Here is a 212,235-nt window from a genome sequence, read left to right on the forward strand (position 1 = left end):
TGAAAATAGCCTTAGCAGTCTGCACTAAATGTCCAGATGGATGTTCCAGTTAGGGACACCGTCTGACACTATTCAATTAGTGCTGCCAGTGTCAGACTGTGCAGGGACACCCCCCCAACTGGTAACACCCATCTGGCCCTTCATTGCAAACTGCTACAATTAATTCATAAACGTCTAGCAGGAATAATAAAGGAATGGCGCATCATAGAGTTATAAGAATAGAGACTCCAGAATGGTTGTTACATGGGGAATGCAAGTAGTTACTAAAACAGACATGTCAGGAGAGGGGACGGGTTCTCTGTAAGGATCCTAAATGCTTCTAAACTTATATGAGCAAGCAGGAGCGTAAGGATTGGAGGGTAGAACATCGGCCCAATACGTCCCACCAAGGGCGTAGCTATAGTGGGTGCAGATGTAGCAGTCACTACAGGGCCGAGGAGCCTGAGGGGCCCAAAGACTCTTGTGCCGCATAAGAAGACACTGGTATTATAGAAAATGCATGCTGGTCAAGTTACACCTCTGATACACCTCAAGTTACACCTCTGTCCCATTTCAATTCTTGCCTCAGGCTTCAGAAAGGCTATGTGCTCCCCTGCCCCTGGCCACAAAGCACTGAGGGATGGGGGCCCAAGCTGAACTCTTTGTACCAGGGCCCCTGAGCCTTTAGCTATGTCCCCGGGTTCCACTGTAATATAAGTGAGTTGTCATAGTTGGAGGCCTTGTTGTAGATTTTGCATTGGCCCCAGGGGCTTCATGATAACCCCCCCGAGGGCACAGTGTGATTCCTGGAGCCAGAACCTCTTCTATATGATTTATCTGGAATGCTATTCACTTGTAGTCAGCGTCCCAGCAGAACAGACATTGCTCCGGTCATTGACGGCTGCTTTACTTGCACATATGTCTAATCCTCTTTTAGGCTTATTACACGAATTAGTTCCTACAACATCCATTCACGCTCAGATTGTGCGCTTGTTAATTCACTGTGAAGAAGGGCAGGGATTTGGTTTTATCTCCTCGTCTTGTTGGATATGAAATTGAACTACAGGTTGTAGGTAATATTCTTCGTTTTCCACGCGCTATGCTCTATCTCTACGCTCTGCTACTATTTTACAATGAGATCTTCAAGGTATAACTTAGCTTCCCTTGATCACAAGTAAGAACAAGGATTTATCTTTGCCCATTCATTCCCCGGAACGACTCTGTACGCACAGTAGGCATATACAGGACTTGGACCCAATTCCTTAATTCCCTGGTGCACAAATCCTAAACTTTGCATGGTTCATTTTTCAGGAAGCAAAATCACATAGGTGACCTGAACTGACCTCTTGAGGCATTACTTGAAGCTTCTTAGTCCCAATGCAAACATTATAACATGTGCAGTACCCCCAGAGCAGGTTTGTTATGTAATGTATTGTATTGTCATGTTATGTATTGCACCCATCATAGCCATGTATGGATGGCACAGACATGGTTAAAAATTATTGGTTTAGCCATTTGCAGGAGGTTGGGTGGGGAACCAAGATTAGCCCCCAGGCCCCAGCTCAGCTCAGTTAGAGAGTTCTGGAGTTTGTTAGAGGAAGGAAGCTGCACCTTATGCTCCATCCTCATAGGCCCAGAAAGCTGTAGAAACTAATAGATCTCTATAAGGTCTACAGAAAGAAGAGAGCAAAATAAACAAGACCTTAGAATCTGCATGGCCAAGTGTAGGAATCAGCAAAGTAATCTGCAACTACAGCTATTCAGACTTTGCTGCAGTGGGGGGGGGGGGGGGGGGGGGGACACAATTAACACACCCTTCACACTTGGACACATCCTGTGTCAAAAACCCTTTATCCAGCAAGTGGACATATAGCTATTATTTCAAGAGTACTATTGACATAGATTCTACTGAGATAGACTTTAGAAGGATAGTATACAAAGAGGGCCATAACTCCCGTCATTGCCCAGATCGATATACTGTTATCTGGGAGAGAATTGCGCTGTGTAAAGTTGGAAATGTGACTGCTATATTTGGATGTACTACAGCTTCCATTTTGCAATACACTACCTTTATTCTTCTACCACTCCCATCCTCCACTCTTCTACCACTCCCATCGTCCACTCTAGCTCCTCCTAGGTCGCTGCACATGGCCTCTATCTACTACTTATAATACTGGTGTCTTCTGATGTGGAAAAGGGGTGTTTGGGTCCTTTCAGGCACCAGGGTCACTTAAATGGGTTACAGACACTGAGGACCTATCCTCAGAATTTATCATGAATGTCAGATTGGCGGGGTTCAGACACCCAGCATCCCAGACAATCAGCTGTTTTGGGCACTGAAAGCTGTGTAGTGGCCATGCCAGGGTACTGAAGTTCAGCTCCCATTCAAGTAGAACCCCACCCTCTCCCACACACACACACACACACTTCATTCTGACATTGGCCACCTATGCTAAGTATAGGTCATTAATGGCTGTAGCCTGGAGAACCCCTTTAAGAAGAATGGGGGCACCCACCTAATGTTGTTCTAGTCCTAAGATGAACTCTGACCTGGCAGAAGGGTGAAGGCTTGGACTGGCAGTATGGCAACTGTGGCATCTGCAAAAAGGGCTGGTGTGTCTGAAAACATGTGCCAAGTGAGAACGCATTCATTCTAGAGGAGATGGAAATGATTATGATGACTCTATCTGTGGGGGTCACATGTGGCCTGAATGTTACAGGCTGGTAGGACACTGTGAATTTGAAGACCAACAACAGATGGGAAGCCATAGGTTAACAAGCCTAAGCCTAAAGCTTGTCTCTGTCATTTAACTAGTCCTCCACAAAGTCTACAAAGTGCTCTTACATTTCTAGGACAATGCATTTTTTGTTGTAAGAGGATCTACAGCTGTGGTTCTTCTCATACATATGACCAATGATACATTTTTATATGGGCAATTTAGGAAGCCACCTGGGGCCCAACGCTCTAGGGGGGCCAAAGCCACACAAATACTTTATGCAAATTGAAAATCACGGCGAAAAAATCACAACAAAACTGCTTTGTGCAGCCTTCTGGAGGTCCACCAGAAGGACCTTCAAATGGTCAGATGATCTCAGGTCATCAAGCTATAGGAGAGAGTAGCAAGGAGGCAGAAGAGAAGCTGCTGGAAGTGTATGGGGTCCGGTGCCTGTTATTAGGGGGTATAAATTATTTAGAGGTTTTGCCCTGGGTCTGTAATTAGGGGGTCTGGTTTTGAGGGGGGGGGGGTCTCTATTTAGGGGATCTTGGTCTTTCATTTAATGGGTCTTGTTTGGAGGGTTCTGCATTTACTTAGGGGTTCTGGTCTGGGTCTGTATTTAGGGTCTGGTTTGGGGTCTGTATTAGTTTAGTGAATCTGGGTCTTTATTTGGAGGGTCTTGTTTGGGGGGGGGGGGTCTGTATTAGTTTAGAGAATCTGGGTCTTTATTTGGAGGGTCTTGTTTGGGGGGGGGGTCTGTATTAGTTTAGAGAATCTGGGTCTTTATTTGGAGGGTCTTGTTTGGGGGGGGGGTCTGTATTAGTTTAGAGAATCTGGGTCTTTATTTGGAGGGTCTTGTTTGGGGGGCTCTGCATTTATTTAGGGGTCTAGTCTTGATCTGTATTTATAGGGTGTCCTTTGGGACTCTGTATTTATTTAGGGCACTGTATATAAGGAATCTGGTTTGGGGTGGTCTGTATTTATTAGATGGTGTGCATTTAGAGGGTCTTGTTTAGGAGTCTGTATTTCTTTAGGGCATCTGGTCTGGGCCTGTGTTTAGAGGATTAGGTTTGGGGGTCTGTATATATTTATGGGGGGGTTTTCATTTAGAGGGTCTTGTTTAAGGTTCTGTATTTATTTAGAGGGTCTTACCTGGGTCTGTATTTAGAGGACATGGTTAGGAGTCTGCATTTATTTATGGGTCTGATTTGGGTCTGTATTTATTTAGCTGGTCTGGTTGGGGGTCTGTTCTTAGGCCTGTATTTGTTAAAGGGGAGTCTGGTCTGGGTACATACACATGGGGCATACTTTTTTTTTTCGTTTTCAGCCTTCTTTCAAGGCTTTTTCAAACACCTTATTTGTGGTGGTGGCAAGTGTTGGCCGCCCACCAATCAGATATTAATGACCTATCCTAAAGATAGGCCATCGATAAGATACCCTTTAAAAGTTGCAGTTAATTGTGCTAATTAAAGGGGTTATCCAACCTCTATAATGCCCCCCAAAATGCCTGAGCACCTCATACAGGTTATACTTACCCCGCTCCCCGGCACCCGGGTTCCTCCTGATGCCTGCACGGCCATTGCTCCATCTCCCTGTCATGCAGATCAAAATATCCGCCGACGTGCAGCCAATAGCAGGCCGCAAAAAAAGGGGGTCAGTCAGCACATCTAGAAACACAAGGAAAAAAGGACAATGCAGCAGCACTCTGCAAACACAAATAAAGTACAATAATGCCATAATTATAGAAAACATTCTGGTGCTAAACATTTCCTCCCTGCACAATTTACACTGCGGGATAAGCAATTTTTCACATTGAGAATTTGCTTTTTTTTCCTCAAAAGCCCAAAAGTTCTTCACCCCGGACTCCAAATTATTTGTGCATTGTGGACATAAAGCAAACATAGAAAGAGATTAGAAAAATAGATTAAGTGTTTCTTAAGACACAGTCTGCCCGGGATGGCCATCTAAAGATTTAAAGTAACATAATCCCCGCAGCAACTGGCAGGCCCAGCTGGAACCTTCAAACAAGGCTTGAATTCAGCATAAAACCTAACAGGTGCAGACCAGGCGGACGCTGGAAACCACAGATACCATATTCCACAAGACCGCTTACATATCCCTGGTGTCACTGGAAAGAAAATAAAGCATAGGCCTCACCTCGAAAGTCAGAAACTCACCTTCCACGGCCACTTATATAAGGCTGGATACTTTTTTAACCTGAAATCTACGTGAAACAGTTACATAAAATACATTACTTTACGTCTTTTGTATTTAGAGTTGTGTTGCTTTGAAGGGCTTGTGCACAGTTTACATCCTGGCAGCTCAGCTTCAGAGCTGAAATCTCCCAGCATTCCTTGCCGGCTCAGCATTGAAATTGCACTGGTGATTTACATTTTAGGAAGTGTTGCCTATATACAGTCCTGATCAAAAGTTTAAGACCACTTGAAAAATGGCAAAAAATCCTATTTAGCATGGCTGTATCTTAACAAGGTTCCAAGTAGAGCTTCAACATGCAACAAGAAGAAATGGGAGTGAGACAAAACATTTTTTGAGCATTCAATTTAATGAAAACAACGAATAAACTGAAACAGGCTGTTTTTCAGCTGATCAAAAGTTTACGACCACATGCCTTTAAAAGGCCAAATCTGTGCAAAGATGTGGATTCATTGTCATTGTCTGTCAGGTAGTCACACGTTGTGATGGCAAAGGCAAAAAAACTCTCCCTTTTTGAACGTGGTCGGGTTGTTGAACTGCATAAGCAGGGTCTCTCACAGCGCGCCATCGCTGCTGAGGTGGGACGCAGTAAGACAGTCATTTGGAATTTCTTAAATGATCCTGAGGGTTATGGAACAAAAAAGTAAAGTGGAAAACCCCAAAAAATGTCATCAGCACTGAGCCGGAGGATCCAATTGGCTGTCCGTCAAGACACTGGACGATCCTCAACCCAAATTAAGGCCCTTACTGGTGCTGACTGCAGCCCCATAACCATCAGACGGCATCTGAGACTGAAGGGCTTCAAAAACAAAAAACGTCTTCAAAGACCTCGTCTCCTTGAACGTCACAGAACTGCTCGTTTGGACTTTGCAAGAGAGCACCAAACATGGGACATTCAAAGGTGGAAGAAAGTTTTATTCTCTGATGAGAAAAAATGTAACCTTGATGGTCCTGATGGTTTCCAACGTTACTGGCATGACAAGCAGATCCCACCTGAGATGTTTTCTACGCGCCACAGTGGAGGGGGCGCCATACTGGTCTGGGGGGCTTTTTCCTTCAGTGGAACAATGGAGCTTCAGGAAGTGCAGGGGCGTCAAACGGCCGCTGGCTATGTCCAGATGTTGCAGAGAGTATTCCTCATGACTGAGGGCCCTCGTCTGTGTGATAACGACTGGGTTTTTCACCAGGACACAGCTACAGTACACAATGCCCGCAGGACAAGGGACTTCTTCCAGGAGAATAACATCACTCTTTTGGCCCATCCTGCTTGTTCCCCTGATCTAAATCCAATTGAGAACCTTTGGGGATGGATGGCAAGGGAAGGTTACAAAAATGGACAACAGTTCCAGACAGTAGATGGCCTTCGTGCGGCCGTCTTCACCACTTGGAGAAATGTTCCCACTTACCTCATGGAAACGCTTGCATCAAGCATGCCGAAATGAATTTTGGAAGTGATAAACAATAACGGCGGAGCTACTCATTACTGAGTTCATGTTTGGAAGTTGGATTTCTGTTTTGGGGGGGTTTAGTTTTTTTTGGAGGTGTGGTCCTAAACTTTTGATCAGCTGAAAAACAGCCTGTTTCAGTTTATTCGTTGTTCTCATTAAATTGAATGCTCAAAAAATGTTTTGTCTCACTCCCATTTCTTCTTGTTGCATGTTGAAGCTCTACTTGGAACCTTGTTAAGATCCAGCCATGCTAAATAGGATTTTTTGCCATTTTTCAAGTGGTCTTAAACTTTTGATCAGGACTGTATCAGGCTCGGTAGTGTTATCTGCTGTAGGAGGAACTAACCGACTCACTACAGCTAAGCTCATCTAAGATAATAGGGGCCCATCTGTCAACAAGCTTGTTGACTGTTTCCAGTGACATCCAGGCCAAGCATAGAGGAGAAAGCCAAAGGCAGGAGGTAGGTGGTGCAGCAGCAATGACATGGCTGAGAGGACAGGATAGGTAGGAGATAGATAGATAGATAGATAGATATTCCTATATTTGTATCAGGTCTTATTATCTGTATCCCTGTCATCTCCTTTGTGCCCTGTAATACAGAGCTCTCCGTGAACATTATGGGGGTCATTTATTAAGACCGGCATTTTAGATGCTGCTCTTAATAAACCCCTATACCCGGCCTCTCCATAACTTTGGCACATCCACCGCTTACTTGCTGTCTTACATTTAGACGTTTTTCTACGCCTGCCGACCCGTCCTCTTCCCCACCCACACCCACTTTCTTAGACCTGGCGTGAGCGGGGAAAAGTCACAGATTGCGGCACAACTAAGCGTTGCGCCAGAACCTGTGCCTGAAATATGCCTAATATAGGCGATAAACGACCCCCATGTGTATATCCACCATCTAGACCAGTGGTTCTCAACCTTTCTAAAGCCGTGACCCCTTAATACAGTTCCTAATGTTGTGGTGACCCCCAACCATTACATTTTTTTCCTTGCTACATCATAACTAATTTTGCTACTGTTATGATGACCCACCAAAAACACGCACAGACACCAATACACCAAATGTTAATTCAAATACACAAGTATTCATTCATAACCACAGAACTTTAGCATAAATACAAAATATTTGTAAACCAAATAAATAATTTTAAAATAAATAATAAACAACAAATACCCCCTAAAAAATAAATCAGTGGTGCGCACAGTAGCCCTCAAATAAATAACTCAGTGGTGCTCACAGTACCACCCAAAATTTTTTTTTTTTTAAAAATCAGTGGTGCTCAGGGTACCCCTCAAATAAATAAATCAGTGGTGCTTCAAGTCCCCCCCAAATAAATAAATCAGAAGTGCTCAGGGTCCCCCAAATAAATAAATCAGCGGGGCTTCAGGTCTCCCCCAAATAAATAAATCAGCGGTGCTCAGGGTACCCCCAAGTAAATAAATCAGTGGTGCATCAGGTTTCCCCCAAATAAATAAATCAATGGTGCTCAGGGTCCCCCAAATAAATCAGAAGTGCTCAGGGTCCCCCAAATAAATAAATCAGCGGTGCTTCATGTCCCCCCAAATAAATTAAGCCTTGCTCAGCCAAATAATTAAAATAAAATTAGTCAGGCTCAGCCAGGCTCAATTAAATCATTGGTGGCAGTGGTGGTGTCATTAACGAAAAAACTCGGACCTCAGCAGACAGGCGGCCCGACTTACCCGTCCAGACGTCAGGCTCCTTCAAGCACAGGCAGTGATAGGACATCACTTACTGTGCGCGAGGATAAGGGGCCGCTGCCGTTGTGCGGGCGACCCACAATAGGAAGCCTCAGGCGACCCCCCGGAAAGGGCCGATCGACCCCCAAAGGGGTCGCGACCCCTAGGTTGAGAACCGCTGATCTAGACTCTATGGCGCTGCATTTAGGATTTAGCTTGGTAGCTTGTTATTTCGGTAATAGGGAAGTGAATGTTCCAGTTCTCTGTCTGTAACAAGAAGTGTTCAGGTTCCAACAGAAAGCAGTGTATGCTGGTCAGATATGAAGCATATTTTATTGAGAGGAAAGGGTTAAGCACGTCTTTCCAGGAAGGGAATAGAGAAATCCCAGTCTAATCTTGAACTCCATATAAATGCTGCTTTGGCCAAATGGTCCCACGTATGGATAGCAGCAGTGCTAAAAACGAAGGCACCATATTACCTATATGATAGATCTCACATGCTTAGGCCTCCTGCACACGAACGTTTGCGCCCTGTGGTCATGCATTTTGCACAAACACCAACCGCGGGGCAGTGGCAGCAGATCGTGGACCCATTCACTTTAATGGGTCCGCGATTCGGCCGTTCCGCACAAAGATAGGACATGTTCTATCTTTTTGCGGAACGAAACCCCACGGAAGCGCTCCGTAGTGCTCCTGTAGGGTTCCGTCCCGTGCTTCTGTTCCGCACCATTCCGCATCTCCGGATTTGCGGACCCACTGAAGTGCATGGGTCCGCATCTGTGATGCGGAATGCACACGGAACGGTGCCCGTGTATTGCCGATCCGCAAATGCGGTCCGCAATACGGCAACGGGGCGCACACGTTCGTGTGCAGGAGGCCTTAGTGTGAATGAACCAACATGTAATATTAGAACAACACGGGACTGCAGGATTTCACTACACACATAGGAACCATCTACACAAAACGGAAGAATCTGCAGTACCCCGGAACAGGGGGTATCTGCAAATGGTTTGTTATATACCAGGGATCAGCAACCTCCAGCTGTTCTGAAACTTCCTTTCAATTCTATGGGAGTTATAGGAGCAGCCAAGAAAGTGTGCATGCTGGGAGTTGTAGTTTCACAGCAGCTGAAGTGCCGAAGATTGCTGATCCCTGTTATATACTGTTATGTAATGTTATGTTGTGTATTCCAATCAGTATAGCCATGAATGGATGGCACAGCCAGGGTTAACAATCTAGGAGTCTAGGCAGTGGCTGGCTCCACCCCTAGATTGCCAGTGTAGAAGAAAAGTTTTGGAATGAGGAAGCTGTTGTCTCATGCTCCCTCTCCTTAGGCCCAGAAAGCTTCAAAGACTAGCAGATATCTGCAAAATCTAGGGAAAGAGAGGAAGAGGAGAACTTAGAATCTGCATGGTCAAGCTTAGGAGTCAGCAATGTAATCTGCAGGTACAGCCATTCAGACTTCGCTGTAGTGAGGGACACCCTTGTTTTCCTGTATCCCGTAGTGGACACTGCAGCCATTATTGCAAAAGTAATATTGCCCACTATAGAGAGACTTTAGCAAGATAGAAAGGAAAGAGAGCCATAACGCCCACCCTCGCCTAAATCCCTACATCACTCTGCGGGAATGAATTGCACTGTGTTCAGCTGGAACTATGGCTGCTTTAGTTGGGTGTACTACAACTCCCATTTTGCACTTGAGTAAAGAGAGATGGTTATTCTTCTGCCTTGTGCCTGGTTACTGACTCCTGCACCATACGTCGGCCATTGCACTCCACACACCCTGCCTTGCACCCATACAGACACTTAACATTATGGGCACCCCAACTACCATCAGGCAGGAGCCCCATACCCAGGGTGTGCCCAGGGGGAAGAAATCTTTATTATCAAAACTATCTGCAAAATAGCTTTTCTCTTCATTCAGAAGGACAGCGGACGTTGGATACAGTGGAAGTCGGATACAGCGGACGTTGGATACAGTGGAAGTCGGATACAGCGGACGTTGGATACAGTGGAAGTCGGATACAGCGGACGTTGGATACAGTGGAAGTCGGATACAGCGGACGTTGGATACAGTGGAAGTCGGATACAGTGGAAGTCGGATACAGTGGAAGTCGGATACATCATCTTAAAGTCATGTAGCAGTTTAATTAAGCTGCCACTTTAAATCCTGATATTAGAGACTTTACTTTTGTTCCTTTTCTTTCTGGTTAACACCGAAACGGAGTTCTACCATGAGGGAGAAGTATAACCAGGAGGCTGATGATACTGTAATTGTATTCCTATCGGTGACGGTTTTGACTTTCTTCCTGTTCAGACAGCTCGCCACCATCACTGAGCACATTCTTTCCGGTCCGATTTTCATACCTCAGGCTAAAAATAAGCAGCGCTCGCATGCACACCTAAAGCCAAAACTGTTCTCAAGGTCAAGGGTATCGCTCCGACCAATGGCCAAATCTCAATTCCTGTATAGTCCACGGAACCACTGCACTTTAGCACTTTGTAGGCTTCATACAGCACTGACTACAACAATGTCAAGGCTTAAAGGGCTCAGTCAATCCCGCCAAAAATCATCAGGTTAACCCATTATACTTCAATGCATATGGTCAGCTTAAAGGGGTTTTCAGAGACTTTTATACTCTGGATAGGTCATCAGTATCTGATCGGTGGGGTTCCGACACCTGGGACCCCCGCCATTCAGCTGATTTAGAAGGCAGCAGTGCTCGCAGTAGCGCCGCGGCCTTCTCCAGCTTTTTCTAGGCCATGGGACATTATGTTCATCGGTCACATGGCCTACGCGCTGCTCAGCCCCATTGAAGTGAATGAGGCTGAGCTGCGATACCAAGATTGATGCAGTTCAAGATTGTACATCGCCTATATTACTCCCCTGCCTTCCTCGCCAAAAGATATAAGGAGAAGAGGGATGTGTGTTTTAAGTGCTCAGCAGAAAATGCAGACCTGAGTCATCTATTATGGAACTGCTCAGAAATAAGTTGTTTTTGGACCAGTATTTATCAGGAATTATACAGAAGATATAAGATCAAATTGAACCGATGCTTTAGGCAGGCAATATTGTGTCTCTTCTCCCCTATTGATTTAACTCCCTCTAAGATACGAACTTGCCTGGAGGGATTCATGGCCGCAAAGGCCTTGATTGTTAAATATTGGGGCACTAAAAATAGCCCTACCTTCCCTGAGTGGAGGGCCTTGATGGACACTATTGATTCCTATAGAAGAATAGCAAGAAAAATAGAGTGACGCTGAAAGGGTAGGTTCTCCGCCCGAAAAAATCCCGGTCATAGATAAAGTAACTAAGGTATGGTCGGATCACGCAGCAGTGAATTAATTAAGGGAGGGGGGTGGGTAAAAAGGGTTGATTGTATTAGTCTGTGTATGATTACATTTCATTATTTATCATTTTTAAACTGTATGTTATGGAATCTTATATACTTTGCTTAGAAAACAATAAAGAAGAATAAAAAAATAAAAAAAGCACAGCCGCTATACAATGGACGGCGCTGTGCTTGGTGAGCACTGGACGGCGAGTGCCGATGCCACACATCCGCAGATCCGCAAAACACGGACACCGGCAATGTGAGTTCCGCATTTTGCGGACCGCACATCGCCGGCACTAATAGAATATCAGGCAAAAAAGCAAGTGTGAAACTAGCCTTAGACCAGTATGCCTGTGTATGGAGGGGTGGGGAGCGATAGTTGAGATACCTGTCTGGTGTAAGGCCAGCCGTATCTCTAGTATAGGGGTCGGGGCACACTTTGAACCCCTTTGGTGCTCCTGTCATTACTGTCTATGAAAATCCCATCCCGCAATACAAACTTATCCATTATCTATAGGACAGGGGAGAAGTATCTGACCGGTGGGGGTCAAACCCATCACCAGAAAGGAGGAGCTATTTCCTTAAATGAATGGAGCAGCAGGTAGAGCGTGTGCACCGCCGCTCTATTCCCGAGTACAGCGCTCAGTCCCACTGCGACACGATTTCCATGCCTTCCTAAGGGCTCATGCACACAAACGTATTTTTTTTTTCCGTTTCCACTCTGTTTTTTTACAGGTCCATATAAGGAACCATTCATTTCAATGGGTCTGGAAAAAAAAAACTGATCCAACACGGTCCGGATGTCATCCGTTTTTTTTGCGGATCTGTGTGCATGAGCCCTAAGGGAGGAAAATGAGCATATGGTCTTGCAACCATCTCGTAATTTTATCATGACCAAACGTCGTGTGTAGCCTGGCTCTTCACGCTCGTATGAATCTGCACGCTGACACATTAAAGTCAATTTCTCAAAACTGGTATAAAGGAAACGGACTTCTAGTCGCCCGTAGCAGCTGCCCTTTATGAACCGGCAAACACCATGTATGTGACACTTACAGTATTCCCCGGTGTCCCGCTGTTCCGCTCAATGAACAGGTGGGGTTGTTGGTTTTTGGATAAAGTGTCACTTGCACACGTGTGACTGAGACAATGTGTTCTCACCTGGTGGAGCTGCAGCTGCTGTTGGTCTTCACAAGTTCTCACCAACAAATGGTCAAGGAGTCTTCATGTGACGCACACACGAAAAAAACTTCTTTGTGGATGAAATGAGTTCAATTGCGTAGTGCGGTCAAATATTGTAGCAGTTTTTTGTGAAACCTTTCAATTTTGCTGCCGTTTTCTGGTAATGGCAGCAACAAACCGCCATATGACTGTCCTTAGGTTAGTTTCGCACTCGGTTTTGGTGCAATTTTTTTTTTTTTTTAGGAAAAAAAGTGCCACCTTCGGATATTGCCTGTAAGTCTATGGGAATTAGTAAAGGGGTATTCCCACTTGGGAAATTGATGACATATCGCTCGGAGATGCCATCAGCGTCAGATAGGCACGGGGCCCACATCTGGGAACCGCTCCTATCTCCACAACGGGACCTCTGACGTGAATAGGGAGCAGCTGCGTAAGCGTGGCCACGCTCCGTTCACCGTTATGGGAGTTCCAAAAATATTTGGAGAGGTGGCTGCGCGTGCGTCGTGCGCTCTCCATTCACTGCGAATGGGACCTTTTAAAATAGCTTGCTCAGCTACTTTACGAACTCCCATAGTGATGAATGGAGAGCAGGTCACGCATGTGCGGTACGTACTCCTTCACTTCGGGTGCCCTGCTTTCTAGATAGGAATGGGTCCCACCTCTGGGACTTACACCTATAAGACATTGATGGCATATCCTAGGATTGTCAATCTGAACCTACCTACAATATGGGGCCACTTTTAGTTCTTTTAAGTTCCTAGTCCGCCCCTGTTAACCACTAAAAATCTATCAAAAATGGCGCTAAAACTGCAAAAGAGCACAAAAACACCATTAAAAACCGCCTGTGAGCCTCCTGTAAGGAGCTGCTAATTACATCCGTATTCTTTCTTCAGTCTTCATTGGTAATGGCTGTATTGTAGCCTGCATAATCGCGCAGTTATTGCGCATTTTGCATTTAGTTTACAGGGTGCTGCTGCGGTTCGTATGGTCGTACAGTATACAGCCCCAGACGGCTGCGTCCCAAACGCACCACAGCCTCTCCATGTGGTCGTACCCTAAAAATGACATCCAGTTTTTAACCTTTGGATGCGGTTTTTGCTTCTGCGTTTTCTAAATGAGTTTTCAGTACTCCGCCTTTGACACTTTTGTTGGTACTGAAAGTGTTGTACACGCACAAATTGGAAGCAGGATGGGGACTAATGGATCCACTTTCCCTCTTAGAAATTAGAGAGGAGTGTGGTAGTTTGCATGCGTTTTGACGGTTCGGGCAGGCAGTTCTGGCGATGGAATCCTCTGCCGCAAGTGTGAAAGTACCCTAAGGCCTCATGCACCCGACAGTTTTTTTCACGGTCCGCAAAACGGGGTTCCGTTGTTCCGTGATCCGTTTCCGTTTTTGTTTCTGTGTGTCTTCCTTGATTTTTGGAGGATCACCAGACATGAAAAGTGAAAAAAATATATAAGTCACGTTTGCCTTGAAAATGATAGGAAAATAACGGACGCGGATGACAATCTTGTGTGCCTCCGTGTTTTTTCACGGACCCATTGACTTGAATGGGTCCGCGAACTGTTGTCCGTGAAAAAAATAGGACAGGTCATATTTTTTTGACGGACTGGAAACACGGATCACGGACGCGGATGACAAACGGTGCATTTTCCGAGTTTTCAACGGACCCATTGAAAGTCAATGGGTCTGCAGAAAATCACGGAAAACGGAACAACGGACACGGAACCCAACAACGGTCGTGTGCATGAGGCCTAACTTGTAGCATCTGATCAACAGAAAACTGGACCTCTGTATTTCTAAAAAACATTTGTACCCATAGCACCACCTAGTGGTGAGTGTTGAAATTTGCATTTTTTATTTTTTTAAAAGCCATAGCTGTTTGTAGCAATATATTGTGATTGAAGGGGTCATCTAACAACCTCAATGGTACTAACACGGGCCCAATAAAATAAAAAAAAAAAAAAAAACAGTCCTGCCATTTCTGCACTGCTGCCTGTTTCCACCACTCCTGTTCCCCACCGAACAAGAAGTGGCTTGGACCCATGTCCTCTGCAGCCAGTCACTGGCATCAGAACAGTACATCACTAGCACGTCACTAACAGGTAAGTGCCATTCTAGCACGTGACCGCTGAGGCCAGTGATTAGCTGGGAGTAGTCGCCCTGTTAATGTGCACTGTGAGACTGGCTAGTGATGACCACCTAGTAAAGGGAATCTGTCACCAGTTTTATGCCGCCATATCGGCCTGGCTTGAATTGACCCTTCTGTTTTGCTGTATTGAACAGCTCCTGCGTGAGATCTGGAGTACGTTCATATTACGGAGCACGAGCTAGGGAGACCTGCAAACCACACATAAAGACTGTTCTTGCTATTGACAACCGCCAAGCACTGTGCCTTCATACTGAGTGTAACCAACAAGAGTGTGCCCTCTCCGAGAGGTGGAAACCGATGCTCATTGCCTCAGTCTGAGGAAACCCTGTTGTGTCCATGGGTGACTGTGCCATCCTAGAGTGGGCCACATTCATATGACATCTCCGTGACACCTTCAGTACTACCATGACAACCATAGTTCCCCCATGACTGCCACTTTATCCCCATGGCAACCATAGTGCCCCCATGTCTGTCACTTTATCCCCATGGCAACCATAGTGCCCCCATGTCTGTCACTTTATCCCCATGACAACCATAGTGTCCCCCATGACTGCCACATTATCCCCATGACAACAGTGCCCCCATTACTGCCACTTTATCTCCATGACAACCATAGTGCCTGTTAAGGGGATTTTTGCTTCTTGGAAATTGGAGATTTATGTATATCTCCGTTTTCCATCTCTTCTATTCTATTCCTACATGTTACCCTTGTTTCCCATACAACCCGATTATCCTGTGTATAATTACACCTCGTCCAGTCCTTCATATACCCCAGGAGCAACACACAACCCTCGCAGATACTTATATATAAAAATAGTTTACTGATAACATAGAGATGACAAAGCAATGGACATTATACATAGAGATACAGATAACACAATACATAGAGGACACCACCAGACACAGCCCCCTCCGTTCCTGTGCACCCTGGATGCTAAGCAAATGTGGCTAATAATGTGTATGTATATACAGTATATCCAGAGTCCACCAGTATACACAGTCTACTGGATCTACTCTTCTAACCAACTCACATCCAGTACCTGACCATTAGTACATGTACATATAGAGACTCCTGCATAAACAGCATATATATTCTATTGGTAATACAATCGCCGACTATAAATATCTATATGTACACATATAAAGTCTACTGGGATATTACACTTATATACATACCCACATAAGCACACATATAACTTAGCGTGCTCCTGAAATGCTGTTCATCCATGGGTGTCCGGGAAGAGAAGCGAGAGCCCCTCGCCCAACTTTCACCTATATGTTGCTGTGTCCCAGCCCCCCACCATAGACTCCACCCTGTGACCACCCAAATATCTTCCCGCATCTCTTGGTCAAGCTTTTACAATGTGCCCTTCCTGCCTTAGATATGCTAACAAGGGACACAATGCTACTGGCCATACTGAATGGGTGAATACCACTGGGTCCAATTATTAGGCATATTTGTGTGGTCATCAGGATGAGGTTCTGGCTGAAAGTCATATTTCCTGTAACATATCCCCCTGTGGTCGGTATACCGACACACTATGTTGGAAGCCTGGTCTGTGTGTGGAAGTGTTCACAATAAGAACAAACACAATACATTATAAGCTCATTTAAGTTGCATTTTTGGCCAATCGGTTGATTCATCTTCTTGTGCATGGATGGTTCTGATGGTCATCTGGGATTTCATCTGGGATCATCTGGTGCCTTCATGATGGGTACAGATGTCTGGTCACCTTCTTAGATCAAGGGAAATCATTGTCTCTCTGGGCATTTCTCCACCTGAAATCATATTAAACAGTCTGCTCCTCGGGGGAGCACACCTCAACAGCTGCAGCTCTGAAAATCCACCAGGAGATATCATGGCCTCCCCCTGTTGACAGTATCTGTAGATAGCACTTGGCACTCTTAGTAGGTACATTACAAACTGAGGCTATATATCACAACCCAGTTGGAGCTCCCACTTGCAACGGCTGCGCCCAAGTTCCGCGTCCGACTGGACAGTTGCAATTTATGCAAAGCGCCTCTGCGGATCACTGTGCGGTCAACCCACTCCCTTGCAGAATCCCCAATAGGGAGAGCTATGCCCCACATCCTACTGGCTGCGCCGCGGACTTTGTGGGCTAGCACCCAAATTACACGCCATGTATCCATGGTAGTTATTTACTACCGTTAATGGGACCAGTCAGTTTTGGCCTGACTGAACGCCTAAGTGCCAGTGACAGACAGGGAGATAGACTGCCATTTCTTCATGCTCTTTAGTGACCCAATTCAGAAGCTGACAGTACAGGGTTTACCTGAGTAAGACACACTGGAGATATGCAACGACATGCCCTTATGATGACACTCTGAGCAGGGGCGTAGCTAGAAATGCATGGGCCCCATAGCAAAAATAATTTTATGCTCCCCCCCCCCCCCCCCCAGTGCCATCCACAGATCCCCCTCCCCTTAACAGTGCCATCCACAGATTCCCCTCCCCTAAACAGTGCCATCCACAGATCCCTCTCCCCTAAACAGTGCCATCCACAGATCCCCCTCCCCTAAATAGTGCCATCCACAGATCCCTCTCCCCTAAATAGTGCCATCCACAGATCCCTCTCCCCTAAACAGTGCCATCCACAGATCCCCCTCCCCTATACAGTGCCATCCACAGATCCCCCTCCCCTAAATAGTGCCATCCACAGATCCCCCTCCCCTAAATAGTGCCATCCACAGATCCCCCTCCCCTAAACAGTGCCATCCACAGATCCCCCTCCCCTAAACAGTGCCATCCACAGATCCCCCTCCCCTAAATAGTGCCATCCACAGATCTCCCTCCCCTAAATAGTGCCATCCACAGATCTCCCTCCCCTAAATAGTGCCATCCACAGATCTCCCTCCCCTAAACAGTGCCATCCACAGATCCCCCTCCCCTAAACAGTGCCATCCTCATATGATGTGATATGGAAGTTTCTGTACTTATCATTTCTAATGTACAATGATTGGCATTGTCTGATACTGTATGTCGAGTATTTTTTCTAAATAAAAAAAGATCTGATTTAAAAAAAACAGTGCCATCCACAGATCCCCCGGCCCCCTCCCCTAAATAGTGCCATCCACAGATCCCTCTCCCCTAAACAGTGCCATCCACAGATCCCCCTCCCCTAAATAGTTCCATCCACAGATCCCCCTCCCCTAAATAGTGCCATCCACAGATCCCTCTCCCCTAAATAGTGCCATCCACAGATCCCCCTCCCCTAAATAGTGCCATCCACAGATCCCTCTCCCCTAAATAGTGCCATCCACAGATCCCTCTCCCCTAAATAGTGCCATCCACAGATCCCCCTCCCCTAAACAGTGCCATCCACAGATCCCCCTCCCCTAAACAGTGCCATCCACAGATCCCCCTCCCCTAAACAGTGCCATCCACAGATCCCCCTCCCCTAAATAGTGCCATCCACAGATCCCCCTCCCCAACGCTCACAGGAGCACATTTATAAACTAATTAGTAACTTGAACTTTAATCATTGACGTTGCTGAATGCTGATCTCTTTACTTGCATTGGATACCTTACTCTGTCTTAGCTCTGGTAAGCAGGCAGTGCGGGGGGCGGCGCTTACTCACTGACATCACGCGCCTGCTCCTCCCACTAGGCGGCGCAGGCGCGTGACGTCAGTGAGTGAGCGCCGCCCGCCCGCACTGCCTGCTTACCAGAGCTAAGACAGAGTAAGGTATCCAAAGCAAGTAAAGAGATCAGCATTCAGCAACGTCAATGATTAAAGTTCAAGTTACTAATTAGTTTATAAATGTGCTCCTGTGAGCGGCGTGGCCCTGTATATTCTAACCCCCAGGCAAGCGTCCCTGTCACCATGGGAACGCTTGGGGGTTAGAATATACCATCGGATTTGAGTTTTCACGCTCTCACTGAGAGCGTTAAAACTCAGATCCGATGGTATATTCTAACCCCCAGGCAAGCGTCCCCGTCACCATGGGAACGCCTGGGGGTTAGAATATGATCGGATCTTCCTTACGCAGTGGCCTGGCTGGAGCCTCCCCAGCCTCTGTGTCGGCCCGGCCCTGCGTGCGCCCTGCTCCAGTCCTGACTCCTCCCCAGCCAGGCCTGAGCCTCGGACTGCCCACGCCCCGCCCACTACACTAGTCTAGTGGGCGGGCGGTCCGCGGCTCGGGCCTGGCTGCCTGTTTGTAGTGTGTGTGCGTAAAAAAAAAAAACAGAAGGTGGCCCGGACGGGCCCCCAGTGGCGTAGGGCCCCATAGCCACTGCTATGGTTGCTATGGCGATCCCTACGCCACTGACTCTGAGCCAAGTTTAGGGAGCAGCAGACCTTTTGCAGCCCTGTTTCATGTGTAGCCTGTTGGCTCACAAATGAAACAGGTCTCTGTCTTTGCAATTGTATGTGTGGTTGAAAGCCCCCCCGCCTTACATCTCTGTGCGGACAGAGTCGTTTTATGTGTCCAGATTGCAGACAATGGAAACACTGTATATTCCCCCACTTTCTTCTTTAAAGGGATTCTGTCACCAGGTTTCACCCCCTCCAGATAAAAATATGGTTATGTTCATGGAGCTTTCACGATTGCTAATGTGGTCTTATAAATGTAATCTGTAGGCTCATTTTGCTCAAAAAACGCTATTACTGACCTGTCAATCAAGAGAATAAGGTGCCCAAGGGGATGTAAATGGATCGAAGCTGCCACCCGCACCCGCCGCCGTTCGTGCCCAGCTCCGCCTTTCCCGACCTCAGCGCCGCCTCATAATCCTGTGTGACGCCTCCGGCTCTCCCTCCCTCCCCCCTCATTCCGCTCTAACATCTCGCGCGTGCGCACAGGGCTCTGCCTGATGCGTCCGTGCGGACTTCTCCGTTCGGCTTCATAGAGCGAAGTGCGCATGCGCCGGCACTTCGCTCAACCTCTCGATGACCTGCACACTGGCAGAGCCCTGTGCGCACGCGCGAGATGTTAGAGCAGAAGGAGGGGGGAGGGAGGGAGGGAGAGCCGGAGGCGTCACACAGGATTATGAAGCGGCGCTGAGGTCGGGAAAGGCGGAACTTGGCACGAACGGCGGCGGGTGCGGGCGGCAGCTTCGATCCATTTACATCCCCTTGGGCACCTTATTCTCTTGATTGACAGGTCAGTAATAGCGTTTTTTGAGCAAAATGAGCCTACAGATTACATTTATAAGACCACATTAGCAATCGTGAAAGCTCCATGAACATAACCATATTTTTATCTGGAGGGGGTGAAACCTGGTGACAGAATCCCTTTAAAGAGCACTAGAATACACAGATATTTTGTTAGCTGCCATCCCCTTTAACGTGCATCCATCTTGCATTGTTTTATTAAATGCTACCTTCTTCTAGATTTTTATAGATTTGTGACTCTTTAGCAAATCCTGCCTGACCTGCTCTATTACCATTGCTGCTTCAATCAATGATGTCTCCTTAACTGCATTTAAACGAATTATGGTATCGAGATATGGAAGCTTCTCCACAAACATACGTATCATGCCTTGTGGGGCTCCTACACCATGATCCTTTGTCACCTTCCTACACATAGCTTCAAACCTTACACAAAGCGACAGGGGCTCATCATGGATGGTAGGCCTGAAGTTACTTAGGACCTCTGCGTTGACGTCCGTATGCCCTTTTACCAATTTCATGAGGATGGAAAGCCTGTCTTCCTCATCATGAAATAGGCCATTCCTGAGGGCAATGTTCTCTATGACCTTATATCTTTGAAAAAGATGTGTAGGCAACCAAAGCTTTATCAACATCTGCATAATATTTTTCTTTCTCAGCTAACTGAGACTGCAGCAGGCTGATCTGACTGTCTTTTTCTTTGTGTTGTGTTTCTAGACTAGAAACCTGTTTAACCGCTTCTGTACAACAATAACAATGCAAATTTACAGGGGGCTTTGTCTCTTCAAAGGATTCCACCTTCTCCAGCTTGCTAATGGCATCATCAGATATGCACATCAGCTCAGCAAGCATGTGAAGCCGCATGGACGTTTGTTTGAGCGCACCACGCTTAGCAATGTGCAATTTGTCATAGGAATCAGCTTCATCTACCAGAGATTCCCATAACATTTGCACAGATTCATTTGATCTAGGCAATACAGGGTTAAACGTACTATATCTAATTAACTTTTCAAAAGTCCCATGTCCTGCTTTGTCACTCATGGTTATCCCCGCGATCTGTGTGTTACTCCTGAAAGAATCTTTTACCAACCAGCAGGATTCTACGGAAGGACTGGGAAAAAATGAAAGAAAAAAAACAAAAAATACAAAACAAAAACAAGCACCTCACAGGTTATAATGGGAAACAGTCAGTAACCTAGGAACGTCACTTAAAGGGACTCTGTCACCACTTTCTAACCCCCCCTTTTAAAAGTATTGTTCTCTCCATGGCGCCCCTGTGATTACAAAGGTGTTGTTATAACATAAATTCGCCGTCTCGTTTTGATAAAAATACCTTTTATCTAACCTGTCAATCTTGTGGATAAGGTGCCCAGGGCGTTTCTGAAGGTCTGAAGCTGCCGCCCGCCGCCGTTGGTGCCCAGCTCCTCCCCTGATCCTTTCAGCGCCGCCTGAATGTAAAGAAATCCGCCTCCGGCTCTCGCTCAGTGCCCCCTCCTCCTTTTCAAAGATCCCGCGCGTGCGCACAGGCCTGTGCCTGATGCGCCCGTGCGGACATTTAGAATCAGCCTCATTGAGCGAAGTGCGCATGCGCGCACTTCGCTCTACCTCCTCATAAGACGAGCACTGCAGCCAGCCACTCAGAGCCTGCGGCTCCATACAGCGCTTGGCAGGCTCTGAGTGGCTGGCTGCAGTGCTCGTCTTATGAGGAGGTAGAGCGAAGTGCGCGCATGCGCACTTCGCTCAATGAGGCTGATTCTAAATGTCCGCACGGGCGCATCAGGCACAGGCCTGTGCGCACGCGCGGGATCTTTGAAAAGGAGGAGGGGGCACTGAGCGAGAGCCGGAGGCGGATTTCTTTACATTCAGGCGGCGCTGAAAGGATCAGGGGAGGAGCTGGGCACCAACGGCGGCGGGCGGCAGCTTCAGACCTTCAGAAACGCCCTGGGCACCTTATCCACAAGATTGACAGGTTAGATAAAAGGTATTTTTATCAAAACGAGACGGCGAAAATTTATGTTATAACAACACCTTTGTAATCACAAGGGCGCCATGGAGAGAACAATACTTTTAAAAGGGGGGGTTAGAAAGTGGTGACAGAGTCCCTTTAAATAGGTTCTCTGTAATTAATTGAACTCACACTAGGACTCAATGAAACTGCTACCTGTCCGAATCTCCCAGGTCTAAAAACTTAAATTCACAGTATAACAGCAATTTCAACAGAATATCCTAACAGAGATCAACTCAAACATTTGGGTCTAGTTCGCCATTGTAAAGGGGATTTTTGCTTCTTGGAAATTGGAGATTTATGTATATCTCCGTTTTCCATCTCTTCTATTCTATTCCTACATGTTACCCTTGTTTCCCATACAACCCGATTATCCTGTGTATAATTACACCTCGTCCAGTCCTTCATATATCCCAGGAGCAACACACAACCCTCGCAGATACTTATATATAAAAATAGTTTACTGATAACATAGAGATGACAAAGCAATGGACATTATACATAGAGATACAGATAGCACAATACATAGAGGACACCACCACACACAGCCCCCTCCGTTCCTGTGCACCCTGGATGCTAAGCAAATGTGGCTAATAATGTGTATGTATATACAGTATATCCAGAGTCCACCAATATACACAGTCTACTGGATCTACTCTTCTAACCAACTCACATCCAGTACCTGACCATTAGTACATGTACATATAGAGACTCCTGCATAAACAGCACATATATAATCTATTGGTAATACAATCGCCGACTATAAATATCTATATGTACACATATAAAGTCTACTGGGACATTATACTTATATACATACCCACATAAGCACACATATAACTTAGCGTGCTCCTGAAATGCTGTTCATCCATGGGTGTCCAGCAAGAGAAGTGAGAGCCCCTCGCCCAACTTTCACCTATATGTTGCTGTGTCCCAGCCCCCCACCATAGACTCCACCCTGTGACCACCCAAATATCTTCCCGCATCTCTTGGTCAAGCTTTTACAATGTGCCCTTCCTGCCTTAGATATGCTAACAAGGGACACAATGCTACTGGCCATACTGAATGGGTGAATACCACTGGGTCCAATTATTAGGCATATTTGTGTGGTCATCAGGATGAGGTTCTGGCTGAAAGTCATATTTCCTGTAACAGTGCCCCAAGACTGCTAATTTATCTTTATGACGGTCATAGTGCCCCCATGACTGCTGCTTTATCCCCATGACAACAGTGCCCCCATTACTGCCACTTTATCTCCATGACAACCATAGTGCCCCAAGACTGCCAATTTATCTTTATGACGACCATAGTGCCCCCATGACTGCTCCCAGATAGCAAATAATTGTGCTGCAATTTTGAAAATGACTTGCTAAGCAATTGCAGACTTGCCAAGCTTCACAAATATGTTTCAAACTTGTAGCAAGTCTGCTTTGCAAGTCTCCAGATTAAGGGCTCTTTCACACTTGCGTTCTTGTCTTCCGGCATAGAGTTCCGTCGTCGGGGCTCTATGCCGGAAGAATCCTGATCAGGATTATCCTAATGCATTCTGAATGGAGAGAAATCCGTTCAGGATGCATCAGGATGTCTTCAGTTCCGGAACGGAACGTTTTTTGGCCGGAGAAAATACCGCAGCATGCTGCGCTTTTTGCTCCGGCCAAAAATCCGGAACACTTGCCGCAAGGCCGGATCCGGAATTAATGCCCATTGAAAGGCATTGATCCGGATCCGGCCTTAAGCTAAACGTCGTTTCGGCGAATTGCCGCATCCGACATTTAGCTTTTTCAGAGTGGTTACCATGGCTCCCAGGACGCTAAAGTCCTGGCAGCCATGGTAAAGTGTAGCGGGGAGCGGGGAGCAGTGTACTTACCTTCCGTGCGGCTCCCCGGGCGCTCCAGAGTGACGTCAGGGCGCCCCAAGCTCATGGATCATGTGATCACATGGATCACGTCATCCATGCGCATGGGGCGCTCTGACGTCATTCTGGAGCGCCCCGGGAGCCGCACGGACTGTAAGTATACCGCTCCCCCGCTCCCCACTACTACTATGGCAACCAGGACTTTAATAGCGTCCTGGGTGCCATAGTAACACTGAACGCATTTGGAAGACGGTTCCGTCTTCAAATGCTTTCAGTACACTTGCGTTTTTCCGGATCCGGCGTGTAATTCCGGCAAGTGGAGTACACGCCGGATCCGGACAACGCAAGTGTGAAAGAGGCCTAACTTGCTTTTGCAAACTTGCTGCAAGTTCTCGTTAAGTTATTATGCTCTTGCTAGAGACTTGCCAAGCAAATTTGCTGCAAGTTGAAAAAGTGTCAGATAGAACTTGTGCTGCAAGTTCTCTGCAAGTGTACAACCTGCCAGATAATGTGTGCAGCAAGTTAACAAGACTTACAATTTAACCCTGCCACAAGTTTGTGGCAAATTATCCTTGCTATCTGGGCGCTGCTTTATCACCATGACAACCATACTGCCCCATGACTGCTGCTTTATCCCCATGACAACCATATTGCCCCATGACTGCTGCTTTATCCTCATGGCAACCATATTGCCCCATGACTGCCACTTTATCCCCATGACAACCACAGTGTCCCCATTAATGCTGCTTTATCCCCATGACAACCATATTGCCCCATGACTGCCACTTTATCCCCATGACAACCACAGTGTCCCCATGACTGCTGCTTTATCCCCATGACAACCATACTGCCCCATGACTGCTGCTTTATCCCCATGACAACCATATTGCCCCATGACTGCCACTTTATCCCCATGACAACCACAGTGTCCCCATGACTGCTGCGTTATCCCCATGACAACCATACTGCCCCCATGACTGCCACTTTATCTCTATGACAACCACAGTGTCCCCATGACTGCTGCTTTATCCCCATGACAACCATACTGCCCCCATGACTGCCACTTTATCCCCATGACAACCACAGTGTCCCCATGACTGCCACTTCATCCCCATGACAACCATATTGCCCCATGACTGCCACTTTATCCCCATGACAACCACAGGGACTCTTTACATTATGAATGCAGTCTTTCCTTTGGCTGGCACTTGTGTCTAACAACAGTACACACTGGCCTAGTGACATGTCGAGGTTATGGAGTCTATGATATATATCTATTTTTTTTATTGAATACAGATCAGTTTTCCTTCAAAAATCGAATAAAAAATAAATTGCTATGAACTCCTACACATCTTGTTCTCCAGTCCTCCACTCCTGCAATCCATCTTGTTACCACTCGGTGGCGCTGTGGCAAATGGACTTAGCCGACACAATGCGGCGTAGCGCAGCACAACGATTTTATTTTTTTATTCTTCCTGTCGCCATTTTGTGTGTAAGTGAGTTAGGTCGGGCTCGGAGGACGGAGCCCGGTGTGTTCAGATAGCTAGTAGGGCGTGCTCGGGTACGGTTTTCGGCGGAGAAATGATGCCAAGCGGGGAAGGTCCTTCTGATCAAGTGAGTAATGGAGGAGGCGGCGGCGGTAACTGGTGTGGCGGCTAGGCCTCGGTGTGTGGGCGGGAGCGGTGGAGGAGGTGAGGGCGCCGCATGCTCCCTTGTCCTGTGGTGACTGCGAGGTCTGGTGGAAGTCTGTAGTCCTAGGCCTCTGCGCCATTACAGCCTATGGGAGGAGGCTGGTGGGCCCCCAGCAGATGTAGGGCCACAGGCTGCCAGATATAAACATGGAGGCGCAAGCGAATGGTCCGACTAGGCTTCTGTCAGTGCTGTTACCGACATCACTAAAACGTATGGGCTCTGCGGCGGAGCGGGGCAGGACTGCGGCGGATGGTCGCCTCCTCACTGTGGATTCCTAGGTTAAAATCTGATGATGGGAATTCTGAAGGCATTCACCAAAGTCTTGTGCAACTTGGAGCCGCCATGGACGCCAACGTTATTGAACAAATCGACTGTGAATCAACGATCCAGCGAATCATCAGGCATGCTCAACCTGCGGCCCTCCAGCTGTTGCAAAACTACAACTCCCAGCATGCCCGAACAGCCTACAGCAGGGCATTGTGGGAGTTGTAGTTTTACAACAGCTGGAGGGCTGCAGGTTGAGCATGCCTGCTAGGGTGCGGCCGCACAATCGGTTCGGGGTTGCCCTCCCATTCATTTCTATGGGGCTGACGGATTCTAGACTTGGCAACAATTCCAGGGCAATATTAGAAGAAGAATGGCAGCGCGTTCATAAAACATGGGTGGAAAGAAAAATTTTATTGACTTGCGAGGTCAGTGTTTTAGCTCATCTATAGAGAGAGGCTTTATGGATGAGCTGAAAACGTTGCGACTACATGGGCGAATACAATATATGTTTTCTCTTTCTCTTTCTCTTTGAAATTGTGATTTATTTTCCTGGTCATATCCATTTTGGGAAAAGCTGAGTTGTAACCAATTTGGCCAGCAGACATGGGGCATAGCAATAGCCGGTTCACAGTTCACCAATATTAGGGTCCATTCACACGTCCGTAGTGTATTTCAGATCCGCAATACACCCGGCCGACACCCCCATAGAACTGCCCATTCTTGTCCGCAGTTGCGGACAAGAATAGGACATGTTCTATTTTTTTTCCCCGGAGCCGTGGACCAGAAGATCGGGGCCGCGCTCCAGAAATGCGGACAGCCTACTTTTACGGACGTGTGAATGGAGCCTTATATGGTAGGTGGGGGTTGTTACTTGTTTTGCCCTGGGATAACAGAGCTTTAAAGGGGTTCTGCAGTTTGTCTAAACTGGCCGGCGGGGCTCCGACACCCGGGACCCCCGCCGATCAGCTGTTTGAGAAGGCAGCAGCGCAGCGGCCTTCTCGCTGTTTACCGCAGGCCCAGTGACGTCACGACTAGTATCAATGGCCTGCTCACTTGAATAGAGCTTAGCCGCGCCCAGGCCAGTTGATACTAGTCGTGACGTCACTGGGCCTGCAGTAAACAGGAAGAAGGCTGCGCCGCTGACTTCTCAAACAGCTGATCGGTGGGGGTCCCTGGTGTCGGACCCCCGCCGATCAGATGCTGATGATCTATCCAGAGGATGGATCATCAATTTAAACAAACTGCAGAACCCCTTTAAGTTAGAGGGGTTATTTGGGGAGGTAGGGGGGCTTATTGGGAACGGGCTCAGAATGGGTTAGAAATAAAGTAAGCTGTACTATACCTCCGCCATTCCTAATCTGACACCGGTCTGGTCTTGCCATACAGTGGAATGCCCGCACTGCCAGTCACCGGCTGAGGTGGGGGTGGTCACCAGTGCCACCAGTAGGCATTTCCTGTATGTTGTGAGGGAACCAGGAAGTAGAGATCAGCGGAGTCTGGAGGGCTCTGAATGGTGGGCAGCAGGGGAGATGGTGAGGTGGTGAGTAGAGCCGCTTTAAAGGGGTTGTCCCATTACAACAACTTATTCCCATCCACAAGATGGGGAATAAGTGTTTGATTGGCCGAGGTCATACCACGGAGGCCCCCTCGTAATCTTGAAAACTGGGGGGGTGTTCCCCTGTTTAAATGCTGCCCCATTCAGCTCTACGTGGTTTGCTGGAGATACCGGAGCGCTCCAGGAGTCCCATAGATCAGAATGGAGCAGCAGACCTGTAAATGAGGGAACACAAACTCTCTCATCGTGGAGATCGGTCCACCGTTCAGACCCCCGACCATCAAATACTTAATGCGGCAACCCCTTACGTGTATTTTTAACCCTTACCAAGGTTTTTCCCAGTATTCTCCACCATCCTAAACATCCGCTTTAATGTCAATTTTAGTTGCTGTATGAAAGATGTGATTATCCAACGTTTGCGGGGTGATCGGCGACACCTTGACATGGGCCGGTTAACGGCACGAGCATTCGTAGGGCTTTTCCTTCCTGAGAACCGGCCTGGTCCTCAGCCTGTGGAAGGTGTCCCGACGTGCCGCAGATTTTGTTGAAGAAATTTCTGCAACTGAAAATTGGTTCCATTCACCTGAAGGCGGCAGGTGCGCGGTTTTCTGCAGTCCTCATCCAGATGACTGGCACTTGCAGACAATCTGCCATGTGTGAAGGTCCCCTAAAAGTGACCCATAGTCCACTGCTGTTCTCTACTGAGGGTCTATAAGCCAAACCGCACCTTATTGTTTGGTGCCATTTTGACTAGCATTGCGTAGGAACTGTCTCCATAATATGTTGCCTTTAAACGGGAGCATCGCATAACGGCAGATCTACTGGAAAGAGCTTTTACATGTTTGTAATTTACTAAGGCTACTTTCCCACCGGCGACACTATGGTCGGGAATCGGGCGGACATGAACCACAGCATGCAGTCCTTCGTCTCTGGCCTATCCTCTGGACATTTGGTTGCATCTCTGCTAGACCCCAATATACTTACAAGGGTTGTCTCTCTTCAAGTGGCATTTATCATGTAGAGAAAGTTAATAAGAGGCACTTACTAATGTATTGTGATTGTCCATATTGCATTCTTTGCTGGCTGGATTCATTTTTTCCATCAAATTAGGCCTTATTCACACGTCCGTTGTTTCTTTCCTGATCTGTTCCGTTTTTTGCGGAACAGATCTGGACCCATTCATTTTCAATGGGTCCTGAAAAAAAATCAGACATTGAGCTGTCCGTTTTTTTTCAGGACCCATTGAAAATGAATGGGTCCAGATCTGTTCCGCAAAAAACGGAACAGATCAGGAAAGAAACAACGGACGTGTGAATGGAGCCTTATACAGTTTGTGTTTCCATGGTTACAACCACCCTGCCATCCATCAGTGGTGGTCATGCTTGCACGCTATAAGAAAAATGCAGCAGCCTCTCTGGAGGCCGGGACCGAGGGAGCGCACATGGGCTGGTGCCTTTTCCTATAGAGTGCAAGCACGGCCACTGCTGCTGGATTGCAGGGTGGTGGTAACCATGGAAACAATATGGATAATAGTACTTTCTCTACATGATAAATACCCCCTGCTGTAGTGAGACAACCCCTTTAATGGATCTGCAAGGTGTGAAAGTAGCCTTACCTGGTTGAATTGCCCCTTGCCCCCGCTGCCGGCCTTCTGGTAATATGATGGTCACCTGCCATGAGGTTACATGAAAAGCTTGTTTTTTCAAGAAGAACGGGGAGCGCACCACAGTAATGGCGCAGTCCGTTAGGTAAACGTAGCACTATTTTATTGTCAGTATAAATATACAATGTAACATCCTGAAGAACAGAAACGGTTGTGTAGAATTTAAAGGGAGTCTTTCACCAAATATGACCATTGCAGACCATTACCATATGGTATAAAAGTGTTTTTTTTTTGGAGCAATGGACGGCAATATGAATGGTACCATAGTAATCTGGGGACAGTAATGGAGAACCTGGTCGGAGTGGTCTGTAGTGGTCATATTTGGTGAAAGACTCCCTTTTAAGATGATGTTTTGAGTCTGAGTCCTGGAGTCGTCTTATGTAGCCGTCTTCTGTGTCGCCAGACCAGTGCCTGTCGCCAGACCGGTTAGGCTACATGCACACGACCGTATGTGTTTTGAAATCCGCACAGAAAATACAGATGACACCCATATGCCATCCGTTTTTTTTTTGATGATACAGCTGTGTGTGCGGATTGTGGTCGGGGTATATCTGCTGCCTGCATTTTGTATTATGCTCTGTCATAAGATTTTATGCAGGTATCATTTGACTTTTGACTGTAATTTTTTCACCTGATATCTGCAAAAAGAAGTGCCCTTATCCATAACCTGAACCCGGCTCTGCCTCCCCACCTTCCAGCAGTGCAGATCTCCTGTGTTGGATGTCGGCAGATCAGATTCCCCTCCCCCATGGTTGTTTATTTCCTTTGATATAAACCTGCTCGGGTGAACACCCGTTTTTTCGGTGATGTGGGAATAGATGGCCCTTGGTTGTCAGCAGGCATCTTGTGCCCGACGCGCTGTGTACTCGGTGTAACCCTGTGATCTCACTGGTTCTGCTGGAGGCTGCCAGGCCCATCAGATTTGACTGGAGGGACGGTACTACATGCCGTGCTAATTATTTTGCCTTCAAAGCATAGTTATGAAATTAAACCACATTGTAAGTGTGAACATAGCCTTAAAGGGAGTCTGTCATCACAGTTTCACCTTTTTAACCCTTCCCATAGCCTTCTAGCAGCATTACAGTTGATAAAAACGTTACCTTTATAAGCAATCGTGGACTTATAAAACTGGCAAAAATCATCTTAGTAGGATATGCAAATGAGGGCTCGCAAGTGCCCAGGGGCGGCGTCAACCTCGTAGGTGCCCGGGCAGCTCTGCCTTATCGTCGCTTCCCCCTGCCCATCTTCTTACTACTTCTCTCGCCGAGATCCCGCGCCTGCACGCTGAGTCCGGCGCATGCGCACTGCGATGTCCATTCCTGGTACGGCTTCACAGTAATTAATGCGCATGCGCCGGCGAGCCCTTATTTGCATATCCTACTAAGATGATTTTTGCCAGTTTTATAAGTCCACGATTGCTTATAAAGGTAACGTTTTTATCAACTGTAATGCTGCTAGAAAGCTATGGGAAGGGTTAAAAAGGTGAAACTGTGATGACAGACTCCCTTTAATGGTTTGTCCACTACTTAAATATTGAAGGTAGAAATGAGCAGATTTATTCTATTGAATCAGTTTCTCATTAGCCAGACTTCACCTGAAGAAGCGCCCACCCGCCGCACAACTGACTGTGCCAGATATCTGCCCGGCCCTGTCAATCTCCTGCCTGCAGCACTGCTGAAGATCAAATTCGGCTTCAGGAGCAGGACTTGTAGAGGCACTTGCGCAGTAGCTGCCTCTGAACCCAAATTTGATCTTCAACAGCGACGCAGGCAGGGGATTGACAGGGCCAATGTCTACCGCTGTCGTGGCTCATTCAGACGACCGTATGTATGGTTCCGCATCCGTTCTACAATTTTGCGGAATGGGTACAGACCCGTTCATTTCAATGGGGCCGCAAAAGATGCAGACAGCGCACCGTGTGCTGTAGTTCTGCGGCCCCACAAGAAATATACAAATGACTATCCTAGTCTGCAATTGCTCTACCACAGTGCCGTCCAAGTACGGTATCCGTGTTTTGCTGATCCACAATTTGCATACCGCAAAACACTACGGCTGTCTGAGCAGTCAGTCATACAGCACGTGGGTGGGCGCTTCTTCGTCTGTGGGGACAGCCCCCTTCAGGTGAAGTCTGGCTAATGAGAGAAATCGATTAGTTCATCTCTAATTGATGTCCTATCCCGAGGACACCTCTGCCAGCCCTCAGGATGGGCCATCAATATCGGACACCCTGCTGATCAGCTGTTGTAGCTCCGGCCCTGGAAATACACAGCTCTGTCCATTGAAGTACTGGACAACCCCATTAAAAGGAACCTGTCACCAGGTTTATGTTGCTTTGGCACAATGCTGTCCGGCTGTGATCCAGATGATTTAGGGCAGGGATGGGCAAACTGCGGTTCTTCAGCTGTTGTAAAACTACAACTCCTAGTATGCCCAGTCTGCCTACAGCTATCAGCCTACAGCAGGGCATGATGGGATTTGTAGTTTTACAACAGCTGGAGAGCCGCAGTTTGCCCATTACTGATTTAGGGCATAAATGCCTGGTTTCGGCTGGACCAAACCCCTTGCACGCAATATTTTTTGTCCAGCAAACCGCGCCGGATCATCTAAACGGCGATGTTTTACTTTTTGTGAACTCAGACTTTACCCTTTGCAGCTGCAGACCAGAGCAGAGGTCTGGTGTTCAGGAGCTGCGGCTCCTCTTGCCACAGACAACTTTCTACCTATACGGTGCATGGAGAGAAAACAGCCGCAGTTGAGGAACACTGAGGACTACAGCCTTGGCTCTTAGTGCAGGTGGTAAAGTCCCATTCTCTAGGGATGGGTGCTGAGTCGCATTAACCCGGCAGGGCCACACTACATGTGTCCGGCTCCGTACACTGTTATTTCCTTTGGCTGCTGCTAGTAGCTGACATGGGGTTGTCAGGCCTCCACCGATCTGATATTGATCACACAGATTCAGTATCAAAGTCCTGAAAAAACCCTTTAGGGTCAGTGCCAGTTTAGTTTCAACGCTTCCCATGTCTTACGCTGTTATCGGCTTCCTGCTCCCTCTTGACACAGACGTGATTGCTGCAGCCTTAAAGGCTGTATTTCACTGGTCGATATTTCAGGTTCGCTCATCTTGCAGTGTATTACTGCCGCTGATTGCCCTATGAACGAGCTCGTTCATGGGGCAGTTCTGATTTTTAAGCAAAAATCAGCGCTTGCCGGCGGCAAATTGTGCTGTCTAATAGCGATCGGACGCCTGCAAACCGCTAGACAGTATAGGGATGAGTGATCGCTCCTCTCCAGGCTGTGGAGGAGATCGCTGCATGTAATGGCAGCAGTCTCCTCCACTAGCTGGCAAGTGATTTCCGGAAGGGGAACGCTTCCCTCCTGACAATCACTTGCTAATCTTCCTGTCTTATACAGGCTTTAAGGCCTGTTTCACACTTGCGTTGTGGCATTCCGGTTTTGAGATCCGGCAGAGGATCTCAAAACCAGGCCAAAACGGCTCTGTTTTGTCCCTGTTCATTGTATTCCGTTCCGTTTTGTTGCTTTTTTTTTTTTTTACGGACACCAACCACTGCAAGCTGCGTTTTTGTGTCCGGTCTGCGAAGTAGAACAAACCGGATCCGGCAGCAAAATCCATGATACAATCAATGATACCGGTCCCTTTTTGTTTTTCGGATCTGAAAAAAACAGATCTGTCTCCAATTGACTTAGGCTACATGCACCCGAATGTGGCTTAGTTCGGCATCCAAGCTGCATTTTTTGCGGCTCGGGTGTGGACCCATTCACTTCAATGGGGCCGCAAAAGATGTCCTATTCTTGTCTGTTTTGCGGAGAAGGATAGGCATTGTTACAATAGATCTGCAAAAAAACCGGATGTCATACGGGCGTCGTCCATTTTTATTTTTTAGGCGGATTCACAATTTGTGGACTTCAAAACACATACGGTCATGTGCATCTAGCCTTACAATGATTGTGTCGGGTCTTGTTTGTTCCCTTCCAATAGAACGGATGCGTCCGTGTGTCTGCCGGATCTGATGGGCCCAGAGTGGCTCCCCTGAGCGGACTGCAAGTTACAGTCAGTTCACAGGAGCTGCGGTTGGCCCAGGAGATCCGGCAGATCCGCAGACCTTGTTTCTAGTGTCAATCACAGTCGTGTGCATGATCCCTAAGGCCCCTTTCACACAAGCAAGTTTTCCGTGCGATGCGTGATGTGAACGCATGGCACCCGCACTAAATCCTGTCCCATTAATTTCAATGAGTCTGTGTACACGAGCGTTTTTTTTTTCACGCATCAGTTCTGCGTTGCGTGAAAAAACGCAGCATGTTCTATATTCTGCGTTTTTCACACAGCCCTGGCCCCATACAAGTGAATGGGGCTTCAGTGAAAAACGCATTGGAAGCGAGTGCGGATGCGATGTATTTTTCACTGGTTGCTCAGAGATGTTTGTAAACATTCAGTTTTTTTATCACGCGCGTGAAAAACACTGAACGCAATCGCAGACAAAACTGACTGAACTTGCTTGCAAGATGGTGCGAGTTTCACTGAACGCATCCGGACCTAATCCGTCACGCCCGTGTGAAAGGGGCCTAAGACGGTCAGTGTATAAAATAATCCATGTCCTTGACTTTTTTTGAAGGCAAAACATAATCATAAAATGCGTGATGTAAGGTTTTCTTGACTTTCACACCTTTTGACGCCTTTGTTTGCTGATCTGAAACAGAATTTTTCCTGCTTCAGAAAAGAGATGTGAGCAGCAGGCAGGGTGACCACCGTCAATCGGCTCTGGTGCACCGAGCGTATTAGGGAGTGCACTCCTGATATACCTTGTTTACACTGAGATTCTTAAACAAAAACCTATGGTTTTGACCTGTACAGACACTACCACCGGGTTATGTTGTGATGGAAGATATTTACTGCATGGTGGCTGGCATGATTAGGGAGTTTGGAAAATGGGTGAAAGCTGTGTCCTAGTGAATGGGAGCTGAGCTTCAGTGGACGGTGCAGTCGTCTTCTGGCTCCATACACTGGTACACATTCACCAATGTGTCTATTGATTCTGGTGTCAATTGTGCCGAAATGTGGCATGTTTTTGGCATATCTAGGTTTAGAGAAATGATTTGCCCTGATCTCAGCACATATAAATAGAACAATAGACTTATTATTGATCTTTTGTTGTTGGGTTGTTCTGTTTCGGGAGAAATGTGGTCCACCTGCAAAAAAAGAATAGATTACTTAGGGAACTTTCACACTAGCGTTATTCTTTTCCGGCACTGAGTTCCGTCAAAAGGGCTCTATGCCGGGAAAAGATCTGATCAGGCATACCCCAATGCATTCTGAATGGATAGAAATCCGTTCAGTTTGCATCAGTATGCCTTCCGTTCAGTCACTGTCAGGCATTTTGGCCGGACATAATACCGCAGCATGCTGCGGTATAATGTCCTTCCTAAATGCCTGATCAGTCGCCGAATGCCGGATCCGGCATTAATTCCCATTGACTTGCATTAGTGCCGGATCCGGCATTGCAAAACAACTGCAAAACAACTGAAGGACGCATCTGTCCTTCTGGTCTGCGCATGCGCAGACCGGGAAAACTGTGAAAAAGACTGCAAGACGAATCCGTCCATCCGCATGACAAGCGGAGAGACGGATCCGTTCTTGCAATTCATTTGTAGACTGATCCGCACCCGGATCCGTCTACAAACGCTGTCAGTTGTCACACTGATCGGCGGATCCGGCAGGCACCTCCGACGACGGAACTGCCTGCCGGATCACACTAACGCAAGTGTGAAAGTACCCTTACAGCTCCCATCAGGGCTCTGTTTACCTGTCTGCAACAGTGACATCATGTCAGCAGCATGTGACAGCTGCAGCCGATCGCTGGCCTCAGCAGTGCATCGAAGAGGCCAGTGATTGGCTGCAGCTGTCACATGCTGTTGGCATGTTACTGTTGCAGACAGGTATACAGAGCCCTGCTGGCAGAACCGGAGAGTTGACGCAGGATCTCTTGCATAGGTAACGATCTATTCCTTACTGCCTATGAAGCAAATGAAACAGGACAGCCCCTTTAATGTGGCTCTGGCACCTGACTATGCTGCCCCATGGAAGAGCAGTGGAGCACAGGGGCAGATCTTCTCTGTGCTGTTTGGGTGATAGGAGTAAATAAGGGGCTTATAATGGAGTCCTCTGTATTCATGATGGGAGCGCTCACCCCACCCTTCTCTGCAGTGATGGCCGCTGTGTACAGGTCACTGGTGAGAAGGGGGAGGCAGGACCCTGCAATCCCATTATATAGTGCAGCATATTCCAGTCACAGATTCATTTGCACATGGGCCATTTTGGTCTACTATTATCTGCTTTAGGCCACATTCACACGGTTGTCTTCAGCTGTATGGGGGCTGATAGGAGTTTATTATTATTTTTTTTTTTATGGGGGTCTGATTAACCGCATAGACTACCATCATTCTTAAAACAATCGTGTGAATATAGCCTGAGTGGAGATTTGGCAGTATTAATGAATGAAGGCTGGCATTTCATATGTCGGTCTTGATCAAGCTTAAGTGAGATGCACCTAATGTAGTAAAGGGAACCTGTCACATTAAACATGGCGTCCGAGCTGCAGGCGTCTTACACCGCAGGAGGAGCCGAGCAGAAGGATATATAGTCTACTGGAAAAAACATTCAGTAAAACTTGTATTTTATTCATTTATATTCCTGCTCCTTCTGGGCTTAGACGTCCCGGAGAAGGTCCTATCAGTGATTGACAAGCTTTCCTATATGGCTGTGTATACAGAGAGCTGTCAATCACTGATGGCTCCGCCTACTGGACGTCAACGCCCAAAATGTGCAGGAATATAAATGTAGAAATTCCAAGTTTTATTGAATCTTTTCCTATAAAACTATATATATTCTGCTCAGCTCCTCCTTCTCTATAACATGGTGTCTGCAGACTACACTGCATGTTCATGGTGACAATATACCTTTAAGGCCCCTCTCACACGGGTGAGTTTTCCGCGCGGATGTGACGCAAACGTATTGCACCCGTAATCCAGTCCCATTCATTTCAATGGGGCGGTGTACATGAGCGATGTTTTCCACGCATCACTTGTACGTTGCATGAAAGTCGTAGCATGTTCTATATTCTGTGTTTTTCACGCAACACAGACCCCATAGAAATGAATGGGGCTGCGTGAAAATCGCATCCGCAATCAAGTGCGAATGTGGTGCAATTTTCACACATGGTTGCTAAGGAGACGAAGGATGTATAATGGAAAATAATAGCATTTGTTAATACAGAATGCTTAGTTTGTATTAAAGAATTCTATTCTTTTCCATTATAACCATGTTATAATGGAAAATAATAAAATCTACAGAACACCGAACCTGAACTTCAGTGAAGAAGTCCGGGTTTGTCTCTGGGTACCACAATAAGTTTTTTTTCTCACGCGCATGCACAAACACATTGCACTCGCGTGGAAAAAACTGAACAATGCAATCGCAGTCAAAACTGACTGAAATTTCGTGCCTACTCGCTCGATTTTCTTTGAACGCACCTGCATCGCATCTGGCCCTGACCCGCAACGCCCATGTGAAGGGGGCCTAAGAAGCACAAGCTTTGTCACTCCAGAAAATCTAATGTACTGTATTAGGGTACTTTCACACTTGCGGCAGAGTGATCCGGCCAAACGTATGCCAACTGATCCTGATCAGTCTGAAAAATGCATTGAAATGCCGGATCTGTCTTTCCGGTGTCATCAGGCAAAGCGGATGCGGCATTTATTTTTTTTCACCTTTTTTTTTTTTTTACGGTCAGCGCATGCGCAGACTGGAAGGACTGTTCCGGCATTCCGGTATTTTGAATGCCGGATCCGGCACTAATACATTCCTATGGAAAACAAATGCCGGATCCGGCATTCAGGCAAGTGTTCAGTTTTTTTTGCCGGAGATAAAACCGTAGCTTGCTGCGGTATTATCTCTGTCCTTAAAAGTAAAAAAGACTGAACTGAAGACATCCTGATGCATCCTGAACGGATTGCTCTCCATTCAGAATGCATTAGGATAAAACTGATCAGTTGTTTTCTGGCATTGAGCCCTTTTGACGCTACTCAGTGCTAGAAAAGAAAAAGCAAAGTGTGAAAGTACCCTTACAGCTATGAGCAGGTGTAGAATTGAGCTATATATTAGTCCAGCTCCCGGTATAAATTACAATTCATTTACATGGCTGTTACAGGCCATGCCTCCTTGCAGTATGCTCTTTCACCTAAACCCCCCCAACCCCCCACACCCTGTGTATTTTTCCCAAAAATATTGAGTAAAAAGTAAAATCTCACTAAAGTTGTCATTTTTTGTGCAAATGGTGCTTTTGCAACTTTTACTTCACTGGTGCACAGGGGTTGATACATTCTAACTATTGTTTCTTTTCTATGGTTCTGATGAAAATATAAATCATTTATTTGCTGTACAGATGAGATCTGAATATAGGCGATTTTATTTTAAAATGCAGACTTAAGGCTACTTTCACACTTGTGGTGTTTGATTCCGGCAGGCAGTTCCGTTGCCTGAACTGATCAGGCAAACTGTATGCAAACGTATGTCATTTTTCTGACTGATCAGGCATTTTTCTGACTGATCACGATCCTGATTAGTCAGAAAAGTGCATTGCAATACCGGATCCGTTTTTCCGGTGTCATCAGGCAAAATTGACCCGGTATTTATTTTTTTCTCATTTTTAAAGGTCTGCGCATGCGCAGACTGGAAGGACAGATCCGGCATTCCGGTATTTTGAATGGCACTAATACATTCCTATAGAAAAAAGGCATTCAGGCAAGTCTTTAGTTTTTTTTGCCGGAGATAAAACCGTAGCATGCTACGGTTTTCTCTTTTGCCTGATGAGTCAAAATGACTGAACTGAAGACATCCTGATGCACCCTGAATGGATAAGGGTCCATTCACACGTCCGTTGTTTCTTTCCTGATCTGTTCCGTTTTTTGCGGAACAGATCTGGACCAGTTCTGTACCCATTCATTTTCAATGGGTCCTGAAAAAAAATCAGACATTGAGCTGTCCGATTTTTTTTTTTTTTTTTTTTCAGGACCCATTGAAAATGAATGGGTACAGATCTGGTCCAGATCTGTTCTGCAAAAAACGGAACAGATCAGGAAAGAAACAACGGACGTGTGAATGGACCCTTACACTCCATTCAGAATGCATGGGGATATGCCTGATGAGTTCTTTTCCGGTATAGAGCCCCCTAGGACGGAACTCAATGCCGGAAAAGAAAAACGCTAGTGTGAAAGTAGCCTAAATAGGCATAAATACGTAAGCTTTTTTTGTTTCCTGCGTTGTGGTGTCAATCTGGCTATATACATTAAGGCCCCATACACACAACTGTATTTTTGTTTCACATCTGATCCATATTTTTTCAACGGGGTCGGAAAAAAAAAAGCGGACAGCACACTGTGCGCTGTCTGCATTCATATGTGTCCGTTCCACGGCCCTAAAAAAATATAGATTATGTCCTATTCTTTTTGCAGACAGGACATGGTCGTGTGAATGGGGCCTAAATGTCAGTAGTGTCATCCAGAATGTGTTTGATTCATATTTCTTTTTGAAGGATGATGCAGGGATTAGACTTTTGGGTTTTTGATGAGAATGCCGTGACTTAGGCCTCCTGCACACGAACATGTGTGCCCCGTGGCTGTGCTGTGGCCCGCAAATTGCGGACCGCAATACACGAACACCAACCGTGCGGCAGCTGATCGCGGACCCATTCACTTTAATGTGTCTGCGCTCCGCCTGTTCTGCAAAAAGATGGGACATGTTCTATCTTTTTGCGGAATGGAAGTATGGGATGAAACCCTTTGTAGTGCTTCCGTTCCGCACCATTCCGCATCTCCAGATTTGCGGACCCTTTCTAGTGAATGGGTCCGCATCAGTGTTGTGGAATGCCCATGGAACGGCGCCCGTGTATTGCGGATCCACAAATGCAGTCTGCAATATGGCCACGGAGTGCACACGTTTTTTTTACCATTCGAAAGACAGCATCAGAAACAACTGCATGCTTTATCGCCTCGTTACCAGATGATGCGTTCTCAACAGATAAATCTGCCGTCACCATTTGCACATCAAATTGTGGCTAGTAAGGCACCGAGAATAGCTTAAAAATATCCTGTACAAACCTAGCCTAAAAAGATTTAGGGGTTTTCCAGGATATTAAGGGTTCATGCACATGGCCATAGCTGTTTTTTGCAGTCAGCAAACTGTGGATCTGCAAAACACGGACACTGGCCGCATGCGTTCTGTATTTTGAGGAGCGGAATGTGCTGTCCTCTGTAAGAACTACATGTTGTCTGCAAAACGGACAAGAATAGGGCATGGTCGTCTTTTTTTTTTTTTTTCTCGCTTAGCAGCGGAATGGACATGCAGATGCGGACAGTCCGCACACGGTGTTCTGTCCACATCTTTTATGGCCCCATTGAAATAAATTGATCCACAAAAAATGCAGATCAGATGCGGGCCAAAACAACGGCCATGCTCATGAGGCCTAAAGCCTGTATTACACCTTCCGATTTTTCAGCAGATCGCTATCGTGCGTTCGTAGTAACTCTCGTTGGCGATCATCTGGCAGTGTAATACTGCCGCTGATTACCCGATGGACGAGCAACCGCTTATTCATCGCGCAATCCAAATCTTTTGTGGTGTCTAATCACGATCTGCAGCCTGTCAAACAATGATTCGGTATAGGGAAGAATGATTGTATAATGATCGCTCCTCCCTATACTGAGGAGGAGATCGCGGCATGTAATAGTAGTGGTCTCCTCTGCTAGCGACCAGACGATTGCCAGGAAGGAACGACTCCTTCACGGCAATCGTCTGTTAAATCGGGCTGTGTAATACAGATGGCCAGTAAAGCAAAAACAAAGTGTACAGTCTTCAGCCCCAAAACGGCTGGTTTTGCTATGACAGTGTTAACATTAAACTGCATAAGGACATTCTTGTGGTTTAGGCCCCCAGGCTAGTGAAATGTGGTTGACTGTATCATGTGATTGTTAAAGGGGTTGTGTAGGGGTTTATACTGATGACCTATTTTCAGGATAGTTCATCAATATGAGATCGGCGGGGGTCCGACTCCCCCGTGCCAATTAGCTGTGAAGAGTCACTTGTGTGAGCGATGCCTTCTCTTCAAGACCTATGTGCCGTCCAGCTTTAGTGATGGCCCGCTGTAATTACAAGTTTCGGTCCTATTCAAGCGCAACGACATGCAGGTGAGGCTACTTTCACACTCGCGTTTTGTGCGATTCCGTCAAGGACAGATCCGTTCAGATACTACAACCGTCTGCATCCATTCAAAACTGATCTGTTTGTATTATCTGTAACATAGCCAAGACGGATCCATCTTGAACACTATTGAAAGTCAATGGGAGACGGATCCGTTTTCTATTGTGTCAGTGAAAACGGATCCATCCCCATTGACTTACATTGTGTGTCAGAACGGATCCGTTTGGCTCAGTTTCATCAGACGGACACCAAAACGCTGCCTGCAGCGTTTTGGTGTCTGTCTCCAAAGCGGAATGGAGACTGAACCGATGCATTCTGAGCGGATCCTTTTCCATTCCGAATGCAAACTGATCCGTTTTGGACCGCTTGTGAGAGCCCTGAACAGATCTCGCAAACGGAAAGCCAAAACGCAAGTGTGAAAGTAGACTAATGTTGGAGAGGACACAGTGCCACCTCCTTGTCAAACAGGTAATTGGCGGGGGGTGCCGGGAGTCAGACCCCCCGCCGATCTGATATTTACAACCTATACTGAGGATAGGTTGTCAGTATAACACCCCCCCGCACAACGCCTTTAAGGTTGTTTATGTAGAGCCCAAAAAAAAAGACGTGTGTAATTGTTGTCTTCTCTTTTTGTTCTTCCTTTTTCCTTGTTTCTTGTCTGCGCTATAAAGGCTGCCGAATATGTACCCGAAAAGGTGAAGAAAGCGGAAAAGAAGTTGGAAGACAACCCATACGACCTTGACGCCTGGAGCATTCTCATTCGCGAGGCACAGGTTTAGTGACATAGGATTACATTACATTCTCTCTCGGCCCCGATAGTGGCTTTATGCATTTCACATTTTTCTCTATACATCCGTAATGTTCTCAACGCTGTTTATTCAAATTGTAGAATCAGCCTATAGACAAAGCGCGGAAGACATATGAACGGCTTGTGGCCCAATTCCCAAGTTCTGGCAGATTCTGGAAACTTTACATTGAAGCAGAGGTTAATATTTAAACTTTTTTTTTTTTTTACTTTCTTTCATGGGTATTTCCAAATGTATTACATATGGCAGATAGCAAAGGTAGGGACAATATAGCAAGGACCATTGACTCAGGTTTATATACACGGTACATCTTTTTAACCATGTAAACTAGGGGTAAAATGATAACCAATGAGTTTTCTAAAGTGTTACTGCACTGATGATTGTTGCATAGTGATACTGCAACAACATTAAAACATTTTAATGGTATGGAGTGCTTTAGACTTTTATTTATTTGTCGTGTCAATTTATTGCCTCCTGTGTCATTTCTTTAGATCACGTTCTTTCCAGTGACAATGGCAAACTAATCTGAATGGTATCTGCAAATCCATAGCCTTAATATTATATAATAAAATGTATTTTTGATGTTTCCTGTGGGTAATCCAGTAGCCTATACTATACATTCATTTTAATCTCTGAGATATATAAATATATTGCATGACAGAATTTGTGAGTAACCCAATATTCCTCTTGCAGCATCCATTCAATTGTGCAAATGTTAATCTTACCTGATAAGTTATTTTTGCATTTCAAAGCACATTTAAAAATGTACGTGTTGGGTACCATACAGGTGATAACCAAACCTACCTGATTCATAAGCGTAAGTGCCTTACTGTATTCAGTTTTTCATTGCAGGCTGTATGTATTCACTTCCACAGTGACAAAAAAAAGTGGTAATCAAATATACATTAATGTGTGTTCTTCAATTATTATATGCTAAAGTAAGATAAATGGTCAGTAACTTTTCACAGGGCTTTGCATAATCAATAGTACAAGTGACCACAAAAAAAACTTAAACATGTCTTATCAGTGAGAAATGTCTAGTTTTCGTGTTGTCAGCTGTTTACCTCACCCCCTTGCTAATTGCTTTTCACTTTGAATAATGTCTTAATGTCCCTTTTACATGGGACGATATTAGAACAGATTGTCGGGAAGGACGCATTCCTTCCCGACAATCTGCTGATCGCTAGTGCAGGAGACCGCTGCATTTACACGCAGCGATCTCCTCCAGAGTCTGGGCAGGAGGGATTGATAATATCACTCTTGGCCAGTAAACGATCACTTTTGCGTGCGCACCGCTCGTTCATCGGGCAATCGGCGGTACATTTACACCACCTGATCTGTGTGGTTCTTGGCCCGTGTAAGGTGATCATCAGGAAGGAAGCGTTCCTTCCCGAAAAGGGACCTGTTGTCAGTGAAGGAGACTGCTGCATTTACGTGCAGTTATCTCCTCCACAATATAGGGAGGAGCGATCACTGATGCCATCGCTCATTCCCATACAGACTCGTTGTTTGCCAGCAGCAGAACGTGTTTACACAGCACGGTCTGCTGCCGGCAAATTATGATTTTGTGACCGCATGAATGAGATTACCCGATGAACGAGCGTTTCGCTCGTTCATCGGGTAATGGGTGGCTCATTTACTCCACCAGATAATTGCTAATGAGTGTTCCTATGAACACTTGTTAGCAATCATCTGGCCAGAAGGTCACTTTGAGCTACCTTCTCACCTCTGCTGAATGTTTCCATCCTGCTGGTGGTCACCGTTCTGGCGTTGCCGGATTCAACAGATCACCGCCAAATCCCTATTGACTGTAATGAGATCTAGCAGTGATCTGGCTGCTTTCCTGCATAAATGCCGGGTTTTGGCTGCACATTTACTGTTGTTGGTCTGGCAGACATTGCCAGTATTGCTACCTTCACTTCTCTGGTGAACATTTTCGTCAGGATGTTTGTTCTGGCAGACAACAGCCTGTTGGAGTTCACCAATTCTGGTATTGCTGGCTTCAGCAGATCGCCACCAAATCCCTATTGACTACGTGATCTGGCCCATTTCTGGCATAAATGCCAGGTTTCAGCCAGACAAATACCGCTGCATGCATTGGTTTTTGTCTGTCCGACAGCTGGCATTTATGCGGTATCCTCTCTAACACGGGAGTAGCAGGAGCACACACAGACAAGCAGACTGCAAGAGCTACAGGGGCTAAGATAAACTTAAGTGCTTTATTCACAACCATACAGGTCATCCATGATTGTGGTGCTGCTTCTGAGGGCATAAATGGTTAGGAAGCAGATTCTCCTCTACTTTCTGTGTGCAGTAGATGGCAGCTTGTCTTCACCCACCATGTCGGAGAACTGCAAACTAGACATTCACAATGCACAGAGCAAAGCTGCTTAAAAAAATGCCAGATACAAGTAATGTAATATAATGGACAAAAATAGTTACCCCTACACACACTGTACTATTGATTAATGGAAAGTTTGTTGAAAGGTTAGTGACTCTTTATAGTTCTGGTGTTTCTATTCTTTAGTGCAGGTTTCCATTGAGAGAACACAAACTTTAGTTTTATGAAGTCTGTTTGTATATATATATTTTTTTTGTTTGCACTTAATAAATAATATTCTTCCTTCCACAAATGTAAAATGACAGCACTCATCGATTTGTAATTAAATTATGATTATCTAGGTATTGCATTCTTTACACAGAGGGCGGCTTCTTTAATGCCATTTATATTCCTTTCAGCCAACATAATCTTGTGCATCTCAAATGCTATCTGAATATTTCACACTGTATATATGAGCTTTCATATATCAAGTCATGGAAAAATGTTAGTGCTGAAAATCACAATATTTTATAATTGGTGCGATGCAAATATTACAGATCAGCTGCTGAGCTTGTATAGAATGCTTGTTGGAACTAGATGAGCAGATCACCTGTCAGCAGGTCACTGGTCTGCCTCCTCTCCCATATGCCTGCGTACAGATGTATTATAGAGATTGGCCCTCTTCAATACATTATGATAGCGAAAGCAGAGAGCCACTGCAAAAAGTATCCCCCTCCAGAGTACATACCGTATTGATGCATTACATGGATAGCCCATGTTTAATGGCTCTTCAGTGCTCTTAGGTACTTGCGGCAGAGGATTCAATCAGGCAGTTCCGTCGCCGGAACTGCCTGCCGGACTGTCAAACCGTATGTAAACTGATGGGATTTGTGAGACGGATCAAAATCCTGATCCGTATGACAAATGCATTGAAATGCCGGATCCGTCTGTCCGGTGTAATCTGGAAAACGGATCCGGCATTAATTTTTTTTCACTTTTTTGCAGTCTGAGTATGCGCAGACTGCAATGCTGGAACACTCGGGGCCGGATCTGGCATTCCGGCAAGTGTATCTCCATCCTGAAAAGTCAAAAAGACTGAACTGAAGACATCCTGATGCATCCTGAACGGATTGCTCTCTATTCAGAATGCATGGGGATGAAACTGATCAGTTCTTTTCCGGTATAGAGCCCCTAGGACGGAATTCAATGCCGGAAAAGAATAACGCTGGTGTGAAAGTAGCCTTTCTTTTTACATGACATTAGCGGAGACAGTCCCGTATTTCATCTATGTAATGGTGCTTATACACATTAAATTATCAGCTGAACCTGTCATTTTCAGTTGCATTGTCTGACCATCTAAGGGTGTCTGCACACAAAGTGGATTACTTGCGTTTTTCATGCGCAGAAAAACCTTAGTGTAATACTGTGCTAGCGAAGTGTATGAGATTAGACAAATCTCTTGTGTACTTTGCTTTTTCCTTAGGTGCGGAAATTGACCTGCTTTGCAGATTTTGAAATCTGAAGCATGCCAATTGTGTTGTGCGGATTTCACCCTTTTCAATGAAAGGGTGAGATCTGTGAAAAATCTACATCAAATCCGCACCATAAGGGTCCATTCACACATCCGTGTGTGTTTTGCGGATCCGCGGGTCCGCAAAACAGGGATAGCGGGAATATGTGTTCCGCATTTTGCGGACCGCACATTGCTGGCACTAAGAGAATAGGACATGTTCTATTTTTTTCAGGATCAGAAGTGCGGGTCCGCAATTCCGGATCGGGGCCGCACGTTGTGCGGCCCCATAGAAATGTATGGGTCCGCAATTCAGTTACGCCAAATGCGGAATGGAATTGCGGATGTGTCAATGGAGCCTAAATGTGATTTAATAGTGCTGATTTATGTGCTTTTACTTGTGCAGATTTTCTGCTCATAAATCTGCCACCCTGAGGGTAGGTTTACATCTGTTTATCGGATATGACCGGTAGAGAACAGCATGCTGGAGTTAACTGAATCTTGCCCCTAGCCAGATACTATAATGGAATGGGAAGGGGCTCCGGACACTTTCCAGCATGAGTGTAGTCTTTCAGCTGGTGCATGCAGCTCTGTCGGGCAGAAACCCAGTACTCATGCGGGAAACAAACCGCTTCCCATTAGTCAATAGGGTCCAGCAGTATCGGGCTAGGCTGGATCCAGTGAACTTTAGCAGGCTGCTCATTGCTGGATCCGATAAAGGGAGATGTGAACCTACCCATGTGTGTATGAAGGGGGGAAATAAGGATTGGGTATAGATTTCAGCTTGCCTGACCTTTTGATCTTGCACAAGATGGGCAGCTGCCAGAGGAATCTACCAGCTGTTCTCGGGTGTGAGGGGACAAATATACAAGTTAAGGCCTCATGCACACGGCCATGTTCCGCAGTCCGTGGTAACTTGGCAGGGATTCCTGCTGTCAGAAGGAGTCCCGGCCGGGTTACCATGGACCGCTCTCGGCCGCGGAACATGGCCGTGTGCATGAGGCCTTAGGAGGAATTTAATTATGGAGACTTTTAGTTTAACCTCAACTGTCATTATAGAGTGTAGGAATGTTTTCAGCATCCTGTTGCTAATAGGCTCTTATTACTGTCAGGATTGGTCTAATGACTTTCACACACAGCCTTTTGGAGGAGCACACCGGCCTCCCAATGGCTCTGTGGCACAAAGACCTAGGCCCTCTGTGCTGCCTTTATACAGCACTCTGTAGTTACATTTTGGCTTTGCTTACTTCCAGCAGCAGGGGGTTTATAACTCATTTATTTACAAGTGTTAGGCCTCATTCAGAAGGTTCATTGTTGTGTGCATCAATGCTGCGCTTAACTATGTGAACAAAAAGCTTTAAGGCCCCCATATTATTGTATTGTCGGCCGGACCTGCTGACAGTTTAAAGGGCATCTGTCGGCTGATTTGTGCTTATGACACTGGCTGACCTGTTACATGTGCGCTTGGCAGCTGAAGACATCTGTGTTGGTCCCATGTTCCTATGTGCCCGCATTACTGAGAAAAGATGTTTTAATATATGCAAATGAGCCTCTAGGAGCAACAGGGGTGTTGCCATTACACCTAGAGGCTCTGCTCTCTCTGCAACTGCTGCGATGATTATTTCACTGCCTGGCCTTGTGAAAGCCCCCGTTACACCTAGAGCCTCATTTACATATAGTAAAACATCATATTTCTCAGCAATGCGGGCACATAGGAACATGGGACCAACACAGATGCCTTCAGCTGCCAAGCGCACATGTAACAGGTCAGCAAAACCGCATCAAATCCACACCAAAAAACTTGGATTTTGGTGCGAATATGCTGAATAAAAAACGTGCATAACTCTGCATGCAAATTTGTGCTGGTTTTATGTGCGTTCACACACTCGTGTGCGGGGGCTTAACAGCAACAAAAACTATTACAATTCCTTACGTATAGTCCACTCATCTAATCAGATTTTGAATGCTTTCACGCTGGAAGTTATTCGAAGGGGAGATCGCTATAGGGACAGATTGCTCTCAGTGCTAATGTTGTGCGTGTTGTAAATATCTTTGTTAAATATCACCGAGGTTTTTTGTTTGTAAATTGAGTGAATTACATCGCATTTAAAAAAAAATCTAATTATACTTGTCTAGTTCTTTAGCAGTGTGGATGGGAGCTAATCCTAGTACAATACAAAATATAACTTCATACTGCATTTTCTGTGATCACGGATCTTCTGCCTGATTGAATAAACGTTTCTGCCTTTATTATACTTTTTTACTCTTACTATACATCTTATGTCTGACTATTAAGTAACTAAAAAAAAATATGAATTCAATTATATTAAACACAACCTGCTTCCATCATTATGTGTATTTTTCTGACCTGTATAAATGTATATGGATTTCTCTCCAGTCCGTGATCTAGTAACATTCAGCTAAACAATCTTATTCCACAAACCTCAGACATTCAAGTGTTAAAGTGCATTGTGCCTTGTGGACACCCTTTCTAATCAGCGGTTTGGGCAATTTCAGCATCCATTCTGTTAGCAGGTACAATAAGTGTACAGCCTCCCTGATGATGATGGGACAAGCTAGTCTTACAGGAGAGCTTGGCGATGATCATGGTCTGTCCTAGGATGGAGCTTCTCCTAAGAAGTCACTTTGTCCTGCATTGTAAAGGGAACCGACGACAAAGCAGTAGATGCCACAAGTTCCAAGAAATCATCTGCAAAGTGCACGGGGTGTGCAAAGTCTGTCCTCGGATACATCCCTCATGGTGAAATCTATCCTGCATGTGGAAACTGTCAATACAGGGAGACGGGATTTACATCACTTTCTGCAGTCCTGCTATTTGGAAAGCACCGCTACCCCTAAACCCTGGAATGAATTCTCCTCTACCATCTTGGCTGTCTGGTGGATATCCTACTGAAATATATACTATATGTACATGTTGGTTGCAAACGTGCTGACTAAATTCCAGTAAAGGAATATCTTACATACAATGACATTGTACAGAACTGGGTGCCGGCGACTTTCTGGTAACAGTTCGAGGATGTTTCCTGTATGTGCAAGTGGGGGCACTGTCATGGTCCAAAGTCAGATTATCCAAGGATTGAAAACCTTGACTGTTCTTCTCTGAAAGCCAATTCAACACCTTTTGGAGATCTGCATACCTGGCCTTATCGTTCTCCCTCCGGCAGCTTGTTATTAATGCCTATGATTTTGCAATGAAGTGTCTGACGAGCACATGACTGAATACGGTCTGAGTCCACACGCCTATAGCTATGTAGTAATTGAGTTGTGTATCATTTTTGTATTTACTCTTTGCTCTGTATACTTTTACATGCTGAATGTTATAGATGCATTTGCCTTAAGTTTGGCACAATACTGGCCGAATGATGCATGTTTTTTGGATTTAGCAGTACTTTGTTTTGTTTTTTTAGCATTCTTGTAGGTTACATTCCTTTCCAAATGATTATACATCAATAAGGTTAAATGAGCAAATGAAAATTGAGCCTTGAAGTGGGGCTGTAAAATGCTTTGGTTCATAGATCGCGCAAATATTACACTTTTCAACCAAACCTAGAAATTCACGTTTCATGTGAATTTTAGTGCTGATGCTGCTTTCACCCACTGATGTCGGGTGACCATTTGTTCAATGGGGAATAAGCCACTGTTAAAGGTATCATCACATAACCTCTTCCTTATCCACAGGAGAGGAGATAAGTGCATGATCGTCAGTCATGAGAACGGGGAACAGTGTTCCCCCATTTGAATGGTGTTGTGGACACGCCTGTGTGCGCTGATGCTATTCATTTAGGGGCTCATGCACACGACCGTTCACTTCAATGGGGCTGCAAAAGATGCAAACAGCACTCTGTGTGCTGTCCGCATCTGTTGCTCTGTTCCGTGGCTATGCATAACAATAGAACATGTCCTATTGTCTGTTTTGCGGACAAGAATAGGCATTTCTATAATGGGTGGTCCGTTCCATAAATTGCGGAGAACACACAGGCGGCATACGTGTTTTTTGCGGATCCGCAATTTGCCGACCGCAAAACACAGCACTGTTGTGTGCATGAGCCCTAACTCTGCTAGAGATAGCCAAGGACAAGCACTCTATCTCAGCAGTCCCATATAGTTAAACGGACGGGTGGACATGTGATGAGCAGAGACCCCAGTTGTCAGATCCATGCTGATCAGACACTTAAACCCCCCCCCCCCCCCCTCTATACTATGGCTAGGGGATACGTTTTAATGGGACAACCCCTTTAGGCCTCCCGCATGAGACGGATCGGTCAGACGATCCGCCATTCATATGAACCCACCTGCAACATGCCAGGTGAAACTGACTGACCAGGAATTTGGTGGTCCTTTTTTGTTTAAAAAATAAAAATATATATTTTTTTTTTTCCATGATCACAATAGCAAGTTATTGCTCAGTCATGCCATACACGTCATTTCAGCCGACAGCAGACATTTTCCCACCTGGCCGAGCACATTTTTGGTACTGTAGTTTGCACTCTTTTTCAATCTCTTGTATAGCCGGCGTTAGACCTGCCTGGATCAGGCGTGTTACTCCAACAAGCCCCATCCTTCTGCCCTTAGTAACGTCAGTGCAGTTCTGTGCACGTTAGATACTTGCCCGGTCTGGCTGAAGTTGAAAATCTGATTTGCCTACACCATATGTGGTTGTGGACTGTCAGTGCCGTTTGTGCAGTGGAAATTCTCAACAAATATGCTGCATATGATCTGGCCTGAATGTAATCTGCCCAAGATTGACATCTGTAACCTACCTACCGGCTAGGTGATAGGTTTCTAATTGGTGGCTGTCCGCCCGCTGTATAGTGGAATAAGTCGTCCAAAGGAAGGGCTTGTGCTTCCCTTCTTTGGATCCCCCCTTTGTGTTTGGTTTCAAAAACTGCAGGTGTGACTACACCCTTAGGGTCCATTCACACATCCGCAAAATGGGTCTGGATCCGTTCTGCAACGTTGCGGAATGGATCCGGGCCCATTTATTTTCAATGGGGCCGCAAAAGATGCGGACAGCACACAGTGTGCTGTCTGCATCTGCACTTCCGTTGCGCTAAAAAAAATAGAACATGTCCTATTCTTGTCCACAGACACGGACAAGAAAAGGCATTTATTTCTATTTAAAGTGCCGGTCATGTGCAGTCGGCAAAATGCAGAATGCACCTAGCCGGTGTCCGCGTTTTGGGGATCCGCAATTTGCGGACCGCAAAACACTTGCGGATGTGTGAATGGACCCTTAGACATCATACAGCCATATTTTTCATCCGTGTGCTGTCCACATATTTTGGCTAGCACACAGATCTATTAATTTCTAGAGGTCCTCGTTCGTTTGTCCTTTCCACACATTGGCCTGTGAGTTCTATGGTGCTCCACGGACAAGAATAGGTATTTCTATTCATTGGAGTTATAAAATACAGAATGCATATGGAAGGTATCCGTATTTTGCAGATGCGTGGTTTGCAGACTGAAATATGGATACGGCTGTGTGCACGAGTCTCGCTCAATATTTTCCGGTGTTTGTTTGTTGGGAAGTGTGTGGCGTTTATAGGTTTGTTTCACATTCTTTGTTTTAACTTCTGTTCTTTATCGGCATGAGTTCATTTAAGGTTCCTATGGTCTCCCGATTAACTATCGTGCTACTCTGTCTTAGTGAGTGTGGATCTGTACACTCAGCTCATGACCTTCATCTGAACACTCGGCTCCACACTAATAATGCCCACTACCTTGTACAAACCTAAGTCTGCAACGGATCTCTTTAGTTAAGGAATATCTCCGTTCCTGCATGTTTGACAAGTGGTGACGTGTGAAGTCCCGATGTGTGCGTGAGAGAACACGTTCTCAATAGTGTACAGACAGCTGAAGGTCGCTTTTGTGAGTCACGAAGTTCTGTAAAGGCATGTAATCACCACAAGTCATGGCGTTCAGCCTAGTAGATTACATTTGTCGATGGTTAAAACTCTGAATTCCAACTGTAAAACAAAAGTTTAGCATTTTCGGAGTAAATGATGTACACTTTGTTAAAGGGGTGGCAAGTGGCATTTATCCTGTAGAGAAAGTTAATACGAGCCACTTACTAATGTATTGTGATTGTCCATATTGCTTCCTTTGCTTTTCCATCACATTATACGCTGCTTGTTTCCAGGACTTATGACCACCCTGTAAGGCCTCTTTCACACTTGCGTTGTTAATTCCAGTTTGGAGATCCGGCAGAGGATCTCGAAACCGGAATTAAACGCATCTGTTTTGGCCTAATCCAGCTGTGGTGGTCATGCTTGCACACTATAGGAAAAAGCATCTCCCGTCCTGGCCACCTCATATCTGTGGTCGTAACCCCTGGATACGAGCAGTGTATACTGTAATGGGAAAAAAAAGAATTAAGGGTACTTTCACACTTGCCTAGATTCCGGCAGGCAGTATTTTCTCTGGCCAAATACCGTAAGAGAGACTTGACTGAAGACATCCTGAACGGATTGCTCTACATTCAGAATGCATGGGGATAAAACTGATCAGTTATTTTCCGGTATAGAGCCCCTAGGACGGAACTCTATGCCTGAGAAGAAAAACGCAAGTGTGAAAGTAGCCTTAGTTTGATGTTTTTGTATTTTATTGATTTGTAACTTGCAAGTTTTAGATGCTTGATCTGTGCAGTTGTACATGATGCGATCTCTTCTTCCCTCACCATTCATGCTGTCTCTGAAGATCGGATTTTCACTCTTTACCTTGTAAAACTTATAGGTTTGACTTACAAACTAAAGAACTTGGAAGGCCAGCTTGACTAAGACATTGAAAACAATTGGCGATTGTATAAAGGCCAAAAAAGATAGGAACATTTGTTTGGCTACTATAGAGGTCACCCAAGGAGGATACTTACAATCGGCAGTACTTTGAAACATACTGACTGTGAAAAATAAGAAAAACCTGGTGTCTCAGATCGCCCCTCTGAAACCTAAAGGCAATGTATGGAATATTTCTATGAACGCCCTACTCAACAACTCGAGCTTCAGCTGGAGATGTTGCCGGCACCCTGAATTTCTGGAGACTGAGCAGCAAATTTATAAATGCTTCTATCGGAAGGCTTCCAGGGAAAAGAAATGGATCATTTTAAACACCATTTCCACACAAGGGCTCTGAAGAATGGCCGAGGCATTGCAATTTCTGCCTGTATCCTTAAGTTAGAGGACTGCCTGAAAAACTGAGTGTACATGACTGCCCCAATTCAAAACTTCCATCAATTCTCAAAAGGTGCATGCTGTAGCTATGCTCTGTGATTATGTACCGAGTTGTGCGGCATCAAGAATCGATGAAGGTGGTTTTGCACTATTGTAATCATGACTTTTCTTTATTTGCTAATTGGAAGCAAAAATCTTACTGCTGTACCTTATATTTTAGGAACGCCTACAGTAAGGTAAGTTTTCAATCAGAAGTTGTATGTCAGTACACTTTGTGCATTATTAGAAACAGCTAGTTCATGTATAGTAAAATCATATATATTTAATAATGTGACTGCATTGTCTCCTGACTGGATTGTCACTTGTTTGTCAGCTTATAAGATTTCTTATTCAGGCTGATGTTGGGAGCACATAGCGTCATGTGAACAGGCTGCTTAAACAGTCTGATCGTCCCTGCACGAAAGTGTGCTGCCCATTCCGTACATTGGGGGACTGCAAATTGCTGTCCGCAACGCATGGGGCACAGTCACCCAATCAAATTAAACGGGTCCACACTGCAAAAAGAATACGTTTTTATTATTTATTTATTTTTTTGCGGTGCGGACGCATGGGTCAAAATGCCATAAAAGCACCCCGTAGGGCTTCCGTGGCCTTCAGCTCTGTGCCTCTGCACCATAACTTCTCGATTGCAGACCCATTCAAGTGAATGGGTCTGCATCCGTCATACTGTGCGCGCACAGCCTGTGCCCGTACATTGCGAACGGCTGTGTGCATGAGCCCTAAATAAGCAGAGACCCCCCTTGCTGTAAAAGAGCCTTTAGACATTTCTTCTGCCCTGCTGCTTCAGAATGGAGTGGTACAGTAGACACTGGTGACTGCATCACCTGCTGTGGGCCACCTAGCTTGACTCCCAGGATTGTGCTGATGTCCACTTAGAGTTAAAGGGATTCTCTGGGAAAGATATAATAATACTGGCAAAAAAAATAAACAAACTTCTGAAAGCCTTTTTAATTATTTAGAATGGCTTATCTTTTCTAGGGGACAATCAGTGGAGTTAAAATGGCCCCTGTTAGATTCCTGGACATGGAATCCATCCTCCTAATGACACTGCAGTGTGGCCTGTATGAACATACAGAGCAGGAGCCCTATATAAAATCTGGTCTCTGCCTGCATCAGCACTGTGAAGCTCTGTGCTTTGGAATGGAGTTCACCTTGCCTCGTAGTTATTAGAAAACACTACAACTTGTGTGATTGAGGTAAGGGGACTCCTTCTGAGGCAGACACACAAATGCTTATCTTGGCTATCTGCACATCATTTTCTGCTTCTAACTGCTCACATAGGCAGACAACTGAGCCCGCAGAGGGATCCTGCTGTGTTCTCACACTGGCTGTCCTGCAGTGTCATTAGGAGGATGGATTCCGTGCCCAGGAATAGGACAGCAGCCATTTTAACTCCTCCACTGGTTGTCCCCTAGACAAAATGAGCCATTATAAATAATCAAAGGCATTTAAGAATGTTTTTCTGTATTTTCATATATTTTCTTAACTGGAGAACTCTTAAGTTTGACTACGGCTTCCTCTTTATTGCTATAAGGAAGAAGTGTTAATTTAAACCTCTCTACTGCCATATTTTTTTCTTTTCTTTTTATTTTTATTGGCTAGTGCTATCCACGGGCGTAGGAGATGTCTTGGCTGAATATATCACTTCGGCCCTGAAATATTGCAAATTGATGAGAAGCCATTACCATGTCCTTAGTGTCCACTCTCTGCACAGTCTGAAGGGAGACCTTGTATCAAAATATTCTATAAATCAAACGTTGAAGCATTGACGTCCAGTTGAGGTTTTTTATTCCAGGCAATAATTTTTGTCTTGTAGCTTTGGCAGAAAGTGTGTACTGACTGGGCTTCGTGGGCAGATGTTTAAAGGGGTGTTACAGGGGAAAGTGTTTCCATGGGCTCACTGGCACTTACGGTATGTTGCTGGCCACTTTTACTGGAATACTATATAACAAAGGAAGTGAGCCATAGCTAGCCATAAATTTTAGGTCACAGCAGTGCATCATTCCATTGTCTATACTAAACTTTTTATTCTATTCAGTTCAGATCAATTGTCTCCCATTGGAGAAGCTGTTCTGTCCTGTGTTGCATAGACAACACATTGATTTAAATGAGTGCTGTGTAATGCTTAGTTTCCAGTGTTGGTGCAGTCACTCGGGTCCTTTCTAACAAGAAGGCATTGGCTGAAGTGGACAATATATTTTATACATATGGCCTGGTATTTGTTTACTTAGTTTTTGCTTAGTGACCAGATCGCGTGGACTACATTTTGGTCAACCCGGTTTTTATTTTATTTTTTATTGGTTTTTGCGTCCGGTGAGTGAGCGATCAAGCTGCTATTGTTTACAGCAGGGATCAGCTGTTAGCACTCTGTAGCGCTGCTGGGTTGTTTACGACACAACAAAACCATATTCCCCGTGAGTTGAGAAAGACGCGGGACCCTGGGCTGGAAGAGGATGTTGGGACTAGAGGAAAAGAAACAGACCCGCCATCCCTTCCATCATTATGGGACATGTGAGATCACTTTAAAACAAAGCCGATAACCTTGCGGCGCTAACGAAGCATCAGCGCGTCTATAGAGTAGTTTACTCATTCTGACTGAGACATGGCTGACAGGATTAACACCGGACATGCATCTATACATGGAAGGGTTTCATCTGCTTCAGGCTGACAGAAGCAAAGAGAGCAGGAGGTCTGGCTGTGTTTGTGACTGATAGATGGTGTAATTCTGGGCATCTAACTATCAGACGCTTTGCTGTGAAGACATTGAGCTGCTAGCATGAGACCTCACTATCTGCCATGTTAGTTTACACAGGTTATTGTGTTAGCAGTCTAGTCTGCCAATGCTTCAGCTGCCTGTGACCAGCAGACTCCAGACAAAACAACCCCAGGCTCTCTTTTTGATCTCTGGAGACTTTAATCACGTGTCCCTGTCTTCCACTCTTCCCACCTTCACCCAGTATGTTAACTGCCACTCCAGAGACAATAGAACGCTGGACCTACTGTATGCTAATACTAAACAGGCATACATCTCCTCACCTCTCCCTCCCCTGGGGGGCTCAGACCACAATCTGGTTTATCTTCAGCCTGTGTACAGATCCCTTGTATGCAGAGAACCAGCAGTGAGGCGCACAGTGAGAGGATGGTCTGAGGAGACTGAAGACGCTCTGAGGGACTGTTTAAGCTGCACTACCTGGGATGAGTTCTGTGCTCCTCATGGGGAGGACATCGACAACATCTACTTTTGTGTGGAGAACACCATGCCGGTCATGAAGGTATTGTGTTTTTCTAATAAGCCTTGGATTAACCCAGAAAAAAAGGCTCTCCTCAAGGAAAAGAAAAGAGCCTTTAAATCTGGAAACCTGGAGAAGCTTAAAACTGCAGAAGGAGTTGAGAGGGGGAAACCATCTACAGGAAGAAGATGGAGGATCAGCTGCAGCAGAATAACGCACGCAGGGTCTGGAAGAGCCTGAAAACCATCTCGGGTCACAAACTGGGTCAAGTCCAGACTGCAGGTGACTTGAGGTGGGTTAATGAGTTGAACAAGTTCTTCAATATGTTTGACCAGATACCCACCCCCCCCCCCCTGACCCAATCCCCCATGCTGCTACAAACCCCCCTCCCATCTTCTTCCCCCACAGCTACCATCACTGCCTGTTCACCTCTTAGGAACCCAACACCATTCTCCCCCTCTACACCAGAGGACTCCATCATTCACCCCCCTCCCCACATGCCCACATTGTCCTTCACCACCGTCCAGGTGAGTAAGGAATTGCAGAAAATCAAGGTGCGTAAAGCTGCAGGCGCCTGAAGTGCTGCTCAGACCAACCAGGTGGCATCATGGGTCACATGTTGAACCTGAGGCTGGGGAAGGTTCCATAGCTGTGGAAGACCTCCTGTGTGGTACCAGTGCAAAAGACCTCAGCAGCTACAGGCTGGTAGCAATTACCTCACACTTGATGAAGACCCTTGAGAGGCTGGTTCTCAACCATCTTCGCCCCCGGGTGAGGTCTTCATTGAATCCACTGCAGTTTGCCTTGCATCGGCGTGGATGATGCCATCATCTACCTCCTACACCGAGCTCTAACTCAGCTGGAGAGGCCTGGAAGCACTGTAAGGATCATGTTTTATGATTTCTCCAGTGCTTTTAACACCATCCAACCTGGACTTCTGAGGGACAAGCTGGAGTGGACCACCACATGTCACATTGGATACTTGACTACCTCATAGAACGCACACAGTTTGTTAAATCTCAGGGTTGTCTCTGACAAGCTGATCTTCAGTACGGGGGCTCCACAGGGAACTGTACTGGCACCGTTCCTCTTCATCCTCTGCACTGCAGACTTCTCCATCAACTCCCCAGGCTGCCACCTACAGAAGTTCTCTGATGACACTGCCATAGTCTGCCTTATCACAGGTGAGGACAACTCTGAGTACAGACAGTGGACTGGTGTCAACGGAACCAGCTCCAGATCAACGCAGGCAGAACCAAGGAGCTGGTGGTGGATTTCCGCAGACACAGGCCCTCTGCTTTGGCCCCGGTGAACATACAGGGAACGGACATTGAGGTGGTGGACTCTTTTATAAGTACCTGGGTGTTCACCTGAACAACAAACTGGACTGGAACTATAACACTACTGCTCTTTTCAAAAAGAGTCAGAGCAGACTGAGGATACTGAGGTCCTTTGGAGTGCAGTGGACACTCCTAAAGACCTTCTTTGACTCTGTGGTGGCATCAGCCATATTCTATGGTGTGGTTTGTTGGGGGAGCAGCTTATCTGTGGCTGAGAGACAAATTAGATAAGCTCATTAAGAAGGCCAGCTCTGTCCTAGGTTGGACCCTTGATCCAGTGCAGGAGGTAGGTGACAGAACTCTAGCAAAATTAACATCATTGTTAGACAATGTCTCCCACCCCATGCACAAAGCTGTTGTGAAGCTGGGGAGCTCCTTCAGTGACAGACTGCTGCATCCTAGGTGCATGAAGGAACGTCATTGTAGATCCTTTCTCCCAGCAGCGGTTAGGATTTACAGTTGCAAGAAAAAGTATGTGAACCCTTTGGAATGATATGGATTTCTGCACAAATTGTTCATTAAAATGTGATCTGATCTTCATCTAAGTCACAACAATAGACAGTCTGCTTAAACTAATAACACACAATTAAATGTTACTATGTTTTTATTGAACACACCATGTAAACATTCACAGTACAGGTGGAAAAAGTATATGAACCCTTAGATTTAATAACTGGTTGAACCTCCTTTGGCAGCAATAACTTCAACCAAACGTTTCCTGTAGTTGCAGATCAGACGTGCACAACGGTCAGGAGGAATTCTTGACCATTCCTCTTTACAGAACTGTTTCAGTTCAGCAATATTCTTGGGATGTCTGGTGTGATTCGCTTTCTTGAGGTCATGCCACAGCATCTCAATCGGGTTGAGGTCAGGACTCTGACTGGGCCACTCCAGAAGGCACAGTTGGGATGAGGTTTTGATGTTGGTGTGCTGTGCCTCTTTTTCTCCACACATAGTGTTGTGTGATTCTTCCAAACAACTCAACTTTGGTTTCTTCTGTCCACAGAATATTTTGCCAGTACTGCTGTGGAACATCCAGGTGCTCTTGTGAAAACTGTAAACGTGCAGCAATGTTTTTTTGGGACAGCAGTGGCTTCCTCTGTGGTGTCCTCCCATGAAATACATTCTTGTTTAGTGTTTTACCTATCGTAGATTCGCTAACAGGGATGTTAGCATATGCCAGAGACTTTTGTAAGTCTTTAGCTGACACTCTAGGATTCTTCTTCACCTCATTGAGCAGTCTGTGCTGTGCTCTTGCAAACATCTTTACAGGACGGCCACTCCTAAGGAGAGTAGCAGCAGTGCTGAACTTTCTCCATTTATAGACAATTTGTCTTACTGCGGACTGATGAACAGCAAGGCTTTTGGAGATATTTTTATAACCCTTTCCAGCTTTATGCAAGTCAACAATTCTTAATCGTAGGTCTTCTGAGAGCTCTTTTGTCTGAGGCATCATTCACATCAGGCAATGCTTCTTGTGAAAAGCAAACCCAGAACTGGTGTGTTTTTTTTTTTTTTTTTTAATATAGGGCAACTGTAAACAATACCTCCAATCTCCTCTCATTGATTGGACTCCAGTTGGCTGACACCTCACTCCAATTAGCTCTTGGAGATGCTATTAGTCTAGGGGTTCACATACTTTTTCCACCTGCACTGTGAATGTTTACATGGTGTTCATTAAAAACATGGTATCATTTAATTGTGTTATTAGTTTAAGCAGACTGTGATTGTCTAATGTTGTGACTTAGATGATCAGATCACATTTTATGACCAATTTGTGCAGAAATCCATATTCCAAAGGGTTCACATACTTTTTCTTGCAACTGTATAACCACCACTGTATTTTACTCTTTAATTTCTATTTACTCTTATTTTGCTCCTGTTGTGAATGTGATTTGCTGCTGTTATGCCAAAATTTGCCCACTGAGGGACAATAAAGGGATTTTCTTCATTTTTGGTTGAAAGCTAGGGAAGGTCAAAGTAGGGAGGCTCCTTCTCCAGCCGGTTGTATTACTGTCAGACGCAGGTTAGTAAGGAGGAGTAGGCATGACTGATCTCCTGGGACATAGAGATTTTTTTATTTCTCCGTTTTAGTTGTAATATAAAACAAAATAGGATCAAAGGAAATGAAGGAATCGCTGTGACATTTTCCATTCTTACTATTTAATTTACATTAGTGTTTGGAGAAATGAAGGATTAGGCTTGTCAGACTTCAACATGCACAAAACTTTGTTCTTAAAAGCTGCTGCCGGGGAACAGACAAACCTGCACTTGCTGATTCTCAGCACGATGTTCTGCTGCTCCACAATTAATTGGTAGTTACTTTCTTCCTGATTTAAAGGGCTTCTGTCAGCCCACTAAACCGTTTTGTTTTTTTTTTGTTTGCTAATAATCCCTATATTGTGAGCTCTGCATAAATAAGGTAAATCATTTTGGTTCAGTAGAATTTGATGATAAGCTATTTTTAAAATATGCAAATTACCTTGCTACCAGCAAGTAGGGCGGCTACTTGCTGGTAGCAGCCGCATCCTCCGATCCTAATGACGCCCCCTCCGCATTGTGATTGACAGGGCCAGGGAATGGAATCGTTCTCTGCTGGCCCTGTTAGAATTCGAAATCTCGCGCCTGCGCCGATGACGTCATCGCATACACCCGGAAGAGAAGACGCAGGCGCATTGAGGATGGAGCGGTCGAGCCAGCGGCCGCCTCTCAGTGCGCCTGCGCCGATTGAAGACAGGTACGGCGCAGGCGCGAGATTTCGAATTCTAACAGGGCCAGCAGAGAAAGATCCCGTCTGCTGGCCCTGTCAATCACAATGCGGAGGGGACGTCTTTAGGATTGGAGGATGCGGCTGCTACCAGCAAGTAGCCGCCCTACTTGCTGGTAGCAAGGTAATTTGCATATTTTAAAAATAGCTTTTTATCAAATTCTACTGAACCAAAATGATTATTTAGCTTATGTATGCAGAGCTCGCAGTATAGGGATTATTAGTAAACAAAAAAAACGGTTTAGTGGGGTGACAGAAGCCCTTTAAGGGGATGGGGCTTTGTGTTCCTTTGTAGACAATGTAGTGGTACGGCTATTGTAGCTGTTGCCTTTACAGAAGTTTAGTGGTTCTTTAATACAGTAGAAAAGCATTATTAAAGCCCCTTTGACATGAACGCATAGCACCCGCACTGAATTCTGATCCATTCATTTCAATGGGTCTGTGTACATGAGCGTTTTTTTTTCACGCATCAGTTCTGCGTTGCGTGAAAAACGCAGCATGTTCTATACTCTGCGTTTTTTCACGCAGCCCTGGCCCCATAGTAGTGAATGGGGCTTCAGTGAAAAACGCATTGCATCAGCGAGAAAGTGCGGATGAAATGTTTTTCACTGGTTGCTAGGAGATGTTTGTAAACCTTCAGTTTATCACGTGCATGAAAAACGCATCAAAACGCATTGCACCCGCGCAGAAAAAACAACACAATTGCAGACAAAACTGACTGAACTTGTTTGCAAAATGGTGCGAGTTTCACTGAACGCATCCGGACCTAATCCGTCGCGCTCGTGTGAAAGAGGCCTAAACCGGCAACTCCAAGTTATTCAAAATGAGTCAAGAAGGAGGAATTATGATAAAAATAAAGTTGTGTATGTCTTGATTACAATTAAAAACTGTGTGGATATCATTTTTAACCACTTGAGGGTTCTGTAGCAAAATATATACTCGTAATTAAAAAATGCTAAAATACAAATCAAGCAACCCTAAACGGCCACAATAGAACTACTTTAATACTTTTTATCAATTTGCATAATATAAAAAAATAGAAATGGATACATTATTATAACTTATTATTATTTTTTTTCTACACTGGACACTGTCTTCAGGGCAGGATCCAATCAATATCCAGACACTGGAAAACCCCTTTTATTAGGAAGATCTGATGCTTAAAGGGTTTCTATCACTTCGTATGACATAATTAGCTGTCAGACACTAGCGATCTGCTAGTGTCTGCTCTGGCCAACCATCCTACTATAATCGCTTGTGGGGCAGCGGTTTTGCTAAAAAACGAACTTTAATAAATATGCTAATGAGCCTCTAGGTGCTATGTGGGCGTCATTAGCACCTAGAGGCTCCGTCTACCTTCATACACAGCCGCCGCCCAGCGCGTCCCTCCAGCCCGCCCATCTCCTCCTGAATGCGATCCTCCGTGTGACGCAGCGGACGAATTCTCGCGCATGCGCCGTGCGCGGCTGTATTCGGCGCATGCGCATTAAATGTCTGCTCCCAGCTCAGACGTCTCAAATGGGCCGAATACAGCCGCGCACGGCGCATGCGCGAGAATTCGTCCGCTGCGTCACACGGAGGATCGCATTCAGGAGGAGATGGGCGGGCTGCAGGGACGCGCTGGGCGGCGACTGTTTATGAAGGTAGACGGAGCCTCTAGGTGCTAATGACGCCCACATAGCACCTAGAGGCTCATTAGCATATTTATTAAAGTTCGTTTTTTAGCAAAACCGCTGCCCCACAAGCGATTATAGTAGGATAGTTGGCCAGAGCAGACACTAGCAGATCGCTAGTGTCTGACAGCTAATTATGTCATACAAAGTGATAGAAACCCTTTAAAGAGTAACTCAACTTTTGTATTTTTAATGGTAACCAATCCCCACCCCAAGCGCATCTTTTCCCGTGTGCTTAAAATTGATGTTTCTGTGCACAGCTAACGTCTCAATAGTGTACGGAGTTGACACCTTATCAATAGAGCCTCAGCGCACATTGCTGCTCCTGCCCGTGCCCCCCGGAGGTTTACTAAATGCTGGCATAGCACATGGGAACCATGTGCTATGCCAGGATTAGCTTAGCGAAGCAGGCACAGTCAGAAGCCGCTTCACTCAGCTAATCCTGGGATAGCACATGGTTACAGGGTACCCATGTGCTATGCCAGCGTTTAGTAAACCTCCGGGGGGCACTCCATCCGCTGCAGCCCCATTGATCAAGTGTAAACTCTGTACACCGCTGAAAAGTCAATTTTAAGCTCACAAAGTTTTTTATTTTTTGGGGGCGGAGAGTTTATTAAAAATATATTAAACTTTATTACAAAGTGTATGACTTTAGGAGTGGGAAGGAGCTGCACAGAGACGCAGGCAATGCTTCTGATGGAAGTCTGTGGGCATGGCGGGGGGGGACTGGGGGGGGTCAGTTAAACACCCTGAAAGACCAGGCCACTTTTTACACTTCTGACCTACACTACTTTCACAGTTTATTGCTCGGTCATGCAACTTACCACCCAAATGAAATGAATTTTACCTCCTTTTTTTCTCACTAATAGAGCTTTCATTTGGTGGTATTTCATTGCTGCTGACATTTTTACTTTTTTTGTTATTAATCGAAATTTAACGATTTTTTTTTGAAAAAAATGTCATTTTTCACTTTCAGTTGTAAAATTTTGCAAAAAAAACGAGATCAATATATAAATTTTGCTGTAAATTTATTGTTCTACATGTCTTTGATAAAAAAAAAAATGGTTTGGGTAAAAGTTATAGCGCTTACAAACTATGGTACAAAAATGTGAATTTCCGCTTTTTGAAGCAGCTCTGACTCTGAGCACCTGTCATGTTTCCTGAGGTTCTACAATGCCCAGACAGTAGAAACACCCCACAAATGACCCCATTTCGGAAAGTAGACACCCTAAGGTATTCGCTGATGGGCATAGTGAGTTCATAGAACTTTTTATTTTTTGTCACAAGTTAGCGGAAAATGATGATTTTTATTTTTTTTTTTCTTACAAAGTCTCATTCCACTAACTTGTGACAAAAAATAAAAAGTTCTATGAACTCACTATGCCCATCACGAAATACCTTGGGGTCTCTTCTTTCCAAAATGGGGTCACTTGTGGGGTAGTTATACTGCCCTGGCATTCTAGGGGCCCAAATGTGTGGTAAGGAGTTTGAAATCAAATTCTGTAAAAAATGACCAGTGAAATCCGAAAGGTGCTCTTTGGAATATGGGCCCCTTTGCCCACCTAGGCTGCAAAAAAGTGTCACACATCTGGTATCTCTGTATTCAGGAGAAGTTGGGGAATGTGTTTTGGGGTGTCTTTTTACATATACCCATGCTGGGTGAGATAAATATCTTGGTCAAATGCCAACTTTGTTTAAAAAAATGGGAAAAGTTGTCTTTTGCCAAGATATTTCTCACCCAGCATGGGTATATGTAAAAAGACACCCCAAAACACATTCCCCAACTTCTCCTGAATACGGAGATACCAGATGTGTGACACTTTTTTGCAGCCTAGGTGGGCAGAGGGGCCCATATTCCAAAGAGCACCTTTCGGATTTCACTGGTCATTTTTTACAGAATTTGATTTCAAACTCCTTACCACACATTTGGGCCCCTAGAATGCCAGGGCAGTATAACTACCCCACAAGTGACCCCATTTTGGAAAGAAGAGACCCCAAGGTATTCGCTGATGGGCATAGTGAGTTCATGGAAGTTTTTATTTTTTGTCACAAGTTAGTGGAATATGAGACTTTGTATGAAAAAAAATAAATAAATCATCATTTTTCCACTAACTTGTGACAAAAAATAAAAAATTCTAGGAGCTTGCCATGCCCCTCACAGAATTCCTTGGGGTGTCTTCTTTCCAAAATGGGGTCACTTGTGGGGTAGTTATACTGCCCTGGCATTTTCCAGGGGCCCTAATGTGTGTTAAGTAGGTAAATGACCTGTGAAATCCGAAAGGTGCTCTTTGGAATGTGGGCCCCTTTGCCCACCTAGGCTGCAAAAAAGTGTCACACGTGGTATCTCCGTATTCAGGAGAAGTTGGGGGAATGTGTTTTGTGGTGTCATTTTACATATACCCATGCTGGGTGAGAGAAATATCTCGGCAAAAGACAACTTTTCCATTTTTTTTTTTATACAAAGTTGGCATTTGACCAAGATATTTATCTCACCCAGCATGGGTATATGTAAAATGACACCCCAAAACACATTCCCCAACTTCTCCTGAATACGGAGATACCACATGTGTGACACTTTTTTGCAGCCTAGGTGGGCAAAGGTGCCCAAATTCCTTTTAGGAGGGCATTTTTAGACATTTGGATACCAGACTTCTTCTCAAGCTTTGGGGCCCCTAAAATTCCAGGGCAGTATAAATACCCCACATGTGACCCCATTTTGGAAAGAAGACACTCCAAGGTATTCAATGAGGGGCATGACGAGTTCATAGAAAAAAAAAAAAATTTGGCACAAGTTAGCGGAAATTGATTTTTTTCTCAAGTCTCCCTTTCCGCTAACTTGGGACAAAAATTTCAATCTTTCATGGACTCAATATGCCCCTCAGCGAATACCTTGGGGTGTCTTCTTTCCAAAATGGTGTTATTTGTGGGGTGTTTGTACTGCCCTGGCATTTGAGGGTCTCCGCAATCATTACATGTATGCCCAGCATTAGGAGTTTCTGCTATTCTCCTTATATTGAGCATACAGGTAATGAGATTTTTTTTTTTCCGTTCAGCCTCTGGGCTGAAAGAAAAAAATGAACGGCACAGATTTCTTCATTCGCATCGATCAATGTGGATGAAAAAATCTCTGCCAAAAAAAGAAAAAGGAGGGGAAAGGCGTCTGCCAGGACATAGGAGCTCCGCCCAACATCCATACCCACTTAGCCCGTATGCCCTGGCAAACCAGATTTCTCCATTCACATCAATCGATGTGGATGAATAAATCATTGCCGGGATTTTTTTTTTTTATATATACAAAGTGTTTGCCAAAGTATATGAACACCGCCACCTCCTCAGCTCATATGCCTCGGCAAACGTATCTTTTACTGCAGAGGAGAAATCTCGTCTTGCAGCGCAAGCATACACCGACTTGCGTGTAATCTGACAGCAGCGCAATGCTTCTGTCAGAATGCACATCAGTGCTGCAGCTAGTCGATCGGTTGGTCCACCTGGAAGGTAAAAAAAACAAAACAAAAAAGAAAAAACCAGGCCGCAACGCAATAAATTTATTAACTTTTCAACAGAACATATTAAACTTTTTTTTAACTTTTTTAACTGAACGTTAACTTTTTTACTTACCGGTATTATTTTTTTTTTGTTTAGTTTTTTTTTTACCTTTTATAGAACAAACCTCTCCTTCCCCATGGGACAATGTGCAAAGCGCAAATCGCCCAAAGATGTGGCGAAGTACGTTATGCACTTTATCCCAGGTGAAAGGAGAGGTTTGCAGCAGCTGTGAGTAAAAGGGCCCTAATAGCCCTGTGTGCCTGTCCTGGTGAGATGTGATCCCTATGCTAGGTGTACCTGTGTGTGGTACTTCCGGAAACACTCACCAAAGCATAGGGCAGGGTGGTCAGGACAGTCAGGACAGAAATAGCGGGTGTCACGCCTTATTCCACTCCTGCTACAGACACGACATCTTTTTCAGGGTGACGGTTGGGTTGAGGTACCAGGAACGACACTGGGGAAATGTCGCTCGTGTAGACGGCTAACTACACTGGTGGATGGGGCCACGGAACCTCCTGGATACAGGAGGTTCTCGATGATCTCTTCCTGGAATTTCCGGAAGGATCGTGTTCTCCCAGCCTTACTGTAGAGAACAAAACTATTATACAGCGCCAATTGAATTAAATATACAGACACCTTATACTAGCGTCTGGTTCTGCGGGAAACTAAATACGGAGACAACATCTGGTCATTGAAGTCCACCCCTCCCATGAGCGCATTCTAGTCGTGGACACAGAGGGGCTTTTCAATGACACGGGTTGCTCGCTCAATTTGGATTGTCGTGTCTGCGTGAATGGAGGAGAGCATGTAAACGTCACGCTTGTCTCTCCATTTCACCGCGAGCAGTTCTTCGTTACACAAGGCAGCCCTCTCCCCCCTTGCAAGACGGGTGGTTACAAGCCGTTGGGGGAAGCCCACGTGACTAGTTTGCGCGGTGCCACAAGCACAAATCCGTTCTAGAAACAAATGCCTAAAGAGGGCCACACTTGTGTAAAAATTGTCCACATAAAGATGGTACCCCTTGCCGAATAAGGGTGACACCAAGTCCCAGACTGTCTTCCCACTGCTCCCCAGGTAGTCAGGGCAACCGACTGGCTCCAGGGTCTGATCTTTTCCCTCATAGATCCGAAATTTGTGGGTATAGCCTGTGGCCCTTTCACAGAGCTTATACAATTTGACCCCATACCGGGCACGCTTGCTTGGGATGTATTGTTTGAAGCCAAGGCGCCCGGTAAAATGTATTAGGGACTCGTCTACGCAGATGTTTTGCTCGGGGGTATACAAATCTGCAAATTTCTGGTTGAAATGGTCTATGAGGGGCCGAATTTTGTGGAGCCGGTCAAAAGCTGGGTGGCCTCTGGGACGGGAGGTGGTGTTGTCGCTAAAATGCAGGAAACGCAGGATGGCCTCAAATCGTGCCCTGGACATAGCAGCAGAGAACATGGGCATGTGATGAATCGGGTTCGTGGACCAATATGACCGCAATTCATGCTTTTTAGTTAGACCCATGTTGAGGAGAAGGCCCCAAAAAATTTTACGTTCGGAAACTTGGACTGGTTTCCACCGGAAAGGCTGTGCATAAAAGCTTCCCGGGTTGGCGGATATAAATTGTGTGGCATACCGGTTTGTCTCTGCCACGACTAAGTCCAAGAGCTCCGCAGTCAAGAACAGCTCAAAAAATCCCAGGGCCGAACCGATTTGAGCCGTCTCAACCCGAACTCCAGACTGGGCGGTGAAAGGGGGAACTAATGGTGCGGCTGAAGTTGGTGACTGCCAATCAGGGTTTGCCAGCACCTCAGGGATTCTAGGGGCTCTACGGGCCTGTCTGTGCGGTGGCTGCGACGGGGTAACTACTGCACGTGCCACCGTACCAGCTTCAACTGCCCTTCTGGTGCTCGCCACGTCACCATGTTGTACGGCAGTGCTGGTACTAGGTCCAGGGAGGGCTGCGCTGCTGGTGTATGCCTCACCACATGATCCGGCAGCGAAAGCCCCACTCTGCTGCCCTTGAAGCGGATCCTGCACAACCTGTGGTCTAGCGACATGGGGCCGGGTACGCCTGGTGCTGCCAGGGACCTCCACCTCCTCGTCCGAACTTTGGGTCAGAGAGCCACTGCTTTCCACAGGTTCATATTCTGACCCGCTAGATTCGTCAGATGAGGGTTCCCACTCCTCATCCGACTGGGTCAGAATCCTGTAGGCCTCTTCAGAAGAATACCCCCTGTTTGACATTTTGGACTACTAAATTTAGGGGTATTCCCTGAGACTACCCAAGAAAAAAAGCAAACCTGTCTTACAAAGGGGAGGCTAGCGAAGTACCGGAGGCCGCTGCGGTTGATAAAAAAAATATCAAAACTGATTTTTTTTTCGCCGCAGTGCGTGTAAAATGAATGTGCAGTGATCAAAAAAATATATATTTTTTGTCACTGCGGTGGGGCGGGCGTGGGTGAACGCACGTGTGGGCGACCGATCAGGCCTGATCGGGCAAACACTGCGTTTTAGGTGGAGGGCGAGCTAAGGTGACACTAATACTATTATAGATCTGACTGTGATCAGTTTTGATCACTTACAGATACTATAAAAGTACAAATGCTGATTAGCGATACGCTAAACAGAGAATAAGTGACTGCGGTGGGGTGGGTGCTATCTCACGCTAAACTACCTAACCAAGGGGCCTAAACTAGTGGAAAAAAAAAAGTGACAGTTTACACTGATCACTTTTTTTCCTTTCACTAGTGATTGACAGGGGCGATCAAAGGGGTGATCAAAGGGTTAATTGGGGTGCAGGGGGGTGATCTGGGGCTAAGTTGTAGTGTTTGGTGTACTCAAAGTTCATTCTGCTCCTCTGCTGGATCCAACCGACGAAAAGGACCAGCAGAGAAGCCATATAACAGATCATATTTACTAATATGATCTGTTATATGACTTGTGATTGGATTTTTTGAAAATCGCCAGCCTGCCAGCCAATGATCGTTGCTGGCAGGCTGGTGACGAACTTCTTCTTCTTTAAATTTTGCTGGCCCGCGATGCGCATGCGCGGGCCGGCTTTGAGCGAAGTGACGCGTATATGCGTGATTGTGCGCAGCGCTGCCACCTCCGGAACGCGAATCTGCGTTAGGCGGTCCGAAGGTGGTTAAAGAAAAGAGAGCCATATAGGCTGCTGCAGTTAAATGTCAGTTTTGTATCTCAACAAGTAACCTATTCACATCAGCACAGTTCACTACTTGTCTGTTGTCCTATATGGTGATGGTGAAGTGACAGAGCAGAATCTCCTTTTTCCATTTGCAGTCTATGTGAGACTTCAGAGCGGCTAGTCTTCACCCAGGAGCTCAGGGAAAACAGAATTAGAACTGGAGCCTGCAGAATAGAAAACTGCTAAATTGCCAGATACAAGTCCTATATAATAGAAAGTGTTATACCTCGTGTGTACACAGTGTATCTGAAAGTGCTCCAGTGCTGTAAAGAACTGTCCAACACTATGGAGAGTTGGTCTGTAGTGCTCCTCAGTAGGATTGGTGGTTAATAAACCCAGAAAAATTAGAACATCTGTAAACTTGTGATACTTGTGAACCATTCTTTATCTACTGACTTTACGTTTTAGGCCCCTTCCGGACACGCTCGTCCGCATTAGGTCCGGATGCGTCCCGGTGCATTGCGGCAAACCCGGGCGAGTAGGTGCGCAATTGCAGTCAGTTTTGTCGAGCGGGTGCAATGCGTTTTGCACGCGCGTGATAAAAAACTGAATGTGGTACCCAGACCCGAACTTCTTCACAGAAGTTCAGGTTTGGGTTCAAGGTTGTAAAGATTGTATTATTTTCCCTTATAACATGGTTATCAGGGAAAATAATGGCATTCTGAATTCAGAATGCATAGTACAATAGGGCTGGAGGGGTAAAAATATATATATATTTTTTTTAACTCTCCTTAATCCACTTGTTAGCGCAGCCAACATCTCTTCTGTCATCTTTTGTGAGGAATAGGACCTTTGATGACGTCACTACGCTCATCACATGGTCCGTTACATGATCCATCACGTGACGGACCATGTGATGAGCGTAGTGGCGGCTGCGCGAACAAGTAGATTAAGGGGAGTTAAAATATATATATATTTATTTATATATTTTTTAACCCCTCCAGCCCTATTTTACTTAGCATTCTGTATTCAGAATGCTATTATTTTCCCTTATAACCATGTTATAAGGGGAAATAATAATGATCGGGTCCCCATCCCGATCGTCACCTAGCAACCGTGCGTGAAAATTGCACCGCATCCGCACTTGCTTGCAATTTTCACGCAGCCCCATTCATTTCTATGGGGCCTGTGTTACGTGAAAAACGCACAAAGAGGAGCATGCTGCGATTTTCACGCAACGCACAAGTGATGTGTGAAAATCACTGCTCATGTGCAAAGCCCCATAGAAATGAATGGGTCCGGATTCAGTGCGGGTGCAATGCGTACACCTCACGCATTGCACCCGCGCGGAAATCTCGCCCGTGTGAAAGGGGCCTTAGTGTTACTTAAATTTAGGTAATGGGGGGGTTGGGATAATTGAGTCTGCCTTCAAAATTCCAAAGGCATGAGAGCGCTCTATATAGGGGATCAAACAGTGCTTTAAAGGGGTTATCCCATGACTAATGTAAAAAAAAAATCTAAGTCAGAGATCATATAGTACATGGCAATCTCTTTCTGACAACGCTAGAACCTGCCCTGTAACTCACATGGATTCAGAGATCTCCCCATTCATTGCTCTGCTAGATTTATATCAAGCTGACAGTTGTCCATACTCTTCCTATCCCGACTCAGGAGGCAGTTGAAGGATGAAACGTGTGGCCAAAGTAGGTGGCGGTATGCACATAATTTTTATTAAATAACTCAGTGGATTTGCAATTTTTTTTATTACATGCAATTGCAAAAGTATTCAGGTCCAGGTGCTGATTTGAAAACTAGAAGATTGTTCATGGGACAACCCCTTTAAGCCCTTGATCATACACATTAGATGTTGGATGAACACGCAATCAACCAACAGCTATTCTTCCTAATCTCGACCATATATCCCATTTGGCTTGTGCATGTGTTCTCTACATGGATAGGGGAGTATGCTAGTTCCAGACACCACTGATGGTGGGTTCTATTGTCTGAGAGCAAAATGATTGGGCATGTTAAAATCTAACTGCCCAACGCCACCATACACATTAGTGGATGTTAACCTGGTCTTGCAAAAAATAAAAAAAATTAAAAAATAAATGGGTTCCGCTGATATTCATCGAATGTGTGTATGGCTACCTTATTAAGGATATACAGAGGTTTGGCAGCACTACTGATCCCATATTAGGGAAAGCCATTAGGAAATACCTTTGGGGTAACGGTGGTGCACGAAGATGAGGATCCTGGCTGATGATCCCGGCGTCAGACAAAAATTGAATAGACCACTATTGGATTTACTACACTGGCGAGTGCTGCAGATTTTTGCATTTTTACCTTATTAAGGAAACACTCTAAGCTAAGGCTATTTTCACATTAGCGTTTTTGCAGATCCGTCATTGATCTGCAAAAACGCTTCCGTTACAATAATACAACCGCATGCATCCGTCGTGAACGCATCCGGTTGTATTATGTCTTCTATAGCCATGAAGGATCCGTCGTGACCACCATTGAAAGTCAATGGGGGATGGATCCATTTTCTATTGCGTCATTGCTCCGCACCACATGGCGGACAGAAAAACGCTGCAGGCAGCATTTTGGTGTCCGCCTCCAGAGCAGAATGGTGACTGATCGGAGGCAAACTGATGCATTCTGAGCGGATCCTTTTCAATTCAGAATGCATTGGGGCAAAACTGATCTGTTTTGGACCGCTTGTGGAGAGCCCATGATGGATCTCCGAAACGGAAAGCCAAAACGCGAGTGTGAAAGTAGCCTAAACTGATACTTTATTAAGTAGTGCAGGGCCTATGCATTGCATCGAGGTAGAAAGAGATCTCTGGGCCATGCACTGACCTCCCAGGGTCTGTCAGTTTTTCCCACAGGGTTCCTTAAAGACTATGTAAACCTTCGGGCCAATTTTATTTTTATGGTTGCATTTTACTCATTTTTGGCTAAAAATAATTTTTCAATTGGTCTTTTATTATAAATATTGAGCCGTTCAAAAGGTTAACTGTCTAGCTGAGTTAATGGTACTTTTTACTTTGAGATGGTCATCTCATAAACTTTATCTATACATTACTAAAATAATTAAACCAAATTTTTATCAGTAAGATAACTGATCTATAATGAGTGTTTAGGAGGTCAAAGATCGGCGATAAGGAGCCATCAGCTAGGCAGCCTCACGGAACACAGTGAAAATTCAGAGCCTGCTACTAGAGAAACTCGAGGCTTCACAGAGACGGTGGTTCAAAATTTTTAATAAAGACCAATTGAAAACAAGATTTTAGCTCAAAATGAGTAGAATGCAATAAAAAAAAATTGCCCCTAAAAGTGTACATAGCCTTTGAGGGCTGATTCACACACGTCATGTGTAGGCCACATCTCCCTGACCAACTGCGGCTATGCAAACTGACTGCATCATAGGGATTTATAATGGTCACTTCCTATCTGGTTGTGGGTCTATGTACTGTACTCATAATCACATGAGTACAATACGTTAGAACCATGAACTATCATAAATCAGTACGATGAAGTCGGTTTGGATCAGGGGAGCTGTGGTTGGTACAGGAGATTTAGCCGACACACACGGGCCGAGGTTAGGCACGGTCTGGTGAATCAACTCTTATGGGGAATGTCCGGGAATACATAATTTCTAAAAGTTGTCGGCAGCCTGCCTCAAGTACTTAAAGGGGTTCTGCAGTTTGTTTTAACTGATGATCTATCCTCTGGATAGATCATCAGCGCTGATCAGCTGTTTGAGAAGGCAGCAGCGCTCCAGCAGCGCCGCGGCCGTCTCACTGTTTACCGCAGGCCCAGTGATGTCGCGACTAGTATCACTGGCCTGGGCGTGGCTAAGCCCTGTTTACTTGAATGGATCTTAGCCCCGCCCAGGCCAGTTGATACTAGTTGTGATGTCACTGGCCCTGCGATAAACAGTGAGAAGGCCGCGGCGCTACTGCCAGCGCTGCTGCCTTCTCAAACAGCTGATCAGGGGTCCCGGGTGTTGGACCCCCGCCGATCAGATGCTGATGATCTATCCAGAGGATAGATCATCAGTTAAAAAAAACTGCAGAACCCCTTTAAAGGATCATACTTACCTGCTCCTCCTTCGGTCCTCCTTGCTGGCTCCCACATCTCTATCTTCTGGTGCTGGGTTTTTTCTTCCTCATCACAGCTGATGCCAGTGGTTGGCTGAAGTGGATCTAGTGACCATGCCAGGGAGGAAGTAAACAAACCCCCGGACCGGAAGATAGGCATGCAGGAGCCAGTGCACAGGATGGGCAGGGTGCAGGTAAGTCTGATACTTTCAGTACAGGAGGCAGACAGCCGACATCTGTTAGAAATTATGTATTCCTGTAGAACCTCTTTAAAGATTGTTGTTGGATGCAGCACACAGCATGATGTGGAACCCACACCTATCTCCTAAACGGAGGCCCGAAAGTGCAGGAGGGCACACTGTGCATGCGCAGCCGCCCTCCATTCATTTCTAAGGGTGCCGCTGAAAATAGCTGAGCGCTGGCTTGGCTATTTCTGTTGTGCCCATAGAAGTGAAAAAGTGAATGAGAACAGTGGCCGGTTATACGCAGTGCGCTCCAATTCACTTCTCTGGGGAGAGCACTTGGTGGTGACCGGAGTCCTCCAGCCACCACTTTGGCCCGCTCCGTTCTCGATTTATAGATGTAGGTCCCAGTGGTGGAACGTGTACCTATCAGACAATGGGGGCATATCCTAGCAACTTTTAAGTTTCACCAAGCTTCATACAGTATATTAACAGATTATCTACTGGTTGTGTAGTTGGTTATCTTTGTACCCTTCTTGATTTAGAGGAAGGCTAAAAAAGACCAAAAACCTATATATACAATGTAGGCCAACATTCAACCCTTTCTTTTCATTTACATTAGCATTTATTTTTCATTTAAAGGGATACTTCCATCAAACAACTCTGACTCTTCTATGTCATATATATTTTTTAAATGTAAAATGGGTGAATGGTTTTCTGGATAGAATTTTTTAAGTCTCTTCTTGTTTTCTACTTTCTGTGCTGGCTGTTTAACGTCATCTTTGTTTGAACTTTTAGCACAGTGGACAGTCTCTCTTAGGCCCCTTTCACACGGGCGAGTATTCCACGCGGATGCGATGCGGGAGGTGAACGCATTGCACCCGCACTGAATCCCGACCCATTCATTTCTATGGGGCTGTTCACATGAGCGGTGATTTTCACGCATCACTTGTGCGTTGCGTGAAAATCGCAGCATGCTCCTCTGTGTGCGTTTTTCACGTAACGCAGGCCCCATAGAAATGAAAGGGGCTGCGTGAAAATCGCAAGCATCCGCAAGCAAGTGCGGATGCGGTGCGATTTTCACGCACGGTTGCTAGGTGACGATCGGGATGGGGACCCGATCATTATTATTTCCCCTTATAACATGGTTATAAGGGAAAATAATAGCATTCTGAATACAGAATGCTAAGTAAAATAGGGCTGGAGGGGTTAAAAAAAAAAAAATATATATATATAAAATTTTACTCGCCTTAATCCACTTGTTCGCTCAGCCGGCATCTCTTCTGTCTTTATCTGTGAGCAATAGGACCTTTGATGACGTCACTACGCTCATCACATGATCCATCACCGCAATTGCAGTCAGATGGATCATGTCGGACCCCCTGCCGATCAGCTGTTTGAGAAGGCGGCGGCGCTGCTGGAGCACCCCTGCCTTCTCAAACAGATGGGGGTCCTGGGCGTCGGACCCCGCCGGTCAGATGCTGATCTATCCAGAGGACAGATCATCAGTTTAAACAAACTGCAGAACCCCTTTAACTTTGTCAGTCAGGCCATCATCATTCAGGACAGAGAGGAGGTTTTAGGGTTGTGACTCAATTAGAGCATCACACATTACAGTAACCAATGGGCATCGTTATCTAAGTCTATTGGGAGAAGACTTGAGCTGATACACTGTTGTCCCAATTCTGCTCCTACTAGTATGACTTTGCAGATAACGCCTTCCCATTACAGCAGCAGTAAACTAGCAATGGATTACCTATGTATTGAAGAGTGTTTATCCTTTGTGCTGACTGCTACGGAGGAACAGTATTTTGGATTTGATTTGCAGTGGCATAGTACTGCCGAAATGAAAGAAAAACAACCCAAACTTTTTTTTAAATGACATGCTGCAGATTTGAAAATCTGTACAGCAGGTCAATTTCTGTACATAAAAAAAAAAAATCTGCAAAGGGTATATGAGATTTGTGTAATCTAATACACTTTGCTGCTACTGTAAAACCGCACGTATTCCACAACGTGTAGGCGGCCTTAAAGGGGTGGTGTCACTTAAGCAAATGGCATTTATTATGTAGAGGAAGTTAATACAAGCCACTTTCTAATGTATTGTCTATATTACTTCCTTTGCTGTCTTCATTCATTTTTCTATCACATTATACAACAAGCAATGGAAAATTTGATTTTTTTTAAATTAACTTTATTAAGCTTTTAATTATTTTAAATCTTATTTTTTGACTCTTCATATGCACTAGTATGCCTTGTATATCAATGCTTTATAGCCTATCAACGTAATATTGACAAGCCTCCTATTAGGCCATGCCTGTGGCACAGTTTAATAGGCATTCAGTAATAGCACTCCTAGGGGCTTTTATTAGGCCCCTGACTGCACCCTGCAATTGTGTTAATGGAGGGAGGATGGTGACGGGGAGCACCCTTTGTTTGCTTTTGACTGTGGCATCAAGGGACATCCGGGGTTGGGATTCTCTCCAGTCCAGCCATTACTGGCTGTTCTAGGCAGGCGCTGGATACTATACAGCAGGGGTAGGAAGCCTCCGGCACTCCAGCTGTTGTGAAACTACAACTCCCAGCATGCATACTTGCTCTGCCCCTCTCAGAACTCTGATAGAAATGAATGGAGCATGCTGGGAATTGTAGTTTGATAACAGCTGGAGTGCCGAAGGTTGCTGATCCCAGCTGGAAGCGCGGTTATTGTGTACTGCAGCTCAGCTTCCATTCAAGTCGGTGCTAATTCTCGTGCTCACATGATGAGCACTTTGTCATCTCCCCCTTTCAATTCCTCTCTTTGACGGGTGTATACATAGTGCTTCTATACTTGTGTATATCCTCTAGATTCAAGTAAAGGGGGAGCTATTGATCATGTTAGGCACAAAATATACAATCTATATTTTGGAGATATTGTTGGACACTGTTTACTAGCTGCTAGTGGTAAAGTATTTTATGTTTTTGCCTCGTGTTGATGGAAAAAGTGCAATTTCCATTTTAAATGGGTTTTCTGAGTTTCATATTGATGGTCTATCTTTAGGATAGGCCCTCAATATGTGATAGGTGGGGGTCCGACTGCCAGCACCCTCACAATGCTCCAGTGGGCACCGCAGCCTCCTCGCAGCTTACCAAGCACAGTGCCATCCATTGTATCGTGGCTGTGCTTGGAATCTCAGCTTATGCACATGGCATCACTGGCCTAGAAGGAAGCCACAGCCTGGAAACGGCCCCCCACCGGTCTCAAGACAGGCCATCAATATTTGGATAGTCCGTCAATCTGAAAACCTTGGGAAACCCTTTTAATGTTATACCAACAAGATCACATTGTGGGATGACTAAAGTGGTCTAATGCAGATGATGTGGCCGAGAGCAAAGAATATGGGGGCATTGTTTTGAGGCCATGGACACTGAGACAGTAAATGTATACGGCTGAGCTGAACCATTGGAAATGGTGGAACTGATCAACACAGCCTTACAAACTATATGTATCTGTATTTCTTGCAGTGAGTTTGAGCTGTGAATGTCCTTAAAATAAAATGTCAAATGGAATTACATATACCCTCTAAAGTTACTTTGTAATATTGCAGTTTTGTTGAATAGTTTTATTCTGATTTCTTTAGTCTTGTTTGATTAAACTCATTAAAACAATCTGCTGTTTTCTTGTTCATGTTTCATTGTCTGGAAATAGGTCCAGTTCTCATTATTAGTAGGCAGCCGATACAGCAAAGATGTCCACTGCGGATTCTGCTGTGGATCGCCAAAAAAAAATAAAAAATCACATGTATTCTATCCAGTTTTTGTTACAAAAATGGATGTGAATTTTACCTCTATGGCAAAGGGTGAAACCTGTGGTGGAGATCCGCAGCACAAATAGACATGTCGATTTCAGATCCACACCGCAGTTCTATTTAGGCCTCATGCACATGACCATATCCGTTTTGCGGAACTTGAATCACGGATCCACAAAACGCAGATCCTGGCCGGCATGGCAATTTTTTTATTTTTGTATTCCTTTACAAATGTCCTTATAAGTTTAAGTAGTTCATTGCCTGGGCAGAATACTTTTCAGCCTGGGTTATACAGACTGCCCGATCCCCTAAAGACGCCATGGATATGGCGAAACATGTCGGGGGGGGGGGGGCAGTAATTAGAATTTTAGACTCTAGGACATCTTGAGATGAGCGATCTAGCGCCTGACTAATACAGTAATTGCCCACAAAGGCACCAAGCTGGAAACAGCACCATCAGCAAACCGCTGAAAACGGGCCAATAGACTGCTACAATAGTAAATAGGCAGTCACCAAATAGTCAGTGATCCAGTAGCTAGATTACAGCAATTGCACCACCAGCAGATGGTAGTATGAACAGTAGCAGCAATATAGGAACAGTTATAGGGTAACAACAGGCATTAAATGTTGCAATAAATAGGCTACAGTAACAAGCCTTGGACAAACAGCAGCAAGCAGCCTTGGACACCTGGGATCCCCTTAAGGCCTCCTGCACACGACCGTCCCCCCCCCCCCCGTATACAGAACCATTCATTTCAATGGTTCCGCAAAATAAACGGAATGTACTCCGTATGCATTCCATTTCCTTTCCGTTTAAAGATAGAACATGTCCTATTATTTCCCGCAAATCACGTTCCGTGGCTCCATTCAAGTCAATGGGTCCGCAAAAAAACGGAACACATACGGAAATGCATCCGTATGTCTTCCGTTTCCGTTCCGTTTTTTGCGGAACCATCTATTTAAAAATGTTATGCCCAGCCCAATTTTATCTATGTAATTACTGTATATGCCATACGGAACAACGGATCCGTGAAAAACGGACCGCAAAACACTGAAAAAGGAGGTTTGTTTTCTCCCAGGCTGTGAGCTCTGCGATGTGATTGGCCAGGGCTACAGCCTAGGAGAAGGAGACGCCCAGCAGAACAAGGGCAGACTCCGCCTACTATAACCAAGTCCCCGAACATACCGGAGGGCATAGCGGGAGAACGGAGCGGCGCCCAGGGATAATAGTAAGTGCAGTGAGATCCCTGGGCGCCGCTGTATATGTCATGATACTTCGCTCACAATGTCAGGATCGGTAAAAGGTCCTCTTTAAAGGGAACCTGTCATCACCTTTATGCTGCCCATACTAACGGCAGGATAAAGTAGAGACAGGTGAGTGGATGTCAGCGGTCTGTCATTTAAAAGTTAAAAGTAAATGGTTGCCGAGAACCAACATCACAATCATTGCAGACTGGGCCTGGAAAAGAGTCACGGCCACCTGAGAAGAGTCCTGGTTATTCATGGATTCCTTCTCTCCTGCTGATGACTGACAGAAAGGGAGAGAACTAGGTAGAAGCCTGTCTAGGAGAGAACTGCCAATCATCAGCAGATGGGCGAGAGTGCAGGAGATTATAATAACCAGGACTCTTCTCAGGTAGACTGGACTCTTTACTAGGCCTGGGCTGTAATTATAAAGCTGGTTCTCGGCAACCACTTACTTTTAGCTCATGGAGGGACACGCCGCTGAAATCAGCATTTCTGTCACTAATTTATGCTGCCTTCAGTGAGGTCAGCATAACGTTGATGACAGGTTCCCTTTAATGCATTCTGAATGGATAAGGATCCGCTCAGAATGCATCAGTTTGGCTCCGTTCAGCCTCCATTCTGCTTTGCAAGAAACGTTTTGGTGTCCGTCTGACGAAACTGAGCCAAACGGATCCGTCCTGACACACATGACTGATCCTCACCAAACGCGAGTGTGAAAGTAACCTAAAACGTAACCTTTTAAAATTGTTCCCACTTCCTTACTTGGATACTGTAGTGTGCACAGGGTTTTCTAGGGACAACACAGAAGACAGTGGGATCCCCTTGTCAGGGCAGCAGTTCCGCTCTTAGGTAGGGTGGAATAAGGACTTTGCAGGCTTCTTCTCCATTTTTGGATCTTTTTAAATTTTAGTAATAAAGGTAAAACTATTTTTTCTTTTGTTTTCTGTGATATACTTATTAGATTACTTCTCCCAGATCTTTGGACCCACTGAGGGTAGAGTACTCAGGTCTGTGATACACTAAATGTAGTAAGAAAAATCTACATACCTTTTACCTCAAAGTTAAAGAACATACCACTCAGTCCTATTTATAGCGGTATAAGGTGGACCATTCACATAAGGTACTTTTACACCAGTAGAGGTTGCTGAGTTTTTATAAAAGAATACAGTCTATTAAATAATTTTTTCTTATTAGAGTACTCGATTAATCGTAAAAAATATTTAATAGAATACTCTATTTCTAAAATAATCGTTTACTGCAGTCCTAAAATATATATATATAATCAGCAGTCAGTGTGGAGTGTGCCTTCATAGCTAAGTAAACAGAAGATGGAGAATTGCTAAGGCACAAAATTAGCCACTTTAGAGCGGTTTTTCTAATAGAATTAAGTTAACCCCTTAAGGACCAGGCCATTTTTTGCAAATCTGACCAGTGATAACTTTAAAACGCTTTGACTTATCCAAGCCATTCTAAGATTGTTTTTTTTTTTTGTCACATATTGTACCTCATGCCACTGGTAAAATGGAGTAAAAAAAACAAAACATTTTTATTTATAAAAGAAATACCAAATTTACCAAAAACAATTTCTCTACTTCTATAATACATAGTAACACCTACAAAAATAGTTATTACTTTACATTCCCCATATGTCTACTTCATGTTTGGATCATTTTGGGAATGACATTTTATTTTTTGGGGACGTTACAAGGCTTAAAAGTTTAGAAGCAAATCTTGAAATTTTTCTGAAATTTTCAAAAACCTAATTTTTTAAGGACCAGTTCAGGTCTGAAGTCACTTTGTGAGGCTTACATAATAGAAACCACCCAAAAATGACCCCATTCTAGAAACTAGAATTTTTCTTTTTGGCGAATTTTCCATTTTAATCCATTTTTTTTTCCAGTAACAAAGCAAGGGTTAACAGCCAAACAAAACTCAATATTTATTGCCCTGAGTCTGTAGTTTGCAGAAACATCCCATATGTGGTCGTAAACTGCTGTATGGGCACACGGTAGGGTGTAGAGGGAAAGGAGCACCGTGTGGTTTTTGGAAGGAAGATTTTGCTGGACTGGTTTATTTACACCATGTCCCAGTTGAAGCCACCCCTAGAGTAGAAACTCCATAAAAGTGACCCCATTTTGGAAACTACGGGATAAGGTGGCTGTTTTGTTGGGACTATTTTTAGGGCACATATGATTTTTGGTTGCTCTATATTACATTTTTGTGAGGCAAGGTTACCAAAAATAGAAATTCTGAAATTTCATCCATTTGCCATAAACTGTTGAACACCTAAAGGGTTAATAAAGTTTGTAAAATCAGTTTTGAATACCTTGAGGGGTGTAGTTTCTTAGATGGGGTCAATTTTATGGAGTTTCTACTCTAGGGGTGCATCAGGGGGGCTTCAAATGGGACATGGTGCCAAAAAAAAAAAGGCCATCAAAATCTGCCTTCCAGAAACCATACGGCGTTCCTTTCCTTCTGTGCCCTGCCGTTTGGTCATACAGCAGTTTACGACCACAAATGGGGTGTTTCTGTAAACTGCAGAATCAGGGTAATAAATATTAGGTTTTGTTTGGCTGCTAACCCTTGCTTTGTTACTGGAAAAAACTGATTAAAATGGAAAATTTGCCAAAAAATAGCTGTTTAGGCACCGCTTTTATTATTATTTTTTGACTGTTCATCTGAGGGGTTAGGTTATGGGATATTTTTTATAGAGCAGAATCTTACAGACGCGGCGATACCTAATATGTCTACTTTTTTAAAATGTATCTAGGTTTTACACTATTATCCTTTTTTATAAACAAAAAAAAAAAAACATTTTAGTATCTCCATAGTCAGTTTTTTGCCGATTATCTTGGGTAGGGACTCATTTTTTGCGGCATGAGAGGATGGTTTTATTGGCACTATTTTGGGGGCATATGACTTTTTGATCGCTTGCTTTTACACTTTGTGATGTAAGGTGACAAAAAAATACTTATTTTTTTTTTTTGACCATGTTCATCTGAGGGGTTAGGTCATGGGGTATTTTTATAGAGCAGATTTTTACGGACGCAGTGATACCGAATATGTCTACTTTTTATGTATTTATTTTAGTTTTACAAAATAATATTTTTGAGAAAAAATTTTTTTTGTTTTAGTGTCAAGTCTGAGAACCATAGTTTTTTTTCGATTGTCAGTGGCAAAATAGAATTAAAATTGGGGTAGAGGATTATAAATTTAGTACTCCATGGAAGTGTAATACTCCCTAAAGCAACCGTCAATGCAGAGGCCCGGATGATCGGAGTGGTGGTGTCCTTCCGTATCCCCCTCCTGTGACACACTCTGCACTTGTTTTCGGTCCGTCCCTTCTTTCCAGTATGGGGGACCACACCTGGAAAGTGTTGGCCAGGGACGATCCGGGCGCCATCAGTTCCTGAGGTACTCCGGCCTGGTCTTTCCCGGTCCGAAAAGATCAGGGCCTTGAGGACTGCCTCATAGAACTGAAGGAATGTCCCTGTGTTGCCAGCGCTCCGGAACAGCACAAAAGAGTTGTACAAGGCAACCTGCACCAAGTAGACCGCATCTATTTTGTACCATGCCCGGGTTTTGCGCATGGCGTTATATGGCTTGAGGACTTGATCAGAGAGATCAACTCCTCCCATATACCGATTGTAGTCGACGATACAATCGGGCTTGAGGACTGTTGCCGCGGTACCTCGCACAGGGACAGGGGTGATGCCGTTACCGTGAATTGTGGACAGTACAAGGACATCCCTCTTGTCCTTATATCTGACTAGCAACAGGTTTTCACTGGTAAGGGCACGGGTCTCACCCCTGGGGATAGGTACCTGGAGGGGGTGGGCAGGGAGGCCGCGCAGATTTTTCCGCACTGTCCCACAAGCGGACGTGGATCTGGCGGTGAGGGACTGGAATAAGGGAATGCTAGTATAAAAGTTATCCACGTACAGGTGGTAACCCTTATCTAGCATTGGGTGCATAAGGTCCCACCCAAGTTTCCCGCTAACACCCAGAGTGGGGGGACATTCTGGGGGTTCAATACGGGAATCTCGCCCCTCGTACACACAAAACTTGTAAGTGTACCCTGAGGTACTCTTGCAAAGTTTGTACAGCTTCACGCCATACCTCGCCCGCTTAGAGGGAACATACTGGCGGAAAATGAGTCTCCCCTTGAACGCAATGAGAGACTCATCAACCGCGACCTCCCTTTCAGGTACATAGGCCTCCAAAAATTTGACCCTGAAGTGATCGATGATCGGCCTGATTTTGTACAGGCGGTCATAGGCAGGATCACCTTGGGGGGGGGGGGGGGGCGGCGGCGTACTGTAAAGTGGGGTCTGGTAGAGGACGTCCCCACTCCAGTAATGCCTGACACTAGGTTTCTTGACTAGGCCAATGTGCAGCACGAGGCCCCAAAACGTCCTCATCTCTGCAGCACTGACCGGGGTCCAGCCATCGGGCACAGGACCCCCCTGGGCATTGTACCAAGGTGCCTTCTCAATGATTTGAGCAGGCACCTTGTTCCGATCGCCGGTTATCGGAAATACACAGGGCGTACAGAAGAGGTTAATAGAATTAAAGTATATTACAAAAATGGTCCGTATCACTGCCCTTACACATTGTAAAAAAATAATAATAATTACTTACACTTTAATGGTATTGTGTGCTTGCAAAAGTGACATAACCGGCTTCTCATGCTATACATGTACAATCTGAGATGTTGAAAATCAGAAAAATCTAACATAACCTATCCTTTTTTTTTATTTTTTAAACCATATGTTTACCCATGGTAAAATCTGCTGAAATGGTCTGAGTCGGCCATTTCAGCCAGCCTTTCATTTGTGTGTGGGGCCAGTTTCCTAACAGGTTCCCATCTGCATTGAAGACAGCACTGCAGATTCCATCAGATACGCCAGATAGAACAGACCACGGTGCCCTGATTTTTATGGTAAATCGATGGAAACCCAGTGGATCCCATTATAATCAATGGAGTCTGTAGGACATCATGTGCCAGATTTTCATTCTCATTCTATAATGGCGAGAACAACAGAAATAGACACTAATTTAAAACAAGCCTTAGGGTCCATTCACACGTCCGTTTTTTCTTTCCTGATCTGTTCCGTTTTTTGCGGAACAGATCTGGACCCATTCATTTTCAATGGGTCCTGGAAAAAATCGGACAGCACAATGTGTGCTGTCCGTTTCCGTTGTTCCGTTCCGCATGTCCGTTTAAATATAAAACATGTCCTATTCTTTTCCGCAAAATTCGGATCCTGGTACAATACAAAGTCAATGGATCCGCAAAAACGGAAGACATTCGGATGTCATTACGTATGTCATCCGTTTTATGCGGATTCCGTTCCTGGAAATTACATTTTAATTTTTTTATTTTTATTTTTTTCCCAAAGAAATCCAAATAACTTTATTTGCTTATTGAAATTTATACATGTTTCTGTTTTTTGCGGATCCGCAAAAAACGGACCGAAAATCGGGATATAGAAAAATACTGACGTGTGAATGTAGGCTTAGGATGCTTTCTATGGAAACCCGCTTGTATTCCGCCTCCGGAATTACCATCCAGACTGTCATCCGTATTGAGTCAGTAAATAATGCAGGTTTACTTGCCTATTCCTTCCTTTTTACGCACTTTATAGACTATAATGTGGGTATTTGGAAGCAAATAGACACAAAACTAGAACATGCTGGAGACTTTGAAAATGTCATCTGCTTAGCAGGTACTGTATTACCTGAAAATCTGTGCGCAGTCCATGTGTGTGTATGTGACATGAATGCCTTTTGCATGGAGAGTCTGTGCTCCTGCATTAATGTTTTACTTTCGTTACCCCATACATACAAAAACTATGGCCTCGTTCACATCTCCGTTTGGCGAACCAGCAGGCTCTCAATGGGGATCTGGCGGTGAAGTAGAGGATTCGGCAGGCTGTTCCGGCACAAAGAGGAGATGTGGACGAGGCCTATCCCTGGCCAACAGTGTTAATCCTGCTCCTGCACGAAGTTACAATTCACTCTACCTGTTTGTGGAAATGCTGCAGAAATAGGGGAAGTAATTTTCATTTTTACATGATTATCTTCCAAGTTGCTATATGATTGCTTAACATTATAGGACACCCCCCCCCCCCCCCCCCCAAAAAAAAAAGCTAAGGCTGCACTACCTGTTCTCTCAGGGTCACTGCTGCTCAGATCACCACCGTCTTCAATATCTATATCCCACTTGGGTTAAAGAGTAGTAATGTGCACATGTGTCGGGACATACTGTATATAGATGGTCAAAGTCGTAGAAGTCCAATTTTAACCGTTGTGTTCATGTTGCCTCTCGCTGATATTTGCTTTTTTATTCAAGCATTCATTGATGTTGTCCAGACTCCTCCATGTGCCAGCAGCACACGCTCTAAGCTGAGTGAGTCTGAGGCATAAAGCCTAGATGGAAGGTAAGTAGCAATGTATGATCTTTTATTTGTAGGTACCAGAATATGCAAACAGTTCTCCAAAGTATCCGTAAGAGATGTCTAATGTACATACCGTAATCCTACAATTTAGATCCCCCCCCCCCCAAATACACATGCACACTCATCCAAGCATACCTTTTATGAGAACCAAAAATTGGGCATGTTGAAATCCAGCATTCCTCATCCTTCTTTCCCCGACCTCTGCCTGGAGAGTTTGGGACACCTCCATACACACACAAATCGTCCGCCATTCATCTAAAGTAGTGGGTTACTGTAGGCTTGCTGCTACGTTTGCTGACTTTAAAGGGGTTGTCCGGGCTTTTACTATTGATGACCTATCCTCTGGATCGGACCCCCTCCTGTCAGCTGTATGATGATACGGGGCGCGCAGTGCGCACGTGCCGTCTCCCATCTCTATTTCTGTCCGCTGCTGCTTTGCCATAGACAGGAGACGGCACGTGCACACAGCTGCGCCGTCTCCTCATGCAGCTGATCGGTGGGGGTCCTGGCTGTTGGACCCCCGCCGATCTGATATTGATGACCTATCCTGAGGATAAGTCATTAATAGTAAAAGCCAGGACAACCCCTTTTAAGGCTACTTTCACACCTGCGTTTCGGTGCGAATCCGTCTGGTATCTGCACAGACGGATCCGCACCTATAATGCAAACGCTTGGATCCGTTCAGAACGGATCTGTTTGCATTACCATGAAAAAAATATATATATATATTATTATATGAAACTGGGATTCTATTGCCCATATAATACAATGCATTACTTCTTAATATGAGTAAATCTGACATAGTGCCTATTAGGCCCTGCCAGGCTGCCAAGGTAAACCCTCTGCACATTGTGATCGCATTACAGGGGCGTTGATGGGTTGAGATCGGGAGCTCTTTCCATCTGTCTAACCACTTTGATGCCATGGTCAGCATCAACTATCAGGATCGGAGTAACCTTCGATCCCAGCAGTAAAATGCCAGCTGTGTAACAGTCGGCATCGGGAAATGATGGTGTGGGCATAGCTCCTGAGCCTGCATAGTTATAGTGTATCTGCAAGCATTAACTACCTTCCAGCACCAACATACTAATGACGCCGAACAGGAAGGGGCTGTCCTGGGAATAAGCATTGATAGCCTAGCATTGGACCCCACCAGTCAGCAGGATGAAGGGGCTGCAAGTTGCAGACATGGCCGTACAATATGTACAGACAAGCCAAGGTATTCCAACCAAACCTGTCTGATTGTCTATCCTAAGGAGAAGTCATTGATGTATATTCTTGATAAACTGTCGAAAGAGGCGAAATAAATATATATATATAATTTATATATATATATTTTTTTTTTACTTGGTTTTTCTCATAATGAGCATTAGTTTATTGATTCGAGTGTATTGCCATATTATTGGATTCTGGTAAATGTAGAAAAATCCTTTCCAACGATGAAGGCTATATTAGTTGCAATGCCTGCTGTCTGAAAGTGGCAGAATTTGCTGCCAATCTAATGTCTATGATTGTGCCACACTTATATTGGAAGGCAGGGACATGAATCAGGGGTGCTCAATTTTCCGGTCCGTCTTCATTGGTTTACCCAAGGTAAGACACAATAAAGGTGTGTGATGGCCATAGTATGCCGCCATACAACTTCCATGTTCTACACAACTGTAAGGCTACCTGCAGAAAAAACACAGCGTCATACAGTATTTTTTTTTCCTCTGTGAATTTCACCCTTTAAAATACAAGGGTGAGATCTGCAGAAAATCCGTCCCAAATCCACACACCGAAAACCGCAAGTAACACGTGTGTTTTTTTTTTTTAATGCTGAAACGCTCAGAAATTCTGTATTACAACCCGTACCCATGCGCAGGCAGCCTAATACAATCCTCAAAGAATTCAACCCTTTTCACTTCCAATGTGACCATAAATTCCCATGAATAATTAATTATTTCTTCTGCGTTCCTCTATTATTGCAGCTGCCGTCATGTGCATAGTTTTATCTAAATGGCTTTTTTGTTGAAATCATTTTCAGTCGTTTCCTTCAGATCAGCATAATTTCGGGCTAAATGGAGCCTGCAGAAATCTGTCGTCTTCCTGCAGAGTCAACCACATTCAGCTGTATGGCACGTCTTGTACCTGCAGTGAACGGAGAGCAAGCCGCCACACCCGTGGCTTTCTCAATTCATTGCAGTGGGACTTCTGAAAATAGCCGAGAGCTAGCTCTGCTGTTTTTGTAAGCCGCGTGGCTGTGAATGGAAGTTTGGCGGTGCACTTTTCCCCATCCATAAGATAGGTACAGATCCCACATGTGTGACCAGCTCCTGTCGGACTTCAGCCTCTCCAATCCTACAGGTGCAGCTCTGCCATGCAGTGTGCTGAATGAGTAACCGTAAGCCTCTGCATGTTCCTATTGCTTGTTCTCTATGACGCTGCTTGTCATTGGGCCTCATTCCCTATATTGCACTGTCTTTAGAATCGGAGACCCTTTTGGACATTGTACAGGGCTGGTGTTGGTGGCATCACAGTCCCAAGGGCCACTGACTTTACCTCTCTAAGCTTTACATCAGTGGTCCAGTTTTGTTTAATTTTTAGGTAGTGATTGTAATTCAGATGTGTCTATGCCCTATGCAATGTGAGCCTCAGTGGAGCCGACCCTTCCATTTTTTGAATGACCGCTGCGCAACACTACGTTTCCCCCGCAGCAGAAACCATTCCATTAGTCCTGTACCGTGTAAAACCTCAGTGCATACCAATGCTTATCTCACAGCTGATTATTACTTTGGGATTAGACAGTCACTAATAAGAACTAAACTTGCTTATCCCATGTATTATGAATCATGGGCCTGACCTTTTAGAAATGTCAGCTAATAAGCTAATTGTCAAAAGGAGCTGTCAGTAGAGGAATCGTCATCTGCACGTTATACAATGTGTGGCTTCAGGTTCTGACTCCTGCGGCCTTTATGGAGCCGCACCAGGGGTGGACTGACCCTACAGGGAAATGTCCTGGTAGACCGATGCCCAGGGGTCCACCCAAGCTCTCCTTACTGTTGCATAATGATCTGATGCAATGATTAATGCTGGGAGCATCAGGTACTCATGTACTCTGAGCAGCGGCTGCAGATGCCCTCCGGAACTCAATTGTATGGGTGTCTATAGTTACTGCAGGGGGTCATGGGAGTCGATGGCACCATGACTTAATTGGAGACAACTGGAGGAGGACAGAAAGTCTCCACAGAGGGACAGCTTCTGGGACTGTATCTAGCACTGCGCTCTGGTATTCAGTTCTGCTGGGGCGGTATTTTGTGCTGCACTATGGTATTGCTGACCCTGCCTACTTTTGTTGCTCCACCTTTTACCAATCTGGACCCACCTATAACATGGGGGCTGCTTTGTTTTTTTTTTTTTTTCCTAGGCCCACTTTAGGTTCCCAATTTGGATCTTTTTCTAAGTACAGAGTCTGTACAATGCTCCATCGCTGCCATATGTACGGAGCTGGCCTCCGCTAGAAGCAACACTTCGAGGGCAGAAAAACTCTGTACATGGAGCATCCGATGCGGCATGCCTCCGTTATTTTTTCTGTTGCATTCCTTCAAATCTGACTAAAAGGACGTTCATACGAAACTGAAGAAATAAAATGGTACGGTAGAGGCGCCATTGGGTTCTCTGTGCAAAACAGAGCCGTAATATGGTCTCGCACCTAGGCTCGCAAAGATGGGAACCCAAGGCAAGTCACCCCCAACCTCGTTACTATGTGCAAGGTAAACCTGGACCATTTGCAAGCAGATAAAACAGAATAGGCCGTGGCTCGTATAAGGCGTCTCTCCCGATTGTGGGATGCACACGGAGTAATTTCCGTTTTTCTTGCGGACCCATTGAAATGAATGGTTCCGCATACAGTCCGCAAAGAAAATATGTTTGTGTGCGTGAACCCTTCATGTTTGTGTGTCGTTTTGTATCAGGGCAGACCACTGCATACCGACATTGTCCCCCTTTGGCTGTCATTTGACTTTTCCAGAAACTGATATAAAGGCTTATGGAGTATTTTTTAATACAAGAAGTAATGTGCCTGTACTGTCATTTATAAGATTACCAGCCTCTGAAGATTTAGGTGCGGTGTAAAACTCTGAAATGCTCTGCAGCTGCTGAAGAACCTCTTCATGTTAATCAGTGGTTGGCACAGGAGAAGGAATCTCCTACAGTCTGTGACTGGTTCTTGCAGGAGAGGAGAGAATATTATTTACTTTACATTGACGTGTTTTACACATTTTGTCGCTTTTATATGTGTTTTGCTATTTTTAAGTTAATGAGTAATACCAGTATGCGGTGGAATCCGTCTTATACATTTGTGGTATGACAAAACTTGGCAACATGACATTGGCAACTATTAAAAGTCTTTGCACTCCATGCCTTAGCTCTGATTACATTTCTACATGTATATTATTATTATTTTAGGCTTTTTTCCATCACATTGTAAGCAGTGACCTATCCTATCCTACCCTGCTTAAAGGGAGCCTGTCACCAGGAAACTTATTTGTAGGGCTAGCTCAGCTGAATGTTCACTTGGCGATCCATTGTTTCATTTTTGAGAAAAAGTAGTTTTAATCCATATGCAAATGATTAGTCAAGTGCACTAAAGGCGGGTCCAAGACAGTCAGTGCATCCTTGCTCTGCCAGCTCCTTCATTGATTGACAGGGCCAGGTTCCTGCATAGTCATCTCTGCTGGTCCAGCCAATCAACAAGGAGAGGGAGGGGCTGGCCGAAGGAGCAAGGGTGCACAGAGTGGCTTGGGGCCCGCCCTCGTTGCACTTAATTGCTAATTTGCTTATGGATTAAAAGTTCACAATGAAGCAACGGATCTTTTCGTGAAAGGCATCATTGCATTCAGCTGAGCTAGCCCTACAAGATGTTTGCCTGGTTTAAAAGTGAATTTTCTAGTGACAAATTCCTTTTAAAGGAATTGTCTGAACAGACATTAAAAAAGTAACCACCACCGATCCCTGCTGCTCCCGTTCTGACATTTCCTGGTTCCCTGCTGGTCTCTATTTCGTGGCCCCTCTAAGCACAGGAACAGACCCCTCAGCCAATCAGTGGTGGAACCAGGTCTCCACAGCAGCCAGTGATTGGCTGAGCGACCATTTCCTGTGTGTAGAGGAAGCAGGGGGGCAACGGCGAGCTGCTAAGTGTTCGGAGGGGGATCAATTGTTCTGTGGTGAGAAAATTCCACCACGTGTGCCCTTACCCCTAGGTGACAGTGCAGGGTCAGGCTGGGGGTATGTAGGAGCAAAAACTTGTAGGGACAGTCCATGGCATCTGGGTCGTCAATAGTTGGGAGTCCAGGAACTTTAATAATATTTTAGTAATTAATTAGTGCCTCGTTAGATGCAGGATACAAGAACACGCTATTTTACCATTTCCCTTTTTTTTTTTCATGTGCCTGCAGGTTAAAGCTAAAAATTACGACAAGGTAGAAAAGGTAAGTTTAGTCCACTTTTTTGAGGTTTAGCAATCAAATTCTGTTAGCATCATCGCTATAAAGCTGTGGTACACTTACACTTAGACTGACCTTTACATATAGGCTGGTATTCCACAAGGGGGCACGATGCGGCCCACACCCTGCTCACTCATGACCAATTGGCATATGAATGGAAGGTAGTACCTCTGTTAACATGCAAATTTGTTTGGCCATTGGCCATGGATGGGAAAGGGTGTCACCGAAATGTGGAAATCCATTGACAAATGAAGTGAATAACATTGATTATCGCCGGACAATGGCAGCTGTCGAGAGGCAGGATATATAAAAGGAGTGGTCATGGGTATCGGACCCCCACCGATCAGATACTGATGACCTTTCCAGAGGAAACTCCCAGAAAACCCCCTTTAATTGGCAAATGAACAGCTAGTCCTTAAAGTTGGATTTGTTGGAAGAAGGAAAATGGTCCCCATACACATTAGATTAGTATCAGCTGAACCTGCTGACTGTGTATGGGGGTCTTCCGAATTTTCCCTGAGGGATGACATTGGGCAGCTGACAGGAATGGCTGTTGAAGATGTACGGGGCCTCAGAAAGGTCTTGTGGGGTGTTCCCAGTTTGCAGTGGTTAGTTCCTACTAAAAATTGTCCAAGGAAGGACAGCAGGTGAACCCGCAACAGGGTCATGAATGCTCAAGGCTCATGGATGCGTGGGGGGAGAAAAAGCTAGCCCTTCTGATCCAGTCCCACAGAAGAGCCGAATAGATTACTGCTGGCACGGTGTCGGAACACCCATGCCCATCATGTCCACTGCCACAGGCACCTACTTCATGTGGATGGCCAGGTGTTCTACAGGAAGAAGACGAACTGGTAGAATCATTGCGTCGATGGCTCACAGCTTCAAGTATTAGCATCCCCCCCCCCCCAAAAAAAAAAATTGTCAGTCTTGTGTAAACATCAGGGTTCACTTTTGTGGAATTTAAATGCAAGTGTGAAATTGGTCTGAGCATGGCAATGAGTATACGTTTTGTCATTTCACCAACCTCCATTCCATCTGCAGTTATTTCAGAGATGCCTGATGAAAGTCTTACACATAGATCTGTGGAAATGTTATGTGTCTTACGTGCGGGAGACAAAAGGGAAGCTTCCAAGTTACAAGTAGGTATCCAAAGAATCCTCACACCCTTGTAAATCCTCACACCCTTGTAAATTTGGTATATAGGCCCTTAGGTCAGGACAGGACATAGGACCTTACGTGTTACATAGGTCTTAGGGTTATTGCAAAGTCTGTAACAGCCCCCTGCCCCTAACCGTCACTATGCACTGGTCTTATGTTATAGAAGGTCCATACTCGGACACCAAGGCCTGGGGCAGCTGCAACTTCTGTGCCCAATAGAATTATGCCCCTACATAGGAGTCTAACTTGTCTGTCTAGTATCTATAGTTTGCATGGGATAGGTTAAGCATGCATGGGATAGGCACAAGGCCATCCTTCATATAAGATAGGGCCAAGGGCTATCCATAGTATTCAGTATATTGGGCAGACTAGATGGGCCAAATGGTTCTTATCTGCCGACACATTCTATGTTTCTATGACTGACTGAAAAGCAACAATTAAAGAAGCACTCCTACAAAAGAAATATTCTCTGACCTGTTAGAAAAGTACGTGATATAAATGGTAGAGAAGGTAATTTTCTTAACAGTGACTGTATTTGTGAGTTACCACCTCCCTTCTGATCATCAGCTGAGTCATGAGACACAGCATCTTATGTGTGGACCGGAAGCCAGTTTCTCAGTTTTCCTATGGGGGCCTCAATGTCAGTCTCCTAGGAATGAATGGTGAAGTAACTGACTTCCTGTCCTGTGTCAGATGGAGATCAGAGTGTTGGTCACCAGGGCTGTGGAGTCAGAGTCGAGGAGTCTGAGTCGGGGGAAATTTTGGGTACCTGGAGTCGGAGTCGGCAAACAATGCACCGACTCCTACTAAATTTAGATTGGAATAAAAAAAAAAAAGCAAGTTTAAATGTCCCAATTCACAAAAAGTTATAATTAATGACTTCTCTACTGTAAGAATAAAGACCAATGCATGCAGTGCCTCACGTAACCACAAAACGAACACGTTAAGTGACCGTGAAGAAGCATGCTTTTCATATGCTTCACTATATGGCACGCAACGCACAGTTAGGAGCTGCAATACTTCTACTTTCCATAGTGTTGTGTTCTGCTTTTACAGGGAACGCAGCGTCCATGTGTAACCTAGCCTCTCACTGATAAGGGATTAAATAAATATGTTTTTTGCAGGACTAGAGAGTGAGACACTTGTATAAGTGAAGGGAATGGAGGGCCAATAGTTCAAGACTGAAGCTGTGAACCATTGGAAAAACTGCTGTCATTTAGCTAAGGCTATAAAAACTTGTTGGCTTCCCAGCCAGTAGTCCTGTGGTAGGTTGCGTTTCTTTCCCTCAAGGAATGTATAAAATACATTCGCATATTAATACGTCGGAGTCGGGGAGTCGGAAGTACATAAAACTGAGGAGTCGGAACATTTATCTACCGACTCCACAGCCCTGTTGGTCACATGACACAGCTGAGGATCAGAAGGGAGGTTATAACTCACAAATGCAGTCACTGATGAGAAGATTACCTTTACTACAGATTACAGGTGAAACTCGAGAAATTAGAATATCGTGCAAAAGTCCATTTATTTCAGCAATGCAAATGAAAAGGAATTGCATTAATGCAGCTTAAAATTAGAATTTTGTGAAAAGGTTCAATATTCTAGGCTCAAAGTGTCGCACTCTAGTCGGCTAATTAATCCATACCCCCTGAGCAAAAGGGAACTTAAAATTGTGACTTTGGGTTTTCATAAGCTGTAAGCCATAATCATCCAAATGATAACAAATAAAGGCTTGAAATATCTCGCTTTGCATGTAATGAGTCTCATATATTAGTTTCACCTTTTAAGTTGCATTACTGAAATAAATTACCTTTGCACAATATTCTAATTTTTTGAGTTTCACCTGTACATCATGTACCTTGAGAAAGCACAATCTGTGGGAGCGCTTCTCTAAAACTACAGGCCTGGCTATACAGCATGCAGCTATATCTGTGGGTTGTATCTTGTACTGCAGATATCCTAAAGGAGTGCAAGGATCAGCAACCTCCGGCACTCCAGCTGCTGTGAAACTACAACTCCCAGCATTCACACTTGCTCAGCTGTTTTTGTAAAGCCAATAGAAGTGAAAGGAGGATTTTAGTAGTGGTAGTTTCTGAAGTTACCTACACGGGGCTTGTTGGCAGCACGCAGAAGCAGTGCGTTATCCTAGAAGGGTTTTACTTCAAACTTATAGAAGTCAGCAAGCAGCCACTTTACCCTACATTTTGAAAAACCACCATCTTGAATACAACATAAATGTGTAAAACAATACTGGGTCACGTTTCTGATCTTTGACTCGCTCTGTACATAAGGGCACCTTCACACGCCGCAGAATTTTCCGGAACTGTAAATCAGTTCCAGTCACCTGCAATCTATTTGCTTGCCCCGCCATTCAAATGCAGGGAACCGATTTTCTGCAACAAAGGGCTCATGCACAAGACGTGTTACATCCGTTTTTTTTTTTTTGCGGATGCACTGTAACAATGCCTGTCCTTGTCCACAAAACGGACAAGAATAGGAAATGGATATGGGATGCAGACGGAATAATGTCCTTTTTTGCGGCCCCATTGAAATGAATGGTTCCGCATACGGACCACAAAAAAAACGGAATGGACACGGAAAAAAATTAAATGTTCGTGTGCATGAGCCCTAATGAATATGGTTACCCACCTACAAGCTGTGGCGTTGAAACTATGCCATATGTACAGGGATAGGATGATTGCTAGACAGACCACCAGATATAGTGGCTCCTTCTCCATCCAAGACTTGTAAGGTGTTAAACCTTTCTTACCAAATGGCAGCGATGAAAACGCTTTGGCTTATGTTCTTTTCCTTTTCTTTCAGGGAAAAAATGGCCCAGGCGTACGACTTTGCTCTTGATAAAATTGGCATGGAAATCATGTCCTACCAGGTAATTGCTCCTCATTATCCATAGACGCAAATTATGCGCAGAGTAATTACGCGCAGGCTATAACTCTGTTTCTCTTCTTTTGCAGATATGGGTGGATTACATCAATTTTTTGAAAGGAGTGTAAGTCTACTTTCATGTTGTTTCTAAGACTGTAGCTAAGGCTTTATTGGCATCAGCCCCGCCAGCTGTTCCAAAATGGATTTCACTCCTTGTTCCTGGCACCTCACAAATCCAGGCTTAAGGACCTGTGTAACCTTCCTCCATGTCTCTATAATTTCAGTTTTAATAACTTCAACCCATAGTGCTTAATAATAGGTTTAGTAGTGCAAGCATTTCCAGGTGGGACAAAAATTTTACTCCTATCCAGAAGTAATTCCAGCTTCTACTACACCCAGGGGCGGACTGGCCTTAGACCTACAGGAGAATTTCCAGGGTGCCACCTGTACCACCCTCATGGCCACAGGCTGGGTGCATAACAATCTAATGCTCTCAGCTAGTAAATCGCTAGTTAGGCTACTTTCACACTAGCGTTTTGGGCTGATCCGTCATGGATCTTCAAAAACGGATCCGTTACAATAATACAACCGCCTGCATCCGTCATGAACAGATCAGTTTGTATTATCTGTAACATAGCCAAGACGGATCCGTCATGAACTCCATTGAAAGTCAATGGGAGACGGATCCGTTTCCTATTGTGTCAGAGAAAACTGATCCGTCCCCGTTGACTTACATTGTGTGCCAGGACGGATTGGCTCAGGTTCGTCAAGCGGGTTCGTCAAGCGGACAACAAAACGCTGCAAGCTGCGTTTTGGTGTCCGCCTCCAAAGCGGAATGGAGACTGATCGGAGGCAAACTGATGCATTCTGAGCAGATCCTTACCCATTCAGAATGCATTAGGGCAAAACTGATCCGTTTTGGACCGCTTGTGAGAGAACATGACGGATCTCACAAATGGAAAGCCAAAACGCGAGTGTGAAAGTAGCCTTCATCCCTTGGTAATTGATTTTTAACGTGAAAAACTACTTTAAAACTTGAACAGATTTCATTGTAGTCAACAGTCTTGACTCCATATAATGGCATTTACCTTGACAAAAATCCCATTACAACCAGTGAACCCATTAACAGAGAGGTTTCTCTGTATTTCTATAAAACTATAGAATATCAGGGAGAAATGCACATTTTTTACTTTTGGATTATTGCTGGAATTTCTTTATGATCACGAATCTCAATTTCTTCGTCTTTTGTACCCTGGCTGCCACGTGCAGCGAAGGATTAGAAGCTGTATAGGGTCACGTCTGGGGTCATACTGAATGATATGTCTGAATACACCATGATGTTTGTTTGATTTCTCAACAATTAGGGAAGCCGTGGGATCCTACGCAGAAAATCAAAGGATCACAGCTGTCCGCCGGGTTTACCAGCGAGGTTGTGTCAATCCCATGATTAACATCGAGCAGCTTTGGAGAGATTACAACAAGTATGAGGAGGTAATGTGTGCGGCAAGAATGATCACAAGTGGCATCCAAGTGGTTTTCACCTCCCACAAGTGTAACCCTCTGTTGTCTTATCCGCAGGGTATTAATATTCACCTAGCAAAGAAAATGATAGAAGATCGGAGCAGAGACTACATGAATGCCAGGAGGGTTGCAAAGGTAAGAACCAGTCAAGTAACTACTGGCATCTTAGTGGTGTTTGCAGAAGCATAGCCTATTGCTTTATACAGGACTTGATTTATTCCCCAGAACAGTGCCAATCTTGCCCATGGGCTGTATCTGGTATTTCAGTTCAAAACCATCCAAATGGATGGGTCTGAGCTGCAATACCAGACACAACCCTTGAGCAACAGTGGCACTGGTTTTAGTTTTTTTTCCTATCCTGGGCAACTCTTTTTAAAGTGCACCTGTAGCTTCGGAAAACTAATGTATGATTAAGTAAGTCTCCAAGGAGAGCTTAGCTAAGGCCGAAGGGACAAAATGTATGGTGTGTCACTGATACATGAGGTATCAGAACTTTTCAGCAACACTTTAAAGGGAACCTGTCATCCAATTCAAGTTGCCCTCCCTGGGAGCGGCATAAAATAGTGACAAACACACTGATTTCATTGGTGTATCACCCATGAGCATAAAAACGTAATCAGCATTATAATCATCACGTCACGGGTGCTTGAGAAGAGTCACAGTTTTTTATGATCTCCTGCTTTCCTGGCCTATTGACTGATGATTGCCAGTCCTCTCCTAGGAAATAAAGCTAAGGAGAAAACTGCGGGAGATCATGACGAACCATGACTCTTTTCCAGGACCGGGCTGCGATGCTATTAAAGCTGTTTTTTAGCAATGACTTACTTTTTGCTCATGTATGACACACCACTGAAAATGTCATAACTTTATGCTGCCATCAATGCCGACAGCATAAAATTGACGACAGGTTTCTTTAACCCACAGTGCAACTTTATTACTACATTTCCTCTATTTTTACATTTTCTGTCCTAAGGAGTATGAAACTGTGATGAAAGGATTGGATCGCAATGCTCCCTCCGTGCCCCCACAGAATACCCCGCAGGAGGCTCAGCAGGTGGAGATGTGGAAGAAGTACATTCAGTGGGAGAAAAGCAATCCCCTCCGTACTGAAGACCAGACCCTTATAACAAAAAGAGGTGAAGTCCTATAGCTGTCCTGTACTAGTGATTGTTATGCGATACTCCTTATGAGGTTCTTCACAAATAGTACTAGACGTGCAGTAAGATCAGTATCGCTGTATTATAATACCACAATCATCGATGTGTTTTCTTTCAGTCATGTTTGCTTATGAACAGTGTCTGCTGGTTCTGGGACATCATCCGGACATCTGGTACGAAGCTGGCCAATACCTGGAGCAGTCCAGCAAGTTGCTCGCTGAGAAAGGGGTAAGTCCAGTTGATAAAAGCAAATGCTGTAACCTATATAAATACAGCCTGAGGACAGTGATTGGCTGCAGCAGCCACGTGCCGTATACCTGCATGTCACTGCTGCAGTCTGTAAACATGCAGCAGGGGAAGGACTGAACCGGCAGTGCAGAGAACGGCACAGTAGGAAGAGGTGACTGTAATCTGATTTTATTTTTTACAGCATTCAGGGCCATTACTAGAATTTTTAATTATCTCTGAAAATCCCTTTAATGTTTTGAGAAATCTTCCCTGTTGGAGAATCTACTCTTTCTAGCCTTAAAGGGGCTGTCTCATGAAAACAACTGCTGTCCAAATGTCCTATTAGGGAATATGAACATCATAGATGGAGGTCCTCTTTTTGTGACCCACCTTTATAAGCCCGAACGGAGAGCTCTTTTATACTAGACCTTTTGTTACTTGGACAACCATTCATCTGAATGGATTACATGTACTACTACATTTCCCCTACAGGGGCCACGAGTAAAATCAGCTGTTTGCCAGTAATGCCAGGAGTGACAAAATGTTGTGTTTCTGATGATGGCTCAGTTTGCTTTTTTTTTTGCATCAGGCTTACGTAGCATAGCTTTATATATATATATATATGTAAATATTCCCTCTTGTCATTACAGGATATGAACAATGCAAAACTATTCAGTGATGAAGCTGCCAATATTTATGAACGTGCAATCAGCACTTTGCTGAAAAAGAATATGCTGCTGTATTTTGCCTATGCCGACTATGAAGAGGTTAGTGTCCAACTCCTCACAGTTTCAGTCACAATGCGTTACACAAATCTTATTCCATTCACAAGATCCGTAAACTAACAAATCAGACTGCGGAGACAGTTAATGGACAATGGACACAGGTCAGGACTAATGAAGGCCTCAAACAGAAGAAAGTTTAATGATGCAAAACTAACATAAATGTTCTCATTATAGAGTCGCATGAAGTATGAAAAGACGCACAGTATATATAATAGACTCCTCGCCATAGAAGACATTGACCCTACATTGGTAAGCTTCGTAGCGCCATGTTTCATGACAGTCCATAAAAAGGATGAGCTCCAAATGCATGTCTAATTTCATTCTTCTCTTATGCAAATAATTCCAGTAACTTATGATTGTGTGTGTGTGTGTGTATATATATATATATATATAAAATGGACGTTAACAAATTTTTTGCTCCATAAGACGCACCTAGGATATAGAGGAGGAAAATAAGCAAATAAAAATGTCATTAGACCCTCAAGCTCCGTCAGACCTCTGTATCAAATCTCCATCAGACCTCCGATTAGACCCCCAAGCTCCATAAGACAAAACTCGCCACTCCCTGGCGTTCTGCCGGCCTAGCACTGCACTGTGATCTGACGTCGCAGCATCAGGTCATAGTGCGCACATACATGCCCTACGTCCTGACGATGTACGCAGTCAGGACATGTGCAGTCTGGTGCCCGGAAGAAGACGACGGGAAGTGGTAAGTACAGTCAGCGCAGCCCGACACTCACTGTTTCCCACGCCACCTGCATACTGATGACTGTTACCATAAGCATTGGCACTATAAGATGCACTGCCATTCCCCCCCCCCCCACTTTTGAGAGAAAAAAGTGCGCCTTATAGTTTGAAAGATATGGTGTGTGTGTGTGTATATACATACATATATATATATATATAATATATATATATATATATATATATATATATATATATTCAGAAAAATGAGCGGCACTCCAAAGGATAAAAGCAGTGACCCTTTATTCACACCGGTGGTGCAACGTTTCGGCTCTAGTCACGAGCCTTCCTCAAGCAAAGATACAACTCAAATGACAGTGATTATATAGGGAATACAGATCATGTGGTCACAACCCAGTGGGTGTGTTCAACAAATCATAACAATACATAACGATAATTTGCAGTGAATGCACATAATACCTTGTAGTGCAGAGAAATATGCTGATCATCATTAGAGAACAGTGATATGTGCTAAATATAGAGCAGTGTACGGATCGAGTACATAGACTTGATCAAATAGTGTATCAACATATGATATATTCATTATACATAAGTGTATGGAGGGGGAGGAGCAACGAAGTAATATCGCAAAACATACCCATCCAGCAAGGAGGCTCATTCAGCGCCGTGAAGTCGGCGTTGTAGATATCATTCTGCGCAGGCGTGGCAGCGCACCAATAGCAAGTACTCAGCGAGCCAGGAATGCTACGCGTCATCACAGTGAGCCGACACCCCTACGTCACTACAGACGGAGAGACACAATGTGTAATCCTATGCGCATGCTCAACAGAGAATCGAGCTAGACGCGCCATCTTTGTTGCTGGAGAGCTGCCCTTAGAAAACCACTATGCATATCGCACCCAACCAAAGACAAAAACGGGCATAGGGGGTTAGAGAAGGGCAAAAGGAATCCCATTTAGCAGGGTACCTATATGCTCCACCCTGGCAGAAAATCCACCGCAGCCACGGTAACCGCAGTACCTGCAGGGATAACGCAAGGGATTCCAACCTCCCATCCTGTCCGAGAGGGATCTCCTCTAATTGGTCCACAGATGCTGCAAAAGTGTATACAGTTCAGCTCCCAATACCAAAGAAAAAAATATATATGACAAAAAAAGATTTAATAGGGTGTCGATCACACGGTGCCTGCCAGCAACAGAACTGAACCAAACAAAAATGTAAAGTGTGATGGAATGAACCCCTTCCGTGGTATGCTGCGTATACTCCGACCATATGTTCCATACCCCAAAGTGCAGAATGAAAGTGATCTAAAAAAGAAGAAGAAAAAACATTAAAGTAGGAATAATGTGAGTTGTATAACTCTCTGAGTATGTGCACAATTGGGCGAAACAGTATCCAGCAATGCAAAGAGGGCAAACCAAACCTCACAGAACATCCCCAAAATTGTAGTCAGCGTTTAAGCCCTTTGGCTTCAGGCTGTCCAACTTGTGGATCCAGCTCAACTCTCTGCGTTTAAGTATCCTGGATCTATCCCCACCTCGCCGAGGCTGGGGTATATGGTCCAGGATCCAGCACCTCAAATCACCTTCTTTATGCGTGGCCTCAGTGAAATGTTTCGATACTGGCAAATCCAGCCGTTTTTTGCGTATACTGAGGCCGTGATTATTGAGGCGGGTCTTCAATTCAGTTGTTGTCTCACCCACATAAAGCAAATTACATGGGCAAGACAACACATAGATGACATGGTTGGAATCACAAGTCAGATGAAATAAAATGCTGTAAGACACACCGGTATTGGGGTGTACAAAATACCTTCCCTTGCGAATATATCTGCAATTAACGCAGTTTAGGCAGGGAAAACAACCTAAGCCAGACTGAGTCAATTTGGTTTGCTTCAAAGATCCCCTGGAGCCAATATCGGCCTTGACCAACTGGTCACGCAGGTTCCCGGGATCGGCGATATGATGACAATGGTGGACATGAGAACTCAGGGATATCTTTGAAGCATGTAACCAACAGACCCCAATGCTTGTTCAATATCTTATATATATATAAAAGCAAAATTCTGAATTCTGCAGGATTCCAGATACCAGAGCTCAGGTGACAGTGACACAGCTGTTTTATGGTTTAGACATCCGCTATCCATATATCCTATTATAGTGAAACTCCATCAGTAAATTATATTATAAGTATATTGTCTGCCATTGAGTCCTCCTTTCAGAGTGGATATAAATCGCTCTCTGTTCCCAATGTCAACCAGAAAACAATTGAGAAATAGACCTCAAAATCTGTACAACATTGCACACTATTTTATGCACTGTAGCTGTGAACTGCATTGTTCATTTTGGAGTTATCTTTTTTTTCTGAGTAGTTTGTAACAGGCGAGGAAATTGAAAATCGAGGACAACTTTGTTAGAGGGTTTTGAGAGCAAAACGGCAATAACAACCAATATATATATAACTAACAAAAATGCTTTGTAGTAGGTAAAAAGTGAGAAGCTCTTGTATATCATTAAGAATATTGATGTAGTCTGATTGTGTCCTTTTTGTTGTCCGCCAGGTGTATATCCAGTACATGAAATTTGCTAGAAGGGCAGAAGGAATCAAAGCTGGAAGAATGATTTTCAAAAAAGCCAGAGAAGATGTCCGGACTCGTCACCATGTATACGTTACAGCAGCCTTAATGGAGTATTATTGTAGTAAGGTGAGAATCAGACATCTCTTGGCCAAGTTTGAGTAAAGCTAAATATGAATGAGGGCTGATTTGCAAGACCGCGGTCTGTCCATGTCTCGGCTCAGTTCACATCTCATTCTTTTGTACACATTTGGCGTGTATTCGGGGAAAGCTCCCTGTGTACACACTAAACCTGTCCATAGACCCCCATGCCAAAGCAGTGTCCTTTCAACATACATTTTTTCACTATATGGGAGTGTATATATATTCATTTGCTTTTCTTTTATTTTTATTTTTTCTAGGACACATCAGTGGCCTTTAAGATTTTTGAGTTAGGTCTGAAGAAGTATGGAGACATTCCAGAATATGTTCTTGCGTATATTGATTATTTATCTCACCTCAATGGTAAGTCCCATACATAGATCTTGCAATACTTTTATGCATTCTCAATGAGAAGGGCAGTGGACAGAGTAGCACACACAGTTAAAAGGTTTTCTACGGTGTTTTTATTTTATTTTATTTTTTTACTTTGCTGAAGTGCTGAGAGCCTGGTAAAATAATTAAAATAAACCCTTTCCTTCCCTTCCTGCGCCCACTCCAATCCATCACCACCCCTCTGTCATTGTACCTTAAGGTGCAGCCAGTGACAATTTTTTTGGCTGCAGCAGTGACGTTCCATATACCACTACAGCCAATCACTCATATGCTGCTTAGGCCAGTGATTGGCTGCAGCAGTACACAGAATGTCACGGTGGCAGCCAAACAATATGTCACTGGCTGCAGCCGGGGGAGAGGACAGCGTGGCGTTGCTGAATTGGAGAGAGCACTAGGAAATGTATTATTATTATTTTACGAGGCTCATGGCAAAACAAAAAAAACTCGGATAGCCCCTTTAATTCTAAAATAGGTTTACTTAAAAAATGGCCTGCAACAGTCGAAAGACGCTTTTTACTGAATTGCAGTTATGGAACTTTCAACACATTTCATTTCATACTATGCAAGGAAAGAAATCAGAGGGAAACGCAGAAAACCATTATGTGGCCTTGTCCTTGTTTATATTATACTGTTTACTGTTATTAAGTTGCATTTCATTTTCTATTGATTGGCTTTCACAGAGGACAACAACACTAGAGTATTATTTGAACGAGTTTTAACGTCAGGGAGCCTTCCCCCAGAGAAATCAGGGTAGGTATATCTGTCACTGTCTCAGCTGAGCTATGGAAATATTACTCACTGTTATGATCAAGCTGTGTATAAAACATTACAATTATTTTGCTTCTTTAATAAAAGTTTTTATTAAAGAGGACCTTTCACTGATCCTGACAATGTGAACTACCATTTATCCCTGGGCGCCGCTCCGTTCTCCCGCTATGCCCTCCGGTATCTCCGCTCACTAAGTTATAGTAGGCGGAGATTTCAGTCACTAAGTTATGGTAGGCGGAGTCAGCCCTTGTTCTGCTCTAGCGCTGGCCAATCGCAGCGCAGAGCTCACAGCCTGGGAGGTTCTTTTCTCCCAGGCTGTGAGCTCTGCAATGCGATTGGCCAGCGCTACAGCAGAACAAGGGCAGACTCCGCCTACCATAACTTTGTGAACGAAGATACCGGAGGACATAGCGGAAGAACGGAGCGGCGCCCGGGGATAATAGTAAGTGCAGTGAGATCCCGCGGCGCCGCTCTACATGTCTGTATACTTAGTTCATAGTGTAATAATGGGTGAAAGGTCCTCTTTAAGCGCCCCCATCTGTCAGCAGATTTGTACCTATGACACTCGCTGACTTGTTACATGTGCACTTGGCAGCTGAAGACATCTGTGTTAGTCCCATGTTCATATGTGTCCTCATTGCTGAAAAAAATTAGGTTTTAATATATCAAATGAGCCTCTAGGAGCAACGGGGGCGTGGCCGTTACTCCTAGAGGCTCTGCTCTCTCCTTAACTGCCGCTCCCTCTGTACTTCGATTGTCAGGACCAGCGAGTGAAAACGTCATCACGCCTGACCCTGACTTCTGCTAAAGTCAAAGTGCAGAGGGTGCGGCAGTTGCAGAGAGAGCAGAGCCTCTAGGTGTAATGGTAACGCCCCCGTTGCTCCTAGAGGCTCATTTGCATATATTAAAACATCATTTTTCCCGGCAATGCGGGCACATATGAACATGGGACCAACACAGATGTGAAGTTTCATAGGTACATATTGCTGACAGATGCTGAAGTGCGGATCTGACCAGTCATTGTGTCCACACTATTCTTGTCCCACTTGGCCATACATAAATGATTAAATGAGTCCAGTTTTAGCTACTGTAATTTGAGAATCGGGTCATAGCAGAAATAATCTGGAAGCGAAACACAACCACATCAATATAATGTCTGCTATTTCTTCATGTGTTGCTCAGGGTCTGATCTTTTATACATGGTTTCTATTTGCCTGCAGTGAAATCTGGGCCAGATTCTTAGCATTTGAAAGTAACATTGGTGATTTAGCAAGTATTCTGAAAGTGGAAAAGCGAAGATACACGGCCTTCAAAGAAGAGTATGAGGGGAAAGAGACTGCTCTGCTGGTGGATCGGTACAAGTTCATGGACCTCTACCCCTGCTCTGCAAGTGAACTTAAAGCTCTAGGATACAAAGTATGTCTCGCAGGCTCCTTACACTCTTCTTACTGTGATCGGTCTCCTTTTCTGTGAATATTGTTCCTTTGGTTCTTCTTTCCTTCTTTCTCCCCTTTTACTTGCAACGATGATCAGCTGAAGGAATGTTTGATCCCAATCCTTGCCCCATGTAAAAATGCTCAGCAATGCGCTGACAAACAAAACGCTCCTTTTTGTCAGTCTAAGGGCTCGTGCACCACAAACTTATTTTCTTTCCGTGTCTGTTATGTTTTTTTTTTTTGCGGACCCGTATGTGCAACCATTCAGTTTCAATGGAAGTTACTCCGTGTGCATTCCATTTCCGTATGTCCGTTCTGCAAAAACATGTCCTATTATTGTCCGCAGCACAAACAAGGATAGTACTGTGCTATTAGGGGCCAGCTGTTACGTTCCGCAAAATACCTCATCCGTACTTTTTGCGGACCGCAAAATACATACGGTTGTGTGCATGAGCTCCTAAGGGAGGACAAAACGTAACTTAACAAAACGGAATGCTCCAAAATGCATTCTGTTCCGTTCTCATATCGGAGAGCAAACCGCAGCATGCTGGGATATGGAGCAAGACCGCCATGACCCACAATGCAAGTCAAGGGGACGGATCCGTTTTCTCTGACACAATAGAAAATGGATCCATCCCTCATTGACTTTCAATGGAGTTCATGACTGATGCGTCTTAGGTATGTTAAAGATAATACAACCGGATCCGTTCAAAACGGATGCAGACGGTTGTGTTATCAGTAACGGAACGCTAGTGTGAAAGTAGCCTTACAGATATCCAATGTCCTCTTCTCAATGACCTTCTACCTTGAAATCTTTTCTTTTTACCTTCTCTCTTGCAAAAACCAACAATTACCTCTTAGATGTAAGTTTAACATTCAGCTAATATATTATTTTCAGGATGTTTCCCGAATTAAATTAGCAGCAATGATGCCAGACCCTGTTGTAGCTCCTTCTACAGCTCCATCTCTTAAGGACGAAATTGACAGAAGGCCTGAGTACCCCAAACCAGATACCAGCCAGATGATCCCGTTCCAGCCTAGACATCTTGCTCGTAAGTGATAATTCATGTCCTCTCACAGGAGATAAAATGTTATGTGACTTATCAGCGGTAACCCTGATGGATCTGGCACAGTGTTCTGCCACAAACATGATACTTGTGGTTCTTTAATTACAATAGCATTGTTTAACTTTAAGGGCATCTGTCAGTAGTTTTGCACCTATGACACTGGCTGACCTGTTACATGTGCACTTGGCAGCTGAAGGCCTCTGTGCTGGCCCCATGTTCATCCATTTTGATTGACAGGACCAGCAATAGTAACGTCCCCGTTGCTCTTAGAGGCTCATTTGCATATATCAAAACAACATTTTTCCCAGTAATGCGGGCACATAGGAACATGGGACCAACACAGAGGCCTTCAGCTGCCAAGTGCACATGTAACAGGTCAGCCAGTGTCATAGGTGCAAAACTGCTGACAGATGCCCTTAAAGGATACTTGTAAAAACATATGTACGTGGACAGCTCAGCGCCAGCTGCAGCAGAATTCCCGGTGCGCCTTTTTCATATACTGTCTTAAGGCTGGCTTTACACACTATGTCTGCATGCAGCCAAAACCCGCAACAGCCAAGGCCACACAATTTTGAAGGTTATAACTTGATTTTACCTGCAAAATCAAGCTTCTATCAGCTGCAGCTAGTGGACAGGGTTTCGGCTGCATGCAGGTAACAGATAAGGGCTTAGTACCCTCAGAGCAGAGTCATAGTGCCCTTCATAACAGCAGAAGCATTGTACCCCAAGATCATGGAACAATGGCAGTGAATCTCCAGCTGTTGCAAAACTACAACTCCCAGACTGCCTACAGCAGGGCATGGTGGGAGTTGGTTTTATAACAGCTGGAGAGCCGCAGGTTGGCCATCCTTGATTTAGACAGTCCCACTGAATCCAGGACCCGATGTAGATTGACATCTCGTAAAGGTGTAGTTTCCATATGACAGACACGTACTGTGTTTTCTCTAGCTCCCGGACTTCATCCAGTACCCGGAGGGGTGTTCCCAGTGCCTCCCGCTGCTGTACTATTAATGAAGCTGCTTCCACCACCATTGTGCTATCAGGTACGTGACTGTAGGCTGATCACACATTAGGATCTCTCTGGGACAACTTGATGACAAGACATATGGCTGTCACCAGAGCTTCCAGAGACGCTGTCGTCCACCTTTCCTAGATGGCAGGTTGCCTAGACATGTACATATATAACCACAGATGTATTTATTTCCCCTCGGTGGGATACTATGCACAACTGACCATGTGTTTGTGTTGACAGGGTCCCTTTGTGCAGGTTGATGAACTTATGGAGATTTTCCGCTGCTGTAAGATCCCAGACAGTAAGTATACATTTTTATATTTTAGGTTTCTGCCAGTTATAATTTGTGGGGGAAGTTACAGCTGACCATACATTTCCCCTGCAGCAGTTCTCATAGGACATATGGAAGGGGGCTTTCTCAAGAGACAACCCCCCCCCCCCTTTAATAGAAGGCAAAAATTACGTCACACAGTCTGGTTCACAGAGGATTGTCTGATACAAGTGGGAGAACCTGTCTGGAAATGCTGCATTACATAGCACCATAGAAATCAGCGTGTCTGTGTAATGTATGGATGTGCATGGAAGAGTGGCATAAATATGAGTGGAAATGTGTCGTTTGCAGCAGCCTTACAGAATAATGCAAGAATCCTCCTGCCAAATGTTGGCGGTCTGATTTACTTGCTCTGTTCCTGAGATTTGTATGTTAGATCTCTGGGTGAAAAATCATTCTTATATAAGGGTAAGCACGGACACCTGCCTGTGCCATGTATAGTGAGGATACATCATATAAATGTGCTCCTAACCATACAAATAACAGATATGGCACAATTAGATGCTGGAGCTGTGTGGCTCTATCACTTATCTCTGAGATCTATAGAGCAGCAAAGATTGCACTGCAGCACCTTAAAAGGGTTTTCCGAGACTTTGGTGGTGGTCCTACACCCAGGACCCCGGCCGATCAGCAGTTTGAGAAGGCCACGGCCATACATTGTATAGTGGCTATGCTTGGTATAGCTATCCCTAACCCATTCAGGCCATGTGACCGATGAATGTGACGTCACATGGCCTAGGGAAAGCTGAGGGTGAGAGCGGGAGTCCCAGATGTTGGACCCCATAGATCAGATACCGATGACTAGAGATGAACTTCATATTTTGAAATTTGTTTGCGGTTCGTTTTGTGGTATTTAGTGAATTGCGTTATGGATTCCGTTACCACAGACTATAAAGCAATTTCATGACTGAATGCATAACGGTAACGGGACGGATCCGTTATGCAGCCCAAAGACTTCTATCACAACGAAATTAATAACTGAATGCCTTTGGTCCGTGGTAACGGAATCCATAACGCAATTCACTAAATATCACAAAACGAACCGCAAACTAATTTCAGAATATGAAATTCGCTCATCTCTACTGATGACCTATTGTTGGGAATAGAACAACAGTATAAAAACCTCAGAAAACCCCTTTAAGGTCCATGTAACCCTCCCTTTGTTCGGCCCCGACACTGATCCCACTTTCTCTCCCTGTGCAGCTGTTGAAGAGGCTGTGAGAGTAATAGCAGGAGGCCAGTCAGAGATCTTAATGGAAGGCAATGGCCCAATTGAAGCAAACACTCTACTAAATAAATCCATGAAAAGACCCAACGAAGATTCTGACGATGATGAAGAAAAGGGAGCCGTTGTGCCTCCAGTCCATGACATCTACAGATCGCGGCAGCAGAAGAGGATTCGGTGAGCTGGTGTCATCCAATGTATTTCTGCCTCAAACTTTCTGACTTATTTTGTTACGAGCATCTTGAAAGCGAGATTGCATCGGTGGCTGTATAAAGGAAAAAAAAAACTTCGGAAAAAAAGAAAGTGAATGGCATCTTCTCCTGGAAGGACAGAGTCGAGAAATGTACATACCCCCCGGTTTTCCTCCTGTGTTTTTATGTACAATTGGAAGACTCGCTGGCTCCAAAGGTTAATTTTTGAAAGAACTGGAAATCTGATATTTGTGATCTTTTCTTTTAACTGTCTGCGGCACCAGTGTCCCCTATTTTCCCCAATACCCTTTGGCTCATACGGTTTACCAGTGGCCCAATAGCAGACACTGCAGGGTTTTGTTTTTTGTTTTAAATTTGCAGTTGAGTGGATTTCCATTCTTGCACACCGGAGGGCGCTGCAGCCTTTTGCCTTTTTTTTTTTTTTTAATGAACTCGCTGCTATTTTAAAAAAACACTGTAAGATGGAAAAGCAATGTACCGCCATCATAAAACACTTCATTCTGCAACTTAATCTGTCCACTGCTAGTATTGTCTGCGTTGCACTACAAAAGACTTCAGGGAAAACCCCTAGAACAGGAAGAAAAGAAGAACACGCTTAAAGTGCAAAATTTCCTTTTTTTTTTTTTATTAACCTCCATCTATTGTTAACAGAACTGACTGTTTTGTACATTGTCCTCCTTTTTTCACACAATAAATATTTAATACTACATGTGAGATTTGCTTTATTCTACAGTGAAAAGTGTAACATCAGTTTAATCAGTTTCTTTGCGATGTGATTATTTTAATTTTTTTCAATTATTGTTTTGCAGAATAAAAGAATAAACCAGACATGGTCCATTTAGTTACTTTTATACTATTGATGGTCTCTGTACCGGCATGTGGTATGGATTCACTACGGTCCACATCTACAGCGCAGAGGCAGCGAGGCTCTCAGGAGAACCACAGCCCCTTCACAGTGACACACACGTCCATGCAGCAATGGCTGGCACTGCTGGTCAGGCCTATTTAGGAATGGGCTGAGCTACAGAACCAGGCATAGCTGTGCATCAATGGACTTTCTATTTTCACCAGTGAGCACCTCTGCCCCTTCCTTCTGATACCGGAAACCTGTGTAATAACTCGGTCTCACTATTAGGCCTCATGCACACGGCCGTTGTTTTGGTCCGCATCCGAGCCGCAGTTTTGGCGGCTCGGATGCGGACCCATTCACTTCAATGGGGCCGCAAAAGATGCGGACAGCACTCCGTGTGCTGTCCGCATCCGTTGCTCTGTTCTGTGGCCCCGCAAAAAAAAAAATATAACATGTCCTATTCTTGTTCGCGCTTTGCGGACAAGAATAGGCAGTTATATTAAAGGCTGTCCGTGCCGTTCCGCAAATAGCGGAACGCACACGGATGCCATCCGTGTGCGGCGGATCCATGATTTGCGGACCGCAAAAAACGGAACTGTCGTGTGCATGTAGCCTTAAGATCTAGTCACACATGCCAGATTTGTTGCAGAAGTTTCAGCGACTGCTCCATTCATTTAAATACGGGCTGCAGAAATCCATGCACTTGCTGCCAAAACAAACCCATTCAGATCAATGGAACGGATTTCAGTTGCAGAAAATTTTGCAATAAAGCTGCCATGTGTGAATCTACCCCTGACAGATAAAAAACCGCCTTTTTGCACTGTTGAAAAAAAAAAAAAAAAACCACAAAAAATAAATAAATCAGCCTTCCACTAAAGTTGCCCACTTCCAGAGTTAGGGCTCATCTCAGAAAAGTGGAACTAGGTTAGTATAATGGCTCATGCCACGACCATGTGCAGTCCGGGAAACAGGACTCGTGTGTTTGCTGCATCTCCTGGATCAACGGTCGCTGCATCATAATAATTTATCGGACCACACTGATGTGAATACAAAACAATAGACCCATGGTTCAATAGGAACTCACTGTATTGTAAATTACTATGATGCAGTGAGTTCGTGTCAGAGGGGCCGCCGTCGGTCCAGGAGCTGCAGCTGACGTGCGGTGCAGGGATTCCCGGACTGCACAGAGGCAGGATACTTACCACTCCTGCTCTTATGAGATCCATAGGGATCCTCACACAAGCAGGCTGTCCAGGAACCTGTACAGGTAATAACTTTGAGAGTGTGCACCTTCTGTCCAGGGTGAAAACTGCATGTTTAGCCTCACTTTAAGGTACAGTACCCGGATGCTGTGGGAGCAGAGAGATTCATTTGCCATGTTGGGGCTTTGGTAACGTGAATACATATTTTTTCTGGACGTAACATATTTAGACGACACTCCTTTGGGCAGGTCAGCAATTAAAGTGGCAGCGTACTGTGCCTACAACCCATCTGGCACGGCTCAGCATTGTTAATTTGACCTGTAGGACCATTTCTCTGACCGCTATTCTGTCTTAACTCTGCGTTACATTTTCCAGTGTTTGCAACGGTGATTGTGGACATTGCGGTTTTCCAAACTAGTGACATAATTTCACTATACATATTATCTATAACTGACTGCTATTTCAGCTGTAATAGATGATCCGATCACGACTTGTTACTATGTAGTTGTAGCATTTTATTGCGTCCAATAAAGATAACAGGGTAAATAGCCACATACCACACATTCCTCAATGGCATGTCCTAATAACTGCAGTAAAGGTGATGTTAGGTGTTCTCCTTTAACCAATTAAAGGCCTATTTAGGGCTCTTTCACACTAGTGCAGTGATTGGCAACAGCTGGAGAGCCGCAGTTTGCCTAACTACAACTCCCACCATGCCCTGCTGTAGGCTGAAATCTGTAGGCAGTCTTTGCATGCTGAGAGTTGTAGTTCTGCAACAGCTGGAGAGCCACAGTTTGCCTATCACTGCACTAGTGTGTCCTGTGCGGGAATCACGCTCCATGTGTGAGTGGGATTCCCCTCAGGAGTGCACGACATTATACCGATTTATAATGCTGTGTCTCTGCATGACCTGTATCTACTGAATTACATTGACATAATACTGTCAGTATAATTCTGTAGATGTAAAGTCCTGCACAGACACACAGCATTATAAATCGGTATAATGTCGTGCACTCCTGAGAAAGCAGGCAGTGTCCATAAGGGGGAAAAACACCACACCATGGATCGTGATTCCCGCACAGGACATGCTCATCTGAAAGAGGCCTTACACTGGCTGACAATCGACCCGATAAATCGCTAATAAGCGTTCATAGGAACGCTCGTTGGCAATTATCTGTCAGTGTAAAAGTGCTGCCGAGTACCCAAATGAAGGAGGGAAATGTTCATTCATTGGGCAATATGATCGTTTCAACAGTCAGCAAAATCATTGTTTGCTGGGAGCAGATTGTGCTGTCTACACAGCCTCTGCTTCTGGAAAACAATGATTCTGTATGGGGACGAGCGAAGGCATTAGCGATCACTGCTCCCCATACTGTGGAGGAGATCACTGCATGTAAATGTCTCCTCCACTGACAAGCAGGTGGTTGTCGTGAAGGAACACTTCCTTCCCAACAATCGTCTGATAAATCTATCAGTGTAAAGGGGCCTTAAGGGCTCATGGTCCCCAACGCACTGGCACCGTCCGTGTGGCCTGCTCTGGCAGATGCAAACCCATTCAACTTGAATGGGTCCGCGATCCATCCGCGCCACAAAAAGAGAGCATGTTCTGTTTTTGCGGTGTGGAGGCACGGACCAAAATGTCATGGAAGTGCTCCGTAGTGCTTCCGTGGCATCCCGCTCCATGAACGGGTCCGCATCCGTGATATGGGCCGCAATATGGGTACAGCTGACACACGTTTATCTGCATGAGCCCTAACTAATACCACATTTACAAGGTTCCACCGGCAGAACGTGGGGCTCACAAGTTTCCAGGAGGACTCTAAGGCCGAATGCACACGGCCGTGAGAGCAGGAGCGCACGGCGTCATTGGTTGCTATGACGCCGTGTGCTTCATGCCGCCGCTGCACTACAGTAATACACTCGTATAGATCATGAAGCGTACGGCGTCATAGCAACCAATGACGCCGTGCGCTCCTGCTCTCAGCAGGATGCCAGGCCGGGATAACACTGCCGTGTGCATTCGGCCTAACTGGGGCAATTGCTAAGCCTTAGGCTACATGCACACAAACGTATGTGTTTTGCGGTCCACAAAAAAAAAAAAACGATGACGTTCCGTATGGCATCCGTTTTTATTGCGGATCCGTTTTTTGGGCGGATCCATTGTAATAATGCCTATCCTTGTCCGCAAACTAGAAAAAAATAGGACATGCACTATTTTTTTTGCGGAGCAACGGAACGGACATACTGATGCGGACAGCACACTGTGTGCTGTCCGCGTTTTTTGCGGACCCATTGAAATGAATGGGTCCGCATCCTATCCGCAAAAAAAACTGATCGGACACGGAAACAAAATACGGTCGTGTGCATGAGGCCTTATGCTGTTACTATGCACTCCACTGCTTAGTGCCCGTGGGTAAAGTTGGGGGTGTTTTGGGGAAAATCTTGTGACTGGATAGATTCGTCCTCAATATCTGATCATGTAATATATGGGTATTAAATGCTAAAGATGGATTTATGATCATGAACTGTGAATCCAACTGTACAAGTGCTACAAATAAAGAGGGTCCATCAAAAGATCAGTCATGAAATATATTTGTATCTAGCGGTATATATTTTTTATTCTTTTATATAAAAAAAAAAACATGCTGCAAGGACAGCACAACTGTCAATGCGCCTGTCTTTTATACAATTCGTAAAATATAAGCAGCGTCCACGACGGATAGGATGAGCTTTATAGAACATTATCGAGATCGGATTTATTGAGAAATGCATTACAGGGAAAATAGAAATGAAATCCCAGTGTATGAACAAAGTATCGACAATTTAATTAATTGCAAAATAGTCTCTAACGGACAGAACATGTCAGGAAAGGCTTATTCTTTCTAGAGTAATGCAGGATCTAATTTCATTTCTTACTATAAAGAGATATACCGGGACTTTACTATTGATGGCCTATCCTCAGGACAGGCCATCAATATCCAATCGATGGGGGTCTGACCCCCTCCCCCCCCAAATGCCCACTGATCAACTGTTCTGCAGTAGCACCGGCACTAGACAGCGCCATTCACTGTACAGTGGACAGAGCTGGTAACTGCAGCTCTGCTGCACTGAAGTGAACGGGAGCAGTGCTGCAGTGAATAGCTCAGTCCACTACATAATGTGTATTTCCAGTGCCAGAGTTACTTGGGAACTGCTGGTCGGTAGGACTCCCACTGATCAGACATTGATGGCCATCAATAGTAAACTCCTATAACACCCCTTTACGTATCTGCCTCTGAACCCTAGTTAATAAACCAAATTATTCTACCTAAAATATTGGGCTGCTTTATAAACATATTATTTATCCAGTACAGCCTGTGTTTTACCCCAGAGCTGCAGTCACATGCCTGCAGGCTTCAGAGCTGAAATTTCATTCTGCAAAGACTTTCCGTGGCTGATCCGTATTCTGGAAAGTGATATACTTAGGCTACTTTCACACTTGCGGCAGAGGATTCCGGCAGGCATTCCCGTCGCCGGAACTGCCTGCCGGATCCGTCAAATGGTATGCAAACTCATGGCATTTGTCAGACGGATCAAGATCCTGATCCGTATGACAAATGCATTGAAATGCCGGATCCGTCTCTCCGGTGCCATCTGGAAAAACGGATCCGGCTTTTATTTTTTTTTTCAAATTTTTTGTGGTCTGAGCATGCGCAGACTGCAATGCCCGATCCGTTTTGCCGGGACACTCTGGTCCGGATCCGGCATTAATGCATTTCAATGGGAAAAAATGCCGCATCTGGCATTCCGGCAAGTGTTTCAGAATTTTGGACGGAGATAAAACCGTAGCATGCTGCAGTATTATCTCCGTCCTGAAAAGGCAAAAAGACTGAACTGAAGACATCCTGAACGGATTGCTCTCCATTCAGAATGCATTAGGATAAAACTGATCAGTTCTTTTCCGGTATAGAGCCCCTAGGACGGAACTCAGTGCCATAAAAGAATACCGCTAGTGTGAAAGTACCCTTACTATATAATATGTACACTAGGCACTGTACAATAATATTAAAAACAAATGCCCCTGCATTATTAAAGCTTGGCTAAGCTGTGTGGGGTTTGTCTGTCAACAAGATTAACGGCTTCTAATAACCTGCAGAATTGCGAGTGCAGCTCTGAAGTGTAATATGAGCTGTAACTGAAAACCAGTGCAAGATAAGTTATGTATTTATAAAAATGACTTGAATAGTCATATAGATAATCCATAATGGAGGAAAAACAGCAGCACCACGCAATATGTTAAGCCTCAAACAGCATCAGTGTCTTTATACTATGCGACTATCTTGCATGCAAATCGTCAAATCAATCTTAACGCTTCAGTCGGGTCATTTGTGTGATCTGATTTGGGACATAAAGCGACTTGACTCTTTGAACATTTTAAGGAGCAAACAAGACTCAAACCAACATCACCATTGGTGGAGTCAATCACCAGAAGCATTAATATACCATAAGCCTGAAGACAAAAATGAAAGAAGTCCACCGGCTCTACAATCACGATTTACAGGTAAGCAAGGTCGTGCGCGCACCTGCCAGAGTATTTTTTAAAGGGGGTTTCTGGGAGCAAAATATTGATGGCCTAACATGATAGATCATCAAGATAGATCGGAGAAATCACTGTTAGAAATAGAGTCTGGACTAATTGCCTGGTAAAAACCTGCTATTATACTTTTCAGCTGAAAATCCAGAAACGAATTAAAAATTGCTGTTTTTTTAATCTTTGCCCTAAAAATAAAATAAGTTATTCACTACACTATATATGTCCCAAAATGGTTGCTAAAAAACCTACAACTAATCCCGCTAAATAAAAAAATATATAGAAAGTCATGACTGCTAGAACACAAAGGGAGGAAATATTATTGGTCCTCAAAGGGGTTATCCAAGTTCAAGAACCCAAGCCCCCCCCCTCCCCACGGTAATATACTTAACCCATGCCGCTCCTGGTCCCTGCACCGCCGCTGCTTATCCCTGCACACGGATGAAAACATCCGGTGTCAGGGGAGAGCAGCCAATGGCAGGCGGGGACAGGGACGAGCCTCCATAGCATTGCGGGTGATGCTAGGGAGGCTCCCCTCCGACAACGACTGTTTTCATCCGTGTGCAGGGAGAAGCAGCAGCGGTGTGGCGGGCGACCAGGAGCAGCGCGGGAGAGGGGAGCGGGGGTAATATATTACCGGTGATGAGAACCCGGCGCACGGGGAAGGGGGGAGGATTTCTTGAAATTGGATAACCCACTTTAAGGCTATAAATAATGATGTCACTAAAAGGGTTAAAATGCAATAGTGGCCCCTGAGTTTTTTACATTAAAAATCTACAATAAAAAAGTGACATTTTTGGGAATGTTTTTCTATTTTAATGGGAACTTTTAGGCCTCTTTCTCACGAACGATACAGATTAGGGCCGGAATGCGTTCAGTCAGTTTTGTCTGCGACTGCAATTCAGTTTTTCCGCGCGAGTGCAATGCGTTTTTTCACGCGCGTGATAAAAAAACTGAAGGTTTACAAACAACATCTCTTAGCAACCATCAGTGAAAAACGCATCGCATCCGCTACTTGCCTTCCGGATGCAATGCGTTTTTCACTGAAGCCCCATTCACCCTTCTATGGGGCCAGGGCTGCGTTGAAAAACGCAACACAGACATATAGAACATGCTGCGTTTTTCACGCAACGCAGAACTGATGCGTGAAAAACAACGCTTATGTACACAGATCCATTGAAATGAATGGGTCAGGATTCAGTGCGGGTGCTATGCGTTCATGTCACGCATTGCACCCGCGCAGAAAACTCACTCGCGTGAAAGGGGCCTCAGGAGGTTAAAGGGATATTCTGATTAGAGAAAGTGGGATTAGTGGGGGATAAGGGCATTCTTATTGGTGGGACTTTGAGGAGCACTATTTCTATGGGGGGCACTGATATTTCTTCAGGATAGTATTTGGGGGTACTGGGGAGCACAGTGAGCAGCAGGATAACACTGTGGGGACTCCATGTTGGGGGATGATGATAGGAAAGTGAAGAAGCTAAGATGTCTGTGTGCTGTGAATCCTGATCTGACGGACTGTTCCGGCATAAATGCCGCCTCTCGTATATGGTAAACGCAACTGTGAACTGGGCCTTAAGTGTGTGGCCAGAATAGTGCAAGAAATGCAGATTTTGCATCTTTTTCCTCCTCTGCTTGCTGAGCGGGAAGCACTTCCTGCTGTGATCAGAGTTCTGTGTCAGTCAAATCTACTGCCCTTCCTCATAATGCATCATTTAAACTGCAGCTGCATCCCCCCCACCCCCACTATCCAGTTACTGTTTTACACTAGACAGATTTTTTTTGGTGGCTGAGCAGGTTTTTAAACATCTACAGAGAAACAGCACCTAGGGAAAGGGGAATGAAAACTAAATTACATAGTTTTGCTAATCTAATTTGCATATAGATTAGGCTGAGGCTGGAGTGCAAGTGGAAGACGCAAGTTACTTTAAAAGACAAACAAGTGCTCCTTAAAAGCTTAGATGAATATATGTAATTTAGTAAAGTACATACTTTCATCTAACAAATTAAGCGTTTTAAAATTTACTCCCCCCCCCCCTCCCCAAAAAAAAATGTAAAACCAAAAATTGCCTTAATTATATAAATTGCAGTTGGCAAATTCATAGTTACATAAAGGGCTTTCTCTATGGAAATATATCTTTACAGAAACCTGTATATTTGAGTCTGCAACGGATGCGGACCCATTCATTACAATGGGGCTGTAAAAGATGCGGACAGCACACTGTGTGCTGTCCGCATCCGTACTTCCGTTCCGCGGCTCCACAAAAAAGATAGAACATGAGGTCTTATTCTTGTCCGCAATGGAGAACAAGAATAGACATTTCTATCATAGGGCAGGCCGTTCAGTTCCGCGAAATGCGGAACACACACGTCGGTATTTGCGTTTTGCGGACCCGCAATTTGCGAACTGCAAAAAAAAACAACATACGGTCGTCTGAATGAGCCCTAAATGACATGTTCAGTGATTATCGACTCTTAAAGGGGTATTCCTATCTCAGACAATGGGGGCATATCGCTAGGATATGCCTCCATTGTCTGATAGGTGCGGGTCCCACCGCTGGGACCTGCACTTATAACGAGAACGGAGTGGGGAGAGCTGTGGCTGGAGGACCCCAGATTTCCCGGAGTCCGTCCACCACCAAGCGCTGCTCCCATAGAAGTGAATGGGAGCTTACCGCGCATGCGCGGCCCAGGCTGCCATTCATTTCTATGGGGCCGACGAAAATAGCCGAGCCAGCGCCCGGCTATCTTCGGCGGCCCCATAGAAATGAATAGAGGACAGCTGCGCATGCACAGTGCGCACTCCTTAACTTGCGGGGCCCCATTCTCGATATAGGTGCGGGTCTCAGCGGTGGGACCTGCACCTATCAGACAATGGCGGCATGTCCTAGCGATATGCCCCCATTGTCTGAGATGGGAATACCCCTTTAAGCTTGCCTTTTAACAGAAATACTAAAATCGGACAATATATACAGTCTAAAAAGAATAATACTTCCCTTTCATCGGGTTGCTACAGGGACAACGGCATAGCAACCAGTGTTTAAAAGCTGACAGGAGCATGCAAAAATATCATATGCACAGAAAAACGTCACAGCCAGCAGGCATTTGTGCAGGATCTGAAGACGGGTACATTCAGATGGAGATAGCCTAGGACATATTGGCTGTATGCCCAGGGTCAGTGTAGGCTTCACATATAATGTTCTAGAGACGGCTGCACAGATCAGCTTCTGCTTTCTGCAATGTTCCCAGTGTCGTTGAGAGAACACGGCGTTCTGTACAATGAAAGCAATTTAATGGCGAGCAGAGGAGACGGCGTTTCATCCCAATCAATAGACCGACTGCACGCTCAAGGCTGCACCTCTTGTTTGTTTAGGACCTCGCCCAGGACTGAGTCATAGTATGGACTAAACACCATTTTGTTGTAGTTGACCAGACGCACAAACCTCACGGCCATCTCTTCCAGTTCTTTTTGGATTGGACTTAGCCCGCCTGGAAGTACGGGGACCGATCTCTGGTTAGCTGCAGATAGGTAGCTCAATAGAAACATCTGGATCCTGGAGTCTGTGGGAGTGTAATTAAGAAAGTTATGGAAGATGCAAGTAGGGGGAGGGAAGTCCTAAACCATGTCCCACAAATGTCATAGAGGCTGTGTGGGAAATTGGACGTATGCCAGGATGTCTGATCAGCAGATGTGACAATATACTGGACGTGACCCGGCGTCAAACATGGGGACACCCGGGACCTGCAGACTCAGTGGGGCAGCTATGGAGTGGCGCTGTTTCGGGAGGAGAAAAAAAAAAAAGCTTCTTTTTTTCTCACTGCATATGTTCCCTGAAGATTCCACATATATTTTTTTTATATACAGTCCTGATCAAAAGTTTAAGACCACTAGAAAAATGGCAAAAAATCGTATTTAGCATGGCTGGATCTTAACAAGGTTCCAAGTAGAGCTTCAACATGCAACAAGAAGAAATGGGAGTGAGACAAAACATTTTTGGAGCATTCAATTTAATGAAAACAACGAATAAACTGAAACAGGCTGTTTTTCAGCTGATCAAAAGTTTAGGACCACACCTCAGTAATGAGAAGCTCCGCCGTTATTGTTTATCACTTCCAAAATTTGTTTCGGCATGCTTGATGCAAGCGTTTCCATGAGGTGAGTGGCAACATTTCTCCAAGTGGTGAAGACGGCCGCACGAAGGCCATCTACTGTCTGGAACTGTTGTCCATTTTTGTAACCTTCCCTTGCCATCCATCCCCAAAGGTTCTCAATTGGATTTAGATCAGGGGAACACGCAGGATGGGCCAAAAGAGTAATGTTATTCTCCTGGAAGAAGTCCCTTGTCCTGCAGGCATTGTGTACTGTAGCGTTATCCTGATGAAAAACCCAGTCGTTACCACACAGACGAGGGCCCTCAGTCATGAGGAATGCTCTCTGCAACATCTGGACATAGCCAGCGGCCGTTTGACGCCCCTGCACTTCCTGAAGCTCCATTGTTCCACTGAAGGAAAAAGCCCCCCAGACCATTATGGCGCCCCCTCCACTGTGGCGCGTAGAAAACATCTCAGGTGGGATCTGCTTGTCATGCCAGTAATGTTGGAAACCATCAAGGTAAAAAAAAAATTCTCAGCAGAGAATAAAACTATCTTCCACCTTTGAATGTCCCATGTTTGGTGCTCTCTTGCAAAGTCCAAACGAGCAGTTCTGTGGCGTTCAAGGAGACGAGGTCTTTGAAGACGTTTTTTGTTTTTGAAGCCCTTCAGTCTCAGATGCCGTCTGATGGTTATGGGGCTGCAGTCAGCACCAGTAAGGGCCTTAATTTGGGTCGAGGATCGTCCAGTGTCTTGACGGACAGCCAATTGGATCCTCCGGCTCAGTGCTGATGACATTTTTTTGGGTTTTCCACTTGACCTTTTTGTTCCATAACCCTCAGGATCATTTAAGAAATTCCAAATGACTGTCTTACTGCGTCCCACCTCAGCAGCGATGGCGCGCTGTCAGAGACCCTGCTTATGCAGTGCAACAACCCGACCACGCTCAAAAAGGGAGAGTTTTTTTGCCTTTGCCATCACAACGTGTGACTACCTGACAGACAATACCAATGAATCCACATCTTTGCACAGATTTGGCCTTTTAAAGACATGTGGTCCTAAAATTTTGATCAGATAAAAAACAGCCTGTTTCAGTTTAATCGTTGTTTTCATTAAATTGAATCCTCAAAAAATGTTTTGTCTCCCTCCCATTTCTTCTTGTTGCATGTTGAAGCTCTACTTGGAACCTTGTTAAGATCCAGCCATGCTAAATAGGATTTTTTGCCATTTTTCAAGTGGTCTTAAACTTTTGATCAGGACTGTATAAAATACCTTAGACCTGTTTCGCCCTTGCCTTGTTCATTCCGGCAGAGGATCTCAAAACCGAAATTAAATGGATCCGTTTTGATTTTGCACATCCGTTCTGTTAGGATGCAGTTGTGTGAAATCAAAAGGGAAAAAAAAACGGATCTGTCACTAAATACATTGAAAGTCAATGGGTGACAGATCCGTTTTTTTTTTAGGATCCTCTGCCGGATCTCAATACCGGAAAACAACAATGCAAGTGTCAAAGTAGCCTTAAATGATCAGTAAGTTTTCACATAACTTTGCATAAATCAATAGTACAAGAGACCCCAAGAATTGCTGCATTTACATGCAGCGATCCAGCACACGATTGCCGGGACGGAAGCGATCCTTCCCGACAATTGCCTGCTTGTTACATGCAGCAATCACATCCTCAGTATGAGGACGAGGGATGGCTGCTGCTGTCACTCGTCCTCCTACAGCTGCATTGTTTCTGGGCAGCAGAGCGCTGTTTAGACAGGACAGAAACAATGATTTAGATGCCGGCACTAACGACTGTTCATCAGGAGATCTGCAGCACCTTTAGGCCCCTTTCAGACGAGCAGTTGTCACGCTGCGGACTCTCAGCGCAGCACCCGGCCTGAACTTCCAGCACTGCAGGGGTCGCATAGCATTATATTGATTTATGATGCTATGTAACCCTTAGAGATCTGGAATGTATTGGATAACACTGACAGCATTATGTCAGTGTTATCCAATACATTCCAGAACTGTAAGGGTTACATAGCATCATAATTTAATATAATGCTATGCGACCCCGACAGTGCTGGAAGTTCAGGACGGGTGCTGCGCTGCGAGTCCGCAGCGTGACAACTGCTGGTCTGAGAGGGGCCTTAGACTTGCAGTTTATTGGGAACAAACATTCATTATAAACATTTGTCCCTAATAATCTGCCCGACAATCGGACAGTGTAAACCCCCCCTAAACGTTGCAATATTTTTTTTATCAGTGAGAAATATTTAGTTCTCCTGTTATCAGCTGTTTACCAGACGCTCTCCTCCTTTTCACTTTGAAAAATGATTTTTTTCCCCCCATCCAGGATGGATCAACTTTGCAGGATGATCCTATTACACATGTCAATGGGGAGGGAGGGGGGGGGGAATGAGCAGGAGCTGAGGAGACCATCACAGCTAGATAGGAAGGTTATAGCTCAGCACAAGTGCTTCATTCACAAGCATACAGGTCAGCTCTTCTTTGTAATGTCCTCCATTATCTGGCGACTGCTTCTCAGTGACAGTGAGACAGTTAGGAAGGAGATTCTCTTCTACTTTCTGTGCGCAGTGGATGGCAGCTAGTCCCACTCACTGTGTGCAGAGGAAAAATGCCAGATACAAGTCATACAATGGCCAGAAATAGTGATATTCCTCATGTACACACACTGTACTATTGATTAATGCAAAGTTTGTTGAAAGCTCAGTGACGCTTTAAATAAATATCCCTTAACACTCGTCCTCGGGAAAACATGCTAACATGATAAATTATGTTACACCATGGGAGTAAATGATAAAAGCAAACACAGTTACCTATTAATCGGTAAATCTGGTTGGAGGGAGACGACGCAGTCCGGATCTGCCTTTTAAGAGATTCCTCTCTCTCTGTGGAGAAGGGGGTAGAGCCGTGCTGACCGAGGTAGACGCTCAATTCTACACACACCTTCTCACTGATGGTGGCCAGGGCCTCCTCTGTACTGACAGAACTAAATCACAGGAAAAGGGAGAAGAGTGCATACAGGGAACTCAATTATTAACGAATAGTTAGAATGGGTTTCCTTACATAGGATTTTGTGTAAAATGTATGAAAGTTTCTTCCTGTACAAGCAAACAGTTTGTATAAAACAGACAAAAAAAATATATATGACCAGATAATGCTGCGTTATCCCCTATAGCAGAGATGGCGAACCTTTTAGAGACCGAGTGCCCAAACTGCAACCCAAAACCCACTTATTTATGGCAAAGTGCCAACATGGCAATTTAACCTGAACACTACAGTCCAATATAGTATATCTGCCATGTACTTTATCATTTAGCTATAATACCTGCCTACATTCAGTGCGCTGCCTGCGCTGTTTATAGCGCGCCCTGCGCTGATGAATAGCAGGAACACCATAGACTTTTTCCAGGGTGCGGGTGCCCACAGAGAGGGCTCTGAGTGCCGCAGGTTTGCCACCACTGCCCTATAGCATATGAAACCTATAAGGGCTTTGTACTTTTTATATGGTCGGGGTGATCCAAGGAGACAAGGGTATTTTATTTTTTACAGAACGTTACACCCCCCCCCCCCCCCCCCCCGTCACTGAAACATTAATATAAAATCAGGCCCATAGACATTAAAGGGCACCTATCATTTCATATATTGTTTTCAAATCTACTATATCTGCCAAGACATTTCATAATGTCTTTAGAGTTTTCAGGAGCACCTTTTCTATTACAGAGCTCCACCTTTGGTATGGGATAAATTATTTTACATATAAAATAGTGATTATCTTGATCATCATTATCGTGAAACACTGCCGTGTGAATGAAGCTTAACACTGCGGGAATGGAGAGCCAACATAGCCAGGAAGTTAGGTTCCGCAGGACAGCTAGCTATATGAAGGAATTAAAAGTTTGTACTGGAGTGAAATGTTAGGAAATGTTTAAAGGGGTTGTCGGAGTTATTTTTTTGTTCTTTGTATGTTTCTAACTAATCAAATGTAAGGGCTTTACAATTCACTTACTTTATCTCCAGTTGCTCCTTTCTCAGATTTCACTGAGGGTCACATGACCTGTGATGTCAGCTTCTCTCCCTGCTCTGATGACGTTTCGTGCACCACCCTGAGGAGCAGGTCTGTGTCTGTGCACGAGACTAGGGATGAGCGAATCGACTTCGGATGAAACATCCGAAGTCGATTCGCATTAAAACTTCGGTCCAATACTGTGTGGAGCGAGCGCTCTGCATAGTATTAGACTGTATTGGCTCAGATGAGCCGAAGTTATTACTTTGCGAAGTCTCACGTGACTTCGTGTAATAACTTCATAGATTAATTTTGACTGTAAAAAAACATTTCCCGAACTCTGATTCGGTTCCAAGGTACCACTTGGAACCGAACCCGAGTTTGGGAAATCTTTTTTTTTACAGCAAAAATTAATCTATGAAGTTATTACACAAAGTCACGTGAGACTTCGCGAAGTAATAACTTCGGCTCATCTGAGCCAATACAGTCTAATACTATACGCAGCGCTCGCTCCACACAGTATTGGACCGAAGTTTTAATGCGAATCGACTTCGGATGTTTCATCCGAAGTCGATTCGCTCATTCCTACACGAGACGTCACTGTACTGGCCACGCCCCCTGCACCGGCCGAGCTGCTCCTGTCTGCCCTGTGTCTCCCTTCCACTGGATTCTTCTGGAAACTTCTGGAAACTTTAACCCCCTTCTACCATCAGCGGCACAGACTAAGGGCTGGAAGCTTGGCTGAGCAGCTGCAGGCAATGAAGAGACACATCCTCAGCATCTACCCTTCTCATCCTGCAGAAATAGAGCTGACAGACTGGAGGAGTTCTGCAGAACATTGCACAAGAACAGGTAGCGGGAAGATCCTGTGTGTATCAGCAGTGTCATTGTACAGCTGGGACTTGTAGTCCTACACGGTCAGGGCAGACTTATTTACCCCCTTTGCAGAGCAGGGGGAGGGGCACAAATATTAATGAGGAAATAGAAGTTTTATTTGCCAAAAACTTGCTTAGCTTATTTATATAACTAAATCTGATGGTCAACCATATTTTTTTTTTTCAGAACTCAGACGACCCCTTTAATGATGACTAGAGCATTTATTCATTTTGCATTTAGGCAGTATGTATTAAAAAATCATTGTACAGTTGTTTGTCACCTATAAAAGGAACCTATTTATCCAACCGTAGGTGCACCAAACATCAAATGTGACCTTTGGGCTATACAGGCTATAGTCCTCGGTACCAGAGTCGGAGTGGCCATAGATCCTACAGGCAAACGTAATGGTGGGATGATGCTCAGGGCCACCTGAGCCCTCCTCATTTCTGTACATAATGATCTGATGCCTCTGCGGTAATTAGCACTGGAAGCCTTCAGCTACTTATGTACCTGGCCACAGATGCCCTCCTGAATTCAATTGTATTGCTCTCTTCAGGTCTATTCAATATTGTGGAGGAACGTGAGAGTTTATGGCTACCTGCCCTGCTGTTTACCCTGGTAGGCCACAGGTCACTATAGGTCTACAGTGTACAAATGGTGAAGGGACAGAGACGTCTCAGGCCGCAGGCTGGTGGCCAGAAACAGATACTTGAAATGGCACCCAGGTATTTAATTTTTTCTTCTGTTCTTGGCCACTTGGGGAGCATAGTCCTGGGGGCATTATAGGGGTCATTCCTAGGGGAGGTCTAGACAGCATGCTGAAGGTAGGGCTGTCTTGGTACTGTGGCTCGTATCTTGCCTCCTAAGCCCCCTCCTGGATATCTTAGAGACAACTGGAGGAGGAGGACAGAACATGGAAGCTACTGTTGGCCACCACAGAAGGCTCCTCTTGCTTTAGAACATGCTGCCTGCAGCCCGCACTGTATTTTCATGCTGACTGGTTTGCTTTAAAATTATAAAATCTTGGAAGCCTGCAGCCTCCACTATTACTGAAGCTTCTACATGTATTATGGAGGCAATTGGAAGCTGTAGGCAGATAAAAGACATCATTTAAAGGAGGCTTTCCAAAATCCCCAAAAATTTAAGTAAACACAAGGAGTGTTATAAAACAACAAATGAAGTCTTATTCATCTGCTCCTCGCCAGTCTTTGTTTCCAGGAACACGTCCTCAACTAACCGTGATTGAGATTAAAGCAAAATCGGAAACTGATCCTTGAAGAAAATAATGCACAAAGATGGTGGATCCTGGTGGGTGGTTATAGGCCCTCTATAGATCTATAGTATGCGTGTGTGCCTCATTGCTGTCTGATGTCTGGGTTTATTACTTGAACCCTCTCACTGTGTTACAATTGGAAGGCAAAGGAGGTTACCCATGCAGGATCTGCACAGAGGTAGGAAGCCTCTTTTATAATCAGTTTACTTACGGAGTTCCCACTCCCTCCAACAAAAGTCTGATGAGACTCTTCATTCTGTCCATAAAAGCGGTATGACTGGCGATGCCGGGAGTAGTCGAGTTCTGTATTATCAGGAGCAAAGTCCCTAATAATGTCAGCTGGGTCACCTCCAGCTTCATCTCCTGAAATCGGATCTGGTCCATCACCACAGTCTGGAGAAGGCAAAGAAATCGGAAAAAAAGTAAAAAAATAAATTAAAAAAATGATACCAATACTGTAAAAAGTAAAAGGAATTCTCTCACTATTCTCGTAGATTACATGAAAATGAGTGGGGTCCATTTACAGGTACCCCAACCAACGCCAAGAAGGAAGCGGCTGTTGTCTCATCCATAAACCTATGAGCCCCATCGATAGAATATGTCTTAAAGGCCTGATTGGCGGGAGTCTCATTGCTGCAACCGCCACTGATCCTAATTCCGGGACTTATCCTTCGTCCAGTCTCAGACCAATGGGTGCACCGCCCCGGAAACCCGCTTCATGTGGGAGCGTTATTTCCGGGCCCGGACTCGGCTCCGGTGACAGGACCTCACGGCATTATATGGGTGTCCCTGCCTGAAATCGGCTGTTATGAGTTGTACTGACTGCATTAGGTCAGTACAATTCATTACAGCCGATGTCGAGCAGCGACACGCAGCATTATAAGTCATTAGAATGCCATGAGATCCTGTCAGAGGAGCAGTAACACTACCCCATCTGTAGACCTTTACCACACTAAAGGGGCATTTACACGGCCCGAGGATCTGGCAGACAATCTGCCCTTCTAAGGCTACATGCACACTACCGTATGTGTTTTGCGGTACGAAAATTGCGGATCCGCAAAAACAAACGGATGACATCTTGACGGATGACAAATTGGAGACCAATCTGGTGTTGATGACCTATCAAACAGATAGGTCAACTTTATGAAAGTCCCAGAAAACTCCTTTAAGAATACAAACTGCCTTCTACGCCATTTGTCTGCAGTAACGCTCCACTAATGTGTATGGGAGATCTAGGACTGTTTGGACCCCACACAGGACTATAAAAATGAAGAATTCCTACCTCTGGGAAGGCTTTACGTTCATGGTCCCATGCGAGAAGCTTCATGTAGGCATGATTTAATACAGAGATGGGACACGCGGAGCTAGAAGAAGATGCTGCAGAGTCCTTAGCCAGAAGGTCGTCAGCCGATTCCTGGAGCCAACTTGTGACGAATTCTAAAGAATCTGGACAAGATGGAGAAAATAAGGACATATCCTAGATATAGGAACAGCGCAAATACTATATAATCTCATCGCTACTTGATACAGATCTGAGGGTCTGTCCTAAGCTGGATTTACACAGGCCGATTGTCGGGAAGGAAGTGCTGCTCGTTTAGTGAAGGAGACCTCTGAATTTACGCGCAGCGATCTCCTTCACAGCATGAGGGACGGCTATTGGTTTCTGCTGCCCGGAAGCAATGATCGGTGGTGCCTGCATGAACGTCGGGATCACCCAATGAAAGAGTTTCGGCGGTGATCGGCGGCACATTTAGGCTACATGCACACGAACGTTGTTTGTTTCCATTCAGTTTTTTTTGCGGATAGGATGCGGACCCATTCATTTCAATGGGTCCGCAAAAAATGCAGACAGCACACCATGTGCTGTCCGCATCAGTATGTCCGTTCCGTAGCCCCGCTAAAAAAAAAATAGAACATGTCCTGTTCTTGTCCGTTTTAGGCATTGTTACAATGGATCCGCAAAAAAAAAGCAAAAAACGGATGGCATCCGTTTTTTTTTTGGGCGGATCCGCAATTTGCGGACTGCAAAACACATACGGTGCATGTAGCCTTAGATGGGCAGATTGTCTGCCAGATTCTCGGGCCGTGTAAATGCACCTTTAGTCAATACTCCCCCGTGAGCTTTTCTTTAAACTCTGCGTTGTGCTGTTCCCCAGTTATTCATCCTATAAAATTATCAATAAATTCACAACCGGGTGTTACCATTTCCCTTGTCAAAGGGGTGTGTACCTACACAGTCTAACACTGGCAGCTCTGATTGGACAAAGTCAGACTATGCAAGGACACCCCCCCCCCCACAACTGGTAACACTCGGCTTAGGACTGCACAATGTACAGCTATAAGAAAAAATGCTCTAGAATTGTTATTTCAAGGGGGAATACAAATATTAACCCTTTAAGTACCCATTAGGAAGCTGTACGTCATGGGTCCAATCCCTAAACATGGTGCCTGCTATTTTATAATTAGCAGAGACCCGCGGCGACACTGTATGTGATCAGCCATGAGACTGATCGCATACATCTTACCCTTCAGATGCCGTAGTCAAATGTGACCACGGCATCTGCGCAGACCAGAACCGGAAGTCGCGTGCTTCCGGTCGGGTAATAGCATTCCCCGGCTGAGATCAGGGAACCTGTTACCTTGCGCTAATTATATAAATATATAGATGTATATATCAATACAGGCCACTAGGTGGCAGCCTTGTATTGAAATAGTGCAATGAAGTCTTCAAATGATGGCTATTTAGCCATCACTGAATACTATGGACAATCGAATGAATTGCCAGTTATTGTCACCCAAGGTGACATAAAAAAGAGTAAAAAAAAAAAGTTTAAAAAAGTTTTTACAAATCTAAAAAAAATAATAATAAAAAAAAAAGTTCAAACACCCTTTCCTTAAAATAAAAATACTTAACCAATAATAATAAAAAAAAAACCATCATGGGCATCGCTGCATGCGAAAATGCCCATACTATTAAATACCTTCAAATTCCCAATTATTTTTTTAATAAAAAGTAATCAAAAAGTTTGCACACACTTAAAATTGGTATCGCTGAAAAGAACAGATCGTCCTGCTAAAAATGAGCCCTCACACAGCACCATACACATAGCTACAAAAAAGTTATAGGGGTCAGAATATGGTTCTGAAAAAAAATATATAAAATTTCCTCAAAGGTTTTAATTTTTTCAGTATTAAAACGCAAGTAAACTATACAAGTGTGGTATCATTGGAATTGTACTGACCTGGAGAATGAAGATAACAGGTCAATTTTACCGCATAGTGTACAGTGTAAAAAAAAAGGTAATAAAAACCTTTATCAGAATTGCGTTTTTTCCCAATTCTACCCCATTTGGAATTTTTTTTTACCGCTTCCCTACTACATGGTATGCAACCGTAAATGGTGCCATCTCCGCAAAAAATAAGCCCTCAATAAGGCTATGTGAATGTAAAAATAAAAAAGTTAAGACTATGGGAAGGCGGGGAGTGAAAAACAAAAATGCAAAAATGGAAAATCCCAGGGTCATTAAGGGGTTAAAAGGGCTGTCTCATGAAGACAACTTCTCTTGCAAGTGAAGTTACTCAATGTGGCTTCAAAGACATGGTATTACATGGAGCCCAGGTGGGGACCCCCTCTGTGAGGTCTCTAAACCCCCAATATGGATATGGAAGGGTGTTCATCAAAAGACAGACCTACACAGAATGTGAACATGAATCTGCTGCCTGATGAGAAATAGTACGAAAATCACTGAAATATCAACAAATCCCCCGTTACAGCAGTGGTTCATACATGGACTATGACCAGGAAACCCACTGATCTACCAGACAATGTGGGGCTCGCTCCGCTGAATGTAATGATACCTTTCACTTAGTGATCCGCTGTTTAATTCTGGAGGAAAAGTGCTTTTAATCCATATGTAAATGAGCAGTTAAAGGGGTCGTGTCACGTCAGTAAATTGCATTTATCGTGTAGAGAAAGTGAATACCAGGCACTTACTAATGTATTGTGATTGTCCATATTGCTTCCTTTGCTGGCAGGATTCATTTTTCCATCACAATATACACTGCTTGTTTCCATGGTTACGACCACCTTGCAATCCATCAGTGGTGGTCGTGCTTGCACACTATAGGAAAAAGTTTCGGCCTCGGACCGTTGGAGCGCACATAGGTCGGTGCTTTTTTCTATAGTGTGCAAGCACGACCACCACTGATGGATGGCAGGGTGGTTGTAACCATGGAAACGAGCAGTGTATAATGTGATGGAAAAATTAATCCAGAAAAGAAGGCAATATGGACAATCACAATACATTAGTAAGTGGCTTGTAGTAACCTTCTCTACATGATGAATGCCATCTGCTGAAGTGACATAACCCATTTAAGTGCACCGAGGGCGGGCCCAAGTCACTCTGTGCACCCTTGCTCCGCCTTCTCCGTCTGCCAGCCCCACCCTGTCCTTCTTGATTGACAGGGACAGATTCCTGCATAGTCATTTCCCCTGGGCCAATCAAGAGAAGAGGGAGGGGCTGGCAGTGGAAGCAGGAGGAGCAAGGGTGCACAGAGCGGTTTGGGCCCGCCCTCAGTGCACTTAACTGATCATTTGCAAGGCACTGTGTCTGGTTTATCAGTGAATTTCCTAGTGACAGGCTTCCTTTAACCCAACTACTATTTGACTAATCATCCATTAAAAGCAATCATCTGGGATTACAAAAACATGGCTGCTTTCTTCCAAAAACAGCGCCACACCTGTCCACAGATTGGGAGTGGTATTGCATCTCAGTCCCATTCACTTCAAAAAGGAGCTGAGTGGCAATACCAGGCACAACCCCTGTATCTGGAAGAAAGCCGCCATGTTTTTTACATTTCATACAACCCTTTTAAGAAGTCATTGAGTTTTATTTTACGGATTTTTTAATCCCGAGCATCCACAACATGATTTGCGGCTGATGTGGCGGCAGAATATATCACACAGGAGGACGCCATACTTGGTTTCTTATCAAAGAAGTCCTGGAATTTCTTCCTCTCGTACTCCACGGACTGCTGCATCAAATGTGGACGGATGCTGCTGATGGTAAAGTTGGCCATATCTAATTTCATCAGATCCAGGACGGCGAGGATTGCTCTGTGGAACAAGGAGGACAGGCAAATAAAAACAGATATACGGTCCCATAGCAAAAATAAGTAACGACCCCCCCCTCCCTCGTGAGATTTCTTATGTTTCGTTTTGTTTTGTATGACATGGAGGAATTTTTTAAAGTTGAGCTCCGCCTCGCCCTCTTTACTCAATTTCTTATATCAGAACGAGTGGAATGGATGCTTATAAATATGGCGCTCACTTCTGAACACCAAACTTCTCAATGTAGTTACACCACCCCAACTGGCATAACTACATTGCTTAAGTCTCCTGCTTCCCCCTTCACACAGTATATTATAAAACTGGCTGCCACCACTCAGCGTATAGGAATTTATACAGTTACCACTGAACTCAATGGCAGCTGTATAACTCTCCTTACGCTACGCTCCCCCCAGTGGTGGCTGCAGGAAAATGCTATTATTTTATGTTGGGAAGCAGGAGAAGGGGTTCAGCGCCGGGCCCCAGAGCAATCATGTGGTCTCAGCATGACGGAGGCAGGACGCCATACATCCACACATAAGGACACCTGGGGTGTCCAACCTCTTTTCAGACATCATAGAGGACCCACCCCCCGATTCAACACATAATACTGCAGGGATACTGGAAACGCCGCTTTCCACTCTGAAAGACTCAGCACAAGCGTAGGAATTAGTACAGAGCCGCTCATTCATTTGGATGGGCATCATGTAGTACTCTGCTGAAGACTATGCTGCATTATTCCGCTGTCCAGGTGGGACAAGCCCTTTTAGGCTACATGCACAAGACCGCGCCGTGTTTTGCACTCTGCAAATTGCGGACTTGCAAAACACGGAACGCCGCCCGTGTGCCTTCCGCAGGTTGCGGAACGGAACTGGCCGCCCATAATAGAAATGCCTATTCTTGTCCGCAAAACGGGAGTGCCGTCCGCATCTTTTGCAGCCTCATTGAAGTGAATGGGTCCGCATCTGAGCCACAAAAAAATGCGGCTCGGATGTGGACCCAAACATATTAAAAATACAAGAAAAATTATATAAATGACCAAACGCAAATATTTAAAATAGGTGCTTCATGAAGGGGTTAAAGTACTCTGTCCTGGGAAGAGAATGAACTGTGGGTGGGAGGACCTCCTACTAGAAGCCCCCCTTCATTTGCCAGAAGCATGCTCATAGGCGTGTCCAGGGATAGTCTGATCCTTGCGGGGCTTGTGTAATACCACAAGGTTTATTCCTCCAATTCCTTTGCCAGTAAAAGACGACAGAATAAAGAAATCTTTTATCTTTTTTACGGAAACCTCTAATTAACAAAAAACAACTTGTGCGGACTCCGTCATCGTGCGCCGCTCTCCAGCCCTGGCCGCTGTTCTGTATTTCATTGCCAGAGAGTTAACATTAAACAGAAATAAAATCCTTTAAACTGCGGTGATTTATGAGCGTTTTGTCCTGAGAGTAAACCATGTCTGAATGTATATACCCTGAGCCTCCATTATACCAGATCTACCATAAATCTCCGCTCAGTCACACTCATCGGGGACTGGCCAGGCGGACTTCTGTAGACGGCGCTCTCCGTCAGCCATAACTGACCGCGGCTCCATTCAAACTAGGGAACATAGGCCCCGTTCTTGTGATCGGCGGGATCCCCAGCTGTTGAATTCCAGCTAATTAAACACTTATCCCCCCTATCTTGTGGACAAGGGAGAAGTTGTCATAATGGGACAACCCCTTTAATGGGGACTACTAAGAAAATCCCTTTTACATAATAATTTAGAACCCCAACTCCACTGAAAATCTGTTCCTTCGGTTAAGGGCTCATGCCCACGACCGTGTGGCGGCCAGGCCCATGCTGCGGACCGCAATGCACCGGCAAGACCGTGGGGCAGCCGCATGCATATCGCGGACCCATTCATTTGAATGGGGTCCGCGATCCGCATCCGACTACTGCACTACTTTTTTGCGGTGTGGAGGCACGGCCAGAAACACCACGGAAGCACTCCGTAGTGCTTCCGATCCATGCCTCCGTTCCGCTTCTCTGTGGTTGCGGATCCATTGAAGTAAATGGGTCCGCGATCCGTGGTGGGGGTGCATACGGCCGATGCTAGTGTATTGTGGACCCCCTGTATGCGGCCCACAATACGGCCACGGCCGGGCAACGGTCGTGTATATGAGCCCTTACCCCAATATCCTCATCTGTTCAAATTCTAATTAGAGAAACTGAGATTCGGGGAGCTGTTTAGTTGGTTTCGTACACTGTACAGATACTTTACATGGGACTGCTACCTTCACTCACATAATAATGGCTGCCGTAAACAGTGACTTCACTCTGCCAGAACCTAGAGGGTAGTCGCCACTTTGCAACTCAGGTTTTGGACAACCCCCTAGCAAGAAACAAAGCAATGGTGGACACCGGCCCTAAAAATTATTCTTATGAAGTATGACCAGATGTCGTCATTGGCTGATTGTTTTTAAGCTGTCTCCAGCAGAATTGCTGATCATGTCAGGCTGTTGCACCCTTCTTGTCCCTCCTCCATCCTGTACACTGCAGCTCTGCTTTTTCCTACCAGCTGCTGTGCATGCCCATTAGAAGCTCACCAGTAAGTGCATGGAGAGCGCATTGCAAAGTGAACTTTGATCTTGTCCTGCATCAGCTTCAGAAGACAGACAGCATTCTGCAACCTGCTATGTATTGTGATACGTAGAAGCTGCAGAAGCAAAGTGGTGGAAAATTTTGACATAAATCCTTCAAATAAAAAAAATGCTTTTCAGCCAAAAATACATGCAATTAAGTAAAAAAATAATTAAATACGAGCCTTAAAGTTGTCCATAGCCATAAGGCTTCCATGATTAAGGCGGCTCCCACACATGGGTTAGATATAGTATCCAAACCAGAAGAACACAATAAAACTGAAAGAGGGATTGTCTGCATTCACAAAGTGAAACCCTCCTGCCCCGAGTACAAGCTGTAAAGCCGTCTACACAAGAAACTACCAAGGTCGGTAATAGATGACGCCAAGTAATAAATCCTCTGATGTATGTCCAGCAGCGGGATGGACGGTCATCCTTCAGCACAATCTTATTACCCATTTCCAGCATCTTCAAAGTTTACTGGTGTTGAAAATGACTTCTTAGCAACCGAGAAGATATGTAATGCCGAGAACACGGACTCGGTGTCATGAATCCTCATGGGAGTAAATGGAGAGAGAACTTGTTTTTAGGTTTGCTCCACTATCCAGTCCCTAAAAGTTTGTGTTGTAGTTGTATTTTAAAGCATAACTATTTAGATTGTTTTTGCACTTGAACAACTTCTGAAAATATACGAAACTTTATAATATAACATATTAAAGGCAAACGGCATTTATCATGTAGAGAAAGTTAAAGGGGTTATTCTTATCTCAGACAATAGGTAGCTAGGACGCTGGAATATGCCCACATTGTCGTATAGGTGCGGGTCCCACCGCTGTGACCCACACCTATATCAGGAATGGCCCCATAGAAAATGAATGGAGGGCAGCTGCGTGTGCGCAGTGCACCCTCCACCACTTTCGGGGCTCCGATCTCTATATAAATGCGGGTTCCAGCGGTGGGACCCGCACCTATCAGATAATGGGGGCATATCCTAGAGATATGCCCCCATTGTCCAAGATGAGACAAGCCCTTTAAAAGCAAATTGCATTTATCATGTGGAGAAAGTTAAAGGGGTTATTCTCATCTCAGACAATAGGGGCATATCACTATGATATGCCCCCATTGTCTTATAGTCATTTGTCTCCAGTGGTGGGACCCGCACCTATATCTGGAATGGAGCCCGGCAAAGTGGTGGCTGGAGGAGGACTCCGGTCCGGCCACCACCAAGCGCTCTTCCCATAGAGGTGAATGGGTGCACATCACGCATGACCGGCCACCGCTCCCATTCACTTCTATGGGTCCAAAGGAAATAGCCAAGCTAGCGCTCGCCTATTTTTGGCGGCCCCAGAGAAAATGAACTTTTGGGGCTCCATTTTCGATATAGGTGTGGATCCCAGCGGTGGGACCCGCACCTATCAGATAATGGGGGCATATCCTAGCGATATCCCCCCATTGTCTCAGATGAGACAACCCCTTTAATACAAGGCACTTACTAATGTATTGTGATTGTCCATATTGCTTCCTTTGCTGGCTGGATTCATTTGTCCATGGCATTATACAAGGCTCATTTCCAGGGCTGCAATCTAGCCGGGCTTGCATAGGAAAAGTCACTGTGGTAACGCGCGTAGGCACGCATGCACAGGAGCTCCCATCCCGGCCACCTCAAATCTGCATTGCACCGGTGGCCATAATGCCAGAAAACAAGCAGTGTATAGTGCATTGGAAAAATGAATCCAGCCAGCAAAGGAAGCAATATGGACCATCACAATACATTAGTAAGTGCCTGGTATTAACTTTCTCTACATGATAAATGCCATTTGCTGCAGTGAGACGACCCCTTGGAAAATAGCATAGCCACCCGTCGTTCTGCTGTGTACATGTTTAGAAACCTCTTTATTCTCAAATGTAGTTAAAAGAAGCTAGGGAGGAGATGGATGCAGCTGCAGTTCCTCTCTCTATCAGACTTCCCGCTGCGAGAGGGGAAGAAGAGCATCACTAGCATCAGACCAGGAAGATCTCACCCACCGAGTAGGTGCGGAGAAAGAGCATGCAGAGGGATGAAAAATAGAAATCCAGGGGGAAATGTATCAATCCTCTGCACCAGAAATGCGGCAACTCACAGGTTCTGTAAAGATTCTATACACATTCTACCCACATTCTTACTGGAACTATTATATCTACGGGTATTTGTTTACCTGAACAAGGGTACAGGCTCCTTAATATCCTGAAGCTTCTTGACCTCCTCATCTCGAGCTGGTGCACACAGAGTCCCCATCATACCTATGGTAAAGGTAGCCAGTTTTGGGATGTCCAGGGCTCCATTCTCTGCTTCCTGTTTGATGAGCTCTAGGTCCAGGACCTCGTTGATCTGATTCCTCAGCCGCGTATGACCAGGTAACATGAAGGAGATGAGGGTCTTTAAAACATATAAAAAAAATTATTGGGTTACATTCTTGATATAAAAAAATCAATCGGTCTGAGGGTATGGCCACAGGGGGAGGATTTTTCTACAGTTGCAGTGTATTTTACCCTCTGCGTTGCAAAGGGCGAATTTCATGGTGAAAAGCAACAGCATAAATTAACATGCATGTTGTGGACTTAAAAACTGCACCGCAGATTTTTTTTGTATCTAGCATGTGACTGCAGCTTAGGGGGTCCTGTCTCCATATAAACTTGGTTTGCTGTTCTGTATCTCCCTCATGCTTTACACTGCAGCACTGCCTGTTCAATTTGGCTGCTTTGTGTATGTGAAAGTTCAGTACGTGGAGAGATGATTAGGTTACAGTAACGACAGAAGATTATAGATATAATCTATATATAAGATTATTAACTACAGGGACCCAAGCCCTCGGAGAGAAGAGGAAGCAGCTGCATGTAGATGGAAGGGAGGGGCATTAATCAGGGGGAGGGGCCTGGGGAGGTGGGGCTTTCATCAGCCATTGATTAGTAAACTCTCGACTCCTCCTCCTGAACGGCGCAGGACTCGCTGCGGGAGGAGAGGTTATGGGGAGTATCCAAATTTTGTGTCTAGCTACGCCCCTTGGGTACAGTACGGCCCCATAGACTACTTTGGGGGCTGGATTACGGCTGCGTACCACTGGCATATTACTCTGGTGTCAATGGGTGGCCAAAATTAAACGGACTCTACAATTTGGACAACCCCTTCGTAATCACCAGCGAGTTTCCTGCTGCATCAAAAGGCAGATTCCAGGCTTGGTCTCTGCAGAAGTCAACGCACTTGACATTCACCATCGATTCAAGGAACAAAAATCTACCATCTTTGTCAAGTGCCATCGTTTTCCTCCGCCGCCTAAGGGAAGGGCAGTCCTTCAGCCATGGTTCCCTAGAGGTTTCCTCTCCTGAGTGCTGAAGGCCCGACTCTTCAGGAGTCAAAGGCCGATCATCAACAGGGCCCCATATAAGACCAGTGCCCCGACTACTAATGAGAACATCTACTGTACATTTGATACCTTGCAGGTAATAAAGAAGTCAGTGTATATTAACTAGTGGTGTGAATGACCCCCTTCCTCAGGACAGTTAACAGGACAGTTAACAGCAACATATATAGGGTGTTTGGGTGTATTTTGGCGCCCAAAAACAGGGGGGGGGGGGGTTATCAACGGGTGGACCATATGCAGAGTGACAGAACCATTCTCCCACTACCAGCCCGCTTTGCTGATGTTCCAACGGGGGCAGGCTGACTCCGGGCCCTCAGAAAGGAGCTCGGCCTATCATGAGGTCACGACTTCCTCACAACACGCTCTGGTGAGCGAACTACAACTCCATATACGATATTATTTGCAGCACCAGACATGAGGCGCTGTCCTCTCTCTCCTCTTTTTATACATCTTTATGGATCTTCATAGTGAATTGGATCGGGGGTGTCGGGTGCCGGACCCCTGCTGATCAGATGGTTATGGGCTTTCTTGGTTTTACAGCTCAGCTTTTTTTTTTTTATCCCCTACCTACAGGATAGGGGATAAGTATCTGATCAGTGGGGATCAGGACACAGAATGGGGATCCTGTGTCCCCAAAGAAATAGACTCATAGGTCAACCATGTTCCCTTCTGCTTCATTCAATGTCTGATAGCGGAGCTTTGTACTCGGCTCTCTCCAGCAGTAGCGATGTGCACGCTCGACCTGACACTTCATTCATAAGGGGACACAGGATCCAGTTCTCGTGATGAGCGGTGGTCCCAGATATTCTGTGGACAGGGGAAGATTTTGTATTGAGGGAAACTATCTCCGGACCACAAACCCACTGAAGTCAACGGGTCCGCAAAAAAATGTGGATGTAACATGGACCACATCCATATTTTGTGCGGATCAGCGATGTGCAGACCGTAAAACGGATACGGTTGTCTGAATGGGGCATTATACAGATTATACTGCAAAAAAATAAATTAATTAAAGAGGTACAGTCAGCGGTGTACCTCCAACGGAGGCAGACCACGTAGCTGCTTTGGGGCCCCTGGAGGAAGGGGGCCGGTCTTGGACAAAAGGCCCTGCCTCTTAATTACACTTAATTCTCGCTCGGGGCTCAGGCTCTGCTTTCCAGCTCCCTGCTTCCTCTGTCCTGTCCTCGGGGCCCCCCTTTACTCAGCACATCCTCAGTGGCTCCCTCTGCACCCGCTGGAGTCCCGAAATAGCGCTCTATGTTGTCTCGCTGCTGGGCTGGCCAATCAGCATTAGCAGTGCTAGCAGAGCCTGCAGCCGATTGGCTTGTAGAGGATGATGAGAGTGACTTCTGTGGAGACGATGACTTTAGGCGAGTAGTGACTGTGCTGTCAGTAATGAGTATTGGGTGTGAAATTAACCCCTTATTTCCAGTGCTGAACCCCCAGTTCTGATGCAGAGTTCTACTCTCTCAGCTTTGCAGATGAACCTGAATCTTCACCCTCTCAGTCACCGACACAGTGTAACGCCGCCATGCCCTGCTCTGTGCACTCACGGACAGGAAGTGTCTCTGTGTCAGCTTCATGCACTGATGTAGAGACACATGGTTTGTCCTGCTTTACACTGCAGCTTAGCTTTGTAAGGGCATTACTATGATCCGTGTCAGACTGGGGGTGCCTAGGGCCCACCAGTAAAAATGTATTTTGGGGGCCCACCGTATGGATACATTCAAATATCACCTGATCACACAGCAGCAGCAAGATGCTACCAGATGATTGAATATGCAGCAACTTTGAGAAGGTAGGTCCTGGGGAGAAGAGGACACTGGTGGCTTTCCTCTATACCTAGAAGTCATCTCAGCTCTGATCGGGTCTAGAATAACACACTGGGGGGTTTCTTTAATAACCTATCAAGTTTTATATATATGAGCATAGGCTGGTGGAGGTGCCGCACATTGAGTGTATGTCTGTAGTGCAGTCAGTCCACTTGTCTGCATGTGGAGGACATTAGTTTCCACCTAGTTTGTAGGTTCTCCCCATGTTCTGGTGGGTTTCCTCTTGGTGCTGCAGTTTCCTCCCACACTCCAAAAGACATACTAATAGGGAATTTAAATTGTGAGCCCCAATGGGCACAGCAATACTAGATCGTTTGAAATCCATATTTCAAGTAAAGTTTTCCTGTACCTAAACACTTCTGCAGCCATGACCACAACATCAGACATGAAAGGGCAGCGATCCCTCAGGATACAATGGACTTTTCTGACCCATCGTAAGTTGAAACCAGACTCAACCTACAATGTCTCAGCCTCAGATCCAACCAAACAAGGCCACTTCTCTGGTAGAATAGCTGGATAGTTACTAGTTAGCAGCTACTCCTGACTGTTATCTGTAAGCACTTGTGTTATCCGTCTTAGTTATCTGCTTATTTTTCTTAAATCTTCAAATTCTCTCATCTTGGAGAACATTTTGGGTCTTTGGAACTGATTACTCAGCTTACAATGGTTTCAACATACAATGGTCGTCCGGGAACCAATTAATATTGATATTACTGTATTGATATTAAAAGGGAATTTCAAATCTCAGAAGAGCAGGAGAATCTAGGAATAAGTCCATGACAACCTTTCACACACTCCGATCAGGAATGAATGTGTCTCATGGATTTATGTCCTTCTGCATCTCTTAAGGCCCTATTAAACAGGCAGATTATGGTTATGATGATCACTAACGAGCGTTCATTCGATAGCGATCATCTGGCAGTGTAATACTGCCGCTGATTAACCGCTTGTTCTTTGGGAGCTTTTAAAGGGGTTCTCCTGGCTTTTAATATCGATGACCTATCCTCAGGATAGGTCATCGATATCAGATCAGCACCCCCCGCCGATCAGCTGTTTGAAGAGGAGGCGTCTATACACTTGTATAGGAGCGATCCGTCCCATTGAAATGAATGGGACGGTTAGGTGTAATTACACCTGCTTACCGGTGTGTAGAGGCGACGGCGAGAAGGTAAACAGTGAAGAGGAGGCGGCGCTGGCACGGCGCGCGCCTCCTCTTCAAACAGCTGATCGGCTAGGTCATCAATATTAAAAGCCCAGAGAACCCCTTTAACATGTTAAAAATTCCTGGTTTGCCGGCGGCAGATCGCGCTGTGTAATAGGCGCTCTGCTGGCAGCAAACAATGAAACGGTATAGGGACGAGCGTTGCATTAGCGATGTCCCTATACTGAGGAGGAGATTGCTGCATGTAATAGCAGCAGTCTGCTCCTCTAGCGAGTAGGCGATTGATGGGAGGGAACGCTTCCCTCCCGACAATCATCTACTCTATCTTTTAATTTAACCATTAAAAAAAGTTATCAACCACTGAGGAATCTCAATCTTTTTTTTTATCCTCTATAGGAATTTCTAATTCTGATTAAATCAGTCTGACATTTATGGCAGCCCGCAGTGTGCACATCGGACAAAATTCACACTACTCCAGATACCCGTGTAAAGTGGGCAGTTCTGATAAAACTATATTAGGGAATTGTGAGTTTCCTGTAGTTGATCTTGGGAGATCGAGCAGCTCCTTTCAAGGCACTTCGATATTCTGTTTTCTGCAGTCTGCTGTGGTTTAGTCTGAGCATTAATCAGTAGTCAATAAATAATGCATGTTAAAGAGGAGCTGTCTCCTCTCCTGAGATGTCTCTTTTAGCAACTGCTTGTAATAACAATGCTGGAGCCTCTATTCTTATGACTCTATGCTGTGCCATTCTTTTATTATTCCTGCTAAAAGTTATGAATGAATTGCTAGCAGTTTGCAGTGAAGGTCCAGAGGGGTGTTGCCAGTTGAGGGTGTGTGCCTGCACAGTCTGACACTGACAGTATAAACTGAATAATACCAGACTGTGCAGGGACAGACGCCCAACTGGCAACACCCCTCTGGACCTTCACTGCAAACTGCTAGTAATTCTTTCATAACTTCTAACAGGAATAATAAAGGAGTGGCACAGCGTAGAGTCATAAGGATAGATGCTCCAGAATTATTACATGTGGAAGGCACATAGTTAGGCTACTTTCACACTAGCGTTTATTGCGGATTCGTCCTGGATCTGCAAAACGCTTTCATTACAATAATACGGCCGGATGCATCCGTCATGAACGGATCCAGTTATAGTAAGTCTTCTATAGCCATGATGGATCCGTCTTGAACACCATTGAAAGTCAATGGGGGACGGATCCGTTTTCTATTGTGCCAGAGAAAACGGATCCGTCCCCATTGACTTACATTGTGTGCCAGGACGGATCCGTTTGGCTCCGCTTCGTCAGGCGGGCAGCGTTTTGGTGTCCACCTCCAGAGCGGAATGGAGACGGAACGGAGGCAAACTGATGCATTCTGAGCGGATCCTTTTCCCTTCAGAATGCATTAGGGCAAAACTGATCCGTTTTGGACCGCTTGTGAGAGAACATGACGGATCTCACAAACGGAAAGCCAAAACGCGAGTGTGAAAGTAGACTAAGACAGGATCCACCATTCACATTAGGTGATTGTCAAATCTTATCTATTCCTTCCTTGTACAATGACCTCTGCACAGGTCACAGGGCATGCCTGGAAAACCCTTCTATAGAAGTCAAGGAGGTCTCCTGCAGACCATGGTGTCTATGGAACATGTGGCTGCCGTAAAGCAATTTTCTTAATGCCTTCTAAATGCTGCGGCAAGATGGCCGCCCCCATAATCATGTTCAGGAAATAGAATACAATTATTTTTTTTTTTTTTTTTAAATCGGTAAAATTAAACCAGATTGGAAAAAAAAAATGTGTCGCCATCTGGTTTTCACTGGCAAAAAAATGTTTTGGGTGACACATTCCCTTTAAATTTACGCTATAAAACATCACAGGTCTGGTAACATGACTATTACCTCTTTAATTTCCCCCAGTAATATGATGGCATGATCGTACACAGGCGGGTCTTCCTTGAACTGCGCTTCCAGGCAATCCCAGAACGCTTTATGGACGATGTCCCGAACGGTTCTTTCTAGGCTGCAAAAAAAAAAAGAAAAAAAAAAGGGGAAAAATATATTTTAAAACATGTTTGAACATTAGACATGAAGACAACCCTTGCCCACAGCAAAAGATGGAGGAGAAAAAACGTAACTGAGCGACTACAGTATTCATCAGGCTCAGACGAGGTCTCGAGATTCAAACGGTGTCATGTGACCGGCGTGACGGTGTCGGCATATTTCCCTGCTCCAACAGAAGTGAATGGGTCCTCATTCACTTTCATTATAGCAAGGAGCGTCTTTGAGGTTGTCTTAATACATTCCTGCAGAGTAGCTCGTCAGGCGGCAGCGACGGCACGGAAGAGCTTACCTAGCCCAGAACCCCGCTGCGAAAGTAGAAAGACTTTGGGAGCGTTAATTCAGTTCCAGCACCTAAATATGCAACTGTCTGGGTAATTATACTTCTGCAAATATTCAGTGTGGTATTCCCATCTTGTAAAGAGATGATTATGCTCAGTAGGGGTCCTGAACTCTGGGACGCCCCCAGATTCTGAGAATGTAGATGCCACAGCGCTGCGCCCTCTTCACGTGCCCGAATGGCCAGGCGCACCGCTGTGCAGGGAACTGTAACAAAGCCACATTTACTTGTACGGAGCTGTGCTCCTGTTCCATGCATAGTGGGTGGCAGGGAAAAACAGGAAGGAACAACAACTCCGAAACAGCCTTGTGGACCCTTCATTCTCGTGGTCCTATAGGTCGGTCCCCCACCTATCATAAACTAATGACGTGTCCTAGTGATATGTGATAATGGAGTTGCGTATTTCCAGCACCAGAGGCATCACAGAACAGCTGATCGGCAGGGGATCATATACTGATGGCCTATCCTGAGGAGAGGACAATCCCTTTAAAGGGCATCTGTCAATTTGTACCCTGTATGACACCGGCTGACCTGTTACATCTGCACTTGGCAGCTGAAGGCATCTGTGTTGGTCCCATGTTCATATGTGCCCGCATTGCTGAGAAAAATGATGTTTTAATATATGGAAATAAACCTCTAGGAGCAACGGGGGCGTTACCATAACACCTAGAGGCTCTGCTCTCTCTGCAACTGCTGCGCCCTCTGCAGTTTTATTCACAGGACCAGACAGAGTAAACGTCATCATCCCTGGCCCTGTCAATCAAAATGGAGAGGGAGAGACAGTTGCAGAGAGAGCAGAGCCTCTAGGTGTAATGGCGACGCCCCCGTTGCTCCTAGAGGCTCATTTGCATATATTAAAACATCATATTTCTCAGCAATGCGGGCACATAGGAACACGGGACCAACACAGATGCCTTCAGCTGCCAAGTGCACATGTAACAGGTCAGCCAGTGTCATAGGGACAAAACTGCTGACAGACACCCTTTAAAGTAGATCGGCGATCTGCAACATGTCCAGCACCAGCTCTGGTGAATCGCGACTCCCAGCATGCTTTGCACAGAGGCCGCTGTAATGGTTTGTTTGCAAACAGACCAAGTATACATAAGTGAAAGTGACACAATTTACAGAATGTATTGCATAATAAGTAACTAATTATGTGAAGAAATGTCAAGATACCCACATTAAATCACAGCTACATAAACGTACTTTCCATCTCAGCAGTACATTTCCTCACCTGGCTCAGAACAAAGGCATCTTTATTACCGTCAATACCATTTACGATGCAGAACGTGCCCTCCTGCTTGGCACAAGAACGGCACCAGGAAGTTGGCTGCTTACAGCTCATTCTCCTAACTGTGCACGTGGACCAGGCCTTCAGGAAGGCTGACACTCCAAGGAGCACGCACTGCTCCATCCGCCGGCATCCTGCTTCAAGTTTCCTTGTCAGCAATGCTTTCTTGTTTTTGTTGCAGCAGGATTGAGCTGGATGGAGCCGGCTACCGGTGCATGGAGCAGCCCACCCGTGCATGGAGCAGCCCACCCGTGCATGGAGCAGAGCCTCTAGGTGTAACCCCCCCCCCCATGCTCCTAGAAGCTCATTTGCATTTGCAGGAGTAGCTTCATCCTTTCTGTAGTGTACAGCGCTGGTTAATGCAGCACTGCTCCCGTTCACTTCAATGGGAGCAGTGCAGCAGTAACGAGCTCCATCCACTACACAAAGGATGGAGCTACTCCTGAAATGCTGATTGGGGGGGGGGAAGCAGGTTTTTGGACCTCTGACAATTAGATATTGATGTTTTATCCTGAGGACAAGCCATCAATATAAAAAGGAGTGGAAAACCCCTTTTAAAGGCTATGGACACATTTGACGTGGAAAACATGATTTCTACATATGTTAGTATAAACCAAAAAAAAAAAAAGCTGCCCTAAGTTTCAGCCTGCAATCTTCATTTGTTAATGTTCGGACCTCCAGATATTCAGGAAGCATCCTGCTCGTAGTTTCAGACATGAAACTCCAGACTTAATCATGCTGGATCTGTGTGTCCAGGATACTGCTGTCTTCACTAGCTCTGATGGATGCTATCCTCCCTCTCCACTCTCTGATCTATCATATAGAATGATCAGTAGACACCAGAAGACACAACTGAACCCCAAATATATCGAAAGTACTGAGTGCTTACATATTTATAAAAATTCTGTTTTATCAGTACTATTTCACAGAAAAGTTCATGATCAGTTACAGAGATGCAGAGCAATGCGTCCTCAGCCGATGGGTAACTATAGGGGGTGAAGAACAGCAGTGGCACCTGTGTCCTGGAGCCTGAGAGGCCCAATAGAAATAAAATGGAGCACGATTGTTGGTTGGGCCTTTTAATGTATATTTTATTGAGCCCAAGAACTTCCCTGGTCCTCAGGAGCTGTATGTGTAGATAGCACCGTGGTCTGATGACATCACATCCTACCTTCCCTGAGGCAACTCCATGGGTTTGATCTGAAAACCTCCATTGACCACGATCTCATGGGCCAAAGCCATGTTGGTGACCCCTTTGGCTGCGTCCATCAGTTCTTCCACTGACACAAAGCGAGGAGGGCTGGCTGCAAGACACACAAGGAAGTCAGTATGGCTTCCAGGCTGACAGCCTACTGCTTGGCATACAAACAATACAGAGATTATAAGGGCTTATTCAGTGACGTATGTTACGTGCATCTCCACACTCGAAAAACAAAAAGTACAATTAATTAAAAAAAATAGTCAAGGGGCAATTTCAATCCAGAAACTTCACCTGCTGGCGAACAGACTGTAGCGCCGGAGGTCGGACCCCCGCTGATCGGAATGTCATGGCCAATCTTGAGAATAGGCCATCAATACAAAAGGAGGGTCTCCTGACACAAATTATTTCAATAAATGCCTATAGTCCACAATGTAACAAATCTGGAGAATCCTTTCTCAGAAAAACTGTGTTGAGCCGCTGCTCAGTTATTCCTTCTGAAAACTTTTAGGCTAAATGCACACGATCAGGATTACGTGCGGATTTTCCACGCGGAAAATCTGCACTGTAGGTCATGTACATTTTATTCTATGAGAATTTGAAATTCTCAGTGCACACGGTGCAGATTTTTTCCGCGCGGATTTTGACCTGCTGTGCGGATTTTAAAATCCGCAGCATGTCAATTTATTTTATTTCTCCCGACCGGATTTTCTTCATTCACTTAGTAAAATCCACATGCGGAAAATCTGCGCCAAATCCGCACCAATTGATGAGGATTGACCGCACAGAATTGCCTGCGAACACCTGCGGATTTCAGTGCGGATTCTCTGCACGTGAATCTTGAACGTGTGCATGTACCCTCAAGTAAACAGACAGCTAGCGGTTGTCGTTCCTCTTATTATTACAGTGTGACTTGACACAACTGGACGATTATCATTGGATGGACAGTTTCAGAATGTACGGTGACACTCCACACTGAACAGGGGAATGGTAACACCCAGTTGGTTAATTCATTCATACATTTTCAGGAGGAGTAACAGAGGGACATACCCTCTTTAGCACCTTTTACAAAGGGCCCTAGTTGGGAGGAAAGTGACTCTCACCCTGTGGGGTGTTCCCCCTGTGTGGACTTGGGATTCTCTTCTGCACTGATTTGTCCGTGACATCGGCGCTGTGGCTGGGGTCATCTGAGGATTCTTCTGCAGGCTGCGATTTATCTGGTTCAAAAGGCATGGTCCTGAAATATCAAGCAAAGACAAAGGTAAGACATTAAAGGGGTATTCCCATCACAGACAATGGTGGGCATATCACTAGGATACACCGAGAACGGAGCGGGGAAGGTGGCGGAGGGCGCACTGTGCAGCTGCCCTCCATTCATTTCTATGGGCCGCCTAGAACTTCGGTCCCCGTGTTCTAGCGACTGGTAGGGGTCTGGGTGCTGAGGCAGAGCAGAGGCTGATCCGACCCTCATCCACAAGATGCTTTTAGGATTCCTTTCTTAATATATCTTTATAGGGGTTGTTGCTCTGTTTCCCTGACACAGGGCCCCAAAACCCCTGAAGTCAATTCATAAAATCATGGCTGTCTGCAGCCACTACTAGGGGGATCTTAGGCTACTTTCACACTTGCGGCAGAGAGATCCGGCAAGCAGTTCCGTCGCCGGAACTGCCTGCCGGATCAGGCAAAATGTATGCCAACTGATGGCATTAGTAAGACTGATCAGGATCCTTATCAGTCTTAAAAATGCCTGATCAGTCGAAAAAATGCATTGAAATGCCGGATCCGTCTTTCCGGTGTCATCCGGCAAAACGGATCCGGCATTTATTTTTTTTCACCTCTTTTTCAGTCTGCGCATGCGCATACCGGAAGGACGGATCCGGCATTCCGGTATTCTGAATGCCGGATCCGGCTCTAATACACTGCTCAAAAAAATAAAGGGAACACTTAAACAACACAATGTAACTCCAAGTCAATCACACTTCTGTGAAATCAAACTGTCCACTTAGGAAGCAACACTGAGTGACAATCAATTTCACATGCTGTTGTGCAAATGGGATAGACAACAGGTGGAAATTATAGGCAATTAGCAAGACACCCCCAATAAATGAGTGGTTCTACAGGTGGTGACCACAGACCACTTCTCAGTTCCTATGCTTCCTGGCTGATGTTTTGGTCACTTTTGTATGCTGGCGGTGCTTTCACTCTAGTGGTAGCATGAGACGGAGTCTACAACCCACACAAGTGGCTCAGGTAGTGCAGCTTATCCAGGATGGCACATCAATGTGAGCTGTGGCAAGAAGGTTTGCTGTGTCTGTCAGCGTAGTGTCCAGAGCATGGAGGCGCTACCAGGAGACAGGCCAGTACATCAGGAGACGTGGAGGAGGTCGTAGGAGGGCAACAACCCAGCAGCAGGACCGCTACCTCCGCCTTTGTGCAAGGAGGAACAGGAGGAGCACTGCCAGAGCCCTGCAAAATGACCTCCAGCAGGCCACAAATGTGCATGTGTCTGCTCAAACGGTCAGAAACAGACTCCATGAGGGTGATATGAGGGCCCGACGTCCACAGGTGGGGGTTGTGCTTACAGCCCAACACCGTGCAGGACGTTTGGCATTTGCCAGAGAACACCAAGATTGGCAAATTCACCACTGGCGCCCTGTGCTCTTCACAAATGAAAGCAGGTTCACACTGAGCACATGTGACAGATGTGACAGAGTCTGGAGACGCCGTGGAGAACGTTCTGCTGCCTGCAACATCCTCCAGCATGACCGGTTTGGCATTGGGTCAGTAATGGTGTGGGGTGGCATTTCTTTGGAGGGCCGCACAGCCCCCCATGTGCTCGCCAGAGGTAGCCTGACTGCCATTAGGTACCGAGATGAGATCCTCAGACCCCTTGTGAGACCATATGCTGGTGCGGTTGGTCCTGGGTTCCTCCTAATGCAAGACAATGCTAGACCTCATGTGGCTGGAGTGTGTCCGCAGTTCCTGCAAGACGAAGGAATTGATGCTATGGACTGGCCCGCCTGTTCCCCAGACCTGAATCCAATTGAGCACATCTGGGACATCATGTCTCGCTCTATCCACCAACGTCACGTTGCACCACAGACTGTCCAGGAGTTGGCAGATGCTTTAGTCCAGGTCTGGGAGGAGATCCCTCAGGAGACCGTCCGCCACCTCATCAGGAGCATGAACAGGCGTTGTAGGGAGGTCATACAGGCACGTGGAGGCCACACACAGTACTGAGCCTCATTTTGACTTGTTTTAAGGACATTACATCAAAGTTGGATCAGCCTGTAGTGTGTTTTTCCACTTTAATTTTGAGTGTGACTCCAGATCCAGACCTCCATGGGTTGAAAAAACGAGATTTTTGTATAACTTACCAGTAAAATCTCTTTCTCGCTCTTTCCTTGGGGGACACAGAAGACCTTGGGTATAGCTCATCTCCATAGGAGGCGTGACACTAAGTGAAGACTGTTAAGCCCCTCCTCCACAGCTATACCCTCAGCCTGGAGAGAGAGACTGCCAGTTGCGTGTCCAAGCAGTGAGAAAAGGCAAAGTCCAACAAGGAACCAACAAGCCAACTACCCAACGGGTAACACAAACTCGGAAACCGTGTAGAGAAAAACAACGAATGGGTGGGTGCTGTGTCCCCCAAGGAAAGAGCGAGAAAGAGATTTTACTGGTAAGTTATACAAAAATCTCGTTTTCTCGCCCAGTTTCCTTGGGGGACACAGAAGACCTTGGGACGTTCAAAAGCAGTCCAAAAGGGGAGGGACCACAGCTCCAAGGCGAAGCACCCGAAGGCATCAAGGAACCGCCGCCTGCAGACCCAGGCGGACCAAGGCAGCATACGCCGAAGCCAGAGTATGCACCCTGTAGAACTCTGTAAAGCGTGCAAGGAAGACCTGTGGCCGCCTTGCTCAAATGCATGGCCGAAGCCCAATGCCTCCGGCCCAGGAGGCACCGACCGCTCTGGTGAAATGAACGGTGACAGCAAAGGCACTATCCTGCCCACGGTGCGGTAACCTCAGCAATAGCCAATCTGATAAAGCGGAGGAAAACCACCCTGGAGTCCGTCAACTCTAAGCGCGGACCTCCAGGAAACCCAAGAGACCGAACGTCGACAAGAGTCGGAGATCTCCAAGTAAAAACTGCAAGGCCCAAACAACGTCCAAATCGGTGAAGTGTTGAAGCGAAAGGCAAACACCACCTTCAGAAGGAAGGAACGGGATGTAGAACAGCCCTGTCCTGGGAAAAGACAGAAGGCTCAGAACAAAAAGGGGCCATTCAGGCACCCGTCAGAGACACGACTGATACGGAAACACAACCGTACAGGACAGGCGGGGTAGAGAGAACTTCTGTAACGGCTCCAAAGGACAAGATTGGAGCGCCGAGAACTCAGTATGTAGTTCCCAGGGCGGTACCGAAGGACAGTACAGAGGAACCAAAGAGCCATTTCGAGTAAGAAGGTCTTGACAGGCCCAGAGGGCCGGGGAACGCTGGAAGAGGAAGAACAGCGCTGACACTTGATACCTCAAGTAAAGGAATCCCAGTCCCAGGTCCAGGCCGGACTGGAAAAAAGACAGAACCATGGGGAGAGAAAAAGTCAGAGTGGGGAATGCACAGCTTCCCACAGAACCCCAGATAAAAAAATCATAAGTCTTACGACAGATCCTGGCCGAAATACAGCCAGGAGCGGACAGTAGCGAACCCGCTGGAGTCGCCTGGCAAGCGGGCTAAAAACCAAATGTGATCAGGCGCAGACCAGTAACACGGGCAGAAGTCGACAAAACTGGTCCCGTCGGCCCCCGAGCAACGTTGTCCCGTATCCACCCAAGTGGGGGAGCAGAAGGACAGACGGAAAGGAACCAAAGGGTCCGCCCAGCATCCGCCAGATGCCAGGACAAGACAGGCTAAAGTTCATGCTGATGTAGCCATGTTCTACAGTCCCGGTGTAGGAGATCAAAGGACAATCTGGACCGAAAGGTAGTCCTCCCCAAGTTACCGAGAAGGTAAGTCTACAGCAGGACCATTGTCTTAGAATGGACCACGCAATCTGCACTCAGCGGGAAGACAGAACGCGGTAGACTCGGTAAATAGGCACAGCTAATACAGTCAGTGTGAACAAGGGAGACAGTACGAGGCCAAAAGGAACACCGGAACCATCCACATGAACAACCATGCTCTCCCCAGAGGGGAGGACAGTGAAGGAACAACCTCTGAAGTCTGGCGGGACAGAAGCCACATCGGAGTGATCTGTACCGAGCGGGAGCCAAACAGAGCCGGCGAGATAAGGTAGTCGAGACAGAGGCCGGCGTAACACCCTCCAACCGAACGGAGGAGTGGCAACAGGGAAGCCATAGGACAGCTCAAAAGCAGAACCCTGCTACACTGTGAGATGCCCGGTTCACCGCCTCGCAAAAGGCGAATACCCTGAAGAACCCAAGGCGGAGGTCCTCCGGACCTGGGTAATCGAGCACCCAAGAGAATTTGGGTGACCTTCCCGAGAAAGCGGCCCGCACCTGGTAGCAGATCAGACTGAAGCGTAGAGGCGCCAAGAGGAAGGACTCATACCACACTACATCCGAAGAGGAGGAAATTGCAGCAGGCAAGGGAACCGCAGTCCTGCCAGAGCCAACGAAGAATCCGAGGGGCGCTCCAGACAACCGCACTCTCGACCATGTGATTACTAGCGCAGGGAAGCAATACCGCGGAAGGACGAATGGGCACGCATCTAGGACCCATGAACATTCCCTGGGATGAAGGGCCAACTAAATGAATGAGTACCACACAGCTCCGTGCAGCAGAGAGCAAGTAGAGCCTGTCCGGGTCAGGTGGACAGAATGAACTCCTTAGAGACGAGTGCAAGGTTTGCGGCAAGCATCGTTTCCCAAGAAAACAAAAGTATGCCGCAGGAAGTAGATGAGGCATACGTACGAGCAGCCCGTAAGCAGTGAGAAGGCCAACCCACCTACAGGAGGAGAAGGCATACACGGCCCAAACAACGCACAAGAACGTCCGCTCACTGCAAAAAGGTTAATTCAGCGAAAAAGGGGGCTCGCCACAGAGTGCCACAGCATGTACGGAATTGCAAAGTGCAACCTGAAAGGGAGTTATGCACAAGCCTAGTATAGCATGCGATGGAACGCAATCAGTCCGCCCCGAAAGGGGGGAATTGTATCAGGCAAACTGCAGTCGGCAAGAGTGCAAAGGCCGGTCCCAAAGGGGAGTGATGCTTAAAGCCGTACCTACTTCAGAGAAGCAGGACATACCCTATAATCCAGCAGGAACGCAGGAGGTCCACCTAGTGAAAGGGGAACATGCACAGGGTTATCCTAGCATTCAGTGAGTGTGCAATAATACACCCAACACTGAACTCAGCGAGAGTGCAACTACTCTGCCAATGAAGGGGGACATGTACAAGTCCAGCACAGCCATCAAGGACAGCTGTGAATCTCATGAGCGTGCCAAATTCTGCCCATGGAATGAGGGGTGGCCACGCACAAGGCCAGCACCGTATCCAATGGGAGTGCAAGCGTTCCACCCATGTTAGAGGGCAATGCTCATGGCCAGCAAGGTATCCGGTGAGAGTGTAGCATGCCGCCCAGAAAAAAAGGGGGGTAATGCACATGGCCAGCATCTCATCCAGGGAGAGTGCGAGCACCCCGCCATGTATGGGAGTCATACACATGGCCAGCATCGTACTGGTGAGAGACAAACACAGTCAGTGAGAATGTGTGCATGTCACCTGAGGAAGGAAGGAAGGCATGCCCATGGCAGGCAGCGAATCCAGCGAGAGTGCGTACACAGCCCACGGAAGAGGGGTCATGCATATGGCCGACAGCGGATCCAGCGAGAGTGCAAGCACCCCGCCATGTATGGGGTACATGCACATGGCCAGCAACGTACCTGCGAGAAAACAACCACAGACGGAGGGATGTATGTATGTATGCTGCCTATGGCCGGCAGCGAAACCAGTGAGAGTGCAGCATAGCAACATAGTACATAAGTACATCATAGCACATCAGAGAGAGTGCAGCGTTCCGCCTATGGAAGGGGGTCGTGCACATAGCCAGTACCGTATCCGGTGAGAGTGCAGTATTCCGCCTAAAAAGGGGGGTCATGCACATGATCGGCAACAGATCCAGTGAGAGTGTAGCGTTCCGCCTAAGAAGGGGGTCACGCACATGGCCAAGAGCGAATCCAGTGAGAGCGCTGCGTTCCGCCCATGGAAGGGGGTCACGCACATGGCCGGCAGTGAAACCAGTGAGAGTGCAGCGTTCCGCCTAGAGAAGGGGGTCACGCACATGGCCGACAGCGAATCCAGTGAGAACGCTGCGTTCCGCCCATGGAAGGGGGTCACGCACATGGCCGGCAGTGAATCCAGTGAGAGTGCAGCGTTCCGCCTAGAGAAGGGGGTCACGCACATGGCCGGCAGCAAATCCATAGAGAGTGCAGCATTCCGCCTATGGAAGGGGGTCATGCACATGGCCAGCACCGTATCCGGTGAAGGTGCAGTATTCCGCCTAAAAGGGGGTCATGCACATGGCCAGCCGGCAGCCAGGGAGAGTGCAGTATCCCGCCTAGGAGGGGGGGGGATGCACATGGCAGGCACCATAACTGGAGAGATGATGAATGCTGCCTACGGAAGGGCCGCATGCACTTGGCCAGCGCCATATCCTGGAAGAGGGCAGGAAAACCACCTAAAAGGGGAAATGCCCTAGCACCGACGCAGGTTGGGAGCGCAACACTATGCCACCTGTGGAAAGAGGGCATGCAGACATGCAGCACTACTGATGAGGCTGCAGCGTCCTGCGCAGTCCAATAGAAATCTGTTATTATTATTTCTTTTTTTTTTTTTTTTTTTTTCATTAAAAACACAGCTTCTCTGAGGCTAAAGGGGGGCCACCTATAGGGGCACAGATAGTCAGGAAAAGTGGGGCCAGCCATACAGGCCCATTGGGAGCCGGCCTGTACCCAAAGGGTTAACATGGATCCGGCCTGGAGGGCGGCACTGCGATCCCCTGGGGGCGGAGGAACCTCCCGGCGGGAAGAATTCGCGCCTGGAGAAGTTCCCGCCCCCTCCACCAGAGGCCAGAATTTTGCGGCCTAGTAGGCCGTGAAGCCGGGGTCTAAATTTGCGGCGCCCGGTATGTACCGCCGGGACCTGAGGGGAGTGACGCATCAAAACCGGCCGCGGGTGCCCACCCCGCGGGCCGGTCGGAATTGCGGCCCAGCAGGCCGCGAAGCCTGGGCCAAAATTTGCGGAGCCCCACCGACCGGCACCAACGGTCGGCCGGGGCCTGCTGCATAGAAGTCAAGCCCAAAGCCGGCCGCGGGAGCCCACCCCGCCGGCCGGAAGAGTCAGGGGCTCGAATGGCGGCTTGCCGGCCGCGGGAGCCCACCCCGCGGCCGGAAGAGTCAGGGACCCGGAATGGCGGCCTAGCAGGCCGCGAAGCCTGGGCTAAGATTTTTGCGGCGCCCGGCCGCACCAGGATACCAATGTCGGCCGGAGGTGAGGCCTTACTCTACAGCCGTCAGGAGCCTCAGGCTTTGAGCAACACTCCGGTAGGAGATGGGGGGGGGGGGACCCAGAGAAATAAACTATGTCGCCGCTTCTGTAGCTGGCTGTGGGGACAGCCACTGGCTGCATGTCTATGGGGGCCAGGCAGGGAGCAGAAGGAGATTGCCGCTCTGCGGCACCCCAGGGGCCAGCATAGATCCAGCAGGGGACTAGAGGCCCAGTATGGGGGTCAGGCACGCAGGAGACCAGGGTGGGGGGGTGTGGGACGTAGGGCTGGAGAAGCCTCTCTCTTACCACAGCCGTCTTCACCCTCGGTCCATTCCAGCAGGGTCGCCCCTTCAGCTACTGGCACCGTAGTGGCAGGACGCTGGAAGAGGGACTTGGCGTGCGGGCGACCCTTGCGCTGGCGGGATGTAGGGGAGCTGGGCTGCCCTGATCCACCTTGCCTTCTGTGGGGGAGGCAGCAGTGCGGGTGACCGGCACTGGCGCAGCTCAACCCCGGGAGAACAGAGAGGTCTAGTGCGACTCTGTTATCCCTGATGATCTGGAACAAAAAGAAAAAAGTAAAAATCTAAAATTGAAACAAGGAGAAACCAGCCCTGCAGAGCAGGGAGTGTCTTGCCTCCTTGGACACTAAGCAAAAAACTGGCAGTCTCTCTCTCCAGGCTGAGGGTATAGCTGTGGAGGAGGGGCTTAACAGTCTTCACTTAGTGTCACGCCTCCTATGGAGATGAGCTATACCCAAGGTCTTCTGTGTCCCCCAAGGAAACTGGGCGAGAAATTTGATTTCCATTTTTTTATTTTTGTGTGATTTTGTTGTCAGCACATTCAACTATGTAAAGAACAAAGTATTTCAGAAGAATATTTAATTAATTCAGATCTAGGATGTGTTATTTTTGTGTTCCCTTTATTTTTTTGAGCAGTGTACATTCCTATGGAAAAAAAAAGCCGGATCCGGCATTCAGGCAAGTCTTCCATTTTTTTGGCCGGAGGTAAAACCGTAGAATGCTGCGGTTTTCTCTTTTGCCTGATCAGTCAAAACGACTGAACTGAAGACATCCTGATGCATCCTGAACGGATTACTCTCCATTCAAAATGCATGGGGATATGCCTGATCAGTTATTTTCCGGTATAGAGCCCCTGTGACGGAACTCTATGCCGGAAAAGAAAAACGCTAGTGTGAAAGTACCCTTAGTAGGAGCTTGCTGCATACTGTCCTATCATGGCATGCAATCTAAATACAAAGAAACAAACAAAAAAAAACCCACACAACTCACCTTTTGAAATTCCCGCCCCAGCCGGATCAGAAGTGAAGACGTTCCAAGTGCACGTGACCAATGTAGCCAATCACTAGCCTCAGCAGTGACTGGGGCAAGAAGCGGCACATGACTGCTGCAGCCAGTCACTGACCTCAGAAGTAACATGTGCAAGAACTGAGGCCAGTGACTGGCTGTAGCAGTCATGTGAATGGAGAGAGAACATCATCTCCCCCAGGTCTGGGAAATAGCGGGTGATTTATTTTATTACTGCTTGAGGAAGGCTCTATCACTGAGCCGAAACGTCGCATTGCCTTATGGGTGAATACATTTCTTTTTTATTTTATTTTCTGGAGTGCTGCCCGTTTTTCTGGGTTTTTTATATACGGGGTTTGCTTATCCCCAATTGGGACTTATTCTCAGGACAGGTCACAGGTCATCAATATCAGATCAGTGGAGTGCTGGGTGTTGGACCCCCAACGCCGGACGAAGACGGGAGCAGAAGGCTCGTCCACCGTGTAGTGGCTGTTGCAGCTCAGCTCACATTCACTTCAATGACAGCAGATCGGTGGAGATGTGGGGTGTCGGACCCCCGCTGATCTGATATTAATTACCTATCCTGAAGACAGGTCAGTAATATCTGCAGGCTAGAAAACCCCTTTAATGTTTAATTTTGGTTGGACGATCTCTTTAAGGCTTAGTTTGTGTGGCGACGGGACGGATCCTAAGGGGTTAACCAAACACCATGTGATGAGAACTTTATTGTCTCACTTTGGCAACAGATGAATCTAAATGCCAAATTCCTGCCAAAGAGATCCCCAGAGGTACACGTGACTGTCTGCATCGCTTCCGTGTAGCTGGCATCGTACAGTCTGTACAGCCCAATACACTGGACTCCGACATATGGATGTGCCACGTATTTTCACATTAGCGGTAGCCTTCTCCGGCAGGCTGTTTACCCGCCGGATCCGTGCTGCCTCTAGAAGTCCACTCCGGCCACATTGACTATAATGGGGGTGGCCTGGAGGTCCGGCGGCAGCACGGCAAACATGCCAAGAGACGGCCGGAATAAAACTATGACATGTTGCAGTTTTATTCCGGCCGCCTCTCGGCATGTTTGCTGTGCTGCGGCTGGACCTCCAGCCCGCCTCCATTATAGTCAATGGGGCCGGAGCGGACCTCCGGCGGCACACGTGCACTAGCGGCAGCACAGATCCAGCACGCTGTTCACGCACTTGGAACAGCCTGCCGGAAAATGGCTGCCGTTAATGACGGGTTTCCAAAAAATATATAAATTTACATACATATAATTTATTTTATTATGTATCTAACTAGCTTATGGACCGCGATGATCTTTCACGGTGGCCGTCCCTTTAACTGTGACCTTCACGGTGGCCCGTCCCTTTAACAGTGACTTCACGGTGGCCGTCCCTTTAACAGTGACCTTCACGGTGGCCGTCCCTTTAACAGTGACCTTCACGGTGGCCGTCCCTTTAACAGTGACCTTCACGGTGGCCGTCCCTTTAACAGTGACCTTCACGGTGGCCGTCCCTTTAACAGTGACCTTCACGGTGGCCGTCCCTTTAACAGTGACCTTCACTGTGGCCGTCCTTTAACAGTGACCTTCACGTTGGCCGTCCCTTTAACAGTGACCTTCACGGTGGCCGTCCCCTTTAACAGTGACCTTCACGGTGGCCGTCCCTTTAACAGTGACCTTCACGGTGGGCCGTCCCTTTACCAGTGGCTTCCATGGTGACTACGCCCCCTTTAACGGTGACTGCCCCTTTAACAATGACTTTCACAGTGGCCGCCCGTTTACCAGTGACTTTCACGGTCGCCGCCCCCTTTAACGGTGATCTCCCCCTTAACAGTGACGCCTGTTTAACAGTGAGTTTCATAGTGACCAGCCCTATCTCGGTGGCCGCCCCCCTTTATCAGTGACTTTCACGGTGGCCGCCCCTTTAACAGTGACCTTTCACGGTGGCCGCCCCTTTAACAGTGCTTCCACGGTTGGCCGCCCCTTTAACAGTGGCTTCCACGGTGGCCGCCCCTTTAACAGTGGCTTCCACGGTGGCCGCCCCTTTAAACAGTGGCTTCCACGGTGGCCGCCCCCTTTAACAGTGGCTTCCACGGTGGCCGCCCCTTTAACAGTGGCTTCCACGGTGGCCGCCCCCTTTAACAGTGGCTTCCACGGTTGCCGCCCCTTTAACAGTGGCTTCCACGGTGCCGCCCCTTTAACAGTGGCTTCCACGGTGGCCGCCCCTTTAACAGTGGCTTCCACGGTGGCCGCCCCTTTAACAGTGGGCTTCCACGGGTGGCCGCCCCTTTAACAGTGGCTTCCACGGTGGCCGCCCCTTTAACAGTGACCTTCACGGTGGCCGTCCCTTTAACAGTGACCTTCACGGTGGCCGTCCCTTTAACAGTGACCTTCACGGTGGCCGTCCCTTTAACAGTGACCTTCACGGTGGCCGTCCCTTTAACAGTGACCTTCACGGTGGCCGTCCCTTTAACAGTGACCTTCACGGTGGCCGTCCCTTTACCAGTGGCTTCCATGGTGACCGCCCCTTTAACGGTGACTGCCCCTTTAACAATGACTTTCACAGTGGCCGCCCGTTTACCAGTGACTTTCACGGTCGCCGCCCCTTTAACGGTGATCTCCCCCTTAACAGTGACCGCCTGTTTAACAGTGAGTTTCATAGTGACCAGCCCTATCACGGTGGCCGCCCCTTTAACAGTGACTTTCACGGTGGCCGCCCCTTTAACAGTGACTTTCACGGTGGCCGCCCCTTTAACAGTGACTTTCACGGTGGCCGTTCCTTTAACAGTGGCTTCCACGGTGGCCGCCCCTTTAACAGTGGCTTCCACGGTGGCCGCCCCTTTAACAGTGGCTTCCACGGTGGCCGCCCCTTTAACAGTGGCTTCCACGGTGGCCGCCCCTTTAACCACCTCAGCCCCCAGTGCTTAAACACCCTGAAAGACCAGGCCACTTTTTACACTTCTGACCTACACTACTTTCACCGTTTATTGCTCGGTCATGCAACTTACCACCCAAATGAATTTTACCTCCTTTTCTTCTCACTAATAGAGCTTTCATTTGGTGGTATTTCATTGCTGCTGACATTTTTACTTTTTTTGTTATTAATCGAAATTTAACGATTTTTTTGCAAAAAAATGACATTTTTTCACTTTCAGTTGTAAAATTTTGCAAAAAAAACAACATCCATATATAAATTTTGCTCTAAATTTATTGTTCTACATGTCTTTGATAAAAAAAAAATGTTTGGGTAAAAAAAAAATGGTTTGGGTAAAAGTTATAGCGTTTACAAACTATGGTACAAAAATGTGAATTTCCGCTTTTTGAAGCAGCTCTGACTTTCTGAGCACCTGTCATGTTTCCTGAGGTTCTACAATGCCCAGACAGTACAAACACCCACAAATGACTCCCATGTCGGAAAATACACACCCTAAGGTATTCGCTGATGGGCATAGTGAGGTTCATAGAACTTTTTATTTTTTGTCACAAGTTAGCGGAACAATGATGATTTTTTTTCTTTTTTTTTTTTTTTTCTTACAAAGTCTCATATTCCACTAACTTGTGACAAAAAATAAAAACTTCCATGAACTCACTATGCCCATACACGAATACTTTGGGGTCTCTTCTTTCCAAAATGGGGTCACTTGTGGGGTAGTTATACTGCCCTGGCATTCTAGGGGCCCAAATGTGTGGTAAGGAGTTTGAAATCAAATTCTGTAAAAAATGACGAGTGAAATCCGAAAGGTGCTCTTTCGAATGTGGGCCCCTTTGCCCACCTAGGCTGCAAAAAAGTGTCACACATCTGGTATCTCCGTATTCAGTAGAAGTTGGGGAATGTGTTTTGGGGTGTCTTTTTACATATACCCATGCTGGGTGAGATAAATATCTTGGTCAAATGCCAACTTTGTATAAAAAAATGGGAAAAGTTGTCTTTTGCCAAGATATTTCTCTCACCCAGCATGGGTATATGTAAAAAGACACCCCAAAACACATTCCCCACCTTCTCCTGAGTACGGAGATACCAGATGTGTGACACTTTTTTGCAGCCTAGATGGGCAAAGGGGCCCATATTCCAAAGAGCACCTTTCGAATTTCACTCGTCATTTTTTACAGAATTTGATTTCAAACTCCTTACCACACATTTGGGCCCCTAGAATGCCAGGGCAGTATAACTACCCCACAAGTGACCCCATTTTGGAAAGAAGAGACCCCAGGGTATTCGCTGATGGGCATAGTGAGTTCATGGAAGTTTTTATTTTTTGTCACAAGTTTGTGGAATATGAGACTTTGTATGAAAAAAAAAAAAAAATCATCATTTTCCACTAACTTGTGACAAAAATAAAAAATTCTAGGAACTCGCCATGCCCTCACGGAATACCTTGGGGTGTCTTCTTTCCAAAATGGGGTCACTTGTGGGAAAGTTATACTGCCCTGGCATTTTCCAGGGGCCCTAATGTGTGGTAAGTAGGTAAATGACCAGTGAAATCCGAAAGGTGCTCTTTGGAATGTGGGCCCCTTTGCCCCACCTAGGCTGCAAAAAAGTGTCACACATCTGGTATCGCCGTATTCAGGAGACGTTGGGGAATGTGTTTTGGGGTGTCTTTTTACATATACCCATGCTGGGTGAGATAAATATCTTGGTCAAATGCCAACTTTGTATAAAAAAATGGGAAAAGTTGTCTTTTGCCAAGATATTTCTCTCACCCAGCTTGGGTATATGTAAAATGACACCCCAAAAACACATTCCCCACCTTCTCCTGAGTACGGAGATACCAGATGTGTGACACTTTTTTGCAGCCTAGGTGGGCAAAGGGGCCCATATTCCAAAGAGCACCTTTCGGATTTCACTCGTCATTTTTTACAGAATTTGATTTCAAACTCCTTACCACACATTTGGGCCCCTAGAATGCCAGGGCAGTATAACTAACCCCCACAAGTGACCCCATTTTGGAAAGAAGAGACCCCAGGGTATTCGCTGATGGGCATAGTGAGTTCATGGAAGTTTTTATTTTTTGTCACAAGTTAGTGGAATATGAGACTTTGTATGAAAAAAAAAAAAAAAAAAAAAATCATCATTTTCCACTAACTTGTGACAAAAAATAAAAAATTCTAGGAACTCGCCATGCCCCTCACGGAATACCTTGGGGTGTCTTCTTTCCAAAATGGGGTCACTTGTGGGGTAGTTATACTGCCCTGGCATTTTCCAGGGGCCCTAATGTGTGGTAAGTAGGTAAAATGACCAGTGAAATCCGAAAGGTGCTCTTTGGAATGTGGGCCCCTTTGCCCACCTAGGCTGCAAAAAAGTGTCACACATCTGGTATCGCCGTATTCAGGAGACGTTGGGGAATGTGTTTTGGGGTGTCTTTTTACATATACCCATGCTGGGTTGAGAGAAATATCTTGGCAAAAGACAACTTTTTTCCATTTTTTTATACAAAGTTGGCATTTGACCAAGATATTTATCTCACCCAGCATGGGTATATGTAAAATGACACCCCAAAACACATTGCCCAACTTCTCCTGAGTACGGCGATACAGATGTGTGACACTTTTTTGCAGCCTAGATGCGCAAAGGGGCCCAAATTCCTTTTAGGAGGGCATTTTTAGACATTTGGATACCAGACTTCTTCTCACGCTTTGGGGCCCCTAGAATGCCAGGGCAGTATAAATACCCACATGTGACCCCATTTTGGAAAGAAGACACCCCAAGGTATTCAATGAGGGGCATGGCGAGTTCATAGAAATTTTTTTTTTTTGGCACAAGTTAGCGGAAATTGATATTTTTTATTTTTTTCTCACAAAGTCTCCCGTTCCGCTAACTTGGGACAAAAATTTCAATCTTTCATGGACTCAATATGCCCCTCACGGAATACCTGGGGGTGTCTTCTTTCCGAAATGGGGTCACATGTGGGGTATTTATACTGCCCTGGCATTCTAGGGGCCCTAAAGCGTGAGAAGAAGTCTGGAATATAAATGTCTAAAAATTTTACGCATTTGGATTCCGTGAGGGGTATGGTGAGTTCATGTGAGATTTTATTTTTTGTCACAAGTTAGTGGAATATGTGACTTTGTAAGAAAAAAAAAAAAATTCCGCTAACTTGGGCCAAAAAAAAGACTGAATGCAGCCTTACAGAAGGGGGGGGGGGGGGGGGATCAATGACAGGGGGGTGATCAATGACAGGGGGGGTGATCAATGACAGGGGGGTGGTCAGGGAGTCTATATGGGGGTGATCACCCAACTGTCATTGATCACCCCCTGTAAGGCTGCATTCAGACGTCCGTATGATTTTTACGGATCCGATCAGTCTATCAGTGGATCCGTAAAAATCATGCGGACATCTGAATGGAGCTTTACAGGGGGGTGATCAATGACAGAGGGGTAATCAATGACAGGGGGGTGATCAGGGAGTCTATATGGGGTGATCACCACAGTCATTGATCACTCCCCTGTAAGGCTGCATTCAGACGTCCGTATGATTTTTACGGATCCGATCAGTCTATCAGTGGATCCGTAAAAATCATGCGGACATCTGAATGGAGCTTTAACAGGGGGGGTGATCAATGACAGAGGGGTAATCAATGACAGGGGGGTGATCAGGGAGTCTATATGGGGTGATCACCACAGTCATTGATCACTCCCCTGTAAGGCTGCATTCAGACGTCCGTATGATTTTTACGGATCCGATCAGTCTATCAGTGGATCCGTAAAAATCATGCGGACATCTGAATGGAGCTTTACAGGGGGGTGATCAATGACAGGGGGGTAATCAATGACAGGGGGGTGATCAGGGAGTCTATATGGGGTGATCACCACAGTCATTGATCACTCCCCTGTAAGGCTCCATTCAGACGTCCGTATGATTTTTACGGATCCGATCAGTCTATCAGTGGATCCGTAAAAATCATGCGGACATCTGAATGGAGCTTTACAGGGGGGTGATCAATGACAGAGGGGTAATCAATGACAGGGGGGTGATCAGGGAGTCTATATGGGGTGATCACCACAGTCATTGATCACTCCCCTGTAAGGCTGCATTCAGACGTCCGTATGATTTTTACGGATCCGATCAGTCTATCAGTGGATCCGTAAAAATCATGCGGACATCTGAATGGAGCTTTACAGGGGGGTGATCAATGACAGGGGGGTGATCAGGGAGTCTATATGGGGTGATCACCTCCGTCATTTATCACTCCCCTGTAAGGCTGCATTCAGACGTCCGTATGATTTTTACGGATCCGATCAGTCTATCAGTGGATCCGTAAAAATCATGCGGACATCTGAATGGAGCTTTACAGGGGGGTGATCAATGACAGGGGGGTAATCAATGACAGGGGGGTGATCAGGGAGTCTATATGGGGTGATCAGGGGTGATCAAGGGCTAATAAGGGGTTAATAAGTGACGGGGGGGGGGGGGTGTAGTGTAGTGGTGCTTGGTGCAACATATTACTGAGCTGCCTGTGTCCTCTGGTGGTCGATCCAAACAAAGGGGACCACCAGAGGACCAGGTAGCAGGTATATTAGACGCTGTTATCAAAACAGCGTCTAATATACCTGTTAGGGGTTAAAAAAATCACATCTCCAGCCTGCCAGCGAACGATCGCCGCTGGCAGGCTGGAGATCCACTCGCTTACCTTCCGATCCTGTGAACGCGCGCGCCTGTGTGCGCGCGTTCACAGGAAATCTCGCGTCTCGCGAGAGGACGCACCGGCGCGTCCACCCAGAACAACAGGACCGCCGCAAAGACGCAATCCTGCGTACGGCGGTCCTGAGGAGGTTAACAGTGGCTTCCACGGTGGCCGCCCCTTTAACAGTGGCTTCCACGGTGGCCGCCCCTTTAACAGTGGCTTCCACGGTGGCCGCCCCTTTCACAGTGGCTTCCACGGTGGCCGCCCCTTTAACAGTGGCTTCCACGGTGGCCGCCCCTTTAACAGTGGCTTCCACGGTGGCCGCCCCTTTAACAGTGGCTTCCACGGTGGCCGCCCTTTTAAAGGGAGTCTGTCACCACATTTGAGCCTATTAGACAGATCCAATAGCGTTAATAGTGCCACCCAGAAGTTTAAAACGGTACCTTTGTTGCATATACCGGAGTCTTGTTTGAGCCAAAAATGAACTTTGTAGGTTCTGTAAATGCGCCGTCTCAAGTGCCCAGGGCGGCGTCTCAATCTTCCGAGCCCAAGACCGGACCTCCCCAACGGCTCATAACCCCGCCCTCCTTGTGCCTCTGCCCGCCCGTTTACACTCCTCCTCTCTCCTGCGGCGCAGTGGAAAAGGAGAGAGGAGGAGTGTAAACGGGCGGGCAGAGGCACAAGGAGGGCGGGGTTATGAGCCGTTGGGGAGGTCCGGTCTTGGGCTCGGAAGATTGAGACGCCGCCCTGGGCACTTGAGACGGCGCATTTACAGAACCTACAAAGTTCATTTTTGGCTCAAACAAGACTCCGGTATATGCAACAAAGGTACCGTTTTAAACTTCTGGGTGGCACTATTAACGCTATTGGATCTGTCTAATAGGCTCAAATGTGGTGACAGACTCCCTTTAACAGTGGCTTCCACGGTGGCCGCCCCTTTAACAGTGGCTTCCACGGTGGCCGCCCCTTTAACAGTGGCTTCCACGGTGGCCGCCCCTTTAATGGTGACTTTCATGGTTAAAGCTCCTTTAACAGTGGCCGCCCCTGTAACAATGACTTTCACAGTGGCCGCCCCTTTAACAATGGCTTTCACAGTGGCCGCCCCTTTAACAAAGGCTTTCACAGTGGCCGCCCGTTTAATGGTGACTTTCATGGTGACAGCTCCTTTAACAGTGGCCGCCCCTTTAACAATGACTTTCACAATGGCCGCCCCTTTAACGGTGATCTCCCCTTTAACAATGACTTTCACAGTGGCCGCCCCTTTAACGGTGGCTTCCATGGTGGCCGCCCCTTTAACAATGACTTTCACAGTGGCCGCCCCTTTAACGGTGACAGCTCCTTTAACAGTGGCCGCCCCTTTAACAATGACTTTCACAATGGCCGCCCCTTTAACAATGACTTTCACAATGGCCGCCCCTTTAACGGTTACCGCCCGTTTAACAGTGAGTTTCATAGTGGCCGCCCCTTTAACGGTGATCTCCCCTTTAACAATGACTTTCACAGTGGTGGCCCCTTTAACAGTGGCTTCCATGGTGACCGCCCCTTTAACAATGACTTTCACAGTGGCCGCCCCTTTAATGGTGAACTCCACAGTGCCCGCCCCTTTAATAGTGGCCCCTGCCCCCCATGCATGTAGCAGTGTAGTTGTGCCATCATACGTCATATGACTGAATCTTTCAGGACCTGTGAAGTGCTAAAACCGGTGATCAGTTGTTATGGCAACCTGGAGTAGGACCTGTGAGCTTCTATTGGCTGATAAGGGACATGTGACCGTGTGTATGGCAGAAGGCTGGCAGGCTTGTATTGGATAATGCAGGTCATTTTTTAGGAATATCTCGGGAACGGTACATCCTAGAGAGCTGAGACCCCCGCAAGGGATGCGTCTACCAAGTTTGGTTGAAATGGATGGTTGTGTTTTTGAGTTTTCGCGGAACATACATACATAAATACACACACACACACACACACACACACACACACATATATATATATACATACATACCTTATATACACTGCTCAAAAAAATAAAGGGAACACTTAAACAACACAATGTAACTCCAAGTCGATCACACTTCTGTGAAATCAAACTGTCCACTTAGGAAGCAACACTGAGTGACAATCAATTTCACATGCTGTTGTGCAAATGGGATAGACAACAGGTGGAAATTATAGGCAATTAGCAAGACACCCCCAATAAAGGAGTGGTTCTGCAGGTGGAGACCACAGACCACTTCTCAGTTCCTATGCTTCCTGGCTGATGTTTTGGTCACTTTTGAATGCTGGCGGTGCTTTCACTCTAGTGGTAGCATGAGACGGAGTCTACAACCCACACAAGTGGCTCAGGTAGTGCAGCTTATCCAGGATGGCACATCAATGCGAGCTGTGGCAAGAAGGTTTGCTGTGTCTGTCAGCGTAGTGTCCAGAGCATGGAGGCGCTACCAGGAGACAGGCCAGTACATCAGGAGACGTGGAGGAGGTCGTAGGAGGGCAACAACCCAGCAGCAGGACCGCTACCTCCGCCTTTGTGCAAGGAGGAACAGGAGGAGCACTGCCAGAGCCCTGCAAAATGACCTCCAGCAGGCCACAAATGTGCATGTGTCTGCTCAAACGGTCAGAAACAGACTCCATGAGGGTGATATGAGGGCCCGACATCCACAGGTGGGGGTTGTGCTTACAGCCCAACACCGTGCAGGACGTTTGGCATTTGCCAGAGAACACCAAGATTGGCAAATTCGCAACTGGCGCCCTGTGCTCTTCACAGATGAAAGCAGGTTCACACTGAGCACATGTGACAGACGTGACAGAGTCTTGAGACGCCGTGGAGAACGTTCTGCTGCCTGCAACATCCTCCAGCATGACCGGTTTGGCATTGGGTCAGTAATGGTGTGGGGTGGCATTTCTTTGGAGGGCCGCACAGCCCTCCATGTGCTCGCCAGAGGTAGCCTGACTGCCATTAGGTACCGAGATGAGATCCTCGGACCCCTTGTGAGACCATATGCTGGTGCAGTTGGCCCTGGGTTCCTCCTAATGCAAGACAATGCTAGACCTCATGTGGCTGGAGTGTGTCCGCAGTTCCTGCAAGACTAAGGCATTGATGCTATGGACTGGCCCGCCCGTTCCCCAGACATGAATCCAATTGAGCACATCTGGGACATCATGTCTCGCTCTATCCACCAACGTCACGTTGCACCACAGACTGTCCAGGAGTTGGCAGATGCTTTAGTCCAGGTCTGGGAGGAGATCCCTCAGGAGACCGTCCGCCATCTCATCAGGAGCATGCACAGACATTGTAGGGAGGTCATACCGGCACGTGGAGGCCACACACATTACTGAGCCTCATTTTGACTTGTTTTAAGGACATTACATCAAAGTTGGATCAGCCTGTAGTGTGTTTTTCCACTTTAATTTTGAGGGTGACTCCAAATCCAGACCTCCATGGGTTAAAAAATTTGATTTCCATTTTTTTTATTTTTGTGTGATTATGTTGTCAGCACATTCAACTATGTAAAGAACAAAGTATTTCAGAAGAATATTTAATTAATTCAGATCTAGGATGTGTTATTTTTGTGTTCCCTTTATTTTTTTGAGCAGTGTAGATAGATAGTTCCACATGGGTGAATAAAGATATCACGTGTATGTGTGCCCGCTAAAAGAATCCCCACCGTCGCATTTACAATCACAGGTACATCAGGTGTCTGGGAAGGTTTCATTCCCATACAGGAGGAGACCAATCAAGTAAGACTTCATAGCAACCAATAAGAGCTCAGGTTTCATTTTACAAACTGCTGTGGAAGAATGAAAGCTGTGATGTGATTGGTTGAAGGCTGATTTCGTTGTGTTGGTTACAGTAAACGAGGCCTAGTGATCCAGTACTCCAGGGCAGACATTGTAATTTCAGTCTGATGGAGCCGACTGAGTTATGTGACCAGGTCTGCTCTGCCTATAGAAAGAGAGGTACTTACCTAGTCACCAGCGCTGATAGTCCCCTCCCTGCCGCTATACCAATCCCCACCATTACCTGGCTTTAGTGGGGGCGTGTCCTCGGGCATCATGTGACTGCTGAGGCCTGTGAATGGCTGAAGCGGCCCACGTGACGATGGACGATACGTTGAGGTCCAAAGGGGACCAGAAGCAGCGGGACAGGACCCTTAGTGTATATACAGGATAGGGGATAAGTTGTCTTAAAGGGAATCTGTCCCTATCCAGCTGTTTGCACAGACCCATAGCGGTGGTTCACCAGATTAAATGCTGTTTTTCTTTTGTTGATCCAAGGCTCCGTTGCAGAATTATGATACTTTTTCTTTATATGCAAATTATGCCTTTGGTGCAATGAAGGCGTCACCAGTGCTCCTGTTGCACCCAAGCTCCATGCCTTTCTGTGGCTAGCCCCTCCATCGCTCCTTTGATTGACAGGGCCAGGTAGTGGCTAAGCAGCAAGAGAGGGGCTGACCACAGAAAGGAGTGGAGCTCGGTGCAATAGTAGCACTGGTGACGCCCTCATTGCACCAGTGGCCTAATTTGCATATTAAGAAAAAGTATCATAACTCTGGAACGGAGCCTCGGATCAACAGAAGAAAAACTGTTTCTCAATCAGGTGAATCACAGCTATGAGTCAGCGCAAGCCGTTTAATAGGGACAGAATCCCTTTAAAGAGATTTTCCATATTGAAACATTTATGGCAGGGATACCCAACCTGCGTCTCTCCAGCTGTTGCAAAACTACAACTCCCAGCAGGCCCTGATACCTGTAGCCTTGCCCAGGGCATGTTGGGAGTTGTAGTTTTGCAACAGCTGGAGGGGCCGCAGGTTGGGCATGCCTGATTTATGGCAAATGTCAGGAATAAAGGAAAAAAAGGCTGGACTCTCGCCTAGAAGGAATTGTGCATGATCAGAAAAACATGCTCCTTTCTTCCAAAAACAGCGCCTCGTCTGTCCACAGGTTGTAAGTGGTATTGACCGGGGCTCAGCTGTTCTACCAAGCACACAATAAAGAGGCCGGGGTGGGGCTTCATTTCAGCTGACTGTCCGGGGCCCATACTGAGACCCTTACAGATGAAACATGGCAGACAGACCCTAAAGCCTATATTACACGGAGCCAATATCGTACCGAAGGTCGTTAACGAAATTGAACGAGCCTCGCGAGATGTAATAAGTATGAGCGATTAAACCACGAGCGAGGAACTTTTGTTTGCCAACGAGTCGCCAAATCTTCGATCTATAATCGTTATCTGCGGGTCTAATACAAGCCTAAAGATAGGCCATCAAAATGTATCACCTACCCACAGGAAGGTAATGGGGGTCAGTTATCAGACTGGTGTAAAGTAGAACTGGCTTAGTTGCCCATAGCAACCAATCAGATTCCACCTTTCATTTTGGACAGCTCTTTTGGAAAATGAAAGGAGGAATCTGATTGGTTGCTATGGGCAACGAAGCCAGTTCTACTTTACACCAGTTTGATAAATGACCCCCAATGTGTCTGATCAGTGGAGGTCCAACCTCTTGTGTCCCTGTATGAATAGAGGAGCGGTCGAGCATGTGCACTGCCCATGCTCGACCACCGCTCTTGTATAAAGGGGACGCAGGACCCCCGTCCTCGCATGGGATCGTCTTCTACAGGCAGATGATCGGCAATAATTACTCACTTTCCGTCATCGTTCTCCTGTCAAGGTGGACCTCCAGGGTGACATCACCGGTGGACCTCCAGGGTGACATCACCGGTGGACCTCCAGGGTGACATCACCGGTGGACCTCCAGGGTGACATCACCGGTGGACCTCCAGGGTGACATCACCGGTGGACCTCCAGGGTGACATCACCGGGGGACCTCCAGGGTGACATCAACCGGGGGGACCTCCAGGGTGACATCACCGGCGGACCTCCAGGGTGACATCACCGGCGGACCTCCAGGGTGACATCACCGGCGGACCTCCAGGGTGACATCACCGGCGGACCTCCAGGGTGACATCACGGTGGACCTCCAGGGTGACATCACCGGCGGACCTCCAGGGTGACATCACCGGGGGACCTCCAGGGTGACATCACCGGGGGACCTCCAGGGTGACATCACCGGGGGACCTCCAGGGTGACATCACCGGGGGACCTCCAGGGTGACATCACCGGGGGACCTCCAGGGTGACATCACCGGCGGACCTCCAGGGTGACATCACCGGCGGACCTCCAGGGTGACATCACCGGCGGACCTCCAGGGTGACATCACCGGCGGACCTCCAGGGTGACATCACCGGCGGACCTCCAGGGTGACATCACGGTGGACCTCCAGGGTGACATCACGGTGGACCTCCAGGGTTACGGCCTTTATGTCATGATGTGGAGTCTATAAGGTCATGTGGCTGCTGCGGGTGACATCTCGGTGGGCGTCAAGCAGTCAATGCAGATCTCTCTCTTCTAAATGGGGGTTCCCCTGGCGATAACTATAATGGATGTCACCCAGCTTTTCCAGACTTTGCCCATGGAGAGGTGGGGGGATGGGTCTAGGCTACCATGCCCTTCAGCATACTGAAAAAGCTGGGTGACTACCTGTGTAGGACATGCAATGGAGGCCACACTGGTGGTCACCCATGGGAAATAACCACTGAGGCTGGGCACAGGCTGACCCGAAGGAGTGACTTACCTGCAGTGAGAATAGCCGGGGGCGGGGGGCAGCTGCAGTTAGTGAGGGGTGTCACCCTCTGCTCCTCATACTAGGGGGGTAACCTCCCGCCGCTGGAGCCGCACGATGCTGCAAGTCACAGTTAGGGAGCAGCCCATTCAGCCTCCAGCAGATTCTGTTTACGGAAGCCGCTCCCGGGGCTGCTGGGAAATGTAGTTTCACATTTTGCAAGCCAAGATGACGAAGGAGTTTTGGACCAGAACTTGAGGGGGCGGGGCCTGGAGTGACAAGAGGCGTGACTTGCGGGGGGGGGGGGGCGTGAACGAAACGAGAATAAGCGCGCATTTGAGGCGGGGCAGGAGCTGTAGGGATGAGCGGCTGAGGGGCGTGTCCTGCTCATGATTGACAGGTCTCTCTCTGAAGGGTCGCTACCTCTTCCATGCTGGGAGCTTGTGTTTGTAGCGCTTGGCGCATGTATGTCATCCTGCTTCAGGACTACAGCTCCCATCATGCTCTGACAGTCAGCAGGGTGGAGACCATTGCTATAGGACAGGGTGTCAGCACTCCAGCTGTTGGGAAACTACAGTTCCCAGCATGCTCCATTCATTTCTATGGGAGTTCTGAGAAGAGCAGAGCAAGTGTGCATGCTGGGAGTTGTAGTTTCACAACAGCTGGAGTGCAGGAGGCTGCCTACGCCTGCTATAGGAGGTTCAGAGTGAGAATGACCTGGAAGTCCTGCTGATCCTGGATGTGTGACAGATTGCCCCAAAACCGGTGGCGCTGGTGAGGCCCCTACTAGGGTTGCCACCTTTCCCAACAAAATATACTGGCCAAGTTAAGCCACCCCCCCAAGGGTTTGTGGGGGCGTGGCTTTGGGGTGTTAAGTTGCTGTCATACTGTGGCTCCCAATAATATTAGTGCCCCCCAGTAATAGTAATGTCCCATTAGTGCCCCCCCAGTAACAGTAATGTCCCATTAGTGCCCCCCAGTAATAGTAATGTCCCCATTAGTGCACCTGCGCCCCAGAATAAATGCCCCCAGCTAGAGTAATGCCCCCATTAGTGTGCCCCAGTAAGAGTAGTGCCCCCCAGTAAGCGTAATGTCCCCATTAGTGCCCCCCAGTAAGAGTAATGCCCCCATTAATGTGCCCCAGTAAGAGTAATGCCCCTATTGGTGCCCGCCAGTAAAAGTAATGCCCCTATTAGTGCCCCCCAGTATGAATAATGCCCCCATTCGTGCCCCCCAGTATGAGTAATGCCCCCATTCGTGCCCCCCAGTATGAGTAATGCCCCCATTAGTGCCCCCCAGTAAGAGTAATGCCCCCATTAGTGCCCCCCAGTAGGAATAATGCCCCCATTAGTGCCCGCCAGTAGGAATAATGCCCCCCAGTAAAAATAATGCCCCCCATTAGTGCCCGCCAGTAGAAATAATGCCCCCCAGGAGGAATAATGCCCCCATTAGTGCCCCCCAGGAGGAATAATGCCCCCATTAGTGCCCCCCAGTAGGAATAATGCCCCCCAGGAGGAATAATGCCCCCATTAGTGCCCCCCAGGAGGAATAGTGCCCCCCAGTAGGAATAATGCCCCCATTAGTGCCCGCCAGTAGAAATAATGCCCCCATTAGTGCCCCCCAGAAGGAATAATGCCCCCATTAGTGACCCCCAGGAGGAATAATGCCCCCATTAGTGACCCCCAGGAGGAATAATGCCCCCCATTAGTGCCCCCCAGTAGGAATAATGCCCCCATTAGTGCCCGCCAGTAGAAATAATGTCCCCATTAGTGCCCCCCAGGAGGAATAATGCCCCCATTAGTGCCCCCCAGTAGGAATAATGCCCCCATTAGTGCCCCCCAGGAGGAATAATGCCCCCATTAGTGCCCCCCAGTAGGAATAATGCCCCCATTAGTGCCCGCCAGTAGAAATAATGCCCCCATTAGTGCCCCCCAGAAGGAATAATGCCCCCATTAGTGACCCCCAGGAGGAATAATGCCCCCATTAGTGACCCCCAGGAGGAATAATGCCCCCCATTAGTGCCCCCCAGTAGGAATAATGCCCCCATTAGTGCCCGCCAGTAGAAATAATGTCCCCATTAGTGCCCCCCAGGAGGAATAATGCCCCCATTAGTGCCCCCCAGTAGGAATAATGCCCCCATTAGTGCCCCCCAGTAGGAATAATGCCCCCATTAGTGCCCCCCAGTAGGAATAATGCCCCCATTAGGAATAATGCCCCCATTAGTGCCCCCCAGGAGGAATAATGTCCCCATTAGTGCCCCCCAGTAGGACTAATGCCCCCCATTAGTGCCCGCCAGTAGGAATAATGCCCCCATTAGTGCCCCCCAGGAGGAATAATGCCCCCATTAGTGCCCCCCAGGAGGAATAATGCCCCCATTAGTGCCCCCCAGGAGGAATAATGCCCCCCAGTAGGAATAATGCCCCCCATTAGTGCCCCCCTGGAGGAATAATGCCCCCATTAGTGCCCCCCAGGAGGAATAATGCCCCCCAATAGTGCCCCCCAGGAGGAATAATGCCCCCATTAGTGCCCCCCAGGAGGAATAATGCCCCCCATTTGTGCCCCCCAGTAGGAATAATGCCCCCCATTAGTGCCCCCCTGGAGGAATAATGCCCCCCATTAGTACCCCCCTGGAGGAATAATGCCCCCCATTAGTGCCCCCCAGGAGGAATAATGCCCCCCATTAGTGCCCCCCAGGAGGAATAATGCCCCCCATTAGTGCCCCCCAGGAGGAATAATGCCCCCCATTAGTGCCCCCCAGAAGGAATAATGCCCCCCATTAGTGCCCCCCAGTAGGAATAATGCCCCCCATTAGTGCCCCCCTGGAGGAATAATGCCCCCATTAGTGCCCCCCAGGAGGAATAATGCCCCCCATTAGTGCCCCCCCAGGAGGAATAATGCCCCCCAGGAGGAATAATGCCCCCCATTAGTGCCCCCCAGTAGGAATAATGCCCCCATTAGTGCCCCCCTGGAGAAATAATGCCCCCCATTAGTGCCCCCCTGGAGGAATAATGCCCCCATTAGTGCCCCCCAGGAGGAATAATGCCCCCCATTAGTGCCCCCCAGGAGGAATAATGCCCCCCAGGAGGAATAATGCCCCCCATTAGAGCCCCCCTGGAGGAATAATGCCCCCCATTAGTGCCCCCCTGGAGGAATAATGCCTCATTAGTGCCCCCCAGGAGGAATAATGCCCCCCATTAGTGCCCCCCAGGAGGAATAATGCCCCCCATTAGAGCCCCCTTCTCTGCTTCTACAACAAAAAAAAAAAACTCACCTCCTCCCATTGCTCGCCCTGCGGTGAGCCTGCGCTCCAGCGTGATGACGTCTCTCAGGTCCTGCACATCCAGTCGTGTGTGCGCGTGTGTGTGTAAAGGCTGTACTAGTGAACACTCCACACTGGAAGCCTCATTAGTAACAGGCCGCGTATAAAAATACTGGCAATTAATATTTCTGGTAGAAAAAAAAATACGGCACCGGCAGGGCCACTAAAATACTGGCCTGGCTGATAAGATACCAGCAAATTTTGTTGTACAGGGTTTCACCCTAGATGCAGAGTATCTGTTCCCATGTTACACTGAGCCAGCATGGTGCTGTTCTGGATGTACAGCCTCATCTCAGAATTCCTGACAGCTCATAAACACCCACAATGGCTAAATTCCTATCAGACTGATAATAATATGGCTAAGGCCGATGTCACGTCGTCATTTATGTTTCCGTAGATGGATCCTACATTTCAAGCATTTATGCTAATCCATTTCATATCAGATCAGACGATTTGATGCTGATTATTAGGGAGGAGTGAATTGACTTCTGATGAAACATCCAAAGTCGATTCACATAAAACTTCGTTCTAATACTGTAGGAAGCAGGAGCGCCGTACAGTATTAGAATGTATTGGCTCCGATGAGCCAAAGTTATTACTTAGCGAAGTCTCGCGAGACTTCAAGTAATAACTTCATAAATTAATTTTTACTGTAAAATACCAAGGTACCACTTGGAACCGAACCGAGTTCGGGAAATGTTTTTTTACCGTATAAATCAATTTCTGAAGTTATTATGCGAAGTCTCGCGAGAAATAACTTTGGCTCATCGGAGCAAATACATTTTAATACTGTACGGAGCGATCGCTCCGTACAGTATTGAAAATAAGTTTTATGCGAACCGACTTCAGATGTTTCATCCAAAGTCCATTCGCTCATCCCTAATCGTTATACATTCTCTGTTTTTTGATGAGGCATTTTGCACCACGGGAGATCACAGATTGAGTTTTTTTTTTTTTAATAGAACATGCACACATCTGAAGTACCCATTAAATCGCTGTGAGTTAAAATTGTCTTTAACCCCTTAATGACCACTGACGCACCTTTTTCATTTAAGGGGTTCTGTAATAAGATAGGTTGCAATAAAACCTCCCCTGAGATACGTGCCCTGGACAGTTGAACATCATGGTCCTGGTCCCATCTTCCTAGGTGCCCACATGCTTGAGAAAATTGATGTTTTATTATATATATTATGCAAATAAGTCCCTTGAAGCAACTAGGGCAGTGCCTTTGCACCCAGAGGCTTGCCCCCCTGCCCCCCCTCCTAAGTTTCATCTGTATAGGGATGGAGAGAAAGGTCAAAAGCGTTTCCGTGATGCAGAAGAGGACTACTCCCCTGCATAATGGAAACGGGACGGATCAGTTTTGCAGCCCATACTTTTATTATGACGTAACGAATAACCGAATGCCTCTAAAGGCATTCCGTTATAGACTTGCGTTATGGTCCGTGGTAGCGGAATCCATAACGCAATTCTGCTTTTACCACCAAACAAGCGTGAACGAATTTCAAAATCTGAAATCCGCTCATCTCTAATCATTACCTTCTTCAGGACAATGGTGTCTTCTATAACGAGGATGAGCCCCTCCGCCGTCATTTACTGTACACGTCCGTGCATTCCTCAGACGTGTTTGTTTAGGAAGATGAAAGGTCGTCATGTGACTACATTCCAGCCGCCGCTTTGGTTGTGTGCGATCTGCTGCTCCCTGGAGCTGTCAGGGACGACGGCAGCTTCTCCTACGTCCATAGGACATAAGACACGTTAAACTATAGACCAGATCTGCTGTACATGATGAGCTCCTGATGGATGACGCCTCATTCACACGTCCTTGTAGTGATGAAATCCATGATACGAGGGTCAGCGATTCATCCGTGATGGATCTGTGTCCGTTTTACGCTCTTCATGTTCCACTGGCACTGCGCAGCTGAAAATTAATTTTTAGAGTATTGCTTATAAATGGTCCGTGTTTTTCGTGGATCCCTAGACTATAATGGACATGAGGGATCCGTAAACACAGCCAAAAATAGGGCATGGTTCCGTGCTAAATACACATTAAAATGTGCTGTCCATGGGGAACACGGAATCTACACGTCCTGAGATCACAGACGTGTGAATGAAGCCTTAAGGCCCGGGCAGATTATTGGGAAGATAATCGCCAACCAACATTCGTCAGTGATCATCTGGCAGTGTAAAACTGCCACTGGGATCTTTTACCATGTTAACAATCCTGGTTTGCCGGCGGCAGAACGCGCTGTGTAATAAGCGCTCTGCTGCCAGTAAACAATGAGACAGTATACGGACAAGTGATGTCCCTATACTGAGGAGGAGATCACTGCATGTAATAGCAGCAGTCTTCTCCTCTAGCGCGCAGGCGATGGATGTGAGGAACGCTTCCGTGTAATGGGGCCTTTAGAGACGGATTGGGCATGTCACCCGATACTTTTGTTCTCCCAAAATGTGAGCCACCACCAGGTGTCAACCGCTTCCTCCTCCCTCACCAATGAAAACGCATACAGAGCGTGTTCATGGGGAAGACGGGATACGTGGCTCCCAATGCATGGGCACCGTCCATGTGGCTGCCACAGACCCATTAAACTTGAATGGATCTGTGATATGTCCGCACCGCAAAAAATAAAATAGAACTTATATTTTTGCGGTGCGGAAGTTCGAGAGAAACCCCACGGAAGCATTCCATAGTAGTTCCATGCCTCCATACAAGTGAATGGGTCCGCATCCGTGTATATAGCGGACCTGCAATACAGGCACCAGCCAACAAAGGTCGTGTTGGAGGGTTGTGTAAACCCACTTCTCCTCAGGAGCCCTTATAACATTTTAGGCTAAAGGTACAACTATACAGCAACGTGTCACAGAAAAGTCACACAACTTTTTTAGTAATGACAATGATATCACACTGCAATGCAATCCTCTGCTGCCCACATGGCACAAGTGGTTGGAAATGTCATCACTAAGCATGATGTCATGCCCCCTGAGACTTCGCAGGAGGTAGTGATGATGTCATCATAACCATCCTGCACTGTACCACTGCTCCATAGGCCTCAGGCCTAGTAGTCTTCGGCCTATGATGCTAAATGGCAAGGCACTGAAGCCGTGTTTCCCATCCCTGCCATTCAACGGTACTGGTCTGCTGGCCAGTGTTTGGGGGGGGGGGGGGGATCTCTGCAGAAGGGAACCCTGTAACTTTTAGGAAAGGCAGATGTTAGTAGCAAGGAAGATGTGCACCCGCTGACCTGATGCACGTCCCTGTTTTTCAGGGTGTTCGTGTGAAGCCGTCGAGTGGGAACCAGTTCGTACTGTTCACGGAGAAACCTGATTGATTAACGAGTTTTCACTAATACCTCCTGGGATTTGGACTGGGAGGGTCCGACCCGAGAGCTGAATAAACTTCAAACAGTAAACAGAAGGAAAAATGAAGGTACAAATATGGTTTCTGTTTGGACACGTCTGCAGAATAACATCCAGCAAGTGCTCGTGGGCTGAAGTACAGCACCAGGGAACATAGGAATACATTACCAGGCAAACTTAAAACTTCACATCGCTGCACCCCATTGTTTTACTAGAATCTAGTCCGTCCTGGAAACCATCAATAAGCGGCTTTTGACTGATATTTCATTACGTGTCTCTAGTGCATTTAAATGAATTAGGCTTTGATCAGATCTGTTTTGTTCCTCCAGGGATTTCAATATTTTTCCAGCAAAATTAGGATCTGTCTCCGCAACCTGTTACCTATTGGCATGACACATGGTGAGGGAAGGGGAGCGCACGAGTCCGCGATTGGCTTCAGCGGCCATCAAACCAGATGGGGGACCAGAGTGCAGTGAAGGAGCTGGAACCCAGTGGCAGGGAGAAGGCAGGAAGCATACTTGCCATACTGCCCTTAAAGGTTCTTTTCGATAAAACCCCTTTAAGGGCTTTTTTTCCCCGCCTGCCCCAGAAACACCACCAATAACTAGAGATAAGAGAATTATTCAAAAACTTGATTCGGCTGATTCACCAAATTTTACAAAAGAAATTTGCTTAGTGATGAACTACTTCATCACCAAGCGCATTTCTATGCAACTAGTGGGTGCAATGATTGTGCTGCCCCTTCATTGTACCCTTCAGATGCCACGTTCATAACTGATCGCAGCATCTAAGTGTAATGGTGCAAAATGTAATCATACTTGCCCTCATCCATATTGCCTTCTTTGCTGGCTGGATTCATTTTTCCATCACATTATACACTGCTAGTTTTCCATGGTTACAGACCACCCTGCTATCCATCAGTGGTGGTCATGCTTGCACTATATAGGAAAAAGCACTGGCCTATGTGCTCCCAGCCACCAGAGAGACTGACGCCATTTCCTATACTGTGCAAGCGACCACCACTGATGGATTGCAAGGAGTTGTAACCATGGAAACAAGCAATATATAATGTGATGGAAAAATGAATCCAGCCAGCAAAGGAGGCAATATGGACAATCACAATACATTAGTAAGGGCCTTGTATTAACTATCTACATGATAGATGCCACTTACTGAAGTGAGAGAACCCCTTTAAGGATCCGTTAAGCAGGATATCTGCCAATAAGAATCCAGTATTCATTTCGGGGGGATACATATTGATAGTTTATCTAAAAAGCCAAGATCCATAAACAGCACCACCCTAAAACCAGGTCCCAAGCTCCTGCATAAGTAGCGCCAGCACCGCCGCATTCATCACTGGTGGCTGCTCCGTCAATACTGCACCCAACATGCAAGAAAAGTGGAACTTTTTATTAACAAGCAAAATAGACTGTTAGAAACATATACAATATTAACACTTTACATTTACATCATATTAACCATTTACAAACTTTTTTTTTACATATACACAGCGCTCACTTTGTCCCCAAAAAACTGAATGAAAATATCCGGGTGACTTTTATAGAACTGACCCAACAGGCGTTTCTTCTCTTTGGGGGAAAGTTTATCGTTCTCGTAGATGGTTTTCAGTAAAGTCCAGAGCTCAGTCCGAGTCGTTTGCCGCGCGGTTCTGTCAAACTCACTTTTGTCAACCCTCTGGCAGAAGGAGTAACCTGGGAGCGAAAGGAGAATTTTACCGAAAACGCACACAGACTGAGGAATTCTGTAAAGGAGGGCAGCTAGAGCGAGAACCTCTCTGGGGGACCCGACAAGTCTAAACAGCAAACAGCCCATTGCTTTAAATGGGAAACCGCAATACTTCATTTTGCCTGTGGGGGCACTGCAGGGAAACTGAACACTTGTCGCTAGCTTTCTGTGAAGATCACCAGGATTCTAGAATCAGGACACCCTCCAATCAAATAGTCTAAGGATGCAGCTCTACAACTACTTAGATTCTTTTCAAAGGTAAAAATATTAAAGTGGACCGGTCACTTCTCCTGACACGTCTTAGTAATTACTTGGATTCCCCATGTAATAAATTTACATGTAATACATTTTTATTCTTATGACTGATGTGCCTTTCCTCTATTATTCCTGTTGGAAGATGGGCGTTACCAGTTGGAGGTGTCCCTACACAGCCTGGTATTACCCAATCAATGCTACCAGTGTCAGACTCAGTAGGGACCCCCCCCCCCCCCAGCTGGTAACCCATCTGGACCTTCACTGCAAACTGCTAATTATTCAAAACTTCTAGCAGGAATAATATAAATACTTAAGCATTGTTATTACATGAGGTATACAAGCAGTTGCTAAAAGACTAGAATTATTATTCCTGCTAGAAGTTATGAATGAATTGCTAGCAGTTTGCCGTAAAGGTACAGATGAGTGTTACCAGTTGGGGGTGTGTCCCTGCACAGTATGACAACAGCAGCACTGATTGGACAGAGACACCCACTACTGGTATCACCCATCTGTACTTTTACTGCAGACTGCTGGCAATATGTAAACTTCTAGTAGGAACAATACAGGAGAGTCCTAAGAATAGATGCTCCAGAATTACTACATGGTGGGGGGGATGCAAGTACCGGTACTTACTAAAACTGGCCTGTCAGAAGAGGGGACAGGTCGGCTTGAAACGCTACACAATTGTGATAACATTTTAATAAAACTATTTTATTTATGGTAATCCCAACAAAACCCCAAATTTTTGAGATTTTAAACTGTTTATTAAGTTTTCAAAGAAAAATTTACATACAGACAGGGCAGAAAATAGTTGCATATACAATATACGGATTCACATAGGCACTTACTCCATGACCTATGCCAGCTAAGCAAGTCCCTTGATCTTCAGCGATGGTGGACCATAAAAAAAATCTAAATTTTAGAGACTTTTGCAATCTGCATTATGTACACCAATGGGACAACAAAATTGCCCAAAAAAAAAAAAAGAAGAAAAAAGAAGAAGTGTCATGCAACCCCCAAAGGAATACATTACATGCAATATTGTACTGGGCTCCAACGCAACCCCGTAGAGGTCGTAAAAAGGAGCGGGCATGCTGAATTTTAATCCCTTTGTTCTCAGGGCAGAGAAGCGCATGTAGGAATATATTTACCTGCGTCTTTGTCTGGGTCTCTCCCTTGTTGTATGGCTGCAAGTTTATCGCTGACCATCTTGTGCAGGGACCCAGGGATCTTTAGAAAGAAGGAAACAATGGCTGCAGTCATTACACACACGAGCAGTCACTGGAAAGGAGCACAGACGTGGCGGCAGAACAGTAACAAGGGAGATCAGCATCTACTGACCGGTGCTAGACGTGTGCTGGGAATCAATGGTTATTACATTTTGCAAAGAACATTTCCGCCCATGACTTATGACTAAAGCTGCAGTTTGTAGGCGGCTGTGCGCCTAATGCTCCTCCATATTTATGCATTACCAGAATATTAGAGATCTGGGATTACCAGGATCCATAAAACAGACCTAAAGTGTCCCAAATAGTGAAGATGTCTGTAGGGGGGAAAGCCCGGGGTTAAAGAGGTTCTATGGGAGCAACAATAAAATGGAACTCTTTTGACAAACCCTTCAAGCAATTTGATACCACAATGAATAGGTAGGTCAGAAGGTAAAAGGACATTTGTTATTCCAATGTAGAAGAAGATGGACACAAGTCCTTTTTCAGGGGCTTCCAATAAAGTTAAATTTCTTTTTTTTAAGGGAAATAAAATCCAAACAAAATAAAAATCAAAACATAAGTAAAAGCAACGTGTGGGCCACATGCCAGGAAACTGCTCCTTTAGATATATGGCTATGGGGACTTGCACACTTGCGTTTTCCTTTTCCGGCACAGAGTTCCCGTCAAAAGGGCTCAATGCCGGAAAAGGACTGATGAGTTTTATCCCCATGCATTCTGAATGGAGAGCAATCCGTTGCATCAGGATGTCTTCAGATCAGTCTTTTTGACTTTTCAGGATGGAGACAATACCGCAGCATGCTACGGTTTTTATCTCCGGCCAAAAAAACGGAAGACTTGCCTGAATGCCGGATCCAGCATTTTTTTTCCATAGGAATGTATTAGTGCTGAATTTGGCATTCAAAATACCGGATCAGTCCTTCCTGCGCAGACCGAAAAAAAAAAAAAAAAAAGTGAAAAATAAATAAATGCTGGATCCGTTTTGCCGGATGACACCGGAAAGACTGATTCGGCATTTCAAATGCATTTTTAAGACTGACCAGGATCCTGATCAGTCTTACAAATGCCATCAGTTGGCATACGTTTTGCCGGATCCAGCAGGTAGTTCCAGCGACGGAACTGCTTGCTGGATCACTCTGCCGCAAGTGTGAAAGTAGCCTTAATTATATACATACACATAATATATTATAAAATTAAAAAGACGAGGGGGCTCTGCCTCCGACCGGAGAAGAAAAAGTTCAGTCTCCAGAAGCATCAAAACTTCTTTACTGTAAGAACTGTGAATCTGTGGAATAGACTTCCTCAGGACGTGGTCGCAGCAGGAACAGTGGACAGTTTCAAAAGGGGTTTAGGCTACTTTCACACCTGCGTTTAGGTGCGGATCCGTCTGGTATCTGCAGACGGATCCGCACCTATAATGCAAACGCTTAGAGAGACCACTTCAATAGGGGACAGAAACTGCTGAATTGTAATCAATCACAAAATGATCAGCGGAGGAAGGTGGCCGCCTGTTAGTGTACCGCCTGTTAGTGTACCGCCTGTTAGTTAAAAACAGGTGAAAGAGGGAAGAGTAACTAAAGAAAAAAGGCGCTAGTCCTGCTCCAACGGTGCACCCTAATGTTCACAACAAATGTGATTAGAGTCGGTTCTCCTTGTAAGACAGGTTCTGGAGGGGTTAAATCTTTGCATGACACCAAGCTACTAATAACAGTAATTATAGGGCCCTCCCTAAGGGTAAAAAAATATTTTATCTAGGTTATTGTTTTCCATTATTTATATTAATACTCCTGTTGTCTTTGTCCCTTCCTGTAATGTGATGGGGGCGCATGCACATGAGCTGTAGCATCCAGCGCCTCCCAGACATATTCCGGTTCCTACAAACTCTGAGAGCGCCTGCAAGACCGCGTCCTGTTACCTAGGCAGCCACTTTCCTTAAATTTGTGATCATATCATCGAAACCATGCATTCAATGACCAATTGTACATTATGATTTGATGTATTTTAGTTTACTACATTCCAATTTGCCAATCTCTGCCCCCATTTCTCTTGGCGCCAGTTTCTGAATCATCTTGTGCGGACCACACCTTGCTTATTTACATACTTTCATTTATATTTTGTTTGGATTTCCAATAAAGTTTGATTTTTTTTTATTTTTTTTAGAGGAAACGCTGGAAAAAGGTCTCCTGTTCATCTTCTATATTTCACCTCTTCTTCATCTTCAGACCTTGACAATTTCCATCCTGACGCGGATGACCACGTCCAGCTAGCGAACCTCTGATTTTATGCTAATACCAGTAGGTGAGCAACCTAACCGTGTTTAAGTTCTTGGTTTGCTGGGAGTCCCCTTATGTCTGCGCTCTTTATTTTTTGATCTTATTCCAGGCTTAGGCTACTTTCACATCTGCGTTTTCCCTTCCGGTATTAGAGATCCAGCAAAGGATTTCAAAACTGGAGGAATACACTCTTCAGTCTTGTCACCATTCATTGTCAAAGGGGACAGAACTGAACTGAGCGCACCAGAATGTACGCCGTTCCGTTTGGTTGAGAGTTCCCATACCGGACAGAAAAATGCTGTCGTGGGATGCGGAGCAAACTGGATCCGGGATGAAATACAATGCAAGGCCTTATGCACACGGCCGTTGCGTGCATTGGGGACCTCAATTTGCGGTCCCCAATGCACGGGCAACGTCCGTGCGGAGGCTGGGAGGGATCGAGACCCATTCAACTTGAATGGGTCCATGATCTGTCCGAAAAAAATGAAAATAAAAAAAAGTTCTGCGCCATTGACTTACAATTGTTTTAGTCCCGGATCCATCTGTTTATTTTAGAGATAATAAAACCGGATGCAAATGCTTGTATCAAAGGAGTTTTTGATGACCCCTGCTGGATCCAGCAAAAACACAGATGTGAAAGCAGCCCAAGTATACATTACTTATATGCATTTTGCTATAGTTCATCCAACCCATAAAATACATCTCTCTAGATACCTTGAAGACATCCTTATGGTGGTCCAAGAGGAAGAGCACCAGAAGATCACATTTCCCTTTGGAGAGGTTTTTGTTATTTACGATGGCTTTGGAGAATTTCCTTTTAACGGTCATTCTGTTATCGCTCTAAAATTCAAGTAAAAACACACAAGTCGTTACTCACGTCACCACTGCCCTTCAGGCCCAACATCCAGCACATACATTTCTTACATATTTCAGTGACAGGCAAGCGTGTTATGTAAAGCGTCAGGCAACCCGTCACTGCACAGAGCCAAACTATTTATTAGTCACCACATCAACTGCATACAGGTGAAAGAAATTAAGCAGTCATGTATTTGGCTGATCTGCCCACTCCTGTAACCTAAATGGGTTCAGCGTTCTGTGCCAGAGCTCCAAACTCGTGCATAGACCAATAAAACCTTCCTCATCGATTGTCAGCTCAGGACCCTCATTGCACTTGTTTTAATTTACTTGTTTGTTATGCAAATGCATGATTTTGTTTACACATGGACCCTCTGATTGTAGAGTGCTGCGTAATATGTTGGCGCATAAAGATTATTATTATGACATTCTAGCTGCCTGCTGCTGCCACTAGAGGGAGCTCAGGAGCTGACTGCATACAAGGAGCCAAACCACCATGCAGTAAGCTCCCTCTAGTGGTGACAGGCTCAATAAATCAATGTGCAGTACATTTTCTCTAGTGGTAGCCAGAATGTCAGGATTTAAAGAGCTATTCCCAAAAGACCAAGGGATAAATCAAAATTGGTGCAAAGGAAAACTAAGAGCTCCTCTGGAAAATGAAAGGTGAAATCTGATCGGTTTCTATCGGCAACTAAGCCCGTTTTCCTTTACACCAGTTTGACAAACCTACTCAGGTCTTAAAAGGGGTTGTCTTATGTTGGACATTGGGGCAAGGATATGCCCCCCAATGTCTGATCCTTAGAACAGAGCCCGCAAAGTGACACGAGCATACCACACATGCACGGCCACCATCCGTTAATTTCTACCGTAAATAGACGAGCGCTGGCTCGGCCATTTCCATAAACCCCATCAAAGAGCATGCATGGTGCACCTCCGTCACTTTGTGCGCTCCGTTATGAGGACAGGTGTGGTCCCAAAGGTGGGACCTGCACCTAGTAGACATTGGGGGGCATATTCTAGCGATATGCCCACAATGTCCAAGGTGAGACAACCCCATTAATTAATTGCAGGATAAAATACAGTACTTGAATACAAAGAGAATACCTGGAAAATGTAACAACTGAGCACAGACTGAATATATAAAACTTCTAATGGTGCCTGGTCAATGATCACAAAAGCAAGGTGGGGCACTATTTTGGGTTCTACAGCAGGATATATGATGAGGCAGGGTCATATTAAGGGCTCACGCACACGAACTTATTTTATTTCAGTGTCCGTTCCTTTTTTTTGCAGACCATATGCGGAACCATACATTTCAATGTGGCCCCCCCCCCCCCCCTTAAAAAAAAATAAAAAATTATGTCCCATTATTGTCCGCATTACAGACAAGGATCGGACTGTTCTATTAGGGGACAGCTGTTCTGTTCAGCAAGATACGGAATGCACACGACATCACCCATATTTTGTGCATGAGCCCTAATACTGGGTGGCACCTCTTTGCTGCGATACAGGCCACCGCTCATGGTAATGGTCAGAAGGATGCAGGATATCCTCCTGTGGTCATTCCAAGTCCTTTCATCTCGGACCTGTAGTTCAGCCAAGGTTGTTGTTGGGACAGACAGACTCGATGGGGGCGAGATCTGATAAGAGGACACAGCCATAGTGGTGCACCTAGAGGTTGGGGCACTTCAGAAGTCACAGCAAAATGCTAACAGAAATAAATCAATTTATACCAAGTTACACTTCGCATACTACGTTTTACCTCTTCATGGAGTCTAAACTCTGAAGGTTCTGCAGCAACTGCTATGAAATAGAGGAGCCGGCGAAATTCTTCACGATTTTGGGAATCTAGGAGCTTCAAGCACAACTGTGTGGCTTCCAGTGCTGGTTCGGTCTTCCCATTCACTACAAGCAATAAACATGATACAGTTGCTATATTGGGTTGGGTCATGCACAGTGAGCTAAAGGCCATCATTACTGTACAAGTCATTTTAAATTATTGAACATACAGGAACCAACAGGCCTGATCATGTATTACAGCCGTCCCGACAGACCATGACGTTGACAGAAACCCTAAAAAAGTGTCAAGACACTGATCACAAGCCCATACTTGTTAGGCCTCAGGCACACAGCCGCTGTGCGGCCGTTCCATGCATTGGGGCCGGCAATTGCGGTCCCCAATCCACATGCAACATCCGTGCAGCGGGCCAGACCCATTCAACTTGAATGGGTCCATGGTGCGGAACCACAGAAAGAACCACCACGGAAGCACTCCATAGTGCTTCCGGTGTTGCATTCTGCATCTCTGGAATTGCGGACCCATTCAAGTGAATGGATACGCATCCGTGATACAGCGTACACACAGCCAGTGGCCGCGGATTGCCGACCCGCAACACACCCACGGCTGCCCAACGGCCGTGGGCATGAGGCATTACTCCAAGACAAGACAGGAGTCTTGTTCAGGCTCATTACTACAGTCTAAAGTTTTGACCACTGGTGGTCAACCTGATGTCTGGGGGCTGAAAGCAGCTAAAGGATACCATATTGGCTCAGGAGTTAGCAGCAATGGGACTGAATCCAACAATGTCAACATCTACATGTTGAGGGATTTTACTGGGTAACTCCATTTTGCACTCACACTCCAAGAACATAATTATAGGTTAGTTGCTTTGGAAAGAAACTGGCCCCAGTATGTGCAGGTTTTGGAGCCCAGAAACGTAAATTGTGTGCCCCATAAGGCACTGAGACAATCTGTGCCGCGCTGCAGAACATATGTTTGGAAGACGCGAGTTTGCATGGCTGTCCGAGGACTGGCAATGCCAATGACCACTGGAAAAACTGCTAAGGCCTCCTGCACACGAACGTGTATGCCCTGTGGCAATGCACGAACACCGTCCGTGGGGCAGCCGCAGCAGATCGCGGACCCCTTCACTTTAATGAGTCTGCGATCCGGCCGCTCCGCAAAAAGATAGGACATGTGCTATCTTTTTGCAGAACGGAAGTACAGGACGAAACCCCACGGAAGCACTCCGTAGTGCTCCTGTAGGGTTCCGTCCCATGCTTCCGTTCCGCATCTCCGGACCCATTGAAGTGAATGGGTCCACATCCGTGATGCGGAATGCACACGGAAAGGTGCCCGTGCATTGCGGATCCGCAAATGCAATACGGCAACGGGACACCTACGGTGGTGTGCAGGAGGCCTAAGGGTGATTAGAAAGGAGATACCAACACTTTGGCCAAGAACAAATCTCAAATTTGTCAGATTTAACAAGGAAGTTAAGGATACCACCATGAAAGAAAGCTCAGCGAGGTCAAGAGTAACTAATGGGGTGTTCTATTTTGGGATGGCTGGAGGAGTAAATATTCACATCAAGACTTGCACACGGTAGATGTTGTATGGTCAACACAGAACTATGTTCCCTGCTGCTCAGCCTTATCTACCGCAGCTTATCTTAACAGACTCCTAATGTACTGTAAACCCTTCACCTGCACAGCACGGAAAATACTTGTTCACAAATTGCTCAACTTCTAGTCACGTCAAGGTTTCGAAGCTGCAGCGGTTACCTCAAAATGACTGAAGAATGAAATATATATATATATATATATAATAAAATGAACCCACCCCCATATTGTTTAAAGGTGACCCTGACCAGGCCATAGACAGGCTTACTTCTAAAGTATACAGCGCCAGACTGGGTTTCTTTGGTCCCACCAGAGATGGTCCTCGTTCATCTACACAGAGCAGGTGCGAGTAAGAAATTGTGAGATATTACTACTGCTACCCCAATTTTTATATGTCAGAAACCCCTTTAAAGTAATTAAAACTGCAGTGCTGTACGCCTGGAAACAAAAGCTGCTAAAGTAACTCCTAGCAAGACAAGGAATTCTTCACATATACAGTAATAGGGCATAGCCCAACCAGAAGGGTTAATTTGCAATGTGTTGTACAGGTCAACTCACCTAAGAGCTCAGCAATCCCCGTGTGAATGTCAAAAAATGGGTTAGTGACCAAGGGAACTCGGGTCTGGCTGTAGTACTTGCTCAAGGTCTCAAACAGGAGTAGTTTCCATGATCCATCTTTGCCTTGATGCTCTGGAAGATTTCTGCTCAATTCTACCACTATGTGATCGGGAAGAAACTCCAAGCAATCGACCGCGGCAGAAACCCATTCATCTGCCCTACAACAAATGACAAAAATAGGTCAAAAATACTGGATGGACAATATGGCAGTTAATCCTCTAGTCTACGCATGGTTGCTTCATATCTTTTCCTAGTAGAATAAAAAGACCAGTAGAAAACCAGTTTTTTTTCTAGCAATGGTTCAGCTCATCCTAGGTACACATTATTTCACTTACTGAGAGTCACTGAACGCCTTGAGAATCTCCCTGTCCAGGTACTGACTGGTTATGATCAGCTCCTCACTCTTCGAAGACTGTGGCTTCTGTACTGAAGGGGTATTATCCAAGAGGGAATCCAACACCGGCAGATCTACCAGCTGAAGAAGCCTACGTATGGTCTGTTCCTGCCAGACTTCAGTGAGAACTAAAAAAGGGATGAAAAAACACGTGAATCACCTTGACCTAAAAGTGCAAAAAGTCCTTCATAGTAGAGCTTCTAAGATTGGTAACTTGGTTCTTGCCCAGATTCTAACAGGACACCATCAAGGTCAGATTCACGGGTCTAGATTAAGGACACGTGTCCGGTCCTACAGTTTAATGAACCAAACTCCCAATCAGAGCTCTATAATTCTGTGAGTGCAGCTCATTAAATCTATGGTCTAGTGAGGACATGCCCAAAAAAAAAAAAAAAAAAAATCGACCCCAGATGTCTGAATGGGTCCTAAACTCAAGTTAGGGAAAATGGCTGGATTTGTGTTTGGCTGGAATGCAACTCTACTAAAGGACACCCGCATGAAGTTTATATGTTCCTCACGTGTTTGTGCAGGTTTTCAAAAGCTCTGGTGGCAGTTTGTCATCTGAATAAAAGGATCGGGCATGTGGAAGTCCAGACAAAAAACATTCATGGCCCAACATTCACCGTCAGGGAGAATGGTGAGGCCCCTACTACACCCATTAGATGGTCAGCTGGTACCACCGAACTAGGTTCACCAGACAGTGGTCTAATGTAATGTGTGGCCAGCATTAGATCTAAAAATTCCCAAATGTCCCATCAAAGCACAAATCTACTATAGACACTGTACAAATCAAGTGGAAAGGACTAAACAGATAAAAGGGACGATCCGGGAATATTTATAGAAATTTAGAGAAGGCCAATCGAGGATCTAGTGTCCATTTATAGTCAATGTACACACGACAATTAACACCATTGTTACAAAAAGGTTTTCCTTTTAAAATTGTAAATCCAGAAGTTATCCGTCAGTAAATGGAATAAGATTACATATAAGAAACCCATTCATCGGACACTGAGGTTGTCATTATACTTTATAATGAACGTGACAACGAGAAGTGAACAATGCTTTAAACTGTGCCTCCTTCAATAGAAGTGTTTGTTACTCGTCTGGCAAGAGATTCGCCTTAGGGGCAAATGTTTAAGGATCTTTAAATTCTTTATTAAACGAGTACAGTATTAACTCTTGAGCAGCACTGATGACCAAACCCATAAACCGTTGTATTAAGACGGAATTCTTAATAATCCTTTAGTGATGGGCTGAGTTCTAGCAAATGTTAGATATACTCCTATGCTTCGTCTGATAATCTGGAATATTTGTGGGCAAAAGTGCTCAATTTGCAGATTAATAGAGGATCACTTTGTGATAGAGAGATGTCGATACCCCCCCAGTGACCACACCCTTGTCACCAGCATACCCATGGTGGATTAAGAGTTGTAGGACGTGGTGGACAAGCATGCTCATGGACGCCCCATAGAACTTTACCAACCATACATGCATTGTCCGAGGAGTCCAATGTGCAGGCCCTATCTGAATAGGAACTCTGAGACTTTTGGGAACCATAAGGTTGCCTTGGTCACTGTACCAGTTTGTGCGCTTACCTACATCTCTTCACACCCATGGGAGATCTGGTGTAGAGATTGCGCCAGGTTCTCTTTAGCGTTTTTAGCCCTACCATAACATATAAAGACTTGACACTCTGCAAAACGGAATCATGTAACCGTCAAACTCACCTTTGGGAGGTAGGTCCATTGGGAGATTCATCTGTGTTGGGTCAGCAGGAGTCAAACTGAGGTTAGCCCAAAGATCTTCCAAGTTCTGTGACTGGAGGTGAGAGGACTGGAAGACAGCCTGTTCATGCCTGCCAATGATATATTACAGGTTACAATACAAACAAGGCAGCAAGGTCACATCAAGTATAAAGGTCACAGGCGGTCTACTGTACAACACGGTATGACTATGCTGTGGATGCTGATCAAAAACTGTCCCTGCCTTCCATTTCCCCCTTAAACCATACGGAGGCTTGTTCGTACACCCCACTAATATCTGATAAGCTAATTGGAGAGCCTCTGAGGGTAGAGATCAAAGTGCACAGCTACAGGACCTACACGGAGTGATTACTGGTCCATCTTCCATAAAGCTATGGAGTCTTATGAGAGCTGTATCAGTTAATCTTCGGTAAGCTCCCCCTAGTGGCGACTGCGTGCAGCAAGAATTTAATCATTTATGGACTTGCAAGGAGAAGTACAGGATATGGAGCTCTGTATAAGAATGGAAACTCAACCCCTATAAACAAACATCACAGAATTGTGGATCTACACCCGAAACTGATCAGAGGTGGGTTTTCACAAAGATACACATCCAAGTATGCAGGGTAGCCAGTACTTAAGGATTATTTCTAGCGTGCAAAGATCCAGCTTCTTCCTACTGATGACATCTGGTCGCATTCACCTGCACAGGTTATATTGGGGCATATGAGCTTCAATAAGAGTTATACCACCTCTACGTCTTCCATATGTGCCCAATCATTTGATCCCTCCCGCTACCAGCAGATTATAGCCACGACATGATAGCCACTTCCCACAAGCCTCCAGAGGGCAATTTTGGTGGCCAATAATGCTAAATGGTTGGTATTTACATGAACATTCACACATTGACATAGTTCTGTGCATTGAGCGCTAGTAAGACAAGTAGTTTGTCTTCTTAAGAGTTTAAGCTGTAGACAGCAGCCCAGTCCTGGAAGGAGGTCGCTGTGTAAAATACAAACTACTTAGAGGTCATCTAGTTTTCAGCTGAACACCAACAAGCTTCAGAAAAGACCAGTAAAACCGCCTAAACTGGATCGCACACACACCATGCCAGACTGGGATGGAGAGATACCAGTGCAACCTTTATCAACTAGACTTGTTCATGAAAACAAGTCAAAGACACTAAAAAGGACACCGAGTGCAGGAGAAACCGGTGAGAACTCCCACACCCAAAAGAAGGCATTCTACTCTCCCACCAAGCTTTGTACTACGGGTCCTCCTGCCACACATCGCAGAAGGCACAATACATCTTAGTTTTAATTGGAGGGTCCTTGCAATAGCAATAGTTGGAAGGGTACTAGCAATGGGGCACAGCAAAAGGAGTATTTTATTTTAACTGTGGTCCTAGGTAGATGTCCTACGTGGTGGCCAAGTCCCTGAATCTCATCTGCCAGCTGTAGACCACTCCATTTCAACGCTCCAAAAACTGCAAAGCATTGAGATCTGAGGTTTGCACTTAGTAACTGGGATTGAGAACAGGTTGGGCGACTCCAAAAATGTTGAGCGCCTGATCACAACCGGTCTCCATTTCAGCTGCCATTGCTTGCTATGGGCATACTGCCATGATGGAATTTTAACACAATAGAAACAAACCCGGTGCCAAGTCTCCATTCAGATCTAATCTGGGGTAAAAAATTTAATGTAATGGCCAACACAGTGCTCCGCTCCTCCTGCTGCTGGCATTCTCACAGCGATGATCTTTGTGAGACTTTTGGCTGCCATTAAAGTGGTTTTAGGACGTCCACAAGTCATATGTTATTTTAGAAATCTGCCAGCACAATACCTAGAACGGTCATCAGTGCAACCCTGGTCTCCAGAGAAGGCAACCTATATCAAGTGCATTAGACCAGAGTACAAAAAGACATGGCCACACCGCCTCAAACATGGCGCCACACTTATCCACAGGTTGCCCATTTCAGCTTTGTTCCATTCACTTCACTGTAGTCGAGCGGCAATACCAGACCCTACCTATAGTAAGATGAAGTTCCTAGATGAAAGACTACTTTACCAATCCTGGACAACCCACTATGGGCAAACTGCTCTAATGTAGACCCCAAGCTTTGGAGCAGCTGCCAGGGATTGAGCATTCCTATAACTGAAACTCAACTTACAGAAGGCAGTTATACCAGTCTTTGCAGTTATAACATGCTCCTTCACCATTAGTGTCCTTGCTCCTTCACCGCCAGTGTCCTACGACCACTATGCCATATCAGAAGGAGACCATGACCTGCCTTACCTTCCCGTATATCTCTGCGGAGTACAGTGCCCATTGTCCTTGTCAATCATTCCAGCTGGATGGCTGGGCGCGTTGAGAAACCTGTACAGGCTGCAGCTGCTGTCCTCAAAGACCGATCGCTTCTTCTCCTTCCCAAACATACACGTGGTCAGCACCGACTCGAACACTTTACAGTCCATGATAGCCTGGCACACACGCACCACTTTGGAGCGGGAGATCTCTGCATCCCCAAAATACTTATGCTGCACCAGATGGGCAAATATAACGTCCACGGCATCTGAGCCGATGAAGCAGTCCGGGTGAGACCTCAGGTGGTGCCTCCTCTTCTTCACTTCTACCTGGGTGTGAAGGGCATGGATGATGTTGCTCCAGATGTATGTGGCTCTGAAAGGCTTGTTGCTCAAGTTTGGACCTGGAGGGGGGAAGAACAAGAGAAAATGCAAACTGAAGGCACAGAATCAAATATACAGATGGGAGACAAATTCACTGGAAGCCTAGATCACATCAATAGGAAATGATCAGTGTGTTGGTCTGGAGAGGGAAGGGGCATCCAACATCTGACCCCCACCAATTCAGAGAAAGAAGATGCGGCTCTTGTGTAGCGCTGCGTCCCCTTCCGTTTTTCCCCTGCACGGGTTTCTGCTACCCACTCATTTTAATGGGAGGCAGCGCTGAGGATCGCAAAGTGGTGGCAAGTCCGTTCTTAGCGCAGCTGTGGCTTTAGTCTGCTCCTGCGTAAACCATGCGTCCCCCTGCAAAACTTCAGTATTGGTGCCTGTGCCAAAATATGCCATGTGAATGGACCTTTAGACTAGACCGTCTAGAAATGCGCCAGATTTATGAAACTGGCCGATACTGTATGATAAATCTGGCGCACCTTTAGCCCGGCATGCACGCTTAAGGCTTATGCACACAACCTCGTGCTGGCCAAGCCCGTGCTGCAGACCGCATATTGCCGCAATGCATGGGCACCGACCGTGGGGCCGCCGTGGGCGGTTAGCAGACCCATTCACTTGAATGCGGTCTGCGATCCGCATCTGACTGTCCGCACCACAAAAAAGTAGTGCATGCAGAGGCACAGACAAAAAAACTACGGAGTGCTTCCAATCCGTGCCGAAACGCATCTACCGTATTGCGGACCTATTCAAGGGAATGGGTCCGCATCCATGATGCGGGGTGCACACAGCTGGTGTTAGTGTGTGTATGCAGGCTGTGGCCGTGTGCATGAGCCCTTACTAAGGTGTTCTCAAAAGATCCCATACTGGAGAAAGAGCACGCTGGGAGTTGTAGTTCTACAACAGCTGGAGTGCTGAAAGGTTGCAGACACCTAGTCTAGTCCAAGTTAATAACACCTATTATTCGCACCTAAATTTGGGAACGCAGTCGCATATTAAGCCACGTCTATTCTAATAGGCCACACCATTAGACTGTCTCGTCTGGCATGCACACTTGCCTAGCTGTTTTAAGAAAGCCCATGCAAGAGAATGCAGCATGCTGGGAGTTGTAGTTCCACAACAGCTGACATGCTGAGAGTTGCAGACACGAATCACCCCAATGTCCTCACTGAACAATACTTTATCATCCCTATGGGAAATAAACCACAGCAATAGTCTCCACGTGGGCGATCCCATCTTCAGAACCTGCCCTCGCCTCAGAAGCCCTGAGATACCGGCCTCACTTCTGCATTTCTACAAGGCAGATCCATATTTTACCCGCTGACATTTTTACTGGTAGAAAAACAGTCAAGTTCCCTGTTCCGCAGAGAACGAAGCCAATTCACGAAAAGCAGTAAATCTCAGGACGATTACACGATATCAAGTGACTGAAGGGAATATATACCAATGCCGAGACCACCACCGGGAACACGGTGGGATTTTAAAAGGGGTTGCTTAAAATTATAAGAACCTGGTGGCTTTCTCCACTGAACAGCGCCTCTCATGTCTACGGACCCCGCCTGGTATTGCAGCTCATCGCCATTTATTTTACTGTATTTATTGCAAAGAGGGAAATCTTTGGTTTAAAACTGCAGCATGAAGTGATATTCTGCAGATTAAGGGCCCAGTCGCACAACTGTAGGCGGTCCGTGCCTGTACTGCAAATGACAAACAGCGGGTCCGCAATACAGGGGCCCCGGCCATGTCAATCCCGCATCACAGATGGAGATCCATTGACTTGAATGGGTCCGCAAGGTACAGTATGGTGTGGAATGGAGGCAGTGTCTCCGCACCGCAGAAGGTAGGACGTCCTATCTTTTGCTGTATATTGCAGAACGCGGACTCATTCAAGTCAGTGGGTCCGCGTCGCAATAAGGGATCCACACGGCCGGTGTCCTTGTATTGCGGTCTGCAGCATGGGCCACACACGGTCGTGTGAATGAGCCCCAAGGATAAACTCACATTTATCTGCTCTGACGAATCAGAACAGAGAAATAAACTGATGTGAACTTCCCCTCAAAGGACATCTGTCAGCAGATTTGTCCCTGTGACACTGGCTGACCTGTTACCTGTGCGCTTGGCATCTGAAGGCATCTATCTTGGTCCCATGTTCATATGTGTTCGCATTGCTGAGAACAGTGTTTTAATATATGCAAATGAGCCTCTAGGAGCAACGGGGGCGTTACCATTACACCTAGAAGCTCTGCTCTCTGCAGTGAATATATCACATTCACCACGTCTGTTCCTGTTAAAGTGCAGAGGGCATGGCAGTTGCAGAGAGAGCAGAGCCTCTAGGTGTAATGGCAACGCCCCTGTTGCTCCTAGAGGCTTATTTGCACATATTAAAACACTGTTCTCAGCAATGCGGGCACATATGTACATGGGACCAACACAGATGCCTTCATCTGCGGTGAATGCCATAATGCAAATAAATAAAAATAGCCAAAATGCATTGTCTTGGTCACAATGCCCCTCCATAAAAATGAACAAAAAGGTGAAAAGAAAAAAAAAAAAAAAAGTCAGTTAATGTGTTAAACTAAACCTTTACCAAAAAAACTTGGCAAAATTGAGTTTTTTATTTCACCCTACAAAGAACTTCATTACAGTTTTCCAATACAAGCTATGGATAATTAAATACCGCATTAAATGCTTTGTGAATAGAAAATTTTAAATAAAAATAAGAAGTTCGGGCTCTTGGAAGGTGGGACATTAGGCATGTCCTCAAGGGGTTATAGCACGCCGGGCCACAGGTTGTGTCTGGTATCGCAGCCTTTGAGTTGCAAGTCCAGACAACTCCTGGGGAGGTGCGGATTCTACAAGAAACCAGCCGTGCGTTCTCCATATAGCAGGACCCCTCAAATGCAAGACAAATCACCCACACAGAGCGCAGTAGATCAGTCCCAGTCAGACTGGCTTCTGCAGTCATACACCGACGGCAGCATCCAGAGTCTAGAACGGGCAGTGAGTGCCATATCCGTGAGCAGGAAGAAGCCTGCTGCATCAGAAACCTCCCCCATGAGACCTACCTACAGAGACCCAGCAGATCTACAGTCCCATCCTCTTCCAAAAAACGAGGTGGTGACGTATGCATTCTGCTTGTCAGATTCCTACAAGAATTTCTAAATTTAGTGCATGTCCCTTTAAGAACGCACTATTTTATATCCGCCCAGATCGGATCATCGAACGGCTTATAATAGTAAACCGGGTAAATAATAAAGGTGACGACTCGGACATTGGACTTCCACAGAGCGAGGTCACATTCACATGATGCAATAAATACCTGAGGTTTGCCCATGTCCGCCAGCCACTCGCCAATTGAAATACATTCCTCGGATTGCTGCAAATTGTCAGATATCTTACCCAAAACCGCAAGCCGATTCACACCGCGACCGGTGACCGGCACGACTTACTTCATATGTCAAGAATTCCTCATTCTCTAATGGACTATTAGATAAAGAACACAAATTTACTGTCCTTAGGAAGTAACAATGTAACATCTCTGACTTATCACCATGGTAACAGACTACAAACACTGTAGTCATACTGAACCCTTCTTGCTCATCTACCTAAATGCATGCACGCCGCCACTCCCTTCTAAAGATAGAGGACAATGCTATTCACACGACCGTATTTATGGGTTGCAATTTTGCTGAACCTTTTATTTCAATGGGGCCACAAAAGAGTCTGTCCGCATGCTTACTTCCGGTCCTCAATGCACAGGCGCCGACTGTGGCCGTCATCCGCAAGCGCAGACCAGTGCACTTGAATGGGGTCCGTGATCCACATCCAACGATCCGCATGCACTCATTTTGTGCAGTGCGGAGGCACGGACAGAAAACCTACAGAAGCACTCCGCAGTGCTCCCGATCCGCGACTCCGTTCTGCACCGTCCAGATTGCGGACCCATTCAAGGGCCTTGAATGCACCTGCGTGAAAAAAGGGTGAAAGACGGAACATGCTGCGATTTGTCCTGAATGGACGGATGGTCAGTGAAAAACGACGCTCATGTGCATGCCGCCACTTAAAGGAATGGTCCGGGTTCAGTCTGGATTCTGTGCATACGCAAAACAGAATGCATCCAGACAGAAACCCGACTCATGTGAACATGGCCTTATGCTGCGTAGCCTTTTCATCCAGGTATCAAGCAGTTCCACGTTGTATTAGATTTTCTGGATTACTGATTAAAAGGGTTGTCCAGCCTATAAACGGGGCGATAATCTGCCAGATAATCACTCCTATGCACACTGGTTAGCGATTATCTGGCAGTGTAAAGGCACCGCCGATTACCCAACGAACTAGCAAAACGGTAATTCGTCAGGTAATCGGATCGTTTGCGTAGGTACCTAAAATAGTCGTTTGCCAGCCGCAACACACTGCTCTGGGAAATGATGATTGTATGGGGAGGAGCCATGGCGTCGGTGATCACTGCTCCCCATACTGTGGAGGAGATTGCTGCATGTAAGGGTCTCCTTCACTGATGAGCAGGCACTTGTCGGGAAGGAACAACTTCCTTCCTGACAATTACCTGCAAAACTGGCCCATGTAAAGTGACGGCCAGGACATCACTGGCTGATTGGTGGGCGGTTCATTGGGAGCAGTGCTGCAGTGAAGAGCACTGTCCACTACAATGTTGATGGCGCTACACATAGTTCTGGCACCAACATTACACCCGTTGATTGGGGTGTGTGCTGCATTGGACGCCACCGATCAGCTAGTGATTGTCGTCACTTAAAGCTGGACAACCCTATTAATGAGGTTTTCCTGAAGGCACTGCTACGTTACAACAAAAAGCCAGAGAGTCAAAAACACCAAAACTGAAAAAAAGGAAAAAAAGAATAGTTAAAAAAAAAAAAAAAAAAAAAATGCTTGTGTCTCCTGCCCTTCATATTTTCCATAGACTTTGGGCTCACATCTGGAGCTGGCATTTTTTCAGCAAAAAAATACAACGTGCTAAAAAAAAAAAAAAAAAAAAAAAAAAAAACACACGCCACTAAAAACCCTCATACTGGTTTTACTATACTGGTATTTGGCAGAACCCCTGTTAAAACAAAAAAGAAAAGAGACCTATGGATAGAAGGGAAGGGCCGCCTCCCATTACTGACCTGATGGAAGCCGATCAGCTGTCTGCGCCATATGGAAAGACAATTCCTGGTGCCGGACGGTTTACACAGAGCGATCCAAAGAATTTACTGTTTAAATACGAGAGCGCACTCCTCGGGCTGACAGGAAGGCACCAGCAGCACAGAGGAAGGGAGCACAGCCAGCTTAAAGCAAACTATAAAAGCCGCCCCAGTCACATTCCAGCAGCTGAGGCATCACATACCTATAGCGCGTAACCTGCAGAACTAACGAGGGAGGCCGGGTCACCGCCATAGGTGACCGTCATTACAGACACCATGAGACGCCTATTCTCCGAAAGCATCAACTACTCAAGCACTAAGGCTGTCATCAATCAGTGACAACACAGAGCAGCACGAGCCTCGCAAGGAGCACGGCAGGAAAAAAATAAAAAATTAATATACCGTACATGTAAAATATAAAAAAAAATCTCAAGATAAATGAAAAAATATTTTTGTAGCAGATACACATACAAATCTAACAAACGTAAAAATAAGTCTAAAAACTGAAACTTTTTGAATTATTTTTTTGTATATCTAGTTCAGATCGGTGGACTGAATGTAAGGAAATGGTTATAACTAGTGTTGAGTGAACTTGTGCTTTCAGTTCGGCGTCTAAAGTTCGGGTTATCGAAGAATCGCGTTATGGATTCTAAATTCCATTTTGGTCCGTGGTAGCGGAATCCATAACGCGATTCTTCGATAACCCGAACTTTAGACGCCGAACTTAAACCACAACACTAGTTATAACCACCATGACATGGTACACAGGTACAAGTCTGTGAAGTCAGGTTACGGAACCTTCTCCGACATGATCCAAATTTTTTTTAGTTTATTTTTTACACATTTTTAACTATAAAGAGGCAATTAGCCACAGGCAACACATTCCTTGCGTCATTAGAGAAACGGCGCCGACACACAGAACCCTGCCGGGACGTACGCATCACCAGACACAGGCCTCATAGCCTAGACCGCATCCGTATTTTAGTCCGTAAACTATGGATCCGCCAAATACAGATCCTCACTCCCATACGTAGAAAAGGACGATTCTAGCTCAAAATGTGAACCAGAACAGGAGATGCGCTGCAAGTTTTTGAACAGCGACACAGATCTGCAAAATATATATATTTATGTACATGTCACAGAAGTTTCTGGAAGACATATCTCCCCCAGTGCAAAAAGCTTGTGGTTCAATAAAAAAAAATATATATAATATTTTTTTCTTCCTTTTTCAATATTTCAGTCTACCTGCAGTCATATAAAGCAGTCCTTCAGTACAGACAGGCAGCTGTAATACTGGACATACACACTGGACACAACCAGCAACTTCTATGGAGCTACGAACTATAGAAAGCGCAGCCGCCGTTAGGGGGCATCCCCAGGCAGAGGCCCCCAGCGCCCCCCCGGGCTCCGGCCGTACCTGGCGGTCTGTTCCCCGGGCTGTACGCCGCACGCAGGTCCAGAGCCAGCGCTTTCTCCCTCACCGTGGCCATCCCGTCCTCAGGCAGCCAGACTGAGCGGGGAGGCGGGGCGTCCGTGGCTCTATTACTACAGCAGGGGCGGGGCCAGTGACGTCATCATATCAATAGAAGAAGCACGAGCTCCATAGAGACCACGTGTTCCCGGTGTGAGAAGAAGCTGTGATGGAGCCTAGAACCGGAGCGGCCTCATCATGGCTGTAAAATACTAGAAACTAAGGCCCCGTTCACACCGGGGAGTATTCCGCGCGGGCGCCGAACCCATTCATTTCAATGGGGCTGTGTACATGAGCGTTGGTTTTTCACGCATCACTTGTGCGTCGCATGAAAATTGCAGCATGCTCTATATTGTGCGATTTTCCCGAAACGCTGGCCCCATAGATGTGAACGAGGCTACGTGAAAATCGTACGTTTTTCAATGATGGTTGCTAAGAGATGTTGTTTGAAAACCTTCAGTTTTTTATCACGTGTGCGCAAAACGCATTACATCACATCGCACCCGTGCGATAAAGACTGAACAACTGAACGAGATCGCATACAAATCTGAATGAACTTGCTTGCGAAATCGCACATTTTTCACTGAACGCATCCGGACCTATTCCGCTCACGCTCGTTTTGGCATCCGTTCAGGGCGCGGTCCAAAACGGATCGGTTTTCATTCTAATCTATTCTGAATGGACAAGGATCCGCTCAGAATGCATCAGTTCAGTCTCCATTCCGCTCTGGAGGCGACTGCAGCGTTTTGGTGTCCGTCTGATGAAACTGAGCCAAACGGATCCGTCCTGGCGCACAATGTAAGTCAACGGGGACGGATCCGTTTTCTCTGACACAATCTGGCACAATGGAAAACGGATTCATCCCCCACTGACTTTCAATGGTGTTCAAGACGGATCCGTTCTGAACGGATGCAGACGGTTGTATTATCTGAACGGATCCGTCCATGACAGATCCACACAAAACGCACTTGCGGCAGAGTGATCCGGCAAGCAGTTCCGTCATGCCAACTGATGGCATTTGTAAGACTGATCAGGATCCTGATGGGGGTTATCTGCTGTGTTCAGGCTCCATACCAGCACAACCTGCGATCCCAGCATGACCTGTCATCTCCTAGCAGTCTGAACTGTGCTGTACAAGCCGTATTACTGCAGAAGACCCAATCATCTTGTCATTATCCCGGCTCAGCTTCTGTCCATGTACTAATTGCAGCAAATGCCGGATCCCGCCGAGTAAAGGGACTATCCCATGACGAAGGTAAAAAATATATGAGACATCATATAGTACCTGACAGCCTCTTTCTAACAAAGCTAGAACCAGCCCGGTACCTCACAGGGGTCCAGAGATCTCCACATTCATTGCTCTGCTGGGGGCGTGTCCTTTCGGCTGAGCTCAGGGGCGTGTCCTTTCGGTTGCAGCTCAGGGGCGTGTCCTTTCTGCTGCAGCTCAAGGGGAGTGTCCTTTCTGCTGCAGCTCAGGGGCGCATCTTTCTGCTGCTGCTCAGGGGGGCGCGTCCTTTCTGCTGCAGCTCAGGGTGTGTGTCCTTTCTGCTGCAGCTCAGGGCACGTCATTTCTGCTGCAGCTCAGGGGTGTGTCCTTTATATGCAGCTCAGGGGGCGTGTCCTTTAGCTGCAGCTCAGGGGGCGTGTCCTTTATCTGCAGCTCGGGGGGAGTGTCCTTTCTTCTGCAGCTCAGGGGCATGTCCTTTCTGCTGCAACTCATGGGCGTGTCCTTTCTGCTGCAGCTTTTACTTGAGACTTTGCAGTGTATGTTTGCTTGAAAAGTAGATGAACAAATTCAAAAAGTTCTATTGCCTACAGGAAATGGTCCTCATAAAAAAAAATACGGATGATCTGTGTGACATCCGTATTGCATCTGTTTTTTGTTTTTTTTCGCATCCATTGTAACAATGTCTGTCCTTGTCTGCAAAATAGACAAGAATAGGACTTGTTCTGTCTTTTTTGCGGAACGGACATGCGGACATACGGAAACGGATTGCACACGGATCCATTTCCGTTTTTTTGCGGACCCATTGAAGTGAATGGTTCCGCATACGGGCCGCACTAAAAAAAAGCAATGGAAAGAAAATACGTTTGTGTGAATGAGCCCTTAGGCTACTTTCACGTCTGCGCTTTCCCTATTGAGATCCGTCATGTAGAATCACGGACACATTCAAATTGCGGTCCCCAATGCACGGAACGGACCCACAACGGCCTTCTCCTGCCTTGGAATGTGAGTCTGACTTTTTAACAAAAACTTTTTCAAAAACAGAAGTGAGAGAATCAATCACCTCAAGGACAGCTCCGCTAGGTGAGCGCTGGCGGACGACAGCCCGGCCGCACTGTGCTTAATCACTCCTAGTAATAAGGCAAACACTGCGCTGCAGAGTTTACGGTCAAGGACTTTAACTCTTGATGAGAACGTTCCGTGACGAGGACAATTATTAAAGGGGTCCTCTCACGTCAGTAAATAGCATTTATCATGTAGAGAAAGTTAATACCAGGCACTTACTAATGTATTGTGATTCTCCATATTGTCTCCTTTGCTGGCTGGATTCATTTTTCCATTACTTTATACACGTCTCATTTCAAGGGGTTACTTACGTGCTTGCAACGTTGGCCTCTCTGGTGACATAGTCATTATAGATCGGGAAGACACAGGCACAGTTTTTCTTCCCTGCATTAGAGGTGGAATTAAAGGCGTTTTTCCGAGTTGGACAAATACAATACAGCTGAAATCAAGAAACAGGAGGGCCCCTGTCAGGGGCGGACACAGACAGCAGAGGGCCCCTGTGCAAAGAATGTGCCTGCCCCCCCCCCCCCCCCCCCAGCCAAATTTGCAACCTAACCTATTCCGTCCTAACATTACTTATAGCAATACAAAACATACAGGGTAAGGCAACTTTCACACCTGCTGCACTACGCTCCGGCCACCTGATCCGGCAGAGAATGCAAGGAGTCGGCCGGCCGTGTCCCGCTGATTCTCTGCATTTTTGCCAGATTGTGGCCGGATCTCTGCAGACCCCATTATAGTAAATGGGGCCGGCGGGCATTCTGTAGATGTGAAAGTAACCTCATACAGCGCCACATACCTCTTACATCCAGTGACGTCTCCTTTGATGTAGATGTTCTCTTTCTTTATCTTCTCCTTTCAGACCAGACCGCCATGATGATTTTTCAGCCATCTCTTCTCTCTGCAGAGTTTGACAGACAGACATCTTAGTTTCCTACTTTTCCATCATCCTCCCACCTTCTGAACGCCCCATCCTGCCACCCCCAATACTGTGCCCGCTGTGCTCCCTATACAGGTTACACACAGATAGTTTCCACAGTGCCCTAAAAAGTAACTGTGCCCAGGAAACAGTGTCCCTGACACTAATAGTGTGAACATAATGCCAGGGTGCCCCCCACAGTAACAGTGCTCCCCAAAGTCCCACCAATAGAAATAATTATCTACCAGACAACACGCAGTAGTAATAATGACCCCACTGTGCCCCAGAAGTAATAATGCTCCTATAGTCCTCATACTAGTATTCAAGTTCCTCATAGTCCCTCAACTGTAATAAAGCCCACCATAATGCCCCCGGTAGTAATAATTCTCTTTATAATGTGTTACAGTAAAAATAAAAGTGCCCTGTTGTGTGGCAGTATAAAAAATACCTCCTCTTAGTGCCCCCTGTAGAGCCAATGTCCCCATAGTACCCTCATAATGTGTGCCAATGCCCCCTATTGTGTGCCCAAAAAACCTCTTAGTGCCCCCAGTTGAGACAAGGTCCCCATAGTGCCCCATAATTTGCACCAGTATAAAATACTCCTATATCGTGCCCCAATAGTGCGCCTCCCCTTATCCCCATGGTGCCTGACAATGTGCCAGAATAAAATGCCGCCATAATGTGCGCCAGTATAATTTCCCTATATGATGACCCCAATAGTGCTCCTCTCACCCCTTCTCCATAGTGGCCCCCATGTGTGCCAGTATATAAGATATGGCCCCCAAAGTGCTCCTCCCCTCCATTGTGCCCCCCATGTCTGCCAGTATATAAGATAGGGCCCCAGAAGATGCCCCCATAGTGCTCCTTTCCCCCCTTCTCCATAGTGCCCCCATGTGTGCCAGTATATACGATATCACCCCCATATTGCTCCTTCCCCTCCATAGTGCCCCCCATGTGTGCCAGTATACAAGATAGGGCCCTCCATAGTGCCCCCCATGTCTGCCAGTATATAAAATAGGCAGCCCCCCATATGTCACTTGCTCAGAACCCCCCCCAATATCAGTTGTTAATTATTTATTCGGGCACCCCCATATGCTCATTCAGGCCCCCCATATCAATGTGACAGACCCCCATCAGACCTGCTCCACTGCTCTCCTGTCCGCCAGGGTGTCCTGATGTTAGTGCCTGCCCTGCTGGTCTCCAACAGCCGCGCTGCGCGTGACCTGACTGTGTACACCGTCCAGTCATAGTGCGCGCTGTACGCAGTCGGGGTGGAGGAGACCAGGGAGGAAGCAGAGCCGGAGGGGTAAGTAAGCGCTTACCGCCATCGCCTCCCTCTTGCATAACAGAGGGGACCCATCCATACTAGTGAGCGCTTCCAGCAGCTGAACCGGCTGCCCAGGCGATATGTCCGCCCCTGGCACCTGTGTTGCGTTCGCCTGCCAGGTAAATAACTACTTGACGCCACCAGCGTCATTACTTACCGAGGGGGGCTCAGGGGGCCCCCTGGACATCGGCCCACCGGGAGATTTCCCTGTAGAGTCTATGGCCAGTCCCCGGATCTGTTTGTAGTTTTAGGTTCTTGTTGATTCAAGCAACAAAAAAACTGGGAAGCAAGAGCTGCGCATTGGCGTGTCTCTTTTCCCCATTGGCGTGTCTCTTTTCCCCATTGGCGTGTCTCTTTTCCCCATTGGCGTGTCTCTTTTTCCCATTGGCGTGTCTCTTTTTCCCATTGGCGTGTCTCTTTTCCCGTTAGAAGCATATACAAATTATCTCTCTTTCCAGGAAAAGAAAGCTCTGCCTCTGACGCCACCAGATGTAAGGCAGCTTCCTATAAGTCAATGCTCGACCCTTTAAACAGGCCTTGAGGCATAACTTGGATACTAGCTAAGCCAGCACTTCTTGCATATCCTTTTCCCAGAAATCCAGAGGAGCATTGCCTGGCCTATAAGACTTCTCACGCCCACTAAGCGCTCTCCCCCCCCCCCCCCCCCCCCCGTATGCTGAGAGCAGTTGTGCCCATCACCCACCAGCACAGGCTTTTTGGGCATTGGACGCATGCATCTGCTTCTCTACAGCCCAATACACTCTAATGCACCAGACTATCAGATCTGGCATGCGGCATTTGGCGCATGCGCTGTATGTATTTACGTGGACTACGGGAGCCAGGTGTGTTACAGTTTTTTACTTTTAATGTTTGTTACATAGTATTTCTCTTTGTTGTGGTGCATACAATTTTTTTAATCTAAAGTTGCTTTTGTTTACGCATGCGCCATGTGTAGTCTACTGTGCATGTGCTAACCATTGTTTCTCAGACCCGTGCAATACCGACTTGCTTTCATGTATATATTTGGGCTGTGTTACTCCATACTTGACCCCTGATGAAGCTGCACCACAAGGCAGCCATACATGTGGGGTCCGTCCCGCGGCCCAAGGGGTCGGGTCTCTCCGTTGTTATTCCTAACATATTTTTTTCCTTTTTCTTTCTTGATGTCACATTACTAATTCTATTTTTGCACAAAATCTCTATTTGGGGTTTGTAGCCTCAGCCCTTACTGTGATGCATTTGCACTTTATCACTTTTCTATGGATTTGTACACCATGGTGTACGGGGCATGGATACTTTTTTTGGGGATGAGATCAATACATTGGATTGTTCTGAAGGAAGATATTGCTGTGTATATTGGCTTTATGTGATGTACATGACCCTTTGGTAGCCTTATCATATCTAGTAAGTATTTCCTGCAGGGTTAGCTCGTTTATATTGTTAATATGTATGTTTTTAAATGTTTTTAACCTTGGTCACTTTTTGATTATTTATTTTTGTGTCCTATAAAGATTATATATTTTCAATATATTCTCGGTGTGCACAAGGTTGTCCAGGCCTTAGGATACATTATATTTGATCATCGGGGGTCCAATACCCCACGCCACCGCACATTCGTTCTTCTGAATTAGCTACGGAATAATATATTAAAGGGGTTGTCCCACGAAAAATATTCTGCAGTTTTCAAACCAGCACCTGGACCTGAATACTTTTATAATTGCATGTAATTAAAAATTTAGCATAGCCACTGAGTTATTCAATAAAGTGTATCTGTATAGCGCCACCTGCTGTTTGTCCTTTTCCTTACTTCTTTGTCCTGCTCACTGAGATGGCCGCACATGCTCAGTTCCATCCTTCAATTGTCCCCTGAGCTGTGATAGGGAGAGAGCTTCATCAAAAAAAGACACGCCCCCCTGAGCTGCAGCAGAAAAGACACTCCCCCTGAGCTGCAGCAGAAAGGACACGCCCCCTGGGGTGCCAGCTTGCTATAAATCTAGCAGAGCAATGAATGGGGAGATCTCTGGATCTATGTGAGGTACAGGGCTGGTTCCAGCTTTGTTAGAAAGAGATTGTCATGTATTATATGATGTCTGATTTAAAAAAAATTGCAATAATTATGGGATAACTCCTTTAATATTAATATATGCAAATGAGTCTCTAGGAATAGGGGCGTTGCCATTACACCTAGAGGCTCTGCTTTCTCTGCAACTGCCGTGCCCTCTGCACTTTGACAGGACCAGGTGAGATGACGTTTACACTGCCTGGCCCGACCAGACCAGAGCCTCTAGGTGTAATGGTAACGCCCCCGTTGCTCCTAGAGACTCATTTGCATATAATAAAACATCATTTTTCTCAGCAATGCGGGCACATATGAACATGGGACCAACACAGATGTCTTCAGCTGCCAAGTGCACATGGAACAGGTCAGCCAGTGTCGTAGGTGCAAAACTGCTGACAGATGCCCTTTAAGGTTGCACTATACTATTATGTTGGCCATATGTACAATTCATTGACTAATAGATGCGGGCAGCAGAACCAGCCCTATACTGTATGACCTCCATGGCCACATCATAACACAGGGATGACGAGTCGGCTCTTCGTTTACATGGCAGTGTTACAGAATATCCTTTACGAGCTGTTTACAACTTTTTTCCATGTTATTTTGCGGATTGTTAGGATAATATCACATTCAATGTAAATAAAGCTGATGTTATGTGTTGTACTGCAGACAATGGTCAATGTAAATGTAGGCGCTCCCACCCTCCCTGCGGTAGTTTCATCTTCCAGTTCTTTCCTATGTGTTAGTACAAATCTCTGTGCACCTATTGTACGGTAATACATCCTCCCCCGCTCAGGTTCCCCTCTACACTGCTGCTTCCACCGCCGTAGGGTATAGGCGCATCACTCCAGATAGGGCACTGCTCATCAGACCAGGTTTCCTCCTATGAAGCATGATGTCATTACTTTTATGTGGTTCTCTATATAACGGTATATTTCTACACATGGTCCCCATGTTGAGCTACTTTGGGAACCGTTTGTCCTTAATATGGCTGTGTGTGCATGTGCAGATAGAAATCCTGCCACCTGCGCTGGGTGCATCTAGTGACTGTTCAGCACCTATGCAGAGGCAGATATGGCCGCCATCTTGCGTCCTATGGATGTGAAGACCACCAGTCCCCAATGTTTACATAGCCCATACATGAGTAACGTGAAACCTTTAAAGGGGTGCCTCAAGGTCCCCATACACATTTGTATATTGTCAGGCGAATGGCGGGTTCGGTCGACAGTCTAATGTGAGTGGGGAACTCCCGACAGATGATGTCGGAGGAGGGATGGATCGGGCAGAGTAAATTATTTTGGTCGATTTCTTTGTTCTCCCCATGGAATACACATGTATGTTTGGCTGAGCCGTCTTGGCTAAAGATAATACAAGCGGATCCGTTCATGACGGATGCAGATGGTTGTGTTATCAGTAACGGAAGCGTTTTTGGTGCCAGATCCAGCAAAGCGCTAGTGTGAAAGTAGCCTTAGTAAGATGCGCTGACCGCTATCTATAATGCATTGCCAGCTTTATAAAGTGCATGTAGTGATAATACGGACCTTACCACCCCCCACGCCCTCAGCCATGGGGGATCCGTTTTGTGCGGATCCGTTCAGATAATACAGACGTCTGCATCCGTTCAGAACGGATCCGTTTGTATTATCTTTAACATAGCCGAGACGGATCCGTCTTGAACACCATTGAAAGTCAATGGAGGACGGATCCGTTTTCCATTGTGCCAGATTGTGTATCAGAACGGATCCGTTTGGCTCAGTTTTGGCTGCTAGCAGCGTTTTGGTGTCCGCCTCCAAAGCGGAATGGAGACTGAACTGATGCCTTCTGAGCGGATCCTTTTCCATTCCGAATGCATTTCGGTGAACTGATCCGTTTTGGACCGCGCCCTGAACGGATCTCACAAACGGAAAGCCAAAACGCCAGTGTGAAAGTAGCCTTCGTCTCTAATCTGATCTGCATACGTACAAACATCCAAAGAGATGCAAAGTGTCCTCGGAGATAACAGCCTAATTGGTTTATGTCATGGCGCCCGGGGTAAAAAAGATCAAACACTGGTTACTCCCATTGTCCACTTATCCTCCATATTGTGCAGGGTGAGTAGAATTATCTAGAAGCTTAACACATACAGGACGACTCCGATTGTTTGACCGGGGGGGGGGTCCTCGATGTCTGCAGGCGGGGGAACAAGGATGGATTTAAGGTGCAATTAGACAGTCCAGATCCTGCGATCATCTGGCTGTCTAAATGTGCAGCCGATGAACGAGCGAAACACTAACAGTCTGTTCACATGAGCCGTATTCCAGATGTATACAAGGTGTATGATGCTGTGGGTTCGGGTCAGTTAACCAGTTATTGACCATCCATACGTGTTTTTACAGCGGTCGCCAATGGGCTTTAAATATGCTTTTACGGCAGTGCAGGTCAAGCCGGGCATCTGCTCTAATGGCCGGGATCGAAGAGACCGTCTCTTTTCTTGGCTGTTGAAATCCTTAGATGCTGCGGTCAATACGGACCATGGCATCTAAGTGGTTTCAGAAGGAAGGGGCTCCCCCTGTCACCCATTGGCACTCCACAAATGTGACTGTAGGGTCCAATGCCATTACACGGCAGCAGGGGGAGGGGGAATGTCTATGGAAGGCCTCCAGATCTGCCTTCAGTGTATGCCTATTAGGTAGAACACCATTTTTTTTCTTTTACCCCCTGTGCCAACTGAAAGCTAAAAATTAACTATAAAATGCATGTTAAAAAATGTCATGAATAGAAAAGATGAATACAAACAAACAAGAAAGATGCACTTTTTCTAAGAATCCCCCCCCCCTCCAAAAAAAAAATCAAAAAAAATCTGAGGAACGCCTCCATCCCAACAATCGACCGCTCCTCGGCCCGTGTAAGCTCGCCTTCAGCACGCTGAAGCTTTTGCTATTTTTCCAACTCCTCTATAGGTAAAAAAATAAATAAACCTGTTTGAAAAGAGTTTTCATACCTATAGAGGAGTTGGAAAAATGGCAAAAGCTTCAGCGTGCTGCGTTTTAAAGAAGAAAAAAAACAAAAAAAAAACAAAACAAAAATGGCCATAAAAAAAAAGAGTAGTAAAAAAAAAAGTCTGCCCTGCATTTCATTTTTTTGCGGTTCGCAAATTGGGGATCCGCAAAACACGGAAACCGCCCGTGTGCCTTACGCAATTTGCAGAACGGAACAGGCAGCCCATTGTAGAAATGCCTATTCTTGTCCACAAAACGGACACGAATAGGACATGTTCTATTTTATTTGCGGGGCTACGTAACGGCGCAACGGATGCGGCCCCATTGATGCGGCCCCGGTATCTTTTGCGGCCCCATTGAAGTGAATGGGTTCGCACCCGAGCCTCAAAAACTGCGGTTCGGATGCGGACGAGAACGGTCGTGTGCATGAGCTGTGCTAAAGCTGATGTTTTCAGAGCAAAAAAACACCATTAAATCCACAAATGTGCAGAAAAACGCTGCATAATACCTACAGTGCCTTGCAAAAGTATTCACCCCCTCCCCCCCCCCCCCCCCCCCCTCCTTGACTTTTTTCGTGTTTTGGTGCCTCACAACCTGGAATGAACATGGATTGTTTGAGGATTTGCATCATGTAATTTACAGAACATGCCGACAACTATGAAGATTTATTTATTTATTTATTGTGAAGCAAACAACAAATGGGACAAAATAACAGAAAAAGTCAATGTGCAGAACTATTCACCCCCCTAAAGTCAATGTGCAGAACTATTCACCCCCCTAAAGTCAATGTGCAGAACTATTCACCCCCCTAAAGTCAATGTGCAGAACTATTCACCCCCCTAAAGTCAATGTGCAGAACTATTCACCCCCCTAAAGTCAATGTGCAGAACTATTCACCCCCCTAAAGTCAATGTGCAGAACTATTCACCCCCCTAAAGTCAATACTTTGTAGAGGCACTTTTTGCGGCAATCACGGCTCCAAGTCGCTTTGGATAAGTCTCTAGGAGCAGTTGCCACATCTTACCACTGGGACTTTCGCCCTTTCCTCCTTGCAGAACTGCTCCAGCTCCTTCAGGTTGGATGGTTTGCGCTTGTGAACAGCGATCTTTACGTCTGACCACAGATTTTCTATTGGATTGAGATCTGGGCTGTGACTCGGCCATTCTAACACATTTACATGTTTCCCCTTACACCACTCAAGTGTTGCTTTAGCCGTGTGTTTGGGGTCATTGTCCGGCTGGAAGGTGAACCTCCGTCCGAGCCTCAGATCACGCACAGAGTGGTGCAGGTTCTGCTCAAGAACATCCCTGTATTTAGCATCATCCATCTTTACCTCCACTCTGACCAGTTTCCCAGTCCCATACCCCCAGCATGATGCTACCACCACCATGTCTCACTGTGGGGATGGTGTTCTTTGGGTGATGTGTTGTGTTGTGTGTTTTCAGTCTAAGGGCTCATGTGCACGAACATGTGCCGGCCGGGCCCGTGCATGCAGCCGACCGCAAGTTGCGGTCCGCAACGCACGGGCACTGACCGTAGGGCCACAACATGCAGATAGCGGACCCATGCACTTGAATGGGGTCAGTAATCTGCATCCAAAGGCCCGCACCACAAAAAAGTAGTGCATGCACTACTTTTTTGCAGTGCGGAGGCACGGACAGAAAACCCACGGAAGCGCTCCACAGTCCTTCTGTGGGCTTCTGTTCCGTGCCTCCGTTCAGCAGCGCAGCGTATCTCTTCATTCAAGTGAATGTGTCCACATCCGTGATGCTGGGTGCACACAGCCAGTGCCTGTGTATTGCGGACCTGCTGTTTGTGGGCTGCAATACAGCCACGTCTGCGCGTGAGCCCTTAGGGTAGGGAACTGACGTTTGGCGTTTTTGATCTAAAAAAACCCCTAAAAATTGAGACAGAAAAGTGGGACATTTGACTGCGTGTCCTGGGAGCCTCACCAACCATTGTGGCGTATAACTCGACGGGCACTAGAAATGCGATATAAAGATATCACGTGGATAAGCACATTATAAAGAACACTCTGCCCTTTATTACCTCCGACACAATGGGAATGCCCAGGAGCCTTGGCTTTCCAGCCGCCCACACCATCAGCTATGTGATTTATATGAATATGGATGAACGCTGCTCCTTCCACAACAATTGAGCCCCTTACACGCGACGTCTCCTAATCTGCGCATTCAGCCGCAATGAAACAATCCCCGCATTGAGGGAAACAGAGGAGCCGAAAAATATACAATATCAACGTATGGAGCAGCTCCTACTTCACAGGCGGACGGGTAGGTGGGAAATTCAGGGCACACGTGTCTGAAATGCTGAGGATTTGCGGTCACGGATTATTGTACGGTAAGGCAAGTTGCCCGAGGAAGGGGTCCTACCCCCGAAACATCACATTTGCGTGTAATCACCGCCATCATGTCTTCCTGTGAATTTATTGGTCTGAAAACTCTGACTCCTCTCGTACCTCTGGACTCTGTTCACATTTGGACTTTTTCCAATGCAGATTTTATGCCTCTGTTATACGGAGTTAATCACTTAAAGGGGTATTCCGGTTAGATTATGTAATCCCCTACCCACAGGATAGTGGATAACTATCAGATCGCGGGGGTCCTACCGCTGGGACACCCACCAATCCTTATAACAATACAAAAAACGTGATGTGGCTTTTTTTTTTTACATTTCCTTGGTATAAAAAGATAAAAATACTGAAATAAATATGCAAAAATAAAGCCCCGTGTATCAGCGGCAAAAGGCGCACAAAAATTATTTACATAACAGAACAGAAAAAAATTATCACTTCCAAAGACGTACGTGCTTTATGCCATAAATGCGACTTTTTCCACAACGCACCGCCACATAAACCGGCTTCATTTAATCCCTTTCTGCCGATAAGAGGATGATAAATGAGGCGTAAGATGCGCCAATTTGATAGCCCCGCCCACTTTGACATTTATAACTCATTTCTGGCGTGATGCCTTCTTCATGGTGAAAATTCTGGATTAAACACTTGATATATTTGGCGCAAATCAAAACGCCATTGTTTTTGGAGCATTTTACGCCATAATTCTGGCGCAACATGTTTAGTAAATGTCCCCCATTGTTTTACTCGGTGCCTTATTTATTGCTACAGGAGTACATGTTACGTATCGGGAGATAACTGCTATATGCAGGGGCGCACCTAACCTTTCTGCTGAAACGGTGCCCCAACCCCCAAATTCTTACCCTAACCCCTTCCCTCCAGCCCTACTGTTAAAGACATACTTGGAAAACATTACATACAGCGCCACATACTGTGCTTCCCAGTACTATACTGCAGAAACGGATAAACCCCCTACCTGGTGCTGCCTGAGGCAATCGCCTCGCCTCATCCGTGGTGCACCCCTGGCTATATGCCATTAGAAGTATCCGTTTTAGGCCTCATGCACACGACCGTATGTATTTTGCCGTCTGCAAAAAACTGATCCGCAAAAAATACGGATGACGTCCGTGTGCATTCTGTATTTTGCGAAACAGCTGGCCCCTAATAGAACAGTCCTATCCTTGTCCGTAAGGTGGACAATAATAGGACATGTTCTATTTTTTGGCGGAACAGAAATACGGACATACGGAAACGGAATGCACACGGAGTACCTTCCGTTTTTTTTTGCAGACCCATTGAAATGAATGGTTCAGCATACGGTCCGCAGAAAAAAAACAAAAAAAAAACGGACATGGAAAGAAAATACGTTTGTGTGCATGAAGCCTTATATGTTTTTAACAATTTATATATGGATTGCCATGGGATACAAATATCATTTCATTTCAATGAATAGTTTGCATTAGATTGCAGTCCACGTCCGGTGTAAGTGCGCGATACGCCAACAATTTGGTATTGTATTACATGAAATGTCGCTGTGTAACCGAACCCTCAAGCATAAGCCAATTTAAAGGCATTACGCATGCTTTTTATTCAATAAAACAGCGCCACCCTTAGGCTACTTTCAGACTGGCCTTTTGGCCTTCCGTTTGTGAGATCCGTTTCAGGTCTCTCACAAACGGTCCAAAACGGATCAGTTCAGCCCTTAATGCATTCTGAATGGATGCGGATCCGTTCAGAATGCCTCAGTTTGCCTCCGTTGCGCCTCCATTCCGCTCTGGAGGCTGCTTGCAGCGTTTTATTGACCGTCTGACGATGCGGAGCCAAACGGATCCGTCCTGACTTACAATGTAAGTCAATGGGGACGGATCCGTTTTCACTGAGACAATATGGTGAAAACGGATCCGTCTCCCATTGACTTTCAATGTAAGTCAGGACGGATCCGTTTTGAATTAGACTTTTTTTTATGAATAATGCAAACGGATCCGTTCTGAACGGATACAAGCGTTTGCATTATCGGCGCGGATCCGTCTGTGCAGATACAAGACGGATCCGCACCGAACGCAGGTGTGAAAGTAGCCTCATCCACAGGCTGTGCGTGGTATTGCAGCGGAGTTTTATTCTCTCCCATACCAGAGATAGACGGGCAGCACGGGTGAGATTTGCTTGTAGAAGAGTCTTTGACCTCCGGTAGTTGCTGTATATCGGCACGTGATCCTCCACGACTACAGACGTTTATGAGGGTTTTATGCCGTCAAACCAGTATTACAGTCCGGTAAATATTTTCAGTTTTGCGCTCTGAACCTTTCTGTGTGACCGATGCACTCTCACCATGGAAACTCAGGTGAATCAACAAACTGCATTGATTCTACGATATGGCGGCCTCCGACGCATGCAAGTCTGGGAGCGGTATAGTAACGCCATGTAAAAGAGTCACCATGTAGATGGAGGGTAGGGCACGTTTGGAGAAGTTGGACTCATCCTAGTAGTGTACCCTATAATCCGCAACCTCCGGCACTCCCAGCATGCTCCATTGACTTCTATGGGAGCTCCGAGAACAGCTGAGCCCGTCTGCATGCAGGGAGTTGTAGTTTCACAACTGCTGGTAGTAGCTGACCACTGGCCTAAGGTCTCCTTTCCATTCCGATCCCCCGTCCCCACCCGATGGTGGACAGATGCAAATGCATACTGGGCAGTAATACTGTATCTCTACACTCCCAATAGCAGATTGGAAGCAGAGGAACACTAGTGTTAGGGCGTGGGAGAGTTTTCTAGGCATGTTCTGTGACCTTTACAGAGGTGATTGAGCAGGGTGGGGGAGTAGATAAGCTTTGTCAATCCCCTATTGTAAATGGTGGATTCTGTGTTATCTATAAATAGGTGATAGCTGTCACTGTAATCATGTCTGTGATGCTAATGAGAAGACTGCTGAAGTGATCTCTATAGATAAGGAATCTCAACATATTAATTAGGCTTAGTGGCCAGTGTGAAAACTACAGGTTAAAGGGTTTCTGTCACCAGATTTAACCCTGCTCCTAGAGCAGCGGTGGGGAACCATTTTGCTGCCAAGGGCCATTTGGATATTTGTAACATCATTCGGGGGCCATACAAAATTCTCAATAAAAATTTTTTACTGCTGTATTTGGTCAAACATATAATTGACTTAGGGATAAGTTACAGAAATTGCACTTCAATTAAAATAATCTAGAGGGCTGTATTTTTGCAGCACAAAATAGCGCCTGCACTATATATATACAGTATATTACAATACAGGCGCCATATTGACCACACATAGCAGTCTAATTTTTAAGTTCAGAATGTTACTTATTTGACATTAATGGCAGGAAGCTAAACCCAGGGGGTCCAGAGAGGGGTTCACCTAGCTTTCACTCTCCCTGCCTCTTTCTTCGCAACTGTCCCTGCCTTTGTCCCTTTCTCAGCAAAATATCTGCCCCCACCTCCATCAGCCTGAAATCAGCCTCCTATCAGACCCCCCAGGCCTACATCAGCCTCCTATCAGACCCCCCAGGCCTACATCAGCCTCAGATCAGACTCCCATCAGACCTCTAAGCCTCAGATTAGACCCCAATCAGACCCTTCCTAGCTTCAGATCAGACTCCCATCAGACCCCCAGCCTCAGACCAGACCCGGATCAGACGCCCAGCCTCAGATCAGACCTTCATAATACCCTCCCTAGCCTCAGATCAGCCCCCATCAGACCCTCCCCAGCCTCAGATCAGCCCCCCTAGTCTCAGATCAGACCCCTATCAAACCCCAGCCTCAGATCAGACCCTCCCAAGCCTCCGATCAGCCCCCATCAGCCCCCCTAGTCTCAGATCAGACCCCTATCAAACTCCAGCCTCAGATCAGACACCCCCAGCCTCAGATCAGACCCTCCCAAGCCTCAGATCAGACCCTCCCCACCCTCCTTTAGCCTCAGATCAGCCCCAATCAGACATCAGATCAGATACTGTATTTAAGATAAACAAATAAACTTACCTCTCCAGCTCCGTACGGCGCTGCCTCTTGGCAGATTCACTTACCCTCCCTGTTCTTCTTCCTGCCGCACTATATTGTCACCTCACACCGCACAGCGTCAGGTCATAGTGCACGTCTACGTGCACTGCGTCCTGACGCTGGATGTGTCAGGACACAGTGTGGGGCTGAAAGAAGACCAGGGAAGGTGAGGACAGCCAGTGCAGTGCTGTTCTCACCTTCCTGTGCCTCCCGTATGCTAATGACCGCTTCCATAATGGAAGGGGTCATAAGCATTTTCACATTATGTTCTGGCAGGGGGCCGGGGGCCACATGAAATGATACCGTGGGCCGCATACGGCCCTCGGGCCGGAGGTTCCCCACCCCTGTCCTAGAGGCTCCCTCCAAGTCCTGATTGACAGGGCCAGGCAGCGCTCACATCCGTCTGCCAGCCTTGTGCTCTAGTTAAATCTCGCGCCGTTCAGTATTCGGCGCAGGCACGTGAGGGAAAGACGCTCGCAGGCTGCCAGCTTCCTCACCGCGCCTGCGCCGGAGCACAAGGCTGGCAGACAGATTCTCGCGCTGCCTGGCCCTGTCAATCAGGACTTGGAGGGAGGCGACAAAGGTGGGAGAACGGAGCCTCTAGGAGCAGGAACAACCCCCCCCCCACCCCGCTCCTAGAGGATAATTAGCATATTATATAAGTTAGATTTCTGGCGTAACGGGGGCATAGGTAAAAGTAGGAATAGGCTAGTTAGGTTTAGCTGACATTAGCACATCGCTAATGTCAGCTAGCTTAATAGGGTTAAATCTGGTGAAAGAAACCCTTTAAGATTTTTTTTTTTTAAATATATAGTGATATGAAAAATTAAATAAAAATGACCAAAAATAAAAAAATTTTTATAAATATGTCGTACATAAAATTTTAACTATAGTCCATTTTCCCTTTCAGAGGACTATTTTCCGCCTTGTGGTTCTCGCACTACAGCACCCAGATGTCATAGTGAAGGGTAATGGCTTTACACACCTGGTTTTATGGTTCATGCGCATTCCAGTGGCTCTAATAAAACGGCAGCACATCACTCACATCTTGGCTTCCATCCCCAGCCCCGGTTTTGGTAGGAATGTACCACAATGGCGCCGACAACATGTACAATAACCTCTAATGCAGTCCTGTTCAGGAGAAGCAGGTGTGTATCCCACCTGATGATTTGCACCTACAACCCCTATGCAGAGTCAGTTGTGACCCTGCTGTTATACTTCTGTC

The 212,235-nt window shown here is 46.1% G+C and overlaps 3 protein-coding genes across 6 annotated transcripts; 1 reads left to right on the top strand and 2 right to left on the bottom strand.

Moving 5' to 3' along the window:
- The first annotated feature begins 25,197 nt into the window (after positions 1–25,197).
- CSTF3 (cleavage stimulation factor subunit 3) lies at positions 25,198–107,314 on the top strand. Its single transcript, XM_040409560.1, has 21 exons — positions 25,198–25,333; positions 40,837–40,938; positions 41,055–41,150; positions 88,958–88,990; positions 90,047–90,144; positions 92,987–93,053; positions 93,139–93,173; positions 94,414–94,540; positions 94,628–94,705; positions 95,544–95,706; positions 95,846–95,955; positions 96,606–96,722; positions 96,915–96,989; positions 100,006–100,149; positions 100,422–100,524; positions 101,235–101,304; positions 102,543–102,738; positions 103,657–103,810; positions 104,774–104,868; positions 105,078–105,138; positions 106,372–107,314. Exons 1-21 carry the CDS (start codon positions 25,301–25,303, stop codon positions 106,572–106,574), a joined length of 2,160 nt encoding a protein of 719 aa, XP_040265494.1. The 5' UTR covers positions 25,198–25,300; the 3' UTR covers positions 106,575–107,314.
- A 9,122-nt stretch (positions 107,315–116,436) lies between these two features.
- On the bottom strand, positions 116,437–166,718 carry TCP11L1 (t-complex 11 like 1). Its single transcript, XM_040410086.1, has 10 exons — positions 166,554–166,718; positions 143,591–143,724; positions 142,461–142,593; positions 139,500–139,620; positions 133,407–133,627; positions 128,466–128,602; positions 124,769–124,932; positions 123,698–123,879; positions 120,148–120,320; positions 116,437–116,788 (listed from the first exon to the last, which is right to left on the bottom strand). The coding sequence occupies exons 2-10, from the start codon at positions 143,718–143,720 to the stop codon at positions 116,574–116,576; spliced, it is 1,476 nt and encodes a 491-aa protein (XP_040266020.1). The 5' UTR covers positions 143,721–143,724; positions 166,554–166,718; the 3' UTR covers positions 116,437–116,573.
- A 7,940-nt stretch (positions 166,719–174,658) lies between these two features.
- Positions 174,659–197,648, bottom strand: DEPDC7 (DEP domain containing 7). 4 transcript variants are annotated; one of them, XM_040410228.1, is made up of 9 exons: positions 197,562–197,648; positions 188,028–188,439; positions 185,717–185,844; positions 183,931–184,117; positions 183,536–183,753; positions 181,338–181,480; positions 179,435–179,560; positions 176,373–176,451; positions 174,659–174,932 (listed from the first exon to the last, which is right to left on the bottom strand). In XM_040410228.1, exons 2-9 carry the CDS (start codon positions 188,204–188,206, stop codon positions 174,718–174,720), a joined length of 1,275 nt encoding a protein of 424 aa, XP_040266162.1. In that variant the 5' UTR covers positions 188,207–188,439; positions 197,562–197,648; the 3' UTR covers positions 174,659–174,717. The 4 variants fall into 4 exon arrangements, with proteins under 4 accessions (XP_040266162.1, XP_040266159.1, XP_040266158.1 ...); XM_040410225.1 differs by lacking the exon at positions 197,562–197,648 and adding an exon at positions 194,999–195,108 and having other exon boundaries at positions 185,717–185,850; positions 188,034–188,439; XM_040410224.1 differs by lacking the exon at positions 197,562–197,648 and adding an exon at positions 194,999–195,108.
- Between the last annotated feature and the right edge of the window lie 14,587 nt (positions 197,649–212,235).

Source organism: Bufo bufo, chromosome 10 (assembly GCF_905171765.1).
Source record: "Bufo bufo chromosome 10, aBufBuf1.1, whole genome shotgun sequence".
NCBI classification, from domain to species: domain Eukaryota; kingdom Metazoa; phylum Chordata; class Amphibia; order Anura; family Bufonidae; genus Bufo; species Bufo bufo.

Bases quoted from the DNA above. Each gene is read 5' to 3' on its own strand.
- TCP11L1 (XM_040410086.1), bottom strand. From the start codon at position 143,720: ATGCCTTTTGAACCAGATAAATCGCAGCCTGCAGAAGAATCCTCAGAT. The intron at 139,621-142,460 runs GTAGGATGTGAT...TTTTTTTTGCAG, and splicing joins ATGGAGTTGCCTCAGGGAAG to CCTAGAAAGAACCGTTCGGG. The intron at 116,789-120,147 runs GTAACTGTGTTT...ACACTCCCACAG, and splicing joins CCAGATTTACCGATTAATAG to ACTCCAGGATCCAGATGTTT.
- DEPDC7 (XM_040410225.1), bottom strand. From the start codon at position 195,071: ATGGCCACGGTGAGGGAGAAAGCGCTGGCTCTGGACCTGCGTGCGGCG. The intron at 184,118-185,716 runs GTGAGTTTGACG...TCCCTTTTTTAG, and splicing joins AATGGACCTACCTCCCAAAG to TTCTCACTGAAGTCTGGCAG. The intron at 176,452-179,434 runs GTATCTAGAGAG...TTCTTTCTAAAG, and splicing joins ACCATAAGGATGTCTTCAAG to ATCCCTGGGTCCCTGCACAA.
- CSTF3 (XM_040409560.1), top strand. From the start codon at position 25,301: ATGATGCCAAGCGGGGAAGGTCCTTCTGATCAA. The intron at 41,151-88,957 runs GTTAATATTTAA...ATGTGCCTGCAG, and splicing joins AACTTTACATTGAAGCAGAG to GTTAAAGCTAAAAATTACGA. The intron at 95,956-96,605 runs GTAAGTCCAGTT...TTGTCATTACAG, and splicing joins AGTTGCTCGCTGAGAAAGGG to GATATGAACAATGCAAAACT.